Consider the following 282,198-nt stretch of genomic DNA (forward strand, 5'->3'; position numbering starts at 1 on the left):
CATGTGAGAGCCCTCCCAGGTAGCCTGTCCCTCCAGGGCCTGTCATCTGTCCCTGCCTGGAACCCCATCCGGGTGGCTGAGGGATCCCGTCAGATCCCCTGGGTGGGAGTAGAGGAAGGGGTGAGGGTCCCTGGGCATCCTCGGGAGGGTGGCAGATTCCAGGGCATTTGCTCAGCCCCCAGGGAGACCACCCTGGAGCCAGGTGCCTGAAGCCTCACCAAGTTTCCCTTCTCTGCACCCCAGCACCAGCCTGAGCCAGTGGTTCCCATGGAAACGGAGCCCTGTGACACCCTCCTCAGCAGCGGGCACAAGGCGCTCACACGCCCTTTTCCTATTTTTCAGCCAATCAGTTCGCTCCAACTCTCAGATCCGCAGGGGACGAGAGCAGCCAGAGCTGCTGACCCACTGAGTCCAGACAACCACTTGCAGAGCGGGAGACAGCCGGGTGTCCATCCCGCTGGACTCCCAGGGCTGGGCCTGAGAGGAGGTATAGGGTTGGTCCCAGGCTGAGCTCCCTGGGAGCCTCAGAGCAGTTCACCAGTGGCCTCTGGCTCCAAGCAAGACCCCACAAGAGACTCATTGCTCACTGAGTCTGCACAGTGGCCTTGTGGGGAGTGTCAGCACCGGACACGATGAAAGTGAGACCAGGAAAGCTAAGGACTTGCCTAGGGTCCACGAGTGACACGGCTGCTCCGGGAAGCCTGGCTCTTCCATTCCAAATAGAGCCATGGCTAAGTCCCACCCTGCCTCCCAGGTTCCTTCCACCAGCCTGGCAGTCTGCCACCATGCTGGCCAGCATGGGCCTGGCCTTCCTTCTGGCCTGGCCTGCAGAGGTGGGTCCCCAAACCACTCAGAATGGCTCCTTTGAGTTAAAGAGCCTCAAGCTGTGACCAGACCCAGGATGCATTGCCCCCCACCTGTTCCACCAGGCCCTTGTGCCTTTGGGAACCTCCCACTGCAACTGCCATGCAAGGGGTGCCCCTCATAAAACACAGATTTGGAGAATGTGAGCCAGGCAATGACCCTTGCCCACCTCTGCTCGGCGCCCCAGGCAGTGGGCATGTGGGATAGGCAGACTTCCCCAGGAGTGTTGGGGAGTTTCCGGAGATTCGTTGGCAGCGTATCAGACCCAGAAGAGGTTGAGGAAGGCAGGCTGTGGGAGGCCCTGCCGGTCAGCATGAGCACTTCAGCCTGAGGTTTCAGCTGAGGTTTCCTTGCATCAGGGGTGGGAGCAGGGATGGCGGAGTTTGAAAGATGAAAAGTCAGGGGTTGTTTCAGAAGGTGGAGTTTTCTTGTTACATCTGAGTGCTGCTGCCATTGAGAGGAGACAGCCATCTCAGCTGGCTGGGGCCCTCTCTCATCCCACCTCAGGAGGAGCTCACAGCACCCCACCCATGAGTGCTGGGGTGTCCTGGGCTTTCTTCCATCCAGGCCCAAGGTCAACCCTTTCCTCAGTAGGCACTCAAACCCGGATCCCTGGAACCCCTAGCCAGTATCTTTCTTTCCCCTGGGCCCTTTTCTTGGGCTCTGGCTCTGCCTACCCTGGCTAAGGGCAGGAGAGAGAGAGAGAGAAAGGAGAAAGAGAGAGAGAGAGAGAGAGAGAGAGAGAGAGAGAGAGAGAGAGAGAGAGAGAGAAAAGGAGAAGGAGGAGAACTGAGGGAAGGAAGAGGGGAGGAGATTGAGAGAGAGAAGTACTCAGTACAGTTTCAGAGTTTGGGCCACTGCCCACCAAGAGCCACTGTCTGTGAGGAAGGGCCATCTAGGTAGAGGTGGGTCTCACTCTGCACACGGTCCTCAGTAAATGTCTGTTGCCCAAAACCAGCTCTTCCCTGGACTCCTCAGCGCCCAGGCGTCACTGTGAGCAGCACAGCTATGGAACTGGAAAGCCACCTGACAGCCTTATGTCTTCCGCTGGCCCTCAAAACCTCTTCTGGTGCTGGATGGAAGCCTGGAAGGGCTGGGATGCTGCTTGGTGGGGAGACCCAGTGGGTCTCTGTCACTTCACATCACACAGCAGTCTAGGCTCTGGTCCAGCCCCTGTCCTGGTGGGCCCTCCTGCTGGCAGCCTGGTGCCCCACCAGTTCAGGTGGGGCGGGGCCTGCAGTGGCAGCATCGGCCTCCAGAGGGAGCTCTCGGGAACTGCACTCTGGGTCTGGCAGATTTAAAGCTGTAACCCTTCCCCTGTGGGCACCCCAGGGGTCCTCAGAACCTGGTAGTTGCTGGGCACATGTCTACCATCCCCTGACTAGCTCTCACATGGATCCCAACAACCCTTGCAGCCTCTGGGGCGAAGGAGGTAGAAGCCCCACCATGAGAAGGGGTGCCGGGCAAACCTTGCATGTCTTGGGTTGGGACTCCAGAGAGCTTCACTCCCACAATACGAATGGAAACGGGTCAGCCCTCCAAGGGAGTGCAAGTCATTTCAGCCCCAGAAAGTAGAAAGCCATCCGGTTTGCTAGATCCCAGGCCACCTGCCAGATGTAAGCATAACCCTAGTGGGGGAAGAAAACTTTGTCCTACACCTCAAATTACTTATACAAGTTTCAGATGTAATATATGATACTCAACCAAAAATCACCAAGTATGTAAGGAGAGAATACAAAACTAGAAGAAAAAAAACACACACGCACACAAGAGAAACAACAGACACTAGAAACAGACCCATGAAGGCCCCATGTTAGGGATTCAGGCCCCTAGTCTGGTGGCCCTGAACTTCAAAATAACTATGCTCAATATGCTCAAATATATCAAAGATAAGATAGACAACTTTGATAGAGAGCTGGGAATTATTTTTAATAGTTTGTTTCTTTTTTTATCCCATCTATTTCATTCCTAAAACACAGGAGCTACATTTCCCCTGTTCAGGGCAACAGATAAGAAATGAGAGAGAAAAAAACTCTCTGAGAAAAGCCAAAAAGAGGCGATTGTGCTACATTCTGGGATGTTTGTGTGAGTGTGCTTATAACAGTGACAATACATTGTGTATGCACCATACTACTTCCTAATAGCAACTTTGTTGTTGGTTTGTAAGATGCAATTAAACACAGACACTCCCGGAACTCAGCAGAACACAATCTTAAAGTGCTTTTGCACAGGGGCCCACCTCCCGCTTCCCGCACTCCTGCCCAGACCCTGCTCTGTCCCTGATTCAGTCATGGCGAAACGTTGCAGCATTTGAGCATGTGTTTTGTGCCAATGGCTTTCCACACATTGTCACATTTTCCCCAGCCCTATGAGGAGGCAATGACTCTGCTCCCATTTTAAAAATGAAGAAACTGAGGCCCAGGACCTTCATATAACATGTTTGAGGTGCCCCCACTAACGAGCGTTAGAACGAGCACATGGACCGGGTCTGCCTGCTCCTGGAGTGGGCCCCTCCCCTCCTGCTGATTGCTGGGGGAATCCTCGGATGCCTGTGGCCAGAGGAGGCCTTGGGTTCTCCTCTCCACACTCATGAGACACCGACTGTTTACAGGGCTCTATCCTAGGAGACCTAGCGTGCAGGGCCCAGAGCCATGGCTGAGGAAGTGAGAGCACTTGACTTGATCAGGGACCCTATCTCTGCTCCTCTCTCCGCTTCCTCTTCCCTTCTTCTGGAACCCAGGGCTCGGCGTGCAGAGAGCACAGGTTGGATGAGGGGACCCCAGGCCACATGCACAGGAGTAAGGGGCTACAGTGCAAAACCCTGTTGTGGCCACCAGGTCCTGGCTGGGGAAGCTGGCGGGGGGTGGGGGGGGCTGTCAAAGAGCTACTTCCTGGGGAGCCAGGCCCTGCTCTGGCCCAGGTCCCAGGTCCCAGGTTCCTTTCCCAGAAACAAATACTCAGAGAGCTGCTTGGAACAGTACTGTTTCCAAACAAGGATGCAGGCAGGGGGCTCTGGCTTCACACAGGCTGGGGGCCAGGAAATCAGGCTGGAGCTGTGGAGGGTACAAGTCTCCAGGCAGTAGTGGGTTCAGAGGCCATGCGGCAGCCAGGTGGCACCTTGCCTGCTGAGTGGCTTCACCTGATTAGTTTGGTCAGGCAGGAGGGGTCCCTGGGGACCAGCAAGGTGGTGGGATACGCTAAGGAAAGGACAAAGGGGAGTGAGCTTCCCTAGGGGGAGGATGTACCGTGTCACTGAGGAGGGGACAGAGTGGCGCTGAGGAAAGGGGAGGGGAGGGGAGAGGAGTGTTGTGGGGCATGTGCAGGGAGAGGGGTGGATGATGACAGAGCGGGTGGGCAGGGCCTCTGTCCCACCCAAGGTGCTAAGAAAGGGGCTCCAATAGGGGGAGAACAGGGTCTGCTCAGTGCTGACATGCTAAGGAGGAGGAGGAGGGGTGCCTGGAAGAACCCATGGGCCCTGTTGCTCAGCAGCAATTTCGAGAATGAATAAAGGGGGCCGTGAGCAGACGGGGTGGAAAGGGAACAGGCAAGATGGAGTCAGGAAGCTGGAAGTGGGGGTCCGTCCAGGCCTGGACGCTGGCCTGGGCTCTGGGGGCAAGAGCGGCAGAATCCAATGGAATCCTCTAGGCCGAGTCAAGGTGGAAGGCGGCAGCCTGGCATCACCTTGCAGCCAGCACACCTGTCATGGATTCAGAATGAAGAGGTGAGTGAGAGGGATGGGGTACATGCCAGGGCCTGTACCACTGCTGGGCGGACCAGACCCCACACTCAGACCCCACCAAGTCCCAGAACCTGCCACCCCCCTGGAGGCCCCAGTTGTAGAGAAAACCTGGCTTCAGGACAGGAGAAGGACGGTGGTCCATGCACCCAGGGCAAGGCTTCAGGGCCCCAGCTCCTCCCCTTCCTTCCCCCAAACCTCTGCCTTGGCACCAAGGAATTAATGGGGTGACTCACCCAAGGGGTCCTACAGCTTCAGGGAGGTGACCCGGGGGATGTGGAAGAGCTGAGTCTCCTCAGAGCTGCTGGAGCTGTGGCATCAGAGAGAATGAGGGACCCCGCACAACCCAGCCCAATGGGAACAAGCCCAGAGCCCTGATTTTCCCGCCTCAGATGCTCTCCAGGGGAGGGGAGGGGGTGGAGTCTGAGCAGCAATGCCTGCTGGGTGCGCTGGAGCAAGGAGCAAGGGTGGCTCCTCAGTGTGGCTCCTTGGGGATAGCATGCTCCTCCTCGGCCTGGCGGGGGGTCTCAGGAGGGGTGTGGGCCCCTGTTGCCTCCACAGGCCTGGCAGCCCCTCACCTGAGGCGTTTCCAGATGGGATGGAAGTATTTGGAGGTCTTGATAGCGAAGATGATGCTGGGGACCAGGAAGAAGGTGCACCATGCCAGGCAGAACCAGAAGGCGTTCTGGAGCAGAGGGTGTGGGGTTAGCTCTCCGGGGCGGGACAGCTGGGTACCACAGGCCCCCGCCGCCTCAGTGAGGGGCAGGAGGCAGTGCTCCCAGAGCTGAGTGCAGGCCTGGGGCAGGGACCCTGCCCTGCCTCAGGCCCTGCTCATGCACCCTCCCAGGGACCCTTAATGTCCATGAGCCCATAGGACCGTCCCGGCACTCACCCAGGGGTCAGCCATCATGTCACACAGGATCACTCGGCCATTGTCCAGGGCTCCAGAGAGGGGCTGGCAGGTGGCGATGTGCTGAGTCACCTGTGGCATCCACAGGAGGCAGGTACATGCAGACCCAGAGTCAGACAGAGGTTAGCAGACACAGACAGATCCAGGACACATGGGGGAGACCAGGGACGCAGGGACACATGGACAGACACATGGACACAGGAACACAGAGTTGTAAGGACACACAGCTCTGCTCCTGCCCTTTCCATCATGCCCCGGCCTGCATTAAGCGCCCACTGTGTGTGCCCAGCACTCTGCCTGCTGTCTCCCTGGAGACAGCGAGGCCTGCAGGAGGAGGCAGGCCTGAGGGCTGGGGTGGACCAGACAGGATGGGCAAGGGACCAGCACGAGGAAGGACATGCAGATGGGTGTGGACAGCATGTTTGGGACCCTTGGCCTGTCCCGCTCACACTCAGGCCTCAGAGAAGGGCTGCCTAGGTGAGCAGGGGCATGGATGCCAGGTTTGGGAGTTTGGGTTCCAAGGCACCTCTAGGGAATCTCCAAGGGGTTCTGGGGTGGAAGAGGGTGGAGCAGAGTGAATGGCTGGTACCACTGGAAGCGAGTGATTGGCAGTGGCTCTGAGGCCAGGAGGGGCCTGAGCCCCACTCACCTCCTCTCTCACCCAGGCCACGTACTGGGAAAAGTAGCCCATCTCCCGGGTCAGGAAGCACTTGCTTTCCTGCAGGAAGGAGAGGAGCCTGGGCTGGCAGGAGTCCCAGGAACCAGCACCCAGTACCCATGCGGGGTCCCATCAGGTCAGGGCTGGAGGAGAGGCCGAGTGGGAGTCCTGTGTGCCTCAGCCCCTCCACCCTCCTCTGGCTCTGAGGCAGCCGCCACCCCTCGGCCATCCCACACTCACGTTCCTCAGGACACGGCTGGCCCAGGCCGGCAGCTCTCCTTTCAGGTGGGTGACCCTGTCCAGGGCACCTGAGGTCTCCCGCTGGGGAGAGGGGACAGGCTCAGTTAGTGTGCTGCTCGGTCAGGGAGCAGCCTGCCTCATGAACTCAGCAGAGAGTACCCAGCACGTCGGCCTGGGCCAGGGTGTTCCACCCCAAGGTCACAGAGGACCAGACCGTGGTCCTCAGGGATCTGCTCACCCACCCTAGTTCTTCCCACCCAGCCCTCAACCTCCCATGGGACTGGGCAGAGCCGGTGAGGTCCCAAGTCAGCTGGGCCTCTTCCTCCCTCCCTCTGCTGCCCACCTGCTCCACCCCACCCTCCCATCTCCAGAGCCACCTGGAGGTTTGGTGCTGAGAATGCCAGAGCCATGACACTGATGTTGAGCTTGGCCTGTGGAGGAGAGATGGGGGCTGGTCAGGGCAAGAGCAGGATCTGGTGCCTGTCTCCCCGTTCATGCTCCCTGCCTGCCTCCCCTCTCCCACAGGCCCCAAGCTCCCTGGGCCTCCAGACTTACCACAAGGCTCTGCTGGGGGAGGACCTTCTCCTGGTAGAGGGTTCTGAGCCCTTGGGCCTCGTCCTGCAGTTGCTTCCCCAGCACAGAATTGCCCTGAGGGGAGACAGGGACAGAATGGCCTCCGCCCAGGACTGAGCAGCCCTTGCCAGCATATCCTTTACCAAACTGTTCAGCCAACATGCTGAGGGGTGTGCATGCCAGGCTCAGGTGAAACACTAAGGCCTCCTTGAACTCCTGGGCCGGATCTGGGTTTAGAGGCCTAAGCTCAAGTTCAAGGCCTACTGCTAGCTTGCTGGGCATCTAAGTCTGCCACAGAACCTGTCTGAGTGGCATCTGCTGGGTGGGGCCTATAACCTATCCGGAAAGTAACTTTTAAACTCTAAATATTTCCAAATACAAAGTGCTATTTTCCCAGCAGAGCTGAAACCCCTGAGGGGCAACTGTCATGATATCTGCTCCATCGCACTGTCCTCTCCACCTGTCCCAGGGGCCCCACAGCACTGAGCACTTAGAAACACTTGCCCCAGGGTGTGATGCCAGACCAGTCAGTCCGTCTGACCTCACAGATGGAATAAATAAGGCCCAGGGAAGGTAAGTGACTTGCCCAAGGCCACACAGCCAATTGGTGGCTGAACTTGAGTCAGATCTGATGCTGCAAACCCCTTCAGCGCTGCCGGGGATGCGGAGTCTCACTGGTGGAAGCCTCAATCCCCTGCCTTTGCCCTAACCCCATCCCCAGCCCAACCACTTTCACCCCCTCTCATGGCACAGGCCTCTCCCCGACTCCTGCCTGCCTAGTGGGGTCCCTCTTCCTTTCTCACCTGAGAGTGGGACAGTCCTTCTAGATCGTGGGCCAGCTTTTCCACACTGGTGTTCACCACAGGCTTCTCGATCTAGGGGCAGATGGAGGGGCCAGGAGGGGATGAACCCTGGTTCCCCTCTCCCCCAAATTTCCAGTCTTTACAAAAGTACTGCACACCAAGTATGTCAGTAAGGACACATCAGCAGGTCTGACTGAACCTGTGACTGACATACACCATTTTCTATTCAGATAGAAGAAAAAAAGTGAGGCGCCCTCTGGTGTACCCCAAGGAAGAGGAGACTTCTCACTATCATTTGCCTCAACATAGGATTCAGAACCACGGACAGCAGCATGCCCTGGGGTTGTGGGGACATTCATTCCAGCCCAGGAGGATGGGGACACCAGGACAGGCCTGGGGCACATGGTCTGGATCCACATGGTCTGGGGACAACCCTCCCACCCCCACCCAGGGACATGGGGACTTGAGAAAAGATGAAGGGCTGGGTCAGGGCGCGATGCACCCCTCCAGCTCCTCCTTGGGCCCCTCTGTTCTGCAGAGGTCTGGCCTGAGGGGCCCATGGCTGACCTGGGTGAGGAAGCCAGGGTAGTGGATGTCACTAAGCCCACTGCTCTGCAGGGCCCTCAGGTCCCGGAGGCCAGTTGGGCTCAGCAGGTCCAGACTCTCCATATCCACTTTGAAGTTCTGCAACTCCTGCTCCAGCTTGGCCGAGTACTGGGAGAGAGGGGAGGGGGTAGGGACATGTCCAGGCCCTAAGCCAGGGCCCCAGAACTGCTGTCCTAGATGGGAGGTCACCAGGGCTTCCATGCTGGATCCTCCCAGCCCCAGACAGACTCCCCCAGAGACCTCTGCTTCTTACCCACCCTCTCCCTCCAACTCATCCCCACCAATACCCAGCCCGCCTCAAGCACCTGTCTGGCTATTAGACAACAACACAGACCTTCCCTGTGGCATCCAGGGTAAAATACAATAGCTTCCCCAGCCCACCTGTCACATCACCACGTGTCAGGGGCTTCGGAGCGCCTGTCCCTGTGACACTGTCTATCAGGGCACTTGCCGTTGCCATCAGCTCTGTGAGAGCAATGCCTCCTCTGCCCATTCTGAACCAAACCCTCGGAGGCCAGAGCAGGGGTTCAAGTGTGTTGAATACATAAAAGTGGATGGATGGATGGATGGATGGATGGATGGATGGATGAATGGATGGTTGGATGGATGACTGAGTGACTTAATGAATGAACACAATCACTTAAGACAGATCACAGTTTAAGAAGGAACACTCAGCATTTCCCAGCCATTGCTGGAGGAGATTTAAAGGGTGTGTCATTCAGCCATGTTTAACGGGTGAGAGACTAAGTCCAGAGAGGGGCACTCAGCTGCCCGAGGTTTCACAGCAGGTGAGAGAATGGAGCCCAGCTCTGGTCCCCTCCTGCCCACCACCCTGCCTCCCTCAGGGAGAAAGGCCTAATTCTTCCTCAGAGGCTTGGTGACAGGCAGGTAAGGAGATGTCTGAAGGCAGCCAGAGCCCTGGGAAGAACAGCTTATCACACTTATCTCTGCCTCACCAGCTCCTGGAGCACAAACACTCTTAAGGCCACATTTGATGTTGCCGGAGGGCCCCAAGGACTGCCCAGTCCCTCTGAACCTGAGTCCCTAATGTCAGACTCTTCTGTGAGCTAGACCCTCCCCTCCCACGTCCGGCTGAGACCCCTCCCCACAAGAGCCATGACTCTCAGCCAGCAGAGCAGGGCCCCTCTGCCCAGGCCCCTGCTGAAGCCCTCCCTGGCCAGCCTTCCTCCACAGGCAGTGTCTGTTGTGACTGAGAACCCAGTGCTCTGTGGGCATCTTGTCTGGTTAGAGAAAGCTAAGGCCCCCACTTATAGGATGGAGTTGGGACTGTCACTGGACCATGTGGCTATGCTGGCTGGCAGGACTCAGGTATATGCTGCCCTGGGGGCTGAGAATGAGCAGTGGGTTCAAGAGGAGTTGGAAGGTTTTCTGGATGGAGAATCAGGAGTCACTGTGCTCGGGGCAGGGGTGGGGGGTTCTCAGGACATGCCTGGGAAAAGCTTCCTGGGGGGCCTAGGAGTCAAACAACTCTCCCTCACCTCCCTTAGGGGTGGAGAGAGGAAAGGAGAGGACATACACCCTCAGGAGAACCCCATTCTCCAAGCAGCTCTCATGCAGTAGATCTTCCTCCTGTGTCCCAGAACTGTTTCCTATGGGCATGGATCCTTTTCCCCCGTTCTATGCACCAAGCTCTGGCAAAGTCCAACGGCTAAGGGATTGAATCTTGCCACCGACTGACAGCGTAAGCTCAGCAAGGGGCCATCCCTAGTGGTACCCAACTTCATTACCATCATTTTCACCATCACCCCCTCCCAACCGCAGCATACCAACCAATGCCTGTTCCAGGCAGAACACACCCTCAGCCTCCTACTCACTGTCACCAGCCTTTCCTGCTGCCACCTCAGCTGTGTCCAGTTTTCCTGGAGCACAATACTCAGAGCTGGCTCCGCCCCAGGCACTCACTCGCCAACCTGCACATCCCAGAAACCTCCGGGCTCTAGCCCTTGGCCAGGCCTCGAGCTGCCATCAGGGCCTCTGGACCTGAGGAACCTCAATTGCTCTTGCAGACATCTTAGGTTCAAGGAGATGGTCCCACCACAGAGGCAAGACCGGAGGAGGGGATCTGTAGGAAAGTCCCCACAGTCTCTGTTCCCTCACCTGGCTCAGATCCAGGTACGTCTCCAGGTCATAGGAGTCATTGAGCTGCAAGACCCTCCAGAGTGGAGCCCCTTCCCTGCACTGCCTAGGGAGGGGCGGAGGGGGGGACAATAGGTGTCAAAGATGAGGGGATAGCCAGGGGACTGACGTCACCCTAATGGGACACTCACCTCAGCTCCTCCTCACACCCTGTACCAGCCCAGGCTTCCTACTCACTGATAGGCCAGGAGGATACTGATGTTCTTCTTTAGACCAAGAAGGTGGGACAAGTTCATGGACGAGGGCAAGTTCCCCGGTGTGTCAACAAACTGGAGGTGGGTCAGAGAGAAATGAGCCTGGAGTGGGCAGGGGCAAGGTTGTCCCGGCCAAGGGCCCATCCCATGATATCCTGGCTTAGCAGACAACATACCCCTTTGACTCCAGCCCAAACCTGCCTCCAACTCGCATCTCCCTGGGTCCTAACACCCAGCAGGGACCCTTCCCACAAATCTTAAGGGAGGTAGCTGGTCTGCAACAGAGAATCTGGGAGTACCTGCGAGAAGCACTGAGGAACCAGGACCCCCAGTTCGCAGAGTTAGGAGAAAGAGGGCTGAGGTCTGGGAGTCCCCGCCCTGGGGCTGGGCATCAGCCCAGGCACTCACGGGCTCTCGCTCCCACTCCTCACCTATTGGTGGTTTTCTGTCTTTCTTGGGCCTTCATCATTGCCCCTTCCTCTCCCTCTTGTCTTCTCAGGCCCCCACTTCCTTCCACCCTCTTTCTCTGCTCATATCTCCTTCCACCCACCTCGTAGAGCTCCCCGCTCTGCCAGCTCCGACACACCAGCGTCTGCATGTTGCCGCCCACCAGGAAGGTGGAGAAGACGAGGAGGATGAGGGGTGCAGCGAAGAGGAAGCTGAGGCTGGCCCCACTGGAGAAGGCAGAAGGGTGGGGGTTGAGGCGAGAGAGACCCTCTATCCCCACCCACATCCCAGGCCAGCGTGGTCAGCAATTTTGGCTCCAGGGCAGAGCCCTTTGGGGAGAAAAACTCAGAGGACTGCCACCTTGGCCCGGAGTTAGAAACGCTGACTGTCCCCACCCCGTCCACCCCCATCCTCAATGTCGCTGGGCCCTGGCAGCCTAGAGGAAAGGGTAACTGTTTTGCTCAAAGAGACAGGACTGCTGCCCCCTGGGCCCAGGGCGCATAGAGGTGACCAGCTCCAGAGCTCAGCCCTCAACAGGGCCACCTGGCACAGCCAGCCATGACCCACCAGCAGGTGCAACTTAGAGGGTCTGAGCAGGACCCGTGCAGCTGACCTGTAGGGCTTTTTTGGGAGGTAGGCACAGCCCCATGTCGGGCCTGAGCTTAGAGAGTAAAACGTGGGCTGGATTTCAGCCCCCACCCACCCCTGTGGCCAGGTACCCCAATGCAGTGAGCAGCCTGCACAACTGAATGGCAGCCCTGGCCTTAGAGACCATCTAGTCCAGAGCAAATAGATTCTCCCTCTGGGGCCACCTGCTATTGGTGGTGCTGCCTGGAGGCGGGGTGAAGAAAGATCCCAGGCTCTGTCTGGGCTCAACGGGAGTGCCCTTTGGTTACTATCATTGCAACTGGTGTGGAGGTGGAAATGTTTCTGTGTTGTTATGGGGCTCAGATGGGTTCCTGATGTGCCATGACCACCCAGCAAGTCAGTCTCTCAGTGCCCAGGACAGGAGTGTCAGTGGGCACAGGGGAACCTGGTTAGCCTGATGGGAGAGACCCTACCCTCTCCACACCCTTCTTACATCATGAGGATGCGGGCTCCAGCCCTGCCCTTGGCCTCCAAGTGGCTGCGGTCCCGCTGGGCAGACAGCCCCCAGATGCCCAGGTTGAGGCCCACGAGGTTACAGACCACCACAAGCAGGACCACAGAGCACAGGATGTAGCCCACAATCCACCTGCCACAGAGAAGAAGCGGGTGTCACTGAGAAGGGATAGGCTAGCATAGGACCTAGTGGCTGGGCGGGGCCACTAACCCCAAGGCTGGGGACTCAGAGTGTAGATTTGTATACTTCCTGACACCCACCCCCCACCACAACCCCCGCTTCTACAGGGTCTACAGGCTCAGATCTCAAGGGCCCAAGGAGTAAAGGATCTTGGCTTAAAAGGAGGCAGAGGCTTAGGACAGCAAGGAGTTGATGGGGACTGTAATGGGGTCCAGGTGACTAAGAAGCTGGCAACTCCACCCCCACCCCCATGGGTCCGGAGCACCTGTATTTCTCGTATCTCTGCACCTCCTTCAGGTAGGGGCGGCTACTGTTTTCCACCTTCTCCAGTGCCTGGCTCCAGCGAGAGGCCGCCTCCCAGTTTGGGAATGCTTTGGCCAGTGTCTTCAGCCCTCTAGGCTGCTGCGCCACTGCCTTCTTCAGCTCTGCCCAAAGCAGCAGGGGCTAATGGGTTGGGGAAGGCGCCCAGGGGCCCAGGGAGAAGGGTGGGCAGGAAGATCACCTGGGACCCACAGAGAGGGCCCACTCTCCAGGCCCAGCCCAGGAACAGCCATCAGCCTCCACCCACGGCCCCACTCCTCAGTCAGCAAGCCTGTCGTTAGGGGTGGAGTGGGGTGGCATGCTGGGCAGCCAGCCTGGCCCCTGGGCAGGGCCTTACCTTTGACCACATCGGCCAACTGCAAGGGAGCCAGGAGTGGGAGGGCGTTAAAGGTGCTGTTCTCCTGCCAGAGCAAAAGGCAGCTGTGCCTCCCGCTCTGTACCTGGGGATCCCCGCGTGGGGACCTCCACACCACCAGGCCCAGCGGGAGGGGATCCCACTTTGTGCTCCCAACTCTGGAAATCGGGAAGCAGCCTTCCCTTGGTTCTCTCGGTCCATGGCTTCTTTCCCCTCCCTGGGCCCAGCCTGACTCAACTCCCCAGAGCTCCTCGATGGCCCTCCCTTTGACCCCCAGCCCTCGTGCCTAGACTATTGCAGTAGACTCCTGTGTGTTCCATCCATCCTGCGCAGGCCTGCTATGTGTATTTCCCTAGAGTCCATTCTAACCCCTCTCGCAGCCTCAGCCCCCACTCCTCCCTCCTGGAACCCTCTGCTGCAGCAGCCACCTCACACAGCCTCACCGTCTCCTCAACTCAGTGGTCCAGGCCTGGGTCACAGGTGCTGACTCATGCTGTGGGGTCCCCCACAGCCATGTGCACCCTGGAGATCCTGCCTGCCATCGGGGCTCAGCTGCAGGCTCCCTCCCTGGCTGCCCAGCCCCCACACCCTGAAGGTCCTAGCTCTTGCTTCTGAGTTCTGGGCCTGCCTCCCCCACCACACCATGTGCGCTCAAGAACTGGCATCTATTGGGAGATTCCAGCCCTGGGTACCATGTGACGGTGAGGCCCTGCTTTGACCCAAGTCTTAGGTTCAACTGGGCAAGCACCCAAAAGGGGGAAACTGAGGCTCCTCACTGTGAGTTCTCTGCCAGGTGGGGGAGAGGCCAGGTAGCAGGGTAGACACTCACCTCCTGGACCATGCTGGAGAAGTTGGCCTCCGGGACCCCCTCCAGGCGATGGAGGACATCGTCCACATGGGGCACCTGAGATTGGGGGGGAGAGGGGGTAATGACAAAGGCCTGAAAGGGATCCTGAGGGAGGGTGAGGGCAGAGGCCACTGAAGCCTCAGTGTCCTTGTGTGTAAAATGCCCGGACCAGCACAGCCCTCTGTCCTGGGCAGCAGTGACACCTCAAGGAGCTGACGGCACACTCTGTGCCGTAGGAAAGCTGCTGCCCCTCTGCCAGGATGACCAGCATTGCCCTGGAGGGTGGAGAAGCGTGAGGGTCCGCCTCGGGAAACAGGGGACCCAGGGCGGCTCCGGGGTCAGCCCTCCTCCCTCTAACAGCCGCTGTCCGGCCTGCACCTGGCTGAAGTCAGCTCCCAGCTCCAGGCCATGGGCCTGGCTCAGGGTCTCCTGGCAGCCCTGGCAGCCGGGCTCCTGCAGCAGGTCGCGGAGGCGCTCTCGGTGCGTCAAAACAGCCTGATGCAGGTCCTGCTGCCCCTCCCGCAGCTCCAGGAGGGTGGCATTCAGGGCTCGGAGGTGGTCCACTGAGACCTGCAGGGCTGAGAGACACCCCGAATCTTGACTGAGCAGTCCCCCCACTGCTGCCTGCATCCTCAGAGGCCTGGAGGGAAGCAAAACATCTCCCCTCCTCCCCCTTGTCCCCATCCAGCCAAAGGGAGCTGCCAACATTGACCTCTAACCTCAACAGTTATAAGGGAAATGGCCCCAGGGCGCATTCAGGCAAGGGTGCCCAAGGAGATCCTAGGACAAAGCCAAGGGTGGGGCTTAGCTAAGGCAGCTAAAGAAATCCAGGGCGAGTAAGGGTGGGGCCCGGCCTCTGGAAACACCACCCAGGACACTGGTCCACTCACCCCGGCCCAGGCTGAGCAGTGAGGCCAGCGTCTCATACACCGCGCTCCTGAGCTGGGTGTGGATCGCGCTCCCGATGCTCACGGCAACACCTGAAGAGCACAGGGCAGTCTGAGGGCTGGTCTGAGGAGCCCTCCAGGCAGGTCCATCCAGCCTCCCCAGGTTCTGCAGCAGCCTGGCTGCCCAGCTGGGCCCAATCCCCCCCTCTGTGAGGGTGTTCCCAGGGGGAGCCCAGGATGAGGGGATGAGAGGGCCTCTCAAGACAGACCGGGGCAGCGGGCCCCAGGGGCTGGCCCAGCTGCCAGCCAGCGCTAATCCTCACCATCCAGGTCCTTCAAGACGCGGTTCTGGGGCACGGAGAACTGCTGTACCACAGCCTGCAGCTCCTAGGCAACACAGGTGGTCACCTGACAGCGCCCCCTCCATCCTTTCCCAGCCCTTCCTTCCCGTGACTCAGGGGTGCATTTGTGTAGTACAGTGACTGTCCAGCAGGGGGCAGCCAAGTACATGTTGGAAGGGGCCCCCTTTGGGCTAATTTGCAAGACCCACTCTGCTCTGACCTGCCTAGGCCTGGTGCTCATGTGGGTGAGCGGTTCCCGGTGCTCACCTGGGGGACATCAGAGACCAGGCCCCGGAGGCTGAGCAGCGTCTCGGGCACGGCCTCGACACTGGGGCCCACGTGCTCATGCACTCGCTGGTTGGTGACAAAGGCACAGACAACGCCAATCCTGTGGGATGGGGCGGAGGAAGGAACTCGCTGGATGTCCTTGGGCACCTGGGCCTGGGCCCGCCCTCCCGCCCGAGCCGGGCACCCCTCACAGCAGCACGAGGGTGGTCAGCAGCAGGAAGGTCATGAGGGTGCCGCGCTCACAGGCCATCTCCTTGTACTCCGTCTTCCCTGGGCCCCCGCAGCGCTGGTGGCCACGGCAGCAACAGAAACAGAGCCCGGCGGTGGGCACCGCCAGGAGGTAGAGGCCCGCGATGACGGCGCACACCACGTAGCCAGCCTCGTACCGCACCACCTGCGGGGCGGCGACAAGGCTGTTCTGACCCCACGGACCAGCCTGCCCTGCAGGACACCCCGGGGCAACCAGGAGGGCGGATGCCCACAGAGGGCACATTTCACGGATGTCCTTGAACCTGTGCAAGTCGCACGTGTCCTTATTGTTGTTTACCACTGAGGACATTGCCCTCCAGGGAGGTGGGGGTTCACTGCAAACCCCAGTTAAGGGCATAGCTGTGGTTTGAAATCAGGTCTGCTGACTGACTGCAGGGCTCGTGAAAGAAAGGAAGGGATGCCCAAGACCCACCCTGGGGGACAGCCAGCAAGGCGGGCTGAGCTGAGGGGGCCTTCCCTTTCAGTCCAGGCTCAGCCGGAACTCCCTCTCCACCCTGCCCAGCCTCACCTCATCCACCTTCACGGAGGCCGGCTCGTTCAGCAAGTCCCGCACCAGCTCTATGGAAAAAGTCAAGCTGGGGGCTTGGGGCAGCGACTGCTCTGCCCTGTTCCCACCCCACACCAGGAGAGACGGGCTCGCTGAAGGGTCTCCTCCCACCACCAAGGCACCTGGGAAAAGGCAGTGTCACCACAGCCCCTGGCCATCATGCCCAGGCCTCGGACGGAGGGGCTGGGGGAAGGCCTGGCCAGCCCCTCCTCCTGGACCCTGCAGGCTGGCCCTGCAGCAGGAAGCCAAGCCATGGGCCTGGTTAAGAGTGGAGAAGAGCCTGGCCTAGCAGCTCCTCCCCTGGAGAGGCAGGGGGCAGGCTGAGAGGGCCCTGCAGCCCCTCCTGCCCCTCCCAGCCCCTAGCACCACTAGCCCCCGAGGGAGGGAACCTTAGCCAGCTCTTCGGGAGCTTCTAATGTAACCTCTATATTCGGTCAGAGACTGAGGCTCAGAGAGGAAAAGGGCTCACCCGAGGTCACACAGGAAGGTCCTGGAAGGGTCTCCAGGTGATGCCCCTGGGCAGGAAGATGGAGGTGGGAATGCTGGGGATCCCACCCTCCAAAAACCCTGCTCCACGATGGAAGGGGACAGGGTGCTGGCCAGGACCCAGCCCCGCCCGTGGCCCGCCTGGGGAGCGCACACTCACCGGCAGGGAAGGGGTTGAGCTGCACGGTGGAGAGAAAGCGACGCACGGTGCCGTAGAGATGGTCCAGGGGCCCTGGAGCCCGCACACGAGGGGCCAGCCACCGGTCCCTGGCTGCCCGCGTGAAGGTCAGGCGCGGAGCCGGGCCAAGGGACTCACAGTCCAGGGCCCGCGCCCCCGGCAGGCTCAGGGCCAGCATCAGGCCCAGGCCCAGGCCCAGGCCCAGAAGAGGCGCCATGAGGTAGCCTGCAGCTCAGGGCAGGCGGGTGTGGGCAGAGAGAGCGGGAGGCGCCCAGGGCCGACCGTGCATCCTTCACAAGCCTCCGTCCTTCAGATCCCAAAACTGGCCTGACGGGTTTGGGCTCCAGAGTACCTGGGCGCTGGCCCAGAGCGCTGGAAGGCCAGGGCGGAGGCCTGGTGTGGGGGGCAGGGCCTGTTAGCACCGCCCTCAGCACCTGGGGTTTGGGAGCCTGGGCGCTCCAGCCCCTCCCCAGTCCTCCTGGGAGGGCTGCCTCGGAGCCGGTTAGAGACGCACTCAGTAGCTCCGGATTGGCTAGGGTGGCCCAATTTCCAATATATTCTGTGCTCAGCCCAGCAGCCCAGACTGGGGGCTGGGCAAACAGCCACCCAGGGAAGCCCTGGCGCAGGGTGGCAAGAGCAGCCTTGCCACCTAGGAGCCTAGGAGCCAGGCTCTCTCCCAGCTCCTTCTGGGGCCGCGGTCCTCTCGCCCACAGCAGGCCCATCTGGAGCAGAGAGGCCACCAGGCTTTGACCGGAGTGGCTCTCAGCGAGCCACTCAGGCAGGCACAGGCCTTTGGGTGGGCAGATCCCTGCCAAGGTGGGCCAGGAGTGCCCCTTCCAATCGCAGCTGAGAGAACTGATCCAGGCTATGCCTGCGAAGCGTCTGCACAGGCCTCTGTGTGCCTGACCCCGAGACGCTGCCTGTAGCCGGGCAGGTCCCGGGGAAATGGGCCAAGCGGACAGGGATGATCCTGGCGAATTTTCCATCACACCAAGCCCACCCGAGGCCACCCGATGGGGGAATCGGTCAAATGAGCACCTCACATGACACCCCGGCAGTCATTAGAGACACCGCAGTGGAAATGGCTCTTTGACCTGGAAGCTACTCCCGGGGCACTAAAGGGAGCAAATGGTGATCACGTAACATGCAACCGGGCGCTTTGGGTAAAGCCGGCTAAAATCACAGGTGACCTTTATCCTCTTCTGCTCATCTCTGCTGCCCAGTGCCTTTGCCGGACGCATGTGCTGTTTGTGTCCAAAGAAGTGATAGGAGTTTGTGAGTTTCCATGGGAGTCCGGCGGGAGGGGCTGCTGCCCTGGTTTTCGGGGTGAGTGAGTTGCTCAGGGAGGCAGGAGCCCTTAAATCTGAGTCAGGGCCAAATGGGCAGCAGCATCCTTACCCTTCCCCTCGCTGCCCCATGGTTTCCTTAGAGCCGGGGGACAAGAGGCACAGTGGAGGAAGGAAAAGTCCTGTTAATAACCGGGTGCACACAGGAAACGGGCCTCATCAAAGGGTGACTCAGAGATGAGGATCACTGAGGAACCGGCTGGGGGCGTCCTGGCTCCTCGGTTCAGGGTGTGTGTGTGGGGGGGGCAACATTGCCCCTGGAGGCCCAAGGCAAGTATGTGACGGGAGGCCCCTGCCCACTCTGCCCTGGCACTGCCACATAAATGCAGGCTGTGCCCAACTCCCACCTTCCAATCTGACTCGCCTGAGCGCAGCGCCTGTGCTGGGGCGCCCTGCCCCCAGGCTGCCATCAGGAAGGGCTGCTCTTCCCCGCCTGCCCCTCCTCTTCCTCTCCTCCTCCAGTTGAAGCTGTTAAACAGTTACTTACCTGGTGACGGCTTTCTGACTTCAGTTCAGCCACCAGCAGGATGGAAACACCCCTTTCCCAGCTGAATCCCATCCGCTTATGGAGCAATTAGCAGCCATGATCTGGCTTTTTTTGGTATTTTCTGAGTTGGGCGCGGCGGGGGCAGTGCAGTTATGTCCCCGCTTCCTGGGGAGCACTAGAATCCCTTGGGGCTTGGGGTCATAAGCAGCCTTGGCCCAGTCCCTCACCCTTCCTCTCTTCTTCTTCTTTTTTCTGTTATTTTTTTTTATTGTCTGAAGTTTTACCTAAGTCTCCTTTTTCTCCAATTGATACACACCTCCCCCCAGTCCCCAGCCCTTCCCACCCCGGGCAAGCCCCCACTGCCCCGTGCCTGTGTCCATTGGTTATGCTAATATCCAGGCATACAAGTCCTTTGGTTGCTCTCTAGCCACCCCCTTTCCTACCATTTGTCTTTGGATCTATTCTTGTTCATCAAATTATGTTGATTATATGAGTGAGATCATGTGATATTTATCTTTCTCCAACTGGCTTATTTCACTTAGCATAATGCTCTCCAGTTCCATCCATGCTGTGGCAAATGGTAAAAGTTCCTTCTTTTTATGTAGCGGCATAGTATTCCATTAACTCAAAGACAGAATTTCTCCAAGAAAAGACGTGGACCAGCCTTTTTCTTAGCTGAGGGCAGAGGGTTGGCGAAGACACTGAGTCTGCCTGTTGGCCGTGGACAAAGTGAAGCAGGAAAAAGGGATCTTCCATAGCCAGTGGCCACACCAGGCCTGTCCTTCCCAAGTAATTCTCTCTTTTAATCCTCACATGAGGGTGGGCAGAGAGAGGAGGGCAGGGGGAGAAAGAGGGAAATACCAATCAGTTGCCTCCTTCATTCACCCGGACCAGGGATGAATCTGCAACCTTTTTTGGTGTGTGGGATGGAGCCATGGGGCCAGGCTCCAAGCAGAATCTTGATGGAGCAATCTGTCATCAGACTGGCTGGCCAGCCTGACTCCTCCCCTCCCACAATCCCACCTGGAAGAGCAGGCAGGCTCAGGGGCCCGCATGGGCCCTGGACAGAGCGGGAAATGGAACTGCTCCTCTTTGGAGGACGAGCAAATGGGCTGTGTGGGGGCTGGGCTCCCTGGCAGCAGCCCCTGCAGCCGGCAGGCTCCAAGTTTGGTGCTGTTCTGCCTCCTTTTCTTCATGCCTTTCTGGGCATGCGGGCATGCGCAGGTCTTTTCCTCTTCTACTCCCTGGGGCCTTCTGCCCTAGACATTCTTTGATTGACCTGGGATCAGCTAACCATGGTTACCTTGGGAACATTTCCTGAGGCCACTTTCCCACCCCCTGGCTCACACATTCTCAGTTCCATGGTCCCTAAACCCTACAGCCCTGAGTTAGGGGAGGAGAGTGTGGAGTGGAGACCTGGACAAGGGGAGGGACTCCACCCTCCAGAAAGCAGTTGGGAGGACAGCCATTGTGGCCACCCTCTGGGAACAGGAAGAGGAACTGTCTAGCTGTGCTCAGAAAACAGCAGGCCAGAGGGCTGGTCCCTCTTTTTGCTGCCTCAGGTGTCCACCTGTGCCCTGGGAGCAGGTCGTAAACCAACACAAGGGGACAAAGACCAGGTCATCAGACCTCCGTCCGAGGTGAGAGCAGGCATTCACAGGCCACCTAGGCCAGAGCGGGCATTCACAGGCTGCTCAGGCTAGAGCAGGGCACTGCCATAGTGAACACACTTGATGGCAAGAAGCAAACACCCGCTAAGGCCGCTGAGAGATCTGAGAAGTGGGGATTTGTAGAGGGGATAGGAGGCATTTGAGGAGTGCAAGTATGGGAGCTGGAACTGGACCTGGGGGGCATAGAGCCCAGATCCTGTGGCCACTGCTCTGTCTCCGACCGTCCTTGGGCCAAGGCTCCCCCAGCACACACTGTCTGGGATCCTCTGTGTCCAACAGGCAGAGCAGGCCGTCCTGCCAATCAGAATGGACCTGTTCCCCCAGGTAGGCGGTCAGCATAGCCCGCAGCACCGCAGGCCACATTCTGAATCTTGGGAGAAAGAAAACAACGGCCCCACTGGAGCAGCATCCCCCAGCCACGGTCCAGCCCTCTATGGCAGCCTTACCTGGTGCCAGCGTGGCTGCTGGGCCAGCACAGCGGGCGGTGGTGTGTAAGGAGTCCTCTGAGCAGGAGATAGCACTCAAAGAGTGCTGGTCACAGTTGTTCCAAAAACCCACCAAAACTCATAGACCACCCAATGAGTGTCATTCTGAAAGTTTTAGGTGAGAAGTCCATGAAAGGGAATAAAGGGCTACCTTGGAGAGAATATGTTGGAGAATTTCCACTCCCATGAGCCTAGAACCAACTCTGGTTTCTTGTCTCTCATTCTTGCATCCAGACAATCAACTGTGCCCTTCCTGTGCCACCTTCTAAGCAGGTCCCCAGAATGGACCATGGAAGCACAGTGATTAGAGTGCTGACCTCTGCAAAAAGGGTCACAGGTTCAATGCTAGGTCAAGGGCATGTACATTGGTTGCAGACTCAATCCCCTGGCTCCAGTCAGGGTGAATGAATGAGGCAACCAGTGAGTATCTCTCCCATTCTCGAGGCTTCCCCCCCTCCCTTCCACTCTTAAAAAAAAAAAAAAAAAAAAAAAAAAAAAGAACGCATCATGGAAAATGCAGGTCAGACTATGTGACTCCCTGGCGTCAAGCCCTTCAGTGCTTCAGCGCCCCACACCAGCCTCAGGGTGAGTGAAAGCCATCATCTGTGCTGCCAGGTCCCTCACTTGGGGAGGAGGGGCTGGGCTGAGGGGGCGGGCTCTTAGCCCCCTGCAGCTTCCGGAAGTGCTCACTATCACTGTACACGCCTCTCTGCCCTTCCCTGCCCACATGATGTCCCGCCCCCTTGTTCTCCACGCCTCTTCTACCCCACTTCTGCCCATCCTTTAGCCTTGGCTCCGCGCCGGCTTCTCTTGGAGGCCCTGGCGTTCCCAGCACAGAGAGGGATCCCTGCAGGCCCGACGTTACCTGTGCACGCGTCTGCCTCCCCGCGTGTTGGGACTCGTATCACCCACCTCAGCCCCAGCACAGTCCCAGACACAGACATGCTCATAAGTGTCCTCCTGGCCTTGCGGAAAGCGGATTTCAAAACATTCGAAGATAAAACCTGTTCTCAAGACCAGAGTTTGGAAATGATGGGAGTGTCTCCGGCTGAAATCTGCGGGCTTGGGCTGGGTGGGCCTGTGAGGGAGGGTGAGCACCTTGTGCCTGGCACCGACTTCCCGAACCTTGCCAAGCAGGAAGGACACGCGTGGGGGTTTGGGCACGTGCTGGAAGGTTCCTGCGGCGGCCACTGCAGACGTGGCTCCCAAAGGGCCTCCGGGCACCGCCTAGAGGACGGGGCAGCCTCCCTGTCAGAGTGGGGGAGGGGGACAGGGCCCAGGGGCACAGGCTCTCGGTGGCAGGGGGAGCTTCCGGAAGAAGCGGCCAGTGCTGGAGGCCCTCCACGAGAGCTTGCTGTGGGGGCTTTGGTCCTGGCAGCCCAGGCCCCGGGGAGGTTCTGCACCCTCTGCCTGGCCTCATCGGTGTCTGCGTCAGCTGAGAAAACAGCGTCTTCTTTGCTATCACGGCGCCCCCAGCCCCCCAGGTCCCCAGCCCCCTGACCTCCTCCAGCCCCCCTCTCCAGGTCAGCTCCCCGCTCTCCTGCTACACTTGTGGCCTGGTCCCCGGGAGAAGGCAGGCAGAAGTCTGGTTTCAGAGCCTGGGCACTGGGGACCTGCTACTGCCCGTGAGCATCAGGGGGCAGGCTCTGCCCCTCAGGAGCCCGTTGTCAGAGGGAAGCAGTCACAGCTGAGATGAGCCGCTGGCCCTATGGGCACCGGCCTGAGCCCCGTCTTCCTGTCTCAGGAGTGAGGGGAGGCCGCTCTTTGGAAGTCCATGCGTCTTTCCCTCCTCTGCAGGCTCCAGCAGAACCACTGGTGGAGCTCAGTCTGAGCCCGAGCCTGCTCCTGCGCACCTCTTCCACGGCAGCTGGAAAAGCTGACCGCCTCGTCCCCTTGAGGCTGTGCAGAGCGGACACAGGGTGTAGGCACGCGGCCCCTTCCAGTGGAGGCTGCAGAGGAGCCCCTGCCATGACCGGGAGGCCGGGTGCCGCCCAGAGGGGGGAGTTTCGGGCGGCGTGCTGCCTGCTCTGGCTCAGGATCTGCCTCCTGTCACCACCACCACACGAACTCCACTCCGGAGCTCAGGCGCCTGGTCCTGATGACAGAGCGAGGATTCGGAAGAATCTCCACCCGCGGGAAGGGGGCTTCTAACCCACAGCAGGAAATGGAGCTGGGGAAGCATTGTGGCCAGTTGGCAGATGGATTCTTAGATGCGTAACCGTTTGTGGAAACAAAAGGGGAATGGGTTAGCTGACAGCAAGTTAGCACGAGTCAGTATTGAGGCCAGACACCCAAGAAGCCTTGGTAATGCGAGAGGCCCAAGAGGTCGAAGGTGCCCCCTGGAGAGGCCCAGTGCCACCCTGTGCTGCTCGGCCGGCCCTGCTCCGAAGCGTTTACTCCCTCTGGGGCGGCAGGAGCAGAAGAGGCAGGGCCAGAGCACCTGTGCCAGGCTGGGAGCCACCAAGGGCCAGGAGGAGGGCACGGGAGGGGGGAAGGAGGTTCAGGGAAAGACCCCATTGCATTCTGGGGGCCAGACACCCAAGAAGCAGCCAAGAGACCTGCCCTGCCTGCTCCCACCTCTCCCCACCCCCCTCCACCTTCACAGACCTGGCCGCCCACGCCAGCCTCAGCGTCACAGCCTCAGCTCACAGCCTCTGTGGGATGAGGGCCGCGCAGACCAGCCCTCCGGGGCCCCACTCCAGCATCTCCCTTTCTTGTGTGTGTCGCCCAGGCTGAGGAAAGGGCTGAGTTGTCGCAGTCCCCCTCGACAGGGGAGAGGACATAGGGACCCCCCTGACACCCTTGGTCCCAGGCACCACTGCCCGCTGCAGCAGCCCCTCACAGGCACACCCCCAGGCAGGACGCTGTACACAGGAAGGAACCGGATGGCCGCTTTTCTGGGCCCCAGTCCTCTCTGGGGGACCCACAGCGCGCGCTGCCCACCCCTCCGCCAGAGAAGGCGCTCCAGGGCGAGCTGCCACTGTGGCAGGCGCATCCGGTGCACACGTGCTGCTAACTGGAACTCGGGTGTCACAGACACGAAGTGTGGACATTTCCCCGGACAATGTGGGGGTGTGAGTTACACAGCAGTCTGTGTCCCCAAAACAGCAGAGCGCCATACACTGAGGGAGGGGCTTCTGAGTCACATACCCTCCCCGTGAAAGGAGTGGGAGCAATGGCAAAACTGTTCATCCCCTCGGGAGACTGTGTCTTCCTGCCCAGATGCAAGTTCCCAACCTGCAGCGTAAATAGCTACTTTCTCCCGGCCTTATCCTGGGGGGCAGAGGCACCCCCAGCTCACATGCCTAAAGTTCCTGTAGGGGCATGGCGAGGGGCTGTCTGCTGCCAGCTCCACCCCACCTTCCCCAGCTACATGCTGCACCAGGCAGCTTTGGGGACCAGCTCAATACAGGGCTGGGGAGTGTGTGTGTGTGTAAGAAGGGGGTGTGGGCAGGGCAGCTGGGTCCTTCAGCTGCTCCAGGGAGAGGGGCAGGGGGAGCCTGGGTGGCACAGTGCTCCAGGAGCACCTTTGGGGAACCTCTGGTTGGTTGCTGGGCTTTGGGGGTAACACTTGCCCCTGAAATGTGTGGAGGAGGTCTGGGCAGCCTGCGTGGTTCCCTGGGGGACAGCTGGGGCTCTTGGGGATGGGCTAAAGTGCTGGGAGGGTCCCCGCCTCACTCCAGCTGGTCTTTCCAACGCAGAGGACAGCGGGAGAAGGACTTGAAATGGAGATGACACTGGGCAGTGACATCCAAGTGCCGTGGACAATGGAGCAATGTTTCCAAGTGCAGGAGACTCAGGGGCGGTGCTCCATCTGACGGAGAAAAGTGACGAGTGACGTGAAGGGAGAGGGGACAGACAGGAGGACTCTGGGCAATTCTTTCAAAACTTGGGGTCTGTGGAACGGTGACTCCAAAAGCAGAGGACCCTGTATCAGGGACATCGAGGCAGAGCGCAGAGCTCCGGCACCCCTGACGCGGAGCGGAGCTGCGGGAGCTGTGCCAGGTGCGAGGACAGCACAGCGGTGCCTCCCACCCGCAGAGGATGGCGGGCAGTGCCACTGAGACGCACGCAGAGGACACTGGGCAGCACTCCCCAGGCAGCCAGGAGAGCCGCAGGGTGTCCCAGCGCCGCGGGCAGGCGCAGTGCCGGCAAGTGCCACAGAGGGCACCTCGGAGCGTCCGCGCAGCCTGGAGACAATAAGTACAATTACCTTGTTTTAAGTCACCCAGCTTGTGGTGACTTGTTTCAGCAACAACAGAAATCGGATACAGAAACCTGATGCCCTCTATCTAAAATATGAAACTTCTGGCAGAATAACAATGCGCACTGATTTAGAAAGGAAACTGTGTGCAAGGGATTATACCGAAAATCAGGAAAGCCGTCCCTTCCCTGCCCTGCCCTACGCGCACCACCCCCTCCGGATCCTGTTTTCTGGCACGTCCTGTTAGTAAAGAACGCCCTTATGCTGCTCTTCAGCTCTGTGAGCTGTAGACACTGCGGTTCACTTTCTGTTCTGAGAGATTAAAACTGTTCCTGGGAGATGTGTTTCACCCCCCGCCCCCCCCCCCAAAAAAAAAAAAAATTATGGCAGAGCCAAGAATGAGGAGGACACAGGGAACCAGAGTCAGGAGCCCGTGAGGCCAGGGAGGGCTCCGGAGGAAGCTGTTAGCAGCCCTGCAGCTGCCGGTCTGGGGCGGAGAGGGCAGTGAGAGTGAGGTGGGAGGGTGCTTGGGGTGGGCTCTGGAATAAGGGATGTGCTATAGGAGGGGCTTGATGGACTATTTGGAAATAATTAACCATCTTTGGCTAGTAAGTTATGCAAGTTATCAAACAAGGGAAATTATATAATAGAGAAAGGGATTCGTTCAGGGCACACATACCAGTCAGGCCCACCCCGAATACGGATCCACTCAGCGTCCGGGTGTTCCTGAGTGTGGAGGGACAGCGCAGGGATACAGTGTGACCATGGAGGTGTCAGAAGACAGAACCAGGGGGAGGCGAGTGTGACTGGGGCAGAGAAGGGAAGGGGCAGCTTTGCTGATTTTCAGTACAAAATCCCTTTCACACGTTCATTCTTAAATCAACGCGCATGTGTTATTTTGCCCAAAGTTTAATATTTTTGGATAGAGGGAATGAGGTCCCTGTAACCATTTTCTATTGTTGCTGAAACAAATCACTGCAAGTTTGGTGACTTAAAACATGAACTTTATTATTTCCCCGATGTGTGATCGGAGTCCCATGGGCTCGCTGCTTCCTGGGCTCCGGCCTCACCAGGCCACCAGCTGACTCTGTGGGCTCTCGTCTGACGCTCAGGGCACAGCCAGCCCCCATGCTCTTCAGGTCATTGAAAATGACCATTCCCTGGGATCCTACTCCTGGGGTCCCCGTTTCCTTGCTGGCTGTCAGTGTGGGCCACCTTGAGCTTCTAGAAGCTGCTCTCTGCTCCCTGCACGCAGCCCTCACATCCCCCAGCCAACAAAGGCGCAGCAGACCCTCCTCACACCAGGAATCACTCTGACTTCCCGTCTGTCAGACTAAACATGAAGGAAGTAGTGAAAGCATTTTAGGACCAAATCACATAGTACCGAAGGAAGCATAAACATCCGCCAGAAACTGCATCAAAATAGACTCCCGTGCCTGTCAGACTAAACCTTTCCCCTCTCACCCGTTTCCCTCCGTGGGCGCTCCCTCCAGGGCGCGGATGTGGTGCAGCACGGGGAGCACGCACACCCCCGCAGGGAGCAGGGAGCAGAGAGCAGAGAGCGAGGTGCCCCGGGACTGGGCGCCGGGCCAGCACCAGTGAGTGACCACAGGGACTTCCGCCTGGCGGCCCCAGGCCCTCCCTTCATGTCCAAACCAAATGGCCCAGCTCCCACCCACAGCACCCTCTCCACCTCAGTGCAAGGTCACCTCCTGTCAGAGACCTGGGGCATAGGACTCCCGTGTCCCCTGCTCACCCAGCGGCTGGTCACAGCCGGGACTCTGGGTGCAACCATTTCTCCACCCTGCAGCACCACTCAAAGAATTACTAGTACATAAGGGTCATTGCATAATGGTTAGAGGAAGGGAAAACCCTCAACGTGAATGTCACTCTCACAGTCCTAGCAAGTCACTCGCAGCCCGGCCACAGGGACTTCTCCGTCCACAAGCCCTCCCTCCCTCCCGCCATCTAAGTCTTCCTCCATCTCAGATCCGGGTACTGAAGACTCTACTAGCCCCATGGCGACAGCGCGAGGGCCTCTGCCTGGGGCTGGGGTTCGAGCTCCTCCACGTGCACAGCCCTTCTCAGGGGTGACATGTTACTCAGTGAGGGGCCGCTCTGGTCCCAGCTGGCCCCTCACTCCCCACTCATTAACCTCAGAGGACCTCAAGCTCCTCAAGTGCAAAAGGGGCCTTGGCCATGCTGACCTCTAACTTTGACCCCTTTCCCCCAAACTGGCAGCTGGTGGCCACTGGTTGCAGGAGATGCTCTGTCCCAGAAAACATCTTTCTTGTGGAGGAGGCAGGGCCCCTCGAGGGCGGAGCACCAGGCTCTTCACTCTCACAGCCGGGCCTTCCTGGCCCAAGGGGAGCGGGGACAAAACCAGTAATGGAGAACCCTGAGGCTCTGAGGGGGCTGGGGGAGAGGGTGGCGGTGGATGCTGAGGTTCTCGGGATAAATGACCACAGTCAGAGCTCAGACTGCTCCAGGATGGCCAGGCCAGGCAGAACCCCATGGGAGAAGGCACCGAGTCCTTCAAAGAAGGTGACAAATGGGAATTATGGGCATCAGGAGGATGGAGCCAGGAGGACAAGAGCTTAGGGAATCAGCTAGAACCGGGGTCTAGGCTGAATCAGGGACCAGGCAGGAAGCCTGAGGCAGACACACACTCACTTCAGAGTCCATGTGAGGCAGTCAGGTGACCAATGGCTAGGGACAGGTTTGGCATCAAGGCGGGGCAGCAGGCTGAGCACAGAGGCACCAGATACACAGGTGAGAGCCGGGTGAGTGCAGATACCAGGGCACCCAGGTGGGAACGCAGCCCCTGCAGGCGGAGAGGAGGAGCTGGGATCTGGGCATGAACTGGAGGCAGAACTCCCTGGTCAGCTCAGGGCCTCCAGGTCCCACTCAACCAAAGCTCTGACAACAAGCCTTGGGGCCAGTGTGGCTGCTCGTGGGTGGAAGCTGGCAGCCAGGGGCAGCCTGGAAGCTTTTGGGGAGAAGTGGCGTGTGTTCAGGTCACAGTGGTGACACAGCAGAATCCCCTCTCCGAATCTCTCTGGCAGAAAATCCTGCCATCAGACAGCACCTGCCACCCTCTGGAGCACCCCTGGGCCTCGCAACCTCCATACCAGCTGCAGGCAGCCCTGTCCCAGAGCCCACAGCATCACGAAGCGTGACTACAGATATAATTTTTGGAAAAAGATAAAAGTCATTTTCCGCTAAGCCTGCTGAATTAAGGAGATAATCACGATGAGTAATATTGTTTGTTCAAAAGTGAGTGACGATGGCATAACAAAACCACTTCTTTCCTGGCTCCAGACAGCACAGGTATCTCTTGTGATCTGACCCCTCCCAGGCCCCTGACTGGTAAAGCACTGCCACCTGGTGACACAGAAGGAAACTACATGGCAGTTCCTAAAAGCAAAAATCCTTACAAATGCAAACCCAAGGATCTGTGCTTGTACCCTGCAGAGGTCTTCCGTTTCCCTTTCATCAAAGTGTTCCCGGAAGTGAAAATGATGTGATCTACTCTGCAACTCTAAGTCGGCCAGGCTGTTAATATTTCCTACCTTCCATTTTCAACTTGGAGACATAAATCATACACATACTCACATAAACTTAGACACATTCCAGAAAGATTTTATCTACTGCAAGCATAAATCTAACTGTATAGTTCTGACAAACAGATGCACACTGTGTACTCCACATCTTGTCAAGATAAGGAGCATTTGCCGAAGCCGGTTTGGCTCAGTGGTAGAGCGTCAGTTTGATTCTGAAAGGTCCCAGGTTTGATTCTGGTCAAAGGCATGTACCTTGGTTGCGGGCACATCCCCGGTAGGGGGTGTGCAGGAGGCAGCTGGTCGATGTTTCTCTCTCATCAACGTTTCTAGCTCTCTATCTCTCTCCTTTCTCTCTGCTAAAAATCAATAAAATATACTGGGGGGGGGGGGAAATAAGGAGCATTTTCTTCAGCCTGGGCAGCCCCGTGGGCCTCCCCAGCAGCCCTCCCCCTAAGAGACAGTGATGCTGCTGTTTTCCATCACTACTGATCAGCCTTGTTATATATATATACACACACACACACACACACACACACACATATTTTACTGATTTTTTACAGAGAGGAAGGGAGAGGGAGAGAGAGTTAGAAATATCGATTAGGGGCTTCCTGCACACCCCCCACCAGGGACGTGCCCACAACCAAGGTACATGCCCTTGACTGGAATCAAACCCGGGACCTTTCAGTCCGCAAGCCGACGCTCTATCCACTGAGCCAAACCGGTTTCGGGAACCTGGGACTCTGAGGTCCACAGGCGGACACTCTATACACTGAGCCAAACCAGTGAGGGCAGCTTTGTCTTTTCTAGTTTCATGTGAGTGGACTCATATAGCATGAGTCCTTCTTTCACTCCACATGTTGCTAGAATTCATCCAGGCATCAGTAGCTCGTTTGATTCATGTTGAATAAGAGGCAGTGCATGTGTAAATATGCCATCACTTGTTTTGTTTTGTTTTTCTCATGCTGCTGATGGACATTTGGGCTGTTTCCAATAACAATAGCACTACTAGGAACATTATGGAATAAGTATTTTTGGAACATATTTTTCATTTCTCTTGGGTAAATATTCAGGAGTCAGATTTCTGGGTCAATGGGTAGGTGTGTGTTTACCTTTGTAAGAAACCACTAAGCCATTTTCCAAAGTGGTAATAGCATTCATACCTTCCCAGCAGAAGTGTGTGAGTTCCCTTTTATTTCTAAACATTGGGAGAAGTCGATTTCTACATAAGCAGCAACATAAACTATGATTTCAGCATTCGATGAGGCAGGTGCTCCATAGAACGCCCCACACTTTCAAATGGCAGTGTTGGCCCAGCTGGTGTGGCTCAGCTGTTGAGCATTGAGCCAAGAACGAAGAGGCTACCGGTTCAGTTCCAGGTCAGGGCACATACCTGGTTGTGGGCTTGCCGGGAGGGGTGGGGGGCATGCAGGAGGCAGCCGATCGGTGGTATTTCTCTCATCCATGTTCCATCTTTCTTCCCCTCACCCTTTCTCTCTCTCTAAAAAAAAAAAAATCAATAAAATATATTTTTAAAGTGGAAATGTAGGACTAAAACATAATAAATCTGCTCATAAAAACAAAAAGCTATCACCTCACATCTATTAAAATGGCTATTATTAAAAAGGCAAGAAATAACATGTGTTGGAATGTGGATAAAAGGGAACCTAGTACACTGTGGTGTGACTAAAATTGGTGCACTCATCATGGAAAACAGTATAGAGGCTCCTCAAAAAAATAAAAAGTAGAACTATCATATGTCCAAAAACATCTAAAGCACTGCCCCCATGTGGCCAAAGATTCTGCCATCATGTGGACACAAGATGGCCAGCAGGGGAGGGCAGTTGGGAGGGACCAGGCCTGCAAGAGAGGGCAGTTGAGAGGAACCAGGCCTGTAAGGGAGGGCAGTTGGAGGTGATCAACCCTGCAGGGGAAGGCAGTTCGGGGTGACCAGGCCAGCAGAGGAGGAAAGTTGGGGACAAACAGGCTGGCAGGGGAGCAGTTAGACATCAATCAGGCTGGCATGGGAGTGGTTAGGGGGTGATCAGGCTGGCAGGCAGAAGCAGTTAGGGGCAATCAGGAAGGCAGTCCTGGATTGTGAGTGGGATCAGGCCTAAACGGGCAGTCGGACATCCCTGGAGGGGTCCCAGATTGGAGAGGGTGCAGGCTGGGCTGAGGGACACACACACCCAGCCCCCATGCACGAAGTTTGTAAACCGGGCCTCTAATATATATATACCTGGTCAGATTATTATGCATTCAGAGATTATAATAATCTGGCTACTCAATGTATCAATACATAGACTGAAAGTAAAGGGATAGAAACATATACTTCATGCAAATGAAAAGGGGGGGGGAAGAGGGGGTAGCAATACTTATATGTGACAAAAGAGACTTTATAACCAAGACTATAGTAAGAAACCATTTATAACAAGCAAGGATCTGGAAGAAACATTTTTTGAAAACTAACTGACATTAAGCTTTTTTATTATTATGTAGTGCCTAACATTAGGCTTTTGATTGCTAAGGTACCATCTCTAGTAAACACATAGACAGCTATACAGACAAAGAGCCAGGCCACCACAACCTTAAAGCTCTGTTTTAGAAAACCCTGGGTAACCTAGATAACTGTTTCAGTGACCCTGCTTGCCCCTTCCCACACCCCAATTCTGGTTCTTATGTTTTAAACTCGCCAGTAATGAGTAAACCTGTGAAACCCTGGGCACCCCATCCTTGGCCCCTATAAAGGCAGAGACCAGCTCCACCCGCTTTCTCTCTCTACCCATGAACTTTCTATGTGGCCCTTGGATGTGCTGTGTACCCTCCAGGATTTTTGAGTAACAAGTCTTTTTATAAAGTCTCCTAATGGTTGGTGCTGAGGTGCATTCTGCAATCATAATAAGATCCACAAAAGTCAACTACAACATTGGCTCCAGTCAGGGAAATGTCCGTGGGAGCTCTCACAAGTAGTACACACCCAGGTGAGTGCCTCCAGCATTCCTAGATCATGCATCATTATCATAGACTGAGACCAACACAAAACACTAATGTATATAATAATGTTGGTTGGATAATCCCAATGTTCCTGGACAAAGTGGTTAAAAAATGCATAAATTCAGAGATTGAAATTCTCTAGGATGGACCACATGTTAGGTCACCAAACAAGTCCTAACAAATTTAAGAAGATTGTAATCACACTAAGTAGCTATTTATCGATTCAGCGGAGCAGTCTCCCCAGCAGATGCAGATCTTTGTGAAGACCCTGACTAGCAAGACCATCACCCTCGAGGTTGAGCCCAACACCACTGAGAATGTCAAAGCTAAAACCCAAGTCAAGGAGGGCATTCCACCTGACTGGCAACATGTGATTTTTTGCAAGCAAATGGCTGGAGGATGCCACACTTTTATAGCACAATATTCAGAAAGAGTTCACCTTGTATTTAGTGTTTCATCTGTGGGTGGCATCATTGAGCCCACCAGTCACAACTGCAACAAGATAATCTGACACGTGTCGTGCCCACTTGCATCCCACACTATCAACTGCTGCAAGAAAAAGTGTAGCCACACTAATAATCTGTGCCTTCAAAGTGAGGCCCTTCTACCACCATCTGGAGCTCATAGGGCAGCCTTCTGCCCAAACCCTATGGCCCTGGGCCTCAATAGTATCCTTTTCGTTTGCTGGAGGAGAGAGAGAGAGAGAGGGAGTGAGAGGGAAGGAGGGAGAGAGAGAGAGAGAGAGAGAGAGAGAGAGAGAGAGAGAGAGAGAGAGAAAAGAAAAATATCACACTAAATATATTTTCCAACCACAATGGAATGAAACTAGAAATCAGTAGCAAAAACAAATAAAAACACAAAAAAATTCACCCATATGTGGAAATTAAACAGCACACTCTTGAATAATCAGTGAGGCAAAGAATAAGTCACAAGAAAAATTAAAAAATATCTTGATGCCCTGGCTAGTTTGGCCTAGTGGATAGAGCATCGGCCCAGGAACTGAAGGGTCCCAGATTTGCATGTACCTCAGTCACAGGCTCCATCCCAGGCCCCATTCAGGAAATGTTCAGGAGGCAACCAAGCAATGTGTCTATCTCACATTGATGTTTCTGTCTGTCCCCCTCCCTTCCACTCTCTCTAAAATCAATAGGAAAATATCCTCCAGTGAGGATTAAAAACAACAAAAAAAAGAACAAGCTAATGCCCTGACCAGTTTGGCTCAGTGGATAGAGCGTTGGCCTGAGGACTGAAGGGTCCAGGGTTCAATTCCAGTCAAGGGCATGTACGTTAATTGTGGGCACTTCCCCAGTAGGAGGTGTGCAGGAGGCAGCTGATTGGTGTTTCTCTCTCATTGATGCTTCTCTCTCTCCGTCTCCCTTCCTCTCTGTAAAAAAATCAATAAAATAAATTTTAAAAAAGAACAAGCTAAGTCCAAAGTTAGCTGAAGGGAGAAAATAATAAAGGTTAAAGCATAAATTTAAAAAATAGAAAGTAGAAAAACAATAGGAAAAAAAAAAAACAATGAAATTAAAAGTTGGGTATTTTAAAAGGTCAAGAAAATTTAGAGAAACAAAGGGAAGGAAGAAACTATATTACACTACACATACACACACACACACACACACACACACACAAACACACAAACATGATATGGTTGTGGTCAAACAGGTATTACATTTGTCAAACTAAACAGACACTTTAAATGGGTGAATTTTATTTATGTAAATGACTAGCTAGTAAAACTAACAAACCTCTGGAAATGCAATCAAGAAAAAAAAGAGAAAGAATACAAACAAGCAATTCTGGGAATAAGAAGGACATAGCTACAGATAAAACAGGGGTTTTAAAGGGGGGAAAAAACATATTTTGGAGATCCAAGATGGCTGCGCCCAGGTGAACACCTAGCCGCAGCCGCACACAACAATTTCAATAAAATACAACTAAAATATAAAACGGACATTGCCCAGAACTACAGGAAGGTTGACTGACTGGAAATTCCACAGCGAGAAGCAAGGAGAAAACCAGAAGGAGGCGCGGAGGAGCTGGAAAAGCCCAAGGTACGGAGACCTGGCGCGGAGAGGACGGAGCCGGAGAGGAGGGAGGCGGAGTGCCTGGGGGCGTTCCCAAGCGGAAAGGAGATAAAACTCCTACTGTGCTGGGCCCCCGACTGCTCTGAACCCCAGTTCTAGGCCAGACCCCGGGGACTCAGGCTCAGCCATAGGGAGCCGGGCTGTAAGGCGGAACCCCTGGGAGAGGCGAAAGGAGGTCCCGGAGGCGCGGACACTGTGCGCAGAGAAGGGACGGTCGGCTGTGCTGTGGGATTGCCCTGACGGGAAGGAGACTGGGGCTCCAGACTGCTCTGAATGCCACCTCCAACTCCACTTCCAACTGAACTGAACCCCAATACCAGGCTCATTGGGGGAGAGCATAGACTGTTTGGCAGCAGGCGAAAATCGAGGGCACCTTTCTCTCAGAGGCGCCGGCAGCGAGCACTGAAGGACCCGCATAGGGCAGGGCTGACAGAAGCCAAAGCTGCAGGCTCCACCCTGAAACCCCGTCCCATCTGTAACTGCGAAATGCGACAACAAAATAGATCACAAACAAAAGAAATGGAGGACAAAAAGCGTCTGGATATAGAGTTCAAATCTACGCTTATAAGGTTTTTCAAGAATTTCCTAGAAAAGATGGATAAGGCCTATGAGGATATGAAAAGAGATCAACTAGAATTAATAAGGAGACAACAAGAAATGATAAGGGATCAACAAGAAATAAAGAATACATTGTCTGAAATAAAAAATATTTTACAGAGTCCTAAAAACAGAAGGGAAGATCACAAGAATCAAGTCAAAGATTTGGAACATAAAGAGCCAGAAGACACTCCTCCACAGAAGCTAGAAGGCAAGAGAATCCAGAAAATTGAAGATAATGTAAGAAACCTCTGGGACAACTTCAAGCAAACCAACATCAGAATTATAGGGGTCCCAGAAGATGAGAGAGAGCAAGATATCGAAAACATACTGAAAGAAATAGTGACAGAAAACTTCCCCCACCTGGTGAAAGAATTAGACTTACAAGTCCAGGAAGCGCACAGAACTCCAAACAAAAGGAATCCAAAGAGGACCACACCAAGACACATCATTATTAAAATTCCAAGAGCAAAAGACAAAGAGAGAATATTAAAAGAAGCAAGAGCAAAGAAGGTAGTAACCTATAAAGGAGCACCTATATGATTGTCAGCTGACTTCTCAACAGAAACCATGCAGGCTAGAAGGGAATGGCAAGAAATATTCAAGATGATGAATAGCAAGCACCTACAGCCAAAAATAATCTACCCAGCAAAGCTATCACTCAGAATCGAAGGCCAGATAAAGAGCTTCACTAATAAAAAAAAGCTAAAGGAGTTCATCACCGCCAAACCAGAATTATATGAATTGCTGAAGGGGGTTCTTTCAGAAGAGAAAGTAAACAAAGATAAAAATTATGAACAACAAATACGTAACTATCAACAAGTGAATCTAAAAACCAAGGAAATTAAAAAAAAAATCTGATAAACAATATTAACTGTTGAATATAATAGAATCAGAGGTATGGAAGGGGAGTGAACTGACGATTCTTGGAGAAAAGGGGAGAGGGGGTCATGGGAAGAGACTGAACATAAACTGTGCACCTATGGATAAGGATAATGGGGAGAGGGGAAAGGTCAGAGGGTGGGGTGGGAACCTGGTGGAGGAGAGCAATGGTGGGGGAGGGAGGGAAAGGAACATTTGTAATAATATAAACAATAAAAACTTATTAAATAAAAATAAAAAAAACATATTTTGAATGGCAATAAAAAATATATTTTTTTAAAAACTTAACTTTAAAATTTGTTTCAAAAATAGGAAATCTGAATACCCTCTAAAACCAATCAAAATTCACATCACACAATAATCCAGTTTACCAGGTGACTGCAACTAAAGTATTCAAGGAACATAAACTTTTCCAGGATGAGGAAGTTACTAAATTGGATAAATCCCAGGAATGCAAGTATTCTTTAACATTAGGAAATCCTTGAAGGGAGAATAAAGGGTACCATTTTATATATATAATAAAGAGGGCCAAATATATGGTGACAGAAAATGATTTGAGTCAGATGGTGGGCACAAAATGCAATACACAAGTCACGATAGAAATGTGCTTGAAACCTACATGATCTTTTTAACCAGTTACCCCAATAAATTTCACTTAAAAAAAAAAAGAAATAACTCAAAAATCTTTTATGCAATTTACTATATTAACAGATTAAAGAAAACCATACGATCATCTCAAAAGATGGGGATTTAACTGGTGTTTAAGAAAAAATATTTTTCAAAAGATAAAAAAAAACATTATATTGTATTTGTAATCATTTTTATTGGGTTATACCAGCAGAAAGCATACATAAAGGACTCCATATATAATACATAATGGTTACTTAGCACTTGATGCCTTACAAATCACTTTGTATCTATTATCTATCTAATCTAGTCACTCTCAAGAAGGTATCACATGTTTTAAAACATAAATGAAGAAACCCATTTTTTAAAAAGGGTGATTTATCCCAAATTCCAATCTTTATTCTTTATTTTGTTGATTCTCTGATGTCCTGTGTTATATGTCAAATTAAAAATGACAGATGTCTAGCTAGAGATAATACATAACTTAAAAAAACAAAATTCTGAATTCAGTTCTTCAATGGTTCCCACATGTTCTTGGAACAGAGACAAATAAAAATGTCTAATTCCATAGCTTATGTTCTTAGTCATTTCTATCTTTCCTTCTCAAACTTGTAATCTACAATTAAACACTAGCTACCCTGGCCAGAGTGGCTGTTGGTTGTCCGGTAGACTGAAAGGTTGTGGGTTCAGTTCCCAGACAGGGAACAAACGTAGTTTGCAGGCCTGACCTGCAGTCAGGGAATGAATAGAAGGTTAATCAGTGCTCTCTTTCGAATCGATGTTTCTTTTAATCTTCCTTCCTCTTTCTCTAAAATCAATAAGCATATCTTGGGGTGAGGATTAAAAAAAATAACACTGGTATCTTCCCTGGTTTGGGTCAGTGGATAGTGCATTGGCCCATGAACTGAAGGGTCCCAGGTTCTATTCCAGTCAGTAGCAGGCATGCAGGAGGCAACCAATTAATATATCTCCCTCATATTGATGTTTTGTTCCCTGTCTCTCTCCTTCCTTCCCACTTTCTCTTTAAAAAAAAAAAAAAAAAAAAAATGTTTTTCAATAGAAAAATGTCCTCGAGGGAGGTTAAAAATAATAATAACAGCCGAAACCGGCTCAGTGGATAGAGTGTTGGCCTGCGGACTGAAAGGTCCCAGGTTCGATTCCAATCAAGGGCATGTACCTTGGTTGCGGGCACATTACCGGTAGGGGGTGTGCAAGAGGCACCTGATCGATGATTCTCTCTCATTGATGTTTCTAACTCTCTATCCCTCTCTCTTCCTCTCTGTAAAAAATCAATAAAATATATTTTTTAAATAATAATAATAATAATAATAATAATAACAAAATAAAATAAATAACACTGGTGTTCTCTCCACTTAAAAACTATAGTTTGTTCAAAGCTGGATGAAGCTTGAAGCCTGGTGGTTTCTATCTACCAACTTCGCAGCTCCTCTCTGGGGAACAAGTGAGTGTCCCTCTTGTTAGTTAATCCTGACTGGTTACAAACAACCTAGGTACACCACAACCTCTGACACAACTTGACATATCACTTATGTATCAAAAGGAAGGACATCATGAGAAAGGGGAGGAGTACTCATCCCTCTTCCTCTAAGCACAGCTAAAACCCTGGACACCATCTATAAAACAGTGTAAGAAGTTCTGAGGATACAGGCTACTGGGGTACAGGGACCTGAAGAATGACAGCACAGAGTCCCTTGAGTTTTCCTCTTGCCTCCTCTCTCCCAGGCTGGGTTCTGAGGAAGCTGGCAACCCAGAAATGCCACAGATACAGACTAAAAAAGGTACAAGAGAAGTCTTCTCTTTTCAGCCAAAGGACTAAGAAAGGAGTATACTCACAAGACAAATTTTTTACACAATAACCACCCTCCTCCAGCCAAAAGTCATAGGAAAAAATTCAGCCCTATCCACACCATCAAAGGCCAAGTGGGGTGCCTACACTTCCACCCTCACCAGGCTGTAATTCCCACCCTGGAGTAGAGTCAAAGAAGGTCAAGTGAAGAGACAGGATCTAAAACAAACAAACAAACAAAAAACTCCCCATCCCACTCCAGCAGTATCAATGGAAACCATATGGGGAGACCAGGCTTCTAACCCTACCCAGAAACCAGACATCTCTCCCTTTTTACTGTTTTGGACATTGGAGGGTCAGGACTCCCAACAAATCATGAGGTCACTCCCCACCCAATGCTGGCACATGGTGTCAGTGGGTAGGAGCACTAATGAGACACTCCTGGCCCTCCCAGCTAGGTGGTATCAGTGGAGCCTTACTGGGGAGCTATAACTTATACTCCTACCCAAATACTTTAGTAGTAGAGGCCAATGATGGACTTCCAACACCAACTTCCAAACACTTCATCCTCCAGGGCAATGGCAGAGGCCAGCCCAAATAGATTTAAACAGTATAGTCTTCTAACATAATGCCCAAAATGTCCAGATTTCCACTGAAAATCACTCATCTTGAATGAGAAGACAATCCACAGATGCCAACACTGAGTTAACCCAGATGTTAGAATAACAGCTACCATAAAAATACCCCAGTAAGCAATTACAAACATAATTGTCCAAATTTAAAAACAGAAAATGTCGGCAAAGAAACAGAATAGACAATCAAATGGGACTGAAAAGTATAATAACAAAAGTTAGTGACGGGCTCACCAGCAGAATGGAAGGGACAGAAGAAAGAATTGGTGAACTTGGAGATAGAATAAAAAGCACCCAACCAGAACAAGAAAAAAATTGCTATGGCCCTGACTGGTTTGGCTCAGTGATAGAGCATCGGTCTGTGGACTGAGGGGTCCCAGGTTCGATTCGGGTCAAGGGCATGTACATTGGTTGCGGACACATCTCCAGTGGGGGTTGTGCAGGAGGCAGCTGGTCGATGTTTCTCTCTCATCAATGTTTCTAACTCTCTATTTCTCTCCCTCCCTCTCTGTAAAAAATTATATATATATATATATATATATATATATATATATATATATATATATATATATAAAAGATTTTAAAAGTTCATAACTGTGGGTCCTAATCTGAGAGGGTTGGTGTCCTCTAAGAAAAGAGCACTTGCTCTCTCTCTCTCTCTCTCTCTCTACACATATGTCCTGAGAAAGGGCTATGAGGGCACAGTAGTAGGGTGGCTGTGTGTAAGCCAGGAACACCAAAACTAAATCAGCTGGTACCTTGCTCTCAAAAACTTCCAGTATCCAGATTTGTAAGAAATACATATCTGTTGTTTGAGCCCCCAGTCTGTAGTATGACAGCCCAACAAGACTAAGGCAGATTTGGGTGCTGCTATACCAAATACCTAACCATGTTAAAGTAGCTTTGGAATTGGGTAACGGTTGGAGGCTGAAAGGGTTTTACGGTGTATTAAAGGCCAATCTGATGAGGTGTCAGACAGAAATGGAAACAGGAAGAAAGGCAATTCACCTTGTAAAGTGGCAGCATCCTTGGCTGAATGGTGTTCCACTGTTTTGTGGAAGAGAGAACTTGGGAGCAATGAAACTGGGTATTCAGCAGATTTGTAGGCAAAATATTAAAGGTGCGGCTTGGGTCTACCTGTTTATAGTAAAATGTGAGAGGAGAGAGGTGAATTGAAGAAACAATTGTTAAGCAAAAAAGGAAAAAGAACTTGGAGATTTGGAAAATTCTGTCTATCCCCATTGCAAAATGAGAATAGCTGTGGCTGAAGGGTCATTTATAGAGATCCTGGGTGTGACTCGTGGGTTTAATCAACCATCTCAGTAGAAGCCAGGAATAGAGATGGGATTAAACCATCAGAAACACTGCCAGTTGGTACTAAAGGGGACAGAAAACACTAGACAAGATGAAGTCAGGCTGTCAGACTTCTTAGATCCTACAGGACCATATAGCAGAGCCCTATGCTGCAAGGAAAGAATGACTGAATAGATTCAGAGACCCTCAGGCTACCTCTTTAGTTCCAACAGGTGGGGATACACTGAAGTGTCAACAGGCCACATGGCCTAACACTGAAGCTTTGGGGGGTAGGACTGCCCAGACCAGTCTCAGTGGCAGGACTACTGAAGCAGAGAATTGTGAAGGTGGAACCCCTGCTTCAGTGAATCTGGAAGGTAAGGCATAAAGATCTGATGGAATTGCCCCTCTGGGTTTTGGAATTGCTTGGGACCTTTTTACTTCTTCCTTCCTTCCTTCTTTCCTTCCTTCCTTCATTCCTTCCCTTTCCTTCCCTCTTTCCCTCCCTCCCTTCCTTCCTTCATTTTCCTTCCTTCCCCTTTTATAGTGCAACATCTGTCCTGTGCCTGCCCCACTATTGGTCTGGTTTCACAAGTTCACAGCTGAAGACGAATCTGCCTCAGGATGAAATATACCTTGAGTCTCACTCATACCTACTTTACGTGATATGTTGGTGAAACTGTGGACGTTAGAGTTGATGCCAGCATAAGTTAAGACTTTGAGAGTTGTTGGAATGAAATGAATATATTTGGCATGTGAGAACATGAATTTGGGGGGCCAGGGGCAAATGCTATGAATTGTGTCCCTCCCAAATTCTTGTTGAATGCTATTTCCAAATGTGACAGTATTTGGAGGAAAGATTTTTTGGAGGTAATTAATGTTAAATGAGGTCATAAGGTTAGGGTCCTAATCTGATAGGACTGGTGGCCTTTAAAGGAAGAGAGATCTTGCCTCTTTCCACAGGCATACATCAAGGAAAGGCCATGCAAGGATACAGCAGGCAAGAAAGCCAGGAAGAGATCCAGCACCAGAGACTGAAGCCGTGGGCTTCCAGCCTCCATAATTCTGAGAAATAAACTTCTGTTGTTTGAACCAACTAGTCTATGAAATTTTATTTTAATGACAGCCTGAGGAGATTATGATAAATATATAGTGAAAAACAATAAACAGAGTTTCAGGAACCTGTGATATTACAAGCAAAGTCCTAACATTTGTTTCAGTATCCTGGAAGGAGAGAAGGTGTGGGAATGGAGGCTGAAAATGTATTTAATGATAACTGAAAATTCCCCCAATTTAGCAAAAGACATAAACCTACAGATTCAAGCTCAGCAAACAGGATAAATTCAAAGAAATCCACACAAAGAAACATCTTAGTCAAATGTGAAAACTAAAAACAGCACTCAAAACATTTTAGCAATAACCTTCAAAGTTTCAATTCAAACATATCATCTTCCTCTACCCAAGAATAAAATGGTGAAAGGCAAGTATTTCAAAGTCTTTTCAAATTTTCACAACCTAATATTCAGTGTCAGTTCAGGCCTAGAACTAAATTTTACTATGGTATGAAAAAGTCTAAAGTACAAACTACATACAATGAAGGTAAATCTTTATAAATAAGCACATTGTCAAGAAACTCAGCTTGAAACAGACAGAAAACATCAAAGACTCTTCTGTACTACCCCTTTCTAGGCTACAGGTCTGACCAGGGTAATTAACGTGATTTTCAGTAGATATCTAAATAAGCAAGGTCTAAAAGACACAAAGCACAAAAGTGAACTGCCAGGCCAATGTTCTGTGGATTCAGGGGAAGCTGCTCTCATGGGAACTTTGTGACTGGCTAACTCACAAGCCTCATTTTTCCCTGGGTGTGAGTAATCATCTGAGTAGTTATCTCAATCAACAATTTCCCCCTCAAGAATGATTAGTCACATCCAGGAAAAAAATGTACAGTCTTTAACCATTATGAATTCTATTTTGCTGGCCAAATTCTAAATGCTCACTAAAAACTTTTCCATATTCTTTGGTTTTCCCTTCAGCATGAGTTTTCTGATGTTGAGAAAGGGATGAACTCTGGCTGAAGGCTTTTCCACATTCCTTACACATATAAGGTTTTTCTCCAGTGTGAGTTTTCTGGTGCTTTGTGAGAGATGAACTCTGGCTGAAGGCTTTCCCACAATCATTACACTTGTAAGGTTTCTCTCCAGTATGTGTTCTTTGGTGACGGATGAGGGCTGAGCGGTCACAGAAGGCTTTGGCACAATCATTGCATTTATAGGGTTTCTCCCCTGTGTGAGTTCTCTGATGTTGAGTCAGGGCTGAACAGTAGCCAAAGGCTTTCCCACATTCATTACACTCATAAGGCCTTTCCCCAGTATGAGTTCTCTGGTGCTGGATGAGGCCTGAACGATCACTAAAAGCTTTTCCACATTCATTACACTTATAGGGTTTCTCTCCAGTGTGAATAACCTGATGCTGGGTAAGAAATGTGCTTTGGCTAAAGGCCTTCCCACATTCATTACACTCATAAGGTTTCTCCCCAGTGTGAATTCGCTGATGTTGAGTGAGATATGAGCTCTGATTAAAGGCTTTCCCACATTCATTGCATTCATAGGGTTTCTCTCCAGTGTGAATTATGTGATGCCGAATAAGGGCTGAGCGGTGACTAAAGGCTTTCCCACATTCGTGACATTTGTAGGGCTTTTCTCCGGTATGAATCCTCTGGTGGAGAGTAAGGTGTATGCTCTGGCTAAAGGCTTTGCCACACTCATTACACTCATAGGGCTTTTCTCCTGTGTGAATTCTCTGATGCAAAACAAAAGCTGAGTAGTAACTAAAGGCTTTCTCACACTCATTACACTTCCAGGGTTTTTTCCCTGCACAAATTCTCTTATGCCTCATTAGATCTGAATTTTGTTTTAGGTTCTTTTTCAACAAATCACAGTTACGTAGTCTTTCTCCTTGCTGTTGAACAAGTAATGACCTCCGGCCAAAATTTCTTCCAAATTCATCACACTGGTAACTTCTCTCTCCAGATTTCTTCTGACTGACAACTTCTTGTATTAAATGTTTCTCGTGGTTTTCCTGCTGACTCTCTAGAGAATCCTCACATCCACTGTCACCTTCCTTTGGAAATCTTTCAATTAACATCCCAGGGGATGACTTTTCTTCAGAAACATCCTGTTCTTGAGTTAACTCTTTGCCTTCTGGTTTTATCTCCCAGTCTAACAGAAACAAAAATGGACACGTATCATTTCCTAAACTGAAAGTAAGGTAATTACTGTGGTGGGAAAATAGTAAAACAAACAAAAAATGCTGATAGGAACACATGAATTTAAAAGCTCTCAAAACAGGCTTGCAATCTTAAGAGAATGTGAGGGAAGAAAGATTACTGGGCAAAGAAGTACAACTGCATACAGGGAGAGGGTGAGTAGGCATTCACAATTCCTCTGTCCAGTGGCTAGGAAATGAGAAAAATTAATGGCAATACTAAGAAGAGGTGAAAAAACAAACAAACAAAAACCACTGTCTGGGGAAACAGGGTTGGGATCAGAGAAATATAGTTTCCCAGAGACTGCCAACTGCCAGCACCACACCATGGCATTATCAACTCACACCTTGAGAATGACCATCCTTAGCTGATCTCCTTCTGCCAATCTTTTCCCATTCCAAAATATCCCACTCAATGCTAACAGACTAACCTTCCAAAACTACCACTCTCACACAAAAACCTGTTAGTTCTGTCTCGAGATGAGACACATATTCTAGTTACTAGCATTCAAAATGGTCAAGATCTACAAATTCACCCTAGCCAGTCTGTCTCAGTGGACAGAGCACTGGCCTGCAGACTGAAGGGTCCAGGTTCAATTCCGGTCAAGGGCACATGCTCGACTTGTAGGCTCAATCCCCAGTAGGGAGGATGCAGGAGGCAGCCAATTACTGTTTTTCTTTCACATCCATATTTCTCTCTCCCTCTCCCTTTCTCTCTAATATCAATAAAAACATACTTTAAAAAAAATCTACCAATTCAAATCATCACAATTCATAAGCAATTGGTTATTCTCTGACTTCCCCTTACCCAACAAACTGCAAAGAGTAAAATAAAACTAAGTGTTTGTTTGTTTGTTTTTAATGAATAGCATTAGAGAGGAGAAGATCAAATCCCCACATGCTCAGATTGGTCCCCATCCTGTCAGAATTGCTGCCCCCAAATCCTAGGCTTTCTAGTAAGGGTTTGGGGGAAGGGAGGGGAAGCTTCACTGCTAAAAATGTTTAAACATTTCCAGGCTTAAAATCTTTAATATCCATTCCAACCATGATGGTATATACAATAAATCAATATGATCAAATGTTCTCAACTACATATCCTAATTATGGAAGTGCCTGAGATTTTAAAGGACAAGTAGGTAGATACAGGTTATAAGCAAATGGATTTCCAGCTAAAAAGATAATTAACTTATTATAGGTCACTGAGCTTGAGTAGCTGAGATTTTGGCTTTGGACCTGGGGAGACTGGGTCCAAAATCTGGACTCATACCACATGCTATGCTGCTTCTGCTTAAATTGAGAAGGCAAGGCAAAACTCACAGATCAATTTATAGCCATTGCTGTTAGACAAAAAGTCACATTACCCTCAGAAGTAAAATAACATACATGAAAAGCCTGGTTTAGAGCCTTGCAAATTATTAATATACATTAAAATGCTACTTTCATTTAACCTTATTGTGGAGGGGGGGGTTGGTTTAAAAGAGTAGAAAGTATTTGCTTTCTAAAATAAAAAATTATGAATTTATAACAGATCATCATCCATAGAGGATAAAATGTGGTATGGGGCAAAGGGACTTCAACTTTTCTATGGTCTAGCAAAATCTGAAAGGCTCCTTCACAAGCATTTCAAAGATGCTTTTCCCACTTGCCAGGAGGGTTTTAAATTCTCTGTTTCCAACACTTACTCACCTGGATTTGTGCCTTTTGAGGCTTCTCTCTCCAGCTTCTCCCCAGACTCCAACTGAGAGATTACATCAGGCTTGGAAATGGGAAGCCCTGTTCATGGGGAAAGTAAAGAAGTCTGGTGAAAAGCACAGGATTAGCTCTTTGGTCATTAGGAAAGACACTATGGGAGAGGTGGGTTCTGCATTTCTCCCTCACCAGTGCTCAGGATGCAATTCAGAACAACTGAGGCCCTGTTTCTACCTCTCCCTATTAAAAGAATAAGCACCCACTTCTTAAGAGGTATTTTCACTAGGACTTCATCTTAATATCTTTGGTCAGAAAAGAAGGCTATTACCACCTGGGCAAATTCAATAAAAAGGAATGAATTTTTAACTCTAGGGGTGTTAAAACAATATCCAGAAACATAAAGCAAAAATTACATGTCTCAGGCCTTTTAGGAATTTAGACTCTTTTAACCATTTGTACACCATAATCATCTAGAGATTCAAGTGGCAGACCTTTTTTAATTAAATTCAAAATATCATGGCAGTTAACTGGTTAATCTAAGAACCTCCGAGTTCCTTGGAGGAAGCAAAGCTATCGCACTGAGTAAATTCACAGGGACCGAGGAGCCATCCTTACCCAGCAAGACCAGATTCCTATGCTTCTCAGGCACATCTCCCTGTGGAGGGTTCAGCTGTCCCCACTGGGTGAGAGCCTCAGCCATATCCATGATCATGAGCGACTCCTGAAAAACCAAATACATCCATGCTCACCAAGGGACCTCCTTCCAGAAGTTTCTGGGAAGGACTCAAAGTGACAGAAGGAAGGCATGAAGAATGGGAAGGTTAGACAAAATGACCTCTAACATCCCTTCCAACACTAAGATTCTCTGGTGTATAATAGTCTCCCATTATTTGTGGGAACATGTCCCAAGATTCCCAGCAGATGCCTATAGACAGCACTGAACCCTACAGATACTATGTTTTCCTTATACATACCTTTCAACTTAAAATAAGCACTGTGACTTATCTTTGACATGTCTGAATTGCCAGCATCATAGAGGCCCTAATGGGTCTGACTCCCTCCCACCATCTGCCCTGGACCCCATCATACACTGCTCCTTCTGAAATCTCGGGGCTGCGTGGTGGCCGCCTTTCCACATGCGGTTTCCTGTTCCTGAATGCTTTACCCTTGCACATCCTTTCAGCTCTCCAAATCCCACTCACACTTCAGACTTCGGCTCAGGAGTTACCCCTCAGGGAGGCCTTCCCTGACTCTCTGGGTTGTAGCACCATGTTCCTTCCCTTCTCTTAAATCATGCACACATTGAGGAGACTTTCTGATCAACAACTCTCTGTCTCATTCACCATAAATGCCTGGAGAGCAGTGGCCAGATCTGTTCTCCCTCACTGAAGCAGCCCTGGTACCTGGCACACAGCAGAACACTGTATTGGTCAGACAGATGAAGGAGGGAAGGGACACCTGACAAGAATCAGTAGTAACATTTCAAATGGCTTGGATGGCAAGAGGAAAGGAGGGAAACACCAAGGAGGAAAGAGGAGGAAGGTTCACTCTCCAACCTGCCTGCCTATAAATCAAGAACTATTCTAAATGTTAAGGTCTAAGTCTTGTAGGGGATGCAGAAGAAGGTGGCCAATGCCTTCATTGAGCTTGAGGTTGAAGTGATAGGACTGCCCACCATTCAAGATAGTATGTAAGGGATTAAAAATGGCAGTAGAGCAGGTGGATGCTGCATGGACATGCTCCCAGGAACAAGCTGGAAATGCGACTGAAATATGGAAAGGCTTCCTAAATAATCAACGGAAAACTCACAGAAGAGAACCTTGACATCCAAGAACTGAAGGTGGAGACCACATAGAGACTGGTAGGAGGGGCAGAGGCACAAAAGGGCTGGCTGGGCACCCACAGACAGAAACTGAAGTCCTGGAGAGATATCTCAGCTGTGTGTGTGTGTGGGGGGGGGGCAGGGTGCTACTGAGAACTCTGGGATCTAATCTCAAAGCTGGACCCCCCAGAAGAGAGCACCAAACTGAGGAAGGTACCCACATAGCATCTAGCTGTGAAAAGCAGTGGGGTGCTGTCTGCCAGGGAGTGGCAGCTGAAAGTTAAAGCACCCTCTTGAAGGGCCAATACACAAAAATTCCCTGTGGAGCCACCAATCTTGTGCTCTGGTAGAAGGAGGGTGAAGTGGACGGGAGCTGTGAGAGCAGAACCCAGTACTGGGGATTTAGGGGGTGGAGCTCAGAAGGCAGACACCCCCAAGTTTCCTGGGCTAAGTCATTCCCTCACACAGCAGAGGACATCTTCCCACATAGACACTGCCTTGCCTGGGGAAAAGACAGTCAACACACCCTATTGGAACACACCTTGCCCTGAGACCACTTAAGAGATTAAAAGTAACAATTAGCCTCCAGGCAGAAGCAACTATCCCACCCTGTTGAACTCTCACTACAATAGGGGTGTCGAACACAATCAGAGAAGGGGCCAAAATCTAAAATCCAGCCTAAATCGCGGGCTGAATGGTTTACTGAACAGTCATAAACTGACAATGTTAACCAGAAATGTGAATTTAAAATGAGTGGAACAATCTTTTCCTTAACAGTGCTGTTAACCAACTCACATGCTATCAAGCAAAACAGTAATATTGGTATCAAGCAAAACAGTAATATTGGAATGTACCTAAAATGCTCATTGTTTTGTTTTCTGGCTAGATGTCTGACACCGTTTTCCCCGGATCAATGAGTCAATGTTCGGTTTTATTTCTTGGGCTGTAGCAACCCGCAAAACAGCATGGAGGTTGTCATCGGTAATGCGTGATCTGTGCTTGTTTTTGTTCAGATTCATTATTGAAAACATCTATTCACAAAGATAGGTGCTCCCGAACATGGATAGAATACGGGCAGCATGAAGTCAGAGCTCTGGCATTGAGTCAGGGGGCAGTAGAGGGTAGAAGTCCTCAATTTCAACATCCTGAAACCTTGATTTCAGGCCACTGTCAGACTGAAGCTCGATTATCTCCATCTGAAGGTGATGGGGCACATTGTTGACATCAACTGTAAAAGGATTGGCAAAGATGTCAAAGTCTGAGTGCTGTGTTCTAAAGTCAGAGAAGCGCTGCTCAAATTCACTTAGTAAACGGCTAACTTTGGTAGCCAGCCGACTGCAAGGAAAAGTACCAGAAATAGTGGTTGAGATACTCAAACCAACGGGAAAGTGGGCAAGATTGTCCTGTTCCAGTTGGGACTTCCATAGTTGAAGTTTACGCTGGAATGCTGTGATCATGTCAGACATCTTCGTGATGACTTGTTTGCGTCCCTGCAGCTTCAGATTCAGTTGGGCGAGATGCTCGCATATGTCACACATCATAGCAAAATCACATAGCCAGGCGGGATCCGACAGTTCAGGCAAGGGCTTTCCTTTACTTTCCATGAAAAGAGCAATTTGTTCTCTGAGCTCAAAAAATCTTTTGAGGACTGCGCTCTTGCTCAGCCATCTTACTTCTGTGTGGTATGGCACATCTCCATGCTCTGCACCCACCTCCTGTAAAAACTGCTGGAACTGGCGATGATTCAGGCCACGTGCCTGTATAAAGTTAATAGTTTTAATGACTGTGGTCATTATGTCATTCATGTCCAGAACTTTTCCACACATAGCCTCTTGGTGGATAATGCAATGATAAGTAATCAAGGGTGTGTGGCAGTGACTTTTTTGCATTCTTTCCTTCATTAGTCCAACCAAGCCTTTCTTTTCTCCGCACATTGAAGGTGCGCCATCGGTAGTTAGCCCCACCAACTTTTCCCAGGGTAATTTAAAATTATGTATAGATTTCTCCATAGCCTCAAATATATCTCTACCAGTCGTCGTCCCATGCATGGCAGCTACATCCAAAAGTTCCTCAGTGACAGAGAGGTCGGTCTTCGTAGCACGTATAAAGATGGACAGCTGCGCTGTATCAGTGTTGTCTGTGCTTTCATCGATAGCAAGTGAAAAAGCAAGATAACTGCATGCCTGTTCGGCCAGCTGTGATGATAGATTTCCTGAGAGTTCTTGAACTCTATCTGCAATGGTGTTTCTTGACAAACTGACATTTTGAAAACTCTGTATCTGGTCTGGGCATACTTGCTCACACACTTTTAGCATGCATTGCTTCAAAAAGGCACCCTCTGAAAAACACCTTGAAGTACGGGCAATTTCTTCAGCCACTATAAAGCTTGCTTTCACTGCAGCATCATTTTTCGCTGTAGCCTTTGTAAACATTTGCTGCTGTGATTGTAGTTTGCCTTTTAGTTCTTTAACAATTTTATGCTTTTCTTCCAAAGTATATTTGCCATACTTAACATTATGTTTGGTGTCAAAATGACGACGTATATTGTACTCTTTCATCACCGACACTGTCTCATAACACAATATACACACTGGTTTGCCCTCTCTAAGCACAAACATGTATTCATTTTCCCATTTGTCATTAAATTGTCTGCCTTCATCGTCAACTTTTCTTTTCCTGGACATTTTGGGATCAATATTGGCAGTAAAAGATGTAGTTTATTGGAAATCTGCGTTAGAAGGAAAAAGTTGAAAACTGCACAGGGATAGCTTGATTTGGCAGATGGAGTGGAGAAAAAAAAAGTCAGTCAATAAATGCCTGGCTGGGTACAGATAGCAGATTCTGTTGCAATTTTTATGCCTGCACTTTATGCCAGGAACTGGCAGCTTCTGCTGTGTATTTTTTATGCCCGCACACTCACTCTCTCCTCTGCTCTGCCACCCGCACAACCACATCGGATGCCGGACTATAGGTCACGCCTCCTGAATCTCGCATGACTTGTTATCTATGCGCATGCGTAATAGATAGCAAGTATGGCGGCCGGCGAGATCACAAGCCTCCTATGTCACCACGCGTCATTGTGATGGAACGCAGCGGAGTGCAGTGATGACAGCGCGGTGCGGGCCACATTGCAAGGCCTGGCGGGCCGGATTTGGCCCGCGGGCCTTGTGTTTGACATGTGTGCACTACAACTAAGGATGATTACCTGGGAGCAATTCAGGGCTGAATCCTATTAATTTGTAGGCAAAGGTGGTCTCTGGAGGCTTTGAGTCTTTGCCTGATAAAATTAGTCAGAAGCAGCTTTTAACAATGTCCTACACTAGAGATTGAAAGTGTAGAGGATCTACCTACTACATAGTCACAAACCCAAACAGACAACCAAAATGAGGAAACAAAATACAACCTCCAAATGAAAGAAGTAGAGAATAATCAAGAAAAAGAAATAAATAAAGCAAAGATAGAAAATTTATCTGAAACAGAGTTCAGAGTAATGATGGTAAAAATGCTCAACAGTATGAAAAAAGATACAGTAACTATGAAAAAGAACAGTCTGAGATAAAGAATGACCTAACACAAATAACACATTTGAAGGAATACACAGCAGATTAAGGTAAGCTGAGGATGGAATCAGTGATTTAGAAGACAGAAATGAAACTATCACTCAATTAGAGAACTAAAAAGAAAAAAGATTAAAAAGCAGGAAGACAGCTTAATGGAGCTGTGGGACAATGTAAAACATAACAATATTAAAATAGTAGGTGTGCCAGAAAAGAGAAAGAATAGAGAAGGTGTTTGAAGAAATAATGGTAGAAAATTTCCCTAACCTGGTAAAGGAAAAAGTCACACAAGTTCAGGATGCACAGAGAGCCCCTAACAAAAAGAACCCAAATAGACCCATGGTCAGACACTTCATAATTAAAATACCAAAAATTAGCCGAAGCCAGTTTGGCTCAGTGGTAGAGCGTCGGTCTGCAGACTGAAAGGTCCCAGGTTCGATTCTGGTCAAGGGCATGTACCTTGGTTGCGGGCACATCCCCGGTAGGGAGTGTGCAAGAGGCAGCCGGTCGATATTTCTCTCTCATTGACGTTTCTAGCTCTCTATCTCTCTCCCTTCCTCTCTGTTAAAAATCAATAAAATATATTTAGAAAAATAAATAAATAAAAATAAAATACCAAAAATTAAGGACAAAAAGAGAATTTTAAAGACAGCAAGAGAAAATAAAACTGTTACCTACAAAGGAGTTCCCATTAGGCTGACACCTGATTTCTCATCAGAAACTCTACAGGCCAGAAGGAAATGACATGAAGTACTCAAGGTAATGGAAAGCAAGGTTCTGAGAACAAGATTACTATATCCAGCAAAGCTATCATTCAAAATAGATGGTCAAATAAAGAGCTTCCCAAACAAAAAAGGCTAAAAGAGTTCATCACCACCAAACTGGCATTACAAGAAATGATAGTGATTGCTGTAGGATTGCTGAGAAGAAACAAAGAGAGGAACCTTGCTATACAGAATTAAAATGGCTATAAAAAAGAATCTCTCAATAATAACCCTAAATGTGGATAGATTAAATGTTCTAATTAAAAGGTACAGAGTAGTAGAATGGATACAAAAACATGACCCAACTATATGCTGTCTAAAAGAGACCCACCTGAAAATAAAAATAAAAAACCACAGGATGAAAGTAAAGGAATGGAAAAGAAAAATAAAGCTGAAGTAGCAATACTCATATCTGACAAAATAGACTTTAAAATGAAGGCCATCACCGAAACCGGTTTGGCTCAGTGGTAGAGCGTCGGTCTGCGGACTGGGGGGTCCCGGGTTCGATTCCGGTCAAGGGCATGTACATTGGTTGAGGGCACATCCCCGGTGGGGGGTGTGCAGGAGGCGGCTGGTCGATGTTTCTCTCTCATCGACGTTTCTGGCTCTCTATCTCTCTCCCTTCCTCTCTGTAAAAAATCAATAAAATATATAAAAAAATAAAAAAATAAAAAAATAAAATGAAGGCCATCACAAGAGACAACAAAGATCATTACATAACACTAAATGGACTGATCCAATAAGAGGATATAACCTTGGTAAACATATATTAACCCGATATAGGTGCACCTAAATATATTTTTTTAAAAAAAAAACTTCTAGAGGATTTAACGGAGAGATTGACAACAATACAGTCATAATAGAGAACTTTAACACCCATTTGACTTCACTGGACAGATCTTCCAGACAAAAACTTAACAAGGAAACACAGACTCTAAAGGACACACTGGAGCAGATGGATTTAATTGACATTTATAGAACATTTCACCCCAACACAGCAGAATGTAGATTCTTCTCAATTGTATGTGGGTCATTCACAAAGATATACCACATGTTATGACACAAAGCAGGTCTCTGCAAGTCCAAGAAGACTAAATCATATCAAACATCTTCTCAGATCACAGTGGAAAGAAATTAGAAATAAACTACAGTCAAAATATTCAAATACCTGGAGGCTAAATAGCATTTTATTAAACAATGAATGGGTTACCAATGAGATCAAGAAAGAAATTTTAAAAAACTTACTGGAAACAAATGAAAATAAATACACAACAATCCAAAATCTCTGGGACACAGCAAAAGCAGTCCTGAGAAGGAAGTTCATACCACTACAAAAAAACAAGAAAAATCAGCAATAAACTATTTAACCTTACATCTTAAAGAACTAAAATGAGAACATGAAAAGCCCATAGTAAATAAAAGGAAGGAAATAATAAATAATAAAGATTAGAGCAGAAATAAATAACATAAAGAATAAATAAATAAATAGTACAAAAAAATCAATGAAACCAAGAGCTGGTCCTTTGAAAGGATAAACAAAATTGATAAACCATTAGCCAGACTCATTAAAAAACAAAGTGGACCCCAATAAATAAAATCAGAAATGAAAGTGGAGAAGTAACCACAAAAACCACAGAAATACAAAGGATTATAAGAAAATACAATGACCAACTATATATCAATAAGGTGGACAATGTGGATGAAATAGACAAACTCCTAGAACAATATAATCTCCCAGAACTAAATCAGGAAGAAAAGAAAACAACAACAACAACAAAAAACTGAACAGGCCCAAAACAACTGATGAAATAGAAGCAGTAATAAAAAAAGACTCCACCAAACAAAAGCCCAGGTCTGGACAGCTTCACAGGGGAGTTTTTCCAAACATTCAAAGAAGAACTGACACCTACACTCCTCAAACTATTTCAGAAAATCCAAGAAGGAACACTTCTAAAGTCTTTATGAGGCCAGCATCATCCCAATTCCAAAACTATTGTAGATAAAGACCCTATAAAGAAAATTATAGGCCAATATCCCTGATGAACATAGATGCTAAAATCTTCAACAAAATAATAGGAAGTTGCATCCAGCAATATATTAAAAAGATCATACACCATGATCAAGTGGAATTTATTCCAGGGATGCAAGACTGGTACAATATTCATAACATGATACAGAAGGAGAAACCAAGATGGAAGCATAGGTAAACACCTGAAATTGCTGCCTCACACAACCACTTCAAAACTACAACTAAAAGACAAAATGGACATTATCCAGAACCACAGAAAGGCTGGGTGAGTGGAAATTCTACAACTAGAAGGAAAAAGAAAAGCACACTAAGGCTCAGAGGAAGTGTGGAAGTAAAGTGCAGAGGTACTGAGGTGCACATGGAAAGGGCTGACAACTGAGGACACACTTTGTCTTTTTCAATCAGGAGGGAGACACAGGCTCCTGACTGCTCTGAACTCCAGTTCCTGGTAAGACTCTGGAGACCCAGACTTATACAGGGAAAAATTGGACTGTCAGACATCAGTGGAACTGGAGGGCAGCTTTCTCTCAGAAATGCTTGCAGAGATTATTGAGGGACACTGAGACCTGGGGCCACTTAAGGGAAGGCTGTTTGCTCCACCCTGTTAAATCCCTGAGACTCCCACTCACCCAAGCTGTGCGCAGAGGCTTTTGCATATGAATGCCCTGGCCCTTAGCAATCTATAATTACCTAACAAACTGCAGCTGGGTCAGAGAGACCCAGAACATCCAAAAAAAGGGCCAAGGCCCACAGCAGCTTTCACTGCTTCACAGCTGGGCCTCATCTGGGCACCTCTAAATCCCAAACAAATAAGAGGAATCTGTAGCTCCAGCTGGGTGGCCTCAGGCAGAGGCTAAATTAGCACCTCCTTAGAGATCAAAGAGCCAGCGTACCCAGTGGTCAGAGTGGGACAATCTAGATTACAACTCCTCAGGTCCATAAGGGACACACTCAGGGGGCAGATTCTGTGAGCACCAAAGCCCCACTTAAGCAAGTCTTTCCCCATAAGGGTGTCTCCAGCACAGTTCTCTCATCATAGACACAGCTGATTCTCACAGCCACTTGGCCTGGAAGCCAATTCCTTCCAGTGATACCAACAACTATCAAGGCTTAACTATAACAAGACTATGCACACAGTCCACAAAGGGGTGCACCAAGAGTATTCACCTCAGGTAACTGGAGAGGCTAGGCCACTGGGCCCTATAGAACAGTTAGCACACAAAGTCACTCTATCAACACAGAAAAGCAGCCAAAATGCGAAGACAAAGAAAAAGGTCACCAATGACAGAAATGGAGGAAAGCAAACTACTGGATGTAAAGTTCAAAACCACGGTTATAAGGTTTTTCAAGAATTTTCTAGAAACCGCCAATAAATTTAGTGAGACTCAAAGGATATGAAAAAGGACCAATTAGAAATTAAGCATATACTGTCTGAAATAAAGAATAATATACAGAGATCCAACAGCAGATTAGAGAAACACAAGAATCAAGTCAAAGATTTGAAATACAAAGAAGCAAAAAATAGAAAAGAAAAAAGAATCCAAAAATATGAAGATAGTGTAAGGAGCCTCTGGGACAACTTCAAGTATACCAATGTCCAAATTATTGGGGTGCCAGAAGAGAGAAAGCAAGATATTGAAAACCTATTTGAAGAAATAATTACAGAAAACTTCCCCTACCTGGTGAAAAAAAAGTCTTACAAGTCCAGAAAGTGCAGAGAACCCCAAACAAAAGGAATCGAAAGAGGACCACACCAAGACACATCATAATTAAAATGCCAAGAGCAAGAGACAAAGAGAGAATCTTAAAAAGCAGCAAGAGAAAAACAGTTAAGTTACCTACAAGGAGTACCCATGTGATCACATTTACCATTGCACTGAAAAAAATTAAGATACCTAGTAATAAACTTAACTGAGGAGGTAAAAGACCTGAACTCAGAACACTACAGGACACTGAAAAAAGAGATAGAGGAAGACATAAACAAATGGAAGAACATACCCATGTCCATGGATTGGTAGAATCAACATCATTAAAATTTCCATACTACTCAAAGGAATCTATAGATTCAATGTAATTCCCATTAAGAAACCAAAAGAATATTTCACAGACCTATAACAAATCCTCCAAAAGTTCATCTGGAATGGAAGAAGACATGGAATAGCTGTAGCAATCCTGAGAAAGAAGAATAAAAATGGAGGAATCATAATATCAGATATCAATCTATATTCCAAGGTTGCTGTTCTCAAAACTGCCTGGTTTTTGCCCAAGATCAGACATATTGACCAACGGAACAGAACAGAGAACCCAGAAATCAACCCAAGCCATTGTGCTCAATTAATATTTGACAAAGGAGGCAAAAGCATACAATGGAGTTAAGATAGTCTTTTCAATGAAAGGTGTTGGGAAAGTTGGACAGATACATGCAAAAAATGAAACTAGACCACCAATTTATACCATACACAAAAATAAACTCAAAATGGATAAAGGACTTAAACATAAGATAAGAAACCATAAAAATCTTAGAAGAATCCATAGGCAGCAAAATAGCAGACATATGTTGTAGCATTCTTTACCAATATAGCTCATAGAGCAATGAAAATTAAAGATAAAGTAAACAAATGGGACTACATCAAAATAAAAAACTTTAGCACAGCAAAAGAAACCATCAACAAAACAATAAGGAAGCCCACTGCATGGGAAAACATATTTGCCAATGTTATCTCCGATAAGGGTTTAATCTAAAAAATTTACAGGGAACTCATACAACTTAACAAAAGGAAAATAAACAATCCAATAAAAAAAAATGGGCAAAGGACCTAAATAGACACTTTTGGAAAGAAGACATACCCCAGGTTCCCTCACCACATTCCTGCCCACTCCACAGAGAGACACACATACACACCCCTTAAAGACCTTCAACACTCTCGTCACTTAGACTTTTCTTTGCCAAAGCTGTTCTCTCCTGGAACATTCCTGTATTCTACTCTCCAACTACATACTCTCTCTTGTTTTTGAAAGTGCAGCTTTTTATTCCAGTCTTTCCCTCCTCGCCCCCCAATATTCTAGACAATGGATCCTCTTCCAGGATCTATTATGACTTGTCCTTGACAGTCATTTTTGCATTTAAAAATATGTATATACTAGAGGCTTGTTGCATGATATTTATGCAAAAATAGGCCTTTCTTCCCCTGGCTTCACTCCCAGCCGCCTGCAAGCCAGCAAGTCCCAGCTCCCTGGCTGCCTGGGAGCCAGCAAGTCCTCACTTCTGTGCAGAGCACAACTCCAGTAGTTCCTTCCACCCAGCTTCCCTCATAGCAGGCATCACACCCCTTCCACTCCATGCCTGCATATGCAAATTAGCCTCCATCTTTGTTGGGTTAATTTGCATACTAACTCTGATTAGCTGTGGATGTAGTGGAGTGATGGTTAATTTGCATGTTTCTCTTTTATTAGGTAAGATATTTCTTCTTACTATTTTACTTATCTACATCTTACTTCCTCAATAAACTTCATGAGATAGGAGTAAGAGGCTTTTATTACTTTGTCTTTCACCATGAGCCAATTACATTCCTGCAGTGCTACTAAGTGTTCATTAAGCACTAAGTGGGTAGGGGAGAAGTCATGCCAGGAGGGAAAGTTTTGCACAGTGAGGAACATTTGTCATGAAGTTCATCTCTCCTCAGTTTATCAGGGTAAACACAGTGGTCTAGGACTCAGAGCTGAGCAATTCCATAACAATGGAAGAAATAATATTCATGATCTAAGAACAGAAGGGAAAAAAAGAAGTAACTTAGACCCACCAGGGCTGCAGGGATCAGCAGCACAATGAGCACCCCCTTTTCTTCTCGGTTCCCAGCATGGAGGTTTGAGTCCTCAGAAAGTGACCCTAGAAGTGGAGAAAGGAGCCAGAATGATTACTCTTGCCTTGCAGTGAACTCGCAAAAATGTGCCACACACATCTACTTGTCACCTAAAAGAATCACCCAGGGAATTAAGGAATAATTCCACAACTTCTCTGAATCAAGACGGCCATGACCATGACTGCCTCGGGGTTCTTCCTATCCTCCTCTTCCTTAAACTTCAACAGAACTCCTCTAGACACGTAACCTAAACACATATTTCTGTCATCTGCTGAGCAATAGTCAAAAAAATAATCAAAGAATCTGTGTCAATACGTGCCTCCCCTAAGGATTCACTCCGGCTCTATTCCAGGCTCACTAGATGAAGGAAGATAAATTCTTTTTGAACACTGGTTTTTCGGATACAGTACACGTCGCAGTAAAGCGACGGGTCTTAAAGGGCAATATCAAGGGAACTAGTCAAATCTTATGACTTCTCAAATCCTCACTTTCATCATCTTAGTCTTCTTCCCAATAGTGTCCTCTTGTGAGGACAAGAGTTAGTCGTTATCAAAAGTCAAACAGATTTGTAGGTTTGGGGGCAGGGAGGCATGCGCAACCGACTGGCAAGCAGGGAATGCAGGTAGCAGCTCTCCCTCCAGGAAAGGGCTCTCCTAGAGAAGTCAGATGCTGCCCATTCTGAGCCGGCCCCAGCCAGAGGGCAGCTTTTCTCCTTTCATCTCTACAGCAGGCACCGCGTATTCCTCCGAAATTCTCACCTCTGCGCACAGGCTCAACGGCGACTCCCTCCCTGGGCCGTGCAGGAGACCCCCACCGCGAGGCCAGGGTCCACTGCTCTGTCCACCCAGAGGCCCGGGAGCGCGCGCGACCTCACCGGGCCGCCGGGCGCCTATCCGGGGGCCTCCCTGAGCCCTCCCTCCAGCCACTCGGGTTTAGAGGACCCGTGCTCAGCCCTCCTCCACCCCAGGCTCGATCTCACACTAGACACCACCGAGGAAGCCAGGCGAGAGACAGGCATCTAGCCAGCGGGGCCAAGACCCGCAAGCCCGGAAACAAGGTCGAACTACAACTCCCAGAACCCTCTGCGCGGTGTAGCACAGAGGCTCTTCCTAGAGGCTCCCCGGCGCTCCATTCAGGCAGCCTTCTGCTGTCATAGCTTTGTACCCCGCCACCGAATGCAGACCCTTGGGAGTGCTCGGCCGCTCGGAAGTCGTCTTCCAGGCACAAGAAAGGTTAACCCTTCTTCTAGGCCGTCTCTGGGCTCTGGCCCTGAAAGATGCCCTCGGCCGCACCAAACTGCACCTGCTGGGAACCCTCACTCCCTGCAACTGGACCCCGCGGAGGGCCGCGCCCCCAACCACAGGATTCCCGCCTGGGCTGCTGAACTCGTGGGAGGGGAGGCGCCTGCATCGAGTCCCCTCTACTGGGTCTCCCCGGCTTTAGGCCCCTTGTGATGGGGACAGAGGTCACCCCAAGTAATCCGGGATGTTTATTCCGGGCTGCACCTCGGAATAAGGGAAAGTAGGATCTCAGCCCCGGAAATTACTTCAACCAAGAAAAAGCCAGGTCCCCACAGGTCCCGCGGACCTCAAAGAGACTGGAACCTGCAACTCCTCCAGACTCCCCACAAGCTCTAAGAGCCGCCGGCAGGTGTCGGTGTATCTCCAGGCTAGTGCATGCTCTTGTTTATCTTCCCACTATAAAGTAACTAATTTTCCACCCAGATCAAATCCCAAGAAAGAAAATCAAATTAGCAAAACTGTCCGTGCTTCGCTACAAGCCACAGGTCCATTTGGTTTTTCTCTAATAGAATTGGCACTTTTAGCTAGGCATTAAATTCCCCAGAGTAGACTACATTTCTCCTCATCACTCACCCCCCCTCCCCCATATCAACCCCCCAACCTGCCACGGGGATGAGAGAAAAAGTGGTTTTTACAGTGAAGAGGAAAGCGCCAATATGCTGGCTGGAACACAGACGAGTTGTCATGGAGTATGTGGACAAGATTAACACCCTAGGAATGGCGAACCAAAAGAACAGAAACAAGTGCCCCTGACAGTGTGGTGGAACAGATCTTGTGCTTTTTAACATAAGTGAGGTATAAACTGGGATTTTGTATAAACCCCTATTATATTTGGTTTCTGCTACACAGATAGCCACATTTACCTCCTAATTGGTCTCTAGGTTGTCTACTTTTGGCCTAATCTGCTAGGCCTGGAGGAGAGGGGGCATATGGAGAATACAATGCTGTTGACTCAAAGAACCCAAAAGGGAGTCTCCACCCCCTTCCATCAGCAGAAATGAGAAATTTCTTTTAAATTCAGCAATGTCTGGAACACCAGGAAAAACCCTAATTTTTATTAATCATCCCCATCACAGAAATCCTCTGTCTTTTGCTATCAAATCAATAGTCAGTTCTCCATCCTCTCAATTTATCTACAAACAGTAGTTGATAAAACTGATTATTCCCTCCTTGACTGGTCACTCCTAAGTCTCCTTAAGTAGTTCCTCCACTTCCCAGCCTCTAAATCACTGTTTCTCAAATTGCTGCATGATCAGAATCATTTGGATGGCTTGTCGAACACTGTGCTGAAAACACCCGTATCAGGATGGGGTAGGGCCTGAGGATGTGCATTTCTAAGAAGTACCCAAGTGATATTGAAGGTGCTCATTTGGGAACCAACTAAAAACATTGGCATGTCCAAGGGCTCACTGAATAGTAGGGAAAAACCTATGCCATTCAAATGTGGTCAACTGTCAATTTTTATTTTCAGCCATTAAATTCACATTCCAGGTAGGAAGAAGGAAAGGACAAGAGCAAAAGGGAGTTTTTAGGTGTCCCTCAGCCTTATAAGGTGCTGTGGGGTCCCTGTTTAAAGTGCACTGGATGGTCAAGGCTGCTCTGAGCCTAGGACTCATAATCAGACTGTTCAGGACACTGAGCCTGGGAATCCCAATTAAGGTATGAAGATGTGCCTTTCTGTAGCCAAATTACTGATGTTACCATTTGGCAAAGTGCTGCTTTTGTTTGAGCATGTATACAAGCTGCTTTTGTGTGAGCATGTATATTACCAGCCTGCTGGGGCTGCTTTTGTGTGGAATAAAGCATGTCCCATTTGCCTGCCTGCACATGTGTATTCCAATTCCTGCCACCCAGGAGGGTTAAGTCCCTAGCTAAGGAGCTTGCACCTGACAGGTGCCTTGCTGGAAGTCATGTCCAACAAATTCCAAATATATCAATACTAGTGGCCCAGTGCATGAATTCATGCACAATGGAAGGAAATTCTATAATAGAACTGTCAACTAAATTCACGATCAACAATGACAGAATGAAGCACACACAACCAGTGAGAGCTTTACGGTATATGTATTACGCATGTGCAAGTCAAGTTAGCCTTTTATAGATATAGAATAAACTTGCTTAATTAGAACTGCTTTCTGATTTAGCTAAACTTTTTCCAGCCCAGTGAAGCATCCCAACTTCTCTTTCAGGTAATTGTCTGAACACAGCAGTAAATATCAACATGAAGCAGATTTTTATTGTAGATCATGCAGGGAGAACAAAGGGTAAACTATTTCACTGCAGCAGTGTTTGACTATATTCTTCACAGTGAGAAAACCTAGTCATTTTCAAGGTCCACCACTTCTTCTTTTCCTTTGCTGGGTAATGAAAATAGGATTCTACCTAGTCTCCTATCTACCTACTCCAGGACTTCTGTGAGGATCAAATGAGATGAGGCACAGGAAAATGCTTCACAGACGTTTGTTTAAAGTGTGAAATGTTTCCACCTGATTATAAAGCAAGTCATGTTCCTGGGCTAAAGAAACGCCAAGGAGGCCTGTAGCTAAGGAGAGGATGCCAGGTGCTGCTACATGATGTCATTACCCAGATGGACACTTAGCACATTAGTCTGATGGATAGATAGATAGATAGATTATTGGCTTGGTATTTATTGGGTCGGCAAGTACGTAATTGCGGATTTTTTAAAGAAAATCAAAGACAATTTTTTCATGGAACTAAGTAACTTTATTCTGTAATGTATTGCCCATTTTGATCAATGACCTTTTGCCATCTTTCAGGCAGCATCATAATCCCACGTTCAAAAAACTTCTGGTTTTTATTAGCAAAAAACTGAATCAGGTATGATTTGACATCATCATCATTATTGAAATTTTTACCATTCAAGGAGTTTTGTAAAGATCGAAACAAAAAGTAATCAGATGGTGCAAGGTCAGGACTATATGGTGGATGTGGCAAAACATCCCAACCAAGCTCCATTAATTTTTGCCGAGTGACCAAAGATGTGTGTGGCCTTGCATTGTCATGATGGAATACAACACCTTTTCGATTTGTCAATTTGGGCCGCTTTTCTTCAACTGCATTGTTTAATTTCATTAGTTGTTCAATGTAGACATCAGAATTGATCGTTCGGTTGGGTGGTAAGAGTTCAAAGTAGACAATTCCTTTGTAATCCCACCAAACTGATAACAAAACCTTCTTTTGATGAATATCAGCTTTTGATGTTTGAGTTGGTTCACCTGGCCTGCTCCACGATCTTTTCCGCTTGATATTGTTGTAAACAACCCATTTTTCATTGCCAGTTATCAGTCGTTTTAAAAATGGATCATTTTCATTACGTTTCTTTAGCAAATCGCAGCTGCTAATGCGTTGCGTTAACTGTGATTCTTTCAGTTCGTGAGGAACCCATGTATCGAGTTTTTGAACATAGCCAAGTTGTTTTAAGTGATTTTCAATGCATGTATGTGATACATGAAGCTTCTCTGCAATCTCACATGTTGTACTGTGACAGTCCGAATTGATTATTGCTTTGATTAGGGCGTCATCAACTTCAACTGGACAACCAGAGCGTTTTTCATCTTTGAGTGAAAAATCACCAGAACGAAATTTGGCAAACCAATTTTGACACTGCCGTTCTTTTAAGGCTTCGTCACCATAAACAGCACATAACTTTTTATGAGCTTGCGATGCGTTTTTCCCTTTGTGGAAATAAAAAATCAAAATATGACGAAAATGTTCCTTTTGATTTTCCATTTTTCAATGAACGCCAAACGAAAACTACAAAACAGATCAAAAAACTTTTTTTACTGATTAACAGCTGAATAGCCAACTATCAAATAACAAAATGTGTTTTACATTTTTACTACGTCTGCAAACCTAAAAATTCAACTGAAGCCATATATGTGTGAAACCCGCAATTACTTACTTGCCGACCCAATAATATATTCATATACCATTGGACTGATATTTGATATAGCAGCAATTCATTGTCCTGCAAGAGAGGCTGAGAAATATTGTCGGGCACTCTGCTGCTCAGAACAGACTCAGAATTCCTATTATTTAAAGAAGAGAAGGATATCGACTACAAGTTAGGCAACTAACAGCCTCTGCCATAGAAAGCATTACTCAATGCCCATTATGAGCACTGTAGCTATTGAAAGTTATTTTATCATGAGGTTCTATAAAAATGACTCAATACATTGAACAGCTGATTCTAGGATAGTCATTTGCCTCTTCTGCAGATTTTGTGCAGGTTTAATACACAGTACCTCTGGCATGTTCAACAAGCTGGGCACTATAACAGGGGCCAGATATTTGATCTTCACAGGGACTGATTTTTGTGAGCTCTGCAACTGGGCTTCACCATCAGTCCATTTGTCCTCCTAAAATCCAAGATCCTTACTTATTAAGATTAAAGAAGAGAATGCCATGTTAATTCTCCATCCTTCATCCACTGGAGTGCTGGCGTGGCACCAAAAAATTAAAGTAATTGTGCTTCTTAAAAAAACATAACTAGACATGAGGATTCTGTCCTTATCTTGGTGCTCATGCTCTCTCAGCTCTCTCCCCCCCAGCCTCCCTCTCTAAAACTGCTTTATTACTAAGCAGGAATTCTCAATTGAAATCCTCATTCTCATTAGGAGTCTGCATTTGGTTTCACAGATGTTGATGTTGAGGACATCATGTCTAATAGGACTTGGTGGCCTGGATTTCAATTATATTCTCACCTATTCCGTTTCTGTACTGATTACTTAGATGAGCTAAGTCTAGAGTGGACTTTCACTTGGTGGTGTTTGAGATTAGAGATAGCCCATCTCCTGGTTCATTGTAGCTGACTTCTTAAGCTTGGGACCCATCCTCCTCTAGCTGCCCAGGCTGAAGCTGACTGTTGCAACTGGACTTTGAACTTCTTGGTATGAATATTTTTTCTTCAGCAGCTATGAGTGACTATGTGATGAAAAAGGAATGCAGCCTGTCCACGGTATCAGTGGAATATCAGGGCCAGACCAAGGAATCTTAGTCATCAATACAATTAAAGCAAAGATAAAACACCAGCATCCTAGAAACAAGAACAGTTAGGTGACAGGTTGGTCCACTAGAAGTCAGGTTAGAGGGAGAAGAGTCAAAGATCAGGAAGCCTGAGTCTTTTGGAGCTGAAGTGAAGAACAAAAATATATAACCCAAATCAGAACTCCATGTAGAACGAACTAAGAGCTATTAGCATAACAGTGTAAAGTATTTGCAGTCCTAAGTCAATATTAGCTTGATGTTTATTTTCATAATTATAGAAAGTGCATTTGGTTTGGGACTGAAATTCTCATGACTAGATAGATATTTGTTAATTCAGTGCTCAGATTTTCTCTACCACACTCTCTTCGTTTCAAAGTTCCCTAGCATCGCAGAAACTTTCCTTTGAAGAGTTGATTTGTGGAGTACTATTAAATATGTGTGGTAAGTATTCAATTCTTTTACAATTTAGATAGGGCTTATTTAAGCACCAGAGAGATTATTTCATTTCTTTGAAACTAATTTCAAAGTATTAGTCTAAATCACTACAAACAGTACCAAGTATTCCACCTTTTGTCTTAAGAATGCTGGCATACTTCTAATTTGACCAATTTCTGATTCCAAGATTGGGTCCTACTAATGATCATTAGGTGAAATTAAAACTTTAAAATTTAAGACCTCCACTACTACATGCCCTATTGTGATACCAATTAAAAGGTAAAATGGCCCTTTCTTCAGAACTTTAAACAGGAATTGGAACAGTATTTCACATTTTTTTAAAAATCCCTTTGCTGGTGAGGCTGTTAATTGGGTGCCATCACATGCACCTGCCCATTTGGTTCCCGGTCAGGGCGTGTGTCCCGTTGTAGGTGACGTTTCTACATCTTCTTCTCTCTCTAAATATCAATTTTTAAAAAAAGATGTAAGAGGCAAAATTATAGAACAAAAAAATCCTCTGAATACCAAATTTAAAAAGAAAACAAAGAACTATTGATGCCTTCACTTAGTTTACCTCTATACTCAAAAATCTGTTAAAATTCTGAATTCTAGTCTCATCTTGCTGACATTGCCAGAATATCTTAGGGAAATATTTGATCCTCAATTTACTTTTAACAAAGCAGTAAATGAAAGATTTAGAACTCTCAGAGACAGTCACCAGCCAAAAGGTTATCAATAATCCCTTTTTTCTATGTAACATTAAATATTATCTGGTATTATTTACTTCCAACAGAATGTTGCTTCAAAAGTCCACACATGAAAAGTCTTCCCTGCCACCATCTGCTCAAAGAAAGGTGGAATACTTGGTACTCAACAGGGACATTAGTAAGTTGAGGTTCACCTTAAACAAATGCCTAGAGTCAAAGTTATTTTACTTAATAAAATAAAAATATTGGGCTGGACCTAGGGAATAGATTTTGGAATCAGGACTTAAAAGTTCAGCAATGTGGGATCACATCAAGCCAAATCTTTATTTTATATTCAGGGACACTTAAATTGAGGAGCAATTTCACATCCTGCATAAGACAAAGATTGGCAGAAGAGTCATTTGGAAAGAATGGCCTAACAGTAATATTCAAAATATAACCAACACCTATTGATATTAACCAAATATTGAGTTTACTTTTCTAGTCTCTTTGTTTATGAGATGTGGACAGAAGTGATAGCCATTAAAAATATTCTACAAAATCCTCCAGTTTTCTCTTCCATGATGACTTTGGAGTAGACAGACTCATATCAGGTTTTATGTGAGAAATGAATGTTTATCGGGGGGTTTACTTGTGATGACATCATAGCATAACTCTCTTCGATGGTGAAGAGGGAAAAATTGGAATCAGAAAGTGACTACAGCAGTAATGGGACCCTTTGATGATAAAGGTGTAGGCTAGATTGAAAGAATTAAAAGAAAGGATGTGAATCTATTAGGTGTTTTAAATGGAACTGGGTAGAAGAAAAGTCATTCATTCAGGTAAATATTTATTGGGCACCTATTATTTGCAAGGCACTGGGAGCTACAAAGTGCATACAATTTAGTTAAGAAGATAATACATGTACATAAATTATAAAACCAACTTTACAGCATAATGGTGAGAGGAATAGATTTTGAAGGTAGACCTGTATTTAAGAACTGGTCTCACTAGTGGTCACCTTGGGCAACTTATTTAATCCCTCTAAACTCCAGTTTGTTCACCTGCAAAATTCAGGTAGTAAGAGTACCTATTAATAGGGTTTTTAATAATATATATTTTTATTGATTTCAGAGAGATGGAAACATCAAAAATGAGAATCATTGTTTGGCTGTTTCCTGCACGCCCCCTTACCGGGGATTGAGCCCACAACCAAGGCATGTACCCTGACCAGGAATTTAACCAGAACCTCCTGGTTCATAAGGCTCACCCACAGAGTCACACCAGATAGGATTATATGAGAGGACCAAATAATCTCCTTGCAGTTGAGTGTTTACCCCATAATAAGTGCTCAATAAGTGCTAGCTATTAGTAGTATCAGTATGAAAGAGATCTAAAAGTTAGGACACCAAAAAGATCAGTGTGCAAAAAAGCTCCAAGAGAGAGGGACCGACAGTTATAAAAAGAACTATTTGAGAAACCACAGTCCTGCTCTGATATAATTCTGTCTTTCCCTTTCTGTTATAGCCTCAGTTATTTAAAGTGCAGTGACACCAGGGACCTCAGATAAGAGGTGTGTCTGAGGATCACCTCCTAACATTTATCCTGCTGTCTGAGAAATGTCTGCAAAATGCTGACTCTTTACAATTGCACCCTAATTTCCAGCATCCCACATCTGTTTTATAACATGGTATATAGTTTTTATTCAAACACTGTGGTAGCAGAGGCAGGTAAGGAGAACAGTTAGCCAGAATAGGTAGAATGATTAATTGATCAATTTAAGATGAGAAAGACCTATTTTAAGTTTTCGTGGAGGCCCTTTGACTAAAACTTTCACTCAATTCAGTCTATTCACTGTTTGGCATAGCGCCGTTGATGTTGAATAACTGATGATTTAGAACTAAACACTTTTCCACATACACTGCATTCAAACGGTTTCTCTCCTGTATGAACCCTCTGATGTCGTGTAAGCCTGCTTCTCTGGCTAAAGGCTTTCCCACATTCACTACATTCATAGGGTTTGTCTCCAGTGTGAATCTTCTGATGCTGTGTAAGGGATGAGCGGTCAAAGAATGCTTTCCCACACTCACTGCACTGGTAGTGAGGGTCTCCAGCATGAGCTTTTTGATGTCTGTTCAGCGATGAGATACCATAGAAGGCTTTCCCACACTCAGTACATTCATAAGGCTTCCGGCCAGTATGGATGAGCTGGTGTCTAGTAAGAATGCTTTTCTGGCTGAAGGCTTTCCCACACTGGCATTCATAAGGAGTTTCTCCAGTATGAATTCTCTGGTGTCGAGTGAGGGATGAACGGTCAAAGAAGGCTTTCCCACACTCGCTGCATTTAAATGGTTTCTCTCCAGTGTGAATTCGCTGATGTACAGTTAGGGATGAACGGTCAAAAAAGGCTTTTCCACATGTGCTGCATTCATAGGGGCTTTCCCCAGTGTGAGACATCAAATGTCTGCTGAGGCTGCACCTACGACTGAAAGCTTTCCCACACTCACGGCATTTAAAGGGCTTCTCTCCAGTGTGAACTCGCTGATGTACAGTTAGAGCTGAACGGTTGTAAAAAGCTTTCCCACACTCATGACAATCAAAGGGCTTCTCTCCCGTGTGAGTCTTCTGGTGGCGGATAAGGGATGATTGATCAAAAAAGGTCTTCCCACAATCACTGCATTCCTGGTCTCTGTCTTTAGTGAGAATTTTCTTGGGACTGGTTAACCCTTGCTGCAAGCTTTCCTCCTGGGAAAGGGATTTCTTACAAGTCTCCACTGTAGGACTTTCCTTCTCTGCTTCCAACCTACCTTCTAGTGCAGGAACTTCCAATTTAGTACACAGAGGACTTTTTCTTTCAAGCTTTTCCACTGAAATTTCTTCTGACTTTTCTTCTGAATCACTTTGAATCTCACCTTGAATCTCGGGCTTAGTCTCCCAGTCTGTAATGGACAGAAAACAGAGATGCAATTTCTTTCCTGGGATAGAAAATATTACAGCAAAAAGAAGAGGTACTATGATAAATCTGGAAAGTAATATGTCATTGCATTGCTTGCTCTGCAAAGAGCTACACAATTTAGGTAAAGACTGGGATTTGGGAATAAAGAAGGAAGCAGGAATAGAACTGATGTTGGACATCTTAGAAAAGAATGCCCAGGATAATTATGAGAGTATACAAAGTGGGAAGGATGGTGAGAAATAGGAATATCAAATTGTGAGTAGGCAACTTGACAGATCTGAGGGTAGCATTTGGTGAGAAAAAGATGAATAATACGGGGCCCAACCAGGTGGCTCAGTTGGCTGGAGTGTTATCCTGTGCACCAAAAAGGTTGCAAGTTTAATTCTGGTCAGGACACATACCTAGGTTGCAGATTCAATCCCTGGTCAGGGCACATATGGGAGACAACTGATCAATGTCTCTTTCTCACTATAGTATTTCTTTCTCTTTCTCTCTCCCTTTCTCTCTCTTTAAAATCAGTAAACGTATTCTCAGGTGAGAATTTTTTTAAAAGATGAATAATAGCTTTAAATGTCAAAAAATTAAAACTTGGTGGGCGATAGAGAATAGCACTAACCTGGCCAGAGTGGCTCAGTGGTTGAGCACCAACCTATGAACCAGGAATCATGGTTTGATTCCAGTCAAGACACATGCTGAATAACTGATGGGTTGTGGACTCAGTCCTCAGTAAGGAGCATGCAGGAGGCAGGCCATCAGTGATTCTCTCTTTTCATTGATGTTTCTATCTCTCTCCCTTCCTCTCTGAAAACTAATATATATATTCTATTGATTTTTTTTACAGAGAGGAAGAGAGAGGGATAGAGAGTCAGAAACATCGATGAGAGAGAAACATCAACCACCTGCCTCCTGCACACCCCCTACTGGGGATGTGCCCACAACCAAGGTACATGCCCTTGACTGGAATCAAACCTGGGACCCTTCAGTCCGCAGACCGACGCTCTATCCACTGAGCCAAACCGGTTTCGGCAAAAAATATATATTTGTTTTTAAAAGAGAGAATAGCATGAAAGCAGAAGATCTGAATTTGAGAAAATGGTGGTAGCCAATGCTCCTTCCCTCAAACCCCCAAATACCCACAAAACAAAACAAACTCTGCCCTACCCTGTTCATATGCAGTTACCTAGAGAAATGTTCTCTGGCCATCTTCCTTCATGAGGTCCATGAAGATCAATTATCCAAGGTTTATCCTCTCTCTTCAACTGGAAAATCACATCAGGTTGAGGAACTGGAAGTCCTGCTCATGGAGAAAGAAGCCAGGTATGGATGGGACAAATATACACAACTACTCCAAAACTTCATCCCAGCCTCTAGGACTTTCAGAGAGAAAACACAGAAGGCAGACCATGTGTGCCAAGAATGCAGAATACAAAGTAATACAGAGAATGCAGGGACATCTGGATAGAGGTCAACACTACTAGTAAGGTTCTAAAAGGGATCGCTGCACTTGGTCAAGAAGTCGATAAAATCCCCTTGAATGAATGTGTTTATTCTTTCTTCAGAAGTAAATGGGCTTTAGCACTGGTAGGATGGGTGGGAACAGTCCTTACTCAAGGAAGATAAGAATAAAAGCATAATCTTGAGTAAAAAAATCTAATGAAAGTGAATTTTTATTTATCCTTCAGTGATAAATTAATTTAATTATATCAATCATGTTCACTGTAGGAAAATTACAGGTATACACTTTGTATTCTTGTTTTAAATTTTCTATTCATTTCTGTACAGATATACTATGTTAAAAACTGCATAATGAAAATGTTGATTTGTAAACTCGGTATTTTCACATAACAACACATTTAAAAAATATTTCAATTAAGCACAAATCTACCTCACCATTTTAATGGCTACCCGATACTATATTGTATGGAATAATATAATTATTTAATCTCCTGCTGACAGATATTTCAGACTGTTTTTAATGTTTTTCTATTTTTAAAAAAAACCAATATAATGAACATGTATGTACAGCATGGACTGCTAATCCTATTCTTTCCTTGGGACCCATTTCTAGAAGTGAACCTATCCATTTTTTTATTTAACCCTCACTCACAGGTATTTTCCCATTGATTTCTAGAGAGAATGGAAGGGAGGGAGGAGGGGAAGAGAGAGATGGACAGGAGGGAGAAGAGGGAGAGAGAAATCACTGTGAGAAAGACATATCAATTAGTTGCCTCCCACATTTGCCCCACAGGAGCGGGGGAACCTGAATCCTAGGTAACTTGTTTTTTCTGTTCTGAACAAGGCACCTGCCCTTGATGGGGAATCGAACCCGTAACAATTCAGTCCAGGCAGGGCTGAACTTATCCATTTTTTGTTATATAGATTTCACTCCTAGAAATAGTCTTGAGGTCTAAACTTCCTTTGCATTGCACCTCCAACTTGGGAAAGAGAAGCACTTTCTTACTGACCCATGGATCATGTATCCAGTTGTATGTTGATTCTCTGCTGACAAAGAGGCCACATCAATCACCTCCCTGTGGCTTCTGATCTGATAAATTTTATATTCCTGAGAATTTCATCCCACCAAAGCCTCTGATAAAGGCTTAGCAGTCTCTTTTAATATTCCATGAACACTACTCTGTTTTCCATATTTAACCTGTTTAAACTAATCCAGGGGGTGCTTTTTTGAGTGAAACGTGCAATCTGACTCCTCTCATTAGCACCTGCAGTTGACTGCAAGCCTGGTTCTGAATCTGTGCTTCTCTCAGCCTCTTATTCTGGAAGCTCCTGAGATGTTCTCATCACCTGCAAGAGTCCAACTTTACTTCTCAAGAATACCTGACATCAGCAGTAATTCTTAACTTTCCCTTTGTCATGAAAGTCTCTAATTGCAGAGTTCCATCTATGGGCATCGAAAATGCATTTAAGACAAATATTCAAAATCACATTTCTAGTGACCTACTGTGAGGCACAATCTTGTATTCCCACCTCACCTCACCCCCACCCCCACCCCACCTTCTTTTAAAGTGAAACATATCTCTCCTCTGCTTCTCTAAGGAGAACTTTCCTTCAACAAGCTGGCTCCTCACCTCACCCTTACTCTGGATGGAGCTGAGTAAGTTACCTGACTGATGAGCTGGGGGAAGAGCAGGCATAAATAACTTGGCCTCTTGTCTGTCCCTTCTGGAGAGCCAGCTCCCTATAGCAGATACACGTCTGGTCTGCTCCTTAGGGCTCTCTGTGGTGCGGGGCCAGACTGCTGAGCGAGGGAGCCTGTGCTGGTCCCTGCTTAAGATTCAAGGAGCTGGGGCTCAGGATTAGGAAGCCCACTGTCACTGTACACCTATAAGCCTTATACTCTTCTATCTTGTCTCTCAGTGGTTCAGAACTCAGGTGGAAGAAAAGGTATCAATTTATTAGCCTCTCAATCCATTTTAGCGCAGTACAGAGACCAGCTACTGAAGGGAAGCACTCCTTACCCAGTGAGATGATGCTCTGATAGTTTTCCAGCATCACTTCTTTGTAGAGGTCCCTCTGAACAGGGATCAGATGCCTCCACTCTTCATCTGTGAAAATCACAGCCACATCCATGAATGTCACTGACTCCTGGAAACACAATCACATTCTCCCTTATTCATAACCCTTCATTTTACATGGACCAGATAAAAGTGTCATAAAGACAGCCCTGGAGGTTATGAAGGGTGGGGAGGGAAATGGTTCTGACAAAACAGAGATTTGGCACACTTGGGAAAGCAGCCTCATTCCCGTTGGTCATAATCCCACACCACCACAGTCACAGCCGAGCTCCGAATATCAGGGCTCTTGGTGAGACTTACAGGAAACTTGCAAAAAAGAAACAAAGAATTCCCATGGGCCCTTCACCCAGCTTACCCAAATGTTAATATCTTCCATATTTGCTTTATCTTCCTGTCTCTCTGGAGAATATATTCCTATATTCTTCCTGAACTTAAGAGTAACTTGCAAACATGTTGTCCCTTTACTCATTAATATCTTAGTATATATATTTTGTAAAAACAAGGGTATTTGCTTTTATAATCACACTATAATTATAAAAATCAACAAAATAGCATTGACATTTTACTATTACTCAATCTACAACTTTGTTCAAACTTTACCCATGGTCTTTTTTTTACGTATCCTTAAAACAGTGATGCTGATTAGATCATCTTTAGGATCCCTCTCATTTTACTCTAATGTTCTGTGATTCTGTTAGATTCATCTTTACTCCTCATCCTAAAACCCCAGATGAGTCTTCAGTGTGTCTGCAAAAGTTTTGAGCCAGAGCATGTCATTCAAGACCCTACGCCTTTGCGTGAGAAGGCGGCAAGCACATGTCTGTTCCCACCACAGTCCTCAGGAGGACTGAGGCGCACTCACTCCCCAGCCTACCTCAGCACTCCCTGGACTGTTTGGGGTCTGTTTTTAGTCCATACAAAGAGAAGTCAGGACTAGACTGGCCCATTGTTCCCCAAACCTTCCAATCAGACCCGCACATTCATTTTTTAGGCAAAATCACTCGAGCGAAGGCCACAGGGGCTGTGTGTCTGATGACAGGCTAATGGGATCACAGCACACATTCAAGACAAGAAAAGGCCACTGAAGGACACCACAAGTCAAATGGGAAGGAAGCACTCCTTATGGAATCGTTTATCCACCTGGTGGGTCTGATAAAAAAGCTCCAGGACAGAGAAAGAAAAGGGTTAAAGTATTTCTACATCACCTGGCATCTGGCAGCTGGAGCCACAGCAGCCACTCCCTCCTTGGTGCTCTCCATTAGGAAAGGCAGAGTCCTAAGGCAGGAAAAGTGTGTTGTGAGAAAGAAAGTATGAGAAAGACCATCTTTTTATAGATTTCTGAGCCAGGAAGCAAGAACTCTCCATATACCAGTACATTATATATTCATCCTCAACTTAATACCCTATACAAAGGGAAGGAAAGTAAAGCAAGGCCCCGGAACCAGAGCAAAGGGCATGGATACAGCTAGTTAAAGCACAATATGGGGCTTGTTTGACCGTAATCCTAGAGACAGAGTTTAGTTCCTCTGTGTCAAAAACAGAATAAGGTTCATACTGTACTTATAAATTCACATTCAATATTGCCTGGAATGGTGCCTAGCTGGTGCCTGGTTGCATGTCCGCCTATGAATCAGGAGGTCATGGTTTGATTCCCGGTCTGGCACATGCCAGGGTTGTGGGTGCGATTCCAAGTAGAAGGCATGCCATAAGGCAGCAGGTCAATGATTCTTTCATCATTGATGTTTCTATCTCTCTCGCCTTCTTCCTTCCTCTCTGAAATCAATCAATCAATCAATCAATCAATCAATCAATATATATATATCCTGAATGGTTACTGGATAAAAAGCATAAGAAATTTTATAAATGACTACATGTATATGTCAAATAAATACCCAAAGCCTCTTCAAGGGAAAAATACCCTATTTATAACCCTGTGCTCAAGGATGTGGGCAGCCACGCTGAGCAGGCCACAGGTGGGCTATGCCCAGGCTGATTAGTAGACTGAAATGTGATTGACTTGAAGAGATGACATCCTTCCTCATGAATGTAAACTAAGAGATGACAGGTCTAACTGAAAGGATGTGATGGACAGAAGTAGCTATGAGGATTAGGGGAGCCAAAGTTATCAAGAAGCAGCACCCATGAACATCTGGGAGGTTAGGGGAGCCTAAGTTACCAAGAAGCAGAATCCATGCGTGTGCTGGAGGTAGCACTAGACAGAGTCAGGGGGAAGAGCAGCTCGGTTGCATTAGTGACAAAGCACTGAAGCAAAGACCCAAGAATTCCTAGCCCCTGGGCTCCAATTTGCATAATGTCCAACCTTATTTATTTTTGGATGTCCGAAAGACCACAACCCTCTTGGGCATTGTGTGAACCCTTACCACTACTCTCTTTGACGCTTCCATGCTTAAATCCTTCAGTGATCCCCATGCCATAGAAAAGTGGTTAAGTACGCCTCAATTTCTTACAATCAAAAGTCTAATTAACACAGAGAGATCAAACATTGCTGGGATTTAAGAGTGGGATGGGAGAGACTGTGGTTCTGCCAAGGAGGAGGAAGAGGTATGGCTTGCTGATTGCTCTCCTGCAGTCAAGGAAGTATGTTAACTGATCCTTATTTTTCATTCATCCATTCATCCAAACATGTATTCAGCCCTAACTATTGATAACAAGCACCAACACCATATGACACCTTCCTTGTCCTCTAAAAGCATATAGCCTAGCACATAGGACAAACAAGTAACCAAAATGATATTTCACTGCAGAATGGCTAAGTGCTGTAAACAGATATGCACAGCAAACTATGCGAGCACATGAGGTTTGCCTAACCCAGATGGAGGGAGAGAGGAACAGGACAGGTTTCTGGGCAGAAATGGGACCTAAGATAAGCTGTGATTTGTGGGAGAAGATTCTAGGCAGGAAAAACACCTAGTTTTCAAAAACAAGCAGGCATGTCTTTACATGGAAAGGATTGACAACTGCAACTACTTTAGAATGGCAGATGTCTAGCTGCAAGCAGAGCTGTGGGAAAGGATGAGGATGGAGAAGCAGGCAGCAGCCAGCTGGACCCAGGAGAGCTTTGTATGGTCCCTTTTCTATGGCATGGGGATCACTGAAGGATTTAAGCATGGAAGTGTCATCATTAGATTTTAGAAAGATCATTGCAATTTGTATCAAGGGCCTGGAAATATACATATTCTTTGGTCAGCAATTCTTCCCCAGCTTATCCCAAGGAAATAAGTAAAAATATATGCAAAGCTTTGTCTTAACCATCATTTATACTAACCTTTATTGAGTGCTATGTGTGGAAAACTTCTAAGTATTTAATCCTTAAAATAATTCAGAAAAAAATTTGAAATATCCTAAATTTCTAAATAGAAAATTTGATTAATTTATGATCCAGCTTATCTATACAATGTAACACCATTAAACATCTTATATCCTATATAATAAAGAGGTAACATGCAAATTAACCCTCAGGCCCTCACAAGATGGCTGCCTACATACAACCAGGCCAGGGGGATTAGTGAGGGACAACCAAATAACTGAACAGCAGGCTATGTGGGGCAACCAGGCCAGTGTGGGAGGGGGGAGGAGGGCAACTAGGGGTGTCCAGGCCAGCAGAGGGGGTGGGCAGTTGGGAGCAACCAGGTTGGCAGAGGGGGGGCAGTTGGGGGTGACCAGGCCGGCAGGAGGGGGGAGTTAGGGGCGACCAGGCCAGCAGGGGGGGCAGTTAGGTATGATCAGGCTGGTAGAGGGGGACAGTTGGGGGCAACCAGGCTGGCGGGGGGGGGGGGGGGGGGGGCGGTTAAGGGCAATCAGGCTGGCATGCAGAGGCAGTTAGGTGCAAACAGGCAGGTGAGTGTTTAGAAGCCAGTGGTCCAGGATTGTGAGAGATGTCTAACTGCCAGTTTGGGATTGGGCCTAAACTGGCAGTCAGACAACCCTGAAAGGGTCCTGGATTGAAGAGGGTGCAGACTGCACTAAGGGGACCCCCCATGCTCAAATTTTGGGCACCAGGCCTCTAGCCATATTAATAACTAGCATTTTTTTTTATTCTTTTTTTTTTTTTTTTTTAGCATTTGCTACTGACCAGGAACTGTGCTATCTTTTAATGAAAATAAGTCTTTATAGTACAGAGATTAAAAACTGCTAGAAGACCTGGGTTCAAATTTTACCTCAGCCTTTTACAAAGCCTAAATTTCCTAAACTGCAACACAGTACATACCTTATTGATTTATGTGGATGGAATTAAACTATCATCATAAGGAGTATTTAGTACAATGCCATTCCTGGATCTCAGTGTTTCTGGAGAAAACACTCTTCAAATTCTTATTCTTATTCTATATCTTCAAATGAGCACTTGCCTAAAAGCTTTTACTGTTCTTATCCTAGCTCCATAGCTACTCCAACCTTCAATTTTAGCAGAGCACAGTCTTTTACTATACTGAGCTTCACAAGAGTGAGTGCCAAGGGAGGCAGAACCAGGAGGTAGAAAGCAACCACAGACCTGGAATTATTCTTGATTACTTGTGCTAACAGCTGAACCCAGTTGTTTAATGCTTTCTTCATGGAGTAGTTGTAAATAGTGAGACAATTAATGTAAAGCATTTATCATCCAGCTTGTTCAATTAATGAAAGCTCCTTTCCTTTCTACTGCACGATACAAACCCATTCATCCTACCATTCAATAAATAGTATTATGCACTAGGCCCGTGGTCAGCAAACTGCGGCTTGCAAGCCACATGCAGCTCTTTGGTCCCTTGAGTGTGGCTCTTCCACAAAATACCATGGCCTGGGCAAATTTATTTTGAAGAAGTGGTGTTAGAAGAAGTTTAAAAAATTTGGCTCTCAAAAGAAATTTCAATCATACTGTTGATCTTTGGCTATGCTGACTAATGAGAATGCCGACCACTGCACTGGGCAGAAAGGGAGTGAGGTCAACAAAACAGAAATGTCTGCGTCTCTAGGACTTTACCTTAGTATCTCACAACTGTCTCCTATGTTCTTTTCCACAATTGTTCTTGCGCAGAATCAACTCCCTGCATCACCTAGTTTTTCTCTCTCCACATCTCACATCTCTTCAGTACCTTCTTCCCTTATGTTCAAACAGATACAGTCCTCCTCTATCTGAAACTATCTTCACTGAATCTCATGGCCTCCCTCTAGCAAAATAATTCTCATTTAGGTTTTCCTTTCACGACCAAACTTCTTGTGAGTAATATATCCCTATCTATTACACATCACCACCACCTATTCTCCTTCTTCTCTTTTCTTTTGGTAATCCTCACCAGAGGATTTTTCCCCCCATAGATTTTTCTTAGACAGAATGGAAGGGAGGGGGAGAAGGGGAAAGAATAGAGGTAGAAAGGGAGAGGCACATCTATTGACTGCCTCCCACACGTGCCCAACTGGGGTCAGGGATTGAACCTGCAACCCAGGCTTGTGCCCTTGACTGGGGACTGGGAATTGAACCCGAGGCCCTTGGGTGCACGGGATGACACTGTAACTACTTAACCACATAAGCCAGGCACCTATTCTTCTTGAATCCTTATTCTGCTTATGCCACCCTTCACACACCTGAGACTGCATGCTTGAAAATTAACAATGCCTTTCTGAGCTCTAATCCCAATAATCCTTCTCTCCTTATCTATTTCTCTGCAGCTTGTGATTGTTTTGACAAGTTTCTACTTCTCTAAGCTGCTGTAGCTGCTCTGATACTGCACTACCCTGGCTTTCTTCCTCCCACTAACACTGCATCTTTCTGAAACTCTTTTTCTCAATCTTGCCCTGGGAACAGGGATGCTGTGCAAGGATCAGTCTTTGTACAATGCTCTTCTTGCTAACCCTCAAAAAACCCATTCACACCTGCCACTCCATTTTCCCAGTGTAGTCCCAACACCTCTTCCAAACTCAACCCTGCATTTCCAAATGACTGCCAATTTTGATTTAGGTGTTCTGCCAGGACCTCAAAACAATCTTCCCCTCTGCAACTCCCTACATCAACTCCTCTCCCTGTTTTACATTTCAATCAGCTGTTTAATAGCCTTCCAGGTGCCCCACATTCAAGTTCTTACCGCACTCTTGTTCTTCTTAAAACTAATTAGTCATCTCTTTCTTCCTAAGTCTAACTAGTTACCTGGTTCTTCTGACTCTTCTTTTGCAATGTCAATTGTGTTCTTCATCATTGGAGTCCTAACAGCTTGTTTCAGGATTACTACCACTAACTGTTCCTAACTGACTCCCTGCCACTAATCCTTTCCTCTCTCTAGTTCTGGATGTGACCTCTAGAACAACTGTCCCAAAACAGTTTATTCCTGTCAATCACCTTGCCTATATGTCTTGTCCTGATCCTCTATGTGTCCTCCTCCATGAAGTTGCCCCTCACCCTTATCACTCGTGGAGGTCAAGATAGGGACTAAACCGTCAATCTGAGGTTTCTGAGAAAGAAGGACTGAAATGGGCGGCACCCTACACATGTGTCAGTTCCACCTACCTTTAGTAAGCACCCATAATGGGAAGAGGCGAGATGAGTTGAGTATTTTAATATTATGACTTTGTGGTCAAGTATCTGTAATTTTTTACAATTTGGTCTCTGGCTCTGCTTGAGTGACTAAGTAGCTTTGCAGTCTGAACCTGACTCTGTCTACCTGACAAACTGCACTCCCTCTATTGTCTGTTGAATCATTACCTGTTTGAAAAGTTTGTTTTATGAGCTCCAAGGGAAACTGAGGCAATGGTCATAGTCTTGTGTCACCCCTGCTGCCCATATCTCATGACTACAAGCGTTGGCCATATCTCCTACCTTTACCTGCTGACGATGGATTAACGGAAACGATTGGTCTAGTAATAATTAATGTCGTTTTTAAACATTCGTTTAAAATCTTGCTTGGAGTTGACTTGTATTGACATAACCTTCAAACACGTGGTATCTACAGAACGTGTGAAGTGCAATTAACAAGCTTTGCTTGAAAAAGTTTGTGTTTGGTTTGGTTTTTGTTGCAAAACTAGGGCTAAGAAGATGGCGGATGAAGAGCATATTCAGCACTGCATGCTTTACGAGTTCCAATTAGGAAGAAAAGCAAGTGAGGCTGCAAAAAACATCTGTAGTGCTCTTGGTCAAGATGCAGTTAGCGCCAGAAAATGCCAGCGTTGGTTTGAGAAATTTCGCGAGGGAAATTTTTCGTTAGATGACAAGAGTAGTCGAGGCCATGTGTCCAATTTTGATCAAGAAGCTCTTCAAGCTCTTTTGGTGCAAAATCCTCAAATTACCCAACAAGAGGTTGTGACAACTTTAAATTGTTCACAAAAAACAATTTCCAATCAATTGCGTGCACTTGGCAAAGTCCAAAAGTTTGGAAAATGGGTTCCTCATGAGTTGACCGACAACAACCGTAATCAGAGAGTCACAATTTGCAGTTCGCTCCTCTCTTGTCAAAACCGTTTGCCATTTTTAGAGCAAATTGTTACCGGAGATGAAAAATGGGTGCTGTATGTTAATTTGAAAAGGCAGCCTCAATGGTTGGACAAAAATGAGGCTCCGCAGCCCACGCCAAAACCTGACTTGCATGCGAAAAAAGTGATGTTGTGTGTTTGGTGGAATTTTAAAGGAATTCTTCATTATGAACTTTTACCATCTAACCAAACCATTACAAGTGCAGTGTATAGTGCCCAATTGGAAAGGTTAGCCCAAGCTTTAAGAGAAAAAGAACCCGCGCTGATTAAATGGAAGGGCGTAATTCTTCACCACGATAACGCACGACCGCATACTGCAAGAATCACTGCTGAAAAACTGCGCCAGTTGGAATGGGAAGTTCTCCCTCAACCTGCATATTCTCCTGATATTGCCCCTTCCGATTACCATTTGTTTCGTTCTTTGCAAAACTTTCTTCTTGGAAAAAAATTTAATAATGAAGAATGCCTCAAAAATGCATTGACCGAATTTTTTGCATCAAAATCACAAGAATTTTACAACAGAGGGATTAAAATGCTTCCTGAGCGTTGGGCACAAGTAGTAGAAAACAACGGCAACTATATTGTTGATTAAATTTTGTTGTATTGTTTAAATAAATTCAATTTAAGAAAGTATTAGAAAACAACATTAATTATTACTAAACCTAATAGAAAGACCGGTTGCTCTTCATATAGTGTATATTTATGGCTTTGCTCCCCGTAGCAACCAATCCCCTTACCGGTCAGTTTCGTGTGTGTGTGTGTGTGTGTGTGTGTGTGTGTGTGTGTTTTGCCTTTAAAAACTCTGCCTCTCCTGCAGTTCATCCTGGAGGCCGTCTCCCTGTTCTGCAAACCATTGCTGAAAAAAAACTGTCTTTAGTCTCTCAAAAAGGTCTCCTGAAGTTTTCGTTGACAGAAGACTCCCAACTTCCAACCTGAAAGTTGGCAGGTAACAGACATATACTGCATAGTGTATAAGGTGTATCTGAAAGAACACGTACACACACACACACACACACACACACACACTCACGCATGCTCCGCCGTGTCACTCAATTCTACTCCCACGCCTCCTCCCCCAGGATCTCACGGCCGGGCGCTCACTTCGCATCAAAGTCACGTCTCTACAGCCCTCACCTCTGGGACTCAGCGCTCAGGACCCAGGAAGACGGCGCTTCTTCAGGTCCGGAAAGCAATGAGTCTGCGTAAAGGGCTGGAACGCCTGCGCCACAAAGCTCGGCCTTCGCACGGACTGCATTCCCCAGAAGCCTCAGCGGCCGGCGCGCTTAAGGATGACGTAAAACATGCGCAGGCCTGCGCCTCTGAAAGGAATCAAAGGCGACCCTGAAGCGGGACTGCGCTGTAGCCGCCAAGAGAAGCTACGGTTGTGGATGGCTGGGCTTGTGGTCACCCTGGCAGTGCCGACCACGCGTGTGTCACAGTCCTCCAGTCCTCCGGCGGGAAAGGTGTCTTTGCGATCCTCTGGCTCTCACCGCCCCGGACATGAGTCTTTTGGCGCTCGGAAGGGGCTTGTTTCTGCTACAGCTTGTCCACAGTCGGGAATTTGGTTCTGAGATGTGAGCCACAGAGACGTAGAATCTGGTTCCGAGGACGGGGCTGGGCCTGAAGCAGGGGATGTTCACATTCTTGCGCGGAAGAAGAGAAGAGCCGAGGGCGTGAGTGTATTTAACCGGGGAGCTGCCCCGCTGGGCACACCAGCCTGTCTTCCTTGGTGCCGCTGAGAAGGGCCCTGGTGGAGACGTCGCAGGGATTCTCAACCTTTGATGCACGGGAATTGATGGGGGTTGGGGGGAGGAGAGAGAGGGAGAGGGTATATTCTGATAGAGCACCTGAGTTAATGTGAAAAGTAATCATATTATTTTAAATCTTAGGAGACATATACATATGTGAATAGGGGGTTAGGTTTTTCTTAAGTTTCCTTCTCAAGGTCTGTGCGAAGCCATTGAGGAGGTGACTCAGGTGTGAATCCAGCCAGCAGAACGACCAACCGGGAGTCAAAACATCATCTCATCGCCTGGTGACTAAAGACAAACAGCTGACATCTGCGGACCTCCAGGGTTGCCTCACCCTAGCCCCTTCCCCTTTATAATTCCGCACCTTGCTGGAAGACAGCATCTGAGGCTTGTAAACACCTGTCTTCTTGGTTGGCTAGCCTTCTCAATAAATGCCTAATATGATTCAACCCTGCCTTTGTTGGACACAGGGACAGGCACCTGGGGCCCAACCGGGGGTGTCCTGGTAACAGAATCACCTGAAGAGCTGCAGAGATATATATATATATTGTTTGGGGCCCACTCTGAGGAGTGAGAGTTTCAAAAGATCTCCAGATGATTTAAATGAGCAGCAGCTAAAGCTAAGAGCCACTGAGCTAGAGTTTCAGGGAAGACTGATGATCACACAAAGAATATGATAAAATCCTATTTCAGGAACAAGTCTCCCCTTTTAAACAAACTACCATAGGCAAGGCATTGTCACAGCCCCTTGTGATCACTGTTTTGTTCTGTAACTTTAGTTTTGCTTTTTCCAGTGTCATATAAACAGGATTATACATTATGTAACCTTTAGACTTTAAAGACTGGGAAGTATGGAGACACATCTGAGGTAGGGTAAGCAAGCTCCTTTGTTTGAAGTAGGATTCTTGTCAGGAACAGCAGGAGGTTAGGGCAGACTGAAGAGGGCATTAAATGCCAAACTGAGGGGCGAAATTTTGTCCTGTAGGCAGTGTGAAGACTTTCAGCGGCACCAGTAGGTGCACAAGAATGGTTAACACAGCAGATATACACTAGAGGAAGGGACCAATTTTAGGCTGAGACTAGCAACAAAGCTGTTGCAGGCATCCAGGTATATAAAGTGACGGGTGGGGGTGACAGAAGGGCATTGGGGAAAAATGAGATAGAGCACATTAAGCTAATGTAAAATATTTGCTACTTCTGCTCCTGTGAACCTTGGTTACCTGGGAAGAAACACATGATTTTTAGCCGCCTAGGCTGGCATCCTGATCTCAGCTGTCCAGGTGGCTCCTGTGCATCCCACCCGCTGCTCCCCTCTGCCTTGCCCAAATTCTTGGACCCCTAGATCTTGCCTGTCCGCGCAAGAATGTGCACATCCCCTTGCCTGGTTCCCTGAATTTTGGGCTCAGCCTCCTCATCTGGACTTCAAATGTTTGAGGGATTGTCCTGTCCTATTACAAGCTAACTCTTTTTAGTCTAGATGACTCTGATCTGTGATAACTCCTGTTCTCAACCTAAATTGCAGAGGCAACATGATATGAACTTGAGAGCAGGTAAACTTAGGGGTAACTATTACAGTGGAGCTTAGCAGCCACTTATACACAACTGCATGCAAACTGCACTTACGAAGCTTGCCTCTTCCTGAATTGGCCCCTGCGCTGTTTCGCCATCTCTTATAAAGGAGTTCCTGGAATCTTATTTCAACCAGGAGGACTGAGTCTTTCCCTATCCAATTGGAGCTGCACAGCTCCAACCAACATCTATTCTGATCAATCATGTCAGTACCTTTTGGGTCAATCAAACAGAGGATTTGGATTTACATGGGAACAGACCAATGAGGGACCAGGGGTGGGACCTTCTGTCTCTATAAACTAGCTTCTCTCAGGCTCTAGGCAAGCCCTCGTCCTTTCCACCACAGAAGGATGATTTGTGTCTCCCTGGCTGAGCTGAAACATGGAGATGTCTCACTAGAGCAGAGCAGGCCATTGAGGAACAGAGCAAAGCTGTCTAGCTGGTGAGGGGCCTAGCGCCAGGGCTGGCTCACAACTAGCTGCATCACGTTTGAGTTAGTTTTGTGTGTGTGTGTGTTTTTTGTTTTGTTTTGTTTTTTTTTGCTAAGTAAAATTCCCTTCTTCACCACACCCCAAAAGTGAGGATTCCTGTTAGGACTGAATTGGTGCCCACGTCAATCCCTTGACAATATTGATCTACCTTCAAGGTTACTCTTCTACCTCCTAAGGAAGCCCTATACCACTATCAGTTGATCAAAGCAGTAGTAGGTCAGCCTGGATTCAAAGGAGGTGACATGAACTAGGCAAAGGAATGCAAGTACATAAAGAGAAGGACGTATTGGGGGGCCATCTTTTATTTTTTTTACAGAGAAGGGAGAGTGATAGAAACAACCATGAGAAAGAAACATTGACCAGCTGCCTCCTGCACGCCCCCTACTGGGGATATGCCCACAACCAAGGTACATGCCCTTGACCGGAATCGAACCTGGGATCTTTCAGTCGGCAGGCAGATGCTCTATCCACTGAGCCAATCCGATCAGGGCAAAAGTCTATTTAAATGGGTTGCATTATAAAAGAGGCAGGAGTGAAACCAGCTGTTTAGTTCGGCAAAGAAAAAAATAGTAGATGAAGCAACTATCAATCTCGATAATCTCGCGCTCTAGTTTGTCACTGGTTTTGCTTTTCTGAAGTTGAAAATTTTACATTAACTTTGAAAATTGGAGGTTTGTCTGAGCTGGATTCCTAGCTTCCTACAAGATGCCCATGTATTTCCCCTTCTGCATATCTGTGTCATCAGCGCAGGCCCAGATCAAGACATGCCCAGGTGAATAAAAACTGTTGCCCAGACTTGGCAGAATAAAGCTAATGGACTCCAGGAAGCCACTGGAGTGGGTATGAACGACTTGCGCCATACATATTCCTTGTCTGCCCTACCGCGTGGACCTCCGCTTAGACCCATTCCCTGACCTCCGTGCGCGGTCCACCTAGAGGCTAAATTCCCGGGCCCAGCGCGTGCGGGTGGGAGAAGGAGGTCTAGGACCCTCACCCGTCGCCTCGGAAATCGGTTTGGCCCCGCCACCTCTCGCGAGAGAACGCTCTTAGCCCTAGCCCCGCCCTCCATCCGCGGCGACCAGCCCAAACCCCGCCCTCGGGTCCTCACGTGAGGACCCTGCGAGGCTGTCCGCAGCCACGCCGTGCTCTTTCCTTTCGGTGCAAGTCTGGACTGTGTCCCACCCCGGGCTGCGCCGCGGCGCTGCCATCTGGCCTCGGGGACTGAGGCCCGGGGAGCAGAGGCCGGCTCTGTCTGCGGTCTGGCGGGCGGCGGGGAGGGCTGCCTGGACGAGGCGCTGCAGGGGCTCCAGCATGGCGGCGGCGGTGCGCGCAGCGGGCTGCCTCCCCGCGCTGTGCCGCGTGCCCGCGGGTGAGAGCGGGGACACGGAGCTGGGACTTGAGAGGAGCGGGGAGGGGGCCGGGAGCTCGTCCGGGCGACGAGGAGCGTGGAGCCGCGCGCGGATCCCGGGCCCCTCACGCCGGGCTCCGTCCCACCCCGATCCGCTGTGTGACCTTGCGCGCGCCCTCGCCCTCTCTGGGCTCCAGGGTCAGTCAGTAGCGGGAGGTCCGAGGCCCTTCCAGTTCTCCAGGTCGTTCCTGTCCTGTGCGCTGGGCAGAGAGGGGCCGGGCGTACTGGCGGCGCGATCCGCGGGTCTCTTGGTGATGTCGCCGCGGGGTTCGAGGTGGGTGGCGGCCAGCAAAGCTTAAGGGAGAGGCTGAGTCGCGTGGGAGTCCGCCGTGTTAGGCTCCGGGCGGTCAGTAATCTTACTAAACCGGGATGTTTGGAAGGTCAGCTTACCCGTTGGCTGTTAGCTGCCATCTTCTAGTTCTAGTCCTTGACAGCGTTTGTTGTCAGCCCTTTTCATTATAGTCGTCTTAGTGAAGTGGTATCTGTGATTTTGATTTGCGTTTTTTTATGGTCAATGAGCATATTTTCTCATTGCTTTTGGCCATTTGTATATAGAAACAGTCGTTTAAAATCTTTTCCTATTTTTAAGTTGGGCTGTCTTTTTTTTGACGTATTTTCATTGATTTCAAAGAGGAAGGGAGAGGGACATGAACATCAATGATGAGAGAATTATTGATCAGCTGCCTCCTGCATGCCCCCTGCTGGGGATCAGGAGCCCGCAGAATTGAACCAGGGCCCCTTCAGTCTGCAGGCCAACGCTCCATCCAAACCAGTCAGGACTTGTCTTTGTTCTCTTATTCTATAGATATTGATATTAATGTTAATATGGGCTTGACTGTTCTTAAAGTGCTTTTTCATGGGAAAATGTATCTTAATTTATTTTTATTTTTATTTTATTTTTCTTACTTCACAGGTCACTTATGGTCCAGGCAGCTTTACCTACACACTTTTCCAACAGCTTCAACTTTGGCATTGAAGACTGTTCCCAGTAATGGTGAGATTTGCTTATTTAACTACATTCTCTTATAAGATCTAATGCTAGAGTACTTTATGTGGTTTTTAGAAATGTAAATGAACAAAGCACATTTTTTGTAATGGAAATGCATAGGGTCTAAAGAGTATTACTTCTTATTCTTTCTTTCTTCCTTTGTTTTTTCCATTATCATTTTTCTCCTCTATACCTTCTACACTCCCAACCCCCAGTCCAATCACCATACTGTAGTCCACGTTCATGAGTTCTGTCTTTTCTTTTTTGCTCAGTTTCTCCCCCTCAACCCTACTGTGTGTCAGGCTTATAACATGTAATATCACACCAAGGAAGTTGTTATTCACATTTTACAGATGATGAAGTAATTCTCTGAGAGGCTGAGTGACTTGGACAGGGTCACACAGACAGCAGGGTCACACAGACTGGGTCCTGAGCTGTCTCCTCCTAACAGTCTTTTGGAGGCCTCTGCTCCCACCCAGACACAGTGCAGGGCTCCCTCTTCAGTCACCCTCCAGGAAGGGAGGAAGTGAAGCCCTGCTGAGCCCATCAGTGCCTGTGGTCAGTTAAATCCTGCCTTTCCGCATGGACTATGCTTAGGTAGAATTGAAATCTCATGGTGTCCTTGAGCTTCTGGAACTCTGTGTGCTGGGCTTTACTTGCAGTGTATTTGCTTTTGTTGTTAACCCCGCCTGTGGAGATGCCTGTATACCTTGCTTGAGAGGTCTAGCAGATGAATCTGGTGGGCCTGGGCTCTTCCCTTTTTGTGGTCACTTGTTGGTTCGGTGATTCAGTGATTCATTGATTCATAAGCCACTTACTCTGCCTTTTATCAGCCAGGCAGTGTCCCTGACCTGTGCTGATGGGAGGTAGGCCGGAGAGGAGTGCTCTTGGCTGAGGGATAGCCCTGCGGAAGGCCCTGGCTGGGAAGAATGGTGACTGGCAGAATGACCGCACGATTTTCTGCTCCACTACTTTCTGCCTTTTCAAATGTGGGCAAATGTCACCCCTCTGACCCTCAAGTTTCCACATCTATAAAATAGGGTTAGTAGTTCCTGCTTTGAAGATTGTTGTATTAATTCTTAAAATATTATATTTCTACAGAATACTAAAAGGTTTATATCTCAAAACCAGTTTCCTTTTCTATTTCTTCCCACCTTCCATCTTGTTACTTTCAATTCTTTCAGCTTCCTTCTGGTGATATTTTTAAACTGATCGTGAGTATTGTTTTTGTGCCTGTTAACATTGTTATGCTAATTGAAGAGCTCTCTTACACTTCCATCCCCGTTTTCCCCCCAATGTACAATTTTGATGGACTCTATAGATTAGGAGTGTCGAACTCAATCAGAGAAGGGGCCAAAATCTAAAATCCAGCCTAAATCGCGGGCCGAATGGTTTACTGAACAGTCATAAACTGTCATTGTGATGGAAACGCAGCGGAGTGCAGTGATGACAGCGCGGTGCGGGCCACATTGCAAGGCCTGGCGGGTCGGATTTGGCCCGCGGGCCTTGTGTTTGACACATGTGCTATAGATGGTGTTTTCATTATTAATGCTAAGTGTATATTATTATTACAGCCAAGCTAGTTAGTATTTGTCATTACATTTTCTTCAACATTTTCTCTCCCCTAGAGTTAATACTTGCCTTAATTTTTAAAAGTTGCTCTGTTTTCTTTGTACCTATTGAGATATTTTTCTAAATACTGCAACAGATTGTTCAGAAATATAGCCATGATTTTTCTAAAATCTCTCAAAAGTCACTAATTAACCAGGTTGGTTTAATAGAAGAGAATTAGAAGGAAGAAATTCTTCATGGTGAAAACTATTAGATGATGAAGTGAGACCCCCTTCAGGGGCAGAGTCTTTGTCTTTGAAGAGGTCCACCCAATCTCTTTTTAAAGGGATTATTTCTAAGCTCTAAAATGGACTTCTTTTTGTTACACCCAGACTTCGTGATCCCCAAGGACCACCAGGGAGCCGAGTCTGATGCAATAAACAAAAGAGCCTTTTCCATGCTAGCATGGGCTCCCCCACTCACGCCGGCAGCATGGTGGAAGAGAGAGAATTTCTCCCAATCCAGGGGTTTTACTCCGGTTGGTGGTGATGTCACTGCCTCAGCTAACCCTGATTGGTTGGGTGAGGGCTAGGGATAACTCCGCCCTGCGGGGCGGAGTTGGGAGCTCATCCTCACCCTGCCCTGCCCTCTCACTTTTTACTTTTGACAATTGGACCTTTTTAGCCTAAATACATTATTAGCTATTATAGTATTTGGATTTTTTTAAAAAAGATGAAAGAATTCTAAATCTGATGGTTGCAATTTTTACACTCAAAGTATATTAAGTATATCAGAGATTACAATGCTAAGTGGTGCAAGATAAATATGTGCAGTTGATATTTTGTTGAAGATGGAGGAGGTTACAAGAAAAGCTAAAATGTGTCCCAACAAATGGGGTTTGGAATGATCATTGAAGCTCTGGATTTATTTAGAATGAAAAACCAATATTTTTTATTTCTTATTGAGTAATTGCTAAGTGAATTCATCTAAGTCAGTTTCCACCCTCATGCCATTGAGTAATTCATCTGGGATTAAAATTGATGTTTAGCCCTGGCTGGTTTGGCTCTGTGGCTAGTGCAAGCATCAGCCTGCGGACTGAAGGGTCACAGGTTCCATTCTGGCCAAGGGCATATGCCTGGGTTGCGGGCTTGATCCCCAGTAGGGGGTGTGCAGGAGGCAGCTGATCAGTGATTTTCTCTCATCATTGATGTTTCTATCTCTCTATCCCTCTCCCTTCCTCACTGAAATCAATAAAAAAATATTTTTTAAAAAAATGATGTTTAACTCTCATCTACTAACTTGTCCCATGACTTTTTGGCAAATCCCTAACCTTGTAGACCTAAGTATCTTGTGAAATGAACGGGTTGGATGAAATGATTTTTAATTATTGATAGAGATTATTTCTTTATTTTTTTGAGTATCTATAGTGGAGATATTTTGGCAGCTTATTGCAATCACTTAATATCAATTTTCCTTATATACTCAACTGAGGTTCTTTTTTGTTGCCACTAAGATCATTTCTGGTGTTTGACCCTGATGAAGCAGTTGTTACCATATACTTCTTTTTTTTCTTTTTTTCTTTTTTTAATATGTTTTATTGAATTCTTACAGAGAGGAAGAGAGAGGGATAGAGTTAGACACATTGATGAGAGAGAATCATCAATCAGCCGCCTCCTGCACACCCCCCACCGGGGATGTGCCCGCAACCAAGGTACATGCCCTTGACCGAAATCGAACCTGGGACCTTTCAGTCCGCAGGCCGACGACACTATCCACTGAGCCAAACCAGTATCGGCTGTATCTTGTTTTTCTAACCAAAAGAAATACTGTCCTCAAAATATGACTCTTAAAGTTCAGGATTTTTTTGGCCCTAGCTGATTTGGCTCAGCGGATAGAGGATAGCCTGCAGACTGTAGGGTCCCAGGTTCGATTCCGGTCAAGGGCACATGCCTAGGAGGTTGCAGGCTTGATCTCCAGTAGCGGGCGTGCAGGAGTTGGCTGATCAGTGATTCCTGCTCATCATTGATGTTTCTATCTCTATCTCCCTTTCCTTCTCCCTTCCTCTCTGAAATCAATTTTTAAAAAAGTTCAGAATTTATGTGACTTAATTTTATTAGGAACAATTAATTATTATATTTGGTGCTGGCAATGTTTCTTCACAGCCATAGAGCTTCTAATTCAAAGTTTTTTCCCATGTACCTACAGGCCATTTGTCATCTCCAGGAACCAGAGACAATTGTCATTTCAGCGGCTTGACCTGTGCTCTACAGACACAATGCTGGATTTCTTCTCCCAGCAACTTGATGGGCCAACAGCATAGATCCTATAGTTTCTTCACTAAATGTACGTAGATTGGCTGCAAACTTCCCATTTCATGAAACAGGAAAATGAAAGATGCTTTTGTATCTTAATTTTTCTTTATTTTCTGCTTCCTTAAATGAATTGTCACTTCAGTGATTAGTATGTGCTATACTATTAATAGAAAAATGTTCTTTCATGTACCTTGTAGAATTATCTCACACGCTACCAGTCATATTTGTATTACACTTTGGGAACCACTCTTACTTTAATGCCCTTCTTTGGGGCCCCTGAGGCTGATTTAGATTCACACCAAGAATGTACTCAGAGTCTGTTTCCAGTCGTGCTTTAGTTGAGGTAGGATATCTAATCAGAAAAAGTTTATTTATTTTAAGTAGATATTTTCTGTTTTGTTTGTTTTGTTTTTTTTCAGACACAGTGTTTTAATCGTTCTCCTTAAAAAAGGGGGACGTGCTGGCACAGCGTAAGGCACTAGGACAGGAATTCCTTCTCCAGCTGGTAGAAGGCTGGCCCGGCCGCTCTCACTCTTCACCCGGCACAAGGGTGGCGTGCAGCCGGGCGCGTGCAGTCCCTGCTCTGGCCCTGCACATCGGCATCCAGCAAGGAGGGCCCGAGCGACCTCGTTCTGCCGGGGCTCTGAGGGGATGGCCTGGGTGGGGCCGGGGCCCCACCGCCCAGGCCAGGGTCGGCCTGTGCAGGCAGCGGCTCTTAAGTAGATATTTTGTTAACACGACTCCTACTTGTGATAGAATTTGAATGAGTTCAATCTGAAATGATATAAATGGAGATTGAAATTACAACTCAACATTAGGCAAATTTTTAAAAACTAGAATTATAAAGCCAATTTATTTTAAACTATTTGGTAAATATAGAATCAAAAAAGAAAGACACCTATAACCCTACTGCCTGAAATCCTGGTTTTGCCGTCTTTCCATGCAGCAATATATTATACATTTCCACGTTAGCTCACAGGCTCTTCCTGTGCAGTGTTTTGACAGCTGAGTATTTCACTGTGTGGCTGTAGTTCACTGTAACGTGGAGGTCTATAACTAGGCCATTGTGTAGCAATGGGGGAAAGAGGGCTTGGTGGTAGGGACATAACGAGTAGCATAGGCCATGTTTTGTAGATTGGGTGCAAAAAGAGAGGTGGATGCAAAAAGATGGAGTTGGAGTCTCTTGGGGCCCCTATCCCCAAATGTTTCTAAGAGTTGACTTTGTACTTAGGGACTGTATCAGAGGCCTTGGAAATTTTTTAAAATAGTCTTTGCCTTGTCCTAAAAGGCCTTTTCTCTAACTCCTCTTATTCTAGAGGTACCTTTTGCCCTCGTAAGCCCTGTCCCTGCACTGCTGTTTCACCAGCCTCAGGCTCTGCATTAGCCTGTGTTCTCAGTTATGGGACTCTGTACCCTCATGAGTTTATTGGTTGCCAAGTCATATTGAGATTAGCTTCAAGGGCGTGTTCTCAGTTGAAATTAGCATGGGGCTAGTTTTTGCTGTTTTTTTGACAGAAAAGAGTTGAAATAATAGTAAATCTATTCTAAATAGCAATTTAGGTTAATTAGAATCTTAGACCAGTTATAATAGTAAAATCTCTGTCAAAACAATTCAACTTGTAGCTTTTAAAAATTTTTCTTACTATTAAGAATGTGAGATAAGGCTCACAATGTAATAAATAAAAAAATACAAATGTTATAATTCCAACTTTGTCTAAAACAAAAATATGTATACACTTAAGTGTGCATGTATAAATTAAAAAAATAGGATATACATTCTGATCAAACAGTGGTGATGAGATTCTGAATATTTTTTATATTCTTCATACTGTCTGTATTTTCTAGATTTTAAAAAATAACCAGCCCTAACCGGTTTGGCTCAGTGGATAGAGCCTTGGCTGTGGACTGAAGGGTCCCAGGCTCTATTCTGGTCAAGAGTATGTACCTTGGTTGCAGGTACATCCCCAGAAGGGGGTGTGCAGGAGGCAGCTGATCAATGTTTCTCTCTCATCAATGTTTCCTTCCTCTCTGTAAAAAATCAATAAAATATATTAAAAAATAAAAAGAATAAAAGAATAAAAAATAACCATTTCTGTTATAATCTTTAAAAAAGTTTAAAACCATTTTAAAAAGCATAATACCATTCAGAAGTTGACATGTGACTTGTCTTTTTCAAATGTAGTTAGAAATTTTATTTTCCTTTAATGTAAAAAAGATGCTTTAGTCTTTTATTTCCTTGTCTCAATATCAAGTTCTTTTGCAAATAGAACCCCTTTTAGTTTTAATGAGTGAATTGCTCATTCTGCTTCTAAGTGATTAAAAATTCTATAATTGATTTACCTCTTTATGCCTCCTTTGGAAATGCTCTCATTGTGAACTTTCAGGTTTGGATGGCATTTGTAGGCACCATAATTTTTAAGCAGTCAGGAAAGAAAATCAACTGTTTAGAGTTTATTCTGCAGTTGCTTATTTTATTTTGAACCTGTACTGCTTTCAAGTGAATCAGTATCCTAAAGTTTGAGCTCAACCTAAATCCTTTGCTCTGATCAGGCGTGATGTGGGGTCTCACTTACTTTTTTGACCTTCAATTAATGGAGATGAGCTGTACTAATATGTGTTTTCTTTTTCTTTTCTTTTTTTTAAACAAAGTATACTGTGTAGGTAAAAGCATTTAAAAGTATTATAAATCCAAAACGTTTTTCCCTTTTGTGTTATCTACCTTGAGGGTCAAGTTAAGGCTTTTCAGGAAGCAAGCAAGTAGAACTTTTAAACTCTAAGGGAGGATGAAAATACTTGTGTTGTAGATATTTTTACTATGACAGGCAGGCAGCTATATGTGGTTTAAATTTTTGACTAATACAACATTTGTGTGTCTCTGATTCTTTATAAACTAAATTGATAATGGAATAGAACCTGTGTTTGTAAAACCAATTGGTGATACTGTGAAAGGTTGGAAGTCCTTGGGAAGAGAGAATTTAAATCTAATTAATGATTTAGTTTCTACACCAATAAAATTTAGAATTATTTTAGTATTTATTCACAATTAAATTCTACTCCAGTAAAATTCAGAAGTAAATAATCTACACATTCCACAAACACAAAGTGGAAAATACTGATTGAAATGTATGGTAGAAAAAGGTTTTGGGACCCTTTTTTTTTTTTAATATTTTATTGATTTTTTCAGAGAGCAGGAGAGAGGGACAGAGAGCTAGAAACGTCAATGAGAGAGAAACATCGACCAACTGCCTCCTGCACACCCCGTACCGGGTATGTGCCCGCAACCAATGCACATGCCCCTGACCAGAATCGAACCTGGGACATTTCAGTCCACTGACCGACGCTCTACCACTGAGCCAAACCGGTTTCGGCAGTTTTGGGATCTTTGAAATTCACCAATGGAAATCAGCAGTGTCAGGTCTGTATGTAAAATAAAAGACAAGCATGGTTTAGAAAAGACACACACTCACGTGCAAATGTTAACTCTCAGACCCCTACTCGTTCTTTCCTGTGTATTTATTGGCCTTTAATCAGAGTTTAAGGTGAATTAAGGCATTTTATTTTGAAGAGGTTTAGGTCATTCACAGAAGAAGAAAGCACAACATCCAACTTATTAAGACATGAATTCAGATTGACATGTCGGTTCTTATTTAGGCTAAAAAGCCTGTATTGCTGAAACCGGTTTGGCTCAGCGGTAGAGCATCGGTCTGTGGACTGAAAGGTCCCAGGTTCGATTCCAGTCAAGGGCATGTACATTGGTTGCGGGCACATCCCTGGTAGGGGGTGTGCAAGAGGCAGCTGGTTGATGTTTCTCTCTCATCGACGTTTCTAGCTCTCTATCCCTCTCCCTTCCTCTCTAAAAAAATCAATAAAATAAAAAGTCTGTATTGAAGAAGGATAGTTATTATCTCAGTGCTTTTAATGGAGGCAAGAGGATGGGAAGAGATCTGTAAATAGTTGATAAAATGTCTGGGGGAAAAACTTGTTGGAGAGAGGGATTTAAATGTTGGCTGTCTTTTGTGGAGGAAGGCCATATTTTAAAGTAATAGAATTGGTTCCTTTTGGGTTTTCCAAATGTAATTATGAGATATGTGTAAAGAATGGTTTAATTTTACTTTCATGTCTGCAACAGTACAAGTGAAGCTGGCATCTTCTTTTCTATTCAATGGGAGACCATAGATCATTGCTTAAAAATAAGATAAAAAAAATCCTCTCTCATTACAGTGACAGCAGATGAGCTATGGAAAGGTGCTTTAGCAGAGACTGGTGCTGGAGCAAGAAAAGGAAGAGGCAAGAGAACTAAGAGAAAGAGAAGGAAGGATTTGAACAGGGGTCAGATCATCGGTGAAGGTAAGTTTAAAAAAAAATACGTAATGTGCTTTTTAAGGTTTATTCCCCAAATTTTATAGATATTTTTACAATCTAGAAGCATTAAAACATTTCTCTCAAATGGAGGACATGAGGATCTACTGCTTACCCCAGGATTCTGGGGGAGAAAAATTTCATAGAAAGGGATTATTCATTCATTCCTTCACAAGCCTTTGGTATCAGTGTAGCATATGATTCAGGATAAAAGATGGAATAAATGGTGAGTTGGCAAACTCTCTCTGCAAAGGGCTAGGTAGTAAATAGTTTCAGCTTTGTGAGCTACATAGTCTTTGTTACAACCAGGGGCACAAAATAGTCATGGACAATACATAATCAAATTAGCATAGCTTGTTCCAATAAAACTTTATTTATAGAAACAAGTGGTGGGCTGGATTTGGCCTGTGGCCCTTAGATTTACCAACCTGGGAACTCATGATTGTTTATTCTTGTGGTTTTTTTTTTTGAAGAATAAAAATAGCATGGTGTACTTGAATTGACATTTCATTGTGGTTGTTGATAAATTATTGTTGACTAGAGTCCCAGTGCATGAAAATTCATGCACAGGGGATGGGGTGTGTGTGTGTGTGTCCTCAGCCTGGCCTGTGCCCTCTTGCAGCCCGGGACCCCTCGGGAGATGTCTGACTGATGCTTAGTCAGACATTCTTAGCACTGCCACAGAAGTGGGAGAGGCTCCCGTCACCAACCTGCGCTGGCCAGTCATGAGCCAGCTTTTGGCTAAGTGCCGGTCCCCCTGTGGAAGCATACTGACCATCAGGGAACAGCTCTTGCATTGAGTGTCTGCCCCCTGGTGGTCAGTGTGTGTAATAGCGACTGGTCCTTTCTGCTCATTCTGCCCTTAGGGTCAATTTGCATATTACCTTTTTATTATATGGGATAGTAATAGCCTTTTTTTTTTTTTTTTTTTTTTTTTTTTAGTAATGGCCTTTCAGACATGACATAAACATCTTCTCTGTTCTAGTTACTGCGTATCTACTTGGATATTTTTCTCTGCCTTACCTTGTATTTTACTTACTCATTTTTTTAAAAATACATTTTTTATTTCAGAGTGGAAGGGAGAGGGAGAGAGAGTTACAAGCATCGAAGATGAGAATCATTGACTAGCTGCCTCCTGCACATCCCCTACTGGGATGGAGCCCGAAACCTGAGCATGTACCCTTGACCGGAATCGAATCCGGGACCCATTTAGTCTGCAGGCTGACGCTCTATCCACTGAGCCAAACTGGCTAGGACTATATTTTATTTTTTTGTTAACATTTAAAAAATTATAATCATAATATATATACACATACATATATGTATGATTCTCAGTAGAAACTTCAGACCCTAGGAGAAACCTAAGTCCTTCTGGTGCCCTTTCCATAGCCTCCTTCTCAGTTGCCTTGAAGAATAAAAATAGTATAGGGTACTTGGAAACATCTGATCTCATTTTGGTGTGTTTCCTTCTGGCATTTTAAAAAATACTTATTTTTATTGATTTTTCACAGAGAGGAAGAGAGAGGGATAGAGAGTTAGAAACATTGATGAGAGAGAAATATCGATCAGCTGCCTCCTGCACACCTCCTACTGGGGGGTTTGCCCACAACCAAGGTACATGTCCTTGACTGGAATCGAACCTGGGACCCTTCAGTCTGCAGGCCGATGCTCTATCCACTGAGCCAAACCAGTTAGGACCCTTCTGGCATTTTTTAACGCTCACCTATGATAATAAAAGCATAATATGCCAATTACACCAGACTTTCTGGACGAAGCCAGGGCTGTGAAGGAAGCCTGGGTCCCAGGTGCCTACGGTTGCAGGAGAGAAGCCGGGTCCCTGTTGCCGGAGGGAAGCCGGTGGGCAGCTGGGGGAAGGAAGGCCTACTCTTGAATGAATTTCATGCATCGGGCCTCTAGTATTTACATAAAATCCTTAAAAGAAATATGTATTTTCTTTTTAAAAAAATAATTAAACTGTATTATGTGCTACACATACTATCTTATAATTTACCTTTTTCTCTCAGAGCTTGGGAAATTGTTCCACATCAGAACCCACAGAACCATCTCATTATTTCAGTTTAGTGCAGAAGGTTTCATATGTTGGCTATGCCATGGTTCGCTCACCCCTCCAGGAGTGCTGGACTTGTAACACATTGTTTCCACTTTTTGCCTTTGCACCTCCTTGTCCAGGCACACATATGCCTCGTACCTGTGTGGGAGTATTTCTCTAGCCTAATACCATGAAGTGGAATTATTAGCTGAAAATTTTAATGGATGTGCCAAGTGGCCTGCCACGTGATTATGTTAGTTTAAACTCCTACCAGCAGTGTAATCTGTACACCCATTGCCTGGCATTTTAACACTCGAATGCTTTAAAGAAATTCTTACTCGTGTATGTTTTTAAACTTTCAGGGCATAGTGGCTTCCTATGGCCTGGTCTGAATGTCCCTCTTATGAAGGATGGAGCTATGCAGACCATTGCCCAGAGAAGCAAGGAAGAGCAGGAGAAGGTGGAAGCTGACATGTTCCAGCAGAGAGAAGAATGGGACCGGAAGAGGAAGATGAAGGTTAAGCGGGAGCGAGGCTGGAGTGGAAACACATGGGGAGGTGTCAGTCTTGGCCCCCCCGACCCGGGACCCAATGGAGGTGGAGTCCTGATTTTGCTTACCTTTGTAACAGAGAGATTGCTTGTAGTACTGGAGTTCCTTACTATGAGTTACATTATTATCCAGCTGTATTTATGGAACATTAGAGGCCCGTAACCAAAAGTATGCCACACACAGGATGCAGAGCACTGGGTTCTGACACTGCTGTTGTGTGGCTTCTCAGGGCCTTACGTGTGGTGGAGTGCGTTATGGATCTGCACAGCAGTTTCCCAGCACAACTGGTCGTGGGTGCCTGTGGAGCATCAGGGTGTGGGAGTTTCCATAGCAGGATAAACCAGATCATTGTCATTAAACCTCATAAACAGAAAAATGAAAGAGAAATTCAAAATACTTCTTAGGCCAAATTAGAAACCAAAGTCCTCCACAACCAAACACCCACGTATGTAGAGAAAAATCTCGAGCATCCATTCTTGAGATGAAGAATAGACAGGAGTGTGGCACTTTCTTAAGTTTGGCTTAAAGAGAAGAGCGGAGGCTGAGAGGGAGAGACTGGCGAGCATGCTTAGAGCTGAACAGAAGGCTTCATTTGGGAGAAGAAAGATGGGAAGAGAAAAGAGATAAGCAAGTCCTTAACGGGGACCCAGATTCAGAGTAGAGATAAGTGCACTAACTGACAGATTCAGGTGAGCCTGTATTGGTAGTGGGGCAGGGTGTGTGAGAGATATCTGTCCAGTGGCTTCAGCTGGACTGGGAGGAGGAGGGGCCATCTGCTGAAGAGAGGATGGGGCAATGATGAGCATGCTACCAGAATATTTTTTTAAAATATATTTTTATTGATTTAATAGAGGAAGGGAGAGGAAGAAAGAGATAGAAACCTCAATGATGAGAGAAAATCATTGATCGCTGCTTCTTGCACACCCCCTACTGGGGATGGAGCCTGCAACCTAGGCAGGTGCCCTTGGCCAGAATTGAACCCAGGACCCTTCAGTCCAGAGGCCGAAGCTCTATCCACTGAGCCAAACCGGCAAGGGCTGGCCACCAGAATATTTTGATGAGAGTAGGGTATCTGGGACTTTCTCCCAGATTATCCAGAATTGGAATTAAATAGTGTAGAGAAAAGAAGACTAACCATGAATTGATGAAGCTGGCTAATTAATACATAAGCTGTCACTTGGCTATTCTTTTTTTGTATATGATTGAAATTTTCTATAGTAAAAAATTAAAGGAACATAGTGTGTTCAAAGTGGCTATGAGGTAAGTGGAGAGGGGCCTAACTAAAAGGACAGAAGAGGCTGACAGGTCCCAGGGGGCTCTTGATTGAGTTAGAGACCATGAATGTTTAGGGGTCCACTTCTCTTCTATGGCACCCAGCAGGCCAGGGGTGGCAGACAGCCAGTATGGAGGAGAGACAGGCCTAGACAATGTGGAGGAGAGAAAAAGGTGAGGGAGTCGAGGATATCCACACGCTCTGGAGGAAATGGTGGGCTGTGGTGTATTGCTGTGGGAGAGGCTATGAAGACGGGAAGGGGTAAGAGGGAAAGAACCAAGAACCATCGGCTGTGGATACATTGAGAGAGCTGGAGGGGTAGGAGGATGCCATCAGGGAGGTGGTGGCCGAGGTTATTGGCATGAATTTAATGGTGGAGTGGTCTGGTGGTGGTGGAGGACCAGGGCATGGCCTGCGATGTGGCACCAAAAGATTCACTTTCTCACATAAATGTTGATAATCATGCCTGTGTTGAAAATGCTTTTGTACGCTAATTATATTGACATGTGTCTGTATGCCTGTTTCTTTTCTTTCCACAGAAAGATATGATGATTTTGATACCAGGATACTTGAGGTAGGCTCGCTGAACCCAGTACCCAGTTAGGTCTTGGAGAAGTTGGGAAAGTTCAGGGTGGTGGATAGGGCACAAGGACTGTGAGGAAAAGCCTTGATGGGTGGTGTTTTCTAAGACACAGAGCTGATTTGGGTAAGAAAATAATGAAACTTGAGTTTCAATCACTTGATGTGGGTTCTTCTGACAGTTGCCCTTTCGGGGGCACTATCAATTGAGTTCTCATGACAAGGCAGCTTTGGTGGTGTTGATAACAGAATTTAGGAATTACGTGGAGATTTCCTCCTTCCTGAAGCCAAGGTAGCATTAGTGATCTGTGCTCACATCCAGCTGAATCCGGCTTCAGTTCAGGAGCAGGGATGGCAGGAGCCATGGGGCAAGGCTGGATGTGTGGGGCTGCTGTGGGTACAGCTCTTGATGGGAAATCGCCCTGCAGGCCTTTGAAACTAGTCTGCTTGAGGTACATTTCAGTCACTTTCCAGGGCAGTCCCTTAGAGCTGGTGCTGCAGCCTGGTGAGTGTTAACTGCTGGGTGGAATGGTCATTTATTGAGCTTGTGACTGAATTTTATATATTATTTCTTCAATACCAGTTGTCTATACAACTTAAATATGTTTGCAAGTATTTTATGTCTTTGGGTCCCAGTGTATACTTAGAAGTTAATTCCTTTGAAGAATTCTTATATATGTGGCTGTTTTCCTGTTAGATGATCCACAGCAGTGGACTCGGCTACCTTTTCTTTTAACCTCATTTTTTGGGAAAGCGGCTGCTATGTAAGCTGCTTAGTTAACAGTTTCATGGTTCCTGGCCTTTAATATACATCATACACACAAAAAAAAATGCAAGTTTTCCTTATTTCATAATAAGCAAGTATTTCCAAATTCTCTATTTTCAGGTGAGTCTAATCCTCAGCACGGAGATCTGGTTTTATGCTATTTTTTTTTTTCTATATACAGCGTTTTATTTCTAAATGCACATTTCTTTCATATTTCAATATCTCTGACATAGGCATGGCCACCGGTTATAAGCCATGACAGAGTTTAATCAGCACCTTTTTCCTTTGCATACGTTTGTTAAAATGGGGTACAATTGTGTTTTGTAGTTTCAAATTCCTTTAAGTTACCTCAGAATTGCTAACAAGCTCTAGCTGGTTTGGTTTTGTGGACAGAGTATTGGGGTGGGGACTGGAGGGTCCCAGGTTTGATTCTGTCCAAGGGCACATGCCTTGGTTATGGGCTTGATCCCCACTAGTAGGTGTGCAGGAGGCAGTTGATCAGTGATTCTCTTTCATCATTGATGTTTCTCTCTCTCTCTCCCCTCTCTCTCTGAAACCAATAAAAATATATTAAAAAGAACTGTTATAGCCATGAGAAATAGGAGGAGAGAGTCTTATTTCCACTTTACTCCTGAAGAAACAGTCTAGGGAAAGACTTCATGTGAAGTTTTCTGTTTGTGCTCATGGACTTGAGAATGGCGTGTCTGTTCATGGGTGCGTGCGTGTGCGTATGTGCGTACGTGCGTGTGCTGCACATGTAAGGTGGCTGCTCCAGTTCCCACTTCAGAGTTTCCTTAAGGTAAAATATTTATGAAACATTTTGTCCTTTAGGTAAGAAATGTTTTCAATATGACAGCAAAAGAGGGAAGAAAGAAATCCGTCCGTGTGCTGGTCGCCGTGGGGAATGGCAGAGGAGCCGCAGGTGAATGAGGTGCAGTGACATTGGGGGCTGGTGGCGGCGGTGGGGATCGCATGGCCTTTACTCAGCCTGAGTCCATGGGTTCATGCCGCGGACCAGACTTTCTAGTGATGAATGAAATCTTCTGGGGTTTGGGTTCACAAATCTTATTGTCACCCCATGAAATTCCTGTAGGGGTGTCGAACTCAATCAGAGAAGGGGCCAAAATCTAAAATCCAGCCTAAATCGTGGGCCGAATGGTTTACTGAACAGTCATAAACTGTCATTGTGATGGAAACGCAGCGGAGTGCAGTGATGACAGCGCGGTGCGGGCCACATTGCAAGGCCTGGCGGGACGGATTTGGCCCGCGGGCCTTGTGTTTGACACATGTGCCTTAGAGGGAAAAGAAAGAATGGATCTTCTACATCTTTTCCTGTGAGGACCAATGGGTATTTTTTTAAAAATATGTTTTCATTGATTTTTAGAGAGAGAGGAAGGGACAGGGAAAGAGAGTTTGCGAGAGAGAGAAAGACAGATCAGTTGCCTCCTGTATGCCTCCTTTTGAGGGATTGAACCCACAACCCCAGGCGTATGCTCTGATCAGGAATCAAAACTATGACCTTTGGTGCATGGGATGACACTCAACCAACTGAGCCACATGGGCCAGGGCACCCATGGGTATTTTAGAAACACTATTGTGTTATGTAAATAGTAGAAAATGAGGGGGAAAGAAACCACTACATTACATGCTAAATAGTAGGGACATGGTTACAAAAAGAATACAGTCATATATCGTAGTATTCTTAGGCCACTAAAGAATTATGGAAACAAAAATAATGCTAAGTAAAAAAAGCACAACTTCATATAAGACAAAATATAATTCCAACTTCTGTGTTGTTGTTTTTTTAAGTAACATAGGAATGCAAACTTGAAACTTATATGATCCTATTAACAAATATCATTCAATTAATTTTTTATAAAGTACAAGAGGCCCAGTGACAGAAAGTTCGTGCGGCTGCTGTCCCTCAGCCTGGCCTGTGCCCTCTTGCAGTCCAGGACCCCTTGGGGGATGTGTGACTGATGGCTTAGGCCCACTCTCCCGGAGGTTGCAGGCCTTAGCTGCCAGTCAGACATCCTTAGTGCAGCCGCTGAGGCGGGAGAAGCTCCCGCCACCGCCGCTGCACTTGGCCAACCATGAGCCGGCTTTTGTCTGAGTGGCACTCCCCCTGTGGAAGCGCACTGACCACCCCAGGGTAGCTCCTGCGTTGAGCATCTGTCTCTTGGTGGTCAGTGCACGTCATAGTGACTGGTCTTTCCTCCCTTAGTTTCAATTTGCATATTACCCTTTTATTATATACGATGTTTATATGCAAAGGGAAGAATGGAAGGCTATATACTGAAAAGGTTAATAACATTTACTCATTCATCGGGTGGCCATTCATTTAAATTTTCTTCTTTTCTATAAAGTTTCCATAGTGAATGTCTATTAAATGTGTAAGGGAAGAAAACTGCCTAATTAACTACATTGACACTTTAAAAATAAGTCATACATATGTATAGTATGTTGCCAAAGGAAACCAGTCTCAACAGTTATTTTTGTATCTTTTCCAGAAATTCTTTATTCATATGTCTATTTTTTAAAATTTACACAAAGGGATCATAATATGTTCATAATTATGTGCCTAACTTTTCTCAGTTAGCATTATCCAGAGATCTTCCTGTATTAGCATATAGAAATTCACCCGCATTCTTTGTACTGGTTGCATAGTTTCCCATTTTGCATGTTTATTGGCCATTATTATTTCTTCTTTGAGGTCTGTCAGTTCATTTGCTTTGCCCATTTTTCTGTTGTGTGGCTGTTCTCCTCATTGAGGATATAGTTCTTTGTGAGTTATAGAAATTGGCCCTTTGCCTATCACATATTTTGACTTAGTTTTTTATTTTTTCCACATGTAAATTTTAATCCACAGAAGTTTTAAACCTTTATGTAGCAAATTTATCAGTCTTTTATTCTGGTTTTGTATCTGAATTTCTGGTTTTGTGCTTAGAAAACCTTCATTTGAAAATTATAAATACATTCACTCATACTTTTTTGTAGGACTTGTATGTTTAAATTAGGAATTGGAATCCATTTGTCCCAAGTTTTCAGATGTCTTGCGTCTCTTATGTAGCAGTTTTATGTTACTTTAAATAATTAACGGTGACAGTGGAGGTATTTATGGTAACTTTTGATAAACCTCACTTCATGGGGTTAAGTACCTACAAATTCAAGAATCATTGATTTTTATCTCCTAGTTCTTTGAAATCTAAATTGCATTTGAAAGTTCCAGGGAAATCATGGTTTTACTCTATAGTAATGTATGTTTTCCCAACCTTTTGGGTTATTTTAATCTGTTTTCAAAAATACTCAAAACCATGTTTAGTTCTTTTTTATTGAGTAAATTTATTTTTTTGGAGAGATTAATAAAAGGGAATGTTATGGATTTTATATCCCAAAAGTGTACCGTTTCCCAAATGTCCCAGAACAGAGAAGCAAATCTCTGTAGCCTCCTGCTTTGTCCTTCATTTAGTATAGCAGGTTTTCTGTGGACGGAGGAGAAATGAAGTGCTCTGAAATATTGTAGAAGCTGAAACTAGAAATATGGTCAAAGATGTGCCAAATATATGCCTTTTTTCATACTTTGGCTTTTTCTTTTAAAGGTTTTGCCATTGGGAAAGCCACTGATCGGGCGGACGCGTTCAGAAAAGTACGTACGTTTTTCTTTCGTTGACAGTAAGAGATCAGCAGACTAAGTGCTAGACATGATGGAAACCACACATAAAAATAAACTACAATAACCCTCTCCTGAGGCTTTCTGTCAAGTTTCCACATCTCACAAAGAGCAGTTTCTGAAACCTATGTTCTTTCACATCATTTTCATCAGATTTATGATTGTTACCAAAATTATGAGACAGCTGGGAAAGTGTCTCACACTGACAGAATGTCCAAGGACACTAAGAAATTGTTAATTTTTTGAGGTTATGATAGTGATATTGTGGTTAAGTTTCTTTTTTTATTAAATTTTAGCTTTTATAATAGAAATATATACTGATATTGTTGTGTAACTTTGAAATTTTCCATAATAAAACCCTTTATAATAAAAGCCTAATATGCAATTGACCAAAATTGAAACAACCAGTCGCTATGATATGCACTGTCCACCAGGGGGGCTGACGTTCATTGCAGGAGCTGTCCCCAGCCCGCAGACCCTAGGCCAGCCAAGTTAGGTGTAAGAAGGTCCCCCCACCCCACAATCGCCCTGCTGGTCACCCCGCAGAGGGAGGTGACCAGCAGCAGCGGTGGTGGGGAGCAGGGCTGGCAAGCAGGTGGCGCCAGGCCGGCCAAGGTGGGTGTCAGTAGGGCCCACCAGTTGCCCTGCAGATTGACTCTAATCTCTGGCCAGGCCTAGGGACCCTACCTGTGCACGTATTTTGTGCACTGGGCCTCTAGTATTTTGAGGTTTTTTTGTCCATCCTCACTGGAGGACATTTTTCTATTGAACTTTAGAGTGGGAGAGGGGCGAGAAGAGAGAGAACATCTATGTGAAAAAGACACATTGATTGGTTGCCTCCTGCAGGTGCCCTGGCTGGGGCCTGGACCAATCTGCAACCCAGGTGCATGTCCTTGACTGGGAAACAAACCCCAAACCTTTTTGCGTGAGGGCTGATGCTCTGATCACTATGCAACACCAACCAGGGCAAAAGATATTTTTTTAAATCTCTGAGAAAAGGTATATTCCAACAGTAAATTTAAGAAAAATATTTTTCATCTTTCAGGCAAAGAACAGAGCAGTTCACTATTTGCATTATATAGAACGATATGAAGACCATACAAGTGAGTGTTAATCTTTTCTTTTAAAATTTGCAAGGCTGTGCTTGCTCGTTGTGTGGCAGTATATCTCTACTAGTGATTTAGTGCACAAAATTTATGCAGGGGAGGGCGGGGCTGTCCCTCAGCCCGGCCTGTACTCTGTCTAATCAGGGACCCCTCGGGGGATGTCTGACTGCCAGTTTAGACCCAATCCCTATGGGATCAGGCCCAAACTGGCAGGTGGAAATCCCTCTCACAATCTGGGACTCCTGGCTCCTAACCGCTCACCTGCCTGACTGATCACCCCTAACCATTCTGCCTGCCAGCTAGCTCACCCCCAACTGCCCCCGCTGCCAGCCTGCTCACTCCCAATTGCCCCATCGCGCCAGCCTGATCACCACCACCTGCTTCCCCTCCCCCCCCGTTCCCCTCTGACCTGCTTGCCCTCAGCTGCCCCTCTCCCCCCACCAGCCAGCTTGCCCCCAACTGTCCCTCCCCTCCCCCCCATGCTGGCCTGCTCATCCCCAACTGTCCCCCTGCCCCACCAGCCTGATCGCCCCTAACCACACGTGCCTCAGCCCCACCATCATGTTTTTGTCCAGAAGGTCTCCCAGTCTAATTAGCATACTATTTTTCTTTTTTTATTAGTATAGATAGCTTATATAGAATAGGATTGCTTAAATTGGAGGGAAAAGCCTTTTTCAGCAGGAAAAGATGCTATTGGCAGAGAAAACACATAATCCCTATATCTGGCCTGATAGCCAGTCATATGCACTATACTGCCAAACCAGTCATTAAAAAATTGAAACTCTTTCTTACATCTTACACCAAACAACTGTTGCCCTTAAGCCCCTCCTCAACCCCCACCTTAGGTTCTGCCTTCATAGTTCACCAAGATTAGGTTCTGATTGGTCAGTTTCTATGCCAGTCAACATCAAAAGCTCCGTCTCCTAGGCAGCCATTGGCTTCTGGCACTTCTCCCAGATTTGGTTCTGATTGGTCAGCTTCTATGCCAGTCAGCGTCTCCAGGCCTGATCAAAGAGGCGGGGCTGATCAGCATCCCTGTGGAGACCTGTAGAGAAACAGACAGGGCTGCTGATGAAGCTCGGAGAGAAAGAGAGAGGAAATGGCTGATCAACAGCTGCCACTGAGGCTGCAGATCAGACCCTGCCTCTCTGTAGACCTCTCTCCAGGCCTAATCTGTAGCCCCCTCCACAGTCAGTGCTGGGTCACTGCCCTGGCACCCGCTGCAATCAGTGTTGGATTGCCTCAGCAACTCAGCACTGACTTCTGGTGTTTGGTCAAGCCTTCCAGCCTTTGGTCATTACAGACCCTGGCTCTTTATATATCCTATGCAATAAAAGAGTGATATGTAAATTGACTATCACTCCAACATAAGATGGCTGCCCCCAGGTGGACAAAAGATGGCCACCACAAGATGGCCTACAGGGGAGAGCAGTTAGGTGGGACTAGGCTGCAGGGAATGGCATTTAGGGGTGACCAGGCCTGCAGGGGAGGCAGTTAGGGGCAATCAGGCTGGAAGGGGAGCAGTTAGGCATCAATAAGGCTGGCAGGGAGTGGTTATGGGGTGACAAGGGTGGCAGGCAGAAGTGTTTAGGGGCAATCAGGAAAGTAGGCAGGTGAGCAGTTGGAAGCCAGTAGTCCTGGATTGTGAGAGGGACGTCCGACTGCCCATTTAGGCCTGATCCTACTGGTATCAGGCCTGAACAATCAGTTGGACATCCCTCGAGTGGTCCCAGATTGCAGAGGGTACAGGTTTGGCTAAGGGACACCCCTCCCCCACCCCTACCCATAAATTTTGTGCACTGGGCCTCTAGTATATATATAAGATGGTAACTTTGTATTTCTGTGCTTGCTGCTATATTCTTACAATAAACATGTAAAATGTAGAAGCAGACTCTCTCCTGAGAAGGTAGTGATGGGTAAATCAAACTTTGTCACTTATCCTTGGACACTGTGTGCTGGCTCCTTATGGTTGTATTAGTTGCTGTGTAATATTTGCAAGGACATTAAAGCTTCATACCTAACCTTGTTCATTTTTATGTTTTCACCCTCCAGTATTCCATGATATCTCTTTAAGGTTTAAAAGAACACATATCAAGATGAAGAAACAACCCAGAGGTAACATAAAAACTCTTACAATTTTTTGAAGATAAAGCAGTGCAGTTATAGTAGTTCTTTCATGTCCTTTACTTTGCTCACTTTTACTTGAGCTCCTTTTGAAAATACCAAACAGAAAGCCTAAGTTAGATCTTTAAGAAGCCTGAATAATTTTTATACCTAACTGGTTTTTGAAATTGCCTCCCACCCTGGCCAGTGTGGCTCAGTTGGTTGGAGCGTCACCTCATACACCAGGGGGTGTCCTGTTCCATTACTGGTCAGGGTGAGTGCACACATTGATATCTCTCTCTCTCTCTCTCTCTCTCTCTCTCTCTCTCTCTCTCTCTCTCTCCCCCTCTCTCCCTCTCCCTCTCCCTCTCCCTCCCCCTCCCCCTCTCCCTCTCCTTCTCCCTGTCCCTCTCCCTCCCCCTCCCCCTCTCCCTCTCCTTCTCCCTGTCCCTCTCCCTCCCCCTCTCCCTCTCCCTCTCCCTCTCCCTCTCCCTCTCCCTCTCCCTCTCCCTCTCTCTCAAATTTTAATTTAATTATAGAGGTTAGAATTTTTTATTTTCTTTGTCTTCTATATCTTTTAGGTTTCTATATAGTTGAACCTATTACCTGTTCATTGGGGTTAAGTATTCTGCTGAAGCAGTAGGATACATTATAGATAGCCTTTCCTGAAGCATGTGCATCACTGTTTCTGTGGGAGGATATTAACCAAATGAGTGTCAAGTAGGAAAACTGTATTAAGGAAAGTAAGAAAGACGCTTGTGTATCTTTGTGAATGTACATGAGCATCTCCTGGGGAGATCGAGAATGCCATATTCCTAAGCTTTAGACATAGGCACTTCTGCCTTGGCTGCAGGACAGAATCTGCTTCCTCACACAGCACTACAAAGCATTTCCTACACCATACACACATGAATTTAGCTTTAATTAAACAAATGTTTTCTTTACATTTGAGGTCTTCACAATCAAAGTACATACAGTAAGCCTTCACTTAACATTGTTGATAGGTTCTGCAAAATAATGGCTATCATTGGTGGAGCATCTCGTATGGTTTTGGAGCTGTGCAGCACACACACCTTCCCTCGAGTGCTCCCCATGCCCAGGTCATCCAGGGAGCCTCCGAGGCCCCACTAAACATCTGCCTTGCATTCTCCGGGTGTGTGTGTATCTATACACCTTCACACATGGCCATATATTCTGTGTGTATATAACTCCACATAGAAGAACAGACCACTGCATTGATAGCCTATCTTTAGCCACCTTCTAAAGCCCTCAGTTCTCAAATGATCTGGCATAGCTAGCCCACAATTAATTTTCTCTTTCAAATAGGACAGTTCTAGGTAAGAAAATAATTTTTACACACATATATTGAATCAGCAAGAAAAATGCCGTGCCTTAAAGTGAGGGGGGAGGTTTCTGAGTTTCACATCTGGCTAATCAGAATGTTAGCATCTAAACTTGGAGCTCTTTTCTCTCACTCACTCCCACCGGCATTTGCCAGGTACTGGTCTAGGCTCTGGGAACACAGCAGTGAACCATCCAGCCTCATGGAGCCCACATTCTACCTGAGGGGAACATCGGATTAGGTTCACTGCAAACCAAACATGTATTTTCCCCTTTAAAGCCCTTACTTCCCATTATTCTCAAAATTAAAATAATAAAATAAAGAATTCCACCCTACCCCCAAAGCCTCTATGACCTGACATCTCGTTGGCGTTCCCACCTGGGGACTTTGCCACATTCTACCCGAGGGAACATCGGATAGACAGGTTCTGCTGAGGGCCTGAAGCAGCAGTCAGGATGCCGGTTTAGGGAGATCCTGGCCTTGGAAAGGAAGAGTGACACCTTCAATCTTGTGGTTAAAGATTGACCCCTGAGGATAAGGGATTTAAGTGAGACATTTAAAGTGAGAAGAAGTTGTATGGAGAACAGGCAGGAAAATGCCAAGTGCAAAGTCCCCAGGTGGGAATGCCAGCACCAGAAGGGTGCAGTCTGCATGTGGTCAGCGAGATGTCAGGTCATAGAGGGCTTTGGGGGTGGGGTGGAGTTCTTTATTTATTTTATTTTATTTTATTTTATTTTATTTTATTTTATTTTATTTTATTTCAGAGACTAAAGGGAAGTAAGAGTTTTAAAGGGGGAGAGAGATATTTGGTTTGTTTTTAAAGCTGTTCCTGGAGCAGATATTGTAAGTGACATTAATAGGGCACGTGGCTGGAGGTCAGGACTATGAGGAAGTGAGAAGGATGGGCCAGGAGACCATCAGAGGAGAGTGTTACAAACCCAGGAGTCTTTCCAGGAGAAGATAGTAGATATCTCTGCTCAGTGCAGCCAAGCAGTCAAGGGGTGACTACAGATGTATCCCTCAATGGTTAGTTCCTAACAGGATGCGAGGAACTGTCAGGCAGCTCAGTTCATTTTCATAACAACCCTGTTATTGTGCCCATGTGCTCAAGACATTTATGCTATTTCTTTGGTTCAAATAACATTTAAATAAGGATCGCCGGGGAAGTTAAGTAACTTGTCAAGGGTCACCCAGCTGGAAGTGATCAGCTAGACTGTGAACCAGAGTCTCCTAAACCCAGAGCCTATAGCTGTGAGAGCAGCAGGGACTGACTCCGATTCTTCCCTTTTCCAGGCTATGGTCTCCACTGCCACCGGGCCATCATCACCATCTGCCGTCTCATTGGCATCAAAGACATGTATGCCAAGGTCTCGGGATCTGTGAACATGCTCAACCTCACCCGGGGCCTCTTCTATGGGCTCTCTTCCCAGGTAACCTGCCTTGGTCTGAAACGGAAGTTCTGGTTTGCATTTCAGTTGTGTGCGTTGAGACTACCATGTCCTGGGGCCTCCTGAAAACATGGGTTTTATGCTGACTAACCAGGTAGTTAATTCGACTGAAGAGTTAGATTATGCAGATTAACCTTTAAAAAATACTTAATGGGTATTTTGAACTTTCAAAATTAATTATTTTTTAAAGTTACTAATTAGACTCTTTTATTATGAAAAGAACACATGGTTGTTCTAAATCTCCAACAATATAGAATTAAAATAAAAAGAGAAAGTCCATTTTCTAATTTAGACCTCTTCGTTGGGACTAGTGTGAGCCTCTCAGCCCCTGCTCCACTCATGAGAGCTGTCTTAGGGGCAGCAGTGTCCACGGCCCCAGCACAGGTAGTTCTGGCAGCTGCCTGACATTGAGGAGCCGTGAACCCTAATACACCAGGCTGGCACCACACGGTTGGGAGCCCTGGGCTACTGCCATCTGCCCCCTCACCCCGGGGGGTCATAGCCACGGTCACTGCTCCCAGTTGGCAGGAAGACCTGACTACGCCTTGAAAGGGGGGTAGATCTTAGCAGAGCTGCATAAGCAGATAAGACGGCTGGGTTCAAGAGACTCCTTTCTGTGGCCTCCGTTTGTTGAGGATTTTGACAGGCTTCCTTACAGAGAGTTTGATGGCTGTTTTTGAACAAAGTTATCTGTGAAATCATTGTAGCTCTCTCTGTTCAAAATAGGAAAATTAACGAAAAGAAAGGGCTTTGTTTAAAAGAAATATAAGCCAAAGCCGGTTTGGCTCAGTGGTAGAGCGTCAGTCTGCGGACTGAAGGGTCCCGGGTTCGATTCTAGTCAAGGGCATGTACATTGGTTGCGGGCACATCCCCAGTAGGGGGTGTACAAGAGGCAGCTGATCGATGGCTCTCTCTCATCGATGTTTCTAACTCTCTATCTCTCTCCCTTCCTCTCTGTAAAAAATCAATAAAATATATCTAAAATAATAATAATAATAATTAAAAAATAAATAAAAGAAATATAAGTAGGAATAAATTTAACCAAGGAGTTACAGGACTTGTACTCAGAAAATTATAGGACACTGAAAAAAGAGATAGAGGAAGACATAAACAAATGGAAGAATATATCAAGTTCATAGATTGGTAGAATCAACATCATTAAACGTCCATACTACACAGAGCAATCTATAGATTCAGTGCAATCCCCATTAAAATACCAACAGCATATTTCAAATACCTAGAACAAACTCCCCAAAATTTTATCTTGAATAAAAAGAGACCCCGAATAGCTGCAGTAGTCTTGAGAAAGAACAAAGTTAAAGGAATCACACTACCAGATATCAAGCTATATTACAAAGCCACTGTTCTCAAAACTGCCTGGTACTGGCACAAGAACAGACATAGACCAACGGAACAGAACAGAGAACTCAGAAATTGATCCAAGCCATTGTGCTCAATTAATATTTGAAAAAGGAGGCAAGAGCATATGATGGAGTCAAGACAGTCTCTTTTATAAATGGTGTTGGGAAAATTGGACAGATAAATGCAAAAAATGAAACTAGACCACCAACTTAACACCATATACAAAAATAAACTCAAAATGGATAAAGGACTTAAACAGATGGGAAACCATAAAAATCTTAGAAAAATCCATAGGCAGCAAAATAGCAGTCATATGTCATAGCAATATCTTTACTGATACAGTTCCTACGGCAATGGAAACTAAGGAAAAAATAAACAAATGGGACTACCTCAAAATAAAAAGGTTCTGCACAGCAAAAGAAACCATCAAACAAAACAATAAAAAAGCCCACTTATACTTCAAATAAGAATATATTTGCCAATGTTATCTCCAATAAGGGTTTAACCTCAAAAATTTACAGGAAACTGCTACAGCTTAACAAAAGGAAGATAAATAATTCAATTTAAAAAATGAGCAAAGGAGCTAAATAGATACTTTTCAAAAGAGGACATACAGGAGGCCAAGAGACATATGAAAATATGCTCAAAGTCATCTGAGGGATGCAAATCCAAACAACAGTGAGTAATATCTCTCACCTGTCAGAATGTCTGTCATCCAACAAATGACAATGCTAGCGAGGATGTGGAGAAAAAGACACCCTCCTGCACTGCTGGTGGGAATGCAGACTGGTGCAGCCACTGTGAAAAACAGTACGGAGTTTCCTTTAAAAATTAAAAATGGAACTTCCATTTGACCCAGTAATCCCACTTCTAGGAATATATCCCAAGAAATCAGAAATACCAGTCAGAAAGGATATGTGCATCCCTATATTCATAGCACAATTTACAATAGCTAATATTTGGAAACAGCTAAGTACCCATCAGCAGATGAGTGGGTTAAAACACCGACACATCTACACAATGGAATACTATGCTGCTATAAAAAAGAAGGCTTTCTTACCATTTGCAACAGCATGGATGGAACTGAAGAGCATTATGCTGCCTTGGCCTGTTTGGCACAGTGGATAGAGAGTTGGCCTGCAGACTCAAGGGTCCCAGGTTCAATTCCAATTAAGAGTATGTACCTTGGTTATGGGCACATCCTCAGTGGTGGTTATGCAAGAGGCAGTATAAAGACAAAATAATATTTTTAAAAAAAGAGCATTATGTTAAGCAAAATAAGCCAGTCAGAGAAAGATAAATATCACCTGATCTCACTCATTTGTGGAATTAACAAACAACATAAACTGATGAACAGAAATAGATCCAGAGACATAAAGTTATCAAACACTGTCCAACCCTGAGGTGGTAAGAGATCAAAGGAATGGTATGCATGCATATGAGCATAACCAATGGACACAAACAGTAGTGGGGTGAGGTCATGTGCTGGGGGGAAAAGGAGACATGTAATACTTTAAACAATTAAGAATTTAAATTAAAATAAAAGATATTTTGAACAGCTGTGTGTGTGTGTGTGTGTGTGTGTATGTACTATCCAAAATATCCTTCTAAAGTTCTTCTAAATTTAAACTTGTTAGAGGTTTAATTATTTGATGTGACTAAGATTGTTAACTTTTTAAATATTTTTATTTCAGAGAGGAAGGGAGAGGAAGAGTGAGATAGAAACATCAATGAGAGAGAATCATTGATTGGCTGCCTCCTGCACACCCCCTACTTACTGGGGATTGAGTCGACAGCCCAGGCATGTGCCCTTTACTGGAATTGATCCCAAGACCCTTTAGTCCACAGGCAGACGCTCTGTCCACTAAAGCCAACCAGCTAGTCCAAGATTGGTTTTAGATAGCTCATATTTATGATCAAGTACACTGTTCACTTATATGTTTTTGCTTTATGTTAGTACTTTGAATCTTCTAATGTAACTAGCCCAGATACCACCAGCTATAAAAAAAAAGTTGGATTATTTAATGTGCTACTCAAGAGAAAAAGTGCCACCAATTTAAGTAATGTGCTATTGATTATAAGACACTGATTTAAATTAGTTTGTTTTTATGAAATAGCTCATCTCTTTTTCTAATTTCAAACATAATGTAGTATTAGAATATTTCAAGGTAGACAGAACCTGGCAACATGAGATTAAACATATCAGATATTTTAAGAAACTATGTGTAAACTATCCACTGATTTTATCTGCCTGTTTCCAGACTTTGATGGCTACCTTCTGTCATGAATTTCCTGGCACTCTCAGCTGTGCCAGCAGTACCACCTCCACATCACTTTATTTTATCCATAAATATATATCTGAAAGATAAGAATTTGAAAGTACTCCACAATACTACTTACTTTATTACCTAAAGAATTAACGGGAATTTACGTAGTATTATCACACATCTCTTTGGAGCTCACAGAAATGTCCATTTAGCCCTAGCCAGTTTGACTCAGTGGATAGAGCGGCAAAGTGAAGGGTCCCAGGTTTGATTCTGGTCAAGGGCATATGCCTGGGTTGTGAACTCAATCTCCAGCAGGGGGCATGCAGGAGGCAGCCAATCAGTGCTTTTCATTGATATTTCCATCTCTCTCTTCCTCTCCCTTTCTGAAATCAATAAAAATATATTTTTAAAAAAAAAGAAATATACATTTAAAAGTAATTTTTTATGCAATTTGTTTGAATCTGGTTGCTGATAGGTCAGTACATTCTAAGTTTTTGCTGTGCCTTTTAAGTCATTTTTAATGTGTAGGTTCCCTTCTTTCTCCTTGCATTTGGTTAGTAGAATAAACCAGGCTTGTTTGTACTATGGTTGCCCAGTCTGGTGCTGACTACATGTCTGCATGTGGATTCTCCACATTTTCTTTCCCTTTGTGTCCTGTGAATTGGGAACTAGACTGGGGCTTGACGAGATTCAGATTGATTTTGGGTACAGCCTGTCACATGGTTGACAAGTTTTGAAGGACAATGCCTTCCCTCTATCTGCATTGTGGGCAGGAAGGTGAGGATGAGATTATTCCACCTACAACAGGTCACCCCAGAATCAACTGAAAGGGTATTTAAGACCTAAGTGGTACAGTGTTGTCACTGCCAACTTCCCTCTGGCTGAAGGCAGTTCCTGCTCTTTGAATTACAGATGTGCCTCACAGACCTAACTAGTCTTCTCTGCTCGATCTTGCCCAGGAAACCCACCAGCAGCTGGCTGATAAAAAGAGTCTCCACGTTGTGGAGTTCCGGGAGGAATGCGGCCCTCTGCCCATCGTGGTCGCCTCGCCCCAGGGAGCTGTGAGAAAGGATCCGGAGCCGGAAGATGAGGTTCCCGACACCAAACTGGACTGGGAGGATGTGAAGATAGCCCAGGGGATGAAGCGCTCTGTGTGGTCAGGGTTAAAGAGAGCGGCGACCTGAGTTCCCCATGGCCTTGTCCGCCCGTTGGCAGGTCAGCACCTGGAGGAGACTCCGCTCTCACACGTTGGAACATCATGGCTTTTTTTGTTTGTTTTGTTTTAAGAAGAAAGACCAACCTCAAGTTCTTTATTTACAAATAATAAATATAGTTTTAACATATTGAGCATGTGATATGTATTAGTCACTGTGTTAGGAACTTTGCATAATATCCTTGTTCAAGACTATTTTTTAAGACTATTTTAAATATTCATGTATACTATAACCATAAATGAATTAGGCAGATGGTCAGACCCAATCAGAAATAATGTGCAATCAAGTGGTAGTGACTGTAGTCACACAACTCAGAGGTAGGTGAAAGTGGGCAAGCCTTGTTCTTTTTTACTTTTTTTACTTTTATTAAACCTCTTTGAATAGGTATTTCAGTGATTGCCCTAGGTATTGCATTATGCATACATCACTTATTACCAGTCTACTGATCTTGCCTTTTTACCAGCCAAGTGACACATAAACCTTACCTCCCTTTAAATCTCTTCAACCTCCCCATTTCTAATTGTTTTAAAATTTTTCTTTTAGGACATTGAAAACCACATTAGCGCTATTCTTTCTGCTTCCAACAGCAAACATAATAGAGAAAGCTCAAGGGAACAAACAAACAAACAAATTCTATCTCATTTACCCATGGTTTTACTCTCTCAATTGCTCTTTTTTTCCTGATATTCCAAGAGTCCATTAATTGTTTTGAGAAGGAAGAAAACAGTTCTGTGTTTCTCCTTTACCATCACTGCTACCATATATACACCTGACACCAGATGGGGGCAGATTTCTCCCTCACTAAGCAATTGTCTGCAACACCAGGAGGGTGTCCTTCAGTTAATTCTGACACTCTGCCTGGAGACAGCGTCAGATCCCACAGGTTGAGGGCTCAGTCGCACAAGACTGCCATCCTCCATTTTAGATGCCAAACCTATGATGGGTTGTCACCTGTGCTTCCAACTGACCAGCTGTAAATAAAAAGATCCCACGATCATCTCATTGGGATCCATTGATTTGCTAGAACGATCACAGAACTTGGGGAACAGTTTACTTAACTTTACCACTTTATTATAAAAGGATGCGATGAGACAGATGAGCATCCAGAGGGAAGATGGGAGAAGCATGTGGGAAGGGTGTGGAGCTTCCATGCCCACTGGAGCGCCCCTCTTCCTACACCTCCCCATGCTCACCAACCAGGAAGGAAGCTCTCCAGACCCCATACATTTGGAGGCTTTCTCTCATAGGCACCATTGATCAATCATTAACCCTATTTCTAGCCCCTCTCCCCTCTGGAAGATGGGGGTTTGGGGCGCTAGAAAATTCAAAGCTGCTTTTTGTTTTTAGAGAGAAACATCTATTTATTGTTTTTACTTATTTATGCATTCATTGGTTCTTTTTTTAAATATGTATTTTATTGATTTTTTACAGAGAGGAAGAGAGGGATAGAGAGTTAAAAACATCGATGAGAGAGAGTCTTCCATCAGCTGCCCCTTGCACACACCCCCTACTGGGGATGTGCCCGCAACCAAGGTACATGCCCTTGACCAGAATTGAACTTAGGACCCTTCAGTCTGCAGGCCGACGCTCTATCCACTGAGCCAAACCAGTTTCGGCATTGGTTGTTTCTTGTATGTGCCCTAACCAGGATTGAACCCACAACGTTGACATATCAGGATAATGCTCTAACCAACTGAGCTACCCAGCCGAAGCTCAAAGCTTCTAATCATGACTTGGTCTTTCTGGAAACCAGCCTTCATCTAAGAGCCCACCCAGAGTTATCTCAACAAAAGACACTCCTGTCACCCAGGAAATTACAAATGATTTAAGAACTCTGTCAGGAACCAAAGTCAACTGCCAGACTGTTTTCCCCAGAGGTTGCACCATTTTACATTCCCACCAGCTGTGTGTGAGGTTTTCTCCACATCCTTATCAACATATTTTTTATCTTTTGGTGATAGCTATTCTAGGGTATGTGAAGTGATAACTTGTAGTTTTGATTAGCATCCTTTATGGCTAATGATGTTGAGCATCTTTTCATGTGCTTATTGGCCATTTTTATGTTCCTTGAAGAAATGTATAATCAGGTCCTTTGTCCATTTTAAAAATGGAGTTATTTGTGTTTTTATTGAATATAGTAGTTCTCTTTTTAAAATATGTTTTTATTGACTTTAGAGAGAGAGGAACAGAGAAGGAGAGAGAAACATCAATTGTCTGCCTCCTGCACTCCCCCTACTAGGGATGGAACCTACAGCCCAGGCATGTGCCCCAAACAGGAATCAAACCAGCAACCTCTTAGTGCCTGGGATGTTGCTCAACCAACTGAAACACACTGGCCAGAGCAAATGTAATAATTTTTGATAGATTCTACATATGAGCTAGCTCTCTATTAGTTACATAGCGTCCAAAAGTTTTCTCCCATTTTGTGGGATATATTATTTTATAATTTCTTTGAATGTTTTTTCTTTTTTCTTATTTATTTATTTAATATTTTGTTGTTTGGGTTTTTTTAATATATTTTATTGATTTTTTACAGAGAGAAAAGATAGAGTTAGAAACATCGATGAGAGAGAGTCATCCATCAGCTGCCTCTTTCATACCCCCCACTGGGGATGTGCCCACAACCAAGGTACATGCCTTTGACCGGAATCAAACCTGGGACCTTTCAGTCTGCAGACCAATGCTCTATCCACTGAGCCAAACCGGTTTTGGCTGTTTTTTCTTAAAAAAAAAAAAAAATCATTTATATATATACATATATATATATATATATATATATATATATATATATATATTGATTTCAGAAAGGAAGGGTAAGGGAAAGAGAGAGCGAGCCATCAATGATGAGAATCATTGATTGCCTCCTGCATAGCCCCTCCCGGGGATCAAGCCCACAACCCAGACATGCATCTTTAACCAGAATTGGACCCCAGGACCCTTTAGTTCGCAAGCTGATGCTCTATCCACTGAGCCAAACCAGCTAGGGCAGTGGTCCGCAAACTCATTAGTCAAATATCAACAGTACAATGATTGAAATTTCTTTTGAGAGCCAATTTTTTTAAACTTAAACTTCTATGCCATTTCTTCAAAATAGACTTGCCCAGGCCGTGGTATTTTGTGGAAGAGCCACACTCAAGGGGCCAAAGAGCCTCCTGTGGCTTGCAAGCCGCTCTTTGCCGACCACTGAACTAGGGCATCTTTGAATGTTTTTTTAATTGTATTCATATACTCTGTTAGGGATATACTTGGCACAAATGTTAGATTTTTCATGGTGTCCCACACATTCCTGAGGCTCTGTTCATTTTTTTTTTAAATATATTTTATTGATTTTTTTCAGAGAGGAAGGGAGAGAGATAGAGAGCTAGAAACGTCGATGAGAGAGAAACATCGACAAGCTGCCTCTTGTACACCCCCCACCAGGGATGTGCCTTGCAACCAAGGTACATGCCCTTGACCGGAATCGAACCCAGGACCTTTCAGTCCGCAGACCGACACTCTACCACTGAGCCAAACCGGTTTCAGCTCTGTTCATTTTTTTATAGTCTGCTTACTCAGTTGTTCAAATTGGGTAATTTCTATTGTTACATCTTTAGAATCATTCATTCTTTCCTCTTCATTCTGCTTTTGTACTCATCCATTTAAAATTTTTATTTGGGGGCCGAAACTGGTTTGGCTCAGTGGATAGAGTGTCAGCCTGCAGACTGAAGGGTCCTAGGTTCGATTCCGGACAAGGTCATGTATCTTGGATGCGGGCACATCCCCAGTGAGGAGTGTGCAGGAGGTAGCTGATCGATGTTGCTCTCGCATCAATGTTTAACTCTCTATCCCTCTCTGTAAAAAATCAATAAAATATATATTTTTTTAAAAACACAAAAATAAAATAAAAATTTTATTTTGGCTGTTATGTATTCCAGTTATAAAATTTCCATTTTAATCTTATATTTCTTTGATGAGGTACTTTTTAAAAATTGTTTCAAGCATACTTAAAATTTCTGAAATATATATTTTTAAATACATTTTTATTGATTTCAGAGAGAAAGGGAGAGGGAGAGAGATAGAAACATCAATGATGAGAGAATCATTGATCAGCTGCCTCCTGCATGCTCCACACTGGGGATTGAGCCAGCAACCCAGGCATGTACCCTTGTCCAGAATTGAACCTGGGACCTTTCAGTCTGAAGGCTGATGATTTCTGAAATATTTTTATGGTGGCTGCTTTAAAATCTTTATTGTATAATTTCAGCATATGTGTCAGCTCAGTGTTGGCATCCTTTGATTGTCTTTTCTCACTCCACTTGAAATTTTCTTTTTTTTTTTTTAATAAATCTTTATTGTTCATATTATTACAAATGTTCCTCATTTTCCCCCTCCATTGCTCCCCTCCACCAGGTTCCCACCCCACCCTCTGCCCTTTCCCCACCCCCCCACTGACCTCATCTATAGGTGCACAGTTTATGTTCAGTCTCTTCCCGCACCCCCCACTCCCCTTTTCCCCAAGAATCGTCAGTTCACTCCCCTTCCATACCTCTGATTCTATTATATTCACCAGTTAATATTGTTCATCAGATTTTTTAATTCCCTTGGTTTTTAGATTCACTTGTTGATAGTTATGTATTTGTTGCTCATAATTTTTATCTTTATTTTCTTCCTCTTCCTAAAGAACCCCCCTCAGCAATTTATATAATTCTGGTTTGGCAGCAATGAACTCCTTTAGCTTTTTTTCATTTGTGAAGCTCTTTATCTGGCCTTCGATTCTGAGTGATAGCTTTGCTGGGTGAGTATTTTTGGCTGTAGGTTCTTGCTATTCATCACCTTTAATATTTCTTGCTATTCCCATCTGGCCTGCATGGTTTCTGTTGAGAAATCAGCTGACAATCGTATAGGTGCTCCTTTATAGGTAACTACCTGCTTTGCTCTTGCTGCTTTTAATATTCTCTCTTTGTCTTTTGCTCTTGGAATTTTAATTATGATGTGTCTTGGTGTGGTTCTCTTCGGGTTCCTTTTGTTTGAGATTCTGTGTGCTTCCTGGACTTGTAAGTCTAATTCTTTCACCAGGTGGGAGACGTTTTCTGTTACTATTTCTTCCAATATGTTTTCAGTATCTTGCTCTCTTCTTCTGGGACCCCCCATAATTCTGATGTTGGTTCGCTTGAAGTTGTCCCAGAGGTTTCTTACATTATCTTCAACTTTCTGGATTCTCTTGTCCTCTTGATTCTGCGGAGGAGTGTGTTCTGGCTCTTTATGTTCCAAATCTTTGACTTGATTCTTGGCGATCTTCCATTCTGTTTTTAGGACTCTGTATAATATTTTTTTATTTCAGACAATGTATTCTTTATTTCTAGTTGATCCTTTTTCATATCCTCAGAGGTCTCGTTTATTTTATCGGCCTTTTCTAGGAAATTCTTGAAAAATCTTATAACCATGGTTTTGAACTCTATATCCAGTCGCTTTTTGTCCTCCATTTCTTTCATTTGTGATCTGTTTCCTTGTCTCGGCATTTTCGCAGCTTCCCTGAGTTGGTAGGGTGGCTTTGTTTGTTAAGGTGTCCTATATGGTTCAGTGGGTCAGCCTCCCAATTATCTGAGGTGGACACTCTTGATGCACCCCTTTGTGGACTGTGTTGTACAGCCTTATTGTAGTTAAGTCTTGATTGTTGTTTGTATCACTGGGAGGAATTGACCTCCAGGCCAATTGGTTGTGAGGATCAGCTGTGTCTATGCCAGGAGACAGCCTTATTCAACTAGACTTGGAAAATTGCAAAAGTTTCTATGTTCAGCTTGGATGGGGCGGAGTTTCAGGGTGAAGCCTACAGCCTTGGCTTCCTGTCAGCCCCACCCTATGAGGTTCCTGAGTTTCAGTGTTCCTTGGTGTCCTTTGGTACTTGCTGCAAGCACCTCTGAGAGAAAGGTGCCCTCAAGTTTTTCCCACTAACAAACAGTCTAGTTTCTCCCCCAATGAGCCCAGAACTGGGGTTCGGTGCAGTTGGAAGTGGGGTTGGAAGTGGGGTTCAGTGCAGTCCAGAACTTTTGTCTCCTTTCCACTAGAGCAATCCAGTGGCACAGTCAACAGTCCGTCCTCTGCGCGCAACTTGCCTGCCTCCGGGGTTCTGCCTTTTGCTGCTCCCCTGAGTTTCTGCCTCACAGCCTAGAATCCCTCTGTATGAGCCTGGGTCCCCAGGGTCTGGTCTAGAACTGGGGTTTAGTGGAGTCGGAACTGGGGTTCAGCACAGTCCGGAGCTTTTATCTCCTTCCCGCTAGGGAACGCCAACCAGGCACTCAGCCACCCCCTCCTCTCCGGCTCCATCCTCTCCCCACTCACGCACCGTGTCTCCGTACCTTAGGTTTTTACAACTCCTCTGATTTTCCTTCTGGTTTTCTCTTCTTGTTGTAGAATTTCCAGTCAGTCACCTTTCCTGTAGTTCTGGATAATGTCCATTTTGTATTTTAGTTGTATTTTTTTGAAATTGTTATGTGAGGCTGCAGTTAAGCATTTACCTATGCTGCCATCTTGGTTTCTCCTCTGCAAATTTCTTTTTCTTGATAGGACAAGTGGTTTTGGTTATATCCTGGACATGCTCAGAAAATTATTATGAAATTCAGGGTGTTATGGAAATCTCCTGTAGCAGGTGTCCTCTTGGCTGCACAGGGCTGGGAGGGGAGCACTACCTCGTTGCTTCAAGTGGGGATGGAATCCAGGTTCCCTCCTCAGGCTCCTGGAGGCCTCCTCTCTGCCTGGGCTGAGGGGGAGTAACCCAGTGATACTGTGGTACAGGGAGGAGGCCTTGGTGGGCAGGATGGCGGTGAAAGTGCCCAATCTGTGACATCGGATGAGGATGAGGCCACATTCTGTGTATGATATTTGGCTTGAATAGGGAAGTTTTTCGTCTTGCTAGCTAAGAAGTATTAAGACGTTGACTTCCAGCAATGACCCCTTGGAGATGGGAAATAAAATTATTCCCACTTACTATCTGGAAAAAGTGCAAGGCTCCAGGAAGGCTCGTCCTGTCAGCTGAGAGCCAGGGCAGTCAAGGTGGCTAGAGTTCACACAGAATTCCTTAGGAGAGAGAGCTGCACAGCAAGAGCACTGGAGAAGTCTGCAGAAGAACTCATCAACCCATCAAACACTTGTGGGTGAAAGAGTGCGTGCTTGTGAGTAAATAAATTACTCCTGGCCAGGGAAGACCTATCCAAACGGATTAGAGGAAATGGTGCCTAAAAATAGTGCCTGCCTTCAATAGCCGTGGTGGAAAACCGTGTAACTCACGTGGCATTGGGAAAGCAGTGGGAGGACTCTGGATTTAAGAGTGGAAAAATTAGCCCCACAGTAAACCTACCTCTTGCCCCAATTTAAAACCGTAAAAGCATGCCGAAACCGGTTTGGCTCAGTGGATAGAGCGTCGATCTGCAGACTGAAAGGTCCCAGGTTCGATTCCAGTCAAGGGCATGTACCTTGGTTGCAGGCACATCCCCAGTAGGGGGTGTGCAAGAGGCAGCTGATCGATGATTCTCTCTCATCGATGTTTCTAACTATCTCTCTTCCTCTCTGTAAAAAAACAATAAAATATATTTTTTTTAAAAACAAAAACGTAAAAGCAGGCTCAATTAGAACACAACTGTTTGCAAGTAACTGTGTGTCAGAAAAAAGCTTTGTAAGAATACAAAATATAACAACCAGCGAAGTACAATTCACAGTATCTGGCCTCTAATAAGAAATCACAGAGGTGCAAAGAAGCATAAAAATAAAAGCCATACTGAGGGGCACACCAACCAGTTGAAACTGACCAGAAATAACATAATCATTGAATTAGTAAACAAGGACACTGAAACAGATTAGTAGGCAAAGACTAGAAGACACAGCCTGTTAAGAGGCATGTATTACCAAAAATATGCAAATAAAATTTCTAGAGGTGAAAAATATACTGGATGTGGTCAGCAGATTAAACTGCAAAAGAGACACGTGAACCTGAAGACATAGCAATAAAAGAAATACCCAACAGGAAAAGGACTGAGGAAGAAGGGTTCTCTGTGTCTACCCTCCGGGTGATGGCACAAAGGCCTTGCATGATGTCTTGGTCCTAGTGTTGCTGTGGAAACTCCAAGAGAACCAATCCAGACAAGTCGGGACACCAAACCCACATCTGCTCATGTGGTTGTGCCCAAGAAAGGAAGGGTTCTTTTTATCCCTCCCTGCCCCATCATCTCTCCCAACCACCTGGCTACTTGCAGGTCCTATTGGCTACTGCAGCCACCTCTGTTCTTCCTCAGTGCTCTGCCTGGGAAACAGCTTATCTGGGCCCAAAGAAAACAGGGCTTGCTTACTGCTCCCCAAGACTGCAAGCTAGGTTGTTCTCCCAAGTCAGGAGGAGTTCTCATTCAGAGAAGAGTTTTAGGACAGGAAAGAGTGGGATCCCGTGTCTGAAACACCTCCATTGGAGCCTTCCTTGCAAATTTTCAAAGGTCTTCCAAAACAAGTAGCCCTCCTAAGCCCAAAGAGCTCAGAAGGGCGGCTGAGAGCCTGCACTCAGCCTGGCGTGGGGGAAGGGGAGGAGGCTTTCGTCTACGTGACCCCTCTGCAGGGTGGCTCCGGCCTGCCTGGGCTCTAGGTTGGCCTGATCTGGCTCTAGGGCCCCTTGGGCATGATTCATGTCATGGAACCTGCCTCCTTGTCTGCACAGTAGAAATGACACTAGCTCCTACCTAATAGAATTGTCATGAGGTGGCAGTAATGAACATGTGGGAGCTCTTAGCTGCAGTCACACCAAGAATGACACAGGGGACCTCATGTTTAACGCTTGAGGGAACAAAGCTCAGCAGAGGGTGCTGGCTAGGATAGAGTCCAACGCTGACCACATGGTAGCCTTCTTCCCCCTTCATCACCCCTGTTCCCTACCTTCCTACATAGTGAGGCTGGAAGCCCTTGCCCTTTCCATTACTGTGGGGGCTTTGCTATGCCCGGGCAAGGAGGGCACCCTGGGGACAGATTGCCCCCCAAAGGGATCAGACACCTTTGATGTTAACACCAAGGGCCAGCAAACTGCTTGACTCTGGTTAAGTGGGATGAAGGGCAGGACAGCCCTATCGGAGCATCTGACCACCCAGGCCAGCTCCCTGGCATGCTGTCTCAGCGTGCATTCCTGTCATTGTTTGCCCAAGGCAGGGCACAGGTCGAAACTGGAGGCCCAGCCCTGATTTTAGAAGTGAGAGGTCCGTGGAAATATGCTGTCTGTCCACCTGTGCTTTTCCTGCTGGCCATTCTTCCTGGCCTGGGTGACAGCATGACTCAGAAGGGACCCTCTGGGCCGATGCACTTCCTCCTCCCACATCCACTTTCCATCCTGAGAGCTGCGGAAGCCACCGTCCTAGCCTTGAACTGTGGGGCGGGTATGGGAGACCTTGAATGGAGAGCTGTCAGGGCATCTGCCTGAGATATGGCAGGTGGGGGTAGTGGTGGGAGGTGGAGAGCCAGGACACCCAGGAGCAGGTTCATGTTGGGGGTGGGGGCACCTCCAGGGAGAACGTGGCCTGCCAGCTGGGCAGGGTTTAGGCCAGCAGATGACAATGGGTCATCACCACCATCATCATCTTTGTCATCACCAACATACATAGCACAGTGTATGAGAGTGTGCGGGCTGATTGTTGCATGATACCCACGACAGCCATGCTTCGCCCTAACGGGTGAGTGTCCTGTGTGATCCACAGGCCATCGTCAGTTTTAACCCCAGAAACTGGAGGCTCTGGGAGGCCATGAGCCTGAACACTGTCCCCACACTCGGGGACAGCTCTCAACATCAGTGCAGGTTGCTAATTCAGTCCCTCTGTTCTGCCTCAGTGGCAACCACAGGAAGCAGCCAGGTATCTTAAAAGAGGAGCACATACTGCCCAAAGGTCCTTCTGTGTTCTCGCAAATGGCAGGCTGTACCTTATCTTTATAAGAGTAGTGTTCCATTGTAGATGCACACTAATTCATCCATTCGTTTATTGATGGACACTTAAGTCACATCCATGTCATGGCCAACCTATATAATAAAAGGCTAATATACAAATCGACCAAATGGTGGAATGCTATGATGTGCACTGACCACCAAGGGGCAGACACTCAATGCAGGAGCTGCCTCTTGGTGGTCAGTGCACTCCGACAGGGGAAGCACTGCTCAGCCAGAAGCTGGGATCACGGTTGGCGAGCATAGTGGTGGTGGTGCTAAGGATGTCTGACTGTCCAGGAGGCCTCAGGGGATGTCTGACTGCCAGCTTAGGCCTGTGGGCTCCTGGACTGTGAGAGGGCACAGGCCAAGCTGAGGGACCACTCTAAGTGTGTGAATTTCATGCCCTGGGTCTCTGGTTGTGAATAATGCTGCTATGAACATGGGGTACAGGTATTTCTGGGATAATGATTTCCTTATGCTGTGGACATTAAAAATCTCATAGAACCAGATCAGATTTGTAGCTGCCAGAAGTGAGGGTTGCAGGGGGGGGGGGGGGGGCAGAATTGGGTGAAGGTGGACAAAAGGTACAAACTTCCAGTTTTAAGATAAGTAAGTCTTGGGGATCTAATGTACAGCATGGGGGGCTATAGTTAATAATAATGGATTAAAGAGCGTATCTTAAAACTTGTCATTGTAAGGGGAAAAAATTAACTAGATTTACTATGCTGACCATTTCACAGTACATACGTATCAGTCATGTTGTACACATGACACTATGACTGGCTTCTCCTCGGGCTGTTTGGAACCTCCGATGTAGGTTAGTAGTTAGGGAACTGGTGACATCAAAGAACTTGCTTGGCATGTCTGTGTCCCCACTCCCAGAGGCACAGAAGCTCTCTCATGGTGAGATGTGGCAGTGAAGGGGAACTTGGGGGCTCTGGAGCCAGACCCTTTGAACTGGAGCCACACTGACTTGCTGTGTGACCTTGGGTAAATCATGTAGCCTCTCTCTCAGATGCCTCGTCTAAATGGTACCAAGCACATATGATGCCACAGGGATTACATGAAGGAGTGAAGCCTCTCCAGTGGCCCAGGTACCCCATGTTGTTGACAAGTCTCCCCTTCCTGCCCTGGTGACCGTGTTTGGCTGAAGCAAGTGGTGGGAGCTGAGCATTTATCAGGCTCCATACCGTCTGCAGAGCCTGGCACTGTGACTCCCACCGGAGAGCCCCCGTCTGCCGCCAGCACCCAGCTCTTAGCCGGGGCCACGCCTGGGGATGGTGGAGACACAAAGGCCTTTGAGTCACACAGAGGGTGAGGAAAACCGCTGTAATCTGTTTTTCCAAGTTGTATTATTTTAAATGCCCTGGGTGGATGCCCATGTGCAGGGACACTCAGCTGGGCCAGAGGCACTTTGTCCCCTGAAAGGCCCCATTGTGACCCTAAACTGGCCTGAGTGGTCCTGGAACAACAGGCCCTTGTGTGGCCCCAAAGGCTACTTGCTCGGCCCACGGCTGGCAGTGTGAGCATTTTGCTCTTCAAGGTCAGCACAGGGAGGCTGTGGGTTCTGACAAGTCTCTTTAGTTCTGTTCTAGAATGTCAACAAGGCCCAGCTCCTGAGAACTGTGTCCTCCCCAGAGGGTGTATCCAGTGGGGACCCATGTGAGCAGAAGGGAGGATCGGGGTCTGTCCCCTGGGATTGAAGGCAGATGAAACCCCTCACAGACCATCACGCCTTGCTCAGAGAAGGCCCCCAGGAGGTGCCACCAGGGTCCTCATGAAGCCAGGGGCCACAGCCACTGTAGCCACAGGCCAGGACCTCCACCAGCCCAGCTGAATTTGACCCACAGCCATCTTTCTTTCCTCCGTGATGTGCACTCTCACCACACACTTGTGACGGTGGTGGGTTCTGCTCTGAAGGCTTTGGCTCTGGGTCACATCGCAGACATCAGCTTCTTACCTTCTTTACAAAGCAGTGCCATTACACTGGCACCGCCATGACTTCACCCCCCAGTGGTCAGGGGCGGTGCCTCTGAAGGCCCTTGCCCACTGGCATGGGACACACTACAGGGTCTCGTCTCACTGTCACTTCCCGAGGGGCTGGAGGACAGACTTGCAGGAGGACAGGTCTGGGCCCTGGAGGGTAGCAGGTGAGCACTTGGCTCCAGGGACAGCAGGAGCAGGTCCTGAGTGCAGCTCCCCACCTGAGTGGAGGCGTCCTCCCCCGTGAAGCAACAGCTGCAGTGGCCACTGGCAGGATGAAAGGACCCTACAGGTATGTAAGGTGCATATGCTGTAAGGACCAGACCCAAGGAGAGAGCTCCAAAGGTGGCAGCAAGATGGTTACACATGTGCAGTTGAAGGTCTCAGCACGTGGGTGGGTGTTGGTGCTACCTGTCCTTTGGTCCACATCAGGGCCACCAAACAGGCGACATATAAAGAATGCCCCACTGGCTGCTGGGTGGCACCAAGAGAGGCCCCAGAGGAGGCTCCCTCCAGCCCAACACCTAGAGGCAGAAGGGGGAGGCGTGGTAGCCACAAGAAGCTTTGGGTAACAGACACCATCCCATACCTTGAGGGACCAAAGGTCCCAGCACACAGTAGGTGCTCAATCAATGCCCATCAACCAGTATTTGGACCTGCAAACACTTCTAAAATAGCTGATGCAGGAACTGAGCAATGAGATGCATGGGGTAGGGGGGGGGGGGGGGGGGAGGGTGGCCTCTGGGGAAGGAAATGGAAGCCAGGGGAGGGCATTTGTGAGGCTGCCCATCCATTAACCTGCATGGTGAACCAATGCAAATCGAAGGGTCCATGAAGCTGCCAGACTGCAAAGTTAACTCTGAGGTGGGGGAAGAGAAACTCCTGTGGGAGAGGCCCCCTGCAAAGCCTTGGGCTGGTAAAGGGTTCCATAGCTGGGCCCATTTGCAATTGAGAAAGGAGAAAATAGAGAAAGATCATATCAAAGTTTAAAGAGTGGGATTAAAATGTGGAAACCTTGAGAAACTCAACTAAGCCTGCCGCTTCTCTTTTTTGATTGGGGGTGGGGGTGTCAAAAGCAAGTTCTATTAGTATCCTGGTGCTGGCTCTCTGCAGTTTTGTTTAAAAAGCGAGACTTCCCTCAATCATGTGATTGTAAATATTGTTAAACACCTGACAAACTTCCTTCGTTTCTCAGTTCAGGGAAAAGCCTCAATCAAACCTTTGCTCCTGCCAGCTCATTTGGGTGGAGCTCCGACCCCGACCCATACACAAAAAGGTTTCGGGTTTGACTCCCAGTCAGGGCATATCTAGGTTGTGGGACTGATCCCCGGTTGGGTTATGTACTGGAGACAAATGATGAATGGTTCTGTCGCATTGATGTTTCTCTCTCTCCATTCCTCTCTCTCAAATCAATAAAAAAATATCCTCAGGTGAGGATTTAAAAAAACAAAATTGCTCCTAATTTACTATGAAGATTTTACTTACAACTGGTGTTAAGTGGACTCATTAAAAGTGTCCCTTTTCTGCTACCATTACCCTGGGATAGTAAAAGACAACCTGAAGACACCCTGAGACCCAGCTCAGTCACGGGGCCCCAGGTTGGAAGGGAAGTAAACTATCTACTAGTTGAGCCTCTGCCTGACGCTTCGGCTCCGCCCTGCGTGGCCAGCGGCAGGTCAGGCAGCTCTGCCTGTGCAGCGCTGGCCGGGAGCTGGCAGTGTCTGAGGCACCCGCTCTGGTGTCCCAGTCTGAACATCACCAACTTATTTGGGCGACAGGACAAAGGCGCATTTGACGCTGAGAGCTGAGCTTCCAGCAGTCCTGAGTGCCCTCCTTCCTAACCGCCCTGTCCTTTCAACCCAGACACCTCATCCCCGCAGCAGGCGCTCACCATTGTTACTCTGCTCCGGAGTCTGTCCCCTTTCTCTCCCGTGAAGTGGCCCAAGGAAATCCTAGAACAGTTTGCTGTCCACGCCCCTCACTGGAGCAGAATCAGCGCACAGGACCGAGTGTTTCTGACCCGCTACCCAGAGCATGAGAAGCGCTTTCTGCACCTTGGTTTGTGTGGCTTAAAGGCGCTCTAAATGAGCACAGACCCTTGTCTTGTAGGGAAAAGAAGGGGCCCTCTGGCTGGTACTTGGGGAGTGTCCAGGGAGGATGAGGCCATCCTAGCACACGCCCTGGTAGCTGGGGCGGGCGGATGCCCAGTGCCAGGCTCTGAGATCACTGCAGTGGCCAAGCACACAGCTGCCACCTGAACTGCCATCTGATGCTGCCTCTAGAGTCACTCTGAACCCAGGAGGCCTCAGAAAGAAAGCAGAAGCGATGGCATTCCTGATACAAAAACACCCACTAACGTACTGAACATAAAGGCACTTTATGGAGTGTTTATCATCTTCCACTGTGGACATTGCGGATATTTGTTGGGCGAGTTTTATCCCTGGTGACGGGTAGAATCTCCATGAAGACTTAGAAACACGCCTCGAAATGGGGGCTGTGGGAGCCCGGGGAAAATTCCGAGAGTTCGCGAGATCCGTCCAGCGTCAGCAGGGCCTTAGTTCCAGGGTTTCTCTGATCACAGCTCCCACTTCCCATACCCCGATGCCCTCCACCCCACGCCCACAAAATACAGGAAATGACCCGAGGGAGACAGACCTCATTGGAGGTTAAAGGTAGCTTCTCCAACATGAGGTCTGCGGGACAGTAGACACAGAAGCAGTGTTGGGCTTTTTTGGTTTGTTTCCTTTTCTCCACCGCGGAGAGCATGCCTGCATTCTACAAAGTTATGCTGGAAGGCGGGCTTGTCAGTTAGCACATCTGGGTGTTAAGCTAAAGTTCTTCCTCCGCTTTACGAAGACTTCCACCGGATTAAAGAGAACACGGCGTGGGCCACGTACAGCAGCGTGGCTACGTATGAAAACACCTGGAACCAAGACAAAGGACCATTAGCGGGCAGGCTGGGGACAGGGCACCGCGTGGGCTGTGCACCAGGCGGGCTGCTCACACTGTTCAGGGCAACAGGCCCGCCCTGTGTGGCCAGCCACTGCTTCCCACCACTCACGCGGCACTTCCCTGCTGAGCCCAGATGCGGCCCCAGAATGCTTTCGGCACAGAGCTCCCGCTGGCCAGCCCGTCCGCTGGACTCTGCGTGAAAGATCGCTCTCTACCTTCTTGTGGGTTTGTTGGCTCTGGTGAAGGTCTCGATGGTGCCTGCACAACCTCAGGCCCCAGCAGGATTTTCTTCTACGACTCTGAATGTCACAGGCCTGGGTGAGGGGCAGGGCTCCAGAGGAGGGATTTTGAGCTTTTGCACAAAAGGGGGTGTTTACTGAGAAAGCTGCTGGAAGACCCAGCCAGCCACTCTGGTGCTGGGAAGAAAGGCCTGGAAATGTGGCTATTGGTCGCTTGATGGCTGTCACACCCCTGACTTTCCCACTGGGCACCCTTTACTCCTATTACCCTGCTCTGGTGGCTGGCCTCCCTGAAGGCTGCCGGCCCTCATGTCAACTATCTGCACCTGGTCTTGTGACCTTATGCTCAGGGTCAAGAGTTTCCGAGCCGGGCACCGCATTTAGGGTGGCCACGCTTCCGTGACTTTGGAAAATGCCCATAAACAGTGGCGGCACCGTGCTGCTCTGTCCCCTACTCCACACATGGGCGAACCCTTCAGTCTGGTTGGCCAGAGGCGATGAGTGAGCCAAGTTACTTAGTAACAAACATAAAACGCATCCCGTGCCTCCCAAGTCCCCTGTCTGGAAGGAGCAGTCATACATGCTGCTCAGCCCCTATGAAGACTCCCCACTACCAGCAGGGGCCAGTTCCCTGTCTGGGAATTCCAGACCCAGGAGAACCCTTCTCAGAAACTCCTCAGAAGTTCCCAAAAGGAACAGGAAACAAGTTCTCGGCTCTCGGGGCCCTGGTTCTCCCCTGTGACCTGGCGAGATGACAATGCCTACACCCGAGGCTGCTGGGAGGGTCGAATAGGAGTGTTCCCGGGGAGCTCACAGGCTGGGCACTCAGTTGACATGTCTCTCCCTCCTGCCCTCAGCGATGGCCAGGCACGCCCCTGGGCCAGCCTGGGCCTGGCAGCACCACACTGACGGGTGGCGAGGCGAGCCTTCTGGGCTTTGCTTCTTCAGAAAGGAGGGGGAGGTTTAGTTCATTCAAAAGTTAGTTAACTAAAACAAAAGAGAGGGGCCTGGGCGGGGGGAGTGCGAAGGCGGAGGCTGGCGGACTCACCACAGCGGAGATGTTCTCGTGGTACTGCCTGTAGGTGAAGCCCTCGTACATCTGGATGGTGGCCAGCGCTTCCAGGACCGAGGCGCTGAGGTAAAAGAGGGCGGCGGTGCAGTGGTAGGCTGCGTCCTGCAGGGTCAGAGAGATGGGGCCGGCGTGGATGTGAGGGCAGCGGTGGTTCGGCAGGGCCAGTCCGAGTCTCTGTCCTCACTTGGCCTGGCTTTGGTCCCCCTAATCCTCCCATCACCACCCCTGCCAGTGCCCTCCTCACAAACTGCTAATGGGCGTTTCCCAGCAGAGATTTTTGTCACTGGGTTGGGGCCATAGCCAGGGTTTTGGTGAAGAAGGGATGCCATTTTCCCTTGAGGTGGGACCAAGAAAGGCGGGAGCATTCATTTAATAGGTGGAAATGGCTCCTGCATTCCCAGTCCCAGGTAGGATGCAGCCTTGGTGGCCAGCGTGAGGTGAGGGGCCCAGCCAAATCCGCACCCCTTCAGGGCAGGTAGTGGCAGGTGTCTCACATTTTACCCTCTTCATGGGCCTCAAGGCAGAACTTATGCCGAAAGAGATCAAAGGTCATCTCCCGGCCCCTCTAAGTCCCTCTCTGGCAACCTTGCTTTAGGAGGCATTATTACTGGCAGCGGGGCCATACGCATGTCCTCCCATTGGGCAGCCAAGGCCAACGCCAAGGGCAGGGTGGAAGCCGGCCCTCCTGGAGGAAGGAGGAGCTACGAGGACCTGGCAGGTGCCAGCAGTGAGGGCAGGGGTGGGCTGCTGGGTTTCCTTGAAGACGGTCGTGTAAGAGAAAGCAGGGTAGGCTCACGAGAGTCAGGCGGGGACCATCAGCCTCCTCTTGACCTCCCTGGATGCCTGGACAGCTTGAACTTGGAACATGGGAGGGGCACATCTACAGGGCAGCCTCGCCCAGCATGAGAAAAGCCAGCCTCTCGGGAAGAGGGTCCGAATTGCCCCCCACCCTCTCAGACCTCCCAGTTGGGACTCACCAGGGTGATCCAGGAAGCCTCCCCTCCGTGGGCACCGATGATGTACAGGACGAGCAGGGTCGTGGTGGCCACGAAGCAGAACACAGACACAAACATCACCCATCCCTGGACCAGTGGCATGGGCACCAGGGACGAGGCGATCAGAATCCATACCAGGCCCCCGAAAACCTGCAGAGGGAGCAAGGGAGGGAGGGTGAGCATGGGGCCGGGAAGGGGTCAGGCTGAGCAGGAAACGGAAGGGAGGCAGAGAACATGGGGACACTGTCCTCACCGGGAAGACTCTCTCATCCTCTCTAGGCTGGGGTCACCCATCCCCGTCTCTCCAATCCCCTGCCTGATTGCCTTTTCCATTTTAAAAATGCAATTGAGATTTTCAATTTGACAAGTGTTTATATCACATTTATATACCAGACACTGTCCTGAAAATGTTAACTCAGGCCCTGGCCGGTGTGGCTCTGGTGGTAGAAATGTTGCTCAGTACACTGAACAGTTGGAGTTTTGATTTCCAGAAAGCATACATAGGTTTCAGGTTTGATCCTCGGCCCTGGTTGGGGAGCATGCGGGAGGCAAACAATCAATGTTTCTCTCTCTCTCCTTCTGTCTAAATAAATAAATAAATGAATGAAAATGTCCTCAGGTGAGGATTAAAATATGTATAATCTTAGTTAATCCTTACAACAACCCGATGAGTGAGGTACTGACCCATCTGTCAGAAATGGAGGTACACAGAAGTTAGGTAATGTATTGTCTCATTTTCATTAGAAGGGTTGTCTTTATTCTGAGATTATATCCTTCCTAATATCCTGATATTAAAATATCCTGTCCTTTATGAAATGGTAGTGACCAGCAAAACAAACTAGTCACCTTATGTCATTAGCATTTTTTAATATTTTTATTTTTATTTATTTGTTTATTTTTTTAATAAATCTTTATTGTTCAGATTATTACAGGTGTTCCTCACCCACCATCCCCAGCATTTTTTTTTTTTTTAACCTGCCCCCTGAGATCCCCAAGTCTGGGAAGTGCGCTGACACCTGGAGTCCAGCTGGAGTGGAGAGGACCCCAGTCAGCCCCGTCCCCTTGGTGGCCCAGGACAGGCCTGGAAGCAACACTGCCCACTGTTACCCACAAGACGCCCGTGATGTCCCCAGCGTCAGTGAGCCCCATGCTCTCAAAAAGGAGCGTGAAGACAGACATGGTGCTCAGTGACACCCCTCCAGGCCATCGTTTCCCGTTTCGAGGACGTGCTGGGATTTTCTTCCCTCTCCTCGTCCTCCTTCATCCCAGTGAAATCAGCTCAGCCTCACCTCCCCGCCCCACCCCATCAAGGACAGTACGTGGAGCTGGAGGTGGGTGGACACGGCTTTGCAGTCAAAGGTTCCCGGGTACTGGGATGTGTGACACTGGTTTCCTAAACATCAGTTCCCAGCCCTATGGTCCGAACGCACGCGATACCTGCTCCCACCTGCTGGGTAAGAGAGCCCCCGGTCCTCATGCGTGTTCTCGGCCACTTGGCTGAGAAACATCAGGAGAGAATCACATTTGATGGAAAAGTCAGTGCATTTATCCAAACCAGGCTGGGCCTAATGCATCAGATATGAGCCTCTCCGCCTGGAAAGCCTTCTTACTGATGCATCTGAGCTGCCTGAGGCCTGTGACACACTTTACACCTTACAACAACTGGAGCAAAACCAATGAACTACAAACCCTTGGGCAGCCATAGAACAAGATGTATGTGCAGATCCCACCCGTGGTGGCCTTTAGGATCAAGCAGATCGCTTGGCCTTTCCCATAATGGGCACTGACAAAGGGACGCAAGTGTGCTGATCGGCAGGCAGGAAGTGGATTTAGGGGGCAAGAGAGTGCGGCATGGAGAAGGGGGAGGAAGGGTGTCAGGGCCTGGCTGGTTGGCAAAGGCAGGGGTCTAGGACACTCCTCTCCTGAGCATCCCCCGCTGGTCACCTAGTGACGATGCAAGGGGGACCAGACCTGTCTAAGTCAGTTCCCCAGGCACATGCTCTAGGCCTTAGGGATCCTGCACTGCTCTTTGGCAGCACTGAGCCCCAAACAAATAACTATTCCATTAGTTACAAAACTGTACTTTGCCGTACCAGGTGATGGACAGGTCCCTTGCTCACAGCTAACCCTGGGTGTGGGACACCTGTCTAGCCATGCATCAGTGTCTGAGTTAGGGACCTGGCCTCAGGGTCCTGATAGATGGGTGTGGCTTAACTAGAGCCACATGTGAGTCAATCCCAAAAGAAGAGCTTGGGGCACCCATGGAGGGGGTGCACTCGTGATGGGACCTGTGTGGCCGGAGGTGTTTTTGTGGTCTGCAGACATGGCATTGGGGGATGCTGAATGTCACAAGAGGAAAATGGTTCTTTTTCATTCTCTGGCATTTCTAGAGCAGAGAGAGGGACTCAGGGGGGAGCCAGGTGTCTGGAGCTCCCTTAAAATATTGGCTCCAAGGACAGGTGAGCAGAGGGAAGCTGAATAACAACATTTTTTAATTTTTTAACTCAGTGATATAGTTATTTTGGGGGAAAATTAACTGTAAAATACATTAACACACAGATGGCATATGGAAATGGCAAAATCTGAGGAGGTGGCTCTTAGCCCCTGGCCTGCAGACCATTTAACTGTCATCTGGACTCTTCCCCAGGTTGCCTGGCTAGAACCAGGGCCAGAAAAAGAAGGTGAATTCCAAGTGAAGTCGCTGCACTGAGGGCTCGCCATGGGGTCCTGACCATGCTCTCACTGGATGTGACCGTAACTCTGGTGTCCAGCTCCTGGCACCATGGCAGAGGGAAGCTGTAAGGTGAATCCGGACCTCCTGACCAGCTTCAGGTGTGGTTTTATCTCATGAAGACTGTGCTCCAGCTCTGTAGAAAAACAGACATCTCTCTCTCTCTCTCTCTCTCTCTCTCCCCTTCCTGTCTATGGTAAGAACACATCCCACCTCTGGATATAGCCACCTTGCAAAAGTCCTTCAGAAAATTGCTGACTTTCTTTTCTTTTCATGGCTTATCTGTAACAGTAGGTTTCATAGTGAGATGGTAGGGAGAAATTCTTTTAAATGAGATGTAATTCACATGCCATACAATTCACCCATGTCACGTGTACAACTCAACAGTTTTTCCTATACTCACAGAGCTGTGCAAGCATCATCCCCAGTCCACTTAGAATAATTTTATCACCTCAGAAGAGAAACCCTGTGCCTTTAGCTACCACCCGCCTCCACCCCTTCCATCCCTACTCGATAGCTCACCAGTTCTGTCTCTATAGACACCCCTGTTCTCAACTTCCACGTAAGTGCAATCATATAACATGTGGCGTTGTGATTGGCTTTTTTCATTTAGCAGAATGTCTTTCAAGGTGAGAAATTCTTGGGACCGGTTTGGCTCAGTGGATAGAGCGTCGGCCTGGGGACTGAAAGGTCCCGGGTTCGATTCCAGTCAAGGGCATGTACCTTGGTTGCGGGCACATCCCCAGTGGGGGGTGTGCAAGAGGCAGCTGGTTGATGTTTCTCTCTCATCGACATTTCTAACACTCTGTCCCTCTCAATTCCTCTCTGTGTAAAATCAATAAAAATATATTTTTAAAAAAAAAGAGAGAGAAATTCTCTCTCAGGGAAACTTTTACAAAAAAGTACCTCTTTCTTGAAACACCCACAGCCCGTTCTGACCCCCACCATTTGAGGGACACCGAGTGAATGTGTCTCATCTCGTTGGGGCATCCAAACTGGGAAGAGCTGGAGTTCCCGGGGAAGTTCTTTTTTTAAAATTTATTTTATTGATTTTTTACAGAGAGGAAGGGAGAGGGATAGAGAGTTAGAAACACCAATGAGAGAAACATTGATCAGCTGCCTCTTGTACACCCATTCCTGGGCATGTGCCCGCAACCAAGGTACATGCCCTTGACCGGAATCAAACTTGGGACCCTTCAGTCCACAGGCTGAGGCTCTATCCACTGAGCCAAACCGGTTAGGGCTCCCGGGGAAGTTGTTATAAGACAGATGCCACCAGCCCCACCAGGCCCACAAACATGTTTTAAGTTACACATCACAAGAAGGGACTGTCCTCAGCACAGATGACATGGTTAACCCCATGGCTTTTGCTCCCAGGAGATGGGCGGTGGGCCTGCTTTCTGCCCTCACAGCCCTGCTCAGGAGGTGCCCCAGGGAGAAAGGCAAGGCAGCTGCTTTGGGAGGGGCCACCTGGGAGGGCTGCTGAGGTGGGAGCAGAGCAGCCCTGGACAAAGGGGATTAAGCTGTGGAGAAACCCTAATCCCAGCTAGACATGTGTTAGCAGGGTCCTGGGCACAGATGCCATGCTGTGAGGATCACAGGGAGGGGCTGTTAGAAGCTGTGACCGCTCTGCTCCCTGGCACAGGTGAGGTCTCCTTGTCGCCTGCGGAGAGCAGCATTTGCATGTGAGCCCTGAGAGGGCACCACCACATCCGATGACAGAGGTTGTGGCAAAAGATCCAGCCACTTGGTCTTAGCTTTCTGGTCTGTAAATGACAAGTTGTCCCTGTCACCCCACATTGCACTGGTGTGAACTGGCTGGAACTACGGACATGAGCAGGGAGCTTCCGGCACCAAGCTTCCAGCATCGACCGGGGGTAAGACATGCGTGCCCAAGAGGCCCACAGCCCAGTGGAGATGGACCACAGAGGCCACCAGTCTCACGGCAGGATGATGGCCAGGCCTGGAGGTGAACTTGGTTGGTAAACTAGGCCAAAGGCTCAAAAAGTAGCTTTTGGGGGGAGGAAAAGGACGTGCCAGCTCAGCGGATGCGGAGGCAGCAGTGAGGGTGTCAGAAGGCCGGAAGTCGAGCATGAAGTGAGGGGCAATGAGTGGCAGGACACGGAGCTCAAGGGAGGGGGAGCTATGAGACAGAACTGACTAGCAAAGTCATGGCAGAGCTGGGATTCTGCGTGAATCATGGGACCAAGCCAGGACCTGCCCCTCTCCGCCCAGCAAGTGTGCAGAGAGTAAACAGAGCGAGGGCTGCACCCACACCCGGCAGATAAGGCACCCTGGGCAGGGAGCGGTCACTCTGTCCCAGCCACAGGACCCCACTGGCCAAATATTTGTCAAGAGCAAGGGGGTAGGTAAAGGTTCAAGTACTTTCCTTCATGAAGAACACTCTCACTGGCCCCAGCTTCCGGGAAGCAAACGCTCAGAGGCCATCACCCACCGCCCCAGCCTGCAGGTCACCATCGACCATGACAGGGATGGCGCCGGGTGTTCTCAGACAAATGTCTCTAAGTCCCTGGGCTGAACTCTCTCTCTGGGACCCAGCTCCCCAAGCTGGAACGGCAGGTGGGACCTGGGCTAACGCTGTATGGTTTTCAGCTCAACTCTTCATGCCAATTACTAGAGACACCTTGGTCTAGTGCCCAGGGTCTGATGCTGCTGGACAGACAGAAGCAGTTACAGGACAAGCGGCAGACATCCAGGCTCCCATCAAAGGCCTGGGAAGGTGTTTCCCTACCAGCCCGTGGAGGATGCTCTGGAAACTTCTGTCAGATGGAAGGAAGGCTCCCATCTCCGACGCCCAGCTAGCAACCCAGTGACATCAGCCGTACACTGCCCTGGCGCCTGCCCAGATTCTGGGTGCAGTCTCCTTTCCTCCCCTCTCCGCTCCTTAAGCCTCAATCCCTGTCTTACCTTGGATGTGAGCTCACCCTCAGGCGCCCTCTGGACATAGGGACACAGCCTCAGCGTCTACGAATGGGGGCTGAGTTGGTGATCTGGGCCCCTAACTACCCTAGTGTTTCAGGCTGGAAACCTTACTTTAATTCAGGTCGATTTGGATGCTGAGGTTTTCTGAGAACCAAAGATCATGTACAAAACTAAACAAAATTCTGCCTTAGCTGGTTTGGCTCAGTGGCTATAGCGTCGGCTGTGGATTGGGGTCCTGGGGTGGATTCCAGACACGGGCACATGCCGGGGCTGCAGGCTCTGTCCCCAGCAGGGTGTGCAGGAGGCAGCCAATCAGTGATCCTCTCTCATCATTGATGTTTCTCTCTTTCTCTTCCTCTCCTTTCCTCACTGAAATTAATTTTTAAAAAAATTTTTTTTAAATTAGAGAAAATTCCCAAAGACCTAAAGAGTTCATATCTGTGGTTGGCCTGATCAAATGCTTTTTTGTCAAAAAAATGTTCTTGGGAGACAGTCTGGGGGAAGCTCTGGTGTAAACTCAGAGAAGGTTTTCTCTTTTCTATTTGGATTAACCCTCAGGAGGCAGGTGAAGATTGTTCAGGGTGTAGACCAAGCATGTCAAACTGACGGCCCCCAGGCTGCATGCGGCCCACAGTGAATATTTTTGAGACAGCCAATATAACGGTATGTAAGAAATGTTTTAATAATGTTTCTGTAACTTAATTTTTAATATACCCTGTTATGCAGAATTATTGATAGTGAGCTATAACACTAGCTAATGATTGATTACTATAATCCTGTTACATTCATTTCCCTTACACGCCTTACGCAATCACCCTTTCTCTCCACAAATACTAGCAGCGAATATTTTAGCAGCCGATCGCTACGTCATTAATCTTGGACTGACTTGTTTGGTGTGTGCAACAGGGAATATTTTGCTTTTGGAGAACAAGAAAAATAGATGTATTTGTGTTACGCTTATTAATTTGTGTAGTATTCAGTATCTGGTAAGTTAATGTTTAAGAAAAATATATTATTTTTTATTAAAATGTTCTATTATTTGATGTTAACAATGACTCATTTATTTCAGCCCTTTGCATTCAACATGTCTCTATCGAAATAAATCTACGTTTCTATGAAAATTGAAGCTTTTGATTTTTGTGGCCCACATAGACTTAAAACTTCATTTGGCCCGTTAGCCTTTGAGTTTGACATGCTTGGTGTAGACTTTAGAAGAAGGATCTGAATTCCAGCTCTGCCACTTACTAGCTGGGTAGCCTGTTGCCCCTGGGCAAGTTACTTAATATCTCTGCGCCCTATCCAAAAAGTCACTGCAGTGAAATGGAGCAGTGTGTCAGCTGGTGCCAGCTGGGCGTCGGAGAAGGAAGCCCTTCTTCTGTCCGACAGGAGTTTCCAGAGCATCCTCCACGGGCTGGTAGGAAACACCTTCCCAGGCCTCTGACAGGAGGCGGGATGTCTGCCGCTTGTCCTGTAACTGCTTCTGTCTGCCCAGCAGCGTCAGACCCTGGGCACTGGTGCTTTTCCAAGGTGTCTCAAGTGATTGGCATGAGGAGTTGGGCTGAGAATCATACAGCATTAGCCCAGGTCCCACCTGCCATTCCAGCTTGGGGAGCTGGGTCCCAGAGAGAGAGTTCAGCCCAGGGACTTAGAGACATTTGTCTGAGACCACCCGGCGCCATCCCTGTCCATGGGGCTGGAGTGAAATGGGATTATACCCGCAGAACACGTAGCACAGATGAGTACACCACGTGCTACAGTCAACTGTCATGTAAATCCCATATGAGGTAGTAAATCCTACAAAGTTTAGGGTTGCACAAGTATTCACTCCAAACCTTGTAGGGACCTAGAATTTAAAAACACCTTCAAAAGCATCAAAAAGAGGAAAACCTATGATTTCTCAGAAATCTAAAGTGGGGAAAAATGTGTCTGCCTCTGCAAAAACACACAAAGGACATCCAAGTATGAGAAGTGCTTCCTTTAAACAATGAGCCTCGGTTGCAAAGGAGAAAGGAATCTTGGCGCATTCTTGAGATTCGCAAGGCGGTGCCCTTGCCTGCGCAGTGCCGAAGGGGCTCGCCGTCCACAATGGCCCAGTGTCTCCGCCTCAGGACTCGGACAACTGAGCTCAGTGCAGAGGAATTGCTCAGATTCTCTGGATATTTTCCTGGAGCTCCACTGCACTCTGACATGGTCTCCACCAGCAGACAATCTTCCAGTAACACATATGTCAGGGCGTGAACCCAAGAGGCTCCCGTGTTGGGCTTTTACATGCACACCTGGTGGTGCGGCCCACAGCTCTGAGCGCCTGGGGTTGTGACTGTGCATGTGAACAGAAGGTTGTGTCCTGGCCTCTTGAGAGGTAAGGACACTGGCCACAGCCCTTGTGCACCCAGCCTAGGTTGTCCTGTCGCTTTGCTCAGGTCCCCAGGAAGGAAAAGAAAAGATGGCCACAGCACAGGTGGTGTGCCCCCAAGCCTGTCGGTGCTTCCGCAGGCCACCAAGGACAGCAGCTCCAACCCATGTCCTCACTGAACTATGAGCAGCCAGCGGTAGCTGCACCCTCGGGAGGGGAGGGGTGAGTGACTCAGCCAGGACAGCACATACGCACCAGGAGGCAGGAGAACACACATAGAGAGGGTCAGGGGGAAAGACCCAGCATCCCAAACCCTGAGATCTCCCCCAAGGTCCCCTGGCTTTTCCCTTTGGAAAGCGGGTCTGAGAGGGAGGCTGGGGACCCTCCTGTTCTGAAGGGCGGGATGGCAGGAATTGTTCCAATTCCCTAGATGTTGTAGCAACATCTATCTATCTATCTATCTATCTATTTATTTATTTATTTATTTATTTTTAATATATATATTTCTTTATTAATTTCAGAGAAGAAGGGAGAGGGAGAGATAGAAACATCAATAATGAGAATCATTGATTGGCTGCCTCCTTGGCTGGAATCAAACCCAGGACCTCCCAGTCCGCAGGCCGATGCTCTATTCACTGAGCCAAACCAACTAGGGTGCAATACAGAATTTAAAAACACCTTCAAAAGCATCAAAAAGAGGTCCAAGGAGACCCTTTCATCACTTGCTCACTCACTCATCCACTTGTTCATCCATTTGTTCACTTGTGCATCTAACAGACGCCAGGAGTGACCAGGAGGACAGTCAGCACTGCAGCAGATGCACCCGGGGGACAGACTCACCCGCAGACACACACCTACACAGAGCACCCTCTCCTGTCCTGTCCCCTCCCTTCCAGCCTGGCCACCAGCCACTGTGCAGCTCTGGGTCCACCAAGCGCAGAGTCCTGGTGAAAGTATTGGGGCTCCAGTGAGGGTGACCAGCTAAACACCTTTCCCAGGACAGGGATGGGGGCCAGACCTGGGCACAGGATCCCCTCCTCTGACCCATGGCAGGTGTCTGAGGCAGGTCAGAGGATTGTGTGGGGGACCCCGTCCCCCGCTGCAAACTGACAAGGCGCTTATTAGGAGTCTGACCTGGGCTCTCCCAGGTGCACGCTGCAGCGGTGCTGAGTTTACCCACAGCGGTAGCTCTGCCCCCCTGGCTCCCTCACGAGCAGGTTCCTTCCTCTCAGAGGGACTTATCATGCCGTCATCCCTCCCAAAGGGTCTTCGATTGTGTCCCTTTATCTAATCTGAAGGCAAGACCAGGACTGAGGGGATGGGGTAGATTCTGTTTGTGAAGAGGGGGACAGAGACTTGGGGTTTAAAGAAATGGGGGTGGGTGCACATGCACAGTTTATATTAGGGGGGCGAGTGTGGCGGGAGGAGGCCCCTGCTCAGGCCTGCTACCCCACTGCCTCAGGGACAGGAGCGTCCTCTGTCCCACGTGTCCCCCACTCCTCCGCGCCGGGGCAGCCAGCAGGTCCCAAGTGAATGAGCGCTCCTCTAGGATCCACAAAGCTGGGGCTCTCCTCAGGCATGTCCTCCGGTGGATGGAAAATTTTACCTACCACGCCCGTAACCCACTGGCTTTACTCAGCAGCATAAACAGAAACAGGAGGTTCCGTGGAAAATGAGGGTAAGCCACCTGTGAAAGACAGAATCCACCGCGCACACGCTAGGCCAGGTAGGCGTGGCTTCCGTGCAACAAAAACAAAAGGCAGTGATGGGAGTCACCGAATCCGTCAGCAAAACCAACAAAACAGGTGTGTGCCTGCGAACTGCCCATACAGCGCCCCAAGCCTCTCTCGAGGGTCCCAGGGGTCCCCTGGGGATGGGTGGCGACTGTCAGTTTCATCATCTGTCTGCCTGGGCCACGGACTCACCCTGTGATGCATAACCACTGGCCAGGCGGGAGCCGGGACGCCAGCCCCGACCCTCCGGTACATGCTGACAACTGTTGCCCGGCCCACGGCCTGTGAGGAACGTGGGAAACTCGGGGTCCAGGGAGGAGAGTGCTGAGTGCTAGAAGGGGTGCCCTCAGGGGCGGCTTCCAGGGGAGGTGGGGGAAGCTGGCCTGAAGGGTGGAGGCCTCAGCCCCGCCACGTCACTTGCACCAAAGGAGCCCTTCGGAGGGAGACCAGTGAGGACTACGAGCTGGTTCTGAAAAACATCCTAAGACCCAAAGCTGGTGGTTCCCTCCCTGCCAGGCCCCTCAGTCCAACTGTGCTCGGCTTGGCAGCACGCAGTGCAGGGCAGGATGGAGGCAGGGGAGTGGGGCACGCTCTCATGCCAGAGCCTGCCCTCCCTGAACTGACGGCTTCCAGACGGCAAGGCACTGGCACCAACGATGACAAATCCTTTTTGAAAGGTTTAATCCTGGGCCACTGGTAACTGGTCCTTTGTCTTTGGGCAGATGCAACCATTTTCATCACACTCAGAATTCACAGGCTCTGCCACCCCCCTGGCTCCAGGCTGGCAGGAGAAGGGTTCAGGAAGTGCTCCACCCCTCGGCAGAGGCAGGGCAGGTCAGCCGAGGCCCGCCTTCCCCTTGCCACCCCAGCTGCCTGGCCAGGGGCAGCTCCAGGCTGAGGAGCCCCTGAGAAGGCCCCACAGAGGGTGGTATCCGCAGTGTGAGGTGACTCTGGCACAAGCCAAGTGTGGCCCCCAAAGCCCCCAACACTCCCACATCTCTCACCTCTGCCTTTCACACCCTGCTCTAGAAGGGCATCCAAGGCAAAATGGGTGCAGGTCCGGCCTCTCGGCCCCCATCTGCCCTGATTGGCCAGCTGATCTAGAGCAGGTGTGACTTTTTAGGGAACAGATAATAACTGGCCCTCACAGCTACTGCGCAGTCAGTTCTGTGCGTCACGTTATTGTGAGAGCTTTGCACGTTACACAGCGTCCTAGAGGCGGCGCTATTACATCCCCACTTCACTGCTCTGAAGGCTGGTCTCTGTACCCGTGACAGTTCCCCAAGGTGACCTACCAGAAATCCCTGTGAGAACAGTAACACGGAGGGTGGGGGGGAAGCAGACGAGCCCTTTAGCCTGTGTCCTGCTCCCACCACCCGGGGTCCAGGCGAGGAGACTGCAGAGGAGGCCTGAGGAGGCTTCCTCCCCTCCCCCCCCCCCCCACACTGCTCAATAGCCTCTATTCTTTCAGAGGAAAAGAATAGCAAGGTTTGTGTTTAAGGTCAAAAACAAGCAGATGAGCAGAACGCCAGGACACAGGCCCTCTTCTGCAGGCACAGGTTGCAGTCCTTTCCGGGCCCATCAACATGACCCTTGTCATGAACTGTACTCCGCCCCCACTGGCAGGTGTGGGGGTGCCGCTTATCTCCTGTTCTCCATTTGCTCCTTTTCTGGAGTGCCCCCATCAAGCCTACACCCTTGCACTCCAGGGACCTCCAAAGTTGGAGCCAGAGTTTCTGGGTCCTCCTCACCTCTCCTCCTCTGCCCCCGGCCTCGCCTCCGCCCACTGGCACTCTAACAGGAAGGCTCTGGGGTGGAATTTCAGGTCAGCCGCCCTGGGCTTCCCCTTCCCCCTGCTGTGGGCGTCAACCTGTGATGCTGGCCACAAGACCTTTCTTTTAGTTCCCCCATATTTTTCTCATGTCCTAGGGCTTTGCTCATTAAAGTGATTCAACACAGGGGCTGTTTTGCCCCCAGGTGGGCAGAACGGGAGCTAGGAGTGAAGCAGGAGTGGCAGAGAGCCGGCTAAGAGTGACAGAGAATTCATGCCTGGACATCGCCCTGGTGCCAGCAGGAATCACAGGAGCCAAGTCCTTCCTTCCCCCCAAATGCAGAAGGTCAAGCCCCGTTGCAGAGAAAACCAGGTCCCACTCAGGGCTCCCAGGAACAGTCTGAAACAGGCAGGGGTGTGCCTACACTTCCCTGCGGCTTCAGTGCCTCACCCCCTGTCCTCCCATCCATCCGCACCAGAAGAGAACACCCGCTGGGTGTACCTTATCGGTGCCTGCCAGGTGGCCGTTGGTCCAAAGCCCTACTGAGAGGAAGCCCCCCTTCCCCCACTGGGACCCTGGGCAGTGTCCACAGGCTCCTGGCTCCATTGGAGTTAGCTCCCAGCCCCCATCCAGGTCTGGAAAAGCTGGGCCCCTTCGGCCTGAGCCAGGCCCCAGATGGTTCAGTCCCCGCCCCCAGGCCTTCCCTCACAGAATGCATCCATAGCCCAGAGCAAAGCAAAGCCATTCCTAAGCCAGTGGACCCTGTACTCCCCACCTCCCCTTGGTAGCAGGCCGGTGTAGGGCAAATAGCTTTTGTCCCAGCCTGCACTGCCCCTGCAATGGCATCTGGTACCCTCCCTCTCCCCTGAAAGCACTACTGGCATGTGCAGGCATCGCCCCGTCTGCGCCAAGGAAAGCTGAAGGGCACCCTTTTCCAGTGCAACTTGGCTGTGTGACATGTGCACGACAGTCCCCAAGCTCAGCCCCATTACCACACCTAGCATTTTCAGAGAACAGCTCAGAGTCACTGACTCCAGATCAAAGCAGGCCTCTGGTTCTTGAAAAACTGGAAAAGTCACTTCTCAACTGGAGGACAAATCCCTTAGAGACCTCTACCTGGAATTCTTCCCTCCCTTTAGAGAGGAGGAAAGGAGAAACCCTGGGCAGTGCCCTTATCCACCTCTAAGCAGCTAGGAGAGGGGCCGCAGCCCAAGATAGGGACAAGGCCAGGAGCCTGTGGACACAGCCATGCTCAGCCACTGGCCTGCACTGGCCTGCAGGGCCAGTCCCCACACCTGTGTGAGCGCAGGAGAGGTCCCTGGCTGGGGCAGCAGGAACATTTCCCGGGAACAGAGAAGGTGTCTGCTCTGAACCCAGGAGACCCTCAGGGCACCTGGCTCCCTGCCCCAGCCTCTCACTGGATACTGTCCCTTCTATTCGTTCTTTCCCCCCAAGATTAACTGAATTTATTGAATAAGCAAAGACCGAAAGAAAAGGCTGTGAGAGGATGCCCAAGAGGCAGAATGACTGGTGTGAGAGGTGAAGGGAAGGGGGTGTCACTAGCCAGCATCGCAGTGAGTCTGAGTCAGTCATCGGAGATGCTCCCGTGACTTTATACACACACATCAAAGGCATCACAGGTCATGGTGACAAGAACAGATCATCACACAGTTTAACACATTCACATGAACACAGAGAAGAATTAGATAGAACTTATTTTTCATGGTACTTAACATAGATTCAAACAAAGATGGTACCATACAAAATGTAGTACAACCCCAGTAGGCTATACTTCCTGGAAGATCAAAACCATTTCTCATTCATGCCAACTCCACCATGACGTACAGCTTGTCCCAGCTTTCCCATCTCTTGTCAGCCCTCTTCAGCCTTCTGAAATCTTATTCTCTGTTGATTAAATTCTTGCTCAACTGCTGCTGTGCATGTAAAAATTCGGCATTAATTTCTTCCAACTCTGCTGCCCATTGCTGAAGAGAAACGTCAGGCTGAGAAGCCGGCCTACTGTGTGCGCCATGGCCACGCAGTGGGAGCACGGGGATGGCTGAGTGGCATCCCGGATTCCCCTATGTCCCCACTATTCTGTCCCTGCCTAAAGCATTGAGGAGTGAGCTGGCTTTACAGATGACCATGGGGTCTGTGCAGTCCTTTCAAATGCAGGTTCTTCAAAAAAAAATTTTTTTTATTGATTTCTAGAGTGAGAGGAAGGGAGAGGAAGAGAGAAAAATATATGGCTGTGAGAGCATAACCTAGATTGGCTGCTTCCTGCACCAACCCCTTCAGGGTTGAGCCGAAATCCAGGCATGTGCGCTGACCAGAAATCCAATCAGCAGTCCTTCAGTACTCGGGCTGACCCTCTAACCACTGAGCACACCAGCCAGGGCTCAGATGCAGATTCTTGGACCTGCCCTGGAGTTTCAAAACCTCCAGTGCGTTTTTGACCAGCAGGCCAAGGGGTTGTGAGCTCTCCAATGGCTCTGAGATGTCCCTTCATTCTCAGGGTGGGAGAAGGGAGCCAGGCATTGCCCAGGGGTGGGGTGGGGCAGGGCCACCTACCTAGTCATGGACCCTTGTGCTGTAGGCAAAAGTGCATCGTGGGCATCCAAGGAAATGCAGAAACGCGGATGTGATTTGCTGTCACTGCAGGAAGTGCCACTCTGGAGACCCAGTTATGGGGCAGCTGCCTCCTCTCTCTAGGCTTCAGTTTCCTTTCAGGTCCACAAAACTGGGTTTCTGTGACTCTGAATTCCTCCTCAATGCTGCCTGCTCAGTGTAGCCAGGATGTGGACCAACCTCCAGAAAACGGCTGTATCATTGTGCCCCCAGAAACCAGTGCCCACTCCTGGCAGGTGGAGATCTAGGGCAGGTCTCAGAACTTGCCCAGTCACAATCAAATAGAAAGAGGTCCCGAGTCATGTTGAGTCACATAAACGGTGTCATTTTAGTAACTAGTATGTCCAGTTCACTGTAAACCAATCCCAGATGCCCATCCCCCCGCTAAGCCCCCACCCAAGTGCACCCTACAAAGCACTGCCTCTCACCACCTTCAGGGAGGGGAATGCTGCCAGAGAGGTGGGTGGCGCCCTAGCACAAAGCTCTCATGCAGACTGGGAGGAGGCTGGGAGTTAGTAATTTCATACCCCATTTTCAGGCACTTCCTTTTCACAGTTTGGAAGTGTGTATGTGTGTGTGTTGGAGAGGTGTCTCTCAGGGCACCTTGTGAGAGGCTTCCCCTTAGCTCTCTGGCTAGAACTGAGACTAAAAGCATCCCATGTGAGCAACCAGTTCTGTGAATGGTGGCTTGAGTGTCATAATCCTGTGACTTAAAAGAGGAGAAGGAAACCAAGACTGTGGATTCCATAGAAAAAGCCCCCTATGGTGGCGGAGGGGTGTGGAGGGGGAGGAAGAGACAGGAAGAGCCCTGGGGTAGTTGTTGGGAATGGGGAGACAATGAACATTTCATCTCGGTCCATAGGGAGGTACACTTGTGCTCCACTGCCTGCAACAGCAGCATGGCCTATGTAGCTCCGGGGGTGCTCACTTCCTGTGAGGACCCTGCAGGGGTCAGAGGTCAGAAGCTCTGGGGTAGGGGTGCTGCACCAGGGGAAGGCTGCCAGGCCCCACCCTGAGTCGCTTCCTTTCCCAGCTCCCTGGGCAGTTTTCCTACCCTGGGAGGGGAGTGAGCTCCACCCTGGTGACTCCTGGAGGCCAAAGTTTGACATCTGCACCTCCCAGGCTACTGGGAGGTCAAGCATGGGAACATGAAGAGTGAATAATCAACAACTCGCTGAACTATAGATTTAAAAAAATAAACATTTCACACCCATCGAATGAGCAGAAAATTACATCTGACTCTACCAAGTGTGGCAAGGATGAGAAACAATGGTGACTTTTCTAGGCTGCTAGTGAGATTCAGGAAGGTCTGGGTTTAACCTGAAGCTTATAGCATTCGGGGACCTTCTTTGTAAAAGAATACGAAACGGGGCAGCGTTTTGGAAGGGGCTGAGCAAGTGGGAGTCCTGAGCTTCATTAAGCTTCTGCCGCCTCCCAGTAAGTCTGCTTCTGGGGTGCGTACATCACAACAAACCAGTGTGCACGTGTATAACCTCAGCCTGCATGGAAAGCATGCTACAGAAAGTGTGTCCATTGTGTGAGACCGTTTTCATCCCGTGAAGTCAGGGAGAGCAGGGCATGTACAGCTCAGCACACGGAGCCTGAGGCCGGTCCTCAGGCTGCAGGAGCAGGGTAGTTCAGATTTGACCAAGTTCAATGATAATGACCTGAGAGCCTATGACGTTTTATATATCTACTTTCCTGTAATGTTGGAAATTAAAAACAAACCAAAATTAAAAACAAACAACATAAAATTAACCATTTAAAACTGACCAAGGCAATGATATTTAATGTATTCGCCATGTTGTGCAACCACCATCTCCTTGAATTTCCAAACATTTCCGTCACCCCAAGATGCCGCAGCCCCCTTTCCACTTCCTCTCAGCCCCTGGCAGCCGCCAGTTTGTGTTGTATTTCTATGGATATTTTATATAAACGGAACCAAAACCAAGTGACCTCTACTCAGCACAGTGTTTCCAGCACAGGTTTTCAACTTTGCAGTATGTATTAGTGCTGGATTTCTTTCTGTGGCTGAGAAAGATATGCCATTGTATGGATAACCACAACCTGTTCATTGATGGACCGCGGGCTGTTTCTAGCGGTTGGTTATTGCTGATGGTGTTGTGATGAACACGCCTTTGCCCATGTATCTAGTCAGGTCCGTGCTGTCCATTCTTTTGGTTATAAACCCGGGCATGGAATTCCTGGGTCATATGGTCTTTTTTTTTTTTTTTTTTTTTTTTTTTTTTTGAGGAATCACCAGTTTCACATAGCAGATGAACCATTTTCCATCCCCACCATCAATGCATGAGAATTCTATTTTCTCCACAACCCGGCCAGCACTTGTCACTCTCCATTTTTTAAAATGTCATCCTAATTTTGTGTGCAGTGGCACCTCACTGTGGTCTTTGATATTGTTTCCCTGAGTGACAACCTTATGTGCTTATTGGCCACGTGCCATGTGCGTATCTTCTTTGGAGAAATGTCTGCTCAAGTCCTTTGCCCATTTTTTAATTGGGTTGCTTATCGTTTTGTTGTTGAGTTGTCAGCGTCGGTAATTTTAAAACCCCTCCCGGGGTGGGAGCACTGCTTAGGCCCTTTAATCCTACTTTCCGGGCACCTGGAGCCACAGGCAGCTCTGCATTTACAATCCCGCAGGGCGAACTCGCAGGGCTGTGTCTGCCTTCTTTCTGCTCTCTGAGCCCACCCCCAACCTAGAGAGGAAGAGAGGGAAGACAACCTGCACCCAGGGCCTCTCAGGAAAAGAGTGGAGGGAGCAGGACTGAGGTGGAAGAGAAAAAACAACTTACAAGACAGGTGAGAAGGAAGTGCTCTGGCAGGGAGAATTATTTCTTCTAGAAGCACCCACCGTCACAGGCCACCACCTGGAGGAGTACGTTTCCACTAATCCCTGGCTCTGGTTGTATTTCCCACACCCCTGTTCTCTCCTTTCATTGGTGGGTGGCCGGGGGGTCCTCCTGTCCCCTCCTTTGAAGATGGCTCTGCGGGCGGCTCCTACCTCAGGGAAGGTGGTGAAGACCGCGAGGGCATGGGACAGGGGCCTTCCTTCCTCCAAGCTGCCGCACCAGAGGAAGCAGAGGGCACGGGGAGGCCAGACCCTAACTGCCGCCACCTGCTGCCACCTGAGCTGGCTCTTGCGAAGGCAGGAGGAGGGCCCCCAGAACCCTGCACATGGAGCCCAGAACCAAGCGGCTTAGGTTGTGCACTCCGAGCAGGTGATCACCCTTAGGAATGACAACCATCAATCACTACCTCACTCCTGGTTCTTGTTATAACGCCCTCCTCCCCCAACCAGACAGCTACACAGAGTGAGCCGCCCATTGGAGCCATGTAGAGACACTAGGGAGAGCTTCCGTTGTTTAAGAATGTCTCTGCCCCACCACACCCTGCCATCAGCCTTCTCTTTCGGTCTTGAAAGAGACCTGCCTTTGTAAGAACAGCCCAGTAGCCTCTACAGGAAGTGCCATTCCTCAGGTGCATTTTCACCAGTAACCCAGCCTCAGGCAGGTGCAGGGGAATGAGCCTTTTGGGGAATGAATGTGCCAGTGGCACAGCCCCTCCCCACTCTGCAGGGCACACGGAGGGTCCCTGTCTACATCTGGGCTTAGTGATGTCCCCATAGGGCCTCTTCTAGGGGTCCTTCCCTTGATTCTGGCAGGCCCCAGGATCTGAAGTCGCTCTGGGCATGCCCAGGTTTGGGATCAATTCAACTCTCGTGAGTTCAGTGATCCAGTTCTACAAAGCAACGTGGGGCCCCTTAGTCCTCCCCCCAAACCCTCCATGGATGGCAGAACCTGCTTCCTTTGGGGATCACCTTTCTGCCCCCATCAGGCAGTAAGAAACTGGGGTCCCATTTTTTTTAACAGTAAGGTTTGGCCATTTTCTTTTCCTACCAGCTCTCCAGGCAGGCAGCCACCTCTTGGCGGGGGTACAGGAAAGGAGGCTCCAAAACCTTCACGTCCAAATCCACAAAATAAACACAGCTCGCCCACCTCCGGGTGAGAGCCGTGGCACCTGGGGAGCACTCTCCCTTCCTGCAGCCACCGGGGAGCTGCGTGCTCCGGAGCATGGAGAGACCACGCGCAGGTGCAGAGGCCTTGGCAGCTCAAGGTCAGCCCAGCCGCGGGAACGCTCTGCCTGCACTCCTCCCGCCCCCAACACACACACACACACACACACACACACACACACACACGACAAAAAGCACTAGTGGAGCAAACCACAGCCTGTTTTGCTCCTTCTACGACACCAGCCTCATCTCCAGACTTTGGCTGGTGAACTCAGGCTTCTTTTGCAGACTTTAAAAAACAAATCCTAACCCTGGAAAGAGCTAGGCACCTCCAAGTGGACATCGCTTTCCAGTAGGGCTGCTTCTGCGTGGCCCTTGCGAAGCTTTGGAACCGGTGCGCAACGAAGAGACCTGGCCCGCCTCCAACCTCTGACCCGGGTTGACCACTTGGATTTCCCTCTTAAGTCTGTGTTTCCTATTGTCCTTGGCCTAGAAAGGGTCAAAGGACTGAAAGGGTAGAGGGGTCAGGGGTCGGGAGACGCTCCTCACCCTGGGGAGCTTGCGAATCACTCCCTAGCGCGGGTACGCGAGCCACTTACAAACTCGAGGATGAAGAGCAGGTCGGGGAAGGTGGTGAAGACCGCGAGGCCGCTGGGCAGGGAGCTGCCCCCCGACGCCGCTGCGGGGGCCATGCCTGCGGGCTGCGTCGGCCTCGGGATGGGACGCGCGGCTCTGCTCCGCGATGACGGCCGGGTGGCTCGGTGGAGACCAATGACGGGGTCCTCGGCGCGCGGATTAAGAACGGGGGCGCTGGGCCGAGGAGGGAGGAGCCCGGGCAGCTGCCCGCCCCGCCCGCCCCGCCCGCCTTCCCGCTGGGCGCGCCCCGGGGGCCGGGCGCGGGGTGGGGAGGGAGCTGCTGGCGTCGCCCTGACCCACCCAGAGGGCGGCCAGAGGCACGGGGAGCGAGGGCGGGAGCCTGGCTATTGGACACAGCTCCGGGGTCACAGGGAACAAGAATAAGCCACTTAGGTTGTGCACCCTTAGGAATGACAACCATCAATCACTACCTCCCCAAACTTCTCACCCTGGCTCCCCACCACATGCCATTGCTTTAACTCTTAAGTCCGGCATCTCTCTGCGGGGTGCATTCATATGCGCGACGTCCGGTCCTGGCTCACCACGGGCAAGTTCCTAGTCCTGCTCCCGGGGGTCTGCGAGAGCGGAGCCAAGACCATCTCTTGGCCAATCCCCCCACCCCCACCCTCCTCCTCCCCTCCCCCACCCCCACCCCCGCTCCCCCCTTCTTTCTGCTGCGCTGGAACCCGCGAGCCTTCAGAGCTGGTTACTCTCAGCCATCCAGCCCGGAGGAGGGCTGCCGCTGCTGCCGGTGCTGGGGCTGATCTGCGCTGAACCCAAGCGGCATGGTGAACCCTGGAGTAGAGTTAACCTCTCCGCCCGGAGGGGCAGCTGGCGCCTCCTCCTCCAGCCCTTTGACTGCCTGTTAACTGTGGCGCTTGTTTTTGTCTCCACTCACCACCTCCCCCCACCCCTGCACTACAATTTCTTTCTTTAAAAAAAAAAAAAATTACTGATTTTAGAGGGAGATAGAGAGATTTGTTGTCTCACCCATTCATACTCACGCTCCATTCATTGGTTGATTCCTGTAAAACCACAACCTTATCTGGAGAAAAAGCTCCACCCAGCTGAGCTCCCACCCCCCCGCCAGTTTTGTGTTTTGTTTTTTTTTAACTTTATTTTTTAACAAGTATCTCACTGAGTGGTTGCCTGTTTATTTTCATCTAGGCACTATTCCCCGGGCATCCCCCGCCCTCTCTCAGGCTCCCAGCACATCTATGGCTTCAGGGCAGGGGCAGCCAGCCAGCCCTCCTCTCTCCAGTGGACCCCTCACTCTTTCCCTCTACACAGCTGTCCTTCCCCGTGCCTCTGAAAGAAGCAAGTTCCTTGCCCAGGAGCTATCATTCTGACCCCTTTTCTGCAGGGACCGGGCATTGAGATGAGAAAAATCCCACTGCGCCTCTGTGAGTTTCCTTGGGGCTGCTGGTTTTGATGGCCTGAGACCCAGGACCATTGTGCCAGGGCTCATTGCCCTACCCTCTCCCTGTCTGGGGGGGCCCCTTTTGCCCTCTCCCTGTCTTGGTGGAGCCTACAAGGACTGTGAGATAGTCAGGGCTGGGGGTTCATATTTATCATACAAGAAGTCCAGGACCACACCCCAGTTTCCAAGAGAATATGAAAAACCAGCCCCAGCCAATAATAAGTCATTGCAGCATTCTCAGTCCTTCTAGCAGCATAGTGGGTATGAGTGTGGGGTCAGTCTTGGCTGGATCTGGGACTTCTGTCAAAATAATAACATGGCCTGCCCTGGCTGGTGGCTCTATTGGTCAGAGTGCTGTCCTGTATTCTAAAAGGTTTTGGGTTTGATCCCCAGTAGCTGTGGGTACAGGAGGCAACTGGTCAATGTTTCTCTCTCCCCCTTTCTCTCTAAAAATCAATAAAAAACATATCCTTGGGTGAGGACTTATAATAATATGGCCTGGGGTGGGTTTCTACAAAGTAGAAAGTAAAAGTTACACTGTAATGCCAGCTCGAAGGCTGACAAGGTCACCTCCCACTTGTGTATGAGTGGGAGGGGATGGGGCAGAGGGACCTGCTCTGAGAAAGATCCATGGCACCGGAAATGCCAAGAATCAGCAGATCATTTGCTTTTGAGGCCAGAGGAATGACTCCTTTTTGACCCAAGGTAATGGGGCTCAAAAAGGTTAATAGGCTGCCCAAGGGCACAGAGTTGGTGGGGGTAGAGCTCAGCCTTGAACCTGAGTGATGCTGTGCCTGCCTCCAAAGCTACAAGCACAGAAGGCCATGCTAAAGATGGACAATGCCAATCAAATGCCATGCTCCATGCAGACCATTGGCAGATGCCCAAACCCAGCCTTACTGGTCATCTCAAGCACGGCACGGGGCTTGTTCTCTGAGGTATCCCTGCCCGCCCACAGGGCTCTGATCCTGACAGGGAACAGAAGGTTAGAGGTCATCCTCCCTGTTTATGGTTGGGGAAGCTGGATGAAGGCCAAGCTCACAGAGCTACTGTGGGCCAGCATTTACCCCAAGGGATTTTATTTGTTTCATTCACCACAGCCCTGAATCTCCATCCAAGACATTAAGCAATGAGGGCGCCTGCTGGACAGGTGCATTAACGGCAGGCACAGCTTCCTTGGCTGTAGCTCTAAGTGCCCAGCACCACCATGGGCACCTGGTCCACATGACCCCATTTAGTCCCACAGAGCCTTTCTCCTAGGTGTCACCCAGAGCAGGGAAGGGACGTGCCAGACCACAGGGAGGGCAATAGGACCTCTTGACTTCAGAAGGCTGCCGTTCCCACCGCCTCCGTCTCTACTGCACAAAATGCACGCCCTTCAAACCAGAAGTGCTGATTGCTCCTCAGAGAGCAGTCCCTTCATGGACCAATGGGGCACCTAGACCCTGCTGCCTCGGGTGACAGTGAGCCACGGCGTGTGGTCTTTTTCTTTTGTTCCCAACCTCCTCTAGGTTTGTGCTTCCTAGTTGCCAGAGAGGCTAGGCACCCCCCACCACCTGAGGCGAGTCATCTTCAAACTCTGTATGCTGGCCTAGTCTGGGTGTTTCGGGGATAAGGGCAGAGGGGGAGGGGCTGCAGGTCCAGGTTCCCTGAGATGAGTGAGTTCCATCTAAAAGGAACATCACATGCAGAGTCAGTAGACACCGGGGCTGGGCCTATACTGGCACTTTCCACATCTCTGCAAATGCTGAGCAGTGAGGCCTGGGCCAGTCACTCTACGTTGATGTTGGGGGAGGAAGAGGCCCCCATTTATGAGCACCTATTGGGAGCACTGAAGATGCAGCCCTGGTAGAGGCCCCTGTCCTCAGTCCCCATCGGTACCAGCTCAGTGAGAGCCAGGCAACAGGGAGAGCATGGGAGCAGGGTGCATGCAATCCCTGCATCTTTGAAGCTCATCATTCGTTGATGGAGACAGGTATCAGCCATACATTCAAATAATAAATGTGCGATGAGGTTTAATGCTAGAAGGAGAGAGGGCGAAGTCCGGAGAATATTCACCAGTGCAGCCTGGCTTGGCCTGGGTCAAGGGAGCTTATGGAAGGAAGTGCCGCTTGAGTGAGTGAGCAGTGGCTAACTGGGGGAGGATCAGCCTGTGCCAGGTCCCCCCATCCCCTCACCCCCCACTGTCTGTAGGCACTGCTCCACACCCGGGATCCTGCAAGTACAAGAAAGGACATCCTAATAAGAGTCAGAGGCACTCGGGACAGGTTGGAGGCATGCAGGTTAGAAGGAAGTGGACACTCGCAGGGAGTTCTGGGAGACAGAGGGTTGCTGGAGGAGGTAGAAAGGGTGTGACAGGGGGAGAGAGCAGCCCAGATGAGACCTGGAGGCCAGAAAGCTTTTGATCTCCGAGGGGAGTAGGATGGCTCCTGGGACAGAGCTGGAAAGGCCAAAGGCAGGCTGGCTCAGGAGAAAAGAGCCGAAACTCACAGGGTGTAAAGCATGCCTCAAGCTTAGTCATCCCCTGTTCAGCCGAGAGTAATCTGGCTCCTTCTGTCTTCCGCAGAGAGGGCCGGAACCTGCATCTCTACCCCAGCACTTAGGCCCTGCCCAGAGAGTCACTCCGAGAATTTGGCCCAAGTTGCCCAAAATGCCAGGAAATATTAGACACACAGAGCAGGGCTGGGCCCAGGGATCCCTGGGATGTGGTCCTGGCAGGTCTGGGGCTGGGCTGGCTTGCTCCCTGAGAAGCACCTTCCTTCGAGGTTTCGCTTACCCCTGAGAGCCTTTGCCACACACCACGCTTCTTAGACTCAGAAGCAATTGCCCAGTAAACATCCGATGTTAGCAGGTACAGCCTGGAATGGATGTGGCCCAGGCCTTTACTCTCAGACTCATACTTCCACCTGGGCTTCCTCCGAGGCCTCCCCACAGGAACTCACCCTCGTGAATGACCAGGAACCCACCTTCTAGAAAAGTCACTTGCTTCCCGCCATTGAGAAAGTAAAGGGAAACTTTAACCTCCCACCTACCGTGCCCCTGGGCCCTCTCTCACTATCTAGTCTGTAGCATTCCTGTTTTGTGTTGAAAAAATATGCTTAACCTTAGAAAACATAGAAGGGAAAATTGTGCTATGCTCCCTGATTCTTCCACATCAAGACAACCATGTCATCTCTGCAGATGATCTGCTAGAACTCATGACGAGACAGACAGTGCCTCTTTGAGCTCCTGTTTCTGCAGAGTGACTTGTCCATTCATTCAGCTTCAAATTTTCCAAGATGACTCCCACCTGGAATGCTTGCAGGCATGCTGGCCTCACCTTTACCACCAGGCTCCCACACGTGTCTTCCTGTCCAGCCTGATCACCTGCACTCTGACAGCAAGAGCCAGGCCAAGCTGTCTGAGTGCAGGTGACCAGGCTGGACAAAAAGGCACGTGTGGGAGCCTGGTGGAGGTGAGGCCAGTGTGCCTGCAAGCATTCCAGGTGGGGGCCATCAAGGTCTTGCCAAGGCCAGAGTGAGTTCTCTTCTGGGGGAAGGAAGGAGAGTCCTGCAGGTGCCTACCGTGTTTCCCCGAAAATAAGACATCCTCCGAAAATAAGACCTAGAGCATGGAAAGATAAGACATCCCCTGAAAATAAGACCTAGCGCAACTTCAGGAGAAAAAATTAATATAAGACACTGTCTCATTTTTGGGGAAACAGGGTATGTCTCTTCGATCCTTGCAATGCTTAGGCAGTGCCAAGTTCTTGAAAAAGAGCCAGAAGACACAGGGACCGGAGACCAGCCCAGGGGTCTCTGAGTTGGCCCATGGACCCTGGAGATGCAGATTAGCATGAAATATAAAAACCACACTAAACCCCAACCAAGCAGATGAGAAGCTTGGTGCAGAAGAAGAATGGAATGTTCTCATGAAGTAGGACCTCGCTCATTCATCTGTTGGTGCCCAGTGCTTAGCACGGGGCCTGGGACATGGGAAGGGCAAGGAGTGAAAGACAGGAAGAGAAGATGGGGAGAGGGAGAGAAGGAATGAGAGAGGCTTCTGGAAAGCCAGGGACCTGCAGACTCCACAGGGGCTGTGTTCCATTGGTTTCCTTAAACTGCCTGCCATCCGTGACACAGAGTGCGCCCTTTGGGTGAACTGATTTCTATACCAACAAACAGACCTGTTTTTCCAACTGCTGGGCCTAAAGGAAGTGGAGGGAAAGCTCTTGGCTGCCCTGGGTCTTGGTCTATGACTCAGAGCAACTAAGCCCTTGGCAGGAAGGGAGGAAACCCGCCTCGGCCTCACCTGGGTGACAAAGGAGAAGGCTCAGAGAGGTGCACACAGAGGTGTGCAGGAAACCACCGGCCAAGGAGTGTGGACAGCAACCGCAGCCTGTGGGGAGGAGGGCTGGACCCTCATCTGACCAGCCTGGCTGGTTTGGGGAGCAGCCCTGACTGTGCAGAGCTGGCCACTGTACCGTGGCAGATGACTCAGACCCCATAATCTCGGCCTTGCCTTTCAGAAACATCACCTCTCAGATCCATCATCTCCTCTAAACTCCTTCACCATCAGAGAGACCAGACTTCTAGCACGACCAGGTTCTCTGAGACACGACCTCCTCCCCCTCTGTCCCCCATCTCTGACCACTGTTCAGAGGGAGCAGCCATGTGGGAAAGGACAACCTCTTCTCCAGAAGGCCTTGTGACCACAGCCGCTTGGCCCACAACAAGTCACCCAGACACACAAGGCCTGTGTCCTCACAGTGGGACCCCATGCCAGGAGGGGAAGGGACAGCAGACATTCATGTGCTAACACAAGAGGGTTGGCCTGGAGAGCATCTTTGCAGGTGAAAACAGGAAGTTGCAGATTAACACACAAAGCATAATTCACATTTTTCTTTTTGTAATTATCATTATTATTTTAAATATATTGTATTTATTTTTCACAGAGAGGAAGGGAAAGGGGTAGAGTTAGAAACATCAATGAGAGAGAAACATCGATCAGCTGCCTCCTGCACACCCCCTGCTGGGGATGTGCCTGCAACCAAGATACATGCTCTTGACCAGAATCGAACCTGGGACCTTTCAGTCTGTAGGCCGATGCTCTATACACTGAGCCAAACCAGTTAGGGCTCACATTTTTCTTTAAAGAAACTATAAGTTTGTAAGTGCGTAGATGAAATACTTGGAAGGAGAGAGGAGGCACACTTTTCACAGTGGTTCCATCTGGGGACGGGATTATGGTGAGGCAAAGGTGGGACAGAAAAGGGTAGGGAGGAAATGCCACTTGTTCTTTGAATAGTGGACGTAGAATATAGAACGTGTCATTGGAAAACCCATTAAAGGAAGGCACAGTGTGGCTCTAGGCTGCTGTCCCCTTTGTTCTGCCATGCTGGAAACACCTGTGGGCTGTACAACCAGACAGCAGGGGTTAGGGACCCCAGATCTCAGACCTCTCCCTTCTGGAAATGTCATTTTTTTTCCTACCCCAAATAGCCCCAATCTCCAAGAGGCAAGCTAGAGGTGTGGACAGAGACAGTTACACCTCTGGGCCAGGAACAAGGTGGCATGCCTCCTGGGCCCGCCCTGGCTGATGACATGCTTGCCCGGGCTGCCTCAGTCCCTAGTTGTCACAGCCCTCTGCTTTGGGTGTCCTTTCCACCAGAAGGAACTACGCATTCAGGCGGCTGGCCCTCCTGAACATTAGCCTCTGGCTTCTCCACTGTATATTGGCTTCCACAGAGGCAGCCACACACTGCGTCAGGGCTGCACATCTGATTTTATTACAATTGTTCCCCTCTTTCTAGTCTCATGTTGAATATACAACAGACATTTAATGAGAGACATTGGAGAGCCCTCAAATTACTGACAGAGAATTTGAGACTTAGTTAAAAATCTTCCTTCTGAAGATGGCTGCGCCCAGGTGAACACCTAGCCGCAGCCGCACACAACAATTTCAATAAAATACAACTAAAATATAAAACGGACATTGCCCAGAACTACAGGAAGGTTGACTGACTGGAAATTCTACAGCGAGAAGCAAGGAGAAAACCAGAAGGAGGTGCGGAAGAGCTGGAAAAGCCAAGGTACGGAGACGCGGAGACGCGGCGCGCGGAGAGGACGGAGCCGGAGAGGAGGGAGGCCGAGTGCCTGGCGGGCGTTCCTGAGCGGAAAGGAGAGAAAAGCTCCGACTGTGCTGGGCCCCCGACTGCTCTGATCCCCGGTTCTGGGCCAGACCCCGGGGACTCAGGCTCAGCCATAGGGAGCCGGGCTGTAAGGCGGAACCCCGGGGAGAGGCGAAAGGAGGTCCCGGAGGCGCGCACATTGCGCGCAGAGAAGGGACGGTCGGCTGTGCCGCAGGATCGCCCTGACGGGAAGGAGACTGGGGCTCCAGACTGCTCTGAACGCCACCTCCAACTCCACTTCCAACTGAACTGAACCCCAATACCGGGCTCATTGTGGGAGAGCATAGACTGTTTGGCAGCAGGCGAAAATCGAGGGCACCTTTCTCTCAGAGGCGCTGGCAGCAGCGAGCACTGAAGGACCCGCATAGGGCGGGGCTGACAGAAGCCAAAGCTGCAGGCTCCACCCTGAAACCCCGTCCCATCTGTAACTGAGAAATGCGACAACAAAATAGATCACAAACGAAAGAAATGGAGGACAAAAAGCGTCTGGATATAGAGTTCAAATCTACGCTTATAAGTTTTTTCAAGAATTTCTTAGAAAAGATGGATAAGGGCTACGAGGATATGAAAAGAGATCAACTAGAATTAATAAGGAGTCAACAAGAAATGATAAGGGATCAACAAGAAATAAAGAATACATTGTCTGAAATAAAAAATATTTTACTGAGTCCTAAAAACAGAAGGGAAGATCGCAAGAATCAAGTCAAAGATTTGGAACATAAAGAGCCAGAAGACACTCCTCCACAGAAGCTAGAAGGCAAGAGAATCCAGAAAATTGAAGATAATGTAAGAAACCTCTGGGACAACTTCAAGCGAACCAACATCAGAATTATGGGGGTCCCAGAAGATGAGAGAGAGCAAGATATGGAAAACATACTGAAAGAAATAGTGACAGAAAACTTCCCCTACCTGGTGAAAGAATTAGACTTACAAGTCCAGGAAGCGCACAGAACTCCAAACAAAAGGAATCCAAAGAGGACCACACCGAGACACATCATTATTAAAATTCCAAGAGCAAAAGACAAAGAGAGAATATTAAAAGAAGCAAGAGCAAAGAAGGTAGTAACCTACAAAGGAGCACCTATACGATTGTCAGCTGACTTCTCAACAGAAACCATGCAGGCCAGAAGGGAATGGCAAGAAATATTCAAGGTGATGAATAGCAAGAACCTACAGCCAAAAATAATCTACCCAGCAAAGCTATCACTCAGAATCGAAGGCCAGATAAAGAGCTTCACTAATAAAAAAAAGCTAAAGGAGTTCATCACCACCAAACCAGAATTATATGAATTGCTGAAGGGGGTTCTTTCAGAAGAGAAAGTAAACAAAGATAAAAATTATGAACAACAAATACATAACTATCAACAAGTGAATCTAAAAACCAAGGAAATTAAAAAAATCTGATGAACAATATTAACTGTTGAATATAATAGAATCAGAGGTATGGAAGGGGAGTGAACTGACGATTCTTGGGGTAAAGGGGAGAGGGGGGCGTGGGAAGAGACTGAACATAAACTGTGCACCTATGGATGAGGACAATGGGGAGAGGGGAAAGGGCAGAGGGTGGGATGGGAACCTGGTGGAGGAGAGCAATGGTGGGTGGGGGGAAAGGAACATTTGTAATAATATGAACAATAAAAACTTATTAAAAAAAAATAAAAATAAAAATAAAAATAAAAATCTTCCTTCTGACTCTGGCAAGGTGGCTCATTTGGCATCGTCACATACACCAAAAGGTTATGGGTTTGATCCCCAGTCAGGGCACATACCTAGGTTGCAGTTCGTTCCCTAGTCTGAGTGTGCATAGGAGCAACTGATCAATGTTTCTATCTTACATCAATGTTTCTCTCTCTCTCCGTTCCTCTCTTTCTTTCTTTCTTTCTTTTTTTAATATATTTTATTGATATTTTACAGAGAGGAAGGGAGAGAGCTAGAAAGCTAGAAACATCGATGAGAGAGAAACATCGACCAGCTGCCTCTTGCACACCCCCTACTGGGGATGTGTCCGCAACCCAGGTACATGCCCTTGACCGGAATCGAACCTGGGACCTTTCAGTCTGCAGACCGATGCTCTACCACTGAACCAAACCGGTTTTGGCCGTTCCCCTCTTTCTAAAGTCAGTAAAACATATTCTCAGGTGAGGATGAAAAAAAAATCTCACTTGACAAGTATGGCTCAAATAATTTGTTGAGCATTGTCCCATGCACCAGGAAGTCATGGCTTGATTTCCAGACAGAGCACATGCCCAGAAGGGGGCAGGCAGGAGGCACTGGTTGATGTTTTAATCAATGTTTCTATCCCTCCCTCTCTCTTCCTCTCTCTGAAATGAATAAAAAACAAAAACAAATCTCACTTCTGCTATCAATTCACTGTGCAACTTAAGACAAACTACTTGATTTCTGTGCCTTGGTGCCCTGCCTATAAATAGCCATCATGATCCTGCTCTCACAGGGCTATTGTGGATTAAATGAGATACAGCAGGTCAAGTGTCAGCTGTGAAGTAAACTGCAAGATTAATAGATGCTCTCAAAACCCGCCCAGGTCCATCACTGTCACACACACGTGTGTGTGTGTGTGTGTGTGTGTGTGTGTGTGTGATCCCCCATATGCCTTCACGCCCAGAAGGAAAGTTTTCTCCCCCACCTGGACACTAAGTCCGCTAGATAAGAGAACATTCTGGCTCTCACTCACACACCTGCATCTCTGCCTCATTGCCTGGTTAACACCTCCCGGGCCTGAGGCTGTTTCTGTCCCTTCCTGTTTCAACCAGTGGAAGTTTCTATTCCGGTCACTGCAGGAGCCACCGACCGTGAATTTCTATGACTCAGAAGATGAGAGGCGGGCAGAGCCAATCCCACAATCAGCAGCTGAGAACTAAAGCAAAGGATGACACTGTCATCATTGCCTTTGACCTTTTAAAAGGGGTCCTCCCAGCCTTCTAATGCCAGGGCAGAAAATTTAAAAAGGTCCCAGAATTTTCTTTTAAAAAATATATATATTTTATTGATTTTTTACAGAGAGGAAGGGAGAGGGATAGAGAGCTAGAAACAATGATGAGAGAGAGACATAGATCAGCTACCTCCTGCACACCCCCTACCGGGGATGTGCCCGCAACCAAGGTACATGCCGTTGGCCGGAATCGAACCTGGGATCTTTCAGTCCGCAGGCCAACGCTCTATCCACTGAGCCAAACAGGTTTCCGTAGGTCCCAGAATTTTCATTAGCAGTAAAATCTCTCAGCCCCAGTAGAAACCCAACCATTGTGGCCTGGCTTCCTCCTTGATTCACCCCCATTGCTCTCATTGTGCCATCAGCTGGCACCACAAAATGATATAGACCAGGTGACACACAGGGGCAGCAGCTGAATGTGTCCTATCCTCCTCGCCAGGCCTTACTCACTGAGCCACCTGTTCTAGAGCTTTCACCCTGCAGTGACCTCTTGGGCCTGTGGGGTAGGTAGGAGCCTGCCCAGCTGGGAGACAAGGGACAAAGCAGAATTGCCACTGGCAGCGGTCAGTCCTGATTCACTGGGTCCCTGAGCACCTGCCTTCAGCCCAGAAGGCTCCACTGGCCTCTGTGATAACCTCTCACCTCCTGCTCCAGCACAGCCAGCTCAAAGGGCCGGGTCTTTGTCTCCACCCTGCAACTGCGCCAGCTTGTCTCTGAGTCCTGGGACGAGAGGAGGGTGGGCACTTACACCTCCTTGGTTAAGTTAATTCTTAAGTATTTTATTCGTTTTGATGCTTTGTACATGGACTTGTTTTTCAAATTTCCTTTTTGTATCACTCATTGTTGGTGTATATAAATGCAATAGGCCTTGGTCTCCTGCTACTTTGATAGATTTATTTATTCTAACAGGCTTTTTTTTTCTTTTGTAGAATCTTTAGGGTTTTCTGCATATAAGATCATATCATCTGCAAACAGAAATAACTTTATTTTTTTCTTTCCAATTTGTATGACTTTCATTCCCATTTCTTGCCTAATTGCTCTAGCTAGAACTTCTAGTGCTATGGGAACTGAAGTGTTGAGAGTGGGCATCCTTGTCTTTTTCTTGATCTTAAAGGAAAAGCTTTCAGTGTTTCACCATTGAGTGTGATGCTCACTGTGGGTTTTTCATAACTGGCTTTTATTCTGTTGAGGTAATTTGCTTCCCTAGTTTGTTGAGTACCTTTATTTATTTTTGCCATGGAATGGTGTCAAATTTTGTCAAATGCTTTTTCTACATCAATTGAGATGATCATGGCTCCTCCCTCCCCCCAGCCCTTCATTACATTGACTGATTTTTCACACATTGAACCACCCTTTGATTACAGGAATAAATCCCATTGTCATGGTGTATAATCCTCTTAATATACTGCTGAATTCTGTTTGCTAGTGTTTTGTTGATAATTCGTTGTTCGTAGTTTATAGTTTTCTTGTAATGTCTTTGGCATTGTTATCAGAGTAATGCAGCCCTCATCAAATGAAATTGACTTGGAAGTGTTCACTCCTCTTCAATTTTTTGGAAAATTTGAGAAGGATTGGGATTAGTTCTTCTTTATAAATGTTTGATAGAAGTCACCAGTGAAGTCATCATCTCCAGGGCTTTTCTTCATTAGGATATTTTTTATTAAATCTCCTTACTAGTTATAGGTCTATTCTGATAGTCTATTTCTTTGTGATTAAGTCTTTGTAGGTTTTGATTTTCTAGGAGTGTGTCCATTTCATCTAGGTTATCCAATTTATTGGCATACAATTGTTTATAATATTCTCAGAATCCTTTTTATTTCTGTAGAGTTAATAGTACTGTCCCTATTCATTTCTGATTTTAGTAATTTAACTTTTCTCTCTTTTTTCCTTAGTCCATCTAACTAAAGGCTTGTCAAATTTTTTTATCCTTTTGAAGAACCAACTTTTGGTTTCATCGATATTTTTCTACTCTCTCTATTTTATTTATATTTGCTTTAACCTTTCTTATTTATTTCCTTCTCTAACTTGGAGTTATTTGTTCTTCTTTTTCTAGTCCTTTAAGTTGTAAAGTAATATTTATTTTATTACTTGATATCCTTTTTGTCTTGTAATGTCTTTGTAGCTATAAACTTTCCCTTCAGCACAGCTTTGACTGCACCTCAAATTTTTTGGTGTGTTGTGTTTTAGTTTTCACTCATTCTCAAGTATTTTCTAATTTCCTTTATCATTTCTTCTTTGATCTTTTGATTGTTTAAAAGCGTACATTTAAATTCCACAACTTTGTGAACTTTTCAGTTTTCCTTTTGTTACTGATTTCAAACTTTATTCCGTTGTGGTGAGAGAAGAGGCTTTGCATAATATTAAGCTCTTTAAATTTATTGAGACTTAATTTGTAGCCTAACAGGAAGATGTCCCTTGTGCACTGGAGAAGAATGTGTGTGTGGTTAGTGGGTAGAGTATATATCTATTAGGCCTAGTTGGTTTATTGTGTCATTTAAGTCCTCTCTTTCTTTATTTATCTTCTGTCTGGTTGCTCTACCCATTACTTCGAGTGGGGTATTGGAGTCTTCCCCTGGAAGGTGCAAGCCTTCAGTAGACTCCAGAGCTCCAAAAGCGTTACATCAGACAGATTCCACCAGAGTACGTAACTGTCCAGGAGGGACACAGATGCCCGGCGCTTCCTGCTCTACCATCTTTCCAGAATCCTCCAACCAACAGCTGCACCTTCTGGGATATGAGCCTCATGCGCAGCTCCCTGTGGAGAGGGGTAAGTTAATTCTCCCTCCCCCACAGGTAGGGAACCAAACAATACAGTAAAAAGAAGAGTTTATTTTAAAAATTGAAAAGGGAGTATTTTTCTCACCACACCTACAGCCTGAACTCACCTGGCTTGGGGACTCGCTCTCTGAGTGCGGAGTACATTTGCAGGGCTGATGAAGAGATGGGCTCAGGTATCCAGCTCCCCAGGGGACTGTCAGGCTATTTGTAACCCGCCAAGAACTGACTTGGCCAATCCTCCGCTGACTCTTTCCTGGCTGTTGTTGTTCTCAAGGGGCAAAGGCTCTCTGATGAACTCTAGACCCCTGGAGGAGCCACGCCCAGGGAGGAGCCACGCCCAGGGAGGTTCTAAGCTCGGCTACATTTGGTCTTCATAAATGAGGCGTGGTACCAGAGCTCAGCATTTCCCTAAGAAATCTGTCTGGGAGGACTGTTTATGACTAAGGCACTGCTGCTGGGCATGCACACGCATGGTGCTATGGTTACAATTTTGAGAAAGGTCCCCATATCACAATGTTGTCCTGAGTTTCTTCTCATGGCTTTTAAAAGCGATTCCATTCATATGGATTAATACAGCCGAGCTAAGTTACTGCTTTCTTTTGTTGATTGCTTTGTTTCCATGTCGCTGCATCATTCCCACTTTGTTATGACCTTTGTAGTCTAAATTCTTCCTGCTGGAAAGCAAGAACCAGTCTGGTGGCTGTTGTAGTGTAAATCTTGGTATTTATTTCTTTTATTTCCTTTCTGAAATGCAAGTGCCTGACTTAAGCTTTGATTGCCGAGGCATCCATTTCAAAGATAGCTATCCAGACAAACCATCGCTGGCCACACCTCGATGGGAGCCTAGGCATTAGTGCTCCTTGTGTTCAAGATCTTGGTGGATATAAATAACCGGCCATTTGGGCCACTTGTTTATTTTCTCTTCCCACATTTTTAAATCCCTGCTGTTTGTTGTTGTTGTTTTTCTCATAAGGAAGCATTTATTTGAGGCTTAACGTGAAATCATACAAATAATTTAAAATGGAATTGCCATGGCCTAGAGCAAAGAATATCCTTGCATGATATTGTTCTACAAGCTCATTATAATTTTCCCCAGATTTGGGTTATCCCCATTACCTATAATAGTACCTCGCACCCTTGGGTATCAATAAATTTTTTTTTTTTTTTTTTTTTTTTTTTTTTTTGGTGCTTGGAGACAAGGTAACAGATCTCTAGATATTTTAGAATTACAATAGCATAATGTACAATTATCTCAAACAAACTTACAAACCAATCCTTTGAATGTCTGGCAGCAATTTAAAAATGACATGAAAGGATTTAATCCCTTCCACTCTGTAGAGGGCCCCCTGGGAAGGCACCTGAGTATTCTATACTGACCCCTCTTGCCCTTTTGGCCAAGAGTGATCCTCTTCTTGTGGTCCAGTTGCCCGCAGCTGTTGCCTGAGCTTTCAGTTCATGCCGAGGCTGAAGCATCCTGGTGGCTGGTACCATGGATCTCTCTCCCGCCCAGTGGGGTGAGTTGGGCCCTCTCTGGAGAAGAAACATGGTTCCCCAAAATAAGAGATCAGTGCCCGAGCCTTGCCAGCGTTCTGGTTCATAGGACAATGCTCAACCAACTGAGCTACACTGGCCTGTGTCATAGTTGTGTCTTATTTACTAGAAGTTCTTTTATAAAATAATCATCTTAAAGCAACAGAAGACCACTATTTGATGTTGTCCTGCAAGATCAGTACTTTAGCAATCTCCTGGTTTTCTCCATTATCTTCCTGGCTGCCACTTGTTTGGTGATTGCAACTTAATGAGACAACTTGCTGTAAGTGCTCTTTTAAAAAAAATAAATCTTTATTGTTCATATTATTACAGATGCTCCTCTTTTTCCCCTCCATAGCTCCCCTCCATCCGGTTCCCTCCCCATCCTATACCCTTACCACTCCCCACCACTGTCCTTGTCCATAGGTGTAAGATTTTTGTCCAATCTCTTCCTGCAACCCCCACAGCACCTTCTCCCCGAGAAGTGTCAGACCACTCCCTGTCTATGCCCCTGATTCTATTATATTCACCAGTTTATTCTGTTCAGCAGATTTTAAAAAAAGATTTATCTTTATATTTTTAATTGATTTTTTACAGAGAGAAAGAGAGAGGGACAGAGAACTAGAAACATAGATGAGAGAGAATCATCAATCAGCTGCCTCCTGCACACCCCTACCGGGAATGTACCCGCAAGCAAGGTACATGCCCCCGACCGGAATCGAACCCGGGACCTTTCAGTCCACAGCCCAACGCTCTATCCACTGAGCCAAACCAGTTTTGACTGTTCAGCAGATTTTTTATTCACTTGATTTTTTTATTCACTTGTTGATAGATATGTATTTGTTGTCACTTTGTTGTCCATAATTTTTATCTTTACCTTTTTCTTCTTCTTCCTCTTCTTAAAAAATACCCTTCAGCATTTCATGTAATCCTGGTTTGGTGGCGATGAACTCCTTTAGCTTTTTCTTGTCTGTGAAGCTCTTTATCTGACCTTTAATTCTAAATGACAGCTTTGCTTGTAGAGTAATCTTGGTTGTAGGTTCTTGCTGTTCATCGCTTTGAATATTTCTTGCCACTCCCTTCTGGCCTGCATAGTTTCTGTTGAGAAATAAGTTGACAGTTGTATGGGTACTCCCTTGTAGGTAACTAACTGTTTTTCTCTTTCTGCTTCTAAGATTCTCTCTTTGTCTTTTGCTCTTGGCATTTTAATTATGATGTGTCTTGATGTGGTCCTCTTTGGATTCCTTTTCTTTGGGGTTCTCTGCATTTCCTGTACTTGTAAGTCTATTTCTTTCACCAGGTAGGAGAAGTTTTCTGTCATTATATCTTCAAATAGGTTTTCAATATTTTGCTCTCTCTCTTCTTCTGGCACTCTCATAATTCGGATGTTGGTATGTTTAAAGTTGTCCCAGAGTCTCTTTACACTATCTTCATATGTTTGGATTCTTTTTTCTTTTTTCTTTTCTGGTTGGGTGTTTTTTGCTTCCTCATATTTCACATCTTTGACTTGATTCTTCGAATCCTCCATTCTACTGTTGAATTGCTGTATATTATTCTTTATTTCAGTCAGTGTATGCTTAATTTCTGACTAGTCCTTTTCCATTTATTTTGGCATTCTTACTAAGATCCTTGAAAGTCTCACTAAGTTCCTCCAAGGTTTCTAGAAGATTCTTTTTTTTTTCTTTTTTTATATTTCATATATTTTTTTATTTCTTCAAATTAATTATCAGGAGTGACTGAAATAAAAAATATAATTGAGTCCCATCATCACCATGGAAATGGCTTTAAGAGAAAACTGGTCAGATGAATACTATTGCTTCCCATTTTCAACCAGTAAAATAGTTGCCACTGATAAACAGACAACCAAAAGTCTGTCAAGAATGCTCACGAGATGTTACATGATATAACATGCCTGTTCACGGGGTCTGGGGGAGGGAAGACTAGGAAATAATTTATGTGTACTTCTTGATTTCATCATACAAGACAAGAACAAAAGCACCACCCATGCCTCTGAGAACATTGGACCATGCGCCCTTGAAAAAAGCTTTGCCTCCTTCATCACGAGCAATCTTCCTCCAGCAGTCAAGTGTGCCTGTGTACATGATATCAGTTCCTATGCGTCCTGATTGCATCATCATGTGGCGACGAACAGTGTCAAATGGATAGGAAGTCAAGCCAGCCACAGCTGTGACGGACTGGGCAATCATCCAGCTGATGAAGATGTGAGTATTTTTGGAATCTGGAAGCATTCCCTTTGCAGTATCATAGACACCAAAATAGGCAGCTCGGTAGATGATAATACCCTGTACGGACACACATTAAAGCCTTGGTATAGGCCTCTAAGCCCATCAGATTTGTAGATCTTAACCAGGCAGTCACCGAGATCTTTGAATTCCCTTTCAGCTCCGGCTTTGCCCACATCAGCTGCTAGACGGGTACGGGCAAAATCAAGAGGATACACAAAACACAAGGGGGTAGCCCCAGCGGCACCACCTGATGCCAGATTCCCTGCAAAGTATCGCCAAAACTGGATTCTCTTGTCCACACCACCCAGGAAGATTTGCTTGTATTTATCTTTGAAGGCAAAGTTGAGAGCCTGGGTGGGGAAGTATCTGATGACATTGGCCAGGTTACCTCGCCAGAAGGACAGGGCTCCTTGCTCCTTGGGGAAACGGACCACACAGTCTATAATGCCCTTGTATTGCTTATCTGCAGTGATTTGCTTGCTGGCATGCTGCACCTGCAGCAGCAGCTTGACCTGCTTGATGGGTGCTACCGTGGTCTTGGAGATGGCTGTGGCCACTCCACCTGCCAGGAAGTCCTTGGCAAAGGACACGGCGGCATCTGTCATGTTGAAAAGAAGAAGCGGGCGAGTACAGGCCTGAGACTGTAATCGGCTTGAACTCCGGGGCTCTCTCTAGAAGATTCTTGAGAAACCTTATAACTACTCTATATCCAGTAGTTTGCTTTCCTCCATTTCTTTCATTTGTGACCTGTTTCTTTGTCTCTGCATTTTGGCTGCTTCCCTCTGTTAATAGAATGGCCTTGTGTGTTAGGTGTCCTATAGGGCCCAGCAGCTCAGCCTCCTCAATCACCTGATGTGGAAACTCTTGGTGCACCCCTTTGTGTACTGGGTGCACAGTCTTGTTGTAGTTAAGCCTTGATTGCTGTTGGTATCACTGGGAGAAATTGACCTCAAGGTCAATTGGCTGTGAGGACAGGTGAGTCTAAAGTGGAAGAAATGATGTACTGGAAACACACTTATGTGGCAGAACTTGCTTCAGTGAGGATTTGGTGCTCACTGAGTCTGCCCCTTGAGTGTGACACTTATGAATGTGAAGAGTTGTAATCTGGTATGGTCTCACACTGACCACTGGGCACACTGGCTCTTGGATCTCCAAGGAGGTGCAAAGTCAACTACTGCCTGAGGCCACCCAGCAGGAGCTATAGCGATATAGATTCCTTCTCTTTGTTTGGGGTTTGGAAGTGCCCAGGTGAGGTCCAGCTGTGAAGCAAGGCAGGCTGCTGCTGCTGAGCCTTGGGCCTTCTTTTGAAAGCTTTCGGGCTCTCTGACCCAGCTGTAGTTTGTTAGGTTTTAGGTTGCAAAAGGACAGGCCATTCATATGCAAAAGCCATTGCTCACAACTTGGGTGGGGTTGTAAATTGGGTGGGATGGGATCTCAGGGAATCACCAGGGCAGAGCAAACAGCAATGGCTGCCAGTCAACTCTACGCCAGTGAGGTCCCCATGTCTCTGCATCCTGTTCCCCCATGCAGGAACAATGATCGCTGCCAGCACTTCTGAGGGAAAGCCACCTTTGTGTTCCGGACTGATGCCAGATAGTCCAGTTTCTCTCCGTATAAGTCTGGGTCCCCAGAGTCTCACACAGAACTGGAGTTCAGAGTAATCAGAAGCTTGTATCTCCCTCCTGATTGAAAAACAAAAACAGTGCACCCAGTTGCCAACCTGTTTCATGCACGCCTCTGTTCCTCCGCACCTCCTACCAGTCTCAATGTGCTTTTTTCTTTCCTTCTAGTTATAGAACTTCCATTCACCAGCTTTCCCTTGGTTCTGATGATATTTGTTTACTATTTTAGTTGTAGTTTTGATGTGGTTGTGAGAGGCAACAAGTGTTTATCTATGTCACCATCTTGGTTCTCCTCGCTGTAAGTGCACTTATTTACCAATAAAGAGTGAGCCCAAGAAATCCTAAGTTCCCAACTCCACCCCAATAAAAGCAGAACCCCAGGTGCCTGTCTCTCTCTACATGTGACACACACACACCCCCTATATATCCCCAGGTGTGCTGTGTAATTTCCAGGTCTTGTAAGTAATAAACCTGTATCTTTCTAAAGTTTCCTAATGGTTATTGCAATCATAAAAAGAACCACAAGAGTTGGCCCAGCCACAGCACTGCTTATTAATAAGTTGAGACCAATATGAAATACCGGCCACCAAAAAAACTTGAACCTTTTGCTCAGAAGGGAAGGCAGTTCTTAGCTCCCAGTTCTGGGTTCTGTCTGCTAAGGCATCCAGCAGAGGAAAACAACCACATGCATGTTTTCCTAGCTATGGCCTGACCAACAGAGCCCTAGCACAGAGAACAGAGAACAGCTTGGAACAGCAGGCATAAAGCCTGGGGCAGGCGGGACCAATGCCAGTAAGGATGATAGGAGTTGAGTGTATGGGATCCTAGAAAGCAGAGCTGAGAGTGAAACCAGAAGGCTCCTCTCCCACTCCAACCATGAGCCTGAGGGCACCTTTCTGGAAGCCTGATTTCCTTTTCATTAGCTTCACACCAAAGCCTGCAGAGTCTCCAAAACATGTCATCCACCTGTCCATTTTCTCCCTCTCCCCCACTTCCTTGGCCCAAGCCTGAAGCTGCCTTGGCCACAGCCTTTGTGCAGCCTCTGTAATGGCTCACTGGGGCCTGTGCCTGTGCCCTCTGATGGCCTCTCCTCCACAGCACGGCTTACCTGGCCCACCAGCTTCATTTTGGTTTCACAGCTCAGGGAGTCACTGTACTCCTCTCCTCTCCTCTCCTCTCCTCTCCTCTCCTCTCCTCTCCTCTCCTCTCCTCTCCTCTCCTCTCCTCTCCTCTCTTCTCTTCTCCTCTCCTTTCCTCTCCTTTCCTCTCCTCTTCTCTCCTCTCTTGTGCCCCCATGCAGGAACAATCCACTCCATCCTCAGAGGCAGGGCTTTGGTGCTCTCTGCTCCCTCCAACGGGAACATTTCTTCCTGAAGGGCCCAGTCACATGATCTCTTAGTGGGATCTCCCTGACAAGCTCTCCCAGAAACCCCTTCCTCCCTACATCACTTCTTATGTACCCTGGGCAATTTCTAACAGCACTTTCTTACACTGGAAATTATCCCATGTTTGCTCGCTTATTAGTGCTGGCCCTCTGGAAAACCTGTCTCACCCTCCTCCCTGGGAATAGCCCCGGCACCAAGGAGGTTCTCAATCAATAGTTGGGTGTGACATCCTTTAGAGCACATGTGTCAAACACAAGGCCCGCGGGCCAAATCCGTCCCGCCAGGCCTTGCAATGTGGCCCGCACCGCGCTGTCATCACTGCACTCCGCTGCGTTTCCATCACAATGACAGTTTATGACTGTTCAGTAAACCATTCGGCCCGCGATTTAGGCTGGATTTTAGATTTTGGCCCCTTCTCTGATTGAGTTCGACACCCCTACTTTAGAGACTGCAAACCAGCCTACTCCCTGAGCATGGCTGCTCCTGACATTTCTGCATATGAAAACTAGTCTGCAGCTAGCCCTCCAGACTGAGCTCCTTCGGAGGAGCAAATGCCCATTAGGCCCTATGGCGATGTTGGGTCTGAGAGGGTCAGGAGACATTGCACCCTGGATTGTCTGAAACCTACTACATGATCTGTGCTGCTCACAAGGCTGCACCACTTCCTTTTTTTTCTTAATCCTCTCCCTGGGCTATGCTTTTTATTGATTTTAGAGAGAGAGAAACATCAATGAGAAACATTGATCGGTTGTCTCTCTTACCACTCTGACCTGGAACCGAACTTGCACCTTTTGGGGTACAGGATGGTGCTTCAATCACCAGAACCACCCAGCCAGGGCCTGCCTCACTTTCTGAGGTCTCTGACCAACCGCTTCTTGTTCTCTGTCAATGCATAAGTCCTCTCCTTGGAAAGTCGGTCAGAATCCCCTCACCACATTTTACCCTGGTTGGCAGGTACCTGGTTCTGGGGCAATCAGAGTTGGTGCACAGTGATCCAGAGTAGGGAGATCCAATCAGGGACATGGTTGGAGTGTCTTAATGGAAGGAACTGCAGCATTAAGGTTGCAATAATTCACCTGAGGTGCCATATATTTTTTGAGGTTTAAGAACAGGTAAATTGGGCTGTCAAATGAAGAAGCACTGGGGATAATCACCCATTCATTATTAAATCTTACCTAGTAAGTTTTAATCCTTGAAAGTTCTATTTTAACTTACATAAAACCATATCTCACTATTATAACTGGGTCTCATCTTGTCAACCAATTTACAAACATCAGAGACAATTTAATTTTATCTTGTTACTCATTGTGTCAGAGTGTCTATGGAATATTTTAGAGCAATGGGTACTGTACCTGTGATAAATTTAGCCAGGGCTATAGTTAAAGTGAGGCATACCTGTTTTTTCTCTCTATCTTATACTTAACTAGATGTCTGCCCCCTCTCCAATCTGGGATCCCTCTCACAATCCAGGACTGCTGGCTCCCAATTGCTCGCTTGCCTGCCTTCCTGATTGCCCCTAACTGCTTCTGCCTGTCAGCCTGATCACCCCCTAACCACTCCCCTGCCAGCCTGATTGCCCTATCTGCTCTTTCCTACTGGTCTGGTCCTCCCCAATTGTCCTCCCCTGCAGGCCTGATAGCTCCCAACTTTCCTCCTCTGCTGGCCTGGTCACCCCTAACTGCCCTCCCCTGCAGGCTTGATTGCACCCAACTGCCCTCCCTTACAGGCCTGGCCCCTTTCAACTGTCCTTCCCTGCTGGCCTGGTCACCCACAACTGCCCTCCCTTGCTGGCCTGGTCCCTCCCAACTGCCCTCCCCTGCTGGCCATCTTGTGGCAGCCATCTTGTGTCCACATGGGGGCAGCCATCTTGTTGTTGGAGTGACAGTCAATTTGCACATTACTCTTATTAGGTAGAATAGAGGCTTGGTGCACAGGTGGAGGCTGGCTGGTTTGCCCTGAAGGGTGTCCCAGATCAGGGTGGGGGTTCCTTTTGGTGTGGGGTGGCCTGGTCAAGGGGCCTGTGGTGGTTTGAAGGCTGGCCATACCCCTGAGAGACCCAAGCATAGGCCAGGGCCTGCTGGAAGCAGGTCTGGGATTTATTTATCTTCTTTAATTGAAATTTTATAGCCTTGAGTGGAGGCCAGGGCCGGCCAGGGCTGGTGGGAAACTTGGCTTCCTCCATCACTGGGGCCAACCCAAGCCTCCTGCTCACTCCAGTTCCATGGCAGCCACCATCTTAGTTGGGTTAATTTGCATACTCGCTCTGATTGACTGGTGGGTATAGTGGAGTGATAGTCAATTTGCATGTTTCTCTTTTATTAGTGTAGATTACATTCTTAAGTAATTATAGGGGATATCATGTTTGATTTTAGTGGGGTTTACAGGTAATAATCAACTTGCAAGCCCTTCCCACTATAATTTGAGACCTAATATTAAGTCTAAGAAACTGTCAGTTGGTACATTTAAACAAATATTAAAGTTAATTTAGAACCTAGGTTATAGAGGCAAAATTGCCAATCAGCACCCTTTTTTGTTGTTGTTGTTACATTGTTTATAAAATAAATTTTAGATTTCCAACTGCGTTGGATTCTGGACCTTTTTTTAAATTTAATTATACACACATGTATGTATAAATGTATGATTTATATATGTGTGTTTATATATGTACAGAGTGGGCAAAAGTAGGTTGACAGTTGTTGGTTTGAAAAATTATGCAATAATTAATAAATAATAATACAATATTAAACTGTGTTTTGAGTACTCACCACTATAAATCCACTTTTGCCCTACTCTGTATATTTTAAAAATTATTTTTTACCTCCCCATGTATCCAGATTGTTTCTTTTTGTGTGTGTGTGTAAAGGGCTGCTTCTAGAATCCCAATGCCATGATCTTTTGTCTCTAATAACTCACACTGGAGGTTCCAGGAGGTTCCAAGGAAGTGGGGAGTGCAGCTCCAGTTCCATGGCAGCCACCATCTTAGTTGGGTTAATTTGCATACTCTCCTCTGCTGGCCTGGTCACCCCTAACTGCCCTCCCCTGCAGGCTTGATTGCACCCAACTGCCCTCCCTTGCAGGCCTGGCCCCTTTCAGGCCATCCCTCTCCTTCCAAGGCTGCCCCCTCCCAGAAGTCAGGGTTCACACTTTGGAGAAGGGTGGCATCCTCTCCATGGACAGGCAGTTAGCCCCCATCTGAGTGTTATGTCCTTTGCATATTCATGTGGGGAGTGGGGCCCAAGCACATTGACTTGGGATTTTGCGTTACTTAAGCAATTGAGTAACTCTTTGTACAAGTGTTTCGTGTGTGTATTGGGGGGGGTGGGGTGGTAACTCACCACAACCCTGAAGCTGCCTGGGGTAGAGTGCAGTCCCCAGAGTTTGCCCAATTAGCACCATTCATCTGGAATAGTCCCATGCTGGGGGGCTTTGGAGCTGAAGGTAGTGGCCACCATGAGCAGACACAGAGCAGGCACAAGACTAACAATTAACTTGCAATCCCTTCCCACTGTTTTCTGGAGCCAAAGGGAGAGCGGTCTCCCCACCCAACGATCAGGCCACCCTGCCCAGCTCACAGCGCCAATTGTTCTCGAAGATGTAAAGGTTCCTTTGATGGTGGACACAACACAAAGACGCTCAGATAGATGAAAGGCAGACTGTCACTCGCAGCTCCAAACCAGAGCAGGCTGCCCGGCAGGCCACACGAGGGCTTGCCCACGGACAGGGTAGCAGGCAGCTGGAGCTTCAGTGGCAGCTGTGCGACCAGTGGGCTGGGGTTAGCTAGGTTTCTCAGCCTTCCATGGCCAGGCGACTGAATAATTGCTAGGGATTGAGAAGCTGAGGGACTGTCTCTGGCTGTCAAGTGCCCGGTTTCTGATGATTAGGGCTACAACAGGGTCAGAGCCACATGAAGGAAGTGGTTGGGTGTGGGCTTAATCAGCTGCTCAAGAGAGTCACTGACCAGCCTCTAGCCAGGGCCTCAAACCTGGGTCAAGACAGCATTTAAAACAACAACTGTCTTACAGCTGTGTGGGTGGCTGGCCCTCTCCCAGAGCTGAGGGGGTAGCCCAGCGCCCCTGGGTCCTGTGAACTCGCAGTGTAGATGGGAAGCAGTGCTAGGTTAGTCATGGTAAAGCTATTCACAGAATTAGTTCAGGCCTGGGCACAAACCACAACCCCAGCCGATCATGAAATCCATGCGGTCAGCCTTCATTCGTACATTAACTCCACTGGGACACATTCAGCATCTACTGTTCCATAGGCGCCATGTGGGTGCTGGCAAGTTCCCACGGGACAGAAAGTCTCTTCCTCATGCAGCTTTCACCCCGTGGGAGAGGTCTCCAATGTGGGGAGGGTGCTTTAACCGCCTCCCATTCATCCTGTACTGAACCCCGATACTCAGGTCTATGCAAAAGCTGTGTTTGGCTTGGGGGCCTTACCGTGGGATCAGAGGGGCAGGCCTTCAAGTCCCTCCTGGTTTTACCAGAGATCAAGGCAGCACACGGCTTAAGCCTCAGGTTTAGGCCTGAGAGCACAGAGGTTGCTCCAGGATGTGGCTTTTTTATGTCCTTGAGACTTAATGTGTTTTAAATCCTCTCAGATATTCTAATACTGTTGATAAATTTAGGATGTCTTAATTTAAAATCACCAACCTTGACTGATGACACATTTTAAATTAATGAAAAGGTTAACTTATACCCTACCAGGCCACATTCTTTTAAACTTGACAAGACATTTAGAATGTGAACTATATAAATTTACAAGAAAAGTTATTATTTTAGATTTGATTCTCAAGAAATCAAATCTTTCATTCTAACCCTTCCCTGGGCTGTAGTTGCAGAGACAGGCGGGAGCAGGGGGCAGAGCAGGAGGAGGGCTGACAAGCTGGCCCGCCTGTGGGAGGGGCCAGGCAGCCAGGGCTGACCCCTGCCTGGAGGGGGTGTGGCTTCTTCTCAAGGTGCCACCCTGGTTTTGGCTGCAATAGAAACAAGGCCTTAAGCCGAGGGAGGGGGGGGCGCGCGGGGGGGCGGGGGGTTCATCACACCTGCACTGCAGGGATTTGGGGGTCTGTCATGTGGAATCTACAACATGAACCTATCGTGACACCCAAGATGTCCCGATCCACTTCACAGACAAGGGAGTGTGTGCTGCCTGTGATAACACAGAAACATCAGGGCACAGGAGATGCTGGACCCTACAGCATAGGAGAATGAGCGGCCTGCCCAGATGTCCAGCTCTCCACCTGACCACCTGAGGACGAGGAGAGTGTCAGGGGCAAGCCTTCCAGTTGAGGATTATCCCTGTTCCTGAAACTTACACAATGTACCATAAATACTTTTGTTAATAACAGATGACATGACAACTAACATAAATGTCAAACTGGTGGTAGTATAATTATAAACAATTACCTATCACCAGGCCATCAGGAAATATGGCTCTGGCAGGTACTGCACCCTTTGTCTTTTCAGTCATTAGACCTGAGTTGCAGTATAAGAAGCACTGTAACAGGTCTGACAGCAGAGAACCACCTGTATCAGGGCTGGATCCCCTGTCTGCTCCGACCCTACCCCCCTGCATGCAAAAGGTCCCGTAATAAATCCTGTCATTCCTTCGGAGGTGCCTGCTTCGCTCTGTGGTCTGAAGTACTTTCTCCTTACGGTGGCCTTTATGCCCCCACCCCCGATCAGACACAATATACTTCTATCACCACACGGGTGCCTCCTTGCCCCTTTTACAATCACAATAACTCCCCTCCTGCCCATGCCTTCTTAGATCCCAGTTCACTGTTTTCTATTTCTATAATTTTGTGATTTCAAGAATATTACTTCAATTGAATCATACAGTATACAACATTTGAGTGTTGTTGTTTTTTTTTAATCAACATAATTCCCTGGAGATTTCTCCAGGTTGTTATATGTATAGTTTGCTCCTTTTAACTGTTGAAAAGTATTCCATGGTATGGATGTACCACAGCTGGCGAATGATATCCAGTGTGGGACTATGCAAATAAGGCTGCGGTGAACATTCGTGTTCAGGTTGTTCTGTGGATGTCAGTTTTCAATTCTCAGGAGTGTGGTTTCTGGATCCTGTGTTGTTTCATGTTTAGTTGTATGGAGTCCTATACTATTTTGCATACATTCCCATCAACAATACACAAGTGATCCAGTTTTCCCACATCCTTGCCGGCTTTGACAACAGTGTTGTCATTGCTTTAAATGTTAGCCATTCTGATAAGTGTAAGGGTTTAATTTTCATTTCCCTAGGAGTGAATGACGTTAAACAACTTTGCATGTGCTTATTGCTCACTTGTGCATCCATGTTTTAAATATATATTTTATTGATTTTTTACAGAGAGGAAGGGAGAGAGAGAGTTAGAAACATTGCTGAGAGAGAAACATTGATCAGCTGCCTCCTGCACACCCCCTACTGGGGATGTGCCAGCAACCAAGGTACATGCCCTTGACCAGAATCGAACCTGGGACCTTTCAGTCCATAGGCTGATGTTCTACCCATTGAGCCAAACTGGTTAGGATGTATATATATTCTTCATTCAGATTCTTTGACCACTTTTTTAATGAAGTTTTGCCTTTTTATTATTGAGTTGTAAGAGTTGTTTATATATTCTAGAGACAAGTTCCTTACTAGATACATGATTTGCAAATATCTTCTTTCATTTTGTGAGTTGCCATTTCACTCTTTTATTAGCATCATTTGTAGCTTAAACAGTTTAGATTTTGATCAAACCTATCTTATTTTTTAATTTTGCTTGCACTTTTGGTGTCACATCTGAGAAACCATTTCATCCAATGTCATTTATTCCTATGTTTTCTCTTAAGACTTGAGTACTTTTTGCTTTTAAATTTGAGTCTTTGATCCAGTTTGAGTTTGTTTTTGTATTGGTATGGATCAGGGTTCCAAAGTCATTCTTTTGCATATGGACATCCAGTTGAAAACTTCCTTTCACTATTGAATTGTTTTAACATGCATGTCAAAAATCAATGGACTGTAATTGGAGGGTTTATTTCTGGATTTTCAGTTCTATTCCTTTAATCTATCTGTCCAAACTTTTGCCAGTACTACACTGTATTAATTACTGTACTTTGTATTAAGTTTTCAAATTTGGAAATGTGAGCCTTCCAACTTTGTTTTTTTCTTTTTTCAAACTAGTTTTGGCTATTCTGGGTCCTTTGCATTTCCACATGCATTTTGGGGTCAACTTTTCAATTTCTGCAAAAACTGCCAGTGAAAGTTTGGAAGGTTTTGCACTGAATGTGTTTGTTAATTTGGAGGAAAGTTGTCATCTTAACAACATTGTCTTCTGCTCCTTAAACACAGAATGTCTTTCTATTTATTTAGGTCTTCTAAATTTTCTTTCAACAATGCTTTGCAGTTTTCAGTGTATAAGTCTTACACTTTTTAATTAAACATATTTCTAAGTATTTTATTCTTTTAAAATTTTTATTGATTTTAGAAAGAGGAAGAGAGAGAGAGATAAACATTGATTTGTTGTTCCACTTATTTATGCATTCATTGGTTGCTTCTTGTATGGCCCTGACCAGGGATTGAACATGCAACCTTAGCCTTTTGGCATGGAATGAAGCTCTAACCAACTGAGCTACCAGGCCAGGGTCAGAATTTCATTCTTTTTGATGTCATTGTACATGGAATTGTTTTCTTAATTTTATTTTAGGATTATTCATTGCTAGTGTTAAGCCAGCATTCACTCTTAATGGACCTTTGATTTCAGTTGTAATCATAGTTAAGGAAATACCTTCCAACCATTTAATTTGCCTTTATAAATTTAATTAAAGTGCTTTCCTTTTTAAGTACTTCAATATTCTGACAAGAAGGTCATTTTGAGCCTTTTCATTTCAAATATTGAATTTGAAATATGGTGACCCTTACATTCTCTTAAATTGGAGATGGGGACTGTCCAGCCCAAGGGCAGTATAAGGCCTGTGAAATCATTTGGTCTAGCCCCGCCAAGGCATTAGAGGTGAGTGAATTAAGTGTTTGACCAAATATAGCAGGCTAATTTTTAAGTTGATAATTATATATGGCTCTTCAGGGTCCTAGGAGCCGCCATAGCTCAGCTCCTGCACAACCTATGTCTTGCTCCCACATGGCCCTGCGTAACCCTAACCCTAGCCCTAGCCCTAACCCTAGCCCTAGCCCTAACCCTAACCCTAATCCTAACCCTAACTCTAACCCTAACCCACATGGCCTCATGGCCCCACCCAGGGGCCCAGGAGGCTGTGGACATTCCGTGAACAGAGCTAAGTGCAAAGGGTGAATGTGGTTGCGATGGCCAGGAAGGGCAGCACACACAAGTCCTTCCCCTTCCTTCCACGTAAAACAGACCTTTCTTCATGGCTTGGCCCCAGCGACATGGGTGGGACACCAGCCTCTTTCTTTCAGCCTTGGCCCAGCATTTGGGTTGGGAACATTCTGAAGGAATCCATGTGCCCTGCCAGGTTCACAGCTTCCACTGCACTCATGATCCCCACATGGGGGCTGGACAGGTCGCCTGGCGGAGTTGGCCCAGGAGAGTGGCCCGCTGTATTCCTTCTTCCTAAAGGCAAGAGCAGGTCTCCATATAGAGAAACAGGGGTCTGAGGAAGGAGGCGCCCTAAAAAGCCACCGCAGCCCGCTGCCAGCCTCCTCCACACAGTGGAGGGGAGCCCTGCCCTCACACTCAAGGCCACAACTGACCCTCCAGGCCCACGTCCATGTGCTGCTCCAGTTGGCCTGTGACATTTGGAACCACGGTTTTAGCAGTTCCCTTAGAAGAGCTCCCTAACACACAGGCTGTGGGATTGTCGGGGCACTGAAGTGCCTGGTTTTTAGCCCTACTGTGTGCTGGCCTGGACCCAGGGGAGGACTGGAAAGCACGCAGGCCAGCCCTGGTGCCCCAGCTGTCCATGGTGGGCCAGCAGCAGGGCCCTGAGAGGCCACCAGAGCTGGGCCAGGCCCTGGTGGTGGTGGGCTGGCTCCTCCTCATTGTGAATGAGAGTCCAGGGTGGAAGGAGCTGGATTGCCACATGGAAGTCCAGGAGGTAAAGAAACAGACATAGAGCAGCCTTTGCTCCCAGGATGTCAGATCGTGGTGTTGGAGGTGAGGACAGGGAGGGCAGGAGCCAGATGTGCCACTGCCCCTGCAGGCTGGCCATGGTCTTTGCAAGTCCCCACCCCTGCCCACAGAGCTGGGAAAGCACTCAGAGCAGAGGCTGGTGGGGCCGGGCCAGGGAGGGTGGGGATGGGCAAAAATGATAGAAACATCCAAAAGCCAGACCCCAGACTTGGAAACCTTGTGGCCTAGTGGGGACAGCAGCATGCACTCGGGAGCAGGGGCACTGAGGAGGCAGTGACTTACTGCAGGGGTGGGGAGGGAGGAGTGGTGGAAGATGCTCTGCGGACAAATAAGAGCTCTTCATGGCAACAAGAGGGTCAGGGCTTCATGTGCCCAGGGGGAGGGGACAGAAAGTCCACCACTTTGCAGCCACAGCAGCAGGGCTGAGCGGCCGCAGGGCCATCCTGACACAGGGCCATCAGGGGCAGGGTCAGACCTGTGCGGAGGGCCTGGTTGCCACTTCCTAAGGAGGCTGGACTTCATTCTGAGGACAGTGAAGGACTATGGGCCAGGCAGGGACAGAATCTGATCCGGGCTGGGGACTATTGGGGGTTCCTGGTACTGGGCATGCAGGTCCTGTGTGCGACTCCAGTGATGGGCCTAGAGGAGTGAGGAGAAAGTAGACTCCAGAGCCACACAGGAGGGGGGCCTCTGAGGGAAGACTGGGCACTGGAGTTGGGAAAGAGAATGCCTTTTAGAGAGTCAACCACAATGGAAGTCGACCTCACAGAAAGCGAAAATGTTGGTATAGCTCAGTGGTTGAGCATCAGTCCATGCACCCAAGAGGTCGCCAGTTTGATTCCCAGTCAGGGCACATACCCAGCTTGGGGGCTCGATCCCAGTGAGGGTTGTGCAGGAGGCAGCCGATGAATGTGATGTTTCTCTCTCATCGATGTTTCTATCTCTCTCTCCCACTTCTCTTCCCTCTCTCTGAAAATCAATTAAAACAAAATTTAAAAACAAACAAAATAAAAAGCATTGAGGGAAGTAGTGGCTGGTGTTGGTCCAACAGTTTTCCTGTCTGGCGAGCTTCTTCACCATCTCCTTGAAGTTGCCCCAGCCGTGATGCCCCTGTTCAAGGCAGGAGGGGAGAGGACAGAGTAGTGGGTGTGGCTGCCACCTCCAGCTGCTGGGGAAGGGCCAGCGGGAGAGCAATTGCCACTGATGCCTTGGCACCCTCACCCCTAAAAATGACCTGGTGCTGATGTGGGAGGCAGAGGCTCTGCCCTGTGCCTTGGCCAGGCAGGGCAACTCTGCAGGGGCAGCCACTCATCGAGCCAAGGCTGCAACCTCACTCAGGCCAGCACCTCTTCGACTTGTCCTGCCCCCCTCATCTGTCCCAGGTTCATCTCCCCACAGGCCTCCTCAGTAAACTTGCACAAACACAGCCTCAGGCTCAGACCCTGTCCCCAGGAACTCAATCTAAGACAGCCAGTCATGTCTGACCCCTTCAGGAAAGCGAAAGGTTTCCCAAGCCCCTTGCCCCCACCCCCAGGAGATCTCTGCTTCCTTCTCAGTTGCCAGAATCCAGCCCTCACCACCAACAGGATCATGGGAGCAACGAAGAAGCCTGGAACGGGTGTCAGGGGCCCTGCCTGTCACACACAGTAATTTACCCACCTGGAGCTAATGCAAAAGTGGGACGAGAGCATGGCTCAGGGCTGGCTGACCTTCCTGGGGTGGCATTCTGCATGTTTTGATAACCTGATTTTGTTTCCAATGCTTTGAAAACTACTTAAGTTAAAGGGCCAAAACAAGGAAGAAAATGTGGAGAAATGCTGGGGTGAGGTTTAAAGCTTGACCGATGACCTGAGCACGCAGCGTCTGGATGTGAAATTGGGATGGCTTCCTCTGTGAGGCGAGGATGTGGTGTCACTGAGCAGCAGGCGCAGGAGCAGGCCTGGAGGGGAGGATGGGCAGAGCTGAGCAACAGTAGACGCCAGGGGCTGCCTGCTGCTCCAGTCCCCTGGGAGATGCAGCTACGGACTCTGGAACAGGGGTGGGAGGTCAGTGGGACACAACAGAAACCAGGGTGCTTCCTGGATGGCCTAGTTACAATAAAGAGGCATCTAGGTGGGGCTCTGAGTCAGCCCCCTGCTTTATCACCACGTCGAACATTTCTCCCGTGATAAAACACACACCTGGGGCAGAGACGGGCTGAACTACACAGAGATAAATCCCAGTGCAGTGAGGACAAGGTCTACTAGGTCAGTAAGAGTTCCTGGGAGCTAAGTCTCTGCCCGGGTGGTCTGGCATCACCATGGACATGCCTCACCTTTCCCCAGCTGTGAGCTACTGACAGGTGAAGTGCTGCTGTGTACTGCACAGTCTTGGCAGAGACATGGCCTGGGGGATGGTGACAGAGGGACAGGGGTGTGGCAGCACTGGGACTGGTGGTCCTCTGGTCTCCTAAAAAGGACCAGAGGGAAAATCTGGCTCTGCAGGTGTTCGGGGAAGTCAGCAGAGTGGTGCTGCTTCTCCGCCGCCCATCATGCTGCTGGAGAGCCTACATGTGGTTCTCCCAGGTCAGTGTCCAGCCTTCCTCTAGACAGGTTCCACTTCAAATTCCGGACACGAAGGCCAGTGACAGATCAGGGGCCGGTGGGGGAACCAACACTCTGTCATTCGGGGCTTTTCCAGTCCTGTCTGGCTGACCCCAGAGGTATGTCGTTTTCTTATTTTTTAAATCATCACCTGAGGATATGTTTATTGATTTTAGAGAGAGGAGGGAGTGAGAGAAACATTGATGTGAGAAACATCCATCGGTTGCCTTCCGTATGTGCCCTACTAGGGAATCGAACCTGAAACGTTTTGGTGCACCAGATGATGCACCAACCAACTGAGCCACTGGGCCAGGATTGTTGTTTGTTTTTGAAATATTAATGTTTATTATTATTTCATCTCTTTGAAAGGTTGTGGCCTAGTTATTGGCCAAAGCAGAATTGCTGGCTCACTGGGTCAAAACCGCAAATCTAACCTGCCTCCGGCTGGCTCAGCTGGTGCAGGGGAGTGGCTGCTGAACCCGGCAACCACATGCTTGGGGCTCAGGACATGGTGTGGGATGCTTGGTGCCTTGGTCATCCCAGGCATCCTGAGCCAAGCAAGAACTTGGGTGCAGGATGCTGGGAAGTTGGGGTGCAGATGGGAAAGTGAAGTTTAGAAGAGCTTGGGCCCTGGCCCCTGGGGTGTTTTCCTGCTGGGATGCCTTGGGGTCTTCCCTGTAAAGTCAGGAGCCTGGGGAGGGCCCTAGAAGTGAAAGAGACCCTCCCCAACCCCACCCCAAGGTAGGAAGGTGGTGGTGAGCCTGGAACTGTGTCAGCTGCAGGTGAAGGGGTGGAGCACGGCTCGGGGCTGGGCCCACAGTGTCTGCACGGTGAGTGGGGGCCTGCGGGGTGGTAGGAGAGAGAACAGCACCCTAGGAAGAAGAGCAGGAACAGAGGGCTGACAAGGGGTCTGCTCTCTACCCAGGAACAGCCACTGTGCCCCCAGCTTTGCCTCAGCTGCGAGAGTTGGTTCTGGGGCTTGTGCCCAAACTGTCCTTACTGCGGCGGACAAGCTGCCCAAGCCCTGGAGACAAATGTGGCCTCGCACGTGGTTGGCCGGTGGGCCGGCCTGAGAAACCTCCACAGGGGCTTGTGGGGAAACTGCGGTCAGGCCGTGGAACTGCGCGTTTCCAGCTTCTAACATCACCAACGTGGCCCACTCGGTGTGTTTTACTGTAAAACACCTTTTATTTGGATGTGGCTACTCAGTGCATATTGAACAGTGCTCATCCCAGGCAGCTGCCAGGCAAGAAAGAGAGGAGTAAAGGGGGTTTTCAAGATAGCGGGGCAAGCAGGAAGCCAGCAGGCAGGGACAGCGAAATCAGTTTTTCTTCGGTGACTCCCAGTCCCCCTTCTCCCAGGAGCAGAAGACGGTAACTGTGAACCCTTAAATCAGCGAAGATGAGTCCCTCCAGGTCTAGCCTACTTCTTTTCAAAGTGACCGCAGGTGCGTGCGGTTGTGGGCAATGCCCGAGGCGAGAGGCCAGAGGCCACCGTGGAGCTGAGGACAGTGTGGAGAAAGCCAGATGCACAGCTTTCTCAGGGAAGACGTTTACTCTGAAACCAAGTGCCTCTCCTTGTGTTTCTGTATGCACAACGCCAGCCCTCTCACTGAGAATGGTCCAAAAGTCGAACGCCATGTGTCCAGCCATGGGAGCCCCGCACTGTGGGAGGCAGCGCAGTGGCCCAGGCTGCTCTTCGCTAGCACCACAGCGGGGCCTGGAGGGGAGTGGGCACCCACGAAAGAGCACGTCCCTGGACGGGGGCCCTTTCCGGCCTCCTTACCCGTCCCGCAGTGTGAGAGGCGCCCAGAGGAGAATCCTTGTGCGTAACATCCTGCTTCCTTCCCTGAAGGTCTTCTGGGGGGCAAGGTGGCTTCTGGTCCTTGTCGGGCGGGGTCCTGCAGCCCATCCCCACACCCAGCTCTTACTACATAACAATTTTGTAGAATAATTCACTTCTTTTCCTGCAAATCTAGCCTCTAAATTGGGTCCCAAGGCTGGCAAGGAAAGGGAGGGGGGGTCTAATGGGGTGGCAGTGCTGCTGGTCTTTGCTGCCGAGAAGCACAGGGCGGGAGAGGACCTGCATCTAAGCAGAGGTGTGATGTGGAGGCGTTGATAGCACCATGTAGGCTTTAAGAAACTAAGACTGCACATTCCCATACACCTGCCTGGGGACCCTAATTGCTGAGACAGGGGTCCCCAGGCAGATGTGACGCTAGTGGATCGGGATTCTCAACGCTGAGGACTTTGGAAATGAGTTTTCTGGAGCCAGTTACTTTCCAGACAAAGGCAATGCAGCCTCTCACAGTCATCATGATGGATTACCAAGTCCAGGAGGCTATGCGGAGTGGGATTTCATCCCTCTGTCCAAAAAAACGGTCTGTTAGTCCCGCTGACATTTTGTTGGTCTGTGTGTCATCCAGATGGCGAATGCTGAAGCGACCTTCGGGAGCCAGTGGTCCACGCTTTAGGAGAGCATTTCGCGCCGGGGGGACCCCTGCCCTCAGTGGTAATAGATGCTGAAGGCGTGGAGCACGTAGAGCAGGGTGGTGATGAAGGCGAAGAACTGGAAGGGGGTGAGAGTGACTGTTAGACAGTGCAGCTGCTGCCCATCCCTCCAAGGGGCCCGGAGGCCCTGAGGCCCAGCTGGCCACATGCCCTGACCCTGCTGTGCCCGCTGTCCGCCGGAGGACAGCAACCACTGGCCGGCTGCTTCGTGCCCCTGGAACTGTCCACCGCAGGTATCCTGAGGCCACACTCCCTGCGCCCCGCTCTAGCCTCATTTGCAGACTTATGCGTCCCTTCCTGCCATAAAGCAGCTCATCGCCCTCCCTGCCCTGGGCCCTTTCTCTCCTGCTGTCTTCCAGTCACAGTGTCTCCCTCTCCCATCCTCTGTCACCATTTGTGCTCTGATGACTCTCAGTTTCCCTCGCCAGCCCAGACGCCCTCCCAAGAGCCTGCGGGTCACTCCTCATGGCAGTTTCAGAGCCCCTTCAACTCTCCATAGTTCAGATGGACGAGCTGTGAGCGCCAGGACATCCTCCTGCCCAGCTCCACAAGCCAAAAAACTGTGGCCACTCTGACTCCTCCTCCCCTTCCCAACCAAGTCCCAAGTCATCTGTCTGCACTGCCCCCCAGCCCACTTCTCCCTTGTCTCACATTATCACCCCTCACCAGGGCTTCTCTCTGCCTCACTTGTCCTTCTCTGCCCAATCTGCTCTCCGCTGTGCTCTAGAGGGAAGCCTCACCTTTGTCACCAGCATGAGACGAAAACCGTGTGATGACTCCCCACTTCTCAGGGTAGAGTCCTTGCTCTTAGCACACTTTCCAGGCCTGGCTGACTGCTCCAGCCTTTGCCCTGCTGTCCATTCACACCCTGTTCTCATTCATTCATTAATTCATTCAACAAATATACTTTGGGCACCTGTTATACTTCAAAAACAACAGTGGCTATACCAGTGAACATTCAAAAACTCCCATCCTCATGTGATGGGGGGGTCCTTGCCAAGGCCTGGAGGCAGAGATGTGTTGTGTTCAGAGGCAGCCAGGAGGCCTGTGTGGCGTAGCAGCTGAGAGCTGGTGGCAGTGTGCACGGCCAGGCTGTGAAGGGCCGGGGCCGAAGGTGGGGTGGGTGGCAGTTGAAGGAGGGGAAAAGGTTCAATGAGAAGGAAAAAGACAGGCTGGAAAGACAGCTGAATACCTGTGGCCACCCTAGTGGGTCATGGTGCTTGTCTGGCACCCCATTCTTTTTCTGGGCAGCCCCCCTTGCTGCACCCCTTGGCCACCTGATCTCTGTGGGAGCCCCCAGGGACATGGAGTCCACCTTGTGGCCACAGTGATGCCATGGTGACAGCGTGACAGACCCAGCTGAGCGCCGGAGTCCTGCCCTGGAAGTTTCCCAGGTGAGGTGATAAAGGCGAAGTCTGTCAGAAGAGGAATCTGTTAGCTGTGAGCTTACTGCCACGTGAGGGCGCCATTCCCACACAGGAGGAAGGAGGCACAGTGCAGAGACCAGGAGGGGAGGCACAGGGGCCTGAAGTCTGGTCCCTGGGGCCTAAGGTCTGAGGTCCCGCTTGTCCCACAGTCTGGCTGGACTACCTTGATTTGGGTCCCATCACTGACATAAAAGGGCGCCTGGACAGTGCAGCCGTGCTGAGGGCCCTGGGCTCCAACTCCATAGTAATGAGAGCCCTGAAGGACCTGCAATAGGAGATGGCTGCTCCAATTGTGCTTTGGGGAAAAAAAATATTTGGATGGCAGTGAAGGGAATGTAAGAGGGCTGAGGTGGAAAAACAGAAGGCAAGAGGTGACACCTGAACTTGGGCCCAGAGCACTGCGAGCTTGGGCACACATGCGTGCGTACACACACACACACACACACACACACACACACACACCGTGCGTACACACACACACACACACACACACACACACACATTCCTTCTCCTGTCCCCAGTGCTCCATCAGCCCGAGGGCTCAGGTGGGCTGTCCTGCCGGAGGCAGAGCCAAAGAGCCAAGCCCGGGGACCCCTCCCCATGGTGTCAGGCCCAGCACCCACCGTGGCCGCAGTGTTTGTCATGTAGTTGCCCAGGTCCTTGTCCTCAGAGACGATGGTGGCGTGGGCCTGCAGGACAGCCGCGCTCATGTACAGGATGCCAGTGGTCCCGTGGTACAGGCTGTCCTGGAAGGGAAGAGGGAGGCCACATCACCCGGGCACTTAGCCAGGGAGCGCTTTCCTCTCACAACACAGCTGGGAGGCGTGAGAGAGAGGCAGGCCTGCTCCCTGACTCCTGCTTTGTTTTGGGGGGTTTGTTTGCAGTGTTTCTAATGAAATATCGATGTAGTGAGCAATAGTGGATTAATAAACAGCAGTAATAATATAAATACTAATTGAGAGCTTATTCTGTGCCAAGTTCTAGGCCATGCTCTTTTCTCATTTATCTCATTTAATCTGGTCAGTGATGAGGTAAGTTATCAAGATGATGTGGAAACATGAAACAATGATGTAATATTAAATGAAAGTTTTGACATCCAACATTATTAGTTCAGTGTGATTAACATATATACAAATATTACACAAAATTTGTGGGGAATCAGAAGAATGAAACCAGTGATTGTGACAAGACCTCAAGATTGGGGTGACTATTTCCTGCTGGCATTTCCTTGGATATTGCTCTGCTGATTTTTCCCAAATGAGATTTAGAGGGAAATGTGTCAGGATGTGCTTGACACAGGAGTACAGTCAACCCTTGACCAACACGATGCTGGTCCATTTAAATGTGGATTTTTTTCAATAAATACTGTAAATGTATCTTCTCTTCCTTATGATTTTCTTAATAACATTTTCTTTTTTCTAGCTTTCTTTATTGTAAGAATACAGTATATAATACATTAGCATATGACATATGTATTAATCAACTTCTTGTGTTATTGGTAAGGCCTTTAGTCAACAATAGGCTTTTAGTAACGACATTTGGGGGGAGTCAGAAGTTATAAGTAGATTTTTAGGAAGTAGGTCCCTAACCCCATGCTGTTCAAGGATCAACTGCATACAGAATGTGTACGCTCCTCACAAGGAAGGCACAGCAGGGAATGCAATGAGACTGACTCTGGCAGGACAGCGCTCTCATTCCAGTTTCAGAGCAAACACATTCACGTAAAGTCTTGGTCATAAGGGCCCAGCCCAGGAAAGATCTCTGGATCTCCCTCCGCACCCAGAAGGCCCTCTATCCCCACAACATCCAGGACACCAGTCTGGGGGCGTCTGAGGGCCTAGTCCCGCACTGGTTCTTACCAGGACTCTCCAGGACTCATATCTCTTGTAAAATCCAATCAAGTAAGACAACAGGAACATGAGGGAGATGAGGAATGAGGTCAGCGAGACATACAGCACCCATCCTTGCAGCAGGGGGTTTGCCACGTGGGTGGCAGACACCAGGACCCAGACCCAGAACCCAAACACCTGTAAGAGAAAAACCAGGGAAGGAGAGGTCATTTGTGTGTATGGGGTCATCTTCCTTTGTGGGGTCTCTCTGCTCCTCTGCCTCTGGTTAAAACTCTTCAGGTGAATTTAGGTGGGAATTGAGGAAATGGGGAGGAAGGCTGGCGCCCTCACAGTGAATTTTATTAGAAAATCCAAGGGGTTAACACAGAGGCTGCCCACAGAAGGACTTGGCCAAATTTGGCCCGTGGGTGTATCTACTTGGTCCAAACAGTGTTGGCATATACAGTTTTTTAAGTGTGTCTGAGTAAGTGGCCAAAATTTAAAATAAGACATTTCACATGAGAAATCCAAATTTCAGACATTTCTTGAGAAATCTCTAGTTCTGGCTACAGTGAACACATTTCCCAGGCAAGAGTAGGCTGAAATGAGTTATGACTATCTTTTTAAAAATAACCCAGAGTCCTCAGTGGACCACATCCCTCTCCCCTGTAACTCCGTGCCATTGTGTAGCACATGCTGTTGCTCACTTTCACTGTGGAATAGTTTTCCCCTTCTCCTGGCTCCTTTCACCCACTGACAGTGCATGCTTGGCCCTGTGGGAACTTGGCTTGGTGCACTCCCCCCGCCCCACCTGTCAAGTTAGAGTATCTGATGCCCTGCTAGGCAATACGGTTCCAGTTTAATCACCTCTCAACTGTGTCTAGTCATTTATTATCTCCCTTGGTGGAGAAACCAAACCTTTTTCCTGACTTCTCTGGGCTCTGTTTTTGTTTGCTTTGGGGCTGGGCTTGCACTGGTTGGTAAGCCCAGGAGAGGAACTATTGTATATGTCTACCAGATGCATATCCAGTTAGAGGCCTGGAGGAGAGGATAGACATAAGTTCCAAGTAGCTTTTTAAAAATTGATTAGAGAAAAAGAGAGAAAGATTGATTTGGTGTTCCACTTATTTATGCCTCTTATAGGTGCTCTCACCAGGGATCAAACCTTCATTCTTTTTTTTTATTTAATTGAGTTTTTACAGAGAGGAAGGGAAAAGGATAGAGAGCTAGAAACATTGATAAAAAAGAATCATCCATCAGCTGCTTCTTGCACACCCCCTACTGGGGATATGCCCACAACCAAGGTACATGCCCTTGACCAGAATCGAACCCGGGACCTTTCAGTCCACAGGCCGACACTCTATCCACTGAGCCAAACCGGTTTTGGCAAACCTTCGTTCTTGATGTATTGGACAATGCTCTATTCAACTGAGCTACCTGTTCAAGGTGTCCAAGTTTTTTTATTGTTGGTTTGTATCTGACTCTCTGAGTAAATCTTCTTCATGGGGCCTCCTTAGGGTATTCTTATGAGCCTCCTCATTCTCCTTCTCTTCACTCATTAAATCTGTGCTTAGAAGGACCTTATAGGCTGGATCCCAGGAACCCACTGCCAGCCCATTTCTCTCTGTGGCCTTCAATCCCACATGTCCATACACTTGCCTATGAATGTCTCTGCTCTCTTCAGGGACCAAACCTGCATTTGTATGGTACTGAAAGTGAGTTTGTCATGAAATTTTTCACCCAGATATCTCACTTGCCTCACCCCAATCCTGATCCTATTTCTCAAAATCCTCAAATCCAATGGGTATAAAATCTGACTCATTGCTACTCCTCAATTACTTCAGCCCCTCCCAAGCACCTCCTAAGAATGACTTTCCTGAGGAAGAAAGGGCTATGGGGCTGAGAATGGTTGTATAGAGGTCTCCAAAGATAATGATAATGTTCCATTGCTCACACTGCACAGTGAGCACAAAGAAATTTATTTTTTACAAAGTAATAAAATAGTTTTGAAAAAGAAAAACATGTTGGATTATGGCCACTGGAAATTTTGGGTTATTGGTGGTGGAGGGAGCCAAGGATGTCTCCTGGGTTTGTAGTTTGGAGAAATCATACTATAGAATTTTAAACTTTCCATAGGGTCCCTGTAATCAAGAGTTGACAGTACAGGTGACTCACATTTCTGCCCATTTCAGGAGATAGCTCACCCCTTTCCTATTTCCATTGCCTTTCCACCTAAAATTTAGAATCAGCATGTTAATATCTGAATATCTATTTGCTGAGATTTTGATTGTGTTAAATCTAGAGATTCATTTGAAGAGAATGACATCTTTTCTATGTTGAATCTTTCAATCCATGAACATGGCACATCTTTCCAATAGTAAAATGCTCTTTGAATTTTTTTTTAATCAATGTTTTGTAGATTGTGGTGTTATAGATGCTGTGCACATTTTCTTATAATTATGCCTTAATATTTGATTTTGGGAGAGCTACTGTAAATTTTATTGCTTAAAAAAATTCCCAATTGTTCATTGCTAGTGGCTAGAAATAGGATTGATTTTGTGTGTTGGTAGTGTATCCTGTAACTTGCTGAACTCACTTATTAGTTCAAGGAGGGTTTCTGAATTCTCCTTTTTTGGTGATGGTTTGATATATTCCTTAGAATTTTCTATGTATCTCACTAGGTTTTACTTTTTATGATTACTGAGATTGAACTTATTTTCATATATTTACTTTTCTGTAAATTTTTTATTTTTTCCAAATTTCTTATAACTTTGTCTTTTCTTATTGATTCACAGGAATTCTTTCTAGTAGTGTGTATCTCACTGACTATTATAAATATCACAAATTTATCTTGCCAGCACATCTCACACGTTATCATATCTTTTGATGAATTCAGTTTTTAATTTTAATGTATTGAATATGTTATTTTTTTCCTATTATACACTGTGCAATTTGGGTCAAGTTTAAGAACTCCTTCACCACCTATTCTCACATTTCAGATAGTCCTTTAGGAATATTTTCTTTCTCTCTAAGATACAACTATTAGTTCTTCCTTCCTTCTTCCCTTTTATCTTTCCTTCCTCTCTTTCTAGTTGTTGTATAAATTCTAATTAGGAGACTTTACATTTAGAATTATAGTACTCAGAGTGATAATTTTCAGAAAACTATAACAACTTCTTTGCCAGTTAAGGGGTACAGAGGGTACCTGAATACACCTGAATGTATTCTTTTTTCTTTTTATTCCTCATATGTGTGTTTTTTTTATTGATTTTTTAGAGAAATGAAGGGAGAGAGAAGCATTGATGTGAGAGAGAAATATCAATTGGTTGTCTCCCATATGCACCTGACTGGAGATTAAACCTGCAACTTAGGTATGTGATCAGGAATTGAACCTGCAGCCTTTCAGTGCACCAGATGACGGATGCTTCAGTCAACTAATCTGGCCAGGGCCCTGAATGCATTCTTAATTAACTGGCTACTACCATTCTAATTTTCCTAGTTGCAGCTCTGTTACAAGTTACTGACCACAAGTTCATGTTCCAGATTTCTTTGCCAACACAGTCTTAGAGTGGATTGGGAAAGAGGCAGTTAATCGAAGAAGCAGGCCATTCCTTGGTAAAACTTTGTGGTTTTCTTTCTCACTACATCCTTTTATTGATAATTTCCATTTTTATCCTGTGTTCATCCTCAGCCATCTCACACTCTAACTCTATCTGCTGGATTTCGGTCACATGCACCTCATTCATTTATATTGGCTGCACTTGTAATATGGACATTGGTTAATGGTGCTCTTCACCATGCATCTTTTTATTTTGATTGATTAATTGATTAGAGAGAGAGAGAGAGAGAGAGAGAGAGAGAGAGAGAGATTTGTTGTTAGACTTACTTATGCATTCATTGGTTAATTCTTGTACGTATCCTGAACAGGGATCAAACCCTCAACCTTTGTGTATTCTTGACATATGGGGACAACCCCATCAGGGCCCTCATGCTCTTTTTAAAAGCATCTTTCTAAGAAGTTTCGCTCCTGTTGTTTTTATTGGCCGTTAGTCTGACAGCTGAACATGAGGGTTCAGGTTGAGAGGTCCCCTCACATACTGGAAAATGTATGAACTTTCTCATTGCACAATTCCCTATTTTAGACAGAAAATCTTGGGCTGTAGCATCTCTCTGGTATTTGGGCTCTTCTTCCGGAGGCTCTGCAGGAAGCAAGCTGCCCAGGCAGCGTGTTGGCGAGCCTCTCCTTCCCAGGGCCTCGGGACTCAGAAGCGGGCCGATGCTCCATTTCATTTTCTCTCTCCTTTCATGGGCCATACATTTTTGGTTAGAGTCTTGATGCTCTCCCAGCACTTGTTCAGCTGCTTGAACCCCCTCTGTGGCATGATGGCTGAGAGTTGTATTCCTGAGTAAGCACCTGCTAGATACGTTGCTTGAGCGCAATACTCTGCGCACTGCTTTTCTTACGTTCCAGCACACACCTGGAGTCAGGGCTGCCTGGTCCTGAGGAAGATGGGTGGAGGGATGTGTGAAGGGCCCTGAGTTTGATCCTTGCCTGTTAACTCAGTGACAGGCGCTGCCGATGCTGCAGGGAGGTGCAGGGCTCCACTTTAAGGCACCTGGCAAATGTCCTGCCCCCACACCATGGGAAGTGCATATGAATGTCTCACATGCCGACACCCAAACAGCGCTGCCTCTTTGTGGGGATGACAGGATTTAGTGACTACACTGGAGCCTGCAATATTTTAGACTCACGTTAGATCTGAGGGCAGAGAATGGTTTGTGGCATTCACTGTTGAACTCCGTGTGCCCAGCACAGGTTCTGGAACAAAGTAGGTGGGAGGGGGTCAGAGAACATTGTGTGCTGAATGAATCGTGTAGTGCCACCACCACTTCACATTCACCAGGCTTTACAGTTTGTGACATGCATCCACTCAGACGGCCTCACTAGGTCTGTATGCCCTTAGAAACTTTCTAAGACCCGAGAGCTGCCACTTGATATCTTCCGCCACTTACTGCCAGCTCACCTGTGCCAGGCTGAGGCGGGATAGGGTGCCTCAGCCCCACCATGCCTGTCAGTACCTGTCTCCTCCTGCCGGCAGAAGTGCCCTGACCCAACACTGCCACGCACACATCTCTTACAGGTCTGCCCTTAATTCTCAGCACAGTCTGTGAGGTGGAGGGTGCTGGGGGGGACTGAGGCCTGAGGTCACACAGGACTCAAGGCAGGACACTGCTGGCGCTGCACACGATCAGATTTCACACCTGGCCTCTGAGCATTTGGGCATCTACTCGGATTGCCTGGGAATTTTCAGAAAGGGCTTCAGGGTTGCACAATTAATGAGTTGCTCAGGAATGCTATTTACTTTGATTTCCACACCCTCCACCTTCTGAGCAGTAGAAGGGACCCAGGCCAAGGACAAGCCCCAGGGAGTGAAGCCCAGGGAAGTGGTGTCTCGTTTCCGTGTCAAACAGGCTGCGTTGGTTCTCTACCGGTAAGGTAATGTCAAGTGTTTGTCTTCCCAGCTTTTTAAAAATCTCATATTTAGTTTTCCAGATTTTCTTGGCAGCCTCAAACGCTCTCTCATTTTAATCCTCATTTTGTATTTCCCAAGAGCAGGAGACACACTTAGATGTTTGGGGCTGGGGCACCTGTGGGAGAATGCTGCATTATCACTGGGTGTGGTGATCACGTATATTTAGGTGGAGTCTGTTCCCTGTGAACATACACAGAATGCTCATCCATGCCTTTTCCAAAGGCTGAGCTGACACTTGATGGAATCTCTTCAGGGAGGATGGAGCTTAAAATAAGTCTGGTCCCTTGTTTCCCTCTGTCTAGAGCCTAAAGCAGATCCCTCGCATTTAGGTCGCTGGTGGAAGAGCCCTCACACATATCAGCACTGGCCTAACAGCCCCTACTCGGAGTCTGGGGACAAACAGCTGACTGCAGATCTGCGCTGAGTCTTGCTTCCCTTTCTAAAGTCCTGGGATCATCGGGGACTTTGAGAAAGCCCCCAGATCTGAGTCCTGCCCAGAGACCCTGATTGAATGGGTGAGAGAGGGTGCCCCAATGATGCAGCCAGGACGAGGGCCCCAGGACCCCAGCTCTTGACTCCCACTCATAGTCACTCCAGAGCAGGCCGGCATTGTTCCTCCTGGGTTCCAATCCCAGTGCTGACTGTTGTGCAGGCTACTTAACTCACCTGTGCCTCCATGTCCATGTCCATCTAATGGGGGTGGTGGGGAGCGCACAGACCCTTCTCATGTGGTTCTCGTGCAAGTGGTGAGTGCTGGGTGAGCATGGTTGGCCCTGCTAGCCGTAGTCATTTGGAATGGCAGAGAAGATGGGAGGGGTGTTCCCTGAGAAAGACTCAGGCAGGGAATGTGCGAGGTTGGTCTTCCTGGTGGATGGGAAGCTCACACTGGAGGAGCTTGGAGACCAATCAGTGGGATGAGTAAGACACACCCTTCCACAGACTTGATGAAAGCTTTGGTTGCCTAGGAAAATGTAACTATGCATATGCACAATTTTTGTCTACAAATATGGGGACTCCCAGATTCTGCAGCCCACATAGAGCCCAGGTTGAGGTCCACTGCCATCTCCAGGTTAATTAATGGTGCCAGCATCTGCTTTACCATTGTGACAATATCAGTGCACATACTGTTCCACCCAGTAATTTCACTTTTGGAAAGTTGCCCTGCAAATAATATACATGAGCAAAATGACAAATGCACAGGATTGTTTGCTGCAGCTTGCTAGTTACACGAAAGATAGGATCTTCCTCAGTGCCCACCCAGTGAGGACCAGTGAGGTCTGCACAGTGGAACACTCAGCAGCCTTCCAAAGAATGAAAGACTCTTTTTATGTGAAAATGAAACAAAGTTGAAGAATTGTAGAATGCACAGCCCCCGGTGTGCTTTGGTTTGTGTAGGCCCTGCAGGCGTCCTCAAACTTTTTAAAGTGGGGGCCAGATCACGGTCCCTCAGAGAGCTGGAGGGCCGGACTATATGAACTACTAATTCCTACTGTAACACCTCGGCTGCGCTCACTGCCCAAAAAACCTGGCGGGCCGGATCAGACTCCTCTGCAGGCCGCATGTGGCCCGCGGGCCGTATTTGGAGACGCCTGGTGCAGGGAAAGAAAGCTATGTGTGTGGGCTTGTGAGCACACACTTCTGAAAGGAGATCCAGTCCATCAATCAGTGGGCTGGCCTTCGAGAGGGACTGCTTGACTCAGTGATGGGGTTTTAACTAACCCCAAACAACCAACATGTATGTTTAAGAGAGAAGTGCCATGGAAGGGCCGTGGAAGGGTACTCAGTTGGCAGGCACATCATTCCAATGCACCAAAGTTGCAGGTTCAATCCTTGGTCAGGGCACGTACAAGAATCAACCAGGGAACGCATAAATAAGTGGAACAATAAATCTCTCTCTCTCTCTCTCTCTCTCTCTCTCTCTCTCTCTCTCTCTCTCCCCTTCTCCTTCCCTCCCTCCCTCCTTTCTTTCCTCCTTTACCTTCTCTCTCTCTCAAATCAATCAATAAATATTTACAAAGAAAGAAGAAAGACACTGTGCTGGACGACAGAGAACTATGAAAGACTTTTGAACAGTAAAGAAAAGAGGACTGCCTTTGCTTTGGGAGGATCTGCCCACCTGGAGAGAGCAGCTGGGGGCTGAGAGATCTCTGAGGGGCTGGGGCAGGTGAGGGTCTGGAGTAGGTGAGGGGCTGAGGCAGGTGAGGGACTGGGGCAGGTGAGGGGCAGGGGCAGAGGAGGGGCTGGGGCAGGTGAGGGTCTGGAGTAGGTGAAGGGCTGAGGCAGGTGAGGGGCTGGGGCAGGTGAGGAGCTGGGGCAGGTGAGGGGCTGGGGCAGGTGAGGGGCTGAGGCAGGTGAGGGGCTGGGGCAGGTGAGGGGCTGGGGCAGGTGAGGGGCTGAGGCAGGTGAGGGGCTGGGGCAGGTGAGGGGCTGGGGCAGGTGAGGGGCTGGGGCAAGGGCTGAGCTGCTGCAGCAGAGTGAACTTCATGTACCACCTGTTTCTGAAGACAGATGCTGCCCGAGCCATGACCCCGTGTGAAGCACAAAGGAGGAGCCCCAGAGATGTGTAATCTCAGCTCTGCAGAGCCCAGTCTCCTGGCCAAGGCTGGGGTGTGGGCTCGGGTGGGGCGGCCGGGAGCTGAGAAGCAGGGAGGCGCCCCACAGGCGATACCCAGTGGCAGGTCTATCTGCATAGCTGACCGCATTTCGCACCTCAGGTCTCACCCACCACCACTGCATTCCTTTTTTGACAGCTTGTCTTCATTTTTATGACATGACAGTTTGGCCTCTTCTTTCCCTCCTCATCTTTGGGTGGACACAGGCTGCACCACCACCATGAAGCCTCCCGCTGGGAGGAAAAGGCCCAGAGCAAGCCCAGGGAGCCAGGCGCCCGGGCTGTCCTGCCTGCTGCAGGCCTCCCTGTGGCAGCTCCAGCCCATCCCGCGGGTGCTGCTCACAGCCCACAGGCAGCTCCTCCGGTGTCTGGGGACTGGCAGCCTCGGGACTCTTTCTGGGCATCATCACCCCCTAAACCGGTCCTGAGAGGCCAGCTGACTTCCTCCTGTTGCCCACCGGGACGGGGCAGGCCTGGACCTGAACGCAGGCTCCCAAACAACTAGCATTTATATGGAAGTTCTATGCTCCATAATTCAACCCAGAACACCTCCGAACACTCACTCACTCATCCTGACTCATGGAGTGAGACTTTCTCTCTGTGGCTTTAAAGCTCAGAGGAAATTGCGCCCTAAAGCCCTCGTCCCCAGTGGGGCCCCGTGTCATCCGTTCCACTCCGGGAACAACAGTGCCGGCCGGAGCTCCGTCCAGGCTGCTCCTGGCAGACCAGGTCATATAAGGAGACCTTGGTGCCCACAAGAGCCCTCAGGACCAGGCTGGCTGCCCGCCAGAGAAATCAGGGCCCACCCTGGGGTGAACTCCAGCCGGGAGGGGCAGGATGTCTGCGCAGGAGGGGAGGTGAGTCAGCCAGGCCTCCTCGGCCTTCCTCCTGCCCTCCCTGCCACTGCTTCCTCCCCAGGACCACACCCACCCATTCAGACCTGGTCTCCACAACCCAGCTTCTGACTGACTAAACAGCCTGCCTCACAGGGTAATAGAAGGTGGAATAATAAAAACATTCCTGTCCTGCCAAAGTCGAAAGGACTTTTCCTTCTTGTCCCTGAAAAAACAACAACACCCAAAGTAAGTATTGGGGGGGGGGGGGGATTTTTTTTTACTTTTTAATTTTTTTTTAATATATTTTGTTGATTTTCCAGAGAGGAAGGAAGAGGGATAGAGAGCTATAAATGTCGATGAGAGAGAAACATCAACCAGCTGCCTCCTGCACACCCCCCACAATGGATGTGCCCGCAACCAAGGTACTTGCCCTTGACTGGAATCAAACCTGGGACCTTTCAGTCCACAGGTTGACGCTCTATCCACTGAGCCACACCGGTTTCAGCTACTTTTTAATTTTTTTACTTATGCACCTTAGCAAGTTAGAAAGAACTGAAACCTGCCGAAACCAGTTTGGCTCAATGGATAGAACGTCTGCTTGGGGACTGAAAGGTCCCAGGGTTCAATTCCAGTCAAGGGCATGTACCTTGGTTGCGGGCATATCCCCAGTAGGAGGTATGCAAGAGGCAGCTGATCGATGACTCTCTCTCATCAATGTTTCTAACTCTCTATCTCTCTCCCTTTCTCTCTGTACAAAATCAATAAAATATATATTTTTTTAAATGTGGGGGAAAAAGTTACTTTAAAAGAGAGTTTAAAAAAAAAAAGAAAAAGAAAAGAAAGTACTGAAACCACCCAAAGAAGCCCACAAGTGCATCCATCCCCACCCTGGCCTCTCCTCTTTGGCGCCCATGTTTATTACATGTGTGTCCCTTCACATGTTTCAGGAAGTCACCGGATGAGTCTTAGCGTTGGGTTCAGGCAGGTCCCCCCACTTCCTCCTTCCCCCAGGAAACCACAGACACTTTGTGACCAGCGACTGTGTCCTGTCCTTCGTCAGGCACCGAGGGCCCAGAACATCACATTCACTCCAGTCCCCAGGAACGGCCCACTCAGCACCTCCCTCCCCTGCTTGTCTATGAGCAGACCCTCCAGGGCAGGACCCAGACCAAGGCCACCTCCTCCAGGAAGCCCCCTTAACTACCAAGTGCCCAGCCGCCCTCAGTGACGTCCCTCAGGGCATTCTCTCTTTGTGGCCTCCTCCCCAGACCCTGAGCTCCTGAATGAAGGACCCTGCCCTGTGGCCTTTGTGTCCTCAATGCAGGGCACAGAGCCTGGCACACAGCAGGTGCTTCGTATGAGCTGCTGAGCAACTGGAGAAAAGCGGTAGGAGGGGGTTGCTAGCCTCTACTCACTCGCTAGCTGCTCACTCTCATCTTCTTGGGCCTGATTCCCATGCAGGTGGCACCACCTGACACCTCTGGGCCTGCCACCGAGGCCCAACCACAGAGGGGCATTTCCCCCAGGAGGATGGGCACCCTTTGGTTTTGTCCCTATGCATCTCCTGTGCCCCCACCTCCCAGGCCCCCTGGAAGCAGCTTTCCTGGGAGAACAGACAGGATTTCCTAAGGGGCTTTCCCATCTCCCACCTCCTCTCCACCCCAGCGGCACCATGTGGCCTGGCACACAGGAAGAACTACATAAAAATGTGCCGTCAGAGATGGTGACGCTCAAATAAACACCCCTCTCCCCCACCAGCATCACTGGGCTGAGAGAGGGTCCGATGGGCGGGTGGGGGCTGCGAACAGGGCAGAGGCAGAAGCACAAAGCTCTGAGACTCCAGTTGGGGCGAAGGGCTGAGATGGGTGGACTTCTCTGAAATAGGTGGGAAGATTCTGAGCCCCACGCCCACGGTCCCTGGCCCCTGGGTGGGGAGCCTACTGAGGCCCTGCCCTTCTGGGTGCAGCTGAAGCAGGAGGGCGGGAGCTGGGCTCCAGCTGCCCTGTAATGCGGGTACAGTGTTTGTTGCTACAGGTCAGGCCTGTGTGGGCCGCTGGCAGCAGTCCGCCTGGCCGGATGGGGCAGACCAGGAGGAGGAGGCTGAAGGGCAAGGCTGGCCGGCAGGTAGGGAGGATGCAGGAGAGGACAGGTTTGAGATAAGAGGGATAAAGGCCAGGGAACCTGGCTCAGGGTCCTCCACCCCTTCCTCCTGGGCCGCTTCCTTCTGCTTCTCAATCTGGATGACACTCTAGAAAGCTCTCCTGCCTCCCGGGGTCCCGCTGTGCCCCGTGCCGCGGGGGGGAAGCTCCTGGAAGGGTATTGGCAGCCGGTGGGGCACTTCTTATAGGGGGTGAGGCTCCTTATCCCGGGCCCCACGTCCAGCGGGTCAGAATGTGCGGGGCCCCTCCCTCTGCTCCTGAAGGGAATCCGCTGGCTGACCTGCAGCAGGCAGCTAGTCTGCCCTGATGGAAGCGACTAGTTCAGGGGACATTGCTCATGGCTTGGCCAGTCAGGGGAAGGAGAGGACTCTAAGTCCAGACCAGCGGGGTGGGTGTGGATGGTTGCCTGCTAGTTCCCTGGGTCTCTCAGCTCAAGGCCATCCTTCTGTGTCATGGGCCGGAATTCTGCAACCACAGTTCCTGGCTCCCAGGCCCTGTCACTGTCCCGCGAGCGGCAACGGCAGTGCAGTGGCTCCAACCCCAGGGTCCCTGCACTCCTCCTCTAGGGCGACCCTGTCCCACAGTTCCCCCTTTTCAAAGGCAGGAAATGGAGGACAGTTAGTGAGCCGGGGGCTAATAAAGGGTGGGCAGGAGGGGAGTCATTGTGATTGTAAAGGGGGCAAGGAGGCACCCGTGTGGTGATGGAGATATCTTGTGTCTGACAGGGGGGCGGGGGGCATAAAGGCCACTGTAAGAAGAAGGAAACTTCAGACCACAGAGCAAAGCAGGCACCTCCGAAGGAATAACAGGATTTATTACAGGATCTTTTGCTTGCAGGGGGGTAGGGTCGGAGCAGACAGAGGACCCAGCACTGGCACAGATGGTTCTTCGCTGTCAGACCTGTTACAGTGCTTCTTATACTGCAACTCAGGTCTAATGGCTGACAAGACAAAGGGACAGGGAATGCAGTAGTGCCAGGGGTCAGTTTGATATCTATCTTAATTGTCACACCATTCAACCATTGCTAACAAAAATGGTTATGGCTGCATCTTCAGGAGCACAGATAATGATCAACTAGGAGGCTTTGATGTGCAGTAGGAAATCAGGGACCCAGGGCAAGTCAGTTTTGTTCATGTCTATTCCATACAGGTAAGGGAAAGTCAGGTAAGGTAAGGTAAGGTAAGGTAAGGTAAGGTAAGGCTAGGCATAACCCCTGGCTTGCAGGAGGGATGCGGGAACATGTGGAGAGCAGCCCAGATGGGATGGAGGGTGCTCAGCCACAACTGCCCATGGCTCCGGGATCTCATCAGGATGGGCTTACTCCAGGGCCTGGCATTCCTGAAGGGCTTGGCTTGAGGAGTGAGACATTTCCTGGTTCAGACTAGGACTGCCTGGGACTAGCGGGCAACACATAGAAAGTCAGGCTGTGGGAAAGAGGAGGTGGCTCCATGTGAATCTCATGCATTCACTGAGCAGATATTTAGTGAGACCAACTCTGTGCCAAGCAAGGGAATGTAAAGGTAAGAAGGCAGATATGACCCTTGCTGCTTCGTTCTGTGGTCTGAAGGGAACTTCCTGCTCGGGTGACCTCACCCTTGGATATTACCCCTCATCACCACCATCTATTCCTGTTTTCCCAAAGAGCAAAGTCTGGGGCGAGAGCAGCCCTGGCATCTTGATAAATGCTTGTGGATTCGCATTTTGAATCTGCTCACAAGCCACCAGCTCTCTAGGAAGAGGTCCGATGACCAGCAGCAATGAAACAGTAAAGCTGACACTTCTCTGCTGCCCGGGAAAACCCTTGCGGAAACCACGGAGCTGTCTCATGAGGTCCTGACTGTTCTGCCTCATTGTTGAGGCTCAGAGTGGTTCAGTGACCTGCCCGGGGTCTCACAGCAATTAAGTAGCAGAACCTTCTGACAAGCCTTTTTTTTAAATCCTCACTTGAAGACGAGGGAGGAGAGAGGGACAGAGAGAGAGACAGAAAGAGAGAAAGGAGAGAGAGGTGGCACTTCTCCACTGCTGAACAGGCCAGGCCAGCAGCTCAGAGGCAACATGAACACCAGGGAGTCATCTCGCCTTCTAACTTGCTGACTCTCTAGAGATCTTCTTAGCCACTTCTTTTTAATTAGTCAAAAATTTAATTTGTAAGTTAAGTAGTGAAAAGGTCAAAGGTTACAAGACTTCCCTGGACTCTTATTCATAAAATACTCCCTCAGTCCTGTCATCTGAGTCACCTCAGCTCCTAAAGGAGCAAAGAGCAGATGTGTCAACCTTGCAGGAAATCAGGCAATCATAGGGTCACCCCACCCCACCCGGCACTGTCTGCTCTGAAGAGAGGGGGATGGGGGGGAATGGCACCTCACTCACTGAACGAAAGAGACTATATTTTGAAATTAATATGGTTTTCAAATGAGAAATCTGAATTCCACTATAAATCAAATAACATACAAATGTGAATGTTAAAATATCAAAAGCCTTTTTCTGTTGCTGGTGGGAATGTAAAATAGTACAGCACCTCTGGAGAAGGGTTTGTCAGTTTCTTAATAAAAACCAAGCATGCACTTAATACACAATCAGCAGTCACAGTCAGCGTTATCCCAGAGAAAGGATGATGACAGCCACACAAAGCCCGTCCCGAACATCCACAGCAGCTTTACTCAGAGGAGCTAGCAGTGGTCAGCAGCCGAGCATTTCCCAATGGGTCGCAGGTCCGCTCCAGGGACCTCTGTGAAGCAGTGAGAAGGAAGGAGCTGTGGATACACAGTAACCTGGGTGGCCCTCAAGAAACTGGCTGAGGGGAGGGAGCCAGTTTCAAAAAGCCACATGCTGTGTGATTCCATTTATTTATCTTACTTTCTCAAAAAACAAAATTATCAAGTCAGAATTAGTAGCTCCCAGGGTTCAAGAGGTGGGTGGGGGATAGGGTTGGATGCGGTGGAGGAGACCATAAAAGAGAACTGGGACGGAGGTCTTTGTGAGACGAAACAGTTCTGTATCTTGATTGTGGTGGCGGCTACAGAAATCTACACATGTGAGAAAATGACCCAGAGGTACAGGCTCCCCGCTCTCTGAAAGTGGAGGTTCCTATGAAGCCGAAATGGCATAAAGCTAAGAAGCAATTACCATTAATTTACTTAGGAAACGTTTTGCTAGTTCACACCCCCAAAATAACCTACCAATCATACTAAACATGCTTAATTAGGTCCAGTTTCACGCCAACCAGAACACCTTTAAGAGCTCTCTTATTTTTGTTCACTTAGGACCCATCTTGCTAACAGACACAAAATCAATGGCGATAAAGCCCAGGTGCTCCCAGACTCAGCTCAGAGCTCTGGGCCGGTGCTGAGATGCTGCGATGCTGAGGGTGGTTCCTGGGCAGAAGTTGGTCGGCGGGGCCACTCTGCTGCTGGGGTGCCACTGCCTCTACTGGCTGCTGCAAGCGAGCACCAGGCCCTAGTTTTGCCTTTTTCATAGAAGCAAAAATCCTCTTCAGCTTTCTCTCCATTAGTGAAAACAGATACTGAAGTAGATCTTTTGTCCGGTGAAAATACAGGCACATAAACCTATGCAGGCACACCTTACCACCCCGGGTTCCTGGTTTGAAATTGTCACCAGCCTGATGACAGATGTAACGAAGGTGGGAGCCCTTCCTGAACTAACTTTGCAGCTGCCTGCGGATCTATCATTACTGTAAAATCAAAAGTTTAAAATGTGAATTTTAATGTTAAAGACTCTAAAATAAGGCCACTTAGACAAAGACCTTGTGAGAGCAGGCTGCAGGGAGCAGAGCAGCTAGAGGCACTAAGGCCCCCCTGGACCCTCTGCCATCCTAGTCTGTCATCGTCTGGAAATACAAGAGCTGCCGCTGTCTAGGCAGCAGGGGGCACAGGGTGGAGGAGCGGAGTCAGGGCCTCAGCGTGCCCCTTGTTTATAATTCTGCTATCCTCACTCCCCTGGGAATGCCCTGGACACCAGCCCTGCTCTCCAGTCTTCACAGTGGGCAGTTAGGAGACAGTGGCTGGAGGGACATGTGCCTGCAGATGCCACCCATGTCTGCACTGGGCCACCCATGTCTGCATCTGAAGCAAGGTCACTAATTTCGCTTCCTCTACCTGCTTTTGCTGGCCTGGGCTCCCAGTTTTAGACTCTTTTCTCTAGACTCATATCCTTAGAAAAACATACCGTCTGTGATGCCTTGGGCCCTACGACAGAGAATCTACTGGGACCCCCAGCCTGGTGCTCTGTGGTCAGCCCCGTGGGCAGCCGTGGACAGCACGGCCAGCAGAGCAGGGTCAGAGAGGGGCTTCTGCTGCTGACTCTGCACCTCCCTCTCCAGCCCAGCAAGCCTTCTGCTCCACGGGGTCAAGAATCGGCCACTCACCTCAATGTTCTCCCCTCCTCTCCTAGTAACCTCCTCCCTCCTCAGATGTGAGGCACACATGATTCTACATTGCATGTTAAGAAGGTTTCTTTAAGGAGAAAGCCAGCACAAAGCAGCATAAACAGAATAACCCAACTAGATAAGTCCATGTGTACAGTGGTCCTCTCTTACCTGCCGGGGCCACAGCCCAAGACCCTCAGTGAATGCCTGAGACCTCAGACAGGACAGCACCAAACCACACACACACACACACACACACACACACACACACACACACGATAAAGTTTAATTTGTAACTAGGTGCAGCAATAGATTACCAACAATAACTAGTAATAAAACAGAACAATTATAACAATGTACTGTAATAAACTTGGTTTCTTTCTCTCTCAGCAACTAGCATGAAATTCTTTTTCCTTCTTCACAACCTCACAGATGAAAGACTCATTCTTATCGTAGACTTAGCAACCTCAGCATGATTTTTTTTTCTTTCGTTATTAAATTTAGAACTTTGAACTTTTCACTTTAAGGAAGCACTTTATGGCTTCTCTTTGGCATATCCGAATTGCCAGCGTCATTACCCTTGTGGTTTGGGGCCATTCTTATGTAAAACAAGGGTGACCGGAACACTCTGTGATACTGTAACCACTGATCTTATAACCACGGTGGCCACAACAGGCGGGAGGTGTATATGGTGCAGAGACACTGGACAAAGGGATGATTCGCATCCTGGGCTGACAGTGGACAGCGAGAAATTTCATTACACTACTGCAGATTGGCACACAATTTAAAACTTACAAATTGTTCATTACTGGAATTTTCTATTTAATATTTTCAGGTCACGGTTGATCATGGGTAACTTAAACCACAGAAAGCAAAACTATGGGTAAAGGAGGACTATGTATATGAATATGTGTATGTGTATGAGTTATATTTCTTTCAGTGTTTTCTAAGTTTTCTAAAGTGAATAAGGATTACTGTGAAGGAAAAATAAAGTGGTAATGAGGAAACATTAGACAGGCCAAATGGAGGGATATTGTACAAAACAACTGATCCATAGTCTTCAAAGTGTTAACACAAAGACTGAGAAATTACTCCAGATTAAATAAGAAAAGGAGACAGGACAACTAAATGCAATGTGGAATCCTAGACTAGATCCCGGGCCAGAAAAATGCCATCAGGGGAAAATCAGCACAATTTCAATAGGTTTATAGGGCAGTTGCTACATAGTTACAATGTGAACTTACTAATTTTTTTATAATATATTTTATTGATTTTTGTATAGAGAGGAAGGGAGAGAGAGAGAGAGAGAGTTAGAAACATCAATGAGAGAGAGTCATCAATCAGCTGCCTCTTGCATACCCCCAATGGGGATATGCCCGCAACCAAGGTACATGCCCTTGACCGGAATCGAACCCGGGGTCCTTCAGTCCCCAAGCCGACGCTCTATCCATTGAGCCAAACCGGTCCTGGCTGAACTTACTAATTTTTTAAAAATATGTTTTATTGATTTCAAAGAGGAAGGGAGAGGGAGAGACATAGAATCATCAATGAGAGAATCATTGATCAGCTGCCTCTTCCACACCCCCTACTGGGGATGAAGCCCGAAACCAGTGCATGTGGCCTTGACCAGAATCAAACATGAGACCCTCCACTCCACAGGCTGATGTTCTCTGCACTGAGCCAAACCAGATAGGGCCGTTTACTTACTAATTTTGATAGTTGTACTACATGAGTTGGGCCTCAGGAGAGGCTGAGAAAAGAGTATATGGGAATCTCTACTATTAACAGCAGTTTTGCTATAAATCTGAAATTTCAAAAGAAATATAAATGAATAACATTGAACCACCGACAATATCTTGCCACTTAAGATATTGATGACCTAAGCCCAGCAGAACCCCGAACTTCACTCCTCCAGAAATTCCACTTGCAGGAGTTGGCATCCTGGGAGTGGGTACAAGAGATGTCCCCATCCACCCATCCCAATATGTTTATTGATTTTAGAAAGAGAAGAAAGGGGAGGGGAGAGGAAAGAGAGAGAGACTGGCTCCTCTCCTCCCCACCCTCGGGCCTGCACATGCCCTACCAGGAACCAGGAATCAAAACTGGAAACCCTTTTTGGCTTATGGGAGGGCACTCCAACCAACTGAGCCACCCAGTTGGGGCTCACGTGGGTGCTTTCTTGATTCTAGAAGCCCTTTCCCTCCAGTCTCCTGCCTGTTGGTCTCTCCTGGTCTCTAAGCCTTTCCTTCTTCATCTCCCCCCCACACACACACACCAAAAATCTAGACTGTTGTTTGGGGTGCAAAAATTCACCGCCCACAGGCCTGGACTCCTGGACTTGACCAGGTCAGATGGCCTCTCCCTGTCTGGCCACCTCCTTGAGCACAGCGTGACTGCTGGAGAAGTGCTCACAGTGTCCCTCCCGCAGTCAGGGGCTGGGAAGGCAGTGTCACCTGTGGCCTGCCTGGTGGACACAAACCATGTGATTGAGTCAACCACAGTCCTGGCAATTCATGCCGTTGTTCTGAGGTGAGGACACACCCGGGTCCCGGCACAGAGAACTTGCAAGAGCACTAAGATGCCACCAGCCTGGCAGGATGCCCATGCTGTGTCCTCTGGGAGGGTGGGTGTGGCGAGGGGAGGGGGGCAGAAACCTGCCTGTTGGGTGAGGTTTCAGCTGGAACCACCCAAATGCTGGGCCTGCCCTGCCTCGGTTCCTTTCTGGGTGCCCTTTAACCAGTTTGCCAAAAGGCCACTCAGTTGGGCCAGCTTTCCAAGCCGAGGACAAGAGTGAGAGGGCTGGCCAGGTCCAGTTGGAAGCTGGAATCTCTTTCTGGCTTTCCCTGCCTGCCTGGCAGGGCGGCCTGGCTCAGAGCTGCTGAGGAAGCACCCCCACAGGCAGGCATTTCAGGAGTGGGAGAACCAGCTCCTTCGTCCTGGTTTGTTCACCAGACTGAGTGCCCCCATCAGCAGAAGCGCATGATGACAGCGGCTCGGAGGGGACCAGCTCAGCGGACACTGTGCAGGACACGCCAGGGTCTGGCAGCAATTGGACCCAGTTCAGCCATGGGCACCCCAGAGTCACCATTGGGGTGACGGGTTCTCATGGGTTGCCAGGGTGGCTCACCCCTAGATTAAGGCCAGGATTATCATAAGCCGCCTCTTCTGGGGAGTCCACCCAAGTCCGGGTTCACTGGCAGCTGACTTGACAAGAAGGCACCAGCAGACCTCTCAGGAGGCGAGGCCGAGTCCCCGTTTGGAACTTTAGAAAGGTGGCTCGGGAAAAGAACCCATAAAAAATAAAAGTCCGTTTACAAAACTCTCCTGAAGATCCACAAGATTCTAGCAGCGCCTCCTCCCCCCAACACCCCCCCCCCGCGGGGAAGGAGGGCACCCCCAGCGCTGCGGGCCCCGGGGGAGCGCAGGAGCCATGGAGAGTGTCCTGGAGCCAGCGGAGCGATCGGGAGAAACAGCTCCTGGGGTCCCCCTTCGTACCCCCAAAAGGTGAGGGCCCCAGCCCCCGCGGGTCCTGGCCGTCCCTCCGCGGGCCGTACTCACCAGCTCGGGCAGGAAGAAGGCGAAGGGAGTGGTGAGGAACAGCGCGAGCCCCGAGGGCACGTCAGGGGGCGCGTGGCTGGTGGGGGGCGGTGGGCCCGGGGCGGCCATGCTCACTCGCTGCTTAGCTCCGGGCTCCCTGTCTGGCTCCTGGCTCCAGGCTCCTAAGCCGCTGTCCGGGCGCAGCCCGTCCAATGTCAATCCCTGCCCGACACACCCATCGGACGTCGCCTGGGAGGGACAAAAACGTTCCCGCCGAGCAGGTCCTTCCACTCGCTGCAGCCAGAAACCTCAGTGAAAGTCGGCTTGTGCATCGACGGGCCTCGCCTCCCTAGTCTCTTCCTTCCTTGGAATTTTTGAATCCGGGAGCATATTACTCCAGAAATGCCAGTCACAGCCACACACACACAGCCCAGCCGACCCCCGACCCCCACCTCTGTGCCGAGTACAGGCTAAGGCTGTTTACCTGTCAAAGACCGTGTATTTAGGACTTGCTGTGAGCCAAGGATCTACAGAGCACTCCATTCTCCCCACAGCCCTGCCCCAGGCTGCTTAGCTCCCTTTCCCGTGTGGAGACCAAGAATCTGCTAGGTCAGGTCAGACACTGACATGCTGGGTCTCACATCTACGACCCTGTTCCCTCCTCCCTCTCCTTCTCCCCGCCCCCAGGCCACCCTCAACCTCAAACCAGACAGAGGAAGAGAAGCAGCCCTCACTTCCAGCTCCCTCCCCAGGGACTTGGTGCTTCCTTCTTTCTCCTCACGCCTCCCTGACCCTCCTCTCTTTCCCCAGCACAGTAGATGGAGGAGACCACTGTCTCTGGGAGAAATCTGCCCCAGCAGGCACCCCAGAATGGCCCAGCTGGAGGGATGCTGCCTCAAGCCCCAGTTCTCCTCCAGCCCCATCCTGGCTTCCCAGACAGTGTGGCCAGGAGCCAGGCTTTGAGCCAAGCAGTTCCTTCCTGCCTCCTCCTGCCTGCTGGCCAGCACAGGGACTGTGACCTGGCAGCCAGGCAACTCCCCTCACTGCATGCGGAGATGAGTCCTTTCCTCTCTACCTTAGAGCCAACCGCCCGCTGAAAGGCCTGGCACCCAGAGTTTGCAGGCTGCTGGGGTTGGGTCCTTTCCCCTTGGCCTCGTGGCCTCAGCCTCAGCCTCAGCCTCAGCCTCAGCCCTGGGGTGGAAGGATGAGGGGAGAACTGCCTTATGTCTTATGTGCTCCAGTAATTAGATGTCCTCCTGAAGAGACCAGCACCTGCTCCTCAGCAAAAACAGTGCTCCTGCCCAACCTGGCACAGATGGTGGGTGGGCCTTTGGTCCGGAGAGAGCGGGGGTCGGGGGATGAGGGTCAGATGTTAGAAAAAACAAAGCCAAAAGCAAAGGCCTTGCAAGGAGTGGCAATAGGCCCACTGAATAAACCTCAAAGCTCCACATGCCTGCCTCTGGAATGCCCTGGTACCCTCAGCCCTCAGCCACCTCAGGGCAGGCCTGAGACACAAAGAAGCCTCAGATGGTGGCTGCCCAGCTACCCAGGGTGCCCGAGGCTCAGCTGAGGTTGATATTGGATGGGCTGCCGCCCCAACAGTGGCTTAGGAGCTGGGAGCCAGGAGCCAGGCTGGAGCCAGGAGTGGCAGCAGCAGAGGTGTGATGGAGCATCGCCTTCCCCTGATCACTGGGTTCCCTCCCACCCCTAAGGGCTCGCAGACTGTGAGAAGAGGCAGGCTGGGCCGAGGGATTCCCCCCCCTTTCAGTACATGAATTTTCATGCACCGGGCCTCTAGTTTTATTATATTCAACAAAGTATAACACACTCTCCTTAAGCTATTTATAAGAAAACTATGTAATTCACAAGGCACTTCAGGCAGTAGGGTTCTATATAGAAGAGATGTGTTAATGAAAAAAACAATGAAACCTGTAAAAAACATTTTGTGAGTTTATTTGAGCCAAACTGTCGACATATGCCAGAAAGCAGAACCTCAATGGATTGAGATAATGCTCCAAAGAATGGCGGGTTACATTTCTATTTATACACTGAAATCTAAGGAGGGACATAGGTGGGTTACATGAAATTCATTGGTGATGGAGTAAGGAGGTGGGAGAAAGCAAAGCTGTGGGAAACCCCTGGGATTGGATAAAAAGTAAAATGATGGACTCACACTTAGGTGAGTACAGGAGCAATTAACATGATAATGAAGGAATTTGAGGCATCTGTCCTGGTGCTTACCACATTTGGTTGTGCCCCAGGGACTCCAGAAAAAGGGAAGTTACAAGCTACTCAGACATCTCATAGATATGTTATCTTAGAGGCAGGAAGGCAAATTGGGCTCAGTAAAGAAGATCTAAGTTGATCTTTGACTGGTGAAATATCGGCCTAGGATATGACTACCCACTATAACCTGTTTGTAGTTAGATATTTAATTTTCAAACCATCTTTTGTCGTTATTTTAGGTCTCTGAGTTTGTAAAACTGCCACACAGGCTTCCCCTGAGCTTGCCAGGTTAGCATGTGGCTCTTTTCCTTCACAGATGGAAGTCAGAGCTGTAAGAGCATCTTCACCTCCTAGGATAATCCAGGCACTTCAGGGGCTGGGGCACGAATTCTCTTGGACACGAGGTCAGAGTCTGCCCGGAGAAGAGTGAGGGCCTCTGCACAGAGGTCCCTGGTTCCCACCTCATGGCACTGAGAACTGGAGTTAATCTGAGCATCACTCCAACATTACTTGGTCATGATCATTTTCTCGTTTGTTAATTGGGGCAGGTTAAATGAGATGATATATATAAAAACCTGTAAGACATTTCTGACATATGGCAAATGCTTCATAAGTACTTGCTTACCCAATTCTAATCCGTAAACCACTTCTCTTCTGGCTCTCTTTCTTCCCACAGCAAGATCACCACTTCCCTGTTAATACTTCCATGCTAATTTTAAATTTCAAATATTTTTTCAAAACTTGTACTGATTTATAATACACTTACAGAAAAATGCACAAAACATACAGGCCATGAAACTACCACCTACAGCAAGAAAGGAAACACTGCGCTGGCAGTTGGCTCAGTTGGTTGCAGTGTCATCCCATATACCAAAAGGCTGGGGGTTCAATTCCAATCAATGCACATACCTAGGTGCATGTTTGATCCCTAGTGGGGAGTATATGGGAGGCAACTGATTGATGTTTCTCTCTCATATTGATGTTTCTCTCTCTCTTAAAAAATAAATAAATAAATAAATAAATAAATAAATAAATAAATAAATAAAATTGCCGAAGCCGGTTTGGCTCAGTGGTAGAGCGTCTGTCTGCTGACTGAAAGGTCCCAGGTTCGATTCCGGTCAAGGGCATGTACATTGGTTGCGGGCACATCCCCTGTAGTGGGTGTGCAGGAGGCAGCTGGTCGATGTTTCTCTCTCATCGACGTTTCTAGCTCTCTAGTCCTCTCCCTTCCTCTCTGTGGAAATCAATAAAATATATTTTAAAATAAATAAAAATTGTGTGAGGATTAAAAAAAGAAAAAAAGATAGAATATTGCCAGGCTCCTCTCAATCATTTCTCTCACCTTCCTCAAAACGCCTGCTCTCCTGATGTCTAACCCAATAGGCTGGTTTTGTCTGTTTCTGAGTTAATTCCTTTGTGGATGGCTTGTCTCACTCAACATGATGCTGCAAAACTCACTCATGCCCTTGTGGGCTGCTCCCTGCTACATGGTACTCCATTGTATGGATATTTTACATTTTATCCATGTTATTGTTTATAGACTCAAGTTTTTACAACTTTGTGTTATAACATGGCCAGGAACTTTCTAGAACAAGTCCTTTGGTGCATTTGTGTGTACATTTCTTTTTTCTTGCCTTTTTTTTTGTTAATCAGAGGATATTTGTCCATTGATTTTTTGTGGGATCCCTTAACATGACCCACGTGGTTCAGGGCCCACTCAGAGCCTGGTTTCTGGAGAAGGCCACACCCTAAAATGAAGAAACTGGAAAAAAGTTAATTTGGAAAATGGGGGCCAGGCGAGAAGTCCACCTCTAGTGGGAAGATTACCCGCTCTCTGGCCTTTTACCATTCCTTTTATTGAAATTCTGAGACAAAAACATCTCTTAGGCAGGAAATTCCAACAATAGAAAATCAACAAGAATTTACATATGATTAACAAATTAAAGTTGCCTCAACTACCACTATCTCAACTAGACATCAGTTAATACCTCTGACCATTCAGATCCATCAAGGTTGGCCAGCTCTTTTTCCATTTTATTACCAGTGACAATGTTAGGTTTTGTTTTCCAGCAATTTTTAGAGAAAGTGGAAGGGAGAGGGAGAGACAGAGAGAAACATTGATGTGAGTGAAACACATCAATTGGTTGCCTCCTGCACATACCCAGACCAGGGTCAGGGAACCTGCAATCAAGGAACATGTCCTTTACTGGAATCAAATCCAGGATCTTTCAGTCCAGGGGCCCATGCTCTATCCACTGAACCAAACTGCTTAGAGCTATTTCTATTGGTAATATATGAGACATGGAACTGTGAGTGACATGTTATATGTCTTTCTCAGATAATGTCAAGCAATTTCACAAAGTGGTAAAGCTGTTTAAATCCCAATGACAAGTAGGCAAGACCCATTGCTTATAATTTTTTTTAATTTTTTAATTAAATTATTATCTTTGTACATATACCATTGCCCCCCCCCTTTGTACATATACCTCCCTCCCCACCCATTGCTTGTAATTGATGTTTGCATGTATATTTATCACACTTGGTGTTTTCATGGTATGTATTTTTCCACCCTTTTACTTTTTTTTTTTAATATATTTTATTGATTGTTTACAGAGAGGAAGGGAGAGAGATAGAGAACTAGAAACGTCGATGAGAGAGAAACATCGACCAGCTGCCTCTTGCACACACCCCACTGGGGATGTGCCCTCAACCAATGTACATGCCCTTGACCGGAATCGAACCTGAGACCTTTCAGTCCACAGACCGACGCTTTACCACTGAGCCAAACCGGTTTTGGCTCCACCCTTTTACTTTTAACTTATCCATGTAACTATAGGTTTTTTAGTGTTTTTATGTGTGTGGTTATAAATATACTTGGGTTTCCCCCTCTTCCCCCCCACTTCCCACCACCAATCCTCCTGAAATTTTCTGTCTTTAATTGGTGTCTTTAGACTTTTTACAATTAACATAATTATTGATATGTTTAAATTTAGGCCTATCATTTTATTTATTTATTTTTGTTTTCATTTGTTTGCTGTTCATTTCTTCCTTCCTGCATGCTTTTGAAATATTTTTAGTGTTTCATTTTAATTCATATATTGAGTTTTTGACTGTCTCAACATTGTTTAGACTTTAGAACCTACTCTAGGAATTACAATATACATAGTTAACTTTCAGTCTACTCGGAATTAATATTTTGCCACTTCAAATAGAATGTAAAAACCTTATAACCATATGGGTCCCTCTACCCTCTTGCTTTCCAGGTATAGTTGTCATGTGTATAATATATATGTGAATATATATATAAATATATGTATTGAAAACTCCATCAAAAATATAATTTTTGCTTTCAACCATCATAACTATTTTAAATAACTTAAGGGAGGAAAATCTATTTATTTACCCAGATATTTACCATTTCTGTTGCTGTTCCTTCAATCCTAATGTTCCAGCCTTCTCTGGTATCATTTCCCTTCTGTCTGGAGAGCTTCCGTAAATGCTCTTTTAGAACAAGTCTGTTAACAACGAATTCTTAGTTTTCCATCGGAAAATGTTTTTTGCAGTATATTTATTGAGTTATGATTGACTTCAATGTTAGTTTCATGATTACAACATTATTATTCAAATTTGTATATATTGTGAAATGGTCACTACATAATTAGAGGATGTTTTTGTGTGTGATGAGGACTTTTAGGTTCACTTTCTTGGCAACTTTTAAATATGCAATAATAGTATTATTAACCTATAGTCACCATGCTCTACGTGATAAAATATGCAATGTTTTCCAAATTTGTGTGTTATCTTTGTGTAGAGCCAAACTACCCTTCCCAGCATTGTTCCAATTTTAGCTTGTGTGTTGCCTAAGTGAGCACAATCTGATACTGTCTTTATTTCACCTGTATTCCTCAAGAATATATTTTTTTAATTTATTTTTACAGAATATAGAATTCTGGGTTGACAGGTTTTTGTTTTATTTTGGTTCTCCTCTGCCCCATTTACTCAGTAGTTTATGATATGGGTGGACATGGATTTCTGTGACCTTATTTTGTTTGGTGCCCACTAATCTTCTTGAGTCAGTAACTTTATATCTTTCATAAAATTTAATGTTTTTAATCATTATTTCTTTTTAAAAAAAAATTTTCCCTGTACTATGCTCTTTCTCTTCTGAGATTCTGATGACAAGAAAGTTAGGCCTTTGGGTATGATCCCACAGGTTCCTGAGGCTTCATTTTCAACCTATTTCCTTTCTGTTGTTCAGCTGGGCCATTTATATCGATCCATAGGCTGCTTTATATTAACCTACCTACAGTATATGGATCTATTTAATTATCTGAAAGTTCACTGACTCTGTCTTCTGCTTTCTGTTACTGAGTCCATCCAATGACTGTTTTCATTTTGGTTATTGTATTTTTTATTTCTATTTATTTATTTTTTGTTAATACTCAGCTGAGGATATTTTCCATTGATTTTTAGAGAGAGTGGAAGGGAGAGAGAGAGAGAGAGAGAGAGAGAGAGAGAGAGAGAGAGAGAAACATAGATGTGGGAGTGACACATTGATTGGTTGCCTCCCACACAAGGCCCAGCCAGGGCTGGGGATGGAACCTACAACCAAGGTACATGCCCTTGACCAGAACTGAACCTAGGATTCTTCAGTCCACAGGTTGATGTTCTATCCACTGATCCAAACTGACTAGGGCTTACTTTTTATTTCTAAAACTTTAATTTGGTTCTTCTTGTATCATCTATTTGTCTGTTGAGACGATCCTTCTATTTCTTCCAAGGATTCCCACCTTATTTCCTGGGTAATGATTACAATTTCCTGCTTCAGTGTCTCAGTTCCAGCTGTGTCACCTGAGTCTCTTGATTGTCTTTTTGTCCTTTTCCTTGACAGACATTGAGATTCTCCTGGGTCAAATACCAAGTAATCTTGGATTGTATCCTGAGCATTTTCAATATTGTTATGAAACTATGGATCTTGTTCAAATCCTATGGAAATGTTAATTTTTTTAAAAATCAGCATGGTTCGGTTCAGGCTGCCAGTTCCCATCTGCCTTTTCTGGGCTATAACCACTAAACAATTTTGTTTTTAATCCTCACTTGAGGATATGTTTTCGTTAAATTTTTTTTTTTTTTTTGAGAGAGAAATGGAGAGAGAAATATTGACACAAGAAACATTAATTGGTTGCCACCTGGATGCATCCCAACCAGGAAATGAGCCTTCAACCTCTTTGGTGTATGGGAAGATACTCCCACTAACTGAGCCACCTAGTCAGAGCATCAGTTTAGATTTTAAGACTTCACAGGGCTATTCCAAATCTTTGGTTAGTGTGCTGTCTTGGGCCTGGAAGCTCACTTCTAAAATCCTTTGGGGTGAGTTTAGACGTTCATATACTTCTTTTTGTGCTCACTTTCTTTGTCTCCCCGCCACTTCCTATAAGCTCTCCTTTCCCCTCACCTTAGTCTTCTGGCTGAAAAATCAGGGTTTAGTTCCCCTGCTCCAAAAAGCAATGAGAGAGAGAGAGAGAGAGAGAGAGAGAGAGAGAGAGAGAGAGAGAGGGAGAATGCAACGGGGATTCCCCTGTATTCTTAGTTCTTCAATTTCTTTGGTCAGAATGAAGGGTCCCCCTCCTCAGCATTCTGGTCACCTGTCTGGCTGCCATGCTATTATTACTGTCATTAGACTGCTGGGGCCGGCAACAAAGACGGAAAACACACAAATAAGCAGGGGCTTTCTGTGCTCTGGCTGTCAGGCTAGTTCCCACTCCTCACAGCAGCAAGCAAGGCTTCTCCAGGAGCTGTTTGTCCATCTCCTGTGCAGTTCCCAGGCCCATGCTGTCTGTGAGCCCAGAGGGAGGAGAATGGGGCCTCCACCAGTTTGGTGGTGTTTGAGTTCTGGTTTCCTTCCCAAGACTCCTTGCTCCCATTTATTGCTTCAAGTCCTCAGATGCTTCCCAGGCTTCTGGCTGCCCTCACTGGGAGGAGGAGGAGGAGGAGGAGGAGGAGGAGGAGGAGGAGGCAGAGCCATCCTGTCTGACCAGAACCGAGCTGTGCACCACTGTCACCACCCAGTACCCCTGCCTATTGGTTCATCCCCATTTGTGTCCCCATCGCTCTCTCCCCCCAGGATGCTGCTTTCAGGAGAGCAGTCACTTGGTTCACTTCAAATACTGCCGCACACAGTAGGCACTTAATTCATGCTTCAAATGATTGAATCTACTCTCTCAGGCATAGAGACTTTGGGACAACTGCTTTTATCTTTTAGTACTCCTCCTCAAGCTCTCTTTCCACCATAAATTGCTTTACACACTTTTCAGAGAAGATTTCTTAGTCACCTGACAAGAGGCAGGAGGCCAGGGGAAATCCTGAGGGGCCTGGGGAAGGAAGGGACAGGTGTGGCCATGAGGCGCCTCCATTGAAAGGTTAGAAGGACACATTCCGGTTAACCGGGGAGGGAACTTGCTACCTCCAGAGACGAGCAGTTCCGGGAATGTGGGCTTCAGATGAGCTGGACCCAGTGATCACACAGAGGCCAAGGACCTCGATCCTGTGTTGTCAGCTCCGCTCCTCACTGTCCCTGCATGGGCTTCATTCTAACCTCGCTCAGTGCTTCCCTCATTCACCCAGGGCTGCTCTAGAGGGAGGGCTCAGGGAAGGCCGTGCAGAGCCACCTGCCTGGGAAGGTCTCGCAAACCTGGGAGCCTTTCCTGCTTCCCTGAGGTGGCCTCTTCGAAAGGACAAAGTTCTGCCAAGTAATCTGCTGGCAAAGCCAGATATACAGGAACAGGTTAAGGTCCAGCCTGCCTCCAGAGCCAGAAAAACATCTGCAAGTCACAGGACCGGACCCTGAGGTTGGGCTGCGTCCTCCCACAGTGACTCCGCCTGGCATTGCAGCCTCAGACCGCTGCTTCCGTAGGCGGGAGTCGCAGCTCGAGCCCCTTCCCACCGGGAGGCACAGCCCTTCCTGGCCCTCACTCGCCGCTGCACTCAGCCTGCCTCCCTGCCCAGTGGACTGATCAGCCACCGAACACCCAGAGCTCAGACAGCAAGCCTGGGTGTTGGGGGGGACAATTATCTAACCCATCCGCTAGAGAGCAAACACGGGGAGCTCAGACCGTGGGGGCCCATCCAAAACCCAGTCCATATTATGAGGTGCCCCAAGTCAGGTAGCGAGGTGCGGGGAAGGGGCCACGGGTGGGCGGGATGCCCACTGTGGCCCATGGCCGCCTGCTCTGCACAGGCCCAGGGCCGGGACATCGCTGGCCACAGTGCTGCTGGGTTTAACGTAACCACAGCCATGACGGGCCCTGCAGTGGGCACCTTCCTTCTGGTTCCTTCCTTCGCGGTCCCCCTGGGGCGCTGACGGGTCAGAGAGCCTGTCGGGGCTGCTCCCCCTCCCTCCTGCGCTGTGCCAGGACAGGGGTGCTCCAGGACACACCCCAACAGGGGAGCGAGGGGCAGCTCTGTGGCTCAGAAGCCCGTGCGCAAAAAGAGAGTGCTGTCTCCGACTCCGTTTTGAGGAGCCCAAAGCCGCCAGGGTTCAAGGGGACAGCTGGCTCTGACCCTTTCCTGCCCCCCTTGGAGGACGGTCACTGAGGAAGCTAAGCCGGCCACACACAGGGCCCCCAGTGCGGCTGAGGACACAGACAGACAGACAGCCTCAGCAGGGACTCCCAGCTCCGCCCCTTTCACGGAGGCCCCAGGGGCCTCTGGTTCAGGCTCAAACCTGCTCCACCCGCACGTGATGCATTCTGTACCTCAGCTGGCTCCTGTGAGCACTGCCCGCCTCACACCTTAGACCATGAAGCCTTGAGGACAGAGGCTGTTCCTGCTCTTGGTACATGCGTCCCCGTGCCGTCCCAGCACCCAGACCCGATGGACAGGACACTTTAGCGGTTAGGAAACACAGGGAGGCTGGGGGGTGGGGGGGTCCTCACTTACAGTTCAGAACCCCTGCCCTGACCCACATGATCTGATGTGGGGAGTCCCAGGCCTCACAGGTAGGCCCTGTGTTTGTGGGCGCCCTCTGCAGACCCCCCTCCTCCCTGCACACCAGGCATGCAGTGTTGCTGAGTCACCCTCCCTGATGCGGCCCCAGGACTCACTTCCAGGATGTTTTTGGCTCTTTGACAACCTCTTCCTGTTTTGGAAGCTAAAACATGGCATTTAAACTGCAGAGAGATTTCCTTTTTAAAAAGAAAGATTCCTCTGACTGGGGAGAGGACCGGAGTCTTCCTTGCAGAGGCACTCTGTGAACTGCCCCTTTATTTAGACTAAGCATTCCTGAAACTGGCTGCCAGTATCCCCCGGTTTTCTCATGTGTCAGAAACTAGAAGTTGCCCACACTTGTCAACCATGACGCCTTCAAATGAACCTGAAAGACAGCCCAAGAATCTTTTTTGCCTCAGTCTCTGCAGGGAATTCACCAGCAATAGTTTCTTTCATTCAAAATGCTCAACTCTGGCTTAATGCTAAGAATAAGTGAAAAGATCTTATCTAATAAGAGTAATATGCAGATTGACCATCACTCCAACACACAAGATGGCTGCCCCATGTAGTCAAAGATCCTGCCTCCATGTGGACACAAGATGGCCACCACAAGATGGCTAGCAGGGGAGGGCAGTTGGGAGGGACCAGGCCTGCAAGGGAGGGCAGTTGGAGGCAATCAACCCTGAAGGGGAGGGCAGTTAGGGGTGACCAGGCCAGCAGAGGAGGGAAGTTGGGGACAAACAGGCTGGCAGGGGAGCAGTTAGACATTAGTCAGGCTGGCATGGGAGTGGTTAGGGGGTGATCAGGCAGGCAGGCAGAAGCAGTTAGGGGCAATAAGGAAGGCAGGCAGGTGAGCAGTTGTTAGCCAGCAGTCTTGGATTGTGAGAGGGATGTCCAACTGCCTGTTTAGGTTTGATCCCACTGGGATCGGGTCTAAACAGGCAGTCGGACATCCCTCAAGGGGTCTCAGATTGGAGAGGGTGCAGGCTGGGCTGAGGGACCTCTCCCATGCATGAATTTTGTGCACTGGCCTCATTGTTTTTTGTTTGTTTGTTTGTTTGTTTTTAATAAAAGATGGAGCTTAAGAATTAAAGATTCTACAAAAAAATGACTTCACAGTGGGGAATTATATGGTTTCATGTTCCTTAAGACAAGACTGCAGGGGCCTAAGAGCTGGGGAAGGCATGGGCCCACGTTGTTCTGGTAAACCAGGGGAAACACAGCCTTTAGGAACTCTCTCTGGGAACCACCACAAGTAACTGTGAATGGACTTGAATCATTATTCAAGTGTTAAAGTCCATGAACTTTGTTAGCTAAAAGCCATTAGGGATGGGGTGGAGGTGCCACAGTGCATGGTGAGGACGAAGCAGGAAGCAGCCCCATTCAGTGGAAACCAGTCAACTGGTCAACCTCGGAGTCACTGTAGAGCAGAGAGAAGCCATTCTCCCCGGGGTGGGGTGGAGGGGGTTGGAGTGGGGTGGGGCGGGCCTGTGGATGACTCCTTGAGACCAGGGCTCTGGTAAGGCACTAAGGGTGTCTCACACATCCCCACAAGGAGAATGGGCGCTGAAGTCTAATTCTGGTGACAAGGGTGTGGGTCCCAGTAAATACAACCAAAACACAACGTGAAGCCAGCTGTGCCTCTTACTGTGCAGCTTATTATTATAAAACACATACAGTAATTCAGACGATTAAGTTAGTCTGTCAGGCGACAGAGGAGAGTGTGTGAATATGAGTCCGATTACTACTAAATCTAGAGCTAACATCCCAGGAAATTGTGCTGTGAATATTTTCATGTTTTTTGCTTTTGTTGTTGCTTTTTTTTTTTTTTAATATATTTTATTGATTTTTTACAGAGAGGAAGGGAGAGAGCTAGAGAGCCAGAAACATTGATGAGAGAGAAGCATCGACCAGCCGCCTCCTGCACACCTCCTGGAAGACACCCTGGGATGAATGCTGAAAGAGATTCATTTAAGCTTAGTAGGAGGTGATTTAATGAATGTAAGGAAAGAGGTGGCATTCATAGTGTAGGGAGGCATGGGGAGGCTGCCAGTCCTAACAAAATAGCTGCTGATAATTCCATAATAGGATTTCAAGAACATACAGAGGCTGAAGGATTTGTTCCCCAACAAGTGTTCACTTGTGACGAGACAGGCCTCTTCTGGAAGAAAATGCCAATGAGGACCTATGTTACCCAGCGGAAGGAGTCATTGCTAGGACACAAGCCAGTGAAGGACAGGCTGATGTTCTTGTTGCATGGATGCAAGTGGGGACTTCAGATGAAGCCTCTACTCGTCTACCATTCTGGAAACCCAGAGGTTTTCAAGAAAGATAATGTCATGAGAAACAAGGTACATGTGATGTGAAAGGTTTATTACAGCAAAGCCTGGGTAATCAGGCAATTTTTTATTGAGTGGATTCATGAAGTGTTTTTAATGTACTTTCTTTCCCAGCCTACGAACTCTGAAAAGGAAACAAATGTTATATTAATCTGAGGGTTCACAAATCTTTGCCACATGCCTGCAAGTTTACTGTAATTTAGCTGGTGCCCGGGGTTTAGAACCAACCCTGTCACCGCCACCGTAAGAACAGTCTGAGGGCGCCGCTTCTAACTGTGAAGCCAGACTGGCCAAGCGGGAGGGACGTGCCCAGAAGCCCGTGCTTCTTACACGTTAAACCAATTTAAGATCAGAATCAGTGAACGAAAACACACACATTCAAACTGCACAAACACAGCGCCTGAACAATGAAACATTAGTGAGCTTTTCCAGCGAGCCAGTAGAGAGGTGGAAAACTGCCGAGTACTATACCTACCTCCAGTTCTGTCTACCAAACGATGACAGTGGTCACGGGACATGAATGCAGTTCAGTTTTGCAAGTAAATATTCTACCTGCCCACGGGGCTTCACCAATGCTCTTTTGCAGAAATAAGAAACCGGAGTTCAGATAGCCCCACAGAAGTCTGGACTGAAGCCGCCAGTGCCAGCTCTGCACACTCTACCCGAGGGGTGCCCAGGCTCCAGCTGCTCGCTCCTGGGCCTCACATGGTGCCTGTTGGCCGGTACCTTCCTCTGGCGCCTGAGTTCATGCTTTCCATGGATGCATCAACCTTCCTCAGTGGGGAGGCCCTGGGGTGAACATGACATGTGGCACCAAGACGAAGAGTCTGCATGAAACAAAGAAGTTCCCCACCGAGACACTGAGACCTCAGAAGTGCGCCTCCCTCCCTCCCCCCTGCAGGAGCCGCCTGGCAGGAGCTCACAGTTCCTCCTTGAAGAACCGCTTTAGGGGCTGTGCTCCTCCCTCGCTGGTGGCTGTGCCTGGGACCTGAGAGTTTGAAAAAGACCCTTAGAGGCCAGAGCGCTTCACTAACCAGACCAGGAGCCATTATCATCATCAACGTGCCAACAACAAGCTGAACTTTGCTAAGTTAACAGTAAGAGGCTCACACATCACAAACTCTGTATCTGACTTAACGCGAACAGCACCCAGCAAATCTAGACTCACAGGCTGGTGACATTTCCTTTTGTTCGTTAGTTAAGCATCAAGGTCCTGGCTCCATTTTCACCGAGTTACCTACCAGCAAGCAGTTGAGTGTTTCACCTTCTGTAATTTAGCAGGGAACAGCGAAAGCATGTGGGAGGGGCAGTTAAGGCTGTGCACCAAGATAGCTTCCCCTCCCCCGGAGCTAACAGGAGACCACCTCCCATTCAAGTCCACTGGTTCTGCTCACCACGGGGCACAGCAGAGGGAAGCCCAAGGGCCAGTGCCCAGTCTCTCTTCTTAAGGGGCAGCTGGTAACACAGGAGCCACTAGGTCAGGTGATGCTATTAGCCTGCAGCTTTGGTGACTGTGGAGCTGGGCCTTTTACAAATCTGTGCGGGAAGGCACTCTAACTTTTGTAAATTAATCCTACACTTTAATTTCTAGAATGAAAATTTTAGAAGAAAAAATGAATGACAGAGATAACAGGCTAATAGCCTGTTGACAGAGAAAAGATAGAAAACAACCTGTATGATGGTGCAGAAGCAATGGATCTCATTAATAATCAGTTTAATGGCATGCAAATAATTATTCTTGACCACTGTATAACCCCTGCATTTCTAGAAACTTCCAAAAATGCAAGACAGGTTCTCTCACCAAACTTTATTCATATATAGCATTTGGCATACAAAGTTAGACATCATCTCTTTTCCAACCCCGCTAAAATTCTGATCGTGTGAAATCTGACCCAGATTTCAACAACTGGCTGCAGGACCTGTTTAAGTGGCCCTGATGCCTCTACAAACATTCCCAGTGTCCATGCTGATTCCCAGGGGCTGTTCTGCATCCTGACCTCTGGTCCAGGAGTATGTGGGCGGTGTTTTAGCTGTAAGCCCAAACTCATGTCTTGGGCTAAAGAACAGCCATTACTGTTGCTAGGGAAAGGGGTGGAACCTTCCTTCCTTCCATTGTACCCCTTCCTTCTCTCACAGACCCACCCTCCAGCCTGCATTAGAAGCCTTCACTCCTCCCACTGAGAGGGCACACCTTTCCTCTGCTACCTCCCCACAACACGAAGCAATGCTGCTTGCTCTTGTTTTCTTTAGGGAAGTCTGATTTTCCCAAACCCAAGATGACTAGGAATCTATGAGCTGTGTCAGAAAGGATGGCTGAGCTGAAGAAGTAAAAATAGGCTCACAAACCTGGTGCAGAAGTACACGAGCATGATAATGGATCCCAGGGAAGCAACACTACTGCTTCACTTATTTTTAGCAACAATACAGTGGAAGCAGAGAAGAAAAATGTGATATGCATAAAAAGGTAAAGGAAAATAAATTTACAGCAAATATAGGCACACCCATGTGCCTACTTGTACAGATCAGAGTTCCTGCTTCTGAACTCAGGCACTGGCAGAGTGAGTCTAAATTCTGGGCTCATCGGGGGCTGGTGGACAAATTCTATCAACTTTAATCCTTTTGGAACAGCTCCAAAATTAAAGGCAAGTCTTGATAAAACTGAAGATTCCATTTGCTCCCTCCATTTCATGCTGACAGGGCCACAATGACCACACTGCCTCCACAAATTAAGAACCATGGGCAGAACTCTGCTGCTGTGTATTTGGTAAAGGAGGCAAGTCTACACTGATTCACTGCATCTTCACAAGTCTCCTGACACCCAAGGTTACTCACACATCCAAGGTACTCACACATCCAAGGTACTCACTCATCTGAGGTATTCACTCATCCAAGCATACTCACTCATCCAAGGTACTCACATCTAAGGGTATTCACATATAAAAAGTATTCACACACTCTGGATACTCACACATCCAAGGTATTCACACATCCAAGAGTATTCATATATAAAAGGTACTCACACACCCATGGTACTCACACACTCAGGATATTTACACATGCAAGTTATTCGCACATTCAAATATACATATCCAAGATACTAACTCATCCAAGGTACTCACACATTCAAGGTAATCAGAGAATTCCTGCAGATTGGAGAGAGGGCAGTGGGAAGACAGCTAGCAGGAATGCCAGGTGAAAATGGGCACTAATGCAGACTCAATTGGGTTGCCCACCCATTGACCTGACACCAATGTTGTCTGTGCTTTCTCCATTAGGAGTGAAGTCTGGCTAAAGCAAGATGAAGTTCATAAGCAAGGAAGGTGGGGCAGAGGTGGAGGCACCTAAGAAAGACAGGAGGAGGAGGGCTGATTTATATGATCCTTATATAAAGTGGAAGGTTAGGGGTGAGGGGATTAAGACAGATGATCAGTCCTGCCTTAGTCTCCACCTCCAAGTCACATGGGCTCAAAGCACTGATGTCCAAAAGCACTCATGCTGGTGCCCAGGCTTCCACCTGGAGACCAAAGCATAGCCCTCACAGTACAGCCCACAGCCAGGCAGCCACCCCAGGTCCTCTGGGTCTACTGCACCACAGACCTGGTTTCAGTGAGAGCTAGCCTGCACCAGCTGTGTGCCCTGACCCACATTCAATATTATCAGGAGTGTATGTTTCTGGACCACGCAAAGTGGAGTGGCAATTTCAAGGTAGTGCTCAAGTCTCTGTGTAGGTTCTAGGAGAGAAGAGTAGATACCAGGACAAGACAAGGTGTGTGTGTGTAGGGGCGGGGGGGCAGCGTGGACAGTAGGAAGCAGAGCACAGCTCCTGGGTGACACTTCTACACCAGCAAGAGATCTCTACCTCGAAATTCTTTAACAACCATTTTTAGGTGCCTACTATGTGCAGTATTCAAACAAGTGCCTGGATGTCTGAGGTCTGTGGTAAGGACTCAGGAGCCTGCTTTACAAGCCCAGCACACAGAAACTGCTTTGGAAGAAGAGTCTGCCTGCCTGACCTCTGCACAACCAGCCAACTTGGATCTCTAGTTAGAAGTATCTGCAAACCAGTCCCAGGGCAAAGAAATGCTATTGAGAGCTGTGTTGAAAGACACGCTCAGGAGAGCTCTGGGCTCTGGGAGGTGCATCAAAGAGGAGGATAGTGAGAGGAAGAAGAGGGGGAGAAGGAGGAGGAATGAAGCCAAACAGGACCTTGGCTTTTCTGGTACAAAGACTGATACTGTGCTTTTTTTTTTTTTTTTTTTTTTTTTTCTAATCTTGAAAAGGAACAATTTTTCAAGGAAAGATTGGCCAAAAAAGGGAATTTACAGGCTCTATAAATACCCAATGTGGAAAAAGCCAAGAGAATGAATAATACCCAAGAACACATTATTAAGGATAATTGAAAGATTTTAAGTATTAAGTATTAATACTATAATTATAAGACACATTTCAGTATTGGAGATTAAGAACAAGGTCAAGTTCAACTCAGAGCATGGTCTAGAATGAGAAAAGCATGCCAAGACTGGTTTGGCTCAGCGGATAGAGTGTCAGCCTGTGGACTGGAAGGTCCCAGGTTCGATTCCAGTCAAGGGCATGTACCTTGGTTGCGGGCACATCCCCTGTGGGAAGTGTGCAGGAGGCAGCTGGTCGATGTTTCTCTCTCATCGACGTTTCTAGCTCTCTGTCCCTCTCCCTTCCTCTCTGTAAAAAAAAAAAAATCAATAAAATATTTAAATTTTTAAAAAAAGAATGAGAAAAGCAACCACTCAGAGAGGTAGGCCAAGTTCTCATTCATTATTACCCTGCTTCTCCTTTTTTTAATTGTAATTTTTTTAAAAAACATGTTTTTATTGAGAAACCAAGATGGTGGCATAGGGTAGACACCTGAATGCAGCCTACCACAACAAATTTGAATTTAGAACTGGAAAATAGGGGAGGCATTGCCTGAAGCACTGGAAGACTAGCTGAGAGGAGGCTCTTCCATCTGGGAAGGAGAGAGAAGGCGCGCTGACCCTCAGAAACTGTGAAGGTACAGAGAACTGTGTGCGCGAAAAGGCACTGGCTTACTCCCAGAGCCCGGAGAGGGAGGGCCGGGCCTAGATTGCTGCTGGCCGACTCCCAGCGTGTGAAGAGGGCGAGCCGGGCTGAGTTCGCTGCTGGCTTACTCCCTGTGCACGGAGAGGGCGGACAGCTAACACGCGACTGGTTTTCTTGTTCTGGAGGAAAACAGAATCAACCTATTGCTCTGATAGATGGCCCCAGACAGGGAGAGGTCAAACTGTCAGGCAGCGGGCAGAGATCTCTCAGAGGTGTGTGAAGCCAGTGGCCATTACTGCGGGATTTGGGGAGGGGCCGATGGGAAAACAAAGCTTCTCTACACCAACCCGAGACTCTGCCCCATCCAAGCTGAGCACAGAAGCTCTCCCAGAGGCTGGCTTTCTCTAAGGAGGGACTGGCCGGAATCCAAAGCTTGTCTGCACCTTTACCAAAGAGGTGCGCATGCCTGCAACCAATCTTGTAAGACTCACCGCAAACAGGACTTTTCTAAGGCAAGACTGACAGGGAACCAAAGATTGTCTGTGCCACCCTGAGACTCTGCCCCAACCACGCAGAGTACAGAAGCCCTCCTAGCTGAGACACTGCTGATCCTCACAGCCAATTGGCTTGGAGATCAACGCTTCCCAGTGATACCAACAATAAGCAAGTCTTAACAATAAGACTGCACACACAGCCCACAAAGGGCTGCACCAAGACTGTTCACTGCAGGTAACTGGGAAGGCTGAGCTACTGGGCTCTACCAGCACACCTAACACACAAAACTATTTCATCAAATCAGGGAGGGAAACTAAAATGCAGACAAGAGGCAGGACACAAAGGAAGGAGATGGAGGAAAAGAAAAGAATGGTGAGGGAAGAGGCTGAACAAAAACTGTGCACCTATGGATGAGAAAAATGGGGGGTGGGGAAAGGACAAAGGGTGGGGTGGGGACCTGGTGGAGGGGAACAATTGAAGGGGGTTGAAGGGGGGAAAGAGGAAGACATTTGTAATAATCTGAACAATAAAGATTTATTTTAAAATAAATAAATAAATGATATTTTTATTGATTTTATTTTTTTAAATCAATCTTTATTGTTCATATTATTACAAATGTTCCTCATTTCTTCCTCCCTCCACCAGGTTCCCACCCCCATTGTCCTCATACATAGGTGCACAGTTTATGTTCAGTCTCTTCCTCCCTCCCTTTCCCCGAGAACTCCCCTCGCATATCGCCGACTCTACTACAATGAACAGCTATTATTGTTCATCAGGTTTTTCAATCTCCTTTTTTTTAATTAATAAACTTTTACACTTCTAAGAATAAATTTTAAAATCTAATAATTTTAAACCTTGGTTTTTTTTGGGTTTTTTTTTTCTGCCCTGGGAGTTGAGAACAAACTTGTTTACATATAAACTTGCCCTTAGGCTATCAAAAGGTATACCCATTCAAGTGTAAATGGACACATTGTTTAAACATAGCTGCTGTTTGGAATTGAATTACCTGTTCTGGGTGCGAAGGGCTTGTCATTCCCTTTCTCCATTAAAATTAAGGTAATTTAAAACCTCTTTTTGGCAAGAGACCTTTAAACCTTTCAGATAGCAAATCAGTTACTTAGCATTTTCTCAAATCAATAACACCTCCACATGCCCAAGGATACACCCCACACAAAAGACATTTCCAAATAGATCAACCAATCTCATCCAGGCCCCACACAAGGCACTCACAGATCAACACCCCAGCGTTATACAAACTCAACATATCCAGATCTAAGCCTTCATCACTTGATTCAGCAGACCCTCAAGTTCCCCAAAAAGTTTCCAGCCATGTCTGAGAGGCAGCCTTGGGGTGGGGGCAGGCGAGGAGCAAGCTGTTCCAAGCCTGGCTGCTCCGGGTCTGGCCTCTGTTGCTCTGGTTCGTTCCACAACCAGCTGCTCCGGGTCTGGCCTCTGTTGCTCTGGTCCGTTCCACAACCAGCTGCTCTGGTCTGGCCACTGCCACTCCCGACCTGGCTGCTCCGGGCTTGGCTGTTGCTGCTCCGGGCCTGGCTGCACCCGACTCAGCTGCTCTGGGCCCGGATGCTCTGGGCCTACCCGCTCCCAGCCTGGCCGCTCCCAGCCAGGCAGCTGCTGCTCCAGGCCTTGTTTTTATTGATTTTAGAGAGAGAGAAAGGAAGAAGAAGAGAGATGGAGAAACATCAATGGATCTGCAAGCCCTCCCCCTACTGGGGATGGAGTCCGAAACCTGGGCATGTGCCCTGACCGAATTTGAACTGGTGACATTTTGGTACACAGGATCACGCTTAACCAACTGAGCCATGCTGGCCAGGGCACTCTACTCTAGACCATTTGCAACAGCGAGCAGGTCCTGCTGGGACAGTCAGGGGGTGTCCCAGTCATGTCCCGTGCTGTGCACCCCCTCTACTCATCCACTGCGCACCTTTGTGGAAAGGCCCTTTCCTGGCATCTTCACAGGGCACATCTCCCATTCTTCACACCCCATTTCAAACACCCCCTGGTCTTATCAGCTACCTCACACATTTCACTTAGATGAATGCTATGACACGCTGCACTGGCTAGCTGGTATTACAATTAAATTTATCTACACACTAGAGACCCGATGCAGGACATTTGTGCAAGGGGCTCGGCCCTCACAGCCCCTCACAGCCCCTCCCAGCCTCGGCCTGCCTGTGCAGCCCCAACTTCCTCCAGAAGGTCATTAGGACGTTCCTCCTGCTGTTTGGCCTAATTAGCACAGTAGCTCTCTATTAGGTAGGATATAATTACAACACCGGCTCACACTTTCGGTGCGTTAATGTGTGCCATGCACTATAAATAGTAGCTAAGTGTCTTGTGTGTTTTTTCTCAGTACATTCCATTACAGCTGATGGGGTTATATTTCTGCTGTGCCCATTTTAAAGCTATAGACATTGAGACCCCGAGAAAGACAGTTCTATGACTTGTCCAAGAGGTTTCTGAGTTAGAAATAGATAGACCTGGATTCTCCTAGCGTAAAGGCTCCCTGCAGAAAATGCAAATCAAACACCAAAACCCTGGCTCAAGGATCCAAGATGGCTGCCCAGATAAACACCTAGCCATAGCCGCACACAACAATTTCAATAAAATACAACTAAAATATAAAATGGACATTACCCAGAACTACAGGAAGGTTGACTGGCTGGAAATTCTACAATGAGAAGCGAGGAGAAAACCAGAAGGAAGAGCGGAGGAGCTGTAAAAGCCTAAGGTATGGAGACACACAGCCTGCACGAAGAGAACGAAGCAGAAGAGGAGGGGGAGGCTGAGTGCCTGGCTTGCATTCCATAGCAGGAAGGAGATAAAAGCTCTGGACTGTGCTGAACCCCAGACCCGACAGCACTGAACCCCGGTTCTAGGCCAGACCGTGGGGATCCAGGCTCAAACAGAGGAAGCCTGGGCTGTGAGTCGGAATTCCAGGGGAGCAGCGAAAAGTAGAGCCCCGGGAATCGCACACATTGAGCGCAGAGGACGGACTGTTGACTGCTGCTAGATTGCCCTAGTGCACATGTGTCAAACACAAGGCCCGAGGGCCAAATCCGTCCCGCCAGGCCTTGCAATGTGGCCCGCACCGCGCTGTCATCACTGCACTCCGCTGCGTTTCCATCACAATGACAGTTTATGACTGTTCAGTAAACCATTCGGCCCGCGATTTAGGCTGGATTTTAGATTTTGGCCCCTTTTCTGATTGAGTTCGACACCCCTACTCTAGTGGGAAGGAGACAAAGGCTCCAGACTATGCTGAGCCCCAGTTTCGACTGCTCTGAACTCCAGTTCTAGGCCAGACCCTGGGGACTCAGGCTCAAACAGAGGGAGACTGGGCTATAAGGCGGAACCCTGGGGGAGCGGCGAAAGGCAGAGCCCCCGGAGGCGCGCACATTGCGCCCAGAGAAGGGACAGTTGGCTGTGCCGCGGGATTGCCATGGCGGGAAGGAGACAAGCTCCAGACTGCTCTGAACCGCACTTCCAACCCCATTTCCAACTGAACTGAACCCCAATTCCAGGCTCATTGCGGGAGAGACTAGACTGTTTAATAGCAGGCAAAACTCGAGGGCACCTCAGTCTCAGAGGTGCTTGCAGCGAGTACTGAAGAACCCTGAGGAATACTGAGACTCAGGAGCCGCATAAGGCGTGGCTGATGGAAGCCAAGGCTGTAGGCTCCACCCTGAAACTCCGCCCCATCAGCGAAGCTGCGAAAATGCCCAGACAAGGAAATAGATCACAAACGAAAGAAATAGAGGACAAAAAGCGACTGGATATAGAATTCAAAACCACGCTTATAAGGTTTTTTAAGAATTTCCTAGAAAAGGTTGATAAGACCTATGAGGATATGAAAAGGGATCAACTAGAAATAATAAGGAATCAACAAGAAATACCGTATTTTTCGGACCATAAGACGCACTTTTTTCCCCCCAGAAGTGGGGGGGGGGGGGGGAAGTCCCTGCGTCTTATGGTCCAAATATAGCTTACACATATACTTTAAAAAAAAAGTTTTTTTACTTGCCCGGCTCTGTGTGGTCTCTGTGTGCTTGCCCGGCTCTAAAATGGTTCTAAATGCTGCTGTTTACTTTACAGGGTTGATTACATGTGTTTATGACTGTGATGTTGTGTCCCGACCTGCGGGACAACAACGGGGGGCACGCAGGAACCACCTAAGAGAATGAAACAAACAAGGAACGAGAAAGAATGGAGGCAAGACAAGGTTCTGATCAAGCCTCAGTTTTATTCTCTGAAATGGCTGTATTTATACAGCAGAGACAAAGGGGGGCAGGGCCGCCCATGCAGAGGGGTCCCTGGCAGTGTCCATGGGGGAGGATCAGGAAGGGGAAGTTGCAAAGATGTTAACATTCCAAGGTGCAACATTCAAAGGCTGGGCTATCTAGGGGGGAGGATCAGGAAAGGGAAGAGGCAGGAAGACAGGAGATGCTAAGCCCCAGGTTAATCTTATCTTCTGGCCAAGCCCTCAGGGCACCGCATAACTTCTGCTAGAAGGAACTTAATTCTATTTTCTTAAGACTGAGTTGCTTGCCTCAACTCTGCTGGCTCCCAACATCTCCTCCCTTTGTCTTAATTGAGGGTGGGCCTTAACCGATTGGGGGAGTAGTGACCTGGTTCCTCCCGTGGGCTTCCTAGGCCCATCAGTGTTAGTGGCTCTTGGTATCTTTTGGGAGGAGAGGCAGAGCCGATTGGATTTGTATTGATACCAACCTCTATGCAAACCAGGTATGCTCGCAGGGAAATCCAGAGGGGGTCGAAATTTTCCCGTGACCGTCCCTTGGGAAGAGGGGGTCGGAAAATTTTTTGGACCTTCCCTTGCAATGCTTTGCTCTGCACCCATATTGGTACCCATATCTTTCTCCTTAGTGGGGAGTAGGTAAGCATTCCTCTGGTCATCATGCTGTCCCCGCAGGGAGGGAGCGATGGTAAAGTTCATAATCTTGCTCATGATCAGCTACGGCTAAACGGTGGTAATGTATCTGGATGGGTTTGGCCAAGATGCTGTCAATGTATTGTTTTACAAAATCTGTTAACCTCCGAAAAGCCCAGGGGCCAAAGGATAGGATTGATAAGAAACCTATGAGGGGGCCCAGGATGGGGAGAAGGTAGGGGAGAAGTCCGTTTAGTCCGCTCCAGAGAGAGTTCTCGAACAGTTCTTTCCGCCGCTTTCTTATCTCGGTAGATTCCGGCCTTGTTGGCGTAGAAACAGCAGCTTTCCTGTAGGGCTAAGCATATTCCTCCCTGCTCTGCTCTGAGTAAGTCTAAGCCTCTTCTATTCTGTAGAACAACTTCCGCTAAGGAGTAAATTTGGTCTTGGAGATCATTAATGATACTAGAGAGAGCTTGGACATCATTGATTAATTGATTAGATAACTTAGTATAAGAATGTACAGCCACTCCTAGCCCCGAATTATTATTGAATCTGATAAAACTCTTTTCTGGTTTATGCTTCCTTCCACTTAGCTGACTCGGTGGAGGCTATTGTACAGGAGGCCTGATGCCTTTCGCCTGCTGTACGATCTGCATCACAATTTAAAAATTTTTAAAGTATAAAAAGTATGACTGAGCTTCTCTTGAGGTGACACATAATATCTGTCTCCTCCTTTTTTGTTTTTAAAGTGATCTTAAGCATACGAATGGCTCTTTCTACCACTGAGTGACATTTATTTGACCAGATTTGATTAGGTTTAAGTCCTCGGGGATTTATCCCTAAAGTTGGTATAGGAAGTTGGATAATATTTTGAGGACATTGTTTCTAATAAAATATGGAAATTGCCATTCTCAAATAACATTTTAGAGACTGAAAGTTAAATGAAAAGTTCCTCTAAATTAATGTGCCTTATAGTAGCTGTTTTAATAATTTTTGCTATATTTACCATATAAGTACTATTACTATAGATTGATGTGCTTTGTAGTAAAATCTGTTAAGGTATAAGTAAGAGCTTGTATTTCTATTGAAATATAAGAGGTTTGAAGGACCTTTGCTCCTCTGCTGTAGTATATCTAGCCTTTCTAGAACTGGATCTATCTGTAAAAATGGTTAATACCTGAGATAAAAAATTTCTTTTACTGTGGTAGTTAATACTATTCTCTGTGTTAGATATAAATCAAGCCCCTAAACTAGGGTTCCCGGTAGAATATAAAATATTAATTATTTTGACTTCTACAATATGTATTGTAGAAGGGTGTGTACACCGATCTTCCTTGCCCTTGGTCTTGGACAACCTGTAGCAATGCACAGATGCTGATTGCTATCATGGTAAGGTATCTTTACTTTAAAAATAAAGCAAAGTTACTTTTGAATTCATAAGCCACAAATGTTGCCTTGCCTTTAGCTTGATTAAAATGTAGGCGGCTATATATAGTTAGGATTCAATTATTTATAAAACATTGGCTTCTCATGTAACTTAATTTATATGACATTGATTATATTGTAAAAGCTAATTTATAAAGTAACTTAAGTAGGTATTTTTAGTTTAAAAAAAAATAATGGCAAAGATTTTATTGGTCTGATCCAAAAGCATGGCTTTTATCTTTCTTGAAATTTTATTGCTGTTGAAAAATTTGGCTATATTTAAGAAATATATTGTTCTTGCCTTTCCCACAGGCGAAAACCTTCATAATATTTAATATATACCTATTAATTTATTTGATAAGGCTTTCCATGCAATTTTAAGTATTAGATCTGTTTTAAAAAGTAAGGCATTGAGCCGAGACCGGTTTGGCTCAATGGATAGAGCGTCGGCTTGGGGACTGAAAGGTCCCGGGTTCGATTCTGGTCAAGGGCATGTACCTTGGTTGCGGGCATATCCCCAGTAGGGAGTGTGCAAGAGGCAGCCAATCGATGACTCTCTCTCATCGATGTTTCTAACTCTCTATCTCTCTCCCTTCCTCTCTGTGCAAAATCAATAAAATATATATTTTTAAAAAAATAAATAAAAATAAAGTAAGGCATTGAAATTTTAACATGAAAAAAAAACATCAAATAAATATCTACATATAATTTAAATATTTTAATACCTGTTATTATTATCTACTATTATCTTAAAATATCAATTAGATTTAGACTAGTTTTTGTATAGAAAAATTTTTGGTGGAGATCACAGAATCAATTCTCTTTCTAATTAGATCAATAATAAGCAACTTATTTTGAATTCCTAATTATTAGAGGAAATATAATATTTTATTTTCTTTTTTTTTAGGAAATATAATATTTTATTTTCTTAAAAATAAGTTTTTATGCTTTAAGTATTTAATCACTACAACTCTACAATTTCTCCTAATTTAATTTGAACTTTGAATTTTTAAAACTGGCAAGTCAAATATATTTAGTAGTTCTTAGATTAATAACACTTTTATGTTAATCAGCTTAACAATAACCCACAAACTTCGGACCAACTAACACTTTATATTTCTAAAAAAAATACAAGACATAATCAATTAATAGATTCAATTCTGTCCTCTAGGTTTGTTATGAGGCAAATTTGAGCTTTAATTTTTATTTGCCAGTGGCTCTGGGACACATTCTTTAAGCTGGCAGGACACTATCTTAACTGTCTGCTGGGGGAAGAGCCTTTACCCTTTCCTCCCTCAACAAAGGATGTAGCCAGTTATCTGGACTACTTAGATCTTTAAAGTATTTACTTTGGATAAATTCTATGATAGAGACAAATTTATTTATTTTCTTGAAGGCCTTAAAAGTTAACTTTTTAATAAGGTTCACTAGCATTTTGAAAACTATTTCTTATTATGGAAATGCACATCTTGTTGCTGGAATTAGCTTGAATTTCTTTCAAGAAGATTTTTTCGCTGTTTTTCTCAGGAAAAAGAATCAGTTCTGGGTTTTTCATTTCTGTAGCTCTTGTAAAAAGTTAAGGCTAGTTCAAGACTTATCTAATATCCAAAATCGGACGTGCGCGCATTTAGTCTTATACTAGCTTTCTCTTTACACGTGTACAGATATCCCAGACTCATTTCTAAATTTTTAAAACTTTTTTATGGCGAGAAAGGAAATTTTTAATTTAATATACTAGGAGAGCGGGCTTCTATATTGGATCGCCTCATGTCTCTCCCTTCCCCCATATTCTGCTTACTTCAGGGGAAGCATCAGCAACAGATCTGGCTGAATTTCTTTTCATGCTTAAAAGATAGACAGATCTCAATTTCTTTCTTCCTTTTTGGCTTTCTGAAATAATAATTAATACCCAATTTGGTCAAGATTTGCATTTCCCTGTGAGTTTTCTTATAATTTTTAAACAAGGCATTAAGTCAGAGGTAGTTTCAGCAGTGGAGTTCCACTTATTATAGATTTTAAATTCCATACATATACTAAGATTCTAATTTCAACAAAAAACAACATTATTTTGTGATCACATAGACTTCAACATTCACTCTAAAGAGCACTTTCATTTCTAAGATTCTTTTTTTCTAGCCTTAATTCCTTGTGCCTGAGGGGACTCCCTGAACCCTTTTTCTAAGATTCTTTTTTCTTAACCCTTACTCCTCGCGTTCTGAGGGAAATCTTGACACCGTCAAGGAACATTTCATGACAACTTAAAGCATTCCCCATTATCAGTCGATTGGATGGCTCTCAAAGAGGTTCCTTCTCCACGTAAGCCTCCGGGACGTATAAACCCCGTGCCAGGTCAGCTTGAATTTTCTCGTCAACCCAGGAATTCAGGCGGAATTACTCTCTTTTCGACTCTACCCTTTACTCCCTTGCTTGCGTGAAACAGTCGGTAGGTATAATCCACCTACACGGATCCTCACAGACAGGGAGACCCCGTTTGCCCTCCTCAGGCACGCAGATCTCCCCGTGGTTGAGTCTGTAAGGTGGTCAACCTTTTGTTCAAAGCAAGCTCAAGGTTTTAAGAGTAAATCTAATTGGAGAGGATTCTCGCCAAGAAAACCGGGAGACGGTACTAGTTCAAGTGAATCGGAGTTCTCACAGCCAAAGACGGGTACCTTTCACTCTTCCCCGGATCGGCAAGTGAGTGCTTATTAGTGGGCAGGAAGAAACCAACCAAGAGAACCAATAATAACAATCGAGCAAAAAAAGGGGTGAAATGTTCTGAAATCTTGTTTGAAAAATCGTCTACCTACCTTTACTCCGATCTGTCTCACGGCGGGCGTGACAGTGGCGATCCAATGCTGAGTCTTCACTCGCGGGTCCTCGCGGCGACTCTGGGGGTGCCTGGCCAGGGCTTCTCCGGTAGACGTTCTCGCTGGAGGTCCTCAGGAGCACCCCACGTTGGACGCCATTTTGTCCCGACCCGCGGGACAACAACGGGGGCACGCAGGAACCACCTAAGAGAATGAAACAAACAAGGAACGCAAAAGAATGAAGGCAAGACAAGGTTCTGATCAAGCCTCAGTTTTATTCTCTGAAATGGCTGTATTTATACAGCAGAGACAAAGGGGGGCAGAGCCGCCCATGCAGAGGGGTCCCTGGCAGTGTCCATGGGGGAGGATCAAGAAGGGGAAGTTGCAAAGATGTTAACATTCCAAGGTGCAACATTCAAAGGCTGGGTTATCTAGGGGGGAGGATCAGGAAAGGGAAGAGGCAGGAAGACAGGAGATGCTAAGCCCCAGGTTAATCTTATCTTCTGGCCAAGCCCTCAGGGCACCGCATAACTTCTGCTAGAAGGAACTTAATTCTATTTTCTTAAGACTGAGTTGCTTGCCTCAACTCTGCTGGCTCCCAACAATGTTGGGTTTTAATGCACATAAAATATTTTAGGACACTATTTGTTTCAGAATCTTTTTTCTTCATTTCCCTTCTCTAAAAACTGGTGCGTCTTATGGTCCAGAGCGTCTTATGGTCCTAAAAATACGGTAATAAGGGATCAACAAAAATAAAGAATACATTGTCTGAAATAAAAAATATTATACAGAGTCCTAAAAACAGAATGGAAGATCGCAAGAATCAAGTCAAAGATTTGGAACATACAGAGCCAGAAGACACTCCTCCGCAAAAGCAAGAAGGCAAGAGAATGCAGAAAATTGAAGATAATGTAAGAAACCTCTGGGACAACTTCAAGCGAACCAACATCAGAATTATGGGGGTCCCAGAAGATGAGAGAGAGCAAGATATCAAAAACATACTGAAAGAAATAGTGACAGAAAACTTCCCCCACCTGGTGAAAGAATTAGACCTACAAGTCCAGGAAGCACACAGAACTCCAAACAAAAAGAATCCAAAGAAGACCACACCAAGACAAATCATAATTAAAATTCCAAGAGCAAAAGACAAGGAGAGAATATTAAAAGCAGCAAGAGCAAAGCAGGTAGTTACCTGTAAAGGAGCACCTATACAATTGTCAGCTGATTTCTCAACAGAAACCATGCAGGCCAGACGGGAATGGCAAGAAATATTCAAGGTGATGAATATTAAGAACCTACAGCGAAAAATAATCTACCCAGCAAAGCTATCACTCAGAATCAAAGGCCAGATAAAGAGCTTTTTTTTTCACTAATAAAAAAAAAAAGCTAAAGGAGTTCATCACCACCAAACCAAAATTATATGAATTGCTGAAGGGGGTCTTTCGGAAGAGAAAGTAAATAAAGATAAAAACTATGAACAACAAATACATAACTATCAACAAGTGAATCTAAAAACCAAAACAAAATTTTTTTTAATCTGATGAACAATATTAACTGTTGAATATAATAGAATCAGAAGTATGGAAGGGGTGTGAACTAACGATTCTTGGGGAAAGGGGGAGAAGGGGGTGTGGGAAGAGACTGAACATAAACTGTGCACCTATGGTGAGGACAATGAGGGGTGGGAAAAGGGCAGAGGGTGGGGTGGGAACCTGGTGGAGGGGAGCAATGGAGGGGGGGAAAGAGGAACATCTGTAATAATATGAACAATAAAGATTTATAAAAAATAAATGATAATAAAAAATAAAAATAAATAAATAAATTAAAAAAAAAAAACAAACCCGGAGAATACCAAGTGTTGTCAAAAATAACTGGAATGCTCATATACTACTGGTGAGAGTGTAAAATGATGCAGTCATTTTGGAAAACAGTTTGGTTACTTCTTAAAAACAAACACCAGATGCCCCAACAATCCCACTCCCAGGTGTCTATACCCATAAGAAATACAAATATATCTCCACATTAAAAACACTTGTCCACAAGTATTCAGCACAGTTTTATCCATAATTGCCCAAACTTAGAAATAACCCAGATGTCCATCAACTAATGTATGGATAAACACTCTATGGTACATCCAGCCAATGGAATACAGGCCCACCTCACTTCATTGAGCATCGCAGATACTGAATTTTTAACAAATTGAAGATTTGTGGCAACCCTACACTGAGAAAGTATATTGGCCACTTTTCCAACAGGCTCATATAATGGTAAGCATTTTTATATTAATGTTTTTATTGAATTTTAGGGAGCAAGGAGGGAAAGAGAGAGAGAAACATTGGTGCCTCCTGCTGAGGATCAAGCCTGAAACCCAGGCAATGCGCCCTGAATGGGAATTGAACCAGCAACCTTTTGGTGCATGGGATGACACCCAACCAACTGAGCCACACCAGCCAGGTGACTACTTTAAATTAAGGTATACACATTGTTTCTACACAGAAAAACCGAGCCCACAGTATCCCCAGGGTGTGCCTGTACTGTTCAGAATGAAAAAGAACAAACGTCTAAAACATGCATCGGCATGGATGAATCTTGGAAGCATTAGGCTAAGTGAAGGCTTGACTCACAAGGCCACATACTGCATGATCCGATTATGAGACATTCTGGAAAAGGCAAAACTGTTGGGAAAGAAAACAGGAGTGACTGCCTGGGGCTGAGGCTGGGCTGAGGCACTGATGACAAAGACAAAGAGGCAGAGGTGCTGTTCAGGGTGATGGACACATTCTCTATCTTGACTGTGCTGATAGTTATAATACATGACTGTGTACATTTGTCAAAACCCAAAGAACTGTACATTAAAATGAATAGACTAAATTATACCTCAACAAACTTAACATTAAAAAGTTACCAGGTCCTTGCCGAAACCGGTTTGGCTCAGTAAATAGAGCATCAGCCTGCGGACTGAAGGGTCCCGGGTTCGATTCCGGTCAAGGGCATGTACCTTGGTTGCGGGCACATCCCAGTAGGGGGCGTGCAAGAGGCAGCTGATCGATGTTTCTCTCTCATCGATGTTTCTAACTCTCTCTCTCCCTTCCTCTCTGTAAAAAAAACAATAAAATATATATTAAAAAAAAAAAGTCCTGATTTAAAAAAAAAAAAGTTACCAGGTCCTTGCCAGTTTGGCTTAGTGGATAGAGCATTGGCCTGCAGACTGAAAGGTCTCGGATTCGATTCTGGTAAAGGGCACATGCCTGGACTGCAAGCTTGATCCCCGTAGTAGGGGTGTCGAACTCAATCAGAGAAGGGGCCAAAATCTAAAATCCAGCCTAAATCGCGGGCCGAATGGTTTACTGAACAGTCATAAACTGTCATTGTGATGGAAACGCAGCGGGGTGCAGTGATGACAGCGCGGTGCGGGCCACATTGCAAGGCCTGGCGGGACGGATTTGGCCCGTGGGCCTTGTGTTTGACACATGTGCCGTAGAGGGTGTGCAGAAGGCATCTGATCAACGATTTTCTTTCATCATTGATGTTTCTATTATATATCTCTTTCCCTCTCCCTTTCTGTCTGAAATCAATTATATATATATATATATATATATATATATATATATATATATATATATGTTATCTGCCCTAGCCCATGTGTTCAGTGTTAGTCTATGCACCCAAGGTCACAGGTCTGATTCATGGTCAAGGGCACATACCTGGGTTGCAGGTTCGATTCAGGTCCTGGTTGGGGCATGCATGGGAGGCAACCAATCAATATGTCTCTCTCACATCAATGTTTCTCTCTGTCTCTCTCTCCCCCTTCTCCCTTCCTTCTATTCCATGCTTTCTAAAAATCAATGAGAAAACTATCCTCAGTAAGAATTAAAAAAGAAAAAAGTTCTCTTTAGATAGGCTTATGAATTGGTAAGCCCACTTAGAAGTTCTCTACACTATTTCTGATCAAATCTAACCTTCGTGTGAGCTAGTAAGTAGAAAAGTAAGCTAATCTGAACTTTATTACTATTCCTTTTCCCTACTGATCTTCAGCAGGCAAGTTATGAGAAAAAATAACCAACTAAAGGTGACCAAGCAAGGGAAGCGGGGAGCAGAGATTATCCATGGAAAAACATAGATATTTACATTATGATTCATAAATGTAACAAAATTACAGTTATAAAGTAGCAATGAGAATAATTTTATAGTTGGGGGTCAACATGAGGGACTGTATTAAAGGGTTTCTGCATTAGGAAGGTTGAGAACCACTGTTCTACTAACAAGTTGGTAGTAGAATCCATCCCCAACACTCAACTACTCTTCCTGTGAGCCATGACCTGAACCATGAACTGTATTAAAGGGTTGTGGCATTAGAAAGGTTGAGAGCCATGGGAGGGCCTTTAGGGGTCCCCAGATTTCAGTCTGGGTTCTGGGCACTGCCAAGTCACAAGGTTTTCTGAGTATAGAGACCCTCAAGGCCAGTTCTCACCTGAGTCGGGCCCTGGATGATGACTGTGGCCTGATGCACCTCTTCCAGGTCAAGGGAGTTCAAGTTGTTGATCTTGTTGACCAGCCCTTCAGTGATGTCCTTGTTGGAGCTCTAGAAAGACAGAGCCCAGTACCGGGCCAGTAGGTTTCAGGAACCTTCCACCCCAATTTGCAGCTCCACCTCATAGCATTCCTGGCAAACTGAGACAGTCTATTAGGACACAGTGAGGATGTTCTGGCAGCCCTGCTAAACTGGCAGCAGACATGCATCATGTCATGGTCACCAACACTCAAAGGCTGCGTCTCGGGGGAAGACTGCATCCTTTATGGGATGATATGGAAGTGAGTTGGCCACAACTCCTGACCAGTGGTCTAGGGTGGTGTGCCCTGCTCTGTGAGATGACAAGTTGCAAATAAAAGTATCCAATACTTTGCTTCCTCCCATCTTTTTTACAAACCACCCAGGTCACCTGGGGTGGGTAGTTACAAGAACAAAATAGCAAAATCCACATGTGCTCCTGGCCTACAGTGAGATAAATAACTTTTTTTTTTTAATTCCCACAAACATGTGAGGAGTGTCTTTCTATTATCTAATGTAGCTCACCTCAGTCTGGCATTGAACGGATTTCCTGGTTTGGTCCATTTGTCCTCTGTACCTGTTGCTGGCATCAGTACACCCATCAACCTGCTCCTCTACGACATCATGGCTGGAGCTCTGAAAAGACAGAGCCTGGCATTACCAGTGGGGGAGATGTCTACCACCCATTCTGCCCCCCAGATCAGGCAGAGAGGGGAATGTGCAATGACCTCCAGGCAGGAAGGATCCCATGAGGACCCCTAACTAACAAGTTGGTAGTAGAATCCATCCCCAGCACTCAGCTACTGTTCCTGTGAGCCATGACCTGAACCATGAACATGACAGAGCCTCCAGGCTTCTGATACCTACCAACCTGCTCCTGCCCAGGATGTGTGTCCCTCATCCCATGCTATCCCTCACCACCCTCAACAAACACATACCCGACGTGAGGAGCAAGAAGCTTGGGCCTTCCCAGCTGGGGGCCATGGTAAGGTCTGGCTTGGGAAAGTCTTTCCTGGGATGCCCACAGTTATTCGATGGGTCTTACTGCTAAGGGCCGAGGGATGTTGGTGGCGGAACTTACACAATTTCTACAGCAACAGCAGCCTTGGAAGGACAGGAAACAGCAAAGAACCATCCTAGTCTCCTGATCCTCTACACTCAAGTGAGCTAGAAAGGCTGTTGTCTCTAGAATGTGGGGACATGGTTACCACAGTTCTAATTTCTGTTGGGGATCTGTCACCAAGGAAATGAGTTCACCCCTTCAAAATTCCATGACTGGGAACTTCCTTTAACCAAAGCCACACTAAGCCCCATCTGAGCTATTGACCTTCGCCCATGTCATCTCCATATCTGTACACCAATATCCAACACAGTCCTCCCCTGCTGGCTTCCTATGAATGTACCAGGTCTCCTGCTTGGAGGAGAAAGCTACATTCACACACACACATACACCTTTTTTTATTTTTATTAGTTCTGTGTCCTGGGGTAGCCTCTGTGCCTCTCAGGACCTCCCCAGTCTCCCAACCTGCCCAATGATGATGATGATGCTAGACACCATTTCCATAGGAAGCCATCAGGTGTGGATGAGATAAGGCCCCTAATATGGTGGTTTGGTGTCTATGAATCTGATGAACAAAAGTAGAGGTGAAAGAGTGACAAGCATGAGTGGGACACAGCATGGAACACTAGACAAAACAGGGCTTTGGTCCAGGGTATGATGTCATGGAAGTCACTGCTCATTTGGCCTCATTTTCAAGTCTGTACCTTTAAGGATTTCAAATGGCAGTAAATTCAGATATTGTCAATCAATAGCATAAAATGTTACAGTGGTCTCTTGTTAAGCTTAGACTCAGACCCAGTACCTCATATGGTCCTTGTGGTGGCAGCTTTCTCAGTGGCTTCGAGTGAGTCCAACCTCCTGGTGGGAACATCCTTGTGTATCGCTAAGTGCCCAGTAACTGGCTTCTGAACAATGTAGAGAACAGCCCAGATGGGATATCAGGTCCCATCATTCTCTCATAGTCTCATTCTTGGGGTCCCTTTCTTTCTCTCGATTTCACTTGCTCTCTGTATGTGTGTCTCCCTCTGTTATATCTCTGGAATAGGGAGAACAAGCATTCATGTGTTGAGCTGTCCTAAGTAGAGGCCCCTTAGGAGAGAACTGATGGAGTTACCAAGCCAACAGGCAGGAACTCAGGCTCTCAGTCCAAACTGCATCCTAAGAAATAACAGGCAAGTGAGCTTGGGAGGAAATCTGCCCCCCGTCGAGCCTCAGTTGAAACACATCTCCTGCTTCACTGACACCTTGAGGCAGATGAACCATGACAAACCATGTCCAGATGCCTGCTCTACAGAGCTTGTGTGGTGTTAATATTTGTACTTTAGGGGTGCACAGATTGAGAGCAGTGTTGTTTGTGCCTCAGTTTTCCCATCAGACACTCAGCAATAATAAAAAATCTGTCCACTCGGAGTCTCTGGAGAGTGTTAAAAAGTTAGTTTCAAAAATGGAGGGAACAGGGCTGTTGGCGGCGTTGTGGTTCAGCTCGTGTGTGGCTGTGTGGCGGCGGCGGCGGCTGCAGCGAAAGAGTTTGGCGCGATGTCTCACACCATTTTGCTGGTACAGCCTACCAAGAGACCAGAAGGCAGAACTTATGCTGATTATGAATCAGTGAATGAGTGCATGGAAGGTGTTTGTAAAATGTATGAAGAACATCTGAAGAGAATGAATCCCAACAGCCCCTCTATCACATATGATATCAGCCAGTTGTTTGATTTTATTGATGATCTGGCGGACCTCAGCTGTCTTGTTTACCAAGCTGATACCCAGACATACCAGCCTTATAACAAAGATTGGATTAAAGAGAAGATCTACGTGCTTCTTCGTCGACAGGCCCAACAGGCCGGGAAATAGTTGTGTTGGCAGCATTTGGGGGTTGGGGGTGGGCTTGGAACACAGGTGTGTACAGCAATCTGTAGTGAAGTTTTGTATTATAGTAATCCTGTTTCCATTTTGGTACACTCTGGCCAGGATTGAATGTGTTAGATGATATGTGAGAATCTTGTTCAATCTGAACTCCCATCACACACCCCCCTTCTCTCTTTTTTTACTTAAACATTGTTATGATGATCTAGAAGGAAGTTTTTCTTTGTCAGTTAATGTTGACTCCAATCCTTCATATCTGCTTTATAACATTCACTGTACTAACCCTTCAAGTTGGGGTGGGGGTAGTGACACAGTTTAATTATGTGCTAAGATAAAGTCTTAGTGAAAAACAAATAAATGTTCTTTAGTTATAAAAAAAAAAAATGGAGGGAACACTTGGCATATCACAGAAGGGTGCATCCATGTTCTAAATCCACTTAAACACATTCTTCCAGTTTCTGTAAGCACCTGAGGGCAGGGACTAGCGCCTGACCAATGGTAGGAAGCACTTCATAACAGGGTGAATAGTAGAATGAATATGACTATGCAAGGCCTTGCCTATTCCCGTCCAGCCTGTTCTGTGGGGATTTATTCATACTTTGAGGCCTGAACTGTGGGGATTTATTCATACTTTGAGGCCTGAACTTCTCAAGGTCCTAGGGACTTTCGGAGAAAGATGGAACCTCCTGGGTGGGGATGGGGGTAGCCATCAGCTCAGCCAAGCCTTGTCCATGGAAAGGCAGGAGCACTGAGCTGAGGACAGAGCCTGCCCTGCCCTGGGCCTGGAAGCCAAGAAGAGGACCAGACACTGCCCAGGAGGCTCAGGTGGAACAGGCAGACGCCAGGAGGACACACTCAGGGTCCAGGTCAAAGGATGCTTTTGACAAATGGAAGGCCTTGGGCCGAGATATATAAATGACTCCTTTGAATGCTAGAAATTTAACTTTTGTTTAAAATTAGACTTGTGCCCAGTATTGAAACCAGCTGAGTGAAAGGGCAGGGGAAAGGGCAGGGGAAAGGGTGGGGAAAGGGCAGAGGGTGGGGTGGGAACCTGGTAGAGGAGAGCAATGGGGGCGAGGGGACATTTGTAATAATATGAACAATAAAAATTTATTTAAAAAAAAAGTTTTCAGAAACAGCCACCACTTAATTCTCCTCTTTCACAGGCTGACTTGTACATAAAAACCTAGATGAGACAGTCTGAAGCAGCCCAATTTATAAACACAGACCAGGTCCTCTTAAAGGAATAATGCTAGTGTTCACTGTAGACTAAAACACTCCTCACAAGAAATAAATGGAAGCACAGTGGAGTCCCTGTGTACTTGCAGGGCTCACGGTGATGGGCAAACCGCATCCGGTTAAATTGCTCCTGAAAGTCCCTGCATCTCTGACTGATGAGGTGGCAGCTGGTGCTCCAGTCCCCTGAGTGACACATGTGATGGGATGAGCTCAAATCCCACCCACAGCACCTGAGCTCAGGAAGCCTGAGTCCCTGACAGGGAAACAGAGAAAGGAGCAAGTGTAACCATTCAAGGGTCTTTCCTGCTCAGAACTTTGTCCCACTGTCAACTGTCAGAGGCCACTGGGGCCCACTCAGGGGAACTGCTCCTCTCCTGTCCTGCCCACACTACACAGACGGTTGAATCTGCCTTAGAGAAATGGAAGGATGGTGTACAACCATCAGTGTAAGAACTGTGGGCTCTCTGGGTTGCCATGAGGCCCACAATATATGCCACACCTTTCAAGCCATTAGACTATGAATGAATATAACTACTTTCTCAGACCCACACCCACTGGCTCAATACCTCACATGAAGTTAATACTTCACACTCTAATTAGCCTTGAGGATTAGCTTGCCTTAACTGATGTTAAGCTAATCTAAGTTACTGGTGTTCCCTTTAAAACACCAGTTGGCCAGGTCTCTTAATTATTGTAGAACCCACATTCACTAGGTTAAGTGAGGGAAACCCCTGGGAATAAATTGTACATTACCTGGTACATACCTTTAGAACCTGAGGTCTGGCTTTGTTTAGTTTCAGAATACATGTAGCTGATACCAGATTTGAGCTTGTTTTTCTTCTTTAAAAAAAAGATGTTTTTGCCGAGACCAGTTTGGCTCAATGGATAGAGCGTCAGCTTGGGGACTGAAGGGTCCCGGGTTCGATTCCGGTCAAGAACATGTACCTTGGTTGCAGGCATATCCCCAGTAGGGGGTGTGCAAGAGGCAGCTGATCGATGACTCTCTCTCTCATCGATATTTCTAACTCTCTATCTCTCTCCCTTCCTCTCTGTACAAAATCAATAAAATATATATTTTTTTTAAAAAGGTGTTTTTGTTGTTTTACTTTCTTGTTGTCACCAATCACTAGCCAATAGTAAGGTTTTCTGGTGTTGTCCAGTAATGCACCATGTTGTTTTTTCCTTTTTATCTTTTCAACACTTTTATCCATTTTTACCATCCATCAGTCCATCACCCGTGGCAGCCACTAATCTGTCCTCTGTATCTATGAGGTTGTTTTGTTTTTAATTCCACATATAAGCCAGATTACATGGTATTTATCATTCTCTGTCCAACTTAGCTCACTTAGCATCATGCCCTGAAGACCATATTTTATGTATGTTGTTGCAAATGTCAAGACTTCATTCTTTTTTATGACTGAATAATACTCTACTGTTCATATGCACCACATCATCTTTATACATTTGTCTACCAATGGACACTTAGGTTGCTTCCACATCGCTATTGTAACTGATGTTGCAATAAACACAGAGGTACATGTATCCTTTTGAATTAGTGTTTTGGATTTCTTCATATAGCCAGAAGTGAAATTGCTCGGTCATACGCTAGTTCTATTTTTAATTTTTGGAGGAAATTCCTTACTTTTTTTCCATAGTGGCTGCACCAATATATAATCCTCCCAACAGTGCACAAGGGTTCCCTTTTCTCCACTTCCTCACAACATTTGTCACTTCTTGTCTTTTTGATAAAGTTGTTTTGGCAGTAGGAGGTGACATTTTGTGGTTCTTATTTGCATTTCCCCTGTGATTAGTGACCTTGCACATCTTCTATAATTTAATTAAAAATGCTACCAAATAAGCAGCACTACAAGTAAAAGTGAAACCACTGCCATTCCTATTCCTCAAGGATTAAAATTCTATTACTCTAAAATAGGGGTGTCGAACTCAATCAGAGAAGGGGCCAAAATCTAAAATCCAGCCTAAATCGTGGGCCGAATGGTTTATTGAACAGTCATAAACTGTCATTGTGATGGAAACGCAGCAGAGTGCAGTGATGACAGCGCGGTGCGGGCCACATTGCAAGGCCTGGCGGGAAGGATTTGGCCCGCGGGCCTTGTGTTTGACACATGTGCTCTAAAACATCAATTATTTTACTTGTAAATAAAAGCTTTTTTAAAAAAAATCTTCTCTTTTAATTGATACATTAGAAAGTTTTATCTTTCAACTGGCATACATTGGGAATATAAGACATTCTAAGGTCAAATAGCATTCCAAGATCGGGAGATGAAGGATTGGACCTGGTGAAACAATCACCATCAAGCAAGTGCGGCAAGGTGCCAGTAACCTGAAACAATAAGGAAACTAAAGTCACCAATAAAAGTGAAAACTGGGGGGAGTTTTCAGCTTCACTCACCTGTAAATGCTTTATGACCTTGCATCAGAGTGATGGTCTCTTAAAAGAAACAAAGAGCCGAAACCGGTTTGGCTCAGTGGTAGAGCATCGGTCTGCGGACTGAAAGGTCCCGGGTTCGATTCGGGTCAAGGGCATGTACATTGGTTGCGGGCACATCCCCGGTAGGGGGTGTGCAAGAGGCAGCTGGTCGATGTTTCTCTCTCATTGACGTTTCTAGCTCTCTATCCCTCTCTCCTCCTCTCTGTAAAAAATCAATAAAATATATATATATTTTTTAAAGAAAGAAACAAAGAGCAGATAGACTGGACTCATGAGAACCAATGATTTGAAATGTAAACTTGAACTTTGTGAAATAAATGTATGTTCACTTGCCCTTTCCTTAGAGAGGCTAAGTAAAACAAGTACTAACCTATGTGCCCAGAAGTGTGATAGATGTCATTTGCATTTATAAGATCTTTACACTAGCCATAACTCCTGTGAACAGAGCTAAAATTAAAGACTTCATACACACATTGGTAGGTGAGCTTTGTGAATTTCCCTTTTCTCGTTCTACTCCCTCTCCTGGGACAACCACATCCCTCTTTCCTAACAATAAAATCCACCCATCCTTCAAGGTCTAGTTCCCCTCCCACAAAACCTTCCTGAGCCTGTAGTTAATCTCTCCCTCCTCTGTGCTTCCACAGCACAGGAGGCCCATGACTGCTGCATCTGCCATTGAGACAGTTCTAACTACCTACCCTATAGGGTGTTCTAGGATTCCACGAAATAATGCATGTGGTTAGAGTTCCACAAATAGAGATATTGTTATTATGTGCATAGGATTCTTCCCTAGCATCATGCAAGTTCCCACAATCCCTCGGAAAACTGCCTTGTATCTAACAGATGCTTAATTTCATTCAACATACTTATTCTTCCAAACAGGTCACCTATATATCTGAGAAAACACTCGAAAACTCTACTCAAAACACTTCACAAACACAGACACACCCCAACAGGACTATGAAGTGTTGTGCCAAAATACCAGCAGGAGGGAGCTTAGAGCATCACAGGGCCTTTCAGGAGCTGTACTTCAGACACGTGTGCACACACAGCACAAAACGTGTGGGCGCCTCTGCCACACCAGTGCCTCTCACTGAACCTCTGTCCTGCTTTTAAGGTCTTTTGATGCCAGAAGAGGAAGTTAATGAAGGTTCTTAGGGTGAAGGGACACATGGGCACTAGTGTGGCAGGAAAGAAAGTACTAAAGCGAAGAAAATGGGAAGGAAGAAAAAATAATCTTATCAAAAGAGCACCAGCATCTTCATCTTCATTGCTGCCATGCAGTAATGACTCGGGTTTGAAACCTTCTGGTCTCACTCCAGTCCCTGCAGTCCTGTATTCGCAGACCCTCGGTGTGATGTCCCAGGCTCCTAGGTGTCAACCTTGATTTTATCTGAAGAAAGCACAGCTTTCACTTTTGAAAACCACCTCCTAAATGTTTTATGTTTTCATCAGAGAGGATTTCTTAGACTTGAGCCCCAAAATGCATTGAATGAGAAGATTCATAGGAATTATAACTTTGCTGAGTCAGTAATATCAGTAATTTTATTTTGTTTATTTTTTATTATTTTTATTTTTATCTTTTTATTATTTTTTAAAATTTTCTTTATTGATTAAGGTATCACATATTTGTCCTCAAACCCCCATTCCAATCCCCCATTCCTAACATCCTAAAATCTGTAATTTTAACCTACATCTTCAAAGAACATTAAATAATCTAAAGATTCAAATCTGAACTCATATTTTCTTTTTCTTTTTTTTAAATATATTTTATTGATTTTTCACAGAGAGGAAAGGAAAGGGATAGATAGCTAGAAACATCGATGAGAGAGAATCATTGATCAGCTGCCTCCTGCACATCCCCCACTGGGGATGTGCCCGCAACCAATGTACATGCCCTTGACCGGAATCGAACCTGGGACCTTTCAGTCCGCGGACCAACGCTCTACCACTGAGCCAAACCGGTTTCGGCTGAATTCATATTTTCTAAATATAACCATGACATTTCAGAAATACACTTTACATTTTCACCTTAGACATTAATTGCCTATCTCTTGACAGGTAATAGAAGTTCACCTTTCATTGCATTCACTCAGCAGATGACTCACCTGGGGAGAAAGGTCTATGTTTAGGGCTATCCAGGCCGCTATGTGGCTCTGACTGCATGAATGATACTCAGGACCTATTTGAGACACGTAGGAAGCTCTCTGAAACACCTGTCTGAGGCAGGGAGAGAAGGGCCTTTCACTTGTATCTTTGTGCAATCATGTGATTCCTTTTCATTTAATATCAAGTATATACATCACTTTAAAAATGATTAACAGTGCCAAAACCGGTTTGGCTCAGTGATAGAGCGTCAGTCCGCGGACTGAAAGGTCCCAAGTTCTATTCCGGTCAAGGGCATGTACATTGGTTGCGGGCACATCCCCGGTAAGGAGTGTGCAAGAGGCAGCTGGTCGATGTTTCTCTCTCATTGATGTTTCTAACTCTCTCTCCCTCTCCCTTCCTCTCTGTAAAAAATCAATAAAATATATTTTTTTAAAAATAAATAAAAATAAAAAAATAAAAATGATTAACAAAAGCAAAATTTACAGGACTTATTTATAAAACAGAAAAGGAACTAATAAAATGAACCCAGACTCAGATCTTTGCACTAATAATAAATTACATTAAGTGAGATACATCTGAACTGAGCTAGATTTATCAGAAAAGTTAGTGAAATTTTGAGTACAAATGACCTTTTAAGACACAGGACCTGTCAGAGTATTTCATGCATAGTCCATCACCTGCCCCCAGACAGACAAAGCAACAGCTCAGCTACACCCTCCCATCTTCTTCAAGATCTTGAGGCCCATCTTACATAATAAAAGGCCAATATGCAAATTGACCAAAATGTGGAACAACTGGTTGCTATGAAGCACACTGACCATCATAGGGCAGAAGCTCAATGCAGGAGCTGCCCCCTGGTGGTCAGTGTGCTCCCACAGGGAGAGCACAGCTCAGTCAAAAGCCAGCCTCACAGCTGGTGAGTGCAGAGGTGGTGGTGGGAGCTCCACAGCAGTCAGACATTGCCCAAGGGCTCCTGAACTGTGAGAGGGTGCAGACTGGGCTGAGGAGAGACCCTCCCCTAGTGAACAAATTTCTTGCACAAGGCCTCTAGTAGCATTATATTCTTCCTGCAACTTATCTCTTTTAAAATGCTGCTGCAGAACTTAGCCTCACAATATATATAAAACAATGAAACACAAAAGGGGCCAAAACTGTAAAGATGGGTTTAAATTCTGTAACGTTGTGATAAAATTGACATCTTTCAAAGAAACAGATATCAATTTTTATTTTCAACAAATGTATTTTAGTATAGCACTTCTAAAAATAAGCTCTAGAAGTGATCAGACATTACAACAAACATGTCAGCTTAGGTCAAATTCAACCAACTGCCCTCCAAGGGCAGCCCGGTGGTTTCCCACATATGAAAGTCCCTTTTCCTTCAATACCTTATATACATGAATTTATTTACACTCTCCCTAAAATAATAAATATTTTCAATCTTGGAGTGAAGCAGAAAGAGAGAGCAGCTGAGAGTTGTGCTGGGAGTGTTTATTAGCAAGCCAAGAGACAGGCGAACACCATGAGAAACTGGGGGGCCGCTGATCAGGGTGCCCCTGACAGGGAAGCACCCACGGTGGGACTGGGTCCCTTCCCGGAGCTACGTATGGGCTTGGACGGGGAAATCTCGCCATCTTGACAGGAAGATTGGATCGTGTCAGAGGCCTGACTATCCACAGCCATAGCGACCACCAAACAGCTGTGAGCCCCAGAACGCTGATCCCAGGTGGCCCGAACACTTGGACTCAAAGGAACGCCCCACCTCACAGCGAAAAGGTCAGATTTCGCGGGGAGAGGGTGAGTGCTCCCAGCGAAGACAGAAGCCCGCGAGCGCCGGGCGCGGGGAAACTGGAGGACAGGGGCGGTGTTTACAAGTAGAAGCCCCTGGCTCTTGGGCAGATGTCACCCATGAATGTGGACGGGGCTCCTAATAGGGGAGATATCTAAAGAGCAACACGTTTGGATCTGACTCGGAGGGATATCGGAGAATTACAGGGGAGTACAGTTGGCTCGGACTTGCGCCCCTCCCCCCCCAACACACACACACACACACACACACACACACACACACACACACACACAGATCAGTGCCGCAGAGAGGAAGGAAAAAAAAAAAAAAAAAAGCTAGAGAGGCTTTAGAGCCCTGGAAGTCAACCTAGAAACACTGCCACCCAGAGGCTAAATCACAAATTGACCCTAGTGGAATAAAAAATATCAAAGCAAGAGCTGCTTAAAAATCAGGACCCGATTACAACACTGAGGAGCAGTGAAATGCAGGGAACTGCAATACTATCTGGACTGGGAAACAGGGGTGCAAAACAGAACAATAGAGGAAGTGAATGACCTTCATTACTGCAAATTTTATTTAATTTTTTTTTTAATTTTTGTTTTTTTGGGGGTTTTTTTCATTATTTACAACGTTTACTCAAGAAACTATTTTTTTCTATATATTTTCCTCTCTTGATTTTACCTTTTTAATCATTACATTGTATATGTAATCAACATTATTACTACTACTATTTTACCTTTTTTATCTTATTTTCTTTTGTTTATTTTTTTTAAGTGTCATATAATTTACTTTTTTTTTTAGACTCTTGGAGTACAAATTCCTTCTGAATATTACCTGGTGTTGAAGGTGAGACTGCATTTTATTTATTCCAAGGTCCCAGAGAAGAGAGGAGAGTGCAAAGCCAGAATGTAATAGAGAAAATAATGCCTGAAAAATCCCAAAATCTGGCAAAATAGATAAGCTACAGATTTAATAAGCTGCACAAACCCCACATAAGATAAACCTAAGAAATCCACAATGAGATGCAACTATTTTACTTCAAGTTCAGATGAAAGGATACTTTTCTTGAGTCATGAATTGGATGTCTATCATGATAAACAAAGCAAAACCCACCAACCCCTTCAGAGACCAAACTGTACATCAGAACCACGGACAGAACCCGTTCTCCCTCACCAGCCACATCCAATCCATCACCAAATCCTGTTGGTTTTACCTCTCTCATTGCTACCTCCCCCTCCCTTATCTAAGTCATCACCATCGTCTCTCACATGCCTACTATGTCCCATGTGTTTATGCTAACTCATTAAATAACCCTCACACTGACCCTAATAGTTGTGAATAGATGAGAGGAAGAGCAAGGTCAAGTACTTTGATCAGCGTTCCACACTCAAGAGACAGGTTTGATCCTGGCAGGCTGTCTCCAGGTTTGTTTTCCTGAAGGTGACACTTGCTGCCTGTTCACTACCACACTATGCCATAGCCCCCAAATGGTCTACTCATGTCCCTTCTGTCTTCTCTAATGCATCTCCAGAGAGGAGCCTGACATCTTCCCAATGTGTCAAAATTGTGTCACTTACCTCAGTAATTCTCTTGTTTTTAGCATAAAGTCAAAACTCTTACACCATGACCTATAATGTCCTAGGTTCTACTTCCTACTGTCTCTCACTTCAACCCAATCAGTACTTCTCCTTGTTCTCCCCACTCAGCAACACTGGCCTCCCACTTCCCAAGCCATTTCCCACCATGACCTTTGCCTGCACTGTTTCTTTGGCCATGTACACAGTTCTCATTCTCTGCACCTTCTTAAGACCAATTCACCCATCAGATCTCAACTCAAGCGTCATCCTCAGGAGAGATTCAGACCACCCATTTTGGAATTCTCTAATGTAAACATGCAGTGCTATCAACTACACTCTAAGCACAGCTTTAGCCAGCATCCCACACATTCTCCACTACATTTACATGTTTTGTTCAATTCAAAATATGTTTTAATTTCCCTTGAAATTTCCTTTTAACCATTTGATTACTTAGAAATCTCATTTCATTTCCAAGAATTTAAGAATTTTTCCAGTTAACGTTCTGATACTAATTTCTAATTCAATTCCATGGGATCAAAGACCACATATCATATGATTTGAATTTATTAATTGTTCAGAAGCATCTACCTTGCTTAATGTTCCATGTGCACTTAAGAGAATGTGTATTTTACTATTTGTGGGTGGAGGTTTGTGCAAATGTTAGTTAGATCCAGTTTATTGATGGCAGTATTTGGTTCTTTCATATCCATACTAATTTTCCTTCTGCCTGTTGCATAGATTACTGACAGAAGAAGTGACACCACCCAGGGCTCACTGTGGTTTTAATTTGCATTTTCCTGATGACATGTTATATGTTGAGTATCTCTTCATAATATGCCTCTTGGTTTTTAATATATTTTATATGCTTTGTCTATTTAGAAAACTGAGTTATATTTCTATTTCTTGGACATCCTTGACTTGTTCATGACCTTAAGGGACAAGTGTTTAATATTCCACCATTAAGGATAATGGTACTTGCTTTAGTTTTCTTTTGTTGCCCTTTACTAATTTGAGGACATTCCCTTCTGTTCCTAGTTTTTGAAAAATTTTTAAAATCATGCATGGGTTTTGCCCTAGTTGGTTTGGCTCAGTGGATAGAGCATTGGCCTACTGACTGAAGTGTACTGGGTTTGATTCCAGTCTAGGGCACCTGTCTGGGTTTCAGGCTTGATTCCCAGTAGGGGTGTGCAGGAGACAGCTGATCAAGGATTTTCTCTCATCATTGATATTTTTATTTCTGTCTCTCTCTCCCTTCTGAAAGCAATAAAAATATATTTTAAAATATCATGTCAAATACTTTTCTATATCTATTTCAATGACCTTGTTTGGGGGAATTCACAAGTGAAGCATCTGGGCCCAGAGTTTTCTTTGTTGAAAGATTTTAAATTATAGTTTCAATTTCTTTAACAGAGGTTATTTATATTCTTTTTAGATTTTCTTGTCATTTTCAGTAACTTAGGGCTTTCAAGAAACTTATCTATATTTTTCAATTTATGGCATAAAGACAGTTATAATATCCCCTTATTGTCCATTTAATATCTGTGGGTTCTGTGGTTAGGTCTCCACTCTCATTCAGATAGTGATCATTTATTTTCTTTTTCTCTCACTTTTCAAAATATACTAGAGGCCTGGTGCATGAATTTCATGCATTGGGAGGGGATCCCTCAGCCCAGCCTGCACCTCTGCAATCTGGGATCCCCACGGGGGACATGCCTTTCACAATCCAGGACCGCTGGCTCCTAACCACTCACCTGCCTGATCACACCCTAACTGATCCCTGCTGTCCTGATTGATTCCTAATTGTTTTCCTGCCAGTTAGATCACCCCTAACTGCCTTCCTCTGCCAGCCTGATGACCCACAACTGCCCTCCCCTGCTTTGACCCACCTGCTCTGCTGGGACCCGTTTTCTCTGCACCTTGTAGAGCTGCGGGATGCCCAGGCATCTAGTAGAGCAGCCACAGGGCACCACCTCTGCTGTGCATGTGGCCATCTTGTGGTGGCCATCTTGTAGTGATGTCATGTGTGAGGATGCAAGGACCACCTAGGATTTATTAGTATAAATTCATCAGTCTTACTAGGCATCTCTCAGTTTCACCAATCTTCTCAAAGAATAAACTTATACATTTTTAAAGTTTCTAATTTGTTCATCTATTTCATTAACTTTTTTTTAAAATATATTTTATCATAAAATATTTAGGGGTCTTCAAACTACGGCCCGCAGGCCACATGCGGCCCGCAGAGGAGTCTGATCCGGCCCGCCAGGTTTTTTGGGCAGTGAGCGCAGCTGAGGTGTTACAGTAGGAATTAGTAGTTCATATAGTCCGGCCCTCCAGCTCTCTGAGGGACCGTGATCTGGTCCCCACTTTAAAAAGTTTGAGGACCCCTGTGAGAGGAAGGGAGAGAGATAGAGAGTTAGAAACATCGATGAGAGAGAGTCATCGATCAGCTGCCTCTTGCACACCCCCTACTGGGGATATGCCCGCAACCAAGGTACATGCCCCCGACCGGAATCGAACCCGGGACCCTTCAGTCCCCAAGCCGACGCTCTATCCATTGAGCCAAACCGGTCTCTGCTATTTCATTAACTTTTAAGCTTGCCTTTCTTATTTCCCCCATTCTGTTTTCTTCCAGTTTAACTCATTCTTCTTTTTCTTGCCTCTTTAATTGGTAGTTTACATCACTGATTTTAAATCTCTTCTTGTCTAGTACCGTAGTATATGCAATTACAGCTATACTTTTCCATTTAAGCTTAAGGTATTATATCACCAACAAATTAATTTTTAAGGATTCACTCAAATTCTTTGTTTGGAGCATAGATGGACCTGCATATCATTATGCTAAGCAAAATAAGCCAGTGGGAGAAAGATAAATATCACATGATCTCACTCATTTGTGGAATATAATGAACAACATAAACTGATGAACAAAAATAGATCCAGAGACATAAAAGCATCAAAAACACTATCAAACCTCAGAGGAAAGGCAAGAGAGGGTGGGAGAGCAGGAGCAGCCATGGAGAGGTCAATGGGGAGAAAAAGAGGCATATGTAATACTTTCAACAATAAAGAATTTAAATTTTAAAAAAATGAAAAAATCCTTTGTTTGGTATAAGGTAAAAAAATATTCTATGAATCAGAGAGGAGTCAAGTAGAAAAGGACACCTTTCCTTTATTTTCTTACAAAGAAAGGAATAAAACTCAAAACCAAAAAAAACCATGATGTTATGTCAAAAAGCAGTCATCCAAAAGGCCAGACTGCTTTCTGGGAACAGGCTTCCTAACACAGAGGCAGCAACAGTGATTTATAGACAAAAACAACAGAGGAAACACCCTAACACTAATCCTAACCCTAACCCTAAATTATAAGGAAGTGGGTCACCACAACCGGTTTGGCTCAGTGGATAGAGCGTCGGTCTGCGGACTGAAAGGTCCCTGGTTCGATTCTGGTCAGGGGCATGTGCCTTGGTTGCGGGCACAGCCCCAGTGGGGGGTGTGCAGGAGGCAGCTGGTCAATGTTTTTCTCTCATCGATGTTACTAGTTCTCTATCCCTCTCCCTTCCTCTCTGTAAAAAATCAATAAAATATTTTAAAAAAATAAAATAAAATAAAATAAAAAATATAAGGAAGTGGGTCTATTTAATGCTGCCACTTGTTATTCGAGGGAGCCAAAAAGGTCTGCTAGTCTAGAATGCAGCCAGCACTCACCGCGCTAAAGACATAAAGACATTTCTTCACAAAAGAAAAAGAGATCAGATAATGATTCCCGCAGGAATGACAGCCTATCTCCAGACTCTTGATATTGCAATAAACAAGCCATTCAAAGACAATTTGCACATGGAAATTAATGACTACATTGAAAATAGAATGGAGAGAAATCAGCATGGGAACTTTGTGAAACCTAAACTGCAAGAAGTTGTGACTTACTTGGGTGAAGAATTCATGGGAGAAAATCACTGACAGTTGCATTGCAAATGCACTGTGAGCAGGCTACCTTGACAAGAAGTACTCATTTAAAGACAGTGCTATTGCTAAACATGAGATTTGGTCCACTGATTCTGAAAGAAATGGAGTCATAAGAAATTCACCAGGAAATTCAGGAATTGGATTGTTATGATGATGTTCCAGAAGATGATGACATGAGTGTCATTGAATAAATGAGTAAATTCTTGATACTGTAGGATTCACAGTTTGTCTGGTTTGTGTTGACAATTACCGTACTACCGTACCGTATACAGGTAATAAATTTCCTTTATTTTCATTTAACAATAAATGTGTACCATATTCTTCTTCATGGAAAAATAAGATATCCCCTGAAAATAAGACCTAGCACATCTTTGGGAGCAAAAATTAATATAAGACACTGTCTTATTTTGGGGGAAACAGGGTAGCTACAGGGTGCAGAAAGAGCACCCATTACATGGCTGTCAATAATAATGTCTACCACTGACCTGCTCATTCATGGATACAAACAGTTGTTTGTTTTGTTTTGCATTGAGCCTGCAACTGAGGTATGTGCCCTTGACCAGAACCAAACTCTGGACTCTTTAGTCTGAGGGCCAACCCTCTAACCATTGAGACAAACTGGCCAAGGTAGTCAAGCATCTTTTCTTGATGCTTGCAAGCTCAGTTAGGCTGATTATCATTAATTAAGTCAACTTAGACAGTAACACAAGTGGAGGTGGTGAATATAAAAAAAAATTATGTAACCTGAATGAAAACCGAAGACAACCTCTAGGTCAGTGTTAATAACCTTTGATATCATTTATGTACATGTGAGCGTTTTACCTAATCAACTCCTGTAAAGACTGGGAATACAAATATTAGTCTCAAACGTTGGTATGGATGTGTGTACACACTAGGACCTGCAATGTTGACTGTCACCAGAAAGGTGAGTGCACAGGTCACACTCAGAAGGCCCTGGTCACAGGCCCTCAGTGCAGTCACAGCCAGCCCTGAGAGGGTGGAGTCCCAGGCATGGGCTGGTCTCAGGAAGTCCTGGTGTCCTTCATCAATGTAAATGCTCAGGGTGCACGTTTTACTGTTGGGAGCCATCAGAGTTGATACAAGCAACTCCATCTTAGAAAATACAACTCCATCTTGGGAGTTAAGTTTCCAACTCCTCTTACAACTCACAGTCACCAGAGATCATGTGGTGCCCTGCGGTTTGGCCAGAAGCTAAAGATAACCTATCGCTTAAGGACACATCCTGCTCCGAAGATCCCTACAACGTCCCCTCCCTGACCCTCTCTCCCGTAGTTTGCCCCGCCTTGGAATGTCCCCGCGGCAACCCCCCCTACAGCCTGTATATATATATTGCAGCTTCAACAATAAAATTCGAGGCTTGATCAGAACCCTGTCTTGCCTCCATTTCTTCGCGTCTCCTGTCCTCTATCATTCCCTTCTAGATGCCTCCTTGCCCCCAGGTTGATCTCCCGCTGGTCGGGACATTTTGCAGGCTTCTAGGTAAGTCATGTAGGACATGATATTTAAAAGTAAATTAAAAACTAAACCATGTTTAAGGCAAGTAAGATGCATTTTCCCCCTCTCCCAACCTTAACGTCCCTGAAATCAGGATGCAGCTTCGAGCCTGTCTCACAGTCACTGTTGGCCAGGTGGCAATTCTGACAAAATCGTCACTGCTACAACCCATTTATCTTCTTTTTATGTGAGCAGCCTTGTGCTGACAGCCTCTTAGATTCCATGAAATACATACAGCACATGCAACTAGAAATCCAATTCAGAACCTAAGGCATGCACTAACTGGTTTGGCCTGCAGACTGAGAGGTCTCAGGTTCAATTCTGGTCAAGGGCATGTACCTTGGTTGCGTGGACATCCCCTGTGGGGGTTGTACATGAGGCAGCTGATTGGTGTTTCTTTCTCATTAATGTTTCTGACTCTCTTTCCTTCTCCCTTCCTCTCCACAAAAAAAACAATAAAATATATTTAAAAACACACCTAAAGCAACTCCACAGGACAACCCAGAATGACAAGTACAGTGCAACCCGTGGTGGCAGGACTCAAGGCCAGAACAGGTTGGAGAAGAAATTGGCCCTGCTTTTCAAGGTGACAGAATGATCAGAGCCACGGGAGGCCTCGCTGGAGACCTTGCCTCTGCCCATGAGGCACTCAATGCACCGCGGAACTCCCTAGAGAAATGGCCTATTGTAAGCCTGGAGGAAACTGGGAACCCCAAACACATCCGCAGTGTAGCTTGTCTCTGTGGCAACTGTGTGGACATCAGCTCTGGATATTCAAGTCCCTCCCACAGTGTCCATGATGCATGAGGCTCCTCATTCGAAAGGCCCTGAATTGTTCTGGGACGGAAGTGCAGCAACACTGATAAGGTTTTACATTTTCTACTTGGGTGTTCACATACCTCAGGAGGCAGGTGTGCATGTGTGGAGCACACCCCCTTCAGGCTCTCTCTCTCTCTCTCTCTCTCTCTCTCTCTCTCACACACACACACACACACACACACACACACACACACACACAGCATGCAGTGTCCTTGGTTCTCCCTTGTTCCTGAGGACAACCTGAGAGCCTCCCCTTTACATCCAACCTGCGGTTAGGTCCCCCCTCCTACCTTTTCCCTTGCACCCCTTGCGGGCGTCTTGCTCTTCTGTCCTCTTTGAGCAGCATGGGGTGGCCTCCAGGGGCTCCGGCTGCGATTGAAGAGGCTGAGAAGTACTGGGCGAGGCCTGGTCTGGTTGTTCTCTGGAACCACCTTTCTTTCCATTGAGGAACTGGATGATGGCTTTGGTTCTAATCCAGCACTTCTTCCTGTAAGAGGTAGGTGTTTATGACACAGCCAACCCTCACTGCCCCTCCAGCAGGTCCCTGGGTGCCCTACACAAGCTGGGATTTCCTTCACCACGTTCATCCCACCTGGGGCTCAGGAGGGGGCACACACTGGTCAGCTAATTCGCAGACCCAGGGATGGTAGAAGCCTTCCTCGTGGCAGGAGCCCACGACAGCCCCTTGGAAAACAGAACTTCTTACCCAGCTCTCAGCTCTCCATTCCTGTGCCAAGTGCAGGAAGCGGTGCTGTGCTAATCTAATCTTGCTGGTTGGCAAAATTCCACTAAATGCCTTTTCAGAAAGAGTCAGGGACCTCCTCATTTTCTACTAGTGTTAATAATACATGAAATAGACTAGCACACTTTACCTGTTCCCTGAACTGAGAAATCTGGGTGAGGGGAAGAGGGCAGGAGAGTAGGCCACTTCAGGTAGAAACAGTGACCTCTGGTCTGGAGCCTGGTGGTTGGAGCATCGGCTTGAACACTGAAGGGTGGTGGGTTCCCCCATGAAGGGCACATACTTGTGTTGCAGTTTCGATTCCCAGCCCCGGTTGAGGTGTGTGTGTAGATGGAAACCAATTGATATGTCTCTTTCATCTCTCTCTCTCTTTCTCTCTCTCTCTCTCTCTCTCTCTCTCTCTCTCTCTCTCTCTCTCTCTCTTCTTCTTGTTCTTCTTCTTCTTCTTCTTCTTCTTCTTCTTCTTCTTCTTCTTCTCCTTCTTCTTCTTCTTTCTCTCTCTTACCCCCCTCACCTCCCTAGCTCCCTTATACTCTCTCTAAAAATCAATGGGAAATATATCCTCAGATGAGGATTAAAAAAATAATCAATGGAAACAGTGAATGTAAAGGTAATACGCTACAGCTAACAGGAAATGAGGCATTCTAATGTCATAAGGACCACAGCTGGGTTCTGATCCTGGCTCTGCCATGAAACAGCACTGCGCTTATACAGCCACTCCATTTCCTCATCCGTGTCTCAATTTCCCTGTCAACAGAAGGGTCAGGCAGAATTCTGTGGTTCTGTGATTTCTACAGAGAGGCTCTGTCGGATTCATGGTGATTTGACCTCAAGGCTGGACTGGGTCAGGACAATGGGAAGGCCCAGTTCCTGGGCTCATATCGGGGACTAGGGGAAGCCCTGCTGCTGGACAGAGGCTGGCAGTCTCAGGGTCCCAGCTGGCCCATCACCAGGCTGCTGCTCTCTGGAGAAAGGAATGTGTGTGTGAACCGCCCTGGGGGGTCCAGTGACCCCAGAGGAATGGAGATCTGAACAAAAGGTTCCTGTGCTTGAAGACGGGGATGTGGGTCCAGGTATCTGGCCCAAGATTCCTTCTCAAAACAGAAACATGGTTTTCTAGGTCCCACAATCTTGAGACCAAACCTGATATGCCTGCTTTAGTGGCTCTAAAAGCTCAGACTCTCTGCCCCTTAAACAGGCTCCTGGCCAGCAGGCATTCACCGTCCCCCATAGGATAACCCTCAGTACAGAGGGTGGGACTGAAAGAAACGCTAAATTCTTTTCGTGCTGGGAGGGACCTGCACACAGGGCAGCTGCCATACAGGGAAATATACGGGCCCAACAAACTGGTCACTGCTCTAGATGCTACAGCTTTCCCTACTCATGAAAGAGCAAGCTTCTCTTCAGTGTGTAAGTTATTGACACTTAGATAAACTCACTTCTTTGGCTCTGGATCATGCAACTTGTGCTGAGCCATGCTTTGTTCCTCCAGGCTTTCATTTTGTCTCTGTATGGCATTTACTTTGTCTCTAACAGAGGAGAGAGAAAAACAATCTGGTTTTAAAAATAAAACACGTGAATTGACTTATTAGCCTCCCCTGGGATCTGGCCCAGGAGGAACTTGTGTGTTTCTGGGACTCAGACATAACGGTACTCAAGGCCACCATGACCGTCGAGTTGGGAATATGGGAGTGGAAGCAGGTGACGTGGGTCCAGGACCCTAGCACATTGAAGGGACCTGCTGAACATCTAGGATCAGGCTGTACGTCACCCCGGGAGAACAGATCTCAAATCACCTGAAACTCAAGCTGGGAAACCCTGAGGATTCCAGCGAGGTCAGCTCAAGACATTGGGCGCTCAGGTCAGACACAGGGCAAGGCTCGCTCCTGTGGGTGCAGACCAATGATGCCTTTATTGGTGGGAGGGGTCTGCCCTCCGTGAGTTAGACCGGCATCAGGTGAAAAAGGTCAGTTTAGCAACATCAGACCTCTGATCTGGTCCCACTGCAATGTTGGGCTTCTGCTTACACTTCCAGGGAAGTAAACTCAAAGCCTTTTGGGGGCCAGACAGAGAAGATAAGGAACAAAGGGCCTGGGAGGACCGGCAAGGGGTGGGGCCTCCAGCGAGGCTCAGTGAATGGTGCCAGGTGGGGGGCCTGCAATTGGAGCCCCTGCTCTCCATGTGGCAGAGCTTCTGATTGCTTTTCCCAAAGGATCCAGAAGCCCAGGCTCTGAAGCAAAATCTCATAATTTCTAAGTGTGGGAAGTCAGTTCACATTTTCAAAACGCAGAAAGGACCAGAGAGACACCTCTTAAACCTTGGGCTGCCAGGGGGGACCCTGCTGCTGGGAGAGGGAGCCTGGCCTTCCCGAAGCAGACGGCATGGCATGCTTTCAGGATGTGTGTCTAGGAGCCGTGCCCGCAGTGCTCTCTGTACAGTGTCCCTCACTGGGCCAGTGGCATCGGTCCTCTTCCTGCCTCTCCTCACCCATGTGGCCATGACAGCTCAGACCCCTGCTTTCCTTGCTTGAAAGTGAGTCCTCGGCATCGAGGCAGGTACTCAGGCTCCTTAGGTCATAGAGTGCCCAGGCCCCACCTAATCTGAGGGCTTTCCCAGGAGTTCACTGCGAAGTGAGCCCCCGTGAAAAGTCATCTCCTGCTAACCACTGGGCCCTTGGCCCCTGACCTGCTCTGCTCCCAGCGTCCTTGGCTCGGCCTCTGTTCTTCTAGTCTGTGTTATTCTCTTCCCATGGCCGTCCCCCAGCCCCACAGACTCATGGCCCAACTATCCTAGGGCTGGGGAAGACGCTCATAGCAGGCTCAGGAAGCCTGCCCACTCCCTGGCCTCCTGCAGACACTTTCGATGCAAAACCGTCATCAGATTGTCCCAAAAGCAGATTAAGAAGTGTCAGGCAGTGGACAGCTTATCTGAAAAGAAACAAAGCCACCCATCCCTACCTGCAGAAATCTAAAACCATTCCAGGGAAAGCGAGAGAAGAATGCGCTGGTTAGATGGTCTGACCCTTCCCCTGGGGTCACCAATGCACCCAGAGGTTCTCTGAAAGGGGCAGTTTAGTCTTGGAGCTGGAAGCCAGGCCCCCTCTGTTGAAGGGCATCTGTCAGCCCACACCCCTCCCACATACTGCCTCTGCTCCTCATGGTGCTGGTCCTTGTTCTCCGCGTCCTCCTGGAGAAGCTTCCGGTTCTTCTCATTCAACCTGTGGACTTGGCTCTACAGGTGAAAGTTTTCTTTCTCCAACTTCCCCTTGAGACATGAGAGCAGCTAAAACACAGATGGACAATGTCTCAAACACCAGACGCTCCAGTGATTCCACTCTTGGGAATCTACTTCCAAAAGAAGAAAAAGGCCACGTGCACAAAGATGGCCACTTTGGTATTATCTGTGTCAGCTGGAATGACCAATGTGGCCAATTCCATGGGGATGACCAAGCCTTCTGCCACTGAACCATCCAGTCAAGTAGCCAGTGGCCACTGAGCACTGAAAACACAGCCAGTCTGAGCTGAGACAAACCATATGTGCAAACTATACAATAAGTTCTGAGGACTTAATAACAATTAAAGAATAATGTAAAATATCTTATTAATACTCTACCCAACTTATTATGTGACTCAGTTGTTTGAGTGTCAAACCATGCACCAAGAAATCACCAATTTAATTCTTGAAGCCTGGTTTGCAGGCTGAATTCCCCAGTAGAGGGCATGCAGGAGGCAGCTGATTGATGTTTCTCTCAAAAAAAATCAATAAAAACATATGATTAAAAATATCCCATTAGCCAGGACCGGTTTGGCTCAGTAGATAGAGCGTCGGCCTGCGGACTGAAAGGTCCCGGGTTTGATTCCGGTCACGGGCATGTACCTTGGTTGCGGGCACATCCCCAGTAGGGGGTGTGCAAGAGGCAACTGGTCGATGTGTCTCTCTCATCGACTTTTCTAACTCTCTGTCCCTCTCAATTCCTCTCTGTGTAAAGTCAATAAAATATATTAAAAAATATATTATCCCATCAATAAACTTTTGTGGTTATATGTGACATTTTATATACAATCCTATCTAGTAAAAAAGTAATAGGCAAATTGACCATCACTCCAACAAACAAGATGACCACTCCCATGTGGTCAAAGATGGCAGCTCCCATGTGGACACAAGATGGCCGCCACAAGATGGCCAGCAGAGGAGGGCATTGGTGGGTGATTAAGCGAACAGGGGAGGGAGTTTGGGAGGGACCAGGCCTGCAGGAGAGGGCAGTTGGAGGAGACCAGGCCTGCAGGGAAGGGAAGTTGGGAGGAAAAAGGCCAGTAGGGGAGGGCAGTTAGGGGTCACCAGGCCTGCAGGGGAGGGCAATTGTGGGGGCTCAAGCTAGCAAGGGAGGGAAGATAGAGGCAACCAGGCTGGCAGGAGAGGGCTGTTAAGGGTGACCAGTCTGGCAGGGGAGGGCAGTTAGGGCTGATTAGGCTGGAAGGTGAGGGCAATTAGTGGCAATTGGGCTGTCAGGGGAGCAGGTATCATAGATCAAGCTAGCAGGGGAGTGGTTAGGGGGTGATCAGGCTGGCAGGCAGAAGCAGTTAGGGACAATCAGGCAGGCAGGCAGGTGAGACTTTGGGAGGAAGCAGTCCTAGATTGTGAGAGGAATGCCCAACTAAATGGGCAGTCAGACATCCTCAAGTGGTCCCAGGTGGAGAGGGTGCAAGCTGGGCTTAGGGGGACACGTTCAATGCACTCCCCATTAAAATACCAACGGCATATTTCACTGACCTAGAAAGAACTCTCCAAAAGTTCATTTGGAACAATAAAAGACCCCGAATAGCCACAGCAATCCTGAGAAAGAAGAGTAAAGTAGGAGGGATCTCAATACCAGACTTCAAACAGTATTACAAAGCCACTGTTCTCAAAACAGCCTGGTACTGGCACAAGAACAGACATATAGATCAATGGAATCAAATCGAGAACTCAGATATCAACCCAAATCACTATGCTCAATTAATATTTGACAATGGAGGCACGAATATACAATGGAGTCAAGACAGTCTCTTCAATAATGGTGTTGGGAAAATTGGACAGATACATGCAAAAGAATGAAACTGGATCACCAACTTACACCATACACAAAAATAAACTCAAAATGGATACAGGACTTAAACATCAGACGGGAAACCATAAAAATACTAGAAGCATCCACGGGCAGCAAAATCTCAGACATATGCCAAAAGAACTTCTTCACTGATACTACCCCTAGGGCAATGGAAGCTAAAGAAGAAATAAATAAATGGGACTACATCAAAATAAAAAGCTTTTTTAGAGCAAAAGAAACCATCAACAAAACAACAAGAAAGCCCACTGTGTGGGAGAACATATTTGCAAATGTTACCACTGATAAAGGTTTAATCTCCAACATCTACAGACAGCTTATACAACTAAATAAAAGGAAGATAAATGATCCAATTAAAAAATGGGCAATGGACCTAAATAGAATATTTTCAAAAGAAGACAGAAGGAAGGCCAAAAGGCACATGAAAACATGCTCAAACTCACTAATTATCTGAGAGATGCAAATCAAAACAACAATGAGCTACCATCTCACACCTGTCAGAACGGCCAACATCAACAAATCAACAAACGACAAGTGTTGGCGAGGTTGCGGAGAAAAAGGAACCCTCTTGCACTGCTGGTGGGAATGCAGACTGGTGCAACCACTGTGGAGAACAGTGTGGAGTTTCCTCAAAAAACTGAAAATGGAACTCCCATTTGACCCAGTAATCCCACTCCTGGGACTATATCCCAAGAAACCAGAACCACCAATCAAAAAGGATATGTGCACCCCTATGTTCATAGCAGCACAATCTACAATAGCCAGAATTTGGAAACAGCCCTAGGTGCCCGTCAGCAGATGATTGGATCCAAAAACTATGGTACAACTACACAATGGAATACTATGCTGCCATAAAAAAGAAGGAATTCTCATCATTTGCAGCAACCTGGATGGAATTGGAGAACATCATGCTGAGTGAAATAAGCCAATCAATGAAAGAGAAATACCACATGACATCACTCATTTATGGATGATAAAGAACATTATAAACTGATGAACCAAAAGATAGATATAGAGACAGTAAAGCAACAAGCAGACTGTCAAATTACAGTGGGAAGGGGAGGGAGATTTGGGGGAGATAATAGATCAACTGAAGGACTTGTATACATGCATATAAGTACAACCAATGGACATAAAACTGTGGAGAGGGAGGGTATGTATGGGAGGGAGGGGGGCAAAAAATTAATAAAATATATTTTTAAAAATAATAATAAAATAAAATCATATAGAAGATTAAAAAAAAAAAAAGCAAGGTACTAAATATGTTAGGCTTTCCAGGCTGAAAATGGTCTCTGCTGAAAATGCTCAACTCTGTTACTACAGCAGAAAAGGAGCCAGAGATACAATGTACAGGCCTTGGTGTGGCTGTGTTTAAAAAAACAAAGCAAAAATCTTTATTCATCAACAACAACATTTAAATCTCATATCATTTTTGCTTGCCACCAAATATTATCCTACTTTTGATTTTCCCAACCATCAAACACTGTGAAAGCTATTCTTGGTTCACAGCCTTACAAAGCAGGCATGGGGCTGGACCTGAACTTGGGGCTGAGGCTGGCCAGCTCCTGCTCTAGAATATCATTTCGGGTAGTGAGCAGCAAAGTCCCAAGTTTTGGCTTCAGACAAACAGGGTTCCAACCTGCTACTTCAGAGGAGCAAGGATGAGAACCCCAGCTCACAAGATCATTGCGAGAATTAAATGAGATGACACAGAGGGCTCAGCCAAGAGGACGGAAATAAAACAGTACTTGGCTGTTTCATGCACCGCCCCAACCCTGCAAAAAGTGAAGATCAGTAAATTATGTTCTGTAGCACACCCCTGCCAGTCATGGTGTTCATCCCAGCCCCATGCCTCTGGCTTCCCCTCCGCCTCTGTGTGACATTCACACACACTCTTTGAGCAGAGATGCCATTGAGGACTCATTCAGACCAGGCTGAGCCCAAGGCCTCAGCCCAGGGAAAAGGCCCATCTAGGGTGCTGATGGGCTCCAACCCCAGGCCTCACCTGGCAGTGGTTGTGCAGCTCAGTCAGGGAGAAGTTCATGCTCTGGAGCTCCTCCCTCAGCCAATTGCACTGTGCCTGCCAGCTGTTAACTTCCAGCTGCCTGTCATTGAGGGAGGTTTGCAGGTCCTTGGTGTGGATCTGCAGCTCCTCTTGCTCCGTTTTCAGTCCCTCATACAGGGCTTGCCAGTGAATCACTACCAGATTCGTTTCCTTCTGGGAGGTTTGCGCCTCCTTGGTTTTGGCACACAGCTCCTTGCTAAGCGCTTGCAGCTCCATGGTGAGGGCTTGCAGCTGCTCCTGCTCCCCCTTCAGCTCCCTGTACCGGGCCTGCCAGCGGTTCATCTCCAGCTGCCTGGCATTCATGGAGGTTTGCAGGTCCTTGGTGTAGATCTGAAGCTCCTCCTGTTCCCCCCTCAGCCAATTGCACTGGTCCTGCCAGCAGCTGACCTCCAGCTGCATGTCGTTCAGAGAGGTTTGCAGCTCCTTGGTGTGAGCATGCAGCTCCTCTTTTCCTCTTTTAGCCCCTGGTACAGAGCCTGCTAGTGGTTCGCCTCTAACTGTGTGTTCTCCTTGGAGGTTTGCAGCTCCTTGGGGTGGGTCTGCAACTCCTCCTGCTCCCCCTTCAGTTGCTGTTGTAGGAAACTGGCCCTGGGGGTGGAGAGACACGGGGCCAAGGGCTGAGGAGCACTCCCAGGCTCTGTCCCAGTTGTGCAACCTTAATCAAAACGACAGCCTCTCTGGGCCTTCGTTTTTCCCATGTGCAAATGAAGGGTTGAACAGAATTAGCGGTTTTCAAACTATGTCCATTGGGGTTCTAGGAGGCTACTCCAGGTGCCCCACTATGGGCTGGGAGACAGGACAGGAAGGCTCAGACACCACTTACACAGAGCTTACCCGTAGAAGTCCTTTCTATGTGAGGCTTTGGCATGGCTGCCTACTTGGAAAAAGGGTTCTTTGATTCAAACACTTAAGCTCTGAATCAGAACATCTTTGCTCTAAGACTCTATGTCTATGCCCAGCTCTTCTCCCCAATTCCAAGTCCCTTTCTAATTTCAACACCTGAGATCAATAAAATAGGAGATTCTGCAGTGTTAAGTAAACTCACTGAAGTAATCACCATCACCATCATCATCATTACCTGACTGGGATTCCTGGGGAAGATTTATACCAAAAAGCTCCTATGACCAGAGGATCATGGACTCAATTTGAACACAGGTGTGTAGAGACCACACAGCTTTTTTTATTTTTTTAAATATATATTTTATTGATTTTTATAGAGAGAAGAGAGAGAGATAGAGAGTCAGAAACATCAATGAGAGAGAAGCATCAATCAGCTGCCTCTTGCACACCTCCTACTGGGGATGTGCCCGCAACCAAGGTACATGCCCTTGGCTGGAATGGAACCTGGGACCCTTCAGTCCGCAGGCCGATGCTCTATCCACCAAGCCAAACCGGTCTGCGCTGTGATGAGTTTATTTGAACCAGACTGTGATATATATATAATATTTTTATTGATTTTTCACAGAGAGGAAAGGAGAGGGATAGAGAGTTAGAAACATCGATGAGCCGAAACTGGTTTGGCTCAGTGGTAGAGCGTCGATCTGCGGACTAAAAGTCCCAGGTTCGATTCTGGTCAAGGGCATGTACCTTGGATGTGGGCACATCTTCGGTAGGGGGTGTGCAGGAGGCAGCTGGTCGATGTTTCTCTCTCATTGACGTTTCTAATTCTCTATCCCTCTCCCTTTCTCTCTGTGGAAAATCAATACAGTATATTAAAAAAGAAAAAGAAAAGGAAAAAAGAAAGGGCTTTCCCATCTCAGGGGAAAGTGATAAGAAAATTTAGAGCATATAAACAAACTCTGTTAAAAAAAATTGAAACAATATTTTAATATTTTTCAATAAAGAAAACTGGGTCCAGATGCTTCACTGGTGAATTTCTCCAACCAGGGTCATTTCAAAAGGTATATAAAAAGTATCTCACAAATTTTGAAATCCATCCATGGTTTTTTAAAATATATTTTTATTGTTTTCAGAGAGGAAGGGAGACAGAGACAGACATAGAAACATCAATGATGAGAGAGAATCATTGACCGGCTGCCTCCTGAACACCCCCCACTGAGGTTCATAACCCAGGCATGTGCACTTGACTGGAATCAAACCCAGTACCCTTCAGTCCATAGGCTGATGCTCTATCCTCTGAGCAAACCAACTAGGGGAAAAACCCAGCATGATTTCTAAAAATTCTCAATAACTAAGAACAGAAGGGAATGTCCTCAAATTGGTAAAGGGCAACAAAAGAAAACTAAAGCTAGCATCATTATCCTTAATGGTAGAATATTAAACACTTGTTTCTTAAGATCATGAACAAGTCAATGATGTCCAAGAAATGAAAAGATAAATCTGTTTTTTAAATGGAGAAATAAAACATATTAAAAACCAAGAGGCATATGCAGAGATACTCAACATATAAAATGTCATCAGGAAAATGCAAATTAAAACCACAGTGAGCCCTGAATGGTGTCACTTCTTCTGTCATTAATCTATGCAACAGGCAGACAAAAAATCTGTAAGGATATTAAAGAACCAAATACTGTCATCAATAAACTGGATTTAGCCGAAACCGGTTTGGCTCAGTGGATAGAGCGTCGGCTTGGGGACTGAAAGGTCCTGGGTTCGATTCCGGTCAAGGGCATGTACCTTGGTTGCGGGCATATCCCCAGTAGGGGGTGTGCAAGAGGCAGCTGATCGATGACTCTCTCTCATCGATGTTTCTAATTCTCTATCTCTCTCCCTTCCTCTCTGTACAAAATCAATAAAATATATTTAAATAAATAAATAAATAAATAAACTGGATTTAACTAACGTTTGCACAAACCTCCACCCCCAAATAGTATAATACACATTCTCTTAAGTGCACATGCAACATTAAGCAAGGTAGATGCTTCTGAACAATTAATAAAGTCAAATAATATGATGTTTGGTCTTTGATCCCATGGAATTGAACAGAAATGTAACTGGCAAAATTCTTAATTTTGTGGAAATAAAACAAGAGGTTTCTAAGTAATCAAAAAATTAAAAGGAAATTTTAAGGGAAATTAAAACATATTTTGAACTGAACAAACATTGAAATGAAGTGAAGAATGTATGGGATACTGGCCAAAGCTGTACTTAGAGGATAGTTGATTGCACTGCATGTTTACATTAGAGAATTCCAAAATGGGTGCTCTGACTCTCTCCCGAGGATGTGACGCTTGAGTTGACATCTGAGTGGTGAATTGGTCTTAAGAAGGTGCAGAGAATGAGAACTGTGTACACAGCCAAAGGAGCAGTGCAGGCAAAGGTCATGGTGGGAAATGGCTTGGGAAGTGGGAGGCCAGTGTTGCTGAGTGGGGAGAATAAGGAGAAGTACTGAATGGGTTATAATGGGAGATGGCAGGAAGTAGAACCTAGGACATTGTAGGCTATGGTGTAGGAGTTTTATCTTTATACTAATAAGAAGAGAATTGCTGAAAGAAGTGACACAATTTTGGCACATGTTTTGGGAAGATGTCAGGCTCCTCTCTGGAGATGCATTAGTGAGGACACAAGGACATAAATAGATAATTTGGGGGCTCACTCCACCAGCTGCTGAGTGTGGAATGCTGACCAAAGTACTTGACCTTGCTCTTCCTCTCATCAGTTCACACCTATTAGGGTCAGTGTGAGGGTTATTTAATGAGTTAGCATAAACTCATGGGACATAGTAGGCATGTGAGAGACGATGGTGATGACTTAGATGAGGGAGCTGGAGGTAGGGATGAGAGAGGTAAAACCAACAGGACTTGGTGATGGATTGGATGTGGCTGGTGAGGGAGAATGAGTTTTGTCCATGGTGCTGATGTAGAGTTTGGGAGGGAGAATGGGTTCTATCCATGGTGCTGATGTAATTTGGGCTGGACACTGAAAGCAGATCAGCTCTGAAGGGGTTGGTGGGTTTTGCTTTGCTTATCTTGGTAGACTTCTAACTAACTCATGCCTCAAGAAAAGTTTCCATTCATCTGAACTGGGAGTAAAATAGTTGTATTTCAGCATAGATTTATTGGGTTTGTCCTAGGAGGGGTTTGTGCAGCTTATTAAATCTGTAGCTTATGTCTTTTGCCAGATTTTCCGATTTTTCAGCCATTATTTTCTCTATTACCTTCTGGCTCCAAACTCTGCTCTCCTCTGGGACCTTAGAATAAATAAGATGCAGTCTCACCTTAAACACCATGGAATAGTCACAAGGCATTTGTACTCCAAGGGTTTTGGTTGAGAATATATATCGTTTTAGGGAGAGTTTAAACAAATGCATGCATATTAGGTATTGGAGAGAAGAAAACTTTTTTATGTGAGAAACTTCCACTGAACTGCCCATGGCATACTGCTAACTGCCTACCAGTAGGGTCTGGGAGTGCAGTGGATTGAATTTGACCAAATGACATGTTTGGGGTGACATCTAATTATTTTTAAATCTTAGTTTTAGAAGTGCTATATGAAAATACATTTGTTGAAAATCAAAATTGATACCTGTTCCTTTTAAGATTTCAATTTTGACCATACCTTGACAGAATTTGATCTCAGCTTTACAGTTTTGGCCCCTTGTGTGTTTTATTGTTATATATATATATATAGTGGGGCTATTTTCTGCAGTGGCATTTTAAAAGAGATAAGTGCAGAAGGAAAATAATGTACTAGAGGCCTGGTGCAAGAAATTTGTGCACTCAAGGAGCAGGCTATCCTCTCAGCCCAGTCTTGTGTTTTTTTTTTTTTTAATATATATTTTGCCAAAACCAGTTTGGCTCAGTGGATAGAGCATCGGTCTGCGGATTGAAAGGTCCCAGGTTCGATTCCGGTCAGGGACATGTACGTTGGTTGTGGGCACGTCCCTGGTGGGGGGGGTGCAGGAGGCAGCTGGTCGGTGATTCTCTATCATCGATGTTTCTGACTCTCTATCCCTCTCCCTTCCTCTCTGTGAAAAATCAATAAAATATATTTTTAAAATATATATATATATACATATATATATATATATATATATATATGTGTGTGTGTGTGTGTGTGTGTGTGTGTGTGTGTGTGTGTGTGAGTGTGTGTGTGTATGTATGTATTTTACTCCCTGGGAAGGCACCTGAGCATTCTATATTGGCCCCTCTTGCCCTTTTGGCCAAAAATGACCCTCTTCTCATGGTCCAGGTGCCCACCTTTCAGTTCATGCTGAGGCTGAAACACCATGTTGCTGGTACCATGGATCTGTCTCTCACCCAGTGGAGTGAGCTGGGCCCTCTCTGGAGAAGAAACATGGGTTCCCCAAAATATGAGATCAGTGCCCAGGCCTCACCAGTAGGTGAGGGGTTCATGAGGAAGGTGCTGGACATGGAGCCCATGGGGGCATAGGCTACCAAGGAGACAGAACTAAACCTCATATCACCCTGCTTGGCCCCAGAGGATGGCTGGTTAGCCAGAGATGGGTAAGATTCCTCAGGGAAAGAACAACCAAAGACAGGCACAGTTGCAGAGAGGCCATCAGAAGAGAACTTGGAGGTCAACAGAGGTGGGGCACAGACCCTTACCCCTCCTGCAACTTGGCAGGCGCCTGAACCTTCTCCCTTTCTGAGGGAGGTCTCCTGCCCCCATGGCTGCTTCGCTTCCCATGCACAGCTCAAATTGGGATCCAGGTAACAGATAGAGACTTGGCTGACAGCAGCTGCCCTCTCACTGCAGCAAGACTTGTTTGAGAAGTCTTATACCCATGGTGTGGGCAAGTGGGTTTTTAATATCCAAGTCCAGCCTAATAGCAGGAATGCTCAGACCCTTCTAAAGAAGGCAAATAATCATTTCCACTAATACACACATGGTAAATAAATACACGGCTAATGGAAATAAATGAATATTCTAGAAAAACTGATTGTACTGTACAAAAAACTGTTCCTAAAGTGTTAACAAAAATTCTTATTGGCAGAGCATCTCATAGTAAAATTGCATAACATGTAATTAACCTAAAGCAGTCATAGTTTAGTGCAAATAATTAAAATGTAAAAGCTATCAAGACTACATTATAAAATTTCCAAAAGCTTCCTATTATTTAAATTAAAAAAGGGGTGACAGTGGAAGAATATCATGTAAGGAAAAATATCCTGTGAGTTAATTACATCAAAAAATTTTGTACTTTAAGAAATTAAACTTCATTCGAAATGTTAACAGCAAGATACTCATGAAAATACACACACGGTGTCAAAACAAGCCAGAGGAAAATCATTTAGGGGGAAAAAATGAAAAAGGATCCCAAGTCAAATTTATAGAAAATATCTCTTTATTAACTTTTTTTGGTCAAAAATATGTTTGTATATTTTCAGAAAACAACTCTGAGACCATCTGGATTCCTGTAACAGAGAGGAATAGACAGAAATGCTCCAGCCATCAAGACAGAAGAGAAACAGTTCAAAGATGGAAGACGCTGATGACGCCTCACCATACCAACAGACAGCAGCTGCGTGTTGCTGAACGATGCCCAGGACCAAACCAGAGACTGTCGGACCTGCATCACCACCATTTGTCCTCCAACCAGATCTGAAATATCATGGCTGACATGTACACATAAGGAACTGTTTGACATTGAAATTGGGATGCAAAAGAACTGTTGGCCCAGAAAGGAAATCACTACAGACTCATTCATTTGCCTCTTAGCATAACCATTATGGCTTGTCTCAGTTTCAATTCTAACAAGGGTATTTCTTGGATAACATGATCTCACACATCTAGAGGAAATAATGAACAACATAAACTGATGAATAAAAACAGACCCAGAGAAAGAGAAGCAGAGATCAGACTCTCAAACCTCAGAGAGAAAGTAGGGGAGGGTGGGGGCAAGGGGAAGAGATCAACCAAAGGTCTTGTGTGCATGCATATGGGCCTAGCCAGTGGCCATGGACTACAGGAGGTTGGGGGCATATGTAGGGAGGGGTTTTGGATGGGAATGGGGGATGAGGACATTTATGTGATACTATAATTAATAAATTTAAAAAAATAGATACAGAGACAAAGAAGCATTAAAAAAAAAAGAAGAAGAAGAAAGAAAGAAAAGAAAGTGAGGCATTGAGGGGCATGGATGGAGATGCATGGGAAACTTGCTGAATGGCTCTTCTGTAAATGCAGACTCTTCGGGTTCCCACTGGACCCCAGGGGAAAGAAGGGGTCTCATTCAAGTTGCACACATTTCTCACTGTCTTGTGGGAAAGTCATCTAAGAGCTTTGACTCTAACATCAGGCAGACAAATTCTAATCCCCCTTTACCACTTACTAGTTTATTACTTTGGGAAAATTCCTTCAACTCTCTACCCCTCCATTTCCTGATCTGTAATAAGGGATGGAATTGTATAGATTTAGAGAGGATTAAAAAAGATCATGTAGTATGGAAGGGGAGTGGACTGATGATTCTCTGGGAAAAGGGGAGTGGGAGTGTGGGAAGAGACTGAACAAAAACTGCACCTATGGATGAGGACAATGGGGGTTGGGGAAAGGGCAGAGGGTGGGGTGGGAACCTGGTGGAGGGGAGCAATTGAGGAGGGGGGGAAGAGGAACACATTTGTAATAATCTGAACAATAAAGATTTATTTTTTTAAAAAATAAAAATAAGATCATGTATATAGAAAATGCCCAACAAATATCCATCATCATTGTCATTAGAGTGAGGCTCAGAACTGAGTTGTGAGTGATTGTGTGTGTGTGTGTGTGTGTGTGTGTGTGTGTGTTTCCGTGTGCCTGCAAGTCTGTGTTAATGTGTATGCACTTGTGTGTGAATTGGAATCAGCAACACTTGCTCTGCTTTTCCCACAGCAGGAGAGGAGGGGTTTAAGCATCCTGAGCAGAGTGGAATAGACTTTCCTTAGTTGTTTTGTTTGGATTTGATTCCTAATAACCTTTCTCTGCCCTGAGAGCCTTAAAGGAGGGAGCATTGGTTAATGATCATGATAATTAGTCTGATTGCTCAGGTACTAAATGCCAGGGCTCTTGTGGGGTGTGATTCCAGTTAGTGCTGCCTTCAGAGCTGGTGGGAGAAGCAGAGGGTCAGAGCCCAGGCCCCACCCTGGTGCGTGGAGTGTCTTTCAGGTGCAGTGAGCATCCCTGTGTGCGGAGGCCCTTTGGCTGCTGACACTCCTTGGGAGGTCCCATGTGACTTAATCGGGCCTTCATTTGCCAGGGAAAGATTTCAATTTGGTCTTGGCAGACACCGTATCTCATTCGCAGACATTATGAGGATGACTGTTCACTCCTGTTCCCTATGGGCAGTCGGAGCTGCCCCAGCCCCAGTGTCCTCCTTTCCAAGTCAGCTGCTGGTGTCCTGGTTGAATTGCAAACACCTTGTGGTGATGGTGGTGGTTTTTAAATTGTACTTCCAGTGACATTTGAAATGTTGACTTGTAGATTTTTTCCTATTTTTCAAATTTGTATTAATTATTGCTTCAAATAAGCCAAATGGCATTGAGATCGATTTCCATAACTCTCCAATTGCCCCTTCATTATGGAGGGGGGCAGGTTACTTCGGAAAGAGGAAGAGGCCTGCCTCTCTCCCATCAGACCGGCTCCCAAGAGGCTCAGTGCCCTCATGAACCCATGAAGACAGCCCTCATTTGAATCATCACCCTCCCTGTGTCCTGAGGCAGTAACTGTGGGGGAGGGCTTTGTTATGAAAAGCAGGAGAGGCAGCAGCTAAGTCCTCCTGTTGAGTCAGATAGGAAACCTTTTTGGAGCCTGAGAATTTTGAGAAATATCCTGAACACATACAGATGAGTAAAGTTATAAGTCACTTGATTGAGAATTCTGGTTTTATCACATCCAGACCTGACTCTTGCTGGAGAGTGGAAAGTAAATGATGCTTGGGGGTTCGCACATGAACTACGTACATCTCTATTGTTAGCCTGTCTCCTGGGCATTGGTGTACACCATATAGTGCCACAGACTTATGAAGTCGGCTTGACCAGGGTGAATTATGTCTCTAGAAGGTAAAATCACAGGACCAGCCCAAGACCCAGGCTGGTGACAGAGGAGGGGAACCCATGTGAAGTAGAACATTAATGATTTTTATTGATTTAAGTCAGAAAATGTACCATTTCCCCACTTTTTCTTTCTTGTTGGTTCATATAGTTTGGTGTATTCAGTTCCTAACTCTCTTAATCTTTAAAATATATTCTGGGGTGAATTATCGATTTTCACACAGTGTAACCTTTGGGGTATGCACTGCATTTGGAGATGATTTGTGGGTGCTTCTAAGAATGGGAATGGAAATCATATTAAGGGTCTGAGGAGGGCTTGTTGGGGAGTTGGGAGGGATGTGTATTGTCTAAGGCCCAACGGCTTGGCAGGTGAAGAATTCGGGTTTGACTGGAGCCACACTGGTTTCAGCCTCACACTGACCTGGGCTCAGAGAGGGCTGCCCAGCGCTGGGAAGGGAGGTGAGGCAAATGCTGGGAGACGCCGTTTCCAGTCTCCTGTTTCCTCCCCTAGAGACCCCAGGCCTAATCAGCGCTTCCACCAGCACATGAACAACGATGTGAACCTCTGCATTGAGAACTTGAGCATCCTGGTCAGACACATTAAGACCTTCTACCAGGTAAGGGCAGCCTCTGCTCCCCAGGACGTCCGTGTTCCTGGCCATGTCCTCACTCAAAAGGTTTCCCTGCAGGAAACCCAGAGGAGATGGTGTTCACGGTGAGGCAGCTGCCTGCTGACACGGGGTTTATCACTTGCACCTTTTATTCCCCCCGCATTGTGAGAAGAGCAAGAGGTTTCATTGCTTTACTTTGTCCAGCGAATGTTTTTTGAGCGGTGTGCATGGCATTGGGTCTGGTGCTGTGAGGGCCCCAGAGATGAGTCACCACTGTGGCCCAAAGAACCAGTCACTTAGGGAGTGGCTGGTATGGGCTCTGGAGGGGAGCGGGGACACGCTGACTTGGTTTTTGTCTACAGCTCAGTGAGTCTTTGTACAGCAGCAATTCAAGGGGCTGAAGGAGGTGTTGGGTCAGCACTGTAATGGATGAGCCCCCCAGGTAGCAGACGGCAGCACTGGAGTTCAGCATGTAGAGTGACTACTTGTCATGCTCACCATATCTTATTCACAGATAGTCCATGGCAGGAGGACCTGATGGTGAAGGGCTGTTAAATCCCCACCCACGCCTTGGGAAGGTGGGGTGAAATCTCTGATTTTTATGGTCTTTATATGACTAGTGGGATAAAGGAGGGAGCTGCTTTGATAGGGACTGGAAGGGACCATGGAGACACATTGGGTGGAAGAGGGGAATTGGCTTCTGGGCTAGAGGAGACCCCCGGAGCTGGCCCAGTGTCTGCCCCTTCTCTCTGTCCAATCCTGCCCCCTACCTGTCCCCTCTCCCTCCGCTCTGCAGAGAGAAGCCGCTCACCCAGGCTTTGCAGTTTCCCAGGGTGTCCATTGCTAGCAGGTGTGTTTCCCTTCAACAACTACAAGGACTGCCAGGAGGTCATTCTCTTTTTTTTTTTTTTTTTTTTTAAATATATATATATATTATTGAGTTTTTACAGAGAGGAAGGGAGAGAGGTAGAGAGCTAGAAACGTCGACGAGAGAGAAACATCGACCAGCTGCCTCTTGCACACCCCCTACTGGGGATGTGCCCGCAACCACTGTACATGCCCTTGACCGGAATTGAACCTGGGACCTTTCAGTCTGCAGACCGACACTCTACCACTGAGCCAAACCGGTTTCGGCCAGGAGATCATTCTCACCCACTCACTCAGCACCTGCTGAGCTGAGCTCAAGGGAGACCCCTGGTGATGGTGCATCTTTACCAGCCTGCCATGGTAACAGCTGGTGGCAACAAGGTAAAGGGACTGGAGCTGGTGGCTGGAAGGAAGTACTCGGGTAGCTGGGATGGTGCATTGTCTAGGTTTGGATTACCTCCCCTCTCACATTTATGGTGCCAATGACTGTTGGGCACGGGCACCTGCACCCTCTAACACCAGCGCTCCCTGGAGGGAGAGAGGCTCAGTCCTCAGCATTCTCCCGTTCCCATTTGTGAATTCACCTTCTCACTGAAATGTACTGGTGACCCCCACATCGGTGCCCGTGGCCTTTCACGGACATGCCCAGTGTGGGAGATGCTGGCGTCACGTGATGTGCACATTTGCAGCTGAGGTTGAACAAGGCCTTTGACCCCGGCCTTCTTCCAGCTCTCACGACGGAGCGGCCTGTTCGTGGTCCATTGAGTGCCATGGTGTTCTATTTGTGCTCTGTGGGGGCGATTTCCCCATATGAAATGGCCCCCAAATCGAGTGCTGAAGTGCTTTCTAGTGTTCCCAGGTGCAAGGCTGCACTGGTTCTCACGGGGAATATACGAGTGGCACACGGGGTCATTCAGGCCCAGGTATGGTGCTGCTGGCTGTGAGGGTATTACAGGAGGTGTCTTTATGTCTTCATCAGTAGACAAAATGTGACCAGAGACTCCCAGGAACCGGTGGAAACAGTGTCATTATACACTAAGTCAGTGTCTGGGTGGCTGGGTACAACATTATACTGGGAATCATGAGAATTGGCAGAGCTATTGTTATCCTTTAAGAAAACCACAGCAACAGAGGGGGAAATAGGCTCGGGAAAATGACATTGACTTGTTCAAGGTCAATGCTCCTAATGAGTGGCACAGCAGGATTTGAATCCAGGTCTTGCCTCAACCCAGAGGCATGACCATATGAAGCCTTTCTTTGCACAGCCCTGACTTAACATGTGCTGTGGGGCTGTAAACTCAGCTGCCTACAGTGGCTGAGCAGGTGGGGAAGGAGAGTCAGCCATAGACCAGCCCTGGTGGGGAACACACCCAGGCTAAAGGCTGTCAGATGAAAGACTAGCCAGGCTGCAAGTCATCTTTTTTTCTGGTTTATTTCCCCCCTGAGAAAAAGATACTTGAATGTTGATGTGAAACTTAAAAATTTTCAATGCTGATAAACTACCTACATTGTTTGTTTGTTTGTTTGTATGTTTTTAAAAAGCTGTTTTTTGAGCGGGACAGAGGACTCGGAAAACCTGGTCACATTTTTGAGGCCAGAGACCCTTAAATCTAAACCCGAGAGTATTCACAGGACAACAGCGGAGGAATCTTTTCATCTCTTTGTTTCCTTTCTTTGTGTTATTTTTTGTCATTGACTTTATTGGAGAGATATCAATTAATAAAAACATACATGCTTTAAAATGAAATAAAATAAGTAAATGTTAAAAAATTAAATTAAAAAAAGCTGTGTGTTGCCAAGACCGGTTTGGCTCAGTGGATAGAGTGTCAGCCTGTGGACTGAAAGGTCCTGGGTTCGATTCCGGTCAAGGGCACATACCTTGGTTGTGGACACATCACCAGTAGGAGGTGTGCAAGAGGCAGCTGATCAATGTTTCTCTCCCATCGATGTTTCTGACTCTCTATCCCTCTCCCTTCCTCTCTGTAAAAAATTAAAATTAAAATTAAAAATCAATCAATAAATAAACAAACAAACAAACAAGTAAGTAAGCAAATAAGTAATAAACTCATCTCAAAAATTCCTTATAGGTTTAAATGTTTCTCAGGTTAATGGTATGGAACTCCAAGAAAACCACACACACACACACACACACACACACACACACACACACCCCCCACATACAACATGTGGTTGGTTGTATGTCATGTGGTTGTGGATTTTAGCACGACTCGCCTTATGAATGGCAAGAAAGTGTGAGGGCGAGAAGGGGGGGGGGGGTGCTCCCTGTAGTATGTGTGTTTGAAATGAGGTAAATCCGGATGAGTCTTTGTCCATGAAACGTATTAGGTCTAGTAATAATTAATGTCGTTTTCTAATACCTTTTTTAAAATCGAATTTATTTAAACAATACAACAAAATTTAATCAACAATATAGTTGCCGTTGTTTTCTACTACTTGTGCCCAATGCTCAGGAAGCATTTTAATCCCTCTGTTGTAAAATTCTTGTGATTTTGATGCAAAAAATTCGGTCAATGCATTTTTGAGGCATTCTTCATTATTAAATTTTTTTCCAAGAAGAAAGTTTTGCACAGAACGAAACAAATGGTAATCAGAAGGGGCAATATCAGGAGAATATGCAGGTTGAGGGAGAACTTCCCATTCCAACTGGCGCAGTTTTTCAGCAGTGATTCTTGCAGTATGCGGTCGTGCATTATCGTGGTGAAGAATTATGCCCTTCCGATTAATCAGCGTGGGTTCTTTTTCTCTTAAAGCTTGGGCTAACCTTTCCAATTGGGCACTATACACTGCACTTGTAATGGTTTGGTTAGATGGTAAAAGTTCATAATGAAGAATTCCTTTAAAATTCCACCAAACACACAACATCACTTTTTTCGCATGCAAGTCAGGTTTTGGCGTGGGCTGCGGAGCCTCATTTTTGTCCAACCATTGAGGCCACCTTTTCAGATTAACATACAGCACCCATTTTTCATCTCCGGTAACAATTTGCTCTAAAAACGGCAAACGGTTTTGACGAGAGAGGAGCGAACTGCAAATTGTGACTCTCTGATTACAGTTGTTGTCGGTCAACTCATGAGGAACCCATTTTCCAAACTTTTGGACTTTGCCACGTGCACGCAATTGATTGGAAATTGTTTTTTGAGAACAATTTAAAGTTGTCGCAAGCTCTTGTTGGGTAATTTGAGGATTTTGCACCAAAAGAGCTTGAAGAGCTTCTTGATCAAAATTGGACACACGGCCTCGACCACTCTTGTCATCTAACAAAAAATTTCCCTCGTGAAATTTCTCAAACCAACTCTGGCATTTTCTGGCGCTAACTGCATCTTGACCAAGAGCACTACAGATGTTTTTTGCAGCCTCACTTGCTTTTCTTCCTAATTGGAATTCGTAAAGCATGCAGTGCCGAATATGCTCTTCATCCGCCATCTTCTTAGCCCTAGTTTTGCAACAAAAACCAAACCAAACACAACTTTTTCAAGCAAAACTTGTTAATTGCACTTCACAGGTTCTGCAGATACCACGTGTTTGAAGGTTATGTCAATACAAGTCAACGCCAAGCAAGATTTTAAAAGAATGTTTAAAAACGACATTGATTATTACTACACCCAATACAAAATAAATCAACTTGCCATGGACGGTGGCTCAGTTGGCCCTTATACCACTGATTGTGGGTTCGATCCCCAATCAGGGCACATACAGGAAGCAACAGAGCCGAAACTGGTTTGGCTCAGTGGACAGAGCGTCGGCCTGTGGACTGAAAGTTTTCCAGGTCCGATTCCGGTCAAGGGCATGTACCTTGGTTGTGGGCACATCCCCAGTGGGGAGTGTGCAGAAGGCAGCTGATTGATGTTTCTCTCTCATGGATGTTTCTAACTCTCTAACACTCTCCCTTTTTCTCTGTTAAAAAAAAAAAAAATCAATATATTTCTAAAAGAAGGAGGAGGAGGAGGAGGAGGAGGAGGAGGAGGAGGAGGAGGAGGAGGAGGAGGAGGGGGAGAAAAAGGAAGGCAGGGGAGTTTAGCTCGGGTACCTACCCCCTCTCCCGACCCCCCTACTCCTACCTCCTACCACCACCACCACCACCACCAACAACAACAACAACAACACCACCATCACTACCACTGCTGCAGCCAGGCCGACCAGCGGCACCCGAGTAGCAACTCCAGAGGTTTCCAGAATGAACTTGACTTTCAGGAGCCAGCAAAGCAGCCCGGACCCCACCTCTCCAGTTCGACAGTCTGACCGTGTCGGAGAGGGAGGGAGGGAGGGAGGGAGGGAGGGAGGGAGGGAGGGAGGGAGGGCCCTGACTGACGGGCAGTGGGCGGCAGGGCGTCCGCAACTGGGGTACCCTCCCCGCCCCCCCGCCCCCCCAGGTCTCCCGCATATGTATGGCCTGGCCGTGGAAGGGGGACTGGAAAAGTTTGTGCTTGGTTGGTTGCTTGGTTGGTTGGAAGGTTGGTTTGGGGGGAAAGGGGGTGTGACAGAGGACCGAGAGGACATATCCAGAGCACTCTTTGCGGCCTGGGACCCTCAAAACCTAAACCCGGGGTACTCTGAAAGCCTAGACGTGGCGAGTATTCACAGGACAACAAACAAGGAATCATTTTTCCTTTTACTGCCCTTTCAGTTTCTTTCCATTTTGTTTCTTTTTTCTTTTTCTTTTTTGAAATTGAATTTATGAGGGGGGAGACATTGGTTAATAAAATGGTACAGGCTTTACAATGGAATACAATAGGGTAAAATGAAACCTGCACATACAGAAGAAGCTTTGCACTGTGGATAAAAAGGGGCCACAGGCTAACCTGACCCACTCCGGGGTGGCAGCTGTGTGGTTGCCTGGCCTGGCCTGGCCTTGCAAACTCAGGACACCTAAAGTGACCACCCAGGCCGTTCTGAAATGAAGAAGGAGGTGGAAAAGGAGGAGAAGAGGAGGGGGGGGGGGGGGGGGAGGAGGAGGAGGAGGAGGAGGAGGAGGAGGAGGAGGAGGAGGAAAGTTTTTAAAGTAAAAAGCAGTTCATAGTGGGTAGTCATGCCCTAGGCCCGGTGTCTTCCCTGAGAGTGAGCAACTTTGAACTCAGTGGTAGCTGAGCCTATAGTGTTTCTATGCCTCTAGGATTCCATTTCTTTAGACTAGTGAATGCCAAGATTAACTAGTCACTTCCCTTTTTCCCAGTGCCCTCGGGGCACAGCCCAGGGTCCCTCCAAGGGCAGAGACTACAAATTCCTTCATTGTTACTGTAGTATATTTTTTAAAAAGCTAGGGACGAATGAATGAATAAAGAAGTGGAACAACAACAACTCTCTCTCTCTCTCTCTCTCTCTCTCTCTCTCTCTCTCTCTCTCTCTCTTTCTCTCTCTCTCCTTCCCCCCACCCCGGCCCCCTCCCTCCCTCTCCCTATCGTTCTTCCTCTCCCTTCCACTCTCTCTTTAAACAGACAAACTGGTCGATGTTTCTCTCTCATTGATGTTTCTAGCTCTCTATCCCTCTCCCTTCCTCTCTGTAAAAAATCAATAAAATATATTTAAAAATAAATAAAATAAAAAGTATACTTGTACAATGTTTTGTATTTGTATTTCATGTTGTTAAAACAGTGAAATGAAAAAGGGGTTGGGGTGGGGGCGATGGGGAGGAGGATAAAAGGGAGGGGTTGACCTTAGCCATTTCAAAATGGCAGCTGCCAAGTCACTGGAGCTAAAATGGCGTCTGCCTAAACGAGAGGAAGGGAGAGGAATAGAGAGTTAGAAACATTCCTGAGAGAGAAACATCGATCAGCTGCCTCCTGCACACCCCCTACTGGGGATGTGCCCGCAACCAAGGTACATGCCCTTGACCAGAATCGAACCTGGGACCATTCAGTCTACAGGCCCACGCTCTATCCACTGAGCCACATTCGGTTAGGGCATAATGTATCTCTTGTCTTCATGGGAGGGCAATGTCTTCAGAGGGGGAAAGGTCTCCTCAGGAAAGCAATAACGATAAAAAGGTTGAGAAACACATCTCAAAACACTATTACCATAAATGCTGTAATGCTGCCCCTAATGGTGCTTCCTTGAATTTTAAACCTAATGATCATGGTCTGATGAGACTATCTGATTGGCAGAAGACATGACCTAGTTTTAGCCAAAGGAGTGGGGAGAAGGGACATCTGCCTACTTCCCCTTCTGTTGTAGCTGGCAGATTCCAGCTTTTCCCGAAGAATTACAAAATAAGGAGATTCTCTGAAAATTTTAAGGAAGTTCTTTTAAAATTTGAAGGAAGCCTAGATATGGGCCAACTCCCAAATGATGACTGTTCACGTAAACGCCCTTCTTTTATCTTTTTTTCTGTAATATATACTTTTATTATTGATTTCAGGATCAATCAGGAAGGGAGAGGGAGAAATAAAAACATCCACGATGAGAGAGAATCATGGGTCGGCTGCCTATTCCACCCTCTCTACTGGGGATCGAGCCCACAACCCAGGCAGGTGCCATTGATTGGAATCGAACCCGGGACCCTAAGGTACTCAGGCCTCCTGCATCGGCTCTACCCACTGACTGACTGAGCCAAACCGCCCAGGATCACACCTACTTCTTTTACTTAGGTGGGTGCAGGATAGATAGTTAACTAGCAGGCAACAATACACATGATAACAATAAAAATGAAGGAATCTGTGGTCTCTGTCCTGGCGCCTCACAGATGATGCTCCGTCTCTCCCTTTCCGTTGCTCCCTTCCTCTGGCGAATCAATGAAAACAGCATTGTCCCAACCCCTTGAGATTCTGCTTCCCGGCCAGTGTGGACAGTTTGGCTCAAGTAAAGTCATAAAAGTTCTCTACAGGTTTCAATGTCTTTATGTGAACATGATAATGGAGAGGTCTGGCCAGGTCCTGGCACCACGGGGTTGCAATCTACCCTGCCTGCAGCTAGATAGTCCCGTTTTCCCATCCCCAAAGAAGTGAATGGAGAATGAGGCCTTCTCAGACCCCTGTGTCTTTTTTCCGTACACAGGAGCCCTTACGACTCTCAGAAGTGACCTTCCTTCCTCAGCTCTAGGCTCCCTGCAAACTAGAACGCTCTGTCATGGCTGCAGAGCCTCAGAGAAAAACATGCTCAGATAGAAGGACACATCTCCAGAACAGGCGAACGGACTCTTTAGCGCATTGCCAACCCTCGCCAGTCCTGGAGGACTTGAAAACAGCGCTGTCCCCCCCCGTCCCCGTCCCGGTGGGTGTCTCCCCCCCCCCCCCACACACACACAGAGCAATCACATCGCACCCGCCATGGCTGGCCTGGCGCCAGTGCGTGTCATAGCGCTATCCTTCCACTGTTTGGGCGATCTGGTGTAGATAGCATATTATGCCTTTATTATTGTCGTCGTCGTCGTCGTCGTCGTCGTCGTCGTCGTCGTTAATTGATGATGGTACTCTGACTTAAATATTTGCAAATTTGCTTTTCTTCAGTACGTGTGGGGCTTTGTGTTGCTGTTATTTATTATACTGTTCTGTACTTCACAAGAAACGGTCATTTGTCTTCTTAAGTTTTAAGAGGACCGTGAAGACAACACTCTTTCCCGTCCTCTGTCAGTGCACAGTGTCTTTGCAATGTCAACGTACGGGAGATTTCAGCCAATCTGAAATAACAAAATCACCCACTCAAAACTCGTGGCTAAGGTGATTTTGTATTTCTTTGTAATTCTCCAAAGCAGCTGAACAGAAATATCAAGATTAAAAACAAGAGTTGAAATGACTTTTTAAAGATTGTATTCACGTTAAAAACCTTATGGGAATAGTCGTGGACGATGCAGATTATGATAAAAACACAGATTATGATATTGCCGTGGCCGATTCGGCTCAGAGGACAGAGCGTCGGCCTGCGAACTGAAAGGTCCCGGGTTCGATTCCAGTCAAGGGCACAGGCCCTGGTGGTGAGCTCGATCCCCAGTGGGGGACTTACAGGAAGCAGCCTATCCATGATTTTCTCTCATTGTGGATGTTTTTATCCCTCCTTCCCACCCTCTTCCTTCCTCTCTGAAATCGATAAAGACATAGTAAAACAACAACAACAACACAAAGGTATTATTCCACCTCCATGTAGTAAAAAGTGTACTGGTGCAATGTTTTGTGTTTGTATTTCATGTTATTAAAACAGGGAAGTTGAAACGGGGGAGGGGGGCGATGGGGAGGAGGATAAAATGGAGGGATTGATCTTTGCCTTTTCAAAATGGCAGCTGCCTAAACTACCTTCTTCTTCTTTTTTTTTTTTTAAGTATATTTTTATTGATTTCAGATAGGAAAGGAGGGAGGGAGGGAGGGAGGGAGGGAGGGAGGGAGGGAGGGAGGGAGGGAGGGAGGGAGAGGAGAGAGAGAGAGAGAGAGAGAGAGAGAGAGAGAGAGAGAGAGAAACATCCATGGTGAGAGAAAATCATAGATTAGCTGCCTCCTGCACTCCTGCGCGCGCCCCCCCCCCCCAACCACACACACTCACACACACAAATGGTGATGGAGCCTGCAACCCAGGCCGCTGCCCTTGACCAGAATCGAACCCGGGACCCTTCGATCCGCTCTATCTGACGCTCTATCCGCTGAACCAAACCGGTTAGGGCTTAAACTGTCTTCTTTGACAGAAAAGATAACTTGTTTATTCTGACACAACTGTGGACAAAATGGGGGCCACTTGGTAACCTGGTTGGAGCTCAGGGATGGTGTGAAGGGAGCCTGAAGCCAAGAGCAGTTGAGGTGGGTAGTCTCATCCTAGGCCGGGATCTTCCCTGTCAAGGTCTGCGTTTACCTTAAAACTGAACCTACGGCCCTTTTGCCTCTAAGACAACATACCTCCGAAATGTCAGAGGAACTTGTAATTCCGTGCGCCTCTCCCCCACCCCCAGTCCCCCCTCCCACCCCACACACACATAAGAAAATGAAGTGATGGAAGATATGAAGTG

General features: G+C 47.2%; 7 protein-coding genes, 1 long non-coding RNA gene and 2 pseudogenes across 15 annotated transcripts; 2 read left to right on the top strand and 8 right to left on the bottom strand.

The window, feature by feature from the left end:
• Nucleotides 1–2,767: 2,767 nt before the first annotated feature.
• Nucleotides 2,768–17,360, bottom strand: PROM2 (prominin 2). The gene is made up of 24 exons (XM_036436086.2): nucleotides 16,973–17,360; nucleotides 16,288–16,337; nucleotides 15,701–15,903; nucleotides 15,489–15,609; nucleotides 15,204–15,267; nucleotides 14,884–14,973; nucleotides 14,372–14,571; nucleotides 13,976–14,050; nucleotides 13,129–13,192; nucleotides 12,736–12,895; nucleotides 12,270–12,422; nucleotides 11,292–11,415; nucleotides 10,725–10,816; nucleotides 10,509–10,593; nucleotides 8,352–8,498; nucleotides 7,785–7,856; nucleotides 6,964–7,056; nucleotides 6,786–6,839; nucleotides 6,409–6,489; nucleotides 6,160–6,228; nucleotides 5,493–5,582; nucleotides 5,179–5,285; nucleotides 4,837–4,910; nucleotides 2,768–4,561 (listed from the first exon to the last, which is right to left on the bottom strand). The coding sequence occupies exons 1-23, from the start codon at nucleotides 17,205–17,207 to the stop codon at nucleotides 4,847–4,849; spliced, it is 2,493 nt and encodes an 830-aa protein (XP_036291979.1). The 5' UTR covers nucleotides 17,208–17,360; the 3' UTR covers nucleotides 2,768–4,561; nucleotides 4,837–4,846.
• A 21,588-nt stretch (nucleotides 17,361–38,948) lies between these two features.
• Nucleotides 38,949–58,382, bottom strand: LOC118717701 (zinc finger protein 501). Of its 2 annotated transcripts, XM_036436087.2 has the most exons (5): nucleotides 57,411–58,382; nucleotides 56,593–56,678; nucleotides 45,236–45,341; nucleotides 44,618–44,704; nucleotides 38,949–42,885 (listed from the first exon to the last, which is right to left on the bottom strand). In XM_036436087.2, the coding sequence occupies exons 3-5, from the start codon at nucleotides 45,330–45,332 to the stop codon at nucleotides 41,618–41,620; spliced, it is 1,452 nt and encodes a 483-aa protein (XP_036291980.1). In that variant the 5' UTR covers nucleotides 45,333–45,341; nucleotides 56,593–56,678; nucleotides 57,411–58,382; the 3' UTR covers nucleotides 38,949–41,617. The 2 variants fall into 2 exon arrangements, with proteins under 2 accessions (XP_036291980.1, XP_036291982.1); XM_036436089.2 differs by lacking the exon at nucleotides 45,236–45,341 and having other exon boundaries at nucleotides 57,411–58,380.
• Nucleotides 58,383–64,918: 6,536 nt separating this feature from the next.
• On the bottom strand, nucleotides 64,919–81,799 carry ZNF2 (zinc finger protein 2). 5 transcript variants are annotated; one of them, XM_036436090.2, is made up of 6 exons: nucleotides 79,160–81,799; nucleotides 73,532–73,682; nucleotides 71,776–71,845; nucleotides 70,514–70,640; nucleotides 68,218–68,331; nucleotides 64,919–67,020 (listed from the first exon to the last, which is right to left on the bottom strand). In XM_036436090.2, coding segments are annotated over exons 2-6 (1,401 nt in total). In that variant the 5' UTR covers nucleotides 73,534–73,682; nucleotides 79,160–81,799; the 3' UTR covers nucleotides 64,919–65,932. The 5 variants fall into 5 exon arrangements, with proteins under 5 accessions (XP_036291983.1, XP_045436957.1, XP_045436956.1 ...); XM_045581001.1 differs by having other exon boundaries at nucleotides 70,514–70,600; nucleotides 79,160–81,798; XM_045581000.1 differs by lacking the exon at nucleotides 79,160–81,799 and adding an exon at nucleotides 76,899–77,400.
• A 1,151-nt stretch (nucleotides 81,800–82,950) lies between these two features.
• Nucleotides 82,951–112,310, top strand: MRPS5 (mitochondrial ribosomal protein S5). Its single transcript, XM_036436093.2, has 12 exons — nucleotides 82,951–83,205; nucleotides 84,158–84,238; nucleotides 87,989–88,126; nucleotides 92,317–92,442; nucleotides 94,867–95,100; nucleotides 96,867–96,901; nucleotides 98,504–98,594; nucleotides 101,272–101,318; nucleotides 102,388–102,445; nucleotides 104,501–104,563; nucleotides 107,187–107,323; nucleotides 111,930–112,310. Exons 1-12 carry the CDS (start codon nucleotides 83,148–83,150, stop codon nucleotides 112,152–112,154), a joined length of 1,293 nt encoding a protein of 430 aa, XP_036291986.1. The 5' UTR covers nucleotides 82,951–83,147; the 3' UTR covers nucleotides 112,155–112,310.
• A 14,137-nt stretch (nucleotides 112,311–126,447) lies between these two features.
• Nucleotides 126,448–149,204, bottom strand: MAL (mal, T cell differentiation protein). Of its 2 annotated transcripts, none has more exons than XM_045581003.1 (4): nucleotides 149,164–149,204; nucleotides 129,330–129,497; nucleotides 128,329–128,454; nucleotides 126,448–127,012 (listed from the first exon to the last, which is right to left on the bottom strand). In XM_045581003.1, the coding sequence occupies exons 1-4, from the start codon at nucleotides 149,182–149,184 to the stop codon at nucleotides 126,938–126,940; spliced, it is 390 nt and encodes a 129-aa protein (XP_045436959.1). In that variant the 5' UTR covers nucleotides 149,185–149,204; the 3' UTR covers nucleotides 126,448–126,937. The 2 variants fall into 2 exon arrangements, with proteins under 2 accessions (XP_045436959.1, XP_036291987.1); XM_036436094.2 differs by lacking the exon at nucleotides 149,164–149,204 and adding an exon at nucleotides 148,137–148,346.
• Nucleotides 149,205–154,673: 5,469 nt separating this feature from the next.
• On the bottom strand, nucleotides 154,674–175,700 carry LOC118717707. The gene is made up of 3 exons (XR_004987575.2): nucleotides 175,412–175,700; nucleotides 173,724–173,730; nucleotides 154,674–154,709 (listed from the first exon to the last, which is right to left on the bottom strand). It is a non-coding gene; the product is annotated as an uncharacterized LOC118717707 (long non-coding RNA).
• Nucleotides 164,744–165,886, bottom strand: LOC118717705 (annotated as a pseudogene).
• Nucleotides 175,701–181,478: 5,778 nt separating the features above from the next.
• Nucleotides 181,479–205,128, bottom strand: MALL (mal, T cell differentiation protein like). Of its 2 annotated transcripts, XM_036436096.2 has the most exons (4): nucleotides 204,792–205,097; nucleotides 185,740–185,907; nucleotides 184,504–184,626; nucleotides 181,479–182,511 (listed from the first exon to the last, which is right to left on the bottom strand). In XM_036436096.2, exons 1-4 carry the CDS (start codon nucleotides 204,897–204,899, stop codon nucleotides 182,449–182,451), a joined length of 462 nt encoding a protein of 153 aa, XP_036291989.1. In that variant the 5' UTR covers nucleotides 204,900–205,097; the 3' UTR covers nucleotides 181,479–182,448. The 2 variants fall into 2 exon arrangements, with proteins under 2 accessions (XP_036291989.1, XP_036291990.1); XM_036436097.2 differs by lacking the exon at nucleotides 184,504–184,626 and having other exon boundaries at nucleotides 204,792–205,128.
• On the bottom strand, nucleotides 189,273–191,927 carry LOC118717731 (annotated as a pseudogene).
• Nucleotides 205,129–239,047: 33,919 nt separating the features above from the next.
• LOC118717709 (enhancer of rudimentary homolog) lies at nucleotides 239,048–239,844 on the top strand. The gene has a single exon (XM_036436098.1). The coding sequence runs from the start codon at nucleotides 239,134–239,136 to the stop codon at nucleotides 239,446–239,448; it is 315 nt and encodes a 104-aa protein (XP_036291991.1). The 5' UTR covers nucleotides 239,048–239,133; the 3' UTR covers nucleotides 239,449–239,844.
• Nucleotides 239,845–282,198: the final 42,354 nt, after the last annotated feature.

The sequence above is a fragment of the Pipistrellus kuhlii genome, unplaced genomic scaffold (genome assembly GCF_014108245.1).
Source record: "Pipistrellus kuhlii isolate mPipKuh1 unplaced genomic scaffold, mPipKuh1.p scaffold_m20_p_13, whole genome shotgun sequence".
In the NCBI taxonomy this organism is placed as follows: Eukaryota; Metazoa; Chordata; class Mammalia; order Chiroptera; family Vespertilionidae; genus Pipistrellus; species Pipistrellus kuhlii.

Coding starts and splice junctions, on each gene's coding strand:
- MAL (XM_036436094.2), bottom strand. CDS start 148,229: ATGGCCCCCGCAGCGGCGTCGGGGGGCAGCTCCCTGCCCAGCGGCCTC. Junction 129,498..148,136: donor TGCTCTTCATCCTCGAGTTT/GTAAGTGGCTCG, acceptor CTCCCTCTGCAG/GTTTTCGGGGGCCTGGTATG. Junction 128,455..129,329: donor AGGCTTCCTGGATCACCCTG/GTGAGTCCCAAC, acceptor CTGACCCTGCAG/GACGCAGCCTACCACTGCAC.
- PROM2 (XM_036436086.2), bottom strand. CDS start 17,207: ATGGCGCCTCTTCTGGGCCTGGGCCTGGGCCTGGGCCTGATGCTGGCC. Junction 15,268..15,488: donor TGGTCTCTGATGTCCCCCAG/GTGAGCACCGGG, acceptor TGTGTTGCCTAG/GAGCTGCAGGCTGTGGTACA. Junction 4,911..5,178: donor CCCATCTGGAAACGCCTCAG/GTGAGGGGCTGC, acceptor CTGATGCCACAG/CTCCAGCAGCTCTGAGGAGA.
- LOC118717709 (XM_036436098.1), top strand. CDS start 239,134: ATGTCTCACACCATTTTGCTGGTACAGCCTACCAAGAGACCAGAAGGC.
- ZNF2 (XM_036436090.2), bottom strand. Junction 70,641..71,775: donor CTCCAGCTGCCAGATGCCAG/GTGATGTAGAAA, acceptor TTGTGTTTCCAG/GAGTCAGTGACATTCATGGA. Junction 68,332..70,513: donor TCAGAGCATCATCTCACTGG/GTAAGGAGTGCT, acceptor CTCCATGAGCAG/GACTTCCAGTTCCTCAACCT.
- MRPS5 (XM_036436093.2), top strand. CDS start 83,148: ATGGCGGCGGCGGTGCGCGCAGCGGGCTGCCTCCCCGCGCTGTGCCGC. Junction 83,206..84,157: donor GCTGTGCCGCGTGCCCGCGG/GTGAGAGCGGGG, acceptor CTTACTTCACAG/GTCACTTATGGTCCAGGCAG. Junction 102,446..104,500: donor ACGATATGAAGACCATACAA/GTGAGTGTTAAT, acceptor TTCACCCTCCAG/TATTCCATGATATCTCTTTA.
- MALL (XM_036436096.2), bottom strand. CDS start 204,899: ATGGCCGCCCCGGGCCCACCGCCCCCCACCAGCCACGCGCCCCCTGAC. Junction 184,627..185,739: donor ATGAGTCCTGGAGAGTCCTG/GTAAGAACCAGT, acceptor CTTCCCTTCCAG/GACAGCCTGTACCACGGGAC. Junction 182,512..184,503: donor TGACAAACACTGCGGCCACG/GTGGGTGCTGGG, acceptor ACCCCCTTCCAG/TTCTTCGCCTTCATCACCAC.
- LOC118717701 (XM_036436087.2), bottom strand. CDS start 45,332: ATGATCATGGATATGGCTGAGGCTCTCACCCAGTGGGGACAGCTGAAC. Junction 44,705..45,235: donor TAGGAATCTGGTCTTGCTGG/GTAAGGATGGCT, acceptor CCCCATGAACAG/GGCTTCCCATTTCCAAGCCT. Junction 42,886..44,617: donor CTCAAAAGGCACAAATCCAG/GTGAGTAAGTGT, acceptor TGTTTCTGTTAG/ACTGGGAGATAAAACCAGAA.